Below are 288,358 nucleotides of genomic sequence, written 5' to 3'. Positions count from 1 at the left end.
GAGAAGGGGATAGATGCTTAGACTCCTGCTGGAAAGTGTTTGAGGGTATTGGGGAGTCCAGATGGGGACTTATTGGGAACTTGAAACAGGGAGGGGGGATGGAATCCTGGGGGATCAGCAGGGGGTAGATACAGAGACTGGTTATGACAGTTTGTAGAGTTCTTGTGTCTTTCTGGTGAGTGATGGAGACTGATGAAAAGGGGAGCTCCTAAGGACGGTCACAAGAACTCATTGAGGGGCAGATACCTGGTCTCCAGGGATGGGGTTTGGGGAGATCTTGGGAACTCGGGGAGGGTAGAGAGCACTGAAATGGGAGAGGATGCTGGAGGGCCACAGGTATCCCAAACTCCGTGGTTGTAGGTTTATTAGCAGAATTGTGGGTACAGGTGTGGGTATGGACACCTCCAAGGCAAGAGTAGTTGCCCATCACAGAGCTCATACTGCTATGCCTTGGGGGAGCATTTGGGTTGGTCGGGGTGTTGGGGTATCAGGATGGTGGTGGTCCAGAGACCTCTAAAAGGGTGAATGACATGGCTGCTTGTTATGTGGGCTGAACAGGGGGCACAGAGACCCTGAGAGGGGGGTTTGTAGGGTTCTTTGGGGGCCCATTGGGAGGAGAATATGTATAAGGAGAGGCTATGGGGGTCCTGGGTGTTTACTGGGGGGGCAGGGCTTGAAACTCCTGAGAGGATGTCGAGTTGTTCCTGGTGTCAGGAGGGAGGATTCATAAAGAAGGTGAGATTGTGGGGGGACATGGGTACTCAGCAGGAGCTCCGTGCAGAGCTTTGTTGAAGGGATGCTGTGGGATTCTTGGGCAGTGAGCAGGGGAGTGAGACCCACGAACAAGGAGAACTTCCTGGGAGTTTCTGCTGTCCGCAGCATGACTTTGTAGACTCCTGTAGGTAGGTTATTGGGTGCCTGTGTAAATGAGGAGGGGGCAGTTAGGGACCCCTGACTGGGGAGATTCTAGAGGTTCTCATTTAGAGACATGCTGGGGGGCTATTGGGGAGTCGAGGGATTTGGAGAGACCCCTGAACAGGAAGAGGAAATGGAAATCAGAGGTGCTTGGCAGGGAGCAAGATGCAGATCGCCCTGCAGGGGAAGTTTGGGGTTCTGGTGTCAAAAACAAAGAGTTGGAGACGTCTTGAGAAGGGAGGATTTGGAGGCTGGGAAGAGGCCCAAGTGGACAGAGAGCTAGCCTGGAGTCAGGGAGACCCGAATTTAAATCCAGTCTCAGACACTCCACCTGTTGACTTAGTCCCTGGAGAAGGAATGGCCAACCACGCCAATATCTTTGTCAAGAGAACCCCATGGCCATCATGGGCCTGCTGTGGTCTCTGGGGTCCTGAGGAGTCAAACAGGGCTGAACAACAAGGGGTTCTTCAGTGGGGTCAATAGCTAGGCCTTATTGGGTGGTTGGGGTTCTGGTTGAGTGAGGAGGGCCCTGCTCAGAGCCCTCTGAAGGAAGAGAGGCTATGGGGGTGGTGCTAGGTGCTCAGCTAGTGGGAGATACGGAGACTCTTTTGGGTACTTGTGGAGTCAGGGGTGAGGAATTACAGGGACCCCTGAACAGGAAGGGGTTCTCGGTGTTTGAGGCACTTAGCAGTTTTGAGTATGGCAACATGTGGAGGAGGATTTGTGGGGTTCTTAGGAGGTAAGAGGGAGAAGCCCCTAGTAGGCCTGACCACCAAGTAAGTGCTCAGCAGAGTTAGATGTGTGTGGTGGTTCTGGGGTTCTTGGGGAGACAGCAGGGGGCAGATATATGAGAACAGATCATATGAGATCAGTCAGGTAGTAGATATGGTTTCTGGGGGGAAGCAATCGTTATGGGTGCCGTGCAGGGGCGTAGATACACAGGCTCTTTGGGGAAATTGGTGAGGTTTTTGGGCAGTCAGGAGGGGATGTTGGAGCTATGGGAAGGGTTAGGCCCTTGAGAAGAATCTAGGGGTAACCTTGGGTTAGATTAGAGGGGCAGTTTGGAGTTCTTGAGGTGTCTGGAGGGGGAGATTCAGAGACCCCTGGACAGCAGGAGAACTGGGGTGTCACAGAGGCTCAGCCTGGGAAAGATGCAGAGGTTGTGGTTTGTTGGAGTACCAGAGGGAAGTGTTACAGAGGCCCCTGAGCAGGGCAGGGATGTGAGCTGTGTCCTGGCAGTGGGGAGGGGCCACATAAAGATATCCATGGATGGAGGTTTTCTGGGGCATCTTAGTGAATCCACTTGGAGGAGAGACGGAGACCCCGAGCAGGGGAAGGAAATGATGTCTGCTGGAGGAAGGTTGTGAGAAGTCTATTGAGGGGGAGTCAAATGGAGGACTTCGCCCTGAACAGGGAGGATATATATGGGGCCAAAGAAGCTCAGCAAAGGATGCTCTGAGTACCTCTTTGGGGGGGAGTTTTTTGGATTTCTGGTCATCAGGGGTCAAGTTACAGGGATAATTGGGGAAGGATATGGGGAGGCATTCAAGGCTCAGCAGAGATTAGGGACAGAGATTCCATGGGGGAGGTTGTGGGGTTGTTTGTGAGTCAGGAGGCAGTGACAGGGGACTCTGAAGCAGGAGATTGTGTAGGGCAGTACGTGCTCAGGGAGGCCAGTGATACACAAGCTGGGTCAGGTTAGGCTGTCTTGGGGAGTCAGGATGGAGGAGCTGCAGAGAGCCCTGGACCAGGAGAGGCCAGGTGGGAGGTGGGCTGGCAGCAGATGATGACTTTGTGCTCTGGGAGAGGGACTTGTGGAATCCTGAGGTGTGAAGAGGGGAAGCCAGTGTGCCTACTGAACTTGGGCAGGAGCTCAGCGGGGGGTGGGCAGGTACCAGAGGTACCCTGAGGGGAGGTGGCAGAATTGTGGTGGTGTCGGGTCAAATGGAGGTCTTAGTCCTGAACAGGGCGGATATATATGGGGCCAAAGAAACTCAGCCAAGGATGATCTAGGTACTTATTTGGGGTGAGTTTTTTTGATTTCTGGGGCATCAGTGGGCAAGTAACAAGGATAAATGGAGTTTATTTTAGTTCAGGAGCTCCACACGGCATAGACACAGACACTTATTGGAGGGGAGGTTGTAGAGTTCTTTGAAAGTAAAAGGGGAGTTTTAAAAGCCCCGAAGAGGGAGAAGATGTAGGTGTTATAAGTGCGCAGTTGGGGGTGGATGCAGAGAGTCCTCGAGGGGACATTGTGGGGATTTTGGGGAATCTGGAGGGGGCAGGTGTAGAGATCCTGAACAGAAAGAGGATTGGCAGGTCATGGGAGGAGTCACCTTGGTTGTAGGTCATGAGTTTACTGAAGGGGTTTTTGGGGTTCTTGTTGAATTGGGAAGGAGAGTTAGAGACCCCTGTATAGGGGGATCATATGGGTGACCATGAAGGCTCTCGATCCAGAGACTCCTTGGGGAGAAGCTGTGCTCTCTTGGTGGGAGGTGGAACCATGCAGAGACCTTTGACCAAGGGGTGATATCAGTGATGGCAAACCTTTTAGCGGGGCAGGTGATGTTCTCAGGTATGCGTGGAGAGGGGGAGGGGAACAGCCCGGCCCATGTCCCTCTGGCTTTGTAGTAATGAACTTTGTCAAACTCTGTGCTGGAGTAATGGTGGTCATGCCCAGAGAGTTCTCTGAGTACCCCTCTGGCATGTGTGCCATGGGTGTGCCACCAAGGATGTAGAGGGTCTATAGCAGGAGCAGGGGGTTATGGGGAGGGCTTCAGGAGTCAGGAGAGGATAGCTAGAGACACATGGGAATGGGGAGAGGTTGTCACCTTCCAGGGTGTTAAGTAACAAGTTAATGGGTGTGAGTTTGTTGGGGAGCAGGTGGTGGTATTCTAGAGGCCCCTGGTCAGGAAAAGAATATGGGGAGCAGGTATTGTGGTTGAGCAGGGGGTACATCCAGTAACTGATGGTGGGGGGTGGGGGGAGGAATTCTGGAATCCTGTGAAGTCAGGAAGGGGAAGACATTGTGACTACTGGCCAGTGGGAGGAGATGAGGTTAAGAGGTACTCAGCAGGGATGTACAGAGATGCTCTTCTGTGGGGGAAGGATTGGGGATGTTAGGGGGCCTATTGCGGGACAATAGAGGGCCCTGAACAATAAGGCCTTGCGGTGAAAAAGAGTCTGAGTTTAGGTTCTGACACAATCTCCTTGTGTGATGATTTTGGGGTTCTTATGGAGTCAGGAGCAGAGAGAGGTTGCTGGGGTGCTAGATTCCCAGCAGGGGGTAGTTTAAGAACTTACTAGGGAAGGAGCTGTTGGGTTATGGGGAAACCAGGACATAGTAGTTACAAAGATTCCTGAAATGAGGGAGGACACAGGGGATCATGGGTATTCACCATGGTGGGTGCTAAAACAGAGATATCTGGGAGGAGGTTTGGGGGATCGTTGGGGAGTCAGGAAGGGCAATTACAGATTCCTCTGACCAGGGAGAAGATGGTAGGTAATTGGTGCTCCTCTGTGACTGAATGAAGTGACCCCTTATGGAGAGGTCGTGGGGTGTTACAGAGACCCCTGAAGTAGAGAAAGATATGGGGAGGCCTTCGAGGCTCAGCAGGGATTAGGGACAGATTCCTTGGAAGAGATGTGGGGTTCTTTGGGAGTCAGGAGGGAGTTACAGGGGCCTCTGATCCAGGAGATTGTGTGGGGCAGTACGTACTCAGGGAGGGCAGAGATAGCCAAGCTGGGGCAGGTTAGGGTGTCTTGGGGAGTCAGGAGGAGCTCCAGAGAGCCCTGGACCAGGAGAGGCCAGGTGGGAGGTGGGCTGGCAGAAAGTGATGACTTTGTGCCATGGGAGAGGGACTTGTGGAATCCTGGGGTGTGAAGAGGGGAAGCCCGTGTGCCTACTGAACTTGGGCAGGAGCTCAGCAGAGGGGGGTACAAGAGATGTCTTGAGGGGAGGTGGCAGAATTGTGGGGGTGTCGAGGGAGGGGATTACAGAGATCCCTGAAAGGGAGAGGACATATAGGGAGGGATAAAGGTGCTCAGCCCGGGGCAGACACTTTGTCTCCTGTGGTGTCGTGTTGAGAATCCAGGAGGGAGCAGATAGAGAGCCTGAACAGAAAGAGGATTGAGGGGTCATGTGGGCTCAGCCAGGAGATCATTCCAAGACTCCCTGGTGACAGGTCATGGGTTATTGAGCAGTTGTGGGGAGTTTTGGGGGACTCGGCAAGGGGAGTAACAGTGACCTCTGTGGGGGGGACATATGGGTAGCCATGGGTGCTCAATAGGGGGTGGATCCAGAATCTCCTTGGAGAGAAGTTGTGCTAGTCTGTTGGGAGGTGGAGACATGCAGAGACCTCTGACCAGGGGCATGATGTAGAGCTCGGTTGGTGAGCCTATGGCAGGGGTGCCAGAGATAGCTGCTACTACCCTCCCCTTCTCCACACCCATCTCAGGGCAATACTCTGATCACCCACACCTCTGCCCTGTAGCCCAATGGGAGCCCTTTGTCCTGCCCCGGTCTGGGGCTAAGGTGGAGGGGCTCACATGTGGTGTAAGGGTTGTAGTTTAGGCACTCAGTCTCGAAAGGGTTCACCATCACTGATATAGAGGGTCATGAGGCCAGGAAGAGACTAGGCACAGATATCCCCAGGGTTCCCGAGGGTTTGTGGTCCTTTGGAAGAAAAAGGGGGAGTTACATAGAATTGTGGTCATGGATGTTCAGCTGCAGGTAGATACAGAGATTGCACAAAGTTTGTGGGATTCCTGGGGAGAAAAGAGGGGAAGTCACTGAGCCCCTGAACCTGGTGAGCTCATGGGACTGAGGTGCCCAGGAGGGGGCTGGCACAGAGATTCCTTGAGGGAGGTTGTGAGGCTCTTGGGAGTCAGGAGGGGCAGTCTCAGAGAGCCAAAAACGTGGAAAAGGAAAGTGGACAGTCCTGAGGGCTCATGAGAAGGGGAGGTGAAGAGAAGAGACTCCTGCAGGAGGTTATGGGGAGGACATCAGGAGAAAGGAGAAGATAGCTAGAGACCACTGAGAATGGAGAAATGTTGTCACAGTCCAGGGTGTTCAGTAACAGGATAATGATTGTGGGATTGTTAGGAAGCAGGAGGTGGGGTTCTAGATGCCCCTGATCAGGACAAGAATACAGGGAGCAGGTGGCTCAGCAGTGAGTAAATCCAGTAAATGATGGAGGGTGGACTGGGCAGAGTTCTGGAATCCTGTGATGTCAGTAATGGGAAGCCACTGTGACTACTGGTCACTAGGAGGAGATGGGGTTCAGAGGTGGTCAGCAGGTATGTATAGAGATGCTCTTATGGGGGAACTTTTGGGTACTTGCAGAGACTTGAGGGGTTACCGAATCCCCTAAACAAGAGGACATTTTGGGGAAAGAGTGTCTGAGTTGAGATCCTGACACAGAAACTCCATGGGGGATGATTTTGGGGTTCTAGAGTCAGTAGTAGAGAGAGCTTCCTGGGGTCCTAGATTTGCACCAAGTGGTAGGTTCTGAGCTTCCTTGGGAAGGGTCTGTTGGGTTATTGGGGAACCAGGAAGTAGGAGTTACAGAGATTCCTGAAATGGGAGAGGACACAGTGGATCAGGGGTACTCACAGTGGGTGGGGAAGAAACAGACTTCTGGGAGGAGGTTTTTCGGCATCTTCGTGAGTCTGGAGGGGGAATTAACTGTGTGTATGAAGAGGAAAGTTTGGAGATCCTGGATGCTTAGCCAAGAGACCATTCTAAAGCTCCCTGGTTGCAGGTTGTGAACCTATTCAGGTCTTTTGGGTTCTTGAGGAATCAGGAAGGAGAGATAGAAAAACCCCTGTAGAGGGGAAGCATATGGGTGACCATGGGTGCTTGACCCAGAGTCTGCATGGGGAGAAACTCTGTTGTCTTGGTAGGAGGTGGCCATGCAGAGACCACTGACAGAGGGAGATTTCAGTGATGCAAACCTTTTAGAGGGCCAGGTGATGTCCTTAGGTGTGCGTGGAGAGGGGGAGGGGAACAGCCTGGCCTGTGTCCCTCGGGCTTTCTAGTAATGAACTTTGTCAAACTCTATGCTGGAGCGATGCCAGGTGTGCCCACAGAGAGGACACTTGAGTGCCTCCTCTGGTATGTGTGCCATGGGTGTGCCACCAAGGATAGGTCTATAGCAGGAACAGGGTGTTATGTGGAAGACATAAGGTGTCAGGAGATGACACTTAGAGACACATGGGAATGGGGAGAGGTTGTAAAGCTTCAAGGTGTTCAGCAGCAGGTAAATCATTATAGGAAGGTTGGGGATCAGGAGATGTTCTGGAGAAACTTGATGAGGACAAGAATACAGGGAGCAGGTATGGTGGCTGAGCAGGGGGTAAATCCAGTAACTGATGGTGGTGAGAAGGGGAGGAATTCTGGAATCCTGTGATGTCATGAAGGAGAAGCCACTGTGACTACTGGTCACTAGGAGATGGGATTCAGAGATGCTCAGCAGGAATGTACAGAGATGCTCTTCTGGGGGAAGTTTTGGGGACTTGGCAAGACTGGAGGGGTTATAGAGGCCCCTGAACAAGAGCACCTAGTGGGGAAAGGGAGTCTGAGTTGAGATCCTGACACAGAAACTCCATGGGGGATGATTTTGGGGTTCTTATGGAGTCAGGAACAGGGAGAGGTTGCTAGGGTCCTTGGTTCCCAGCAGGATATGGATTCAGAGCTTCCTTAGGAAGGGGCTGTTTTGTAATTGGGATACCGGAATGTAGGAGTTACAGAGATTCCTTAAAAGGGGGAGGACACAGGAGATCATGGGTACTCCGAGTGGGGGTGTCCTGAAACAGAGACTCCTGTGAGGAGGTTTTTGGGTATCTTAGGGATTCTGGGGGAGTCAGTAGGAGCCCCAGAGAGCCCTGAATAGAAAGACGATTGGGGGATCATGGGAGTTTAGACAGGAGATCAATCCAGGAATCCCTAGTGGCAGGTCACGGGTTATTGGGGAGCAGGCGTGTTGGGTTATCTCATCACTTGAATAGGGCAAGAGTATGGAGGGACTTCAGCAGGGGGTAACTAACGACATTTCTTGCAGAGATTGGGGGGTCTTGGAGGAGCAAGAGGGGGACGTCCTGAGACCCCTAAAAGGAGGAATGATGTCTGTCTCTTGTGGACTCCTGGAGGGAGGTTTTTAGGGTTCTTGAAGCATCCGGTGGAGGGAGTTGCAGAGACCCCTGAACGAGGTAAGACTACGGACATCACAGGAGCTCAGCAGGGGCCAGATCCTGAGATGCCTAAACGGGATGTTGTGGGATTCGGGGTGAGTCACAAAGGGGGGGTTAAGGGAGCCCCATGAGCACATGGAGTTCTTTTATTCTCAACAGGAGGTAGGCCTGGACACTGTCTGTGTGTCGGGGGTGTTGTGGTTCCTGGGCATGGGTGGAGTCACAGGGATGCATAAGGGGCATCATTGGGTCTGAGAAGGGGATAGATGCTGTGACTCCTGCTGGAAAGAGTTTAGGGGTCTCTGGAGTCCAGGTGGGGAGTTATTGGGAACTTTGAACAGTGAGGGGGGATAGAATCCTGGTGGATCAGCAGGGCATAGATACAGACACTGTTTGGGTAGAGCTTTGGGGGTTCTTGTGTCCTTCCTGTGAGAGACGGAGATTGATGAAAAGGGTCCTGGGTGTTTACTGGGGGGCAGAGACTGAAGCTCCTGAGAGGATGTCGAGTTGTTCCTGGCGTCAGGAGGGGGCACTCATAAAGAGGGTGAGGTGGCGGGGGCTCATGGGTACTCAGCAGGGGCTCCGTGCAGAGCTTAGTTGAGGGGATCCTGTGGGATTCTTGGGCAGTGGGCAGGGGAGTGAGACCCACGAACAAGGAGAATTTCCTGGGGGCTTCTGCTGTCTGCAGCACATGGTAGGTACAGAGGCTTCTTGGGGGGAGGTGGTGGGGGTGTCGTGTCCTGGGGAGGGAGGACTTGCAGAGACCTTGAGCCGGAGAACATGGGGAGAACGTTCTTATGAGCTCTCAGCTGGGGCTCGCTGTGGATCGTGTGCCTGGGGGTCTTTGGGAGTCAGGAAGGGAGAGTCCCAGAGACCCCTTAACAGGGAGGGAGATGAAGTGACTGGCAATCCCTGTCACTGAGCAGAGAGGAGAGGCTGGTTAGAGAAGGCTGCTAGATTCTTGGGGAGCCAGGATGGGGAAGACCCAGTGACATAGCCAGAATGACTAGCAGGAGGTAGAGGGTCAGGTGAGTGGGGCTCCTCAGGGGGATGGAGAGCTACTGAGATCCAAGGAGGGATTCTGTGGGATTATTGGGGGGGGCTTGGGAGCAGAGGCAGGAGTGACATACAGTTTCTCTTTGGATGGGGTAGCTTGGGGTGCCAAAAGACAAAGTTTCAGAGACCCCTTAAAAGTGGAGGATTAGGAGGATCACAGGGACTCTGTAGGTAGGTCATTGGGTGTCTGGGTAAATGAGGAGGGGGCAGTTAGGGACCCCTGACCAGAAAGAACATTTTGGGGGAAGTCTGCGAGGCTCAGCAGGGAGTATACGGAGTCCCTCATTTGGGGAGAAGTTGTGGGGTTCTCTGGGAGTCTGAAGGTGATTCCAGGAGATCCCTGTGCAAGTGAGATATTAGGTGCTTTGGGGAAGAAGTCGATAGAGAAATTCCTTGGGGGAGAGGCAGCAAGGTGGCTCACTGAACTGAGAGCTGGACCCAGAGATGGGGGAGAGAGTGGGTCCTGGGTTCAAGGGTGGCCTCAGACACTTGCTCTCTAGTGGCTAGTCCCTATCACTCTTCTGCCTTGAAGGCACTACACAGTATTGATTCTAAGTCAGAAGGTCAGGACTTAAAAACGAAATTCCATGGGGGGAGACTGGAGTCAGGAGTGGCGAGTTTGAGACCCCTGAAAAAGAGGTTTGCAGGTCTTGGGTATTCAGCGGGTGACAACTAGAATGACTAAAGGGGAGGATTATGGGAACTGTTGGGGAGTGGAAGCCATGGCTGCAACTGCCCAGCCCAAGGAGGATGTCTCTCAGGAGGAGATAGATTCGCACTCTTTGGAGAGCTGGAGGGGAAGCTTGGGTGGTCCCTGAACAGGCTGTGACATGGGCATGGAAGGGTTTCATTTTAGCAGGAGGTACTGCTGGGAGAGGTTGTGGCTTCATGGGAAGAGAGGAGGGGAGGGCTACAGAGATCTCTGAACAAGGAGAGAATGGGAGATTAGGCCATCAGCAGAGGTCTTTGGGGTGGTTGTGAGGTCTGGGGAGGCAGGAGTAGAAGAGAACAGTGAGGAAACGGGGTGTAGCAGGGTCTCATCGTGCAGTTTCTTCTTGGTGGGGAAGTCCTTGTGGCGTCCAATGAGGATGATGCCAAAGGCCCTTCCAAAAGTCTAGGAGCTCTGTAGTGTAGTCAGCAGACACAGGCAGGTGGATTGTTGGGAGTCTTGGTGAGTGAGCGAGCGGGGGCAGTTAGGGATCCTTGACTAGATGATGGGTTTGTTGAGGTTTTTAGGGTTCTTAGGGAATCGGGAAGCAGAGTTCTAGAGACCCCTATAGGGTGGCCATCGGTATTCGATCCAGAGTCCTTGAGGAGAAGCTGTGCTGTCCTGGTGGGAGGTTGAGCCATGCAGAGACCTCTGATAAGGGGGTGATATAGAGAGTCATGGTTCCAGGAAGGGACCCATCACAGATATTCCTGGGGGTTCGGGTGGGTCGTGGTAGTTTGGGGAAAAGAGGCAGCTGTATAGAGACATCTGGTCATGGATGCTCAGCAGCAGGTAGGTACAGAGACTTGTGCAGAGAGTTTGTGAGATTCTTGGAAAGAGTAAAAGGAGGAAGCCACTGAGCCCCTGAACCTGGTGAGCACATGGGACTGAGGTGCTCATCAGGGGGTCAGCACATAGATACCTTGGGGGAGTTTGTGAGTCTCTTGGGAGTCAGGATTGGCAGTCCCAGAAAGCCCTTAAGAGAAAAAGGATTCGGGGGTCATTGGTGCTCAGCCAGGAAATCATTCCAAGACTCCTTGGTAGCAGGTGGAGGGTTTATTAATGAGGATTTTGGGGTTCTTGGAGATCAGGAAGGGAGAGTTAGAGACCCCTATAGAGGCAGAGCATATGGGTATCCATAGGTGCTCAATATGGTGTACCTCCAGAGACTCCTTCGGGATAAGCTGTGCTGTTGTAGTGGGAGGTGGAGCCATGGAGAGACCTCTGACCAGGGGGTGATATCAGTGATGCAAACCTTTTAGAGGGGCAAGTGATGTCCTCAGGTGTATGTGGAAAGGGGGAGTGGAACAGCCTGGCCCATGTCCCTCTGGCTTTCTAGTAATAAACTTTTTTGAACTCTGTGCTGGAGCGATGGCGATTGTATGCAGAGAGGACTCTGTGTGGCCTCTCTGGCATGAGTGCCATGGGTGTGCCTCCAAGGATAAAGAGGGTCTATTGCAGTATCAGGGATTATGGTAAAGATTTCAGGAGTCAGGAGAAGTCAGCTAGAGACATATGGTAATGGGGAGAGGTTATAATGGTTCAGGTTGTGCAGCAGCAGGCGAATGCTTGTGGGTTTGTAGGTGAACAGGAGATAGGGTTCTAGAGGCCCCTGATCAGGGCATGAATATGGAAAGCAGGTATGGTGGCTCAGCAAGGGGTAAGTCCAGTAACTGATGATGGGGGGAGGGGTGGAGGATTCTGGAATCCTGTGATGTCACAAAAGGGAAGCCATTGTGACTACTGGCCACTGGGAGTAGATGGGGTTCAGAGGTGCTCAAGAGAGATGTACAGAGATGCTCTTCTGGGAGAAGGTTTGGGTACATATCAATGGTACCACTTTGGAAAAACAGGGTGTGAGCTGAGGCCAGGCTTATACAGAAACTCCTTGGAGGATGATTTTGGGGTTCTTAGAGTCAGGAACAGAGAGAGGTTACTGGGGTCCTTGGTTCCCAGCAGAGGGTAGGTTCCGAGCTTCTTTAGGAAGGGGTTGTTGGTTATTGGGGAACCAGGAAGTAAGAGTTACAGAGTTTCCTGAAATGGGAGAGGACACAGGGGATCATGGATACTCAGACTGGAATGGACTGAAACAGACTCCTGGGAGGAGGTTTTTAGGGATCTTGGGGATTATGGAGTGAGAGTTACAGAGAGTATGAACAGGAAGATTTGGAGATCTTGGATGCTCAGCCAGGGCATCATTCCCAGACTCCCTGGTTGCAGGTTGTAGACCTATTGTGGAGGTCTTTGAGTTTCTTGGGGAATCAGGAATGAGAGATAGAGAGAGCCCTGTAGAGGGGGAGCATATGGGTGGCCATGGGTGCTCGATCCAGAGACTCCTTGGGGAGAAGCTCTGCTGCCTTGGTGGGAGATGGAGCCATGCAGAAACCACTGACAGGGGGAGATATCAGTGATGCAAACCTTTTGGAGGGGCAGGTGATGTTCTCAGGTATGTGTGAAGAGGGGGTGGTAAACAGTTCAACATGTGTCCCTCTGGCTTTCTAGTAATGAACTTTGTCGAACTCTCTGCTGGAGCGATGGCAGCTGTGCCCCCAGAGAGGACTCTGAGTGTCCCCTCTGGTACGTGTGCCATGGGTGTGCCACCAAGGATAGGTCTATAGCAGGAGCAGGGTGTTATGGGGAGGACTTAAGGCATCAGGAGACTACACTTAGAGACACATGGGAACAGGGAGAGGTTATCAGGCTTCAAGGTGTTCAACAGCAGGTAAATCGTTATAGGATGGTTGGGGATCAGGAGATGTTCTGGAGACCCCTGATCAGGACAAGAATATGGGCAGCAGATATGGTGGCTGAGCAGGGGGTAAGTCCAGTAACTCATGTTGGGGGTAGGGTGAGGAGTTCTAGAATTTTGTGATGTCAAGAAGGGGAAGCCACTGTGACTACTGGTCACTTGAAGAAGATGGGGTTCAGAGGTCCTCTGCAGGGTTGCATAGAGATGCTCTTCTGAGGGAAGTTTTGGGGAGTTGGGGTGACTAGAGGGGTTATAGAAGCCGCTGAACAGGAGGATCTTGTGGGGAAAGGAAGTCTGAGTTGAGATCCTGACAGAAACTCCATGGGGATGATTTTGGGGTTCTTATGGAGTCAGGAATAGAGAAAGGATGCTGGGGTCTTTGGTTCCCAACAGGGGGTGGATTCAGAACTTCCTCAGAAAGGGGCTTTTGGGTTATTGAGGAACCAAGAAGTAGGAGTTACACAGATTCCTTAAAAGGTGGGGACAGAGGGGAACATGGGTACTCTGAGTAGGGGTGATGCTGAAACAGAGACTCCTGGGAGTTGGTTTTTCTGTATCTTGGAGACTCTGGGGAGGCAACAGGGAGGAGTCCCAGAGAGCCCTGAAGAGAAAGATGCTTGGGGGGTTATGGGTGCTCATTCAGAAGATTGCTCCAAAAATCCCCAGTGGCAAGTAGTGGGTTACTGGGGAGCAGGTGTGTTGGGTTATCGCATCCCTTGAACAGGGCAAGAGTATGGAGGGGCTTCAGCAGGGTATATCTAATGAAATTCCTTACAGAAAATTGGGTGTCATGGAGAAGCAGGAGGGGGACATACAGAGACCCCTAAAAGGAGGAATGATGTCTGTCTCTTGTGGACTCCTGGAGGGAGGTTTTTAGGGTTCTTGAAGCATCCGGTGGAGGGAGTTGCAGAGACCCCTGAATGAGGTAAGGCTGCGGATGTCACAGGTGCTCAGCAGGGGCAGATCCTGAGATGCCTGGAAAAAGTTGTGGGGTTCGGGGTGAGTCACGAAGGGGGGTTAAGAGAGCCCTATGAGCACATGGAGTTGGTATATTCTCAACATGTGGTAGGCCTGGACACTGTCTGGGGGGTTGTGTTTCCTGGGCATGGGTGGAGTCACAGGGATGGATATGGGGCATCATTGGGTCTGAGAAGGGGGTAGAAGCAGAGACTCCAGCTGGAAAGTGTTTGGGGGTCTTGGGGAGTTATTGGGAACTTTGAACAGGGAGGGGGCATGGAATCCTGGGGGCTCAGCAGGGGGTAGATATAGAGACTGGTTGGGGAGAGCTTTGGGGGTTCTTGTGTCTTTCTGGTGAGTGATGGAGACTCATGAAAAGTGGAGCTCCTAAGGACAGTCACAGGAACTCATTGGGGTGCAGATACCTGGTGATCAAGGGTGGGGCTTGGGGAGCTCTTGGGAACTCAGGGAGGGGAGAGAGCACTGAAAGGGAGAGGATGACTGGGGGCCCAGGTATCTCAAACCCCGTGGTTGTAGGTTATGTAGCCTAATTGGGGGTACAGGTGTAGGTGTGAACACCTCCAAGGCAAGAGTAATGGCCTTTGGGTTAGTCGGGGCATTGGGGCCTCAGGATGATAGAGGTACAGAGACCTCTGAAAGGGGGAATGACATGGGTGCTTGTCATTTGGGCTGAACAGAGGGCACAGAGACCCTGAGAAGGAGGTTTGTAGGTTTTTTGGGGGGCCCATTGGGAGGAGTATCTGTCCAAGGAGAGGCTATGGGGGTCCTGGGTGCTTACTGGGGGGCAGGGACTGAAGCTCCTGAGAGGATGTCGAGTTGTTCCTGGCGTCAGGAGGGGGCACTCATAAAGAGGGTGAGGTGGCGGGGGCTCATGGGTACTCAGCAGGGGCTCCGTGCAGAGCTTTGTTGAGGGGATCCTGTGGGATTCTTGGGCAGTGGGCAAGGGAGTGAGACCCACGAACAAGGAACTTCCTGGGGGCTTCTGCTGTCTGCAGCACATGGTAGGTACAGAGGCTTCTTGGGGGGAGGTGGTGGGGGTGTCGTGTCCTGGGGAGGGAGGACTTGCAGAGACCTTGAGCCGGAGAACATGGGGAGAAAGTTCTTATGAGCTCTCAGCTGGGGCTCGCTGTGGATCGTGTGCCTGGGGGTCTTTGGGAGCCAGGAAGGGAGAGTCCCAGAGACCCCTTAACAGGGAGGGAGATGAAGTGACTGGCAATCCATGTCACTGAGCAGAGAGGAGAGGCTGGTTAGAGAACGCTGCTAGATTCTTGGGGAGCCAGGATAGGGAAGACCCAGTGACATAGCCAGAATGACTAGCAGGAGGTAGAGTCAGGTCAGTGGGGCTCCTCAGGGGGATGGGGAGCTACTGAGATCCAAAAGTTTGGGGTTCTGGTGTCAAAAGCAAAGAGTTGGAGACGTCTTGAGAAGGAAGGATTTGGAGGCTGGGAAGAGGCCCAAGTGGACAGAGAGCTAGCCTGGAGTCAGGGAGACCCGAATTTAAATCCAGTCTCAGACACTCCACCTGTTGGCTTAGTCCCTGGAGAAGGAATGGCCAACCACGCCAATATCTTTGTCAAGAGAACCCCGTGGCCATCATGGGCCTGCTGTGGTCTCTGGGTTCCTGAGGAGTCAAACAGGGCTGAACAACAAGGGGTTCTTCAGTGGGGTCAATAGCTAGGCCTTATTGGGTGAGTGGGTTTCTAAGTGAGTGAGGAGGGCTCTGATCAGAGCACCCTGAAGGAAGAGAGGCTATGGGGTGGGTGCTAGGCGCTCAGCTAGTGGGAGATACAGAGAATCTTTGGGGTGCTTTTGGAGTCAGGAGTGAGGAATTACAGGGACCCCTGAACAAGAAGGGGTTCTCGGTGTTTGAGGCGCTTAGCAGTTATGAGTATGGAAACTTGCGGAGGAGGATTTGTGGGGGTCTTAGGAGGTAAGAGGGAGAAGACCCTAGTAGGCCTGACCACCAAGTAGATGCTCAGCAGAGTTAGATGTGTGTGGGGAGGTTCTGGGGTACTTGGGGAGACAGCAGGGGGCAAATATGAGAACAGATCATAGGTGCTCAGTCAGGGGGTAGGTACGGTCTCTTGGAGGGTGGGGGAGGCTTCTTGTCAGAATCTTGGGGAGTCAACATGGAGAAGATATAGAGAACTCTGAACAGGGAGAAGATATGGGGGTTCAGCTGCTCATTAGACGACAGATCCAGAGACATTGTGGGGAGAGCTTGAGGAGTTTTTGGGGAGTCCCGAGTGGTGTGTCAGGAGCGAGACCCCTGAAAGGGGAAAGTGTGGAGGGGGGAGCAGTCAGCATGGGCCACACACTGATCCTCCTTTGGGGAGGTTGTTGGCTTCCTTGAGATTTGGGGCAGGAGTTAAAAAGGCCCTACAAGAGAGAGAAGATCTGGGGAGACAGGAGAGGTGGTCAGCAGAGGGTGAGTAAATACAGCAACTAGTAGAGGGGAGAAATTGGGGACTTCTTGAGGGTTTAAGAGGAAGGAGCCTCTGCGACCCCATGAACACAGGGAAAATAGAGTCGTTATGGGTGCCGTGCAGGGGCGTAGATACACAGGCTCTTTGGGGAAATTGGTGAGGTTCTTGGGCAGTCAGGAGGGGATGTTAGAGCTATGGGAAGGGTTAAGCCCTTGAGAGGAATCTGGGGGTATCCTTGGGTTAGATTAGAGGGGCAGTTTGGAGTTCTTGAGGTGTCTGGAGGGGGAGATTCAGAGACCCCTGAACAGCAGGAGAACTGGGGTGTCACAGAGGCTCAGCCTGGGAAAGATGCAGAGGTTGTGGTTTGTTGGAGTACCAGAGGGAAGTGTTACAGAGGCCCCTGAGCAGGGCAGGGATGTGAGCTGTGTCCTGGCAGTGGGGAGGGGCCACATAAAGATATCCCTGGATGGAGGTTATCTGGGGGGTCTTAGTGAATCCACTTGGGGGAGAGATGGAGACTCCGAGCAGGGGAAGGAAATGATGTCTGCTGGAGGAAGGTTGTGAGGAGCCTATCGAGGGGGAGTCAAATGGAGGACTTAGCCCTGAATAGGGAGGATATATATGGGGCCAAAGAAGCTCAGCAAAGGATGCTCTGAGTACCCCTTTGGGGGGAGTTATTTTTAATTTCTGGGGCATCAAGGGGCAAGTTACAGGGATAAATGGGGTGTTCTGTGTGGGTCCGGGCGCTCCATAGGGACTTGACACAGACACTCTTTGGAGGGGAGGTTGTAGAGTTCCTTGAAAGTAAAAGGGGAGTTTAAAAAAAATAAAGAAAAAAAGGAGTTTTAAGAAACCCCAAGACAGAGAAGATGTAGGAGTTATACATGCCCAATTCGGGGTGGATGCAAAAAGACATTGAGGGGACATCGTAGGGATCTTGGGGAGTCTGGAGGGGCAGTTACAGAGTGCCTGAACAGAAAGAGGATTGGGGAGTCATGGGTGCTCAGCCAGGAGATCATTCCAAGACTCCCTGGTGTTGGTTTCTTGAGGTTTTGGGAGTTCTTGGGGAATTGGGAAGGAGAGTTAGAGTCCCCTGTATAAGGGGAGCATATGGGCATCCATGGGTGCTCAATCCAGAGACTCCATGGGGAGAAGCTGTGCTGTCCTGATAGGGGCTGAAGCCATGCGGAGACCTCTGACCAGGGGGTGATATCCGTGACAGCAAACGTTTTAAAGGGGCCGGTGATGTCCTCAGGTTTATGTGGAGAGGGGGAGGGGAACAGCCTGGCCTGTGTTCCTCTGGTTTTCTAGTAATGAATTTAGTCGAACTCTGTGCTTGAGCAATGGCGGGTGTGCCCACAGAGAGGACTCTTGTGTGCCCCCTCGGGTACATGTGCCATGGGTGAGCCACCAAGGATAGGTCTATAGCAGGAGCTGGGGTTATGGGGAGGACTTGAGGGGTCAGGAGAGGACAGCTAGAGACACTTGTGAATGGGGAGAGGTTGTAATGGTCCAGGGTGTTCAGCAGCAGGCTAATGGTTGTAGGTTTGTAGGGGAGCAGGAGGTGGGGTTCTAGAGGCCCCTGATCAGGACAAGTATATGGGGAGCAGGAATGGTGGCTAAGCAGTGAGTAAATCCAGTAACTGATGGTGGGTGGAAGGGGGCAGAGTTCTGGAATCCTGTGATATAAGGAAGGGGAAGCCATTGTGACTACTGGCCACTGGGAAGAGATGGGGTTCAGAGGTGTTCAACAGGCATGTACAGAGATACTCTTCTGGGGAAAAGTTTGGGGATCTTGGGGAGTATGGAGGGGGTTATAGAGGTCCTTGAACAAGAGGGCCTTGTGGGGAAAGAGGGTCTGAGCTGAGGTCCTCACACAGAAACTCCCAGGGGGGATGATTTCGGGGATCTTATGAAGTCAGAAACAGTGTTTGCTGGGGTCCTAGGTTCCCAGGCTTGGGTAGATTCATGTCTTTTTTGGGAAGGGGCTGTTGAGTTATTGGGGAACCAGTTCATGGAAATTACAGAGATTCTTGAAAAGGGGGAGGACACCCCTGAACATGAGTGTGGGTGGTGCTGAAACAGAGACTCCTGGGAGGAGGCTTTTGGGGTTCTTCGGGAGTTACAGAGAGCCTGAACAGGAAGAAGATCTGAAGATCAAGAATGCTCAGCCAGGAGAGATCTCTCCAAGCCTCCCTGGTGGAAGGTGGTGGGTTTATTGAGGAGCTTTGGGGGAATCTTGGGGAAAGGGGAAGGAGAGTTAGTGAGACCCCTGTAGGGTTAGACCATATGGGCAGCCATTAGGGTTCGATCCAGAGAATCCTTGGGGAGAAGCTGTGCTGTCCTGGTGGGAGGGAAGTTGTGGGGTTCAGGGTGAATCATGAAGGGTGGTAAGAGAGCCCCATGAGCACATGAAGCTGGTATATTCTCAACAGGTGGTAGGCCTGTTCACTGTGTGGGAGGGTTGTGTTTCCTGGGCATGGGTGGTGTCACAGGGATGGATATGGGGCATCATTGGGTTAGAGAAGGCTGTAGATGCAGATACTCTTGCTGGAAAGTGCTGGGGAGTCTTGGGGAGTCAGGGTGGGGAGTCATTGGGAACTTTGAACAGGGAGGGGGCATGGAATCCTGAGGGCTCAGAAGGGGGTAGACACAGACTCATTGGGGAGAGCTTTGGGGGTTCTTGTGTCTTTCTGGTGAGTGATGGAGATTCATGAAAAGGGGAGCTTCTAAGGACAGTCACAGGAACTCATTGGGGGGCAGATACCTGATCTCCAGGGGTGGGGCTTGGGGAGGTCTTGGGAATTAGGGGAGAGACCACTGAAATGGGCAAGGATGCCAGGGGGCCACAGGTAACCCAAATTCCATGGTTGTAGATTTTGCAGCAGAATTGTGGGTACAGGTGTGGGTGTGGACACCTCCAAGGCAAGAGTAGTGGCCCAGCACGGAGCCCATACGGATATGCCTTGGGGAAGCCTTTTGGGGTGGTCGGGGAGTTGGGGCATCTCGATGGTGGAGGTCCAGAGACCTCTGAAAGGGGGAATGACATGGGTGCTAGTCATGTGGGCTGAACAGGGGGCACAGAGACCCTGAGAGAGAGGTTTGTAGGGTTCTTTGGGGGCCCATTGGGAGGAGTATCTGTCCAAGGAGAGGCTATGGGAGTCCTGGGTGCTTACTGGGGGGCAGAGACTGAAGCTCCTGAGAGGATGTCGAGTTGTTCCTGGCGTCAGGAGGGGGCACTCATAAAGAGGGTGAGGTGGCGGGGGCTCATGGGTACTCAGCAGGGGCTCCGTGCAGAGCTTTGTTGAGGGGATCCTGTGGGATTCTTGGGCAGTGGGCAAGGGAGTGAGACCCACGAACAAGGAGAACTTCCTGGAGGCTTCCGCTGTCCTCAGCACGTGGTAGGTACAGAGGCTTCTTGGGGGGAGGTGGTGGGGGTGTCGTGTCCTGGGGAGGGAGGACTTGCAGAGACCTTGAGCCGGAGAACATGGGGAGAAAGTTCTTATGAGCTCTCAGCTGGGGCTCGCTGTGGATCGTGTGCCTGGGGGTCTTTGGGAGTCAGGAAGGGAGAGTCCCAGAGACCCCTTAACAGGGAGGGAGATGAAGTGACTGGCAATCCCTGTCACTGAGCAGAGAGGAGAGGCTGGTTAGAGAAGGCTGCTAGATTCTTGGGGAGCCAGGATAGGGAAGACCCAGTGACATAGCCAGAATGACTAGCAGGAGGTAGTCAGGTCAGTGGGACTCCTCAGGGGAATGGGGAGCTACTGAGATCCAAGGAGGGATTCTGTGGGATTCTTGGGGGGGGGGACTTGGGAGCAGAGTCAGGAGTGACATACGGTTTCCCTTTGGATGGGGTAGCTTGGGGTGTCCAAAGAGCAAAGTTTCAGAGACCCCTTAAAAGTGGAGGATTAGGAAGATCACAGGGACTCTGTAGGTAGGTCATTGGGTGCCTGGGTAAATGAGGAGGGGGCAGTTAGGGACCCCTGACTAGGGAGATTCTAGAGTTCTCATTTGGAGACACTCTGGGGGGGGGCTATTGGGGAGTCGAGGGATTTGGAGAGACCCCTGAACAGGAAGAGGAAATGGAAATCAGAGGTGCTTGGCAGGGAGCAAGATCCAGATCGTCCTGCAGGGGAAGTTTGGGGTTCTGGTGTCAAAAGCAAAGAGTTGGAGACGTCTTGAGAAGGAAGGATTTGGAGGCTGGGAAGAGGCCCAAGTGGACAGAGAGCCTGGAGTCAGGGAGACCCGAATTTAAATCCAGTCTCAGACACTCCACCTGTTGGCTTAGTCCCTGGAGAAGGAATGGCCAACCACGCCAATATCTTTGTCAAGAGAACCCCGTGGCCATCATGAGCCTGCTGTGGTCTCTGGGGTCCTGAGGAGTCAAACAGGGCTGAACAACAAGGGGTTCTTCAGTGGGGTCAATAGCTAGGCCTTATTGGGTGGTTGGGTTTCTGGTTGAGTGAGGAGGGCCCTGATCAGAGCCTCCTGAAGGAAGAGAGGCTATAGGAGGAGGGTGCTAGGCACTCAGCTAGTGGGAGATACAGAGACTCTTTGGGGTACTTGTGGAGTCAGGACAGGGACCCCTGAACAGGAAGGGTTTCTCGGTGTTTGAGGCGCTTAGCAGTTATGAGTATGGCAACTTGTGGAGGAGGATTTGTGGGGTTCTTAGGAGGTAAGAGGGAGAAGCCCCTAGTAGGCCTGACCACCAAGTAAGTGCTCAGCAGAATTTAGACGTGTGTGTGTAGGTTCTGGGGTTCTTGGGAGACAGCAGGGGCTAGATAAGAGAACAGATCATAGGTGCTCAGTCAGGGGGTAGATATGGTTTCTGGGGGGAAGGAATCGTTATGGGTGCCGTGCAGGGGCGTAGATACACAGGCTCTTTGGGGAAATTGGTGAGGTTCTTGGGGAGTCAGGAGGGGATGTTAGAGCTATGGGAAGGGTTAAGCCCTTGAGAGGAATCTGGGGGTATCCTTGGGTTAGATTAGAGGGGCAGTTTGGAGTTCTTGAGGTGTCTGGAGGGGGAGATTCAGAGACCCCTGGACAGCAGGAGAACTGGGGTGTCACAGAGGCTCAGCCTGGGAAAGATGCAGAGGTTGTGGTTTGTTGGAGTACCAGAGGGAAGTGTTACAGAGGCCCCTGAGCAGGGCAGGGATGTGAGCTGTGTCCTGGAGTGGGGAGGGGCCACATAAAGATATCCCTGGATGGAGGTTATCTGGGGGGTCTTTACGAATCCACTTGGGGGAGAGAGAGAGAGACCCCGAGCAGGGGAAGGAAATGATGTCTGCTGGAGGAAGGTTGTGAGGAGTCTGTTGAGGGGGAGTCAAATGGAGGACTTAGCCCTGAATAGGGAAGATATATAAGGGGCCAAAGAAGCTCAGCAAAGGATGCACTGAGTACCTCTTTCGGGGGAGTTTTTTTGGATTTCTGGGGCCTCAGGGGGCAAGTTACAGGGATAAATGGGGTGTTCTGTGTGGGTCCAGGAGCTCTACTGGCCATAGAAACACTCTTTGGAGGAGAGGTTGTAGAGTTTCCTGAAATTAAAAGGGGAGTTTTTAAAAACCCCCAAGAGGGAGAAGATGTAGGAGTTATACATGCCCATTTGGAGGTGGATGCAGAGAGTTCTTGAGGGGGCATCGTAGGGATCTTGGGGAGTCTGGAGGGGCAGTTACAGAGAGCCTGAACAGAACGAGAATTGGGGGGTCTTGGGGGCTCAGCCAGGAGACTCCTTGGTTGCAGGTCGTGAGTATACTGAGGAAGATTTTTGAATTCTTGGGGAATTGGGAAGGAGAGTTAATGAGACCCCTGTATAGGGGGAGCCTATGGGCATCCATGGGTGCTGGATCCAGAGACTCCTTCAGGAGAAGCTGTGCTGTCTTGATGGTAGGTAGAGCCATGCAGAGACCTCTGACCAAGGGGTGATATCAGTGATGGCAAACCTTTGGGAGCGGCAGGTGATATTCTCAGGTGAATGTGGTATGGGAGAGAGCATAACCTGACCTGTCCTTCTGGCTTTCTAGTAATGATCTTTGTCAAACTCTGTGCTTGATGAATGGTGAGTGGACCCACAGAGAGGACTCTGAGTGTCTCCTCTGGCATGTCTGCCACAGGTGTGCCACCAGGGATATAGAGGGTCTATTGCAGGAGCAGGGGGTCATGGGGAGGACTTAAAAAATCAGGAGACAACAGCTAGACATGCACAGGAATGGGGTGAGGTTATGGTCCAGGATGTTCAGCAGCAGGTCAATGTTTGTAGGTTTGTTGTGGAGCAGGAGGTGGGATTCTAGAGGCCCCTGAGCAGGACAATTATATGGGGAGCAGGTATAGTGGCTGAGCAGGGGGTAGGTTTAGCAACTGATGTTGGGGCGAGGGGATAGATTTCTGGAATCCTGTGATGTCAGGAAGGGGAAGCCACTGTGACTCCTGATTACTGGGAGTGGATGGGGTTCAGAGGTGCTCTTGTGAAGGAAGGATTGGGCATATTGTGGGCCTGTTGCTGGACAATTGAGGGCCCTAAACAATAAGGCTTTATGGGGGGAAAGGGTCTGAGCTGAGCTCCTGACACAGTAATTCCTTTTGTGATGTTTTGGAGTTCTTATGGAGTCAGGAGCACAGAGAGGTTGCTGGGGTCCTTGGTTCCTAGCAGGAGGTAGATTCCCAGCTTCCTTGGGAAGGGGCTGTTGGGTTATTGGGGAACCAGGAAGTTGTACTTACAGCGATTCCAGAAAGGTGGGAGGACACAGGGGATCATGGGTACTCAGCATGGTGGATGCTGAAACAGAGACTGCTGGGAGGAGGTTTTGGGAGCCTTGGGGAGTCAGTAGTGGCAGTTACAGAGGCCTCTGCCCAGGTAGAAGATGGTAGGTAACAGGTGCTCCTCAGGGGGTGGATGAAGAGACCCTTTAAGGAGAGGTGATGGGATGAAGACACCCTTTAAGGAGAGGTGGTGGGATATTATAGAGACCCCTGAAGTGGGGAAAGATATGGGGAAGCCTTTGTGGCTCATTAGGGATTAGGGAGGCTTTATGGAATAGATTGTGGGGTTCTTTGTGAGTCAGGAGGCAGTGACAGGGGCCTCTGAAGCAGGAGATTGTGTGGGGCAGTAAGTGCTCAGGGAGGGCGGAGATAGCCAAGCTGGGGCAGGTTAGGGTGTCTTGGGGAGTCAGGAGGAGCTCCAGAGATCCCTGGACCAGGAGAGGCCAGGTGGGAGGTGGGCTGGCAGAAAGTGATGACTTTGTGCCATGGGAGAGGGACTTGTGGAATCCTGAGGTGTGAAGAGGGGAAGCCCGTGTGCCTACTGAACTTGGGCAGGAGCTCAGCAGGGGGAGGTAGCATAGATGCCCTGAGTGGAGGTGCAAGAAATGTGAGGGTGTCGAGAGAGGGGATTACAGAGACCACTGAAAGGGAGAGGACATAGAGGGAGGGATAAAGGTGCTCATCTAGGGCCAGACAATTTATCCCCTGTGCTGAGCAGTCTTTAGAATCCAGGATGGAGCAAATATAGAGCCTGAAGAGAAAGAGGATTTGAGGTGGTTTGTGGGCTCGGCCAGGAGATCATTCCAAGACTCCCTGGTGGCAGGTCATGGGTTATTGAGCACATTTGTGGAGTTTTGGGGGACTCAAGTAACAGTGACCCCTGTGGGAAGGACATATGGGTAGCCATGGGTGCTCAACAGGGGGTGGATCCAGAATCTCCTTGGAGAGAAGTTGTGTTCATCTGTTGGGAGGTGGAAACATGCAGAGACCTCTGACAAGGGGGATGATGTAGAGCCTGGTTGGTGAGCCTATGGCAGGGGTGCCAGAGGGAGCTGCTACCTTCCCCTTTTCCACACCCACTTCAGGACAATACTCTGATCACCCACACCTCTGCCCAGTAGCGCAATAGGAGCCCTTCGTCCTGCCCCAGTTTGGGGTAAGTTGGAGGGGCTCACATGTGGTGTAAGGGTTATAGTTTAGGCACTCAGTCTCTAAAGGGTTCACCATCACTGATATAGAGGGTCATGAGGCCAGGAAGAGACTAGGCACAGATATTCCTGGGCTTCCCAAGGGGTCGTGGTACTTTGGGAGAAAAGGGGGGGTTACAGAGACATCTGGTCATGGATGCTCAGCAGTAGGTAGATACAAAGACTTGCAGAAAGTTTGTGGGATTCCTGGGGAGAAAAGAGGGGAAGCCACTGAGCCCCTGAACCTGGTGAGCTCATGGGACTCAGGTGCTCAGGAAGGGGTTGGTACAGAGATTATTTTAGGGAGGTTGTGATGCTCTTGGGAGTCAGGAGGGGCAGTTCGATCGACCCCTGAACATGGAGAAGGAAAGGGGGCAGGCCTGGGGGCTCATGAGAATTGAAGGTGATGAGACTCCTGCAGGAGGTTATGTGGAGGACTTCAGAAGTAAGGAGAGGACAGCTAGAGACACTTGAAAATGGGGAGAGATTTTCATGGTCCAGGGTATTCAGTAGCAGGTAAATGATTGTGGAATTCTTGGGGATCAGGAGATGGGGTTCTAAATTCCCCTTATCAGACAGGGATGCAGGTATGGTGGCTGAACAGGGGGTAAGTGCAGTAACTGATGGTAGGGGGAAGGGGTGGAGTTCTGGAATCCTGTGATGTCAGGAGGGGGAAACTATTGTGACTACTGGCCACTGAGATTAGATGGGATTCAGAAGGGCTCAGCAGGCATGTACAGAGATGCTCTTCTGGTGGAAGTTCTGGGGTCTTGGGGAGACTCGAGGGGTTATAGAGGCCCCTGAACAAGAGAACCTTGTGGGGAAAGGGAGTCTGAGTTGAGATCCTGACATAGAAACTCCATGGGGGATTATTTTGGGGTTCTTATGGAGTCAGGAACAGAGGTTGCTGGGGTCATTAGTTCCCAACAGGGTGTGGAATCAGAGCTTCCATAGGAAGGGGCTGTTGGGTTATTGAGGAACTAGGAAGTAGGAGTTACAGAGATTCCTGTAAAGGGGAGGACACAGTGGATCATGTGTATTGTAAAGATGAATTTAGAGTTGTGACTTAAAATCTAGATTTAATTGGTTGCCAGGGTAAATCCCAAATAAAATACCCAAGTCAGTCTGGTATTTTATGGTAATTTAGTTAATATAGAGGGAAGGAATTAAGGAGAGGGAAGGAAGGGGATATAGGGTTTCCCCCACCTGTCCTGTGCCAGGGGGAATTTTAAAATTCCTGCCCCTAGGTCTCTGAAGATTAGAGGCTTCTATGAGGATAAAGTTGAAAAGTAAAGGAGGAAAACTCAGCCAGAATCTCCCCACCAAACCGGACAATAGCTTCTAGCCACACTAAGATGCTGAAAGGCTCTGCACACTCCTCTCAGCTAACTCTCCACCGCCAATAAGAGAAAGAGAGTGTTTTTTTTTGAGAGGCGAAAATTCCCAAATATATAGACCCTTATGTCTCCTCCTCTAAACTTTCACATCTACCAATCACATCAAAGGCTTTCTCCAGGACTCCCCATACTTTTAGTTCTCACCTTATTAGATTAGATTTATCTTTTGAGTTACTTAACACTTCTTTAAGTTCACCTTTTGTGAGTTACTTGACCTTTTTGTGCTTATTTTAACCTCTATAGTTACTTAACATCTTTTTGTAATAAGATCTAAAAATAGACTTGGCTTACCATTTTACTTTACTATAAGGTGAGAACTAAGTACTTTCATTGGTCAATCAAGAGATTACAACTTTACTTCCCCTAAAATAAGGTTTAAGTAGGGTGGAATAATTTAAAGTTTACAATACTCCAAGTGTGGAGGTGCTGAAACAGACTACTGTAAAGAGGTTTTTGGGAATCTTAGGGATTCTGGAGGAGTCAGATACAAAGAGTTCTAAACAGAAAGAGGCTTGAGGGATCATCGGTGCTGAGCCAGGAGATCAATCCAGGAATCCCTGGTAGCAGGTCGCCGGTTATTGGGGAGCAGGCGTGGAGGGTTATCGCATCCCTTGAATACGACAACATTATGGAGGGGCTTCAGCAGGGGGTAACTAATGACATTCCCTGCAAGATGTGGGGCTCTTGGAGAAGCAGGAGGTGGACATTATGAGACCCCTAAAGGAGGAATGATGTCTGTCTCTTGTGGACTCCTGGAGGGAGGTTTTTAGGGTTCTTGGAACATCCGGTGGAGGGAGTTGCAGAGATCCATGAACAAGGTAAGGCTGCGGATGTCACAGGTGCTCAGCAGGGGCCAGATCCTGAGATGCCTAAAGGGGATGATGTGGGGTTTGGGGTGAGTCACGAAGGTGGGGTTAAGGGAGCCCCATGAGCACATGGAGTTGGCATATTCTCAACACACTGTCTGGGGGGATTGTGGTTCCTGGGCATGGGTGGCATCACAGGGATGCATAAGGGGCATCATTGGGTCTGAGAAGGGGGTAGATGAAGAGACCCCTGCTGGAAAGTATTGGGGAGTCTTGGGGAGTCCAGGTGTGGAGTTATTGAGAACTTTGAACAGGGAGGGGGGATGGAATCCTGGGGGCTCAGCAGGGGGTAGATATAGATATGGTTGGGGAGAACTTCTGGGGTTCTTGTGTCTTTCTGGTGAGTGATGGAGTCTGATGAAAAGGGGAGCTCCTAAGGACGGTCACAGGAACACATTGGGGGGGCAGATACCTGGTCTCCAGGGATGGGGTTTGGGAAGATCTTCAGAACTCAAGGAGGAGAGAGAGCACTGAAAAGGTAGAGGATGTCGGGGGGCCACAGGTAACCCAAACTCTGTGTTTGTAGGTTTATTAGCAGAATTGGGGGTACAGGTGTGGGTGTGGATTCCTCCAAGGCAAGAGTAGTGGCCTATCACGGAGCCCATACTGATATGCCTTGGGGGAGCCTTTGGGTTGGTCAGGGTGTTGGGGCATCTGGATGGTGGAGGTCCAGAGACCTCTGGAAGAGGAAATGACATGGGTGCTTGTCATGTGGGCTGAACAGGGGGCACAGAGACCCTGAGAGAGAGGTTTGTAGGGTTCTTTGGAGGCCCATTGGGAGGAGTATCTGTCCAAGGGGAGGCTATGGGGGTCCTGGGTGCTTACTGGGGGGCAGGGACTGAAGCTCCTGAGAGGATGTCGAGTTATTCCTGGCATCAGGAGGGGGCACTCATAAAGAGGGTGAGGTGGCGGGGGCTCATGGGTACTCAGCAGGGGCTCCGTGCAGAGCTTTGTTGAGGGGATCCTGTGGGATTCTTGGGCAGTGGGCAGGGGAGTGAGACCCACGAACAAGGAGAACTTCCTGAGGGCTTCCGCTGTCTGCAGCACATGGTAGGTACAGAGGCTTCTTGGGGGGAGGTGGTGGGGGTGTCGTGTCCTGGGGAGGGAGGACTTGCAGAGACCTTGAGCCGGAGAACATGGGGAGAAAGTTCTTATGAGCTCTCAGCTGGGGCTCGCTGTGGATCGTGTGCCTGGGGGTCTTTGGGAGTCAGGAAGGGAGAGTCCCAGAGACCCCTTAACAGGGAGGGAGATGAAGTGACTGGCAATCCCTGTCACTGAGCGGAGAGGAGAGGCTGGTTAGAGAAGGCTGCTAGATTCTTGGGGAGCCAGGATAGGGAAGACCCAGTGACATAGCCAGAATGACTAGCAGGAGGTAGAGGGTCAGGTCAGTGGGGCTCCTCAGGGGGATGGAGAGCTACTGAGATCCAAGGAGGGATTCTGTGGGATTATTGGGGGGGGCTTGGGAGCAGAGGCAGGAGTGACATACGGTTTCTCTTTGGATGGGGAAGCTTGGGGTGTCCAAAGAGCAAAGTTTCAGAGACCCCTTAAAAGTGGAGGATTAGGAGGATCACAGGGACTCTGTAGGTAGGTCATTGGGTGTCTGGGTAAATGAGGAGGGGGCAGTTAGGGACCCCTGACAAGGCAGAACATTTGGGGGGAAGTCTGCGAGGCTCAGCAGGGAGTATATGGAGTCCCTCAATTGGGGAGAAGTTGTGGGGTTCTCTGGGAGTCTGAAGGTGATTCCAGGAGATCCCTGTGCAAGTGAGATCATAGGGGCTTTGGGAAAGAAGTCGATAGAGAAATTCCTTGGGGGAGAGGCAGCGAGGAGGCTCATTGAACTGAGAGCTGGACTGAGAGATGGAGGAGAGAGTGGGTCCTGGGTTCAAGGGTGGCCTCAGACACTTGCTCTCTAGTGGCTAGTCCCTCTCACTCTTCTGCCTTGAAGGCACTACACAGTATTGATTCTAAGTCAGAAGGTCAGGGCTTAAAAATGAAATTCCATCGGGGGAGACTGGAGTCAGGAGTGGCGAGTTCGAGACCCCTGAAAAAGAGGTTTGCAGGTCTGGGGAGTTCAGCGGGTGACAACTAGAATGACTAAAGGGGGGATTATGGGAACTGTTGGGGAGTAAACAGTGGAAGCCATGGCTGCAACTGCCCAGCCCAAGGAGGACGTCTCTCAGGAGGAGATTGATTCGCACGCTTTGGAGAGCTGGATGGGAAGCTTGGGTGGTCCCTGAACATGGGCATGGAAGGGTTTCATTTTAGCAGGAGGTACTGCTGGGAGAGGTTGTGGCTTCATGGGAAGAGAGGAGGGGAGGGCTACAGAGATCTCTGAACAAGGAGAGAATGGGAGATTAGGCCATCAGCAGAGGTCTTTGGGGTGGTTGTGAGGTCTGGGGAGGCAGGAGTAGAAGAGAACAGTGAGGAAACGGGGTGTAGCAGGGTCTCATCGTGCAGTTTCTTCTTGGTGGGGAAGTCCTTGTGGCATCCAATGAGGATGATGCCAAAGGCCCTTCCAAAAGTCTAGGAGCTCTGTAGTGTAGTCAGTAGACACAGGCAGGTTGGTTGTTGGGAGTCTTGGTGAGTGAACGAGCAGGGGCAGTTAGGGACCCCTGACTGGGGAGATTCTAGAGGTTCTCATTTGGAGACACGCTGGGGGACTACTGGGGAGTCGAGGGATTTGGAGAGACCCCAGAACAGGAAGAGGAAATGAAAATCAGAGGTGCTTGGCAGGGAGCAAGATGCAGATGGTCCTGCAGGGGAAGTTTGGGGTTCTGGTGTCAAAAGCAAAGAGTTGGAGACGTCTTGAGAAGGGAGGATTTGGAGGCTGGGAAGAGGCCCAAGTGAATAGAGAGCTAGCCTGGAGTCAGGGAGACCCGAATTTAAATCCAGTCTGACTCTCCACCTGTTGGCCTTAGTCCCTGGAGAAGGAATGGCAAACCATGCCAATATCTTTGTCAAGTGAACCCCTGTGGTCTTCAGAGAGGACCATGAGTGATCCCTCTGGCACATGTGCCATGGGTATGCCACCAAGGATATATAGGGTCTATTGCAGGAGCTGGGGATTATGGGAAGGACTTTAGGAGTCAAGAGAGGACAGCTACAAACACTTGTGAATGCAGAGAGGTTGTCATGGCCCTGGGTGTTCAGCAGCAGGCAAATGTTTGAGGGTTTGTTGGGGAGCAGGAGGTGGGGTTCTAGAAGCCCCTGATCAGGGCAAGAATATGGGGAGCATGTATGGCAACTGAGCAGAGGGTAAGTCCAGTAATTGATGGTAGGGGGAGGGGGAGGAATTCTGGAATCCTGTGAAGTCAGGTAGGGGAAGCCATTGTGACTACTTGTCTCTGGGAGGAGCTTGGGTTCAGAGGTGCTCATCAGGGATGTACAGAGATACTCTTCTTGGGGAAGGTTTGGGGACTTGAGGAGTCTGGAGGGGGTTATCGAGGCCCCTAAACTAGAAGACCTTGTGGGAAAAGATTTGAGCTCAGCTCCTGACACAGAAACTCCTTGGGGGATGATTTTGGGGTTCTAATGGAGTCAGGAACAGAGAGAGATTGCTGGGGTCCTATGTTCCAAGTAGGGGGTAGATTCAGAGCTTCCTTGGAAAGGGACTGTTGAGTTATTGGGGAACCAGGAAGTGGAAGATAAAAAGATTACTGAAAAAGGAGAGGATACCAGATCATGAGTACTCAAAACGTGGGAGGCTGAAAAAGAGACGCTTAGGAGGTTTTTTGTTATCTTGGAGAATCTGGAGGGGGCACTTACAGAGTGCCTGAACAGAAAGATGATTTGGTTCATGGGCGCTTAGCTAGGAGATCATTCCAAGACTCCCTGATTGGTGGTTGTAAGTTTATTGAGGAGGTTTTTTGGATTCTTGGGAAATCAGGAAGGAGAGTGAAACCCCTGTGTAGGGGGAGCATATGGGCGTCCATTGGTACTCAATTCTGAGACTCCTTGTGGAGAAGATGTGCTGTCTTGGTGGTAGGTGGAGCCATTCAGAGACCTCTGACCAGGGGGTGATATCAGTGATGGAAAACCTTTGGGAGTGGCAGGTGATGTCCTCAGGTATGTGTGGAGAGGGGGAGGGGAACTGCCTGGCCCATATCCCTCTGGCTTTCTAGTAATGAACTCTGTCATACTCTGTGCTGGAGGGATGATGGGTGTGCCCACAGAGAGGACTGTGAGTGACCTCTCTGGTATGTGTGCCATAGGTGTGCCACCAAGTATCTAGAGGGTCTATTGCAGGAGCAGAGGGTTATGGGGAGGACTTCAGGAGTCAGAAGACGACAGCTAGACATGCACAGGAATGGGGATAGGTTGTTATGGTCCAGAATGTTCAGCAGCAAGTAAATGGTTGTGGGTATGTTGGGGAGCAGGATGTGGGGTTCTAGAGGCCCCTGATGAGGACAAGAATATGAGGAGCAAGTATGGTGGATGAACAGGGGATGAGTCCAGTAACTGATGGTGGGGTGAGGGGGAGAAATACTGGAATCCTGTGAGGTCAGAAAGGGGTAGCCATTGTGACTACTGGCCACTGGGAGGAGATGGGGTTCAGAGGTGTTCAGTAGAGATATACAGATATATCCTCCTGGAGAAAGTTTTGGGGTCTTGAGTGTGGAGGAGGTTATAGAGGCCCCTAAACAAAAGGGTCTTGTGGGGAAAGACAGTCTGAGCTGAGGTCCTAACACAGAAATTCCTTGTGTGATAATTTTGGGGTTCTTATGGTGTCGGGAACAGAGAGATGTTTTTGGGATCCTTGGTTCCCATAAGGGGGTAGGTTCAGACCTTTCCTGGAAAAGGTTGTTGGGTTATTCAGGAATCAGGAAGTAGGAGTTACAGAGATTCCTGAAAAGGGGGAAGACAGAGGGGATCGTGGGTACAGAGGCCTCTGATCAGAGATGATGGTAGGTAACAGGTACTCCTCAGGGATTGGATACAGAGACCAGTAAGGGATAGGTCATGGGGTGTTACAGAAACCCTTGAAGTGGGGAAGGATAGGGGGAGGCCTTTGAGGCTCAGCAGAGATTAAGGACAGAGATTCCAAGGGGGAGATGGTGGGGTTCTTTGGGAGTCAGGAGGCAGTGACAGGGACCTCTGAACCAGGAGATTGTGTGGGGCAGTAAGTGCTCAGGGAGGGCAGAGATAGCCAAGCTGGGGCAGGTTAGGCTGTCTTGGGGAGTCAGGAGGAGCTCCAGAAAGTCCTGAACAGAAAGAGGATTTGGGTGGGGGTAATGGGGACTCATCCAATAGATCACTCCAGGAATCCCTTGAGGCAGGTCCTGGGTTATCGGGGAATAGTGGTGGTGGGTTATCGCATCCTTTGAATACGATTACATTATGCAGGGGCTTCAGCAGTTAATAACTAATGACATTCCCTGCAAGATTTGGGGCTCTTGGAGAAGCAGGAGGGGATCATTCTGAGACCCCTAAAGGAGGAATGAGGTCTGTCTCTTGTGGACTCCTGGAGGGAGGTTTTTAGGGTTCTTGGAGCATCCGGTGGAGGGAGTTGCAGAGACCCCTGAACGAGGTAAGGCTGCGGATGTCACAGGTGCTCAGCAGGGCCAGATCCTGAGATGCCTAAAGGGGATGTTGTGGGGTTTGGGGTGAGTCACGAAGGTGGGGTTAAGGGAGCCCCTTGAGCACATGGAGTTGGCATATTCTCAACACACTGTCTGGGGGGATTGTGGTTCCTGGGCATGGGTGGCGTCACAGGGATGGATATGGGGCATCATTGGGTCTGAGAAGGGGGTAGATGCAGAGACCCCTGCTGGAAAGTCTTGGGGAGTCCAGGTGTGGAGTTATTGAGAACTTTGAACAGGGAGGGGGCAGGGAATCCTGGGGCTCAGCAGGGGGTAGATACAGAGACTGGGTAGAGCTTTAGGGGTTCTTGTGTCTTTCTGGTGAGTGATGGAGTCTGATGAAAAGGGGAGCTCCTAAGGACAGTCACAGGAACAGATTGGGGGACAGATACCTGGTCTCCAGGGATGGGGTTTCAGGAGATCTTTGGAACTCGGGGAGGGGAGAGAGTACTGAAAAGGGAGAGGATGCCGGGGGGCCAAAGGTAACCCAAACTCTGTGGTTGTAGGTTTATTAGCAGAATTGGGGGTACAGGTGTGGGTGTGGAAACCTCCAAGGCAAGAGTAGTGGCCTATCATGGAGCCCATACTGATATGCCTAGAGGGAGGGGAGCCTTTGGGTTGGTCGGGGTGTTGGGGCATCTGGATGGTTGAGGTCCAGAGACCTCTGAAAGAGGGAATGACATGGGTGCTTGTCATGTGGGCTGAACAGGAGGCACAGAGACCCTGAGAGGGGGGTTTGTAGGGTTCTTTGGGGGCCCATTGGGAGGAGTATCTGTCCAAGGGGAGGCTATGGGGGTCCTGGGTGCTTACTGGGGGGCAGGGACTGAAGCTCCTTAGAGGATGTCAAGTTGTTCCTGGCGTCAGGAGGGGGCACTCATAAAGAGGGTGAGGTGGCGGGGGCTCATGGGTACTCAGCAGGGGCTCCGTGCAGCACTATGTTGAGGGGATCCTGTGGGATTCTTGGGCAGTGGGCAAGGGAGTGAGACCCACGAACAAGGAACTTCCTGGGGGCTTCCGCTGTCTGCAGCACACGGTAGGTACAGAGGCTTCGTGGGGGGAGGTGGTGGGGGTGTCGTGTCCTGGGGAGGGGGGACTTGCAGAGACCTTGAGCCAGAGAACATGGGGAGAAAGTTCTTATGAGCTCTCAGCTTGGGCTCGCTGTGGATCGTGTGCCTGGGGGTCTTTGGGAGCCAGGAAGGGAGAGTCCCAGAGACCCCTTAACAGGGAGGGAGATGAAGTGACTGGCAATCCCTGTCACTGAGCGGAGAGGAGAGGCTGGTTAGAGAAGGCTGCTAGATTCTTGGGGAGCCAGGATAGGGAAGACCCAGTGACATAGCCAGAATGACTAGCAGGAGGTAGAGGGTCAGGTCAGTGGGGCTCCTCAGGGGGATGGAGAGCTACTGAGTTCCAAGGAGGGATTCTGTGGGATTCTTGGGGGGGGCTTGGGAGCAGAGGGAGGAGTGACATACGGTTTCTCTTTGGATGGGGAAGCTTGGGGTGTCCAAAGAGCAAAGTTTCAGAGACCCCTTAAAAGTGGAGGATTAGGAGGATCACAGGGACTCTGTAGGTAGGTCATTGGGTGTCTGGGTAAATGAGGAGGGGGCAGTTAGGGACCCCTGACCAGAAAGAACATTTGGGGGGAAGTCTGCGAGGCTCAGCAGGGAGTATACGGAGTTCCTCATTTGGGGAGAAGTTGTGGGGTTCTCTGGGAGTCTGAAGGTGATTCCAGGAGATCCCTGTGCAAGTGAGATCTTAGGTGCTTTGGGGAAGAAGTCGATAGAGAAATTCCTTGGGGGAGAGGCAGCGAGGAGGCTCACTGAACTGAGAGCTGGACCCAGAGATGGGGGAGAGAGTGGGTCCTGGGTTCAAGGGTGGCCTCAGACACTTGCTCTCTAGTGGCTAGTCCCTATCACTCTTCTGCCTTGAAGGCACTACACAGTATTGATTCTAAGTCAGAAGGTCAGGACTTAAAAATGAAATTCCATCGGGGGAGACTGGAGTCAGGAGTGGCGAGTTCGAGACCCCTGAAAAAGAGGTTTGCAGGTCTGGGGAGTTCAGCGGGTGACAACTAGAATGACTAAAGGGGGGATTATGGGAACTGTTGGGGAGTAAACAGTGGAAGCCATGGTTGCAACTGGCCAGCCCAAGGAGGACGTCTCTCAGGAGGAGATAGATTCCCACTCTTTGGAGAGCTGGATGGGAAGCTTGGGTGGTCCCTGAACATGGGCATGGAAGGGTTTCATTTTAGCAGGAGGTACTGCTGGGAGAGGTTGTGGCTTCATGGGAAGAGAGGAGGGGAGGGCTACAGAGATCTCTGAACAAGGAGAGAATGGGAGATTAGGCCATCAGCAGAGGTCTTTGGGGTGGTTGTGAGGTCTGGGGAGGCAGGAGTAGAAGAGAACAGTGAGGAAACGGGGTGTAGCAGGGTCTCATCGTGCAGTTTCTTCTTGGTGGGGAAGTCCTTGTGGTGTCCAATGAGGATGATGCCAAAGGCCCTTCCAAAAGTCTAGGAGCTCTGTAGTGTAGTCAGCAGACACAGGCAGGTTGGTTGTTGGGAGTCTTGGTGAGTGAGTGAGCGGGGGCAGTTAGGGACCCCTGACTGGGGAGATTCTAGAGGTTCTCATTTGGAGACACGCTGGGGGGCTATTGGGGAGTCGAGGGATTTGGAGAGACCCCTGAACAGGAAGACGAAATGGAAATCAGAGGTGCTTGGCAGGGAGCAAGATGCAGATGGTCCTGCAGGGGAAGTTTGGGGTTCTGGTGTCAAAGGAAAGAGTTGGAGACGTCTTGAGAAGGGAGGATTTGGAGGCTGGGAAGAGGCCCAAGTGGACAGAGAGCTAGCCTGGAGTCAGGGAGACCCGAATTTAAATCCAGTCTCAGACACTCCACCTGTTGGCTTAGTCCCTGGAGAAGGAATGGCCAACCACGCCAATATCTTTGTCAAGAGAACCCCGTGGCCATCATGGGCCTGCTGTGGTCTCTGGGGTCCTGAGGAGTCAAACAGGGCTGAACAACAAGGGGTTCTTCAGTGGGGTCAATAGCTAGGCCTTATTGGGTGGTTGGGTTTCTGGTTGAGTGAGGAGGGCCCTGATCAGAGCCCCCTGAAGGAAGAGAGGCTATAGGGGGAGGGTGCTAGGCGCTCAGCTAGTGGGAGATACGGAGACTCTTTGGAGTGCTTGTGGAGTCAGGGGTGAGGAATTACAGGGACCCCTGAACAGGAAGGGGTTCTCAGTGTTTGAGGCGCTTATCAGTTATGAGTATGGCAACTTGTGGAGGAGGATTTGTGGGGTTCTTAGGAGGTAAGAGGGAGAAGCCTCTAGTAGGCCTGACCACCGAGTAAGTGCTCAGCAGAGTTAGATGTTCTGGGGTTCATTGAGAGACAGTAGGGGGCGGATATGAGAACATATCATAGGTGCCCAGCCAGCAGGTAGGTACGGTCTTCTGGGGGGTGTGGGAGGCTTCTTTTCAGAATCTTGGGGAATCAACATGGAGAAGATATAGAGAACTCTGAACAGGGAGAGGATATGGGGGTTCAGCTGCTCATCAGACGACAGATCCAGAGACATCGTGGGGAGAGCCTGAGGAGTTGTTGGGGAGTCCTGAGTGGTGTGTCAGGAGCGAGACCCCTGAATGGGGAAAGTGTGGAGGGGGGAGCAGTCAGCATGGGCCACACACTGATCCTCCTTTGGGGAGGTTGTTGGCTTCCTTGAGATTTGGGGCGGGAGTTAAAAAGGCCCTACAAGAGAGAGAAGATGTGGGGAGACAGGAGAGGTGGTCAGCAGAGGGTGAGTAAATACAGCAACTAGTAGAGGGGGGAAGTTGGGGACTTCTTGAGGGTTTTAGAGGAAGGAGCCTCTGCGACCCCATGAACACAGGGAAAATAGAGTCGTTATGGGTGCCGTGCAGGGGCGTAGATACACAGGCTCTTTGGGGAAATTGGTGAGGTTCTTGGGCAGTCAGGAGGGGATGTTGGAGCTATGGGAAGGGTTAAGCCCTTGAGAGGAATCTGGGGGTATCCTTGGGTTAGATTAGAGAGGCAGTTTGGAGTTCTTGAGGTGTCTGGAGGGGGAGATTCAGAGACCCCTGAACAGCAGGAGAACTGGGGTGTCACAGAGGCTCAGCCTGGGAAAGATGCAGAGGTTGTGGTTTGTTGGAGTACCAGAGGGAAGTGTTACAGAGGCCCCTGAGCAGGGCATGGATGTGAGCTGTGTCCTGGCAGTGGGGAGGGGCCACATAAAGATATCCCTGGATGGAGGTTTTCTGGGGGTCTTTACGAATCCACTTGGGGGAGAGATGGAGACTCCGAGCAGGGGAAGGAAATGATGTCTGCTGGAGGAAGGTTGTGAGGAGCCTATCGAGGGGGAGTCAAATGGAGGACTTAGCCCTGAATAGGGAGGATATATATGGGCTAAAGAAGCTCAGCAAAGGATGCTCTGAGTACCTCTTTTGGGGGAGGTTTTTTGGATTTCTGGGGCCTCAGGGGGCAAGTTACAGGGATAAATGGGGTTTATGTGTGGGTCCAGGACCTCTGCGGGCCGTAGACACACTCTTTGGAGGAGAAGTTGTAGAGTTCCTTGAAAGCAAAAGGGGAGTTTTAAGAAACCCCAAGACAGAAGATGTAGGAGTTGTACATGCTCAGTTGGGGATGGATGTAGAGTCCTTGAGGGGACATAGTGGGGATCTTGGGTAGTCTGGAGCAGGGTTATATAGGCCCCTGAATAAGAGGGCCTTGTGAGGAAATGGGTCTGGGCTGAGTTTCTGATACAGAAACTCCTTGTGTGATGATTTTGGGGTTCTTATGGAGTCAGGAACAGAGAGAGGTTGTTGGGGTCCTTGGTTCCCAGCAGGGGGTAGATTCAGAACTTCCTTTGGAAGTGGCTGTTGGGTTATTGGGGAAACAGGAAATAGGATTTACAGAGTTTCCTGAAAAAGGGAAGCGCACAGGGGATCATGGGTACTCTGAGTGGGAGGGGCTGAAACAGAGACTGCTAGGATGAAGTTTTGAGAGCCTTGAGAAGTCAGTAGGGGCAGTTACAGAAGCCTCTGAGTAGGGAGCAGATGGTAGATAACAGGTGCTCCTCAGGGGTAGATGAAGAGACCCCTTTAGGGAGGAGTGTTCGGGTGTTACAGAGACCCCTGAAGTGGAGAAGGATATGGGGAGGCTTTTGAGGCTCAGCAGGGATTAAGGAGACTATGGGACAGATTGTGGGGTTCTTTGTGAGTCAGGAGGCAGTGACAGGGGCCTCTGATCCAGGAGATTGTGTGGGGCAGTAAGTGCTCAGGGAGGGCAGAGATAGCCAAGCTGGGGCAGGTTAGGGTTCCTTGGGGAGTCAGGAGGAGCTCCAGAGAGCCCTGGACCAGGAGAGGCCAGGTGGGAGGTGGGCTGGCAGAAAGTGATGACTTTGTGCCATGGGAGAGGGACTTGTGGAATCCTGCGGTGTGAAGAGGGGAAGCCCGTGTGCCTACTGAACTTGGGCAGGAGCTCAGCAGGGGGAGGTAGCATAGGTGCCCTGAGTGCAGGTGCCAGAATTGTAGGGGTGTCGAGAAAGGGGGTTACGGAAACCCCTGAAAGGGAGAGAACATATAGGGAGGGATAAAGGTGCTCAGCCAGGGGCAGACACTTTGTCTCTTGTGTTGAGGTCTTGAGAATCTAGGAAGGGTCAGGCACAGAGAGCCTGAAGAAAAAGAGTCTTGGGTGGTGGTGTCCTGGGGGCTCAGCCAATAGATCATTCCAAGACTCCCTGGTGGCAGGTCGTGGGTAATTGGGGAGCAGGCGTGGTGGGTTATCGCATCCCTTGAATACAACAACATTATGGAGGGGCTTCAGCAGGGGGTAACTAATGACATTCCCTGCAGAGATTTGGGGCTCTTGGAGAAGCAGGAGGGGGACATCCTGAGGCCCCTAAAGAAGGAATGAGGTCCATCTCTTGTGGACTCCTGGAGGGTGGTTTTTAGGGTTCTTGGAGCATCCGGTGGAGGGAGTTGCAGAGACCCCTGAACGAGGTAAGGCTGCGGATGTCACAGGTGCTCAGCAGGGCCAGATCCTAAGATGCCTAAAGGGGATGTTGTGGGATTCGGGGTGAGTCACAAAGGGGGGGTTAAGGGAGCCCCTTGAGCACATGGAGTTGGTATATTCTCAACACACTGTCTGGGGGAATTGTGATTCCTGGGCATGGGTGGCGTCACAGGGATGGCTATGGGGCATCATTGGGTCTGAGTAGGGGGTAGAAGCAGAGACTCCAGCTGGAAAGTGTTGGGGAATCTTGGGGAGTCCGGGTGGGGAGTTATTGAGAACTTTGAACAGGGAGGGGGCTGGAATTCTGGGGACTCAGCAGGGGGTAGATATAGAGAATGGCTCGGGAGAGCTTGTGGGGTTCTTGTGTCTTTCTGGTGAGTGATGGAGACTCATGAAAAGGGGAGCTTCTAAGGACGGTCCTAAGGAGGATGCCTGCAAGGCACAGGTAACCCAAATTCCGTGGTTGTTGGTTTTGTAGCAGAATTTGTTTTAGACGTGTGGGTGGGAACACCTCCAAGGAAGAGTAGTGGCCCAGCACGGAGCCCATACTGCTACGCCTTGGGGGAGCCTTTGGGTTGGTCGGGGTGTTGGGGCGTCTGGATGGTGGAGGTCCAGAGACCTCTGAAAAGGGAAATGACATGGGTGCTAGTCATGTGGGCTGAACAGGGGGCACAGAGACCCTGAGAAGGAGGTTTGTAGGTTTTTTTTGGGGCCCATTGGGAGGAGTATCTGTCCAAGGAGAGGCTATGGGGGTCCTGGGTGCTTACTGGAGGGCAGAGACTGAAGCTCCTGAGAGGATGTCAAGTTGTTCCTGGCGTCAGGAGGGGGCACTCATAAAGAGGGTGAGGTGGCGGGGGCTCATGGGTACTCGGCAGGGGCTCCGTGCAGAGCTTTGTTGAGGGGATCCTGTGGGATTCTTGGGCAGTGGGCAAGGGAGTGAGACCCACGAACAAGGAACTTCCTGGGGGCTTCTGCTGTCTGCAGCACATGGTAGGTACAGAGGCTTCTTGGGGGGAGGTGGTGGGGGTGTCGTGTCCTGGGGAGGGAGGACTTGCAGAGACCTTGAGCCGGAGAACATGGGGAGACAGTTCTTATGAGCTCTCAGCTGGGGCTCGCTTTGGATCGTGTGCCTGGGGGTCTTTGGGAGTCAGGAAGGGAGAGTCCCAGAGAACCCTCATCAGGGAGATGAAGTGACTGGCAATCCCTGTCACTGAGCAGAGAGGAGATATAAAGACCAGCTAGAGAAGGCTTTTCTTGAGGACCTAGAATAGCAAATGGAATGAATAGGAGTATAGAGAGGCAAGTTGTTGGTGTTCATCAGTGGCATGGATAGATACCAAGATCGAAGGGGAAGTTTGTGGGATTCCTGAGGAATCAGAGGAGGGAAGACAGAGACCTTTGAGCAGATGCAGTACTTTGGCGAGGGGGGTTCTTAGGGGCTTAGCAAGGGGTAGGTACAGAGAGTCCTTTAGGTGAGATTTAGGGATGGATGAGGATGTACTACAAAGTATATATTACTTTGAGTTTTTGGATACACAAAGGATATGTAGTATTCTATAGCCCTTTGAGCATAGGTCAAAATTGCTTTCCTCAATAATTCAGTTCACAAGTCCTCCAACAATGTATTAGTGTCTCAGTTTCCACATCCCTTCCAAATTTTGTTTTTTTTTCCTGCTGTTAGAGCCAATATGATAGATGTCACATGATACCTTGATTTCTCTAATAGTGATTTAGAGTATTTTTTGCATGACTATAGAGAACTTTAATTACTTTGCTTGAAAACTGCCTGTTAATATCCTTTGACTATTAATCCATTGGGGAATGCCATATTCTTATATATCTGACTCATTTCTCTACGTATTTAGGAAATAATCCATTTATTAGAGAGACTTGCAAAAAACATTTTGCACCATTATGATTACCGTGTATTACTCTACATCCTATTTCCTCCTGTTTCGTTTCTGACCATCTCCAAATTTGCCCTCTTTTCTACCAGCCCCATCCTTCATTCTCCTTGCCTCTTTTCCTCCAACTATCCTGTAGTTGCAGGGGTCCCCAATCTATGGCCCACAGGCCACATGAGGCTCCCTCAGGCCATTTATCTGGCCCCCACCGTACTTCCAGAAGGGACACCTCTTTCATTGGTGATCAGTGAGAGGAGCCCTGTATGTGTTGGCTCCACAAAGCACAGTGTTGCTCATGTACAGTACTACTACTGATGACATAATCCTTGGTGTGGCACCCTGTTCCGAAAACAAGGCACCGTGCAAAGGATTATGTGGCTACACAATGGAAGATATCAGCATGGTGAGTGGCGATCTGGGGGAGGGGATTCCACACTGTGTATAATGCTGCCCAGTATAGTAGTGGCGGTGATGGGCCAGTGCAAGGTGTGACAGGCCTATCAGCCAGCGCTGCAGCCTCTGCTATCCCAGACATAGTTTTTTATAGTCTGGCCCTCCAGTGGTCTGAGGGACAGTGAACTGGCCCCCTGTGTAAAAAGTTTGGGGACCCCTGCAGTGTAGTGTAACACATTTTTATACCCAATCAATTGTTTGTGTCTTTCCCTCATTGAGCCAATTCCTATAACAATTGGGTTCGCACATTCCCCTCCCTATTTCTGCCATTTTCCTCTCCTCTGTTAAAGCTCTTTCATGCCTCTTTTATGTGAGATAATTTACTCCATTCTATTTTTCCCTTCTCCCAAAGCATCCCATCATATTCAACTCGCATCCTTGCCCACTATATATACTCCTTCTAACTGTCCTAATAATAATAAAGTTCTTTGGGGTTACAAGAATCATTTCCCCATGTTGGAACATACACAGTTTAACTTTATTAAATATCTTTTGATTTCTCTTTCCTGTTTACCTTTTTATGCTCCTCTTGAGTCTTGTAAAATTTTCTATTCAGTTCTGATCTTTTCATCAGGAATATTTGAAGATCCTCTGTTTCATTGAATGCCTATTTTCCCCCTAAATGATTATACTCAGTTTTCAGTTTTTCTTGGCAAATGATTCTTGGTTGAAGTCCTAGATCCTTTACCCTCTGAAATATCATATTCCAGGCCCTTTGTTCCTTTAATGTAGAAGCTACTAAATTTTGTGTTCTCCTGATTGTGGTTCCATTATATCTGAATTGTTTCTTTTTGGTTGTTTGCAATATTTTCTCCTTGGCCTAAGAGTTCTGGAATTTGGATATAATATTTCTGGGAGTTATCCTTTTGAGATCTCTTTCTGGAGGTGATTGGTGGATTATTTTAATTCCTATTTTGCTTACTGGTTCTGAAGTATCAAAGTTATTTTCCTAGAAAATTTCTTGAAAGATGATGTCTGAGCTCTTTTTTTGAACATGGCTTTCAGGTAGTCTAATAATTCTTATATCATCTTTCCTAAATTTATATTCTAGGTCAGTTAAAGGAGATATTTTACATTTTTCTTCTTTTTTCATTCTTTTGACTTTGTTTCATTGCTTCTTGATATACCATGGAGCCATTAGCTTCCTTTTGCCCAATTATGATTTTTAAGATAGGCTTTTTCTTGAATAAGCTTTTTATTGCATTTCCCATTTGGTCAATTCTTTTCCTCAGTGAATTTATGTATCTCTTTTTCCATTTGGCCAATTCTGCTTTTTAAGAATTTCTCTTCATTGGATTTTTGTGCCTCTTTTGTCAGTTGGCCTATTCAATTTTAAAAGGTATTACTTCAGTATTGTTTTATACTTCCTTTACCAAGCTGCTGACTTTTTTTCATGATTTTCCCATATCACTCTCATTTCTTTTCCCAATTTTTCTTATATTTCTTACTTAATTTTTAAAATCCTTTTGAGCTCCTTCATGAATTCTTTTTGGGCTTAATATTCATATTTTCTTATAGGTTTTGGATACAGCAGTATTGACTTTGTCTTTTTCTGATTTGTGTTTTGGTCTTCCCTGCCAGCAAAATAACTTTGTGTTGAATTTCTTTTTTTGTTGTTTGTTCATTTTCCAATCTTTTTCTTTTCTTTTAATAAAAAACTTCTTTTCTTTTAATTAAAAAACTAATAAAGTTTTACTCTGTAACTAGATGAAGGAGCGCTATTCCAAGTGTCAGCTTCTTTGTGCAGCTGCTTTTAGAGCAGACTATCCACTTTCATTTCTTCCAAGGTAGTATGATGGAAAGAGAGATGTATTTAATACTCTCCAGCCTGGGATCTTGCCTGTGATTAACCACAGGTACTCTTTTTTGTCTTGGAGCTGTGACCAGGATCCTCCTGGAATATTCCTCTGCTATCTTACTCTAGAATCCAGTAACACTGGCCTCCTTGCAATTCCTCCAATGAGACATTCCTTCTCTAGACCCTAGGTGTTTTCTCTGGCTCTCTCTGACAGACACCTGGGTGTGCTCTCCATCATTTCCACCTTCTACCCTCTCTGGCTTCCCAACTAAATTCCCAACTTCTAGTGGAAGCTTTTCTCCATTTCTCTTAGATCAGAAGAACTCTATCTTCATCAGAGAAAGAACCGTGGGAGCAGAAACATAGAAGAAAAACAGCTGCTTGATCACATGGGTCAATGGGGATATGGTTGGGGACGTAGACTCTAAATGATCATCCATCAACAACATGGAGATAGGTTCTGATCAAGGACACATGTAATACCAATCTCTCTTAGATCTAGTACCTTTCCTCTGCTGGTTATCTCCAGTTTACCTTTCTAGAGCTTGTTTGTCCAGAGTTGTCTGCATGTTGTCTCCCACCTTAGACTATGAACTCCTTACAAGTAGGGACTGTTTTTTGCCTTCCTTTGTATCTGAAGCACAGTGATTAATGTTAATTGCCTGCCTGAGCTGCCTGAGATCTCTTCTAACTCCAATTCTAGGAGGTTATGATATGATTTGTGACTCCTGGGCCCGGGCACTTTCTCTGTAGTAGAAATCAACATCTAACTTAATCAATACGTAGGCATTTCAGTGTCCTTTTCTGCATGCTATTGCTTGATAGGTTTTCTTATTCCCTCTGATTTTGTATCACAGTCATTTCTGGAAATATACTCCCTTCCCCTTCCCCCCTAACTTCCCCCAACACTGCTCAGATGTAATATTCCCCCACCCCTCTCCTGAGAGTTAGAGGTCACCTTCATTATCTGTCTGTATCTGTATTTTCAGTCTCTCGGAGCTGGCCTTCCTTTCAGTGACCTTTTCATTTTCCATCATTATGGTCCCTGTGTACCTTGTTCTTTTGGTTCCTTGGCATCAGCTCTCCTCCTCCACATTTTACGCATCCACCCCGTCACCCTGGTCTGCCTTTATAGGGCTTCTGATGAGTTCTATAGCTCTCAAACTTTCTAATCAAAATTACCCAGAGCTCATTAATCCCCACAGCTTCCTTCCTTGTGAGGGGTAGATGAACACCATATGCTGTCACTCCCTAGACAAGCTGCTTCCACCTATCAAGGAAGCATGCTCTTCTCCTCTGCCGTCACCCCTAGCCTCCCCCGCCCCTGTTGGAGGCAGAAAGGCAATGGACTTCCAGCTGATAGAGTTAGCTTGGAAAAGTCCGGGCCTTGTTGTTTGACAAACTTCTCAGCATCCTTCTTTAGGAGGCAGGAGGCAGGAGGTGGGAGGCAGAGGCCACCAACAGAGTTGAACAAAGGCCAACTGGGAAGTTAAGTGGCTGTACTACTTTTTTTGGAGGCTGGAATTTTCCAACTACCATCCATTTCCTCCTGTCTCCAACACCATTAGGAACTCTGGGTGCCCTGAGCCCTACATAGGTCCAAGTTCTTTTAGATAAACCACTACCTTCATTGGTGTACTGGTGCTAATCAGCAGCCCCTCCTAGGACTTTACATGACTTACCCAGTCAAAAGCAGGACTGGAACCTGGAACCTCTCAGAATTGGGGGTGCCATCTCTCTATCTGCTCCTCCACCCTATTTTTCTTTTTTTTTAACCCTCACTTTCTGTCTTGGAGTCAATACTGTGTATTGGCTCCAAGGCAGAAGAGAGCGGTAAGGGCTAGGCAATGGGGGTCAAGTGACTTGCCCAGGGTCACACAGCTGGGAAGTGTCTGAGGTCAGATTTGAACCCAGGACCTGCCATCTCTAGGCCTGGCTCAATCCACTGAGCTACCCAGCTGCCCCCTCCACCCTATTTTTCAATGGGTTTCCCATTCCAAGGCCATCTATCATCTATCAGGGTTACAATCTTCATCTCCAGTCTGGTACTTAGTTTTTAAAGACCTTTATATTGACATCTTTTATTTTGACATCACCCAGATTATATTATTTCTTTTCCCTTTCCCCCTCTCCCAATTCTTATAGCCAAGAATCAAAAAAGAGGGTAAAAAGTAGTTTATCAAAAGTAACCAACTCTCAGGTGAATAGGGGGTGGATGAGGAGACCCCTTAGGGAGAGGTTGTGGGACATTACAGAGACCCTTCATGTGGGGAAGGATATGGGGAGGCCTTCGAGGCTCAGCAGGGATTAGGGAGACTCTATGGAATAGATTGTGGGGTTCTTTGGGAGTCAGGTGGCAGTGACAGGGGCCTCTGAACCAGGAGATTGTGTAGGGCAGTACGTGCTCAGGGAGGGCAGAGATACCCAAGCTGGGGCAGGTTAGGCTGTCTTGGGGAGTCAGGAGGGAGGAGCTCCAGAGAGCCCTGGACCAGGAGAGGCGGGCTGGCAGCAGGTGATGAATCTATTGATATGATAACCAGATGGCACAGTGGATAGAGCTCCAGGCCTGGAGTTGGGAGGACCTGAGATTAAATGTGGTCACTTGCTTAGCCCTGACTGCCTAGCCCTTGCTGCTCTTCGGTCTTAGAACTGATTGGGAGCCAAAAGGTAAGGATTTCAAAAACAACGAATCAGCTGATGGACAGGTCGGCCTTTATATGCAGTGTTCCCTAGCCATAGTCCTCCACCTCCGTTGAGAAGCAGAGAGGAAGCGCCTCCTATATTATATGCCGCCAAGCTTGGTTGATATAATTTCATGGCCTTCAATTCAGCTTTCACATTTTCAAAGCATTTTCCTGGAGCTGCTCACTTCATTTTACAGCCTTCGTAGGTCTGCCTGTGCTTTCTGTCCTCATCGCATTTGATTTCTTACATTGTACTATTCCACTATGGCTAGCCATTCCTCAATCAATGGGCAACTGTTTTATTTCGTGGAAGGTAGGAATACACATTCTATGACACCTACTGTGCGCCAGGTACTGTGCTAAGTGCTTTACAAATAATCTCACATTTGATTTCACAACAACCGTACAAGGTATGTGATATTATCATCATCCCTATTTACAGCTGAAGAAACAAAATGATTTTCCCAGAGTCACACAGTAAATGTCTGAGGCTGGATTTGAACTCCTGGCTTTCAGACTCCACTAGTGCCACCTACTTGTCTAATATGCTTCTGGGCTCAGATACTTGAAAACCAACAGAAATAAGTTTCATGGATGCTCTCTTTTCATCTTAATATCACCGTCAGTCTCATTTCCCACACTCCAAGATGGCTTCGTCCCTTGCAACAAATCAGTACTGTCAAACAAAACAGATGAACACATTGAGCGTGTGTGACAGTGTCTGCCTCTGTGGCTTCACCGTTAGTCCTTTCGTGTCACATTCTGATACTTCTTCCTCTCCAAAGCACAGTGTAGTGCAACGATCTGGGGTTGGCATGCCTGGCTTTGAATTGCCAGACTCTCCTATTCACTCTCTGTGTGACTTTGGGCAGGCCCCTTCCTTCTCTAAGCCTCAGTTTTCCTCTTCTGACTAATGAGGGAGCTGTGCCTTCTGCTCCCTTCTAGCTAGCTCTAAGGCCTCTGGCATTCTCCGTAAGCTAGCATTTAAGACCCTTCCAGGGCCCCTGGCAGCAGCTTTTTCTTTGTGTCCTTGGCACCAAGGCCAGGGCCTCCTTACCAGAAGCTTTGACGTTTTGCACACACTATTTCATTTCATCCTCAAGATGGCCCCCTGAGGTAAGTGCTCTCATTATTTCCATTTTACAAATGAGCAAACTGAGGCTTAGAGAGAGTAAATGTCCAAAGCAGAAAGGGAAGCCAAGTCTTCCTGAGCTGGAGTCCAGCGCTCTCATCCTTCCACCACACTGCCTTGTACTTATCAGGCACTGAATTGAATAGGGCATCTTTACATCCTCAGATGTTTGGATCCAGGGACGTGAGGGGGAGAGGAGTTACTGGCGGCTCCCTCGAATGTTTAGACGGAAACGTGGGTGCCAGATTTGGAGTTATTTGTGGACAAAGCCCTTTGAAAGAGGCTCTGTTGGCCTTCCCTGAGACACTCTGGCTCAGAGATGCCGTGTGTCCCAGGGAGCCTCATGCAGTGCCTTTTATGGGCAAAATCGCCTAACTGGGCAAGTTGCAGTGCACGGTCCAGCCACATCCACTTTTAAGGTTATGTGTGAACATTCATTGTCTTCCTGTTTGCACAAGCTGTGGGGAATGTAGCTTTTACAGACTTAAAAATCACATGGATGGCTTGCTTTTATTTGGCCATCTTTTCTTTTCTCCTTCCCCTGCGTGGGAGGCAGGGATGGGCGGCTGGGGGGGGGGGGATGACATTCTTGCACGGGTTAGGAGGTTGGGAGGAGGGAATAGTTGCTTTCCTAGACTTTGAATACTTCTTATTTTGTTCTTTTGTGGAGTGCATGGTAAGAAGGAGTGAGGAACTTGAGAGCCAGGAGGGAACTGAGCTCTCATTTGGTCAGCTGTCTCTCATTTGATAAAAGAAAAGAGAAGGAAAGGGACTGGTCCAAGGTCACGTAGCTGTTTAATAGCAGAGCTGAAACTAGAATCCCTCACCCTAGTCATTTGACTTTCTGGCTTTTCCTACTGTAGCAAATGGTTCCAGGAAGCTCAGATAGCTGGAAAAATATTCCAGGTCTAGGGAAGCAACTTGCCCCTTTTCCCCTTATCCCCTTACGCTTTGGAGAGACCAAGTCATGGGCTTCTCTAACTGGAAAGGAGTTCAGACATCAACTAGATCAGAGCTTCTACACCTTTTTTGGGTCCTGGACCAACCCCAATGGCAGTCTGTCTGGTAGAGCTTTCTCAGAATAAGGTTTATTGCTTTCCCCCCCATAATCAGAGGAGACACCACATTTCAGTTAGAAGTTAGTGAAAATACAGATTCAGGGACAACTATGTGGCACAGTGGTTAGAGAGCCAGGCCTGGAGTGGGGAGGTCCTGGGTTCAAATGTGGCCTCAGTCACTTCCTAGCTGCGTGACCCTGGGCAAGTCACTTAACCTCAATTATTTAGCCCTTGCTGCTCTTCTGTACAAAGTCAGGAGGTAAGGGTTTAAAAAAAGAAAGAAAGAAAAGGAAGATGCCATTTTTTCCCATCCAAGTTCATGGAGCCCCTGAAATCTGTCCTCTAGGTTAATAACTCCTGATCTACTCCAATCCCTTCCTTGTGAGGAAATGGAAGCCTAGAGAGGAAAAGGGAGTTGCCCAAGGTCATATGACCACTTAATAGCAGAGTTGAGATTCAAACCCCAACCTCATGTCTCCAGACTCCCACCCTATCCCCAATGGACAGGTTAAAACCCAGTTAACATCTAAGGTGGAGAGGGTAGTGTTAGCTCTGTCACCTGATGCCAGCATCCAACTAGGCTTGTTGACTGGCTTAGCTTGTAGCCCGGGTATGGACGAGGAGAACAGAGCAGAAGAGGGGCTAATTGGATCCTCTAGTCACTGGCATGACTACAATATATTTTAGGAAGGCAGCATAGGTAGTGGCTTGGGGCTTGTAGGCAGGAGCGACCTGGCTTCCAGTCCTGCCTCTGACGTTTACTAGCTTTGCAACACTGGGAAAGTCACTTACCCAATCTGACCTCAGTTTAAAAAATGTCTTTTGATTGTTTTATCTCATTTGCTCTTCCACATGAGTCCTGTGAGGCAGGTGCCATTATCATTGTTCCCATTTTACAGATGAGGCTTGGAGAGGTCGGGTGACTTACCTGAAGTCACATAGCTAATAAGTGTTTGAGGTGGCATCAGAAACCTCTTCCTAATGTAATGGTAGCACCAAAGGAGCTGTGGTCTGTAAAAAAGGTTGCAAAGCTTAAAGCACCTAATGAGTGAGTGGTTCCGTCTAGGCCTTCTTGGGTTTCCTGGGCAGAGGACATGTTCACCTTGGATGTTGTTCTCATTGGCCTATTGGTAGGGAACTTCTCGAGCAGTACAGACTAGATCACCAAACACTTAAAGCCCATCTCCTTTTGGTGGAGGCCCCACCAAAGACTGCGGTTTATTGGTCCAGAGCCCTCAGGAACCCACCATGCCCTGCAAGTCTCAATAAGACATCTCGGAGACCTTCATGAAAGCGCCTACATCCCAAGAGACAAAAAAATGATAAAGCTGTCGGTGCTTTGGCAGTGGCAGGATGGAGAGGGTCTAAGGTCAGCAGCAGTTGGGTGATGGGTTCTAGTGGGAGAGGGGAGGGAAGGGGGAAGTTGTTTCATTTTTCAGTGCTTCTGAGAACACTATGATAAGTGTCCATCTTGCTTGAAGTGTGCTGTGGAAAGAACAAATTAGTACAAAAATATTTATAGCAGCTCTTTTGGGAGTGACAAAGAACCAGAAATTGAAGGGGTGTCCATCAGTTAGGGAATGGCTGAACAAATTGTGGTCTATGATGGTAACAGAATACTATTGTGCTATAAGGAAGGATGAAGAGGATGATTTCAGAAAGAGCTGAAGGACCTCCATGAACAGATGCAGAGTGAAATAAGCAGAACCCGGAGAACACTGTACACAGGAACAGCAGTACTGTGGAACCATCGAATGTGATAGACTTAGCTACTGTCAGCAATGCAAGGATCCAGGACAATCCTGAGGCACTTATGGCAGAGAATGCTCTCCACCTCCAGAGAAAGGACTATTAGAGTAGAAATGCAGATGAAAGCGGATGATTCATCATTTGTTTATTTAGGTACATGTTTTGGGAGTTGAGTTTTTTAAGATTATTCACTCACAAAAATGAATGATATGGAAATATGTTTTACATGGTTATAAGTATATAACCCAGATGGAATTGCTTGTAAGCTCCAGGAGATGGGTGGGAAGAAGGGAGAGAGACAATATAGATTATATAACTTCAGAAAACATGGAAATTTGTTACTAAAATTAAAAATCCAAATTAAAAAAGGAAAACAAATTAGATTTGGAAAAGGAAGATCTGAGTTCAAATCTTAGCTCTGACACTTAGCTGCATTTTAACTGAGCAAGTCACATTTTATGGAATATTCCGTGAAGGGTCCTGAGGGTATCTAGGCTGGAAGAAGAGGAATTTAGGAAGGGACAAGGCCGGCCTTTGGAAGGAGGCATAGCTGTGTTCTACTTGGCCCCAGAGGACAGGACCAGAAGCTGAGGGGGAGGAGGGCAGCATATAGAGAGGCAGATTTAGGCTCTCTATATAAGTAGAAACTTCTGAACAATGAGCGCTGCCCCTAAATGGAAAGGGATGCTTTGGAAGATATCTCCTGGGAAGTCTCCAAGCAAAGGACCACTTAGCAAGAAGGCTGGAGCGGGAATTCTTGGCCAGGAAATGGATTGGCCTCGATGTCTCTGAGCTTCCTTCCAACCCAGAGATCCTGTGCTTCTGTGAATTGCTTTGTATTTGAAAGGCTCTGGTCCACTGGAGCTGAGATGAGTGGGAATCTGCATAGTTTAGGAGTTGGGTGTCCCATTTTGCTCTGACTCATGAGACCTTGTCAGTGACCCACAATATTTCTGGATGACTTCATAAGATTAAGCTGCAGGCTGCATGGGAAGCTGGAGAAAAGTGTTTGTTCAAGGAGAGTGTTATGGGACTGTATCTCCCTCCCCCTGTTTAGTAAGTCGGCTTGATTTTGAATCCAATCTCGCTGCTTATAGATGAGCAGCTCCTTTATGCCGGAGCCTTCCTTTGTCTACCTCTAAAACACAGAATAGGCATTGTTGGGCAGCAGAATCAAGCCGAGAGTGCCAGCTCAGCCCCGAGGATACGAGTTCAGCTCTACCAACATGCTCCATGTGTGACCATGGGCAGATACTGTGCTCAAATGGATCTTTTTTCCCTTCTGATTCCCATTGCTACTCAAGGTACTAGTGATGTCTTGCATTTTTCTTTTGTAGTCGCTTCTAGATATTACCACGACTCCGCCTCACCTTACCCTCTCACCCCCTGACTGCCCCCATGAATTCTCTCTTGCAAAAAAAAAAGTTCAACAAAATTATTTGACAAACAACTACATCTGGCAATGTGTGCAATATTCTGCACCCATAGTTCCCAACTGATTATTTTAGTGTTTTTATATTATTGCAATCAGTGTATCTCTAGGCATTCATTAAGTGCCAACTGTGTACCAGGTGTCTTCTGCTTTGGCTGTTTACTCTACTCTAAGCTAGTTTATATGCATCTCCTTATGGTCTTTGAATTCCACCAGGCATGGTTTCTCATGCTGTAGTAACATCCCATGGCATCCCATATCCCAGTTTGTTTGGCCAGTCCCTAATCGATGCCCCTCCACATTCTTCTCTGTTCTTCACTGCCACCAAAAGAGCCTCATTTTACATAGGAGAAACTCTGTGTCTGTGGCTCTTAGGATTTGAAAATAGTCCCTAGGTGCGGAGGGATCTTTAAGAATTCTCTTGTCAGGCTTGATAACAGTGCCAAGAGTCAAAGGATCTTTGAGTTCTCTTCTCCGTGTTTCTTGAAGGCCTCAGGTAGCCTGTGAAGTCATTGGGTTCCAGGCCAGATGCTTCATTTCTAGGCCAGCACGTCGCTAGGTCTGGCCCGGAAAAACAACAGTATGTGGGGCGGGTGGAGAATGTGGAGCTTATCAGGATTCTATTCCCCAAGGAACAATTTCCCAAGTCTGGCCACCAGAACGTCCAGAACAAGAAATTAAGGGTCTCCCTCAGGCTCAATTGGGGAAGCAGAAGCTGGGAGAAGCCCAAGAATTCTGCCCTTGGGCCTGGCCTTCTGGGTGGGAGGATGGGGTAAAGCAGCTGTGGGCTATGAGAGCCAGGAAGAGCGCATCCTACAAAATCTCTCCCACTCTAGGAAAATTCCACTTAGACGTTGGGGTTTAACAAATGACCATTGGCATATCCCTTTGGGGAGAGCCTTCAAGGGCTCCCCATTACCTCTGTGCTCAAGTACAGATTCCTCAGCCTAGCACTGAAGGACCCTCCACTGCCTGGTTCCCACACCCACTCCCTTTCAGGTACTCTTTGTCTAGCTGTTGCTAGACAAATGTTGATGTTTAATCCCCCAATCCATCCAGTATGAGAAACTGGATAGGTTCTTTTCTGAAATCCACTCCCTCCTCACAGCTTCCTTCTTTCCCTTCAAGTCTCAACCTGTGTATCACCTCTGCCATGAAGCCTTCACCGATTTCCTTCCCCCAGGTATTTATGCACTCTTTCTCCTCTGGTCATCCAGTATTTATCCATTTCTATCTTTCATCCAATCAAATGTAAGCTTCCTAGAGGCCAGGGACTGGTTTGCCCTAGTACAGAATAGGCTTTCAATAACATTTCCTGCAGTGAATTATAAATATCACTGGGGAGGGGACCCCCACTCCCTTCAGAAGTTCTCATTACTGAATAGCAAATGATTGTTTTATTTTTAATTTTTTAAATTTAATTAATTTAGAATATTTTCCCATGGTTACAGGATTCATGTTATTTCCCCTCCCCTCCTCCCTCCCCACCTTCTGGAGCCAATGAGCAATTCCACTGTGTTTTACATGTATCACTGTTCAAAACCTATTTCCATATTATTGATATTTATTTGCACTGGGGTGATCACTTAGAGTCCACATCCCCAATCACATCCCCCTCGACCCATGTGATCAAGCAGTTGTTTTTCTTCTGTTTCTGCTCCCACAGTTCTTTCTCATAAGTCTCTCAGAATTGTCCTGAGTCATTGCATTGCTGCTAGCAGAGAAGTCCATTACATTCGATTGTACCACAGTGTATCCATCTCTGTGTATAATGTGCTCCTGGTTCTTCTCCTCTCACTCTGCATCAATTCCTGGAGGTTGTTCCAGTTCACATGGAATTCCTCCAGTTCATTATTCCTTTGAGCACAATATTCCATCACCAACATATACCACAATTTGTTCAGCCCAAATGATTATTTTAACCAAGTTGTATTCCTCTAACATATAGTTGAGGGTAGCCAAAGAAATAATAGTCGTAATTTTTATTACTGCAGAGTGACTTTGATATAGTGTAAGCCTAAGACTCAGGGAAGACCTAGATTCAATTCCTGTCCCTGATGTATACTGTTTGTGTGGCCCTGGGCAAGTCACTTAACCTCTTTTTTTTAAACCCTCACCTTCCATCTTAGAATCAATACTGTATATTAGCACCAAGGCAGAAGAGTGGTAAGGACTAGGCAATGGGAGTTAAGTGACTTGCCCAGGGTCACACAGCTGGGAAGTGTCCGAGGCCAGATTTGAACCTAGGACCTCCAATCTCTAGGCCTGGCTCAATACACCCCCCACTTAACCTCTTTATGTCCCAGGCAACTCTTTCAGACTGTAGTTGTTGTTGCTGGTCCTTTTTGGAAGAGGATCGGTGATATAATGGGCTAATGTCTTGACTCTGAAGTGAGTTGGATTGAAGTAAGACAGAGTTACACAAAATCATCAGCTTCATTCTCTCTCCCAGAGACATTGAAATCCAATGGCAGGAGAAAAGGCAGGATGACTGGTAATGGCCCAGCATGCCCTGGATGATGTTGGCATATTCCATGGCTGACGAAGCTCCAGATGCTCCACTTCAAGACTGTAAGTTACTATAAGAGAAGATATGAATACATATGGAGGCCTTTTGTTTAACTTGGAGTACATATTCTGAAGAAATCCAAGGCTTAGTCCCTATCCTGTCATTATTATTATAAATAATTTCAATCATAAATCTGGAGCTAGAAAGGACCTTAAAGGTCCAACTCCCTCATTTTATAGGTGAGAAAACCAAGGCCCAGAGTGACTTGTCTAAGATCATACAGGTAGTAAATGGCAGAGGGAGGGATTTTGACTCAGGTCCCATTGCTCTAAAGTCATTACTCATTATACTATACCATGCTGCTTGAAACAATATTGCCTTTTAAAGATGAGGAAAGGGAGACTTGGAGAGGTAACATGAGTTGTCCAAGGTCCTTTGGGTAGCATATAGAAAATTCAGAATTTGAACACAGGTCTTCAAACTAAAAATCCAGCGCATTTCCACTTAGGGATGGCCATTGCAGGCACAAGGGTAGCATGAACTGATTCTTGGATAGTGGCTAACGCAGGTTTAGACTCTGGAAACTGCTGTGTGTTGGTTCAGTAGGGAGAGGGGGAGAGAGAGGAGAGAGAAAGAAGAGCAACAGAGAGGAAGGGAAAGAGCAAAAGAGAGAGAGAGAGAAGTGAAGTTTCATTTAGGGTCAGCCCCTTGGCTCCAAGAGGACAGTGACCATTTCACATGGTGAATTCGATCATCTGCATAGCCTCTATAGTTCCCTAAATATTGTGGAAGTAAATGCAATGAGCTTGTTTTTAGTTTTATCCCTGACTTTTTGCTGCTCTAAGGAGAGAATGAATTCCACTAACTCTGTGTAGTTACAGAGAACCATAGACCCCGAGGATGGTATTTGTTTAGCCTCACCATAAAACAAATGTGTTCTTGGACAGGCTTACCTCCACCCATCAAAGTGAGTGCCGCAAGAGCCTTTTCAGCTGGTTCTACCTCATTTCCCCTGGTAGAGTTCAAGGCTTGGAATGTCTATTTGAGATAGAAAAGCTGATCAGGAACTAGGGTGGGTTTTCCTGCCAATTGGAGAGAGAAGGATGACTCTTAGGTCTTTTCAAATCTGCTGGCAGAAGTGACTTAAGTTATAATGCCTCCTGGCCATTTCCAAAATTATAAAGCCTGATCTGAGCTTCAATTCCCTCAATTGATTGCTCCAGATTCCTCAGATCCCTCTGAATTTCCTCCTCAACAGCCCAAACCATGTAATAATCTTTGAATGACATGTAATAGAGAGGCTTTATCTGGCATGGAGCACTGGAAGCATCAAGTACAGAGACCACAACACATTGACTTATGTCCCCTATTATACTGTATTGTATTCTGAACATACCTGCTACCTCCTGTGAGAAGTCTTCCTTGATCTTCTTTCTTGATCTTTCCCTCTCTTTATATCAACTTGGAACAAACATCAGTGACTAGCTAATTCAACTCATATTTGAAAGAGAATTCCCTCTACAATATCCCAGACAAGTTGTTATTCAGTCTCCCCAGGGAGCCCATTCCCCCCCCCCCATTTTTTGATGGCTCTAATTGTAGTGTGGTGGAAAAGGTATAGGATTTAGAGTCAGTTGGTAAATAATCATTAAACATTTATTTAGCACCTTCCACATATCAGGCATGTGCTAAGTCTTGGATACAAAAGATAATCCTTGCCCTCAGGGAGCTACATGGAGAAGAAAGCAAGCAAGCAAATACACATAAAACAACTATAGACAGGAGAAACTGGAAGGGATCAACAGGGGAAAGCCTCTAGAATTAAGAGGGGTAGAGAGGACTTCCTGTAGAAGGTGGGATTTTGGTTGGATCTTAGAGGAAGCCAGGTAGGTCAGTAGTCAGGGCAGAGAAGATTGAGTATTCCAGGAATATGGGATAGCCAGAGGAAATGCCTGGATCTGAGAAGCAGAGTCTGTTTGTAAGAAAGTCAGGAGACTGGTTTCACTGGATCAGAGTATACATTGGGGTAGGGAGGGAAGTAAGGTGTAAGAAGACTGGAACAAGGTAGAGGGGACTGGGGTTATGAAGGGTTTTGAAGACCAAACAGAGGTTGTATTTGATTCCTGGAAGCAATGGGAAGTCATTTATGTCTATTATGTAAGATAGTGACATGATTGGACCTGTGCTTTAGGAAAATCACTTTAGTGGCTAAATGGAGGATGGATCAGAGTGGGGAGAGACTTGGGACAGGCAGACCAATTGGCAAACTATTGCAGTAGTGAGGTGATGAGGGCTTGTACTAGAGTGGCAGCAGGGTCAGAGGAAAGAGAAGGGGGCATATTTGAGAAATGTTGCTAAAGTGAAGACAGGCCACCTTGGCAACAGATTGGATATTGGGGTGAGAAATAATCCACTCTGACTCCTAGATTTAGAGCCTGAGAGACTAGAAGAATGATATTGCCCTCTATAGCAAAAGGGAAGGTGGGGGCTTAGAGAATTTAGAGGAATCGTTATCAAGTTCTATTTTGGACATGTTGAATTTAAGATGTCTGCTGTACAACCAATATGAAATGTCTGAATGGTAGTTAGAGATGGGAGATTGGAGATCAGCAGAGAGGCTGAGGCAGCATAGGTAGATTGGAGAATTATCAGTGTAGAGATAGATGATCATTAAATCCTTGGAAGTTGAGATCACTAAATGAAGTAGGGTAGATGGAGAAGAGAAGAACATGATGGATAACTATGGTTAAAGGGCAGGATCTGGAGAAGAATCCAGTATTCGGATCACTTCAAAGAACAGGGCATGTTTAGCCTGGACAAGAGAAGACTCGAGATTGCTGGACTCGAGGATTTGAAATGCTATTCTGTTTGTACGCTTGCTCTGTTTGGCATTACTAGGGATCCTGGGTGGGGGTTACAAAGAGGCAGATGGAGGTTTGACTGAAGGAAAAAGTTCCCTAGAGCTAGTAAAAAGTGAAATCGGGCGCCTCTCTTTCTCTACATTGGGAGTATTCTAGAGGGGATTCTTGGTCAACTGTGATCCAGGGCGGATGGCCACCAAGGGCCTTCCCAACTCTTGAAATTCTTTAGTGTGTGTGGTTCTGCCATTGGATATGCCTGGGGGATTGGAGATCAGCCAAACCATTTCTTCTAGGTTCTAGGCTTGGGGTCAAGGTAAAGCCTGTGACCTCACAGAACAACCTCTGATGTGTGCGGGTGGGGACACTTTGTGAGGCCACTCCTACCCCAAGTTATAAGAATCTGAGGGGCTGGCACATCTTCATTGCAGTGGAACAGAAGCAGTGTCAAGGTGAGAAGGAAACCACTGGTCTGTAGGGTGGGTTGGGCCCTAGGAAAGGCAAACTTCCCACCCTTCTCCCCCTCCCTCTTCCTAATGGGGAGGGGGTAAAGCCCCTTAAAAGGAACGCGGAGAAGGGCTGAGATTTCAAGAGGGCTCCAGGGCCTAGGGGTCAGCAGTTGAGAAGAGACTGAGTGTTTGAGGGCAGACACTTACTTGCCCACTGAGCACTCACCGCCACGAGACCGGGAATTATACCCGCTGCCTTAAAAAGATACCTCTCAAGTGTCTTAAGGGCCACTAGACTACCAAGATTCCCTGACAAGCCCACCTTTGGCGTAACCATGGGCTTCAGAAAGTTAGCTCTACTATCTCTCATCATCCTGACTCCTCTGACTCTGGCCAAGTTCTGCTTCTATTACTATCCGAGGGACACCAAAGCCAAAATCTCCGTAGAAGTCCCAATGCACAACGACAGGGAGTTCGACTTCCCCGTGAGCTGGGGCAGTGTCGGAAGCTTCTTGAACATCTTCAGGCAAGGCTGTGTGAGTTCCAGCTGCCAGAGGGAACTACTTGCTAATACTTTGGGATTCGTTTGTAACTTCGTTTCCAACTGCTGCCTTGGAGAACCCTACCACGATGCTCAATCAAACTCCACCCAGGCCAAGATCAACCCAAGTATTATTGGTGGCGGCAAGTGTGGACCCTGCCGTGCTGCTGTGATGGTTGTCTCAAGCTTCCTTTTTCTGGCCACTGCCCCATTTTTCCTGTCTGTCTCCTATGCTTAACTGCAGCCCACGATCAATTCTTTTCCTCCTCAGAGTGGATTAAAGTGGCCAGAGGCAGACCCTAAGAAGTTTCCTGTGATGTATGGGGTATTCTGGGAAGCAAGGGACTCGGCTATCTCTAGTGAGCAGCTTCCCTCCCTACTCCTATCAGAGGCTTCTTCTTCCTTCTACTTTGGTAGCCTTGGTCCCCTCACAGAATTAGAGTTCTCAGCTTCTGGCTAAGGCCACAAAAGAATCCCTGGGACTCTGAGGTCCCGACAGCCTCTGCCAGAAGGCCTCCCTGCTTGGGGCTGCCCATTGCACTTGGGGGCAGTGCAAATTCTTCAGGAGCTTTTCCTGACAGCCAGCTGAAATCTGCCTTCTTGTAGCACCGGTCCCTCCTGGTTCTACCTTCTGGGGCCAAATCAAAAGGCTGCTGAAGCTCTGAGGAGGGGGGGAAGTAACTGGCACCCTGAAACCCTCCTCTCCCCATCTCATTCTCCCTGCCCAAGCTTTCCCAGAAAGAGGGACCCTTGGGGAAGTCACTTGTAGGGTCCCCACTAATCTGGCTCTTCCGCATCTGAGGTTGCTTGGCCACCTGCCTATTGTCCCCTGCCCTTCTCCCTCCCAAAGATGTTTACCCCCCCAAAAAATGTAGATTATTTTTTCTTTAACTGCTGTGAAACCACAGACTTATACAAGGAGGGGGGACACAATAGGGGGAGGGGGAGAGGAAATCACCTGGGTATGTTTGGGGTTTTTTTAATCCTTCTGTTCTGTCTTAGAATTGATGCAAGTAGATGTCCCAAGGCAGAAGAGCAGTAAGGGGTAGGCAGTGATGGTTAAGTGACTTGCCCAGGGTCTCACTGCTAGGAAGTATATGATGTCAGATTTGAACCCAGGACCTCCCATCTCTAGGCTCTCAATCCACTGAGCTACCCAGCTGACATACCTAGGCATTTTTTAAATGACAAATTGTCAAGAAGAAGCAAGATGGGGGGGGGGAGCAGCTGGGTGGCTCAGTGGATTGAGAGCCAGGCCTAGAGACAGGAGGTCCTGGGTTCAAATGTGGCCTCAGTCACTTCCCAGCTGTATGACCCTGGGCAAGTCACTTCATCCCCATTGCCTAGCCCTGACCACTCTTCTGCCTTGGAACCAGTACACAGTATTGACTCCAACACGGAAGGTAAGGGTTTAAAATTTTAAAAAAAAGAAGCAAGAGGACAACTTTGGAACAGAAGCTGAAAAACTAATTGCAGTACATAAAGAGGCTAGATACTACAGGGAAACTAAGTCAACTATATGTTACTGGACTCTGGAACTCCCAGGTTGGAATGTTGCTTGCTCTATGTCAGCTGGTTTTGCATAATCTTTCTTTTTTATAAGAGGGAGGTGTCCATTGCTCCAGGGGCGTGGGGGGGTGTTTCTATTGTGTATGTGTAGGGAATGTCTATGTGGGGGGTGTCTCTGTGTATAGACAGTTCAGAATGTCTAATCCCAGCACAGTTTGGGCATTCGAGATAACTGTAAGCCGCATGGCAGTGTGGCTCCTTCGTGGGTGACTTCCAAAGTCAGAGACTCTTTCCCTGCATTCCAGGCTGACAGGTGACACTGTCAGTGAGTGATCTAATCCTATGGATCCACCTCCTCCTACAGAGGGGGCAGGGAGGGGCAGTTAGCCAATGGCACCCAAGCTGCAGAGGTAGATTTGAAGGCAGGCTTATGTGACTCCTGGTTCAGTGGTCTTTTCACTGTATTGCACTGACCCTTCCTAAGTGATCAGAGAACTCTGGGACTGTAAGAGAACTGGGTGGGGGCAGGGAGGCAGCTAACTCAGTCTGTCCTTTTCCTAGAATCCCTGCTGTAGGATCACCAACAAGTAGGCACCTAGCCTGAATATGGCTTCCACCAGCTCCCACCTAGCTATGTCCTGCCTCCCCGGCGCCTCTCGGAGAAACCCTCTGGCTTACAGGTACTCGGAGGCTCTTTTGGAGATACAGGAAAGGAGAAGCAAATTCTTCCTGGTGGAAGGGAGAGGCTTCCCAGGATACCTGGTACCTTCTCTCCTCTTCCCTCCCTGCAGGAGTCTAGGGCAGGCATTAGCCTCCCTTGCATCAGCAGCTGCCTTCTATTTGGGATGACTCCCCACAACTAACATGGATGTGATCCCATTGGTAAATACCACCAACCATCAGGGAAAAAGTAGGGCTCAGATGATAGGATTTTCTGGAGACCATATAAATACCGAGTACTGGAAGCCCTGTGCCAATTAGTTTTGCCTAATGACTTTTCTCTTTGTGACGAGAGGGCTGGCTATTCCCTTCAAGGGGCTATGAGTCTCCCTGGAAATGACTGAGAGAAAAAATCAAGAGGCATGAATAAAACATTAAAGAAAAGATGATGTTTTACAAAGTTGGGTAAGGGGAAAGAGGGTACTAAAGAGCACTGGAACATGAAAGAAGCCCCAGAGCCCAAGTGTCATTAGGAATTATTGCCCCATGGTGATTCTTGGCCTTCAGGAAAACCCTTTTATCTGTTTGATAGCTTTAGAACTATGCTGGCAAATCTATGGCACATGTGCCAGAATATATCAGAGGAAGCTGCTCCCCTCCCCATCTCCACACATACCTGAGGACATTTCTCACATGATCCACCCCTCTGCCCAGCAGCCCAATGGGAGCACTTCCTCCCTCCCTTGTCTGGGGTTAGGGGTCGGCTCAAATGCTTGTGAAGGTCGTAGTTTGAGCACTCGATCTCTAAGGTCTCTAAAAGATTTGCCATCACTGCCTTAGAGAGTTGCCTGAAGGACCCAAAAGTCAAGTAACTTGCCAGTGAGTTTCAGAGGCAAGACTTGAGTTCCCCCAGGTCTTCCTGGTTCCAAGACCTCTTGGCAATTTATTATGGGCATATCTCTGAGCATTGTCCCAGATTGGGACATTGCTGAGAGCAGCCAATTCTCACAGATAATCATTGTACAATATTGCTGTTATTCTGTTCAATGTTTTCCCAGTTCTGTTTCTTTCATTCTGCATCAGTTCCAGCAGATTCTTCCAACTTTTTCTGAAGTCATCTTGCTTATCATTTCTTATAACACAGTCAGTATACCATTACCAAATTGTACCACAATTTGTTCAGCCATTCCCCAATTGATAGACATTCCGTCAATTTCCAATTCTTTGCCACTACAAAAAGAGCAGCTATAAAAATATTTTTGTACAAGTGGATCCTTTCCCCTTTTTTATTATCTCTTTGGGATACAGACCCAGTAGTGTTATTACCAGTTCCAAATTGCCCTACAGAATAGTTGGATCATTTCACAACTCCACCAACCATGCATTTGTGTCCCAATTTTGCCACATCCCCTCCAACATTTACCACTTTCCTTTATTGCTATATTGGCCAATATGATAGGTGTGAGGTGGTACCTCAGCATTGTTTTATTTGTATTTCTTTAATCAAAAGTGATTTAGAACATTTTTCATATGATTATTAATGGGTTTGATTTCTTCATCTGAAAATGGCTAGTTCATATCCTTTGACTATTTGTCAATTGGAGAATGGCTTGCATTCTTATAAATTTGACTTAGTTCTTTATAAATTTGAGAAATTAGACTTTTATCAGAGACATTTGTTATAAATTTTTCCTGGTTTATTGTTTCCATTCTAATCTTAGTTAAATTAGTTTTGTTAGCACAAAAGCTTTTAAATTTAATATAATAACAATTATTACTGATAATCCAATGTAATGGACTTTGTGACTAGTCACAATGCAACAAGCCAGGACACTCCAGAAGGACTGATGGGAAAGAATGTTATCCACATTGAGAGAAAGAACTACGGGAGTAGAAATGCAAAAGCAAAACATGTGACATCACTTATCACGTGTCTATATGGGGATGGGATTTGGGGTTTAGACCTTAAACAAAATCGCTCTATAGCAAAAATGAATAACATGGAAATAGGTATCAAGTGATAACATTTGTACAACCCAGTGGAATTGCTTGTTGGCTCTGGGAGGTGAGAGGGAAAGAAAATGAATCATGGAAACAAGGAAAAATATTTTAAAATAAAAAGAAAAGAAAAATAAATCATATATCCCTTTTAACCTTATCTTGGTATAGGGTGTGAAATTTTGGTCTGTACCTAGCTTCTGCCATACCGTTTTCCAATTTTCCCTGCAGTTTTTGTTAAATAGTTCTTATTCCAAAAGCTGGGATCTTTGGGTTTATCAAACACTAGGTTGCTAAGGTCATTTGCCCCTGTATTTTGTGTATCTAATCTACTCTATTCATCTGCCATTCTATTCCTTAGCCAATACCAGATTATTTTGATGATTGCTGCTTTATATAGTACAGTGTGAAATCTTGTATGATAGGCCTCCTTCCTTCACATTTTTTATTAGTTCCCTTGATATTCTTGACTTTTTGTTCTTCCAGATGAATTTTGTTATATTTTTTAATTCTATAAAATAATTTTTGGTAGTTTGATTGGTATGGCACAGAATAAATAAATTAATTTAGGTAGAATTGTCATTTTTATTATATGAATTCAGCCGACACATGAGCAATTAGTAGTTTTCCATTGTTTAGATCTGACTTTATTTGTGTGAAAAGTGTTTTGTAATTGTATTCATGTAATTCCTATGTTTGCCTTGACAAGTAGATTCCCAGGTATTTTATATTTTTTAGAGTGATTTTAAACAGAATTTCTCTTTCTAATTCTTGATGCTACACTTTTTTGGAAATATATAGAAATATTGATGATTTATGTGGATTTATTTTGTATCCTGCAACTTTACTAAAGTTATTATTTATTTCAACTAGTTTTTTAGTGGATTCTTTAAGTATACCATCATATCATCTGCTAGGAGTGATAGTTTAGTTTCCTCATTGCCCACTTTAATTCCTTCAGTTTCTTTTTCATTCCTTATTGCTAAAGCTAGCATTTCTAATACAACGTTAAATAATTGCAGTGATAATGGACATCCTTGTTTTACCCCTGATCTCATTGGGAAGGCTTCTAATTTGCAGATGATACTTGTTGAAGGTTTTAGGTATATACCACTTTCATTTTAAGGAATGACCCATTTATTCCTATTCTTTCTAATGTTTTTAATAGGAATGGATGGTGTATTTTGTCAAAGGCTTTTTCTGCATCTATTGAAATAATCATGTGATTTCTATTAGTTTGGTTATTGATATGGTCAGTTTTTCTGAGAGTTTTCCTAATATTAAATAAGCCCTACATTCCTGGTAGAAATCCTACCTGGTCATGGTGAGTGACCCTTGTGTCATATTGTATTCTCCTTGATAATAGTACCTAATTTAAAATTGTTGCATCTAGATTCATTAGTGAAAATCACGATTTTCTTTCTCAGTTTTTGGTCTTCCTGGCTTAGGTAACAGTACCACATTCATTTCATAAAAAGAATTTGGTAGGATTCCTTCTCTGCCTGTTTCCCCAAATAGTTTATGTAATATTGTGATTAATTGTTCTTTAAATGTTTGATGGGATTCACTTGTGAATCCATCTGGCCTTGGAATTTTTTTAAGAAGTTCATTGATGGCTTGTTTGATTTCTTTTCCTGATATGGGATTACTTAAGGATTCTATTCCCTCTTTTGCTAATCTGGGCAACTTGTATTTTTGTAAATATTTATCCATTTCAGTTAGATTGTCAGATTTATTGGTATATAATTGGGCAAACTTTAACCTAACCCTAACCCTAATGATTTCTTTAATTTCCTCTTCAGTGGCAGTAAGTTAACCCTTTTAATTTTTGATACTCATTATTTGTTTTTCTTCTTTCCTTTTTAAAATCAAATTAACTAACACTATTTTATTTGTTTTTTTTCATAAAATCAACTTCTAGACTTATTTATTAGTTCAATGGTTCTCTTTTGATTTTATTAATTTCTCCTTTAATTTTTAGGATTTGCAACTTAATCTTTAAATGAGGATTTTTAATTTGTTCTTTTTCTAGATCTTTTAGTTGCATGCCCAATGTATTGATCTGCATTTTCTCTATTTTATTGATATAAGCATTTAGAGAGATAAAATTTCTCTTAAGTACTGCTTTGACTATATCCCATACATTTTGATATACTGTCTCCTCATTGTCTTTCTCACTAATAAAATTGTTGTTTGTTTCTATAATTTTTTTCTTTGAACTCACCCTTTTTTAAAGCATTAGATTATTTAGTCTTCAATTAATTTTTTATTTATCTTTCCATGGAGCTATATTGATTATAATTTTTATTGTGTTATGATCTGAAAAGGATGCATTTATTATTTCTGCTTTTCTGTATTGGTTATGAATCTTTTAATGCCGTAATACGTGGCCATTTTTTGTGTAGGAGCCATGTACTGCTGAAAAGAAGGTATATTCCTTTCGATTGTCATTCAGTTCTCTACAGATATTTATTAGTTCTGACGTTTCTAAGATTTCATTCACTTCCTTAACTTCTTTCTTGTTTATTTTTTTTATCTGATTTATCTAGATCTGAAAGGGGAAAGTTGAAGTTCCCCATCAGTATAGTTTTACTGTCTATTTCTTCCTAAAGTTCATTTAATTTTTCCTTTAAAAATTTAGAGGCTATGCCATTTGGTGCATGTCTATTTAGAATTTATATTACTTCATTGTTTATTGTACCTTTTAGGAAGATGTATTTTCCTTCCTTATCTTTTTAATTAGATCTATTTTTTACTTTAGCTTTTTCTGAGATCATGATTGCTACTCCTGCTTTTTTTACTTTAGATGATGCACAATTAATTCTGCTCCTGCCCCTGACCTTTATTCTGTGTGTGTCATCGTGCCTCAAATGTGTTTTTTGTAAACAATATATAGTAAGCTCCATGATATTTGAATTGTTTTTCTTATTTCTGGCTGTTTGCCATATTTTCTCACTGGCTTGGGGGTTTTTGAATTTAGTTATTATATTCCACAGAGTTGTCATTTGAAAAATTCTTTCTGGCAGTGATCTGTGAATTCTTTTAATTTCTATTTATTCTCTTGTTTGAGAATATCTGGGCAGTTTCCTTTGATAATTTCTTGTATTATGATGTCCAGACCTTTTTTTTATCATGGCTTTCAGGTAGTCTGATAATTCTTAAATTATCTTTCCTGGATCTATTTTCCTGGTTAGTTGTTTTTTCAATGAGATATTTCATATTTTCTACTTTTTTCATTCTTTTGATTCTGTTTTATTATTTCTTGATGTCTCATGATGTCATTAGCTTCTAATTATCCAATTTTAATTTTTTTTCTAAAACCTTTATCTTCTGCCTTAGGATCAATTGGTTCTAAGGCAGAAGAGTAGTAAGGGTTAGGCAACAGAGGTTAAGTGACTTGCCCAGGGTCACACAGCTAGGAAGTGTCTGAGGCCAGATTTGAGCCTAGGACTTACCATCTCTAGGCCTGGCTCTCAATCCACTGAGCTACCCATCTTTCCCCCCTATCTTTCCCCCCTTTCTAATTTTTAAGAAATGATTTTCTTCCATGAGTTTTTGAGTCTCCTTATTCATTTGTCCCATTTCTTCTTGCACTGCTTTTATTTCTCATGCCCATTTTTCCTTTGCCTTTTCAGATTGATTTTTGAAAAAAATTTTTGAGCTCTTCTAGAATCTGAGTCCAATTCATATTTTTCTTTTGGAATTTATATTTGCTTTTTTCTTTCACTGTTCCCTTCTATGTCTATGCCTTGCTCTTTGCCACCATAAAAATTCTCTATGGTTAGATTTTTATGTTTACTCATTTTCCCAGCCTTTTTAAAGATAGCCTCTGTTCTCTGGGACCTCAGACTTGGATGTAGGCTTTTGGTCTTACTCTGGGCTTGATCTGGTTAGGCACACAATGCATAGCAGATTGCCCTTCCCTGGGGCTCTGCCTTGGTAGGGGTCAGTTAGGTTCCCTGGGGACTCTCCCCCTGCCAGGGATGGGGAGCTCAGCTCCAGATCCACTAACTGCCTGGGATCTATATAATCTATCTGTGACCCACACAGATCAAGGTGTGCAGTACTGATCACTTGGGCTGGAGTTCTGGACCTCACAGCAGGTTTGCTTGGAACTTTAAGGGGTATGCATTGGATTTAACTTCTATTGGACCAAGCAGGGTCTCAGAGTCTTGATGTTGGCTTGGGTTCAGGTTCAGAACCTGGAACAATAGATGTGGGATGGGAGGATTGCTGTTGCCTTGCTCCTTACTCTTCACTATAGCGTCCTGCTGGCTATGCTTCCCTCTCCAGGGCCCCAGATGTTCTCTGCCTACGTTTCAAGTTGTTCTCTTCATGAAAGTTGATTCACTCTGTCTCCTTGTTTGGTTCTTTCACTCCTTTATTCATTTTGTGGCATAATTTTAAAATTGGTTGGAAAGGATTCTCATGGTGGTTTCAAGCTTCCCTGCTTCTATTCTGCCATCTTGGCTCTGGAACCAGAAATCTCTCCCTTGATCATTTTTACAGAGGAGAAAATCAGAGTCTCATAGAGGGGGATGGCCTTCTCCCAGGTCCCATAACTAAGTGGTAAAACTAGGACTCAAGTCCTAGTTTAGAGCCAGTGGACAAATCTTCTGGTCATCCAGTTGGAGCCCTTCCTTTGTTTGAGAGGGAAACTGAGGCCCAGAGGTTAAGCAGTTCATTTCAATGTAACACAGGGAGGAAGCAGCATTGTCCAGATTCGAAAGCAGGCCCTCTGACTCTAAATCCAGCTCTCTTTCCTACCATACTCTTCTGCCTCTTATGACTTCTGGGAAGTCCTGAGATCTTGCCATTATGTTACATTGCTTATTTGATTTCTTAATCACTTTTCACTTCCCTTCTTTTTTCAACAATGGGAAGATAGTCACTGGAGACCACTTTCTTTCACGTTTTATCACCTGCTTGGTATTTGACTGCATTCAGTTCTTTGTTTGCCACCTAATTCCTGACTGTCAACTGAATGTGAACCTCGACCCTTGATCTCTCCTACCCTGTTTCTGCTAAATTCCCTGGTGTTCCTTCTCAAAAATGGAAACAAGAGCCACTTCAGAAATGCACGGACAGCCAGAACTCAGACATCACTACCACCTCATCTGTTCTTTCTGGGACCTGACTAGTTTCCGCTGGTCTGAACTTACCCTACTCCTATTTTGTCCGCAGTAGAACAGAGACAAATGACTTTTGTCAGAGGGACTCATTCTCAAGTACAGGCCAACGTAGGACAGTTTGCCAAGGGGCCAGACCCAGTAGCAGGGAATCTGGAGAGATGTCTAAAACTCACACAAATGGAGATTAGGAAGAGACTCCCCAGAAAGGCAGAAAGAACTTTCCATAAGGCGAAGGCACGTTTCCCCTGTAGCAGTCACTTCCCCTGGCACACTCAGATGCCCAAGAAAGAAATGGTTAATAAAGCAGCCATTTAAGGCGGGCATCTAGGTGACTCAGTGGATTGAGAGCCATTCTGTGATAAGTGGGGATTTGTTGCTTCTAAGTAACCATCTCTGCTTCTTTTTAACACTTGTTCGATGGCCCATAAAACATTTAGACTTTGAATAACTCATTTACTCAACTTATTTCCTGATGTCCTTTGATAATAGACTTCTGGGTACTTCAGTTTGCTCATCTGTAAAATCGAGACAATACTCTACTCACAGAGTTAGTGTGTGGCACAGACAAAATGTTTATAAAATGCTTTGCCAACTTCAAAATGCCATGTCAAGACTGACCACTACTGAAATGAAAACATTTACTAAACTACTAAAATTTTACTTTAAAAAATTACTAAAAGGAAACAAAACTTGAGTGATTAAAAAGCTAGCAAAGGTTTTAAAGATCAGATCCTACAAATACCTTCCTTCACTCAGGAGAGAGGTGGGGAACCCTGGACAAAGAATGGTATATGCACAGTCACACTTAAAACTGTATCCCCTTGGGGCAGCTGGGTAGTTCAATGAATTGAGAGTCAGGCCTAGAGATGGGAGGTCCTGGGTTTAAATCTGGCCTCAGACACTTAGCTGTGTGACCCTGGGTAAGTCACTTGACCCCCATTGCCTAGCCCTTACTGCTCTTCTGCCTTAGAACCAATACATGGTATTGATTCTAAGATGGAAGGTAAAGGTTTAAAAAAACTATTGCCTTTTAAAAAATTAATTAATTAAAATTTTAATTCAGCCCCTTCCTCTCCTCCCCATCCGCATCATCTGGCAAAATATATAGATTATATCTTTCATATTTCCACTTTTCAGTTCATTCTCTGGAGGTTAATCTGCTCATCTTTTCTTATGATGCAGTAATATCCCATCACCACCATATGCCACAATTTGTCTAGCTATGTCCCAACTGTTGGACATCCCCTCTCTTTCTGGCTCTTTGCCACCACAGAGGGAGCTGTTATAAATATTTTGGAACATATAGCTTTTCCTTTTTCCCTAATCTCCTTGGGAAATAGATCCAGCAGTACAGTTTTATAACTCCCTGGGTATAATTCCAAATTACCCTCCAAAAAGTTTGGATCAGTTCACAGCTCCACCAACAGTGTATTAGCATCCCCACTTTTCCACATTCCCGCCAACATTTGTAATTGTGCCTTTTTGTCATTCCAGCCAATCTGATGGACTTGAGATAATACCTCAGAATTGTTTTGGTTTGCATTCCTCTAAAGGGTAGTGATTTAGAACATTTTTTCATGTTCCTATATATATAGCTTTGATTTCTCCCTCCAAAAACTGTTCATATCTTTTGCCCATTTGTCATCTGGGGTATGATTCTTATTCCCATAAATTTGACAAAGATCTCTATTTTAGATATGAGACCTTCATCTGAGAGGCTGTCTATGAAAGTTTCCCCCCAATTTTCTTCTTTCCTTTTAATCTTGGCAACATTTGTTCTATTTGCACACAACTTTTCAATTTAATGTAATCAGAATTATCCATTTTACATCTCACATGCTCTCCATCTCTTGTTTACTCATAAATCCCTCTCCTGTCCATAAATCTAAAAGGTAATATGTTCCCTGTTCTTCTAGTTTGCTTATGATCTCTCCTTTTATGTCTGGATCAACTGTATTGCTTTTGCTTAACCTTTTTTGTGGTAGAGTGGTTTAATCAGACAGTGGAAGGCAGGTGAGGTACATTCAGAAATGGCTGTGATATATAAACAAAAGCTTATCTTTTTAAAAAAAACCCTTACCTTCTGTCTTAGTATCAGTTCTAAGCCAGAAGAGCAATAAGGACTAGACAGTCAGGGTTAAATGACTTGCCCAGGGTCACCTAGCTAGAAAGTGTCTGAGACCAGATTTGAACCCAGGTTTCCCCGACTCCAAGCCTGGTACTCTATCCACTGTGGTACCTAGCTGTTCCAAACCTTATCTTTTTTCCAAGCGCTATCTTTAACTGCCTGCCTCTTAATGATGCCTGGATCACAGATTTCTTTTCCTATTAGAGTCAAAAGTCAGCCCCTTGTCTTACATTTTTCTCAAACAGAAAAACAGGCCAGCAAAGGAGCTTAATTCTTGGAAGCTCTTTAGTCTCATGATGTCTGGAATTCTTATCCTCAGACACATGAGCAATAAAGCTCCAGACCAATGTTATTAGACAGATTCGTATAGCATTAGATGCAAAAACAATTCAAACCATAACCACATACGAATGTCTGTTGAGGCTGGAAGAACTGGGCTCAGGGTTTGGAATGAATCTGCTGTCTGTATTCAGTTTCCAATTTAAAAGGACTGATCCAAGATATCTGAGGGAGAGGATGGCAGGACGCCAACCCCCTCACATGAGAGCAAAGCTCAAGAAAAGAAATGGCTTTTAAAAAGACACGCATCTTCAAGAAACCGGAGACCCCGGAGAATTCCGGCCCGCTCTCCCCTTCTCCTGGGCCTAGCCATCGTCCGGCTCTGGTGGCTGATTGAGACGGAGGTACCTGGGGCCCAACTCTACAGGTTTCTCCAACTGCACAGCACTGTCTCAGCATTAGTCGAAAACATGCAAAGCAGAGAGCACAGGCGGCATTTTAAAAATGATCATCCGAAGTACCAGATGCAATGGAGAGGGGGGAGCAAACTATTGTAATATGGGGAGGGAGTGGAAAGAGGACTGAATTGGAAATCAAGACATCTTAGTTCAAATTCCAGTCCCGCCACCTGGATGACCTTGGATGAAGCCCTTCCTTCCCCTCCCTGGGGCTCAGATTGTTCCTCTGGGAAATGAAAGTGTTGGGTTAGATCACCCCTGTCAGGTATAAATCTAAGATTCTCTTATGTCGAGATAAGCTTAGCCATTGTCCCCTCAAATAGACAAATGATGCCCAGAGAAACTGAGTAACAAATGGGGATGCCAAGCAAATCATGGGGCTAAGTTAAAGAACTTGGAGAAAGAAAAATTCAGTAAGGAAATGAAGTGTGAATTAAAGATGAAAAAAGAGAAGAAATAATGAAAAAAGAGCAATAGGAAGAATACAATAGAAACTAAATCTAAATGTACTTGTCTGCTATGAGAAATACTCATTGCCTACACAGTATATTTAATTACTCCCCTTTAGGCTTGGTTATTAATTGCAAGCATTGAGCTATTGCCCACTCTGTTCTCTTGGAAGAAATGAAAGTGTGATTTAATTTAGATAGCACGCCTTTCATGGAAAGGCAGATCGCACCAACTAAATATCCCTTCTGGTAAGACCCTCCGATAACAGATAGAGGCTGCCCAGTGTAACAAAGGCCGTACAAGAAGTCACGCCGCAGTGAAGGAGAGCTGTTTTTAAATGGGTCCAACGAGTCTGACAAATCAGCCTTCTGGATTGAGAAATCTGGGTCTGCTTCTCCTTCTTGATGCTGACCTGTGTGATCCGGGCCAAATTTCCTCACCTGGCTGGGGGTGCTGCTTCTGTTAAACAAGTGGCCTCACTGTGTGCTTCCTTTCTGTTTCTAGTACACAGAGATCTCTTCGTCTATCTACTGAGGAAAAGGATCGAAAGAGGCCAGGTTCCTCACTATTATAAGTTCTGCCTACATTGTCCATCTATCTGTCTCTCTGTGTGTGTGTCTGTCTGTCTATCCATCCGTCTGTCTGTCTACCTCCCTCCCTGGCTCTTTCTATCTGCCTAGTTATTGAGCAGAACGTAAGCCCCTTGAGTACTCTTGAAAGCGTTCCATTTTTACCTTCGTGTCCCTGGACATCACACAAGAGTGTCTAGCACAGAGTGCGTACTTGTATATGCTTGTCAGTTGATTGAGATCCATCCATACTTGTATTTCTTCTCACTAAGACTTAGTCATCTAATTACTCATTAATCTGAACAAAAGGGCAGAGGGTTCCAACTACAGGGTGGGAGTTGGAGGATGAGGACCCCAAGGGCAGAACTTCAGCTTGGCCTGGCTCCCCCGAGAGCTTTCTCCCAAAGATCTGAAATACAGAGGGCATCCATAACAGCAAATGTGCTTAGCACCTAATCAACACAAACAATTCATTAATGGAGGAAGTTGGCAGATGGAATCGTCTGATAGTTCAATTCCAGGTAGACTTCTTTTTTGAAACCCTCACCATCTGTCTTAGAATCGATATTGTGTATTGGTTCCAAGGCAGAAGAGCCATAAGGGTCAGGCAGTGGGGGTTCAGTGACTTGCCCAGGGTCACACAGCTAGAGAGTATCTAAGGACAGATTTGAACCCAGGATCTCCCATCTCTGGGCCTTGCTCTCAATCCACTGAGCCACCCAGCTACCCCCCTGCCCCATAGACTTCTTATCATTCCTGGCGGGCTCCTCCTGGGCCTGAACCCTACCCAGTTTTTTTCTCTTGGGGCAAGACAACCTCTCTTCACCCTTAATGTCCCAATGTCTCTCCCCTGCCCCCCACCCCATGAGAAGACCTAATATCCTAAGGTCCAAAGTCTCTCCTTAGATCCCCCCCACTTCCAACCCCCCAGATGAACTGGTCTTTAAAAGTTGATTCAAGGGTACTTTTCATTCTATTCTTCCTTTGTGCCAGATTTGTTCATTATACCGCACTAAATAACAGGCTTTATAGCTAGAAGGAGGGGCCTTAGAGATTATGTAGCTTGATGAGTTATGATGAGCTATGATTTTTCCATTAGTAACATATGGCTGTGTGAGTTGGACTGGAAGGAAAGCTGAGTGCCAAGGAATTGACGCTTTTGAATTGTGGTCCTGCAAAATGCTTTCAAGAGTCCCTTGGACAGCCAAGAGATCAAATCAGTCAATACTTAAGGAAATGAATTCTGACTATTCATTGGAAGGACAGATACTGACGTTGAAGCTTAAATACTTTGGCCACATAGTGAGAAGACAGAATTCATTGGCAAAGATACTGATTTGGGGAAGGATTGAACGCAAAAGGAGAAGGGAATGGCAGAGAAGGAGACGGATAGATAGTGTCATGGAAGCAATGAACATGAGGTTGGACAGACTTCAGGAGGTAGTGGAGGATAGAAGGCCCCGGCATACTATGGTCCATGGGGTCTCAAAGAGTTGTACAAGGCTGACCGACAAGAAAAGCTTGATGAGTCTCTAAAAACTGCCCAATTTCCCCATCAGGATGGGATTTCTTGGGATGACATCTATTCTTGGTTGCAACTCAAACCCGACCTGCCAATGGACCCTTCGTTCTCCATGTGAAACCAAAGGAGGTTCTTTCTTCCCTTCTTGAGCAATCCATGAGCTACAGAAGGAAGGCTAACTAGAACCAAGCCTCTACAGATGTTGCCTCTGGTCCTTCCTTTCATTTGTGGTTCTCTTTGTAGATGAGGCAATCTTAGTTCGAAAGGACTAAGGCAGAGATTTCCCTCACCTCTTCTCAGGTTGTACAACTATGTGTGAAACCATGAATCTCTATTACAGTACATCTAGCTTGTGTTTTTTAGGTAGGTAAAGTCAACGTGACATTTTCAAAGCTGTCATGCTTATCAGTGTTCCCTTCTGAACTTTCTCCAGTTTCCTTTTGTGCATTTCTTTATTTTTTATTTTATTTTTTATTTGTTTTAACCCCTCACCTTCTGTCTTGGGGTCAATACTGTGTATTGGCTCCAAGGCAGAAGAGTGGTACGGGCTAGGCAATGGGGGTTAAGTGACTTGCTCAGGGTCACCCAGCTGGGAAGTGTCTGAGGCCACATTTGAACCCAGGACCTCCCATCTCTAGGTTGGGCTCTCAATCCACTGAGCCACCCAGCTGCCCCCCTGTGCATTTCTTAAAGGGCTTCAGTGATCTTTTCTTTGGCAATTCTACCATTATTAGTTCCCTCTCCCTACCACTCCTCTCTCCAAAGAAAAAAAGAAAAAATACAAACCTCAGAACAAATAAGCACAGGTAAACAAAATACTTTCTTGCAAAACATCTATTTTCCAAGTCCAAAAATGTCTAATTCGCCCAGGAGTCTATCACCCCTCTGTCCAGAGATGCCTCCACTGGAGTTGTCATGGCTACTGCCTTGATCAGAGCTCTTAAGTCTTTCAGAGTTGGTTATCTTGACAGTTTAGTCATTAAATCCGCTCTGATTTTCCTCACTTCATTTTCTATTGGGTCATACAAGGCTTTCTAGATTTTTCAGAAATCAAAGGGACTTCTTTTTTTCTTTTTAAACTCTTACCTTCTGTCGTGGAATCAATACTAGGCAATTGGGGTAAAGTGACTTGCCCAGGGTTACACAGCTAGAAAGGTCTGGGGCTCAATTTGAACCCAGGACCTACCATTTCCAGGCCTGGATCTCAATCCACTGAGCTATGTTGCTGCCCCAGGAGCTTACTTCTAATGCATTCTCAGAAGAGATGATAGCTATGGGGGAAATGGGTACTCTTTCAGGAAAGAACCAGAGAATGATCTTTCCCAATTGTCACTTTTAGCAGGAAATGAAATTCAGACTATAGTTGATCTGTTTATTACTTTTACACTGATAGCATCATTCTTCCAGCTGTTGACCTCTTATTTCTCTGACCTTTGAAAACGCCAAAGAATATGGCTAATTAAGGGAAAACGGCCCTTGTACTAAGGCTCATGTTGGAAACGCACAGGAATCTTGAATGGCTGCCCAGCATCTTGGGATCACGAGGAAAGAAACCAAAGGAGCTTCGAAATCCATTTTGACCACAACACACTTTGGCACAATAGACATACTGATAATAAGTATTGCAGGAGTTTGCGGAGCAAATGGGAGGAAATTTAACTTATCACTTGGCATTCCAAAAGCATAGTTCTGTGTCAGAAATGTTTTAATGCATGTATTTGCCTCTAAAGTCTTACTCTGGTGCCCCACGGTGGGGAGAGACCCAGGGGTTCATGGATCCCAGGTTTGGAAAGGCCCTGTCAGCAGAGCCCAGCTGGAAAGACTTTGGCAGGATGTGCCACTAGAGGACCAGCCCAGGCCAGCTGGGGGAAGCTCATCATTCATCATACCACGGGGAAGGGCACTGTGTAGCCAGGGCAGCTCATCAAGCCATTCTACTAAATATAATAGTATCTCATTCAGCATTGGGAAGGAGTAACATAGCAGAGTAAGTGCTGGATTTGGAGAGTGAAGACTCTGGGTTCAGATTCTAGTTCGGTCATCACTTAGCTATGTGGCCTTGAGCAAGTCACTATCCCCCACTGGGCCTCAGTTTTGTCTTTGGGGAAATGAAGTGGTTGGTCTAGAAGACCTTCAGAATCTCTAATCTAAATATGAAATTTTGCCACTGAAAGATCCAAAGAGGGATGTTCTAGAAAACTGACCTCTGGCCAGGGATGGAATGTTCTATTTAGTTTTTAAAAGCTAAAAACAAATCTTTTTCCTGTTTCTCTCCACTCTTCCCCCCGACTCCCCCAAAGCACTCGGCAAATATTTTGTTTCTCAATCTGTGTTCTTGGAGTAGAGTTGTTTATTGCTCTCACTTCATTTGAGTTTAGCAATCCAAATGGACTGTCTAAACAGGATTTGAATTCTTGGCAGCATTTGAATTCCCAGACGTGACATACAACTGAAGCAAGCTGCACAGGGTGGGGCTAAGGGGTAGATTCCAATTATGAGGAGCTAGAAGCTGAAAGTAGACTTCCATGACATTTTCCACAATTAGCATTGAGTACGCCTGACTAAGCCTGTCGCATTCTTTGCTGGTCAGTTAGTAGGCCAATGTTTGTTAAGCTCCTACTATGTGCCAGGCACTGTGCTAAATGCTGGGGATCCAAAGAAAGGAAAAAGATAGTCCTTGCTCTCAAGGAGCTCCCAGTCTAATGGGGAGATAACATGCCCATAATTATGCACAAACAAGAGATTGTATAGACCAGATCAGGTGAAGAGAATCAGTAGAGGGAAAGCCACTAGCACTGACAGATATTGAGAGTGGCTTTTCATAGGCTACTGCAATGGTCCAGGCATGAGGTGATGAGGGCCTGCACCAGGGTAATGGCGGTGCCAGAGGACAGAAGGTATATATGGGATAGGTAAGACTTGGCAATAGATTGGTGATGGGAGATGAGAGAAAGTGAGAGGTGACAAGCATGGGTGAATGGGAACATGGTTGTGACCTCAACAGTAACAGGAAGTTTGGAAGGGGGGGAAGATTTAGGGAGAACGATAACGTAGACAATTTCAGATACATTGAGTTTCCGATGTGTACTGGACATCCATTTTGAGATGTCTGAAAGGCACTTAGAAATGAGAGCCTGGAGGTAAGCAGAGAGGCTAGGGCAGGATCGGAAGATTTGAGAATCATCTGCATGGAGATTATAATTCAAGCTATGGGAGTGAATGGGTTGACTGAGTAACGTGGGAGGGAGAAGAGGGAGAAGTGAAGAAGGCTCGGACCAGAACACCATTTGTGGGTTTAACCTGAATGTAGATCCAGCAAAGAGAAGGGGTATCAGAGAAGTGGGAGGACTTGGATGAAGTAGCATCACAAAAACAGAAAAGATAGTAATCATCAGTGTTGGAGGGAGCACAGAGAGGTGAAAATGGATGTAACCCCTCCTCCCTCATTAGGTCTGACAGTTGAGATCATTGGTAGGGGGTGGGGGGGGCAGCTAGGTGGCTCAGTGGATTGAGAGCCAGGCCTAGAGATGGGAGGTCCTAGGTTCAAATCTGGCCTCAGCCACTTCCCAGCTGTGTGACCCTGGGTCAGTCACTTGACCCCCATTACCTAGCCCTTACCACTCTTCTGCCTTAGCACCAATATACAGTGCTGATTCTAAGATGGAAGGTAAGGGTTTAAAAAATATTTTTATAACAATAGATCATTGGTAATTTTGGAGAGAGTAGTCTTTTTTTTAAAAGATGAGGTCAAAAGCCATACTATAGAGAATTAAGAAGAGGATGATAGGAAAGAAAGCAGTCATTAGACATCTTTCTCAAGGAATTTAGCCTCATTAGGGAGAAGAGATAAAGGATGATAGCTAGTGGACCCACTTGAAACAAGTGAGGGTTTTTAAGGACGGAGACATAGACATGTTTGTAGGCAAGAGGAAAACAGTCAACACACAAGGAGAGACTGAAAGTAAGGGAGAAGGTGGGGAAGATGAAGGGCAAACCAAGCGCCAGAACGCAACAAAATCTGCCACATTAGTCTCGTTATCGTATGGCCTATCACCCACCTTATGTTGCTCACGAGTGGGATTATTCCACCAAGGTTTCCCTTGGTTATTCTGGTCTTGTGTGATGCTCAACTGGGAGCTCCATGAGGACATGTACTGTGTATGGCCCCTCAGCTTCCCGCACAGGACCTTGAATAGCACTTAATTAATGGATCCACCCTTTCTATGGTCCGTTTTCAGTAGCATATGCAGAGTTTATGTCCTTTGAGGACCCCAGAAATACTTATATGGAGCATGTGGCCTTCAAATGTAAGCTGAAGGGACCGTTTCATCATGTTGATCCTTTGGTTGTGACACGAATACCTCTCAGCTCTCAAAATTCTGCCACTACCAAGGAAGGAGCAATTACTTTAAGGCCAAGACCAAAATCTGGGTTAGAGCTCAGCACAGACAAGGTTTGACCAAACCAGACCCTGGAGAAACCTAACCATTTGGGATTTCCCTTTTCCTGTCTGTACTGTGCCCCTCTCCTTTGAAAGGTTCTGATCTCGAGAGCATGTCAAGTTTGCTTCCTCCACCATCTTTTGTGTCAATATACCCTATGTATAGGAACCATAAGCATGGGGTACACAGCTGTGCACAGAGTGCACCTGACCTGAGTCTAGGCAGCAAGTTATATTTTTGCACTATCTTTGATAGTTTTTTCTTTTCTTAATTGTTTTTTTAATTTATTTTATTTTAATAACAAATTTCCACATGAGTTTTCCAAATTCATATGATTCATGTTGGTCTCTCTCCCTCCTTCCCTCCCCTTTCCAGAGCTGACAAATAATTCAATCTGGGTTATACCCGTATTATCATGCAAAATCTATTTCCATATTATTCATGTTTGTAAGCAAATAATCTTATAGAACCAAAACCCCAAACCATGTGTAATTAGAATCTGTTACCCAAAAAACTACGATCCCCAGCAAAACTATGATTCCCAGAACCCCACTTACTTCCTGTTATGTGCTGATGTAGACAGGATATAAATTGGGTGGAGATCCATCTCTCTGATCTCTCCTCTCTCTGTCAAGGCTTTGGTGGAGCGGGCTTTTTGAGCAGATAGAAAAACTTAGTTACATGGTTCTATTCTGTTAGATAATAATCTTTATAAAAAATAATACTTGAAGTATTGCACATTAATTTAAATCTTATATACCCAAATAAACTAGTGATAAATTATATGTTTTCATCTGCATTTCTACTCCAACAGTTCTTTCTCTGGAGGTGGACAGCATTCTTTTTCTTAAGTCCCTCAGAAATGTCCTGGATCCTTGTATTATTGTTAGTTGCAAAGTCTATCACATTTGATCATTCCACAATATTACTCTTACTGTGTACAATGTTCTCCTGGTTCTGCTTATTTCACTCTGCACTTGGTAGTTCATTCTTGCACAGAAACATAAATCTATATGTACATATACATATATATTTGTATCCCAGAACAATAGGGATTCGTAGTATGCCAAAGATCATCGGATTGTGTTTTGTTTTATCGCTTATGGGCTCAAGTCATCATTCCAGTGTGTTCCCTCCAATATAAATAATCAGTTAACAACTCCCTTATATCATTGGCATCCTGTAAAATTTAGTGCCCCCCATGTCTTTTAACCAATTAGCATCAGTTAGATTTTACAGTGGGATGTTTACTCAGAGGATATGGCAAGAACAGAAGTTGAAACTTTTCCTGCAATACTCGGACACATTCCCCTTTGCCACTCTGGTCCCTGGGAATAGTGGGCTCAAACTTAAAGCATTTGCTATTAAGCTTTAGTCATATCAAGTTCACTTCCAAATATTGGCATGGGACTCTGGGTTTCCCTTTGTACACCCCCAAATTATAGAAGTATTTCAGGGCAAACTGTAAGCAGGAAAAATCTTTTGTTTCCTTGCATTCTTGTTAATACTGAGGAAAAGATGAACTCGGACATCAAAGACTCACGAGAGTAAGAAAACCCCCCCGAGAGAAATATTTCCCTTGGATTTCCCCCTAGATTTTGAGATGGACACAGAAATGCATCTTTTGGTTATGCTCTAATACCATCAGGTTGTCCTTGTTGTAAGATACAAAAAGCCCAGAATACATCTCCAGTGGGAGGCAGCATCCCATCTATGCTGTCCTCCCAGCCACTTCAACATGAATTCCAAATGAATAAATTTCTCTTTATTTCTTTTTGTTTTAAACCCTCACCTTCCATCTTGGAGTTAATACTGTGTATTGGCTCCAAGGCAGAAGAGTGGTAAGGGCTAGGCAATGGGGGTCAAGTGACTTGCCCAGGGTCACAGATCTCTTTTTATTTCTAAGTTAAGGTATGGAGTCTTGCATTCTTGCAAAGGGTACTCATCCCGAACCCAGGGGTTCACCTCAATCCCCCCCAACAATATGACATAGGTGATAAATGAGTTGCTGTTGCTGCCTCTTGGCTGCCTTGAAGCACCTACTATACTGGGTCAAGCATGTCACTTGGGCCTTCCATCCTTGCCTGGCTTGGTTGGCCACAAAATCTCACAGAGCTTCTACCTTCCAGACCTTTTGGGGCTTGCTCTCCTGACCTTGCGAGGCTGACAGGGTGGTAGTTTGGGCTGATATGCTTTCATCTAAGAGCAAGAAAGAGTCAAAAAAGGAAGGCATCCTGGGTGAAAAGATGAAAACCTCAAGTCTCTCCCTACCTAGAGGCTTTTCATATATCTTCCTAACTTGGACTAGCCAAGCAAGAGAGTGTCAGTCATCCAGTGAGTGCCTTTTGCAAGCAGTTTAGTTCACCGGTTATTTGAAGGGCTCCACTTCTTCACAGGACCTGGAAATAATACCTGTGCATTCTTCCTTGGATTGGACTGGTGATTTTATTTCCTTTAGGGAATGTCTGCTGAGGAAAGTCCCTCTAGCCATGAAAATTAATGCTTGTGCTGCAATATACAGTCTTAGAGAGCTCAGAGGTTAAGGGATTTACCTAAGGTCACATAATCACTACATGTATGGGGCAGGACTTGACTTAAAGTCTCCATGCCAGGAATTCCATGTAAACTGGACTGACCTCCAGGAAGTGATGCAGAGTGAGAGGAGCAGAGCCAGGAGAACATTGTACACAGAGACTGATACACTGTGGCACAATCGAATGTAATGGACTTCTATACTAGAGCAATGCAGCTGGACAATCCAGAGGAATTTAGGAGAAAGATGCTATCCACACCCAGAGAAAGAACTGTGGGAGCAGAAACGCAGAAGAAAAACAACTGCTTGATTGCATGGGTATATGGGGATATGATTGGGGACGTAGACTCTAAATGAACACTCTAATGCAAATATTAATAATATGGAAATAGGTCTGGGTCAATGACATATATAAAACCCAGTGGAATTGCTCTTTGGCTACAGGAGGGGGTGGGAGGAGGGGAAGGAAAGAACATGAATCATGGAACCATGGAAAAAATATAAAATTTTTTTAAAGTCTCCATGCCTCAGTGGTCATCTATCTACCACGCCATGATAATTCGCACCTGGATAATTCATAAATGTTTGTGAACTGAATGATTCGGGTCCCCCCACCTCCCCAAAGCAGGATTATTTGTTGGGTTTAGTTACAAGATAGCTCACTGGATCGGATCAGATTGGTGCTAATCCCCCTCCCCCCAAGCTTCAGCTCAAGGCACACAGTCCTGGGTTTGGCTTGATAGCCCTAGGCATTGTCTGAATACAAAAAGACTTAGTAAATACTTGTTGAATGAATGAATGAATGAATGATAATGGATCAGTTGCAGTTAGTCCCAATGGTAGGTAGAAGAGATTGGCTGCTCTAGGAAAAGCTCTGAATGTGGAATCCAAGTTCCTTCTGGGGTAGGTCACTCAGATTTCCTGGGCCTCAGTTTCTTCCTCTGTACAATGAAGAGGGGCTGAACTAGATGGTCTTGGAGGTTCCTTGTGATCGTAAGCCTCAGGATCTGAGGGTAGAGAAGAAGTCAAGTCTAGAGCTGAAGCAAGTACCAGCCAAGCCAGTAATAGGGCAGGCGGAAGGAAGACTGTGAGCTCATTTTAAGGGCTGGCCATGATTGGGCATGCCCTGGGAGTGCCTGCAGGCCTTGAAGCTGGGGTGCTGAGATGGAACTCCAGGGACCTGATGTTTCTAAGGACCCACTGCTTTGGAAGGTTCTGGTTCACCCCTAGCCCCTTCCCCCCACCCCTAACAGAAGGCAGCCACACTAAGGTCTGGGGCTGAAGCTCAACTTTCCCAGATATCAAAGGAATGCAAAAAGATGTAGCTAAATGCAGAGATCCTAGGGCTGCATTGGTGATGCCTGGCCATCAGCAATAATATTCAGAGAGCTGGCACTCATCGTGGGTATAGAGGTGGACAGAGGGGTGGGCCTGAAATGGGAAGGACCTCTCCTCTCTAATTCACTTGGGAAAAAACTAACTTCACCTTAACGTAAGGAAACATTCAGTGCAGGTTACTTTAAATCACATATTGGACTGAAGATTAGCTAGAAGTGGTCATAAAAATCATCTCAGTCCAATTTTTTTTAACTCTCACCTTCTGTCTTAGAATCACTACTGGGTATTGGTTCTAAGGCAGGAGAGTGGTCAGGGTTGGGCAATGGGGATCAAATGACTTGCCCAGGGTCACACAGCTGGGAAGCGTCTGAGGTTAGATTTGAACCCAGGACTTCCCATCTCTGGGCCTGGCTCTCAATCCACTGAGTCACCAAACTGCTCCCTTATTTTGTTTGTTTTTTAAAGATGGAGAAACTGAGGGTCCTGTGAAGTCAGATTATGAGTAGCCCAACTGACAGCTTAGATCTCCTGGTTCCCAAGTCAGTGCTGTGCAATCTCCTAGGGTATAAGTTCCGGCATTTTATCAAAGCAAGCTCTCAAGGGGGGCGGGGCAAATTCCTCAGATTCCTTTGCAAAATTTTGAATCTATTAAAGGTAAAATAATGAGGTTCTTCTCTTGTATTCCAGGGAGCGCTGGTCTGCTCAGTATGTCTCATAACAGTCTGGTTGATAAGTGATGAGGGGGTTGGAATGGGATGTGGAACTTAATTATCTCAGGGTTTCACTACTACAGAGGGGAGACAATGAGTCTTTTTGTCTCCAGTGGTCGCTGAGATCCATGGGTTTATGTAATCATAATTGACATCTCTAAAGCATTTAAGGTTTACCCAGCATTCCCACGGATTTCATTTTAACCTCACAACAATCCTGTGAGGTAGATAGTAGGTGTATTATTCTCTCCACTTTACAAATAAGAAAACTGAGGCCTGCCAAGAAGTTTTCCAAGTTGCCCATGGTCTCACATCTAGTGGCAGAAATGGGATTGAAACCTGGGCGTTCATTATGCCACACCGCCTTTCTTCTATGAGATAATATTCTGTACCACTTACCACTAGGCCAACAACTTGAATGTTGAATGCTCAAAAATGAATTAGATGGGGACAGCTAAGTAGCCCAATGGATAGAGGGCCAGGCCTAGAAACAAGAGGTCCTGGGTTCAAATTTGCCCTCAGACACTTCCCAGCTGTGTGACCCTGGGCAAGTCACTTAACCCCTCTGCCTAGCCCTTACTGCTCTTCTGCCTTGGAACCAATACACAGTATTCATTATAGGACAGACGGTAAGGGTTAAAAAAATTAAAGATGAGGAAGCAAAACTCAGAGATATTAAGTGACTTATTCCCAATCACACAAGCCAGGTTTGGAGCCTAATGTTTTCCTTAGCTTAGTAAAAACTTCATTTCCACCTTGAATCTCTATATCATCTGATTCATTCCAATATTCAGTGGGTAAGAATGTGAAATGAAGGGGGAAAATATTTTCTTGAGTTAAAGGCAGGAGGTCCTGGGTTCAAATGTGGCCTCATACACTTCCCAGTTGTGTGACCCTGGGCAAGTCACTTAACCCTCATTGCCTAGCCCTTACCACTCTTCCGTCTTAGATTGATACTAAGGCAGAAGGGAAAGGTTAAAAAGAAAAAAAGAAATGAACCCAGTTAGTTACAAAAGTTCTCTATTGTTATTTCTGAGATTTTAAAATGGAACATTGTAGAGAATCTGTGGTTGCTTCTCCTTTTTTTCTTGGCTGAGATGTTTATAAAATAGGGTAGGCAGTGATGAACCCCAGAAAGGCATCCACTCATAGATTCCAGTCATGGAGAAACAATCAAGTCCACTGATGGCTTTACCACTCTTTTGGGCGGGAGGGAGAGGGGAGAGCCAACCCCACCCTATGAGAAAAGCAAATGTGAAACTTCTTCCATTAGAGCTTCCAGCAACCTGGCTGCCAACAGTCCAGGAGGTAATTGGTGTGTGTTTGTTTGGGTGAGTGTCTCCATGGGAACAGCCATTTTTTTCAAGGTCAGGGAGCTCTTGGTTAGTGGTGCACATTCTCCAGTTCTCTTCGCCATGTCAGGATCAGATCCACTGATATGGAAATGGAGACTGGGCTGGATTCAGGGCCCTCCTCCATAAGGAAGTCTGTCTATACTTATCTGTTTCTTTTGGAGGGTTCTATGGCCTGTCCCCTTTGACTATAAGCATCTTGAAGGCAGAGGCTGTTCTCCTTTGAAGGTTTCCTCAATGTTTCCTGGCACATGCCACCTTGCCCAGAGAGAGGTTTTGATGGTTTGGGTCAGGCTGGATGAATTCCCTTGGGTGGCACTGGGCACAGGACCAGCTTAGAGGCCAACCTGGCACCCTTGACAACATATCTTTCATAGTTATGGCTTAGAGAATGTAGATCAGAGCTAGAGGCCATCTAGTCCAACTCTGATTTGACAGAGGGGGAAACTGAGGTCTGGAATGGGAAAGAGACTTGCTTGCCTAAGGTCCCTTTGCAAATAGAACCCCAGCTGCTTGATTCCAGGGCTGGCACTCCTCACTTTCCATGGCGTAGCCTTTTTTCCAGATCAGTTGAAGATACATGACATGGAGCTGCCAGTGAATAGCTTTTTCAGAGAAGTTGACATTTATTAGGCTAACCGCATGGAACACTCAATAAACAACTATTTTTATTGGAACTAATATTTGCCTTTTGTGTTTAAAAAATTCCTCTCTGGTAAATGGGCCATTTGGATGTTTAGATTATATTTGCATATTTGACAAAGTCGGCTTTTAAACCGAAGTTTCCAAACTGAACTTGTTTCAGTGGAAGGGCCAAAGATATTATTTATACTGCTGATCCCTGCCTTAAGAAAACTCAGTCCAATGTTTGCCAGTCAGGAGGCAAGGTGGGGTTTCACTTGTGAAAGAGTGGTCCATTTGGAATCAGAGGACTTGGGTTTGAATCCCACGTTGGCCCACTGTGTGACCTTGGGCAAGTTCCTTAACTTCTCTGGGCTGTGGTTTCTGCAACTGTGGAAGGAGCGGACTGAAGCAGATGGCTGCTAATGTCCCTTTTGACTCCAAATCTGTGATCCAAGTAAATAAGTGTTTTCTAGACACCTCCAAGGCACTGGGGATACAGAGACCAAACAAATAGAATTTGGGCTAAACTTTAAGGAGTTTACTTATAGAAAACAGGCAGACTCATAGAACATTGTGGCTGGAAGGTACCATGAAAGCATCTACGCCAAAGCTCTCACTTTACTGAGGAGGCCCGGGACAGGAAAGTGATTTGTCTAAGGCCATACATTTTTCTGACTGAGATCTAGGCTATTTTCCTGCATCTTCCCTATTTGGTGATGGTAGTTTGAATCATTTAATAGCCAACTTCGGATTCAAAGCGGTCAATCAGATATCTTTGGGCCGTTGGGCCCATGACTAGTTAGAGGCAAGGGAGGTTTGGGGACAAAACAAACCAAGACAGCCTCCTAATATCATAAGATCCCCTAGAAGGCAGAGTTCCCCATCAGCCAGAGGGCTTCTCTTCTCTCCTATGGTGAAGTAAACTCCTTCCCCAATCCCCAGGACTCTGCCAATAGAGAAGGTGGCCACCACTGCTTTTCTTTCATGCCATCCATGTCGGCTATACCTCTCTACAGCTTGTCTTCCTCTACTGCCTCCCCTTTCATTATGCTCCCCGAAACCTTGTTCCTCAAAGGCTCTCTTGTCCTATTCCTCATTGTCTTATGCTCTTTCCATCCTCTTGCTCTAGAGGAAACCATCTTGCTTGAAGAGATGGCACTCCTGGTCACCCTGTCCAATAACAAGCACTTTTGCCCTGATACTCCCAGCCATCCTGGCCTGAGAAGGCTCATGACTTGCTCATCACTATCACTCAGTGGACCTGATGCAGTCACTCAGCAGTTGCTCCCTCTTTAGGGGGTGACTCTCTTCCTCTGTATCCCTGTCTAGGTCAAAACCTGTGATCTTCTGCACTCCTGCCAATCTAGGCCCTTTCAGCTATGGGATGCTGGTCCCCAGGTCACTCTCCCTCATTTCGGTCAGTTCCCTTCAGTCTCTAGCTCACAGAAGAACTTGGGTATCTTATATACCTTTTGGGAAACTAAGGCCAGGAAAGAATGATTGATTGGCATTACCATGGCTATAAGGAAATAGAAGTCCAAGACAGGATTATCAGGGAGAGGCTGATGCTCTACAGTGGATACAAAAGGGAAAGGTCCAGTCAAGGGCTGGGCTACATAGTAGAGGACTTTGAGATAATGACTATGGGAGCAACTACAAGGACAAAAAGGTACTTGATTTGATTAGATCTACTAGTCCTACCTGAACCGGGACCATTAAGTACTTTAAAGCCTATAATTGAGTCTGAAATGGGTGAGTGTGGGACTTCCCTCAGGGGACAGGGGCAAAATTGGGGTTCCCCAAAAACCCAGCTGACATGTCAAATATTTTGCAGAATCCTGGTGTGTAGAACCTTCCTCCATTGGTACAGAAGTACAACCTTTCTGTAGCTTCTAGTCTTTGAGTTGTCTGGGGCACCTAGAAATTAAGTGACTTGCCCAGGATCATATAGCAAATGTCTGTCAGAGGCAAGCCTTGAATCCCCAATTAGAATCCAGAACTATGTAATTTCAGAGTTAGAAAGGGATCTCGGGGGCCACCTAGGACAACTAGTAGCTGAAAAAATTCTTCTAACATCACATTCAGTAAGTGGCCCTCCAGTCTCTTCCTGAAGGAGAAACTACAACTCAACATCAGGAAGCAGCATTGGGAAGTTGGTTCTGAATGGAGGCCAAGGAAGTTGAGCAAAAGTGGTTTTCTTTGCAATTCCCACTGGTGACAGCCTTTCAAATACTCAAGCACAGATATCATTCAGCTCTGCCTGACTCTTAAGGCTGGCCCTCTATGATGTCATGTTATGGCAGCTTTTATCGTCCCTGACTATTGTCATCGTCATCGTCATCATCTTCAAAAAGGGTGGAAATACTAGATCACTTAGGATAAGGGGTATGCAAGTGCTCTGGACCCGGGGATCACCACTATGTGAGCTCATATTATTATCTGTGTCCTAGACTACGTTGGCCCTAGGAAAGGAAACTGGATCCAAGCCTCTAGCAGGTTAAATGATATGTTCCCAAGAGGAGTACTATTGCATAGCTCATGACTTCTTTCCCTTAATGACTAAGTTTCCACAACAGTGTATAATGGAGAATTCATGGGCTGCTAGTGGATCTTGAAGGCATGCCCACAGTGCCACGTTTGCACATAGCTATATGGGCTTGCAAGTATCAATCCCAATCGACATTCAGTCTACCCAGCACCACCGTAGTCCCCCCAACCAAAACTTGTTTTTTTCTTTTCTCCTCTGGATGTGATTGTCATCTGAGAGCTATACCCCCCCCCCCAGCAGTGCAGAACATGTGAAAGCATTTATTTTATTATTACCATTTTTAACATTCATTTATTTTGTTTTATTTTCCAAAGTTATATGATTCATGTTGTCTCCCTCCTCTCTTCCCTCCCCACTCCCGGAGTTGATGAACAATTCCACTGGGTTAGAGGAAAACACTCCACCCCTACAATGCTCTCAGTTTTTCTCTAGAACTTCTGGTTGGGATGGGAAGCTTGGACTTACTAGGCTGAATTGTGTGTGAATTCTGAGCCTTTCTCTCTCCCTTGGCCAGCTGGTCCACCCGCCAGCCTGCCAAGCATGGGCAGGAAGGTCTAGGGCAAACAATGGTATCCCCATCCGCTGCGGTCCCCTGAGTCATCATTGGTCTCCCCTAGAGAAACCCCAAGTTCTGCTCGATTTAGATAAGACAATTATAAAGCAAGGGCAACTGAGCCCAGCCATTCAATGCTTGAGCCCAAGTTGGGAATCCTATGACATTCCAACCTGCGAGTATTGCTAATAAATGTTGTGTTTTCCTTACACCCTGCTTCCCTCAGTGTGTGTGTCTTTCTTTTTCTGTTATTCACCCTAATCACCCTACATGAAGCATAAACTGTTGCCTATGACTGGATAAAACCTTCTTGGCGGCCTCACCCACTTCCCACAACTCACCTATAGGGAAAGTAGGCCCCATGATTAACGACGGGAATGTGACAGTGGGGACGCATAAGCAGGGATCCCAGAGCTAGACTAAGGGCTTGCCTAGAGCCTTGTGCTCGTCAGACACAATAATGATATAGAGCATCAAAGGAAAGATCACTTCATGGTTACCAAGCTATGGATCCTCCATCTGGGGCTGGGAGGAACCTTAGAGGTTGACCATTCCAACCCCCTTACAGAAGAGGAAACTGAGGCCCAGGGAGGGTAAGAGACCTGCCCACGGTCACATAGGTAGTAAGTGGCAAAGTTGGAGTTAAACCTCAGGCCCAGTGACTCTACATTCAGCAATCTTGCAGGGTTCAGTGCTTTTTCTTTCCCTGGCCCCATACTGCCTGCCAATGTCATCAGAGCTGATTGTGTTTACTCTGAGTCTTTCTTGCCACCTTCAGAAATCCTAGAATAAGATTAATTTCCAAGCTTAGATTTGTTCAGTCCTGAGAGAAAAGGAGTTGTCCCCTCATTGACATTTCAATTTAATTCAACAAGCACCTGAGTACTGCTAAGGCAGTGTGTGTGTGTGTGTGTGTGTGTGTGTGTGTGTGTAAATCAAACAAACCCTTAGTTTTCTCAGGGAGCTTTGACTAGCTCTCTCTCTCTCTTTTACACTTGTTCAGGCCTTTGTAGTGTAGTTTCCTGTTACTTTAAAGTTGAAGTGACTAGACAAAAGTGAAATATCAATTGGTGAAGTCATTGTAGGGGTGGGAGGGTGGCTGGGTAGCTCAGTGGATTGAGAGTCAGGCCTAGAGATAGGAGGTCCTGGGTTCAAATATGGCCTCAGACACTTCCTAGCTGTGTGACCCTGGGCAAGTTATTTAACCCCCATCACCTAGCCCTTCTGGCTCTTCTGCCTTGGAACTAGTACTTAGTATTGATTCCAAGACAGAAGGTGAGGGTTTAAAAAAGTCATTGTAGGATCCTAGCTCTAGAGTGGGAAGGGACCTTTTATGGAAGGCCATTTAGTCCGCTTCCCTCACTTTACAATTGAGGAAACTGTGGCCCAAGGGAGTTTTACTTGACTTGCTCAAGGTCACACACCTAGTAAATGGCCAAGGCAGGATTTGAGCTCAGGGCTTCAGAGTTCAAATCCAATACTCTTTCCACTGTGCCCTTGGAAGCACATGTCCCAAAGCTACCCATACACATCCAATTTATTTCAGACAGTCAGTAACCATATTTCAGCACCTACTGGGGTAAATGATGTGTTTACGGAGGACTAGAACCTCTGTTGTAGGGGCTTGACAGGTGCTTATCTACCTTTAGTGCCTACTTTTTACCCAACTTTCACCTTCGGATCCACAAAGCTGTAGCATGTGCAGCAACCAACCCCTGGTAGATCTGGTGGAGGTAACCAACAGGCCTCAAATCTCAGCAGATGGGTGAAACAAGGTTGAGGGTTACCAATAGGCCTCAACCCCAGCAGGGACTTAGGGGGAAACCTACCCTAAGCATGTGAACACTTCTCCCAGTGGAACAGGCAGATGAGAACCATTTGTTCCCACAGCTCTGAAGGTAGCTAGAGCAGGTGGTGTTAGAGTTTGGTAAGCCACTGAAGGTCTAAGGTCTAAGGTCATCCACTACGGCCCGGGCCATGACCCGTCATCCTGACTCTTGTCCCGCCACTAGACTTGAATGACTCTGGACGAGACAATTCTGCCAAGCTTCAACCCAACTCATTGACAAGTCAAGACATCATGTTACAGTACAAAACCAAGGATGAACAATAAGCACCTACTAGGTAGCCTAAGTACTCAGGTCATAAAGGTGAAAGACAGTCTGTTCTTTCACTCCAATAGTCATCAAACGTGTTACAACCCCCCCCCCCCAGTGGAAACCCCCAATTCCAGGACAGTTTTGAAAAATCCAGGTGCCAGTGCTCCAAAAGGTGATCTCTCCTTTCAGCGATGCAGTGGCTAGAACAGAAGGTCATTGGGAAGGATTGATAGAAAATCCAGGGTGGGAGCTGGACTTCAGACTCGGAGGGTGGCTGTGCTCTCAGTAATGACTTTCTTAAGGCAGGGTGCTGCTCCCTTCAGCTCATGTTTAAGCGGAGCTCTTAGTCAGCTCAGTGTTGCCAGCAGTTGAATTTGAAGGAACAAGAACATTTATATTATTTATTGATGGATGCTTTTGGCAAAATGGAAGAAAAAAGGAGGCGAATGACTCTTTGATTTGGTATCCAGACTGGATGGAGCTTGGAGTGTAGCAGCAATGCTTTATTTGGCAATAGAGTGGTATCCAGAGCAGGGTGAGAAACCCAAGGAGCCTGCCTAATCCACTAGAGATTTGAACAGTCCCCCTTTCCCCCCCCTGCTCAGGAGATCAAATTACGGAGAATCAGGGATTTAGAGCTGAAAGGGGCCCCAGAGGCCATCCATGGCAGCTGCCTCATTTTACATTTTGCTCATTTCCCCTCTCTAGGGAAGGGATTTTACCTTGATTCATAGGTGGGACTTGAACTCGGGTCCTCTGTTCCAAATACAGTAGGTTTTCCACTATACCAAAGGCCTAGGTCAGAGATTCTAAATCTTTTTTTTAATGGCCTGAGCTGCTTTGGCAGTCTGGGGAAACCAATGGACCCCTTCTCAGAATCATGGTTTGAAATGCATAAAATGAATTTCATAGGATTATGAAAGAAACCAATTACATCAAAATGCAGTTATCAAAGTATATTTAAAAAACAAACAAACAAGTACATGGGCCCAGCAGACTTCCAAGAAAATTTGAGCACATGGAGGGGGCATTCAAAAACACAAACTCATCACAACTAGAGCAGGGCAGTTTTGATGCTGGCGTTGGGTTGGGAAGGATCACCCTTTTCCCCTATCGTGGACCAAAGACTTCTGTCTCCATGTCTTGAGCCTAGTATTCTCAGGTTTCTGAAAGGGATGAAGAGGAATGTCCTATGCCAGGAGAAAGATGGACGCTACATTCTCTCTTAGTGTGACAATACCCTTTTCAGATCATCCCATATGTAGGCTTCATGGCCCCCCTCCATCCTTCTCTTTGTGCATCATCACCCTGACCCCCTCTTCAAATAGTTTTGTTCTAAGTGGGGAAAAGGCTTCTGTGAACTAGTCCAACCCTTTTATTTTACAAAGGAACAAACTGAGGCTCTTGGTGGGGCATTTTCATTATATCATATTACAACTATGAAGGGACTATACTGGACACTTCTCCATTCAAACAATTTTAGAGAATGAAAAGAATTGATAAAAAATCAATCCTATTTCTTAAGTATTTTGCTGTCTACAAAGCATTTAACTCAAAACAACCCATCAAGGTAGGCCATACAAGTATCATCATCATCCCCATTTTATACAAATACACAAAAGATCTGTGATCTTCTGAGATACCTTCCTGGTATGGTGATCCCATCCACCTATGACCTGAGCCTATCTGTGACAATATTATTTTCTGCATGGGGAGACTAGAAAAATTTGTCATTATTTGTGATGCTTCTCTATTTTTTATGGGGAGACTTTTTTTCATGCTAAAGCTACACCCATTTTCTCATCCCCTTGTTAGTGCTGAAATGTCCTACCAAAAGGTAACAAACCATGCTTTAAAAAATAGTATTCTTTAAAAAATTTTTTTTATTTTGCTGAACCTTCTAAGTCTCCAAAGAGCTACATATAAAAAATCCTTTATCTAGAGCAGTGATGGCGAACCTTTTAGAGATGGAGTGCCTGGCCCTGCACCTACCCCACCCTCCAGACCTGTAGCTGTGCCCATCCCACCCAGAGACCATGTGCCATGCCCCTCCCCCCAGAGTGCTGGGCATGCTCCCACCTCTTACACCACAAAGGGGAGAGAGAAAGTGCTCCCATTGGGCTGCTGGGCAGAGGGTTGGGTGAAGTAAGGAATGTCCTCAGTGAGCTGCTGGGCAAAGGGTTGGGTGAAGTGAGGAATGTCCTCAGTGAGTGTAGGGAGGGGGAGGGGAACAGCTCCACCTGAGTCCCTCTGTCTTTCTAGTAACAAACTCTGGTGGGAGTGGTGGAGGGGTGGTGGTGGCCACATGCCCACAGAGAGCTCTCTGCATGCCATCTTTGGCACCCATAGGTTCATAGGGCCATAGGTTCATCATCCCTGATCTAGAGGGTCAGGGCAAATAATGCTGTTCACTCTGGGCAAACAGACACAAATGCCTTGATGCTGCTTACTGGTATACAGTTAAGTGCTATATAATTGTTAGTTGTTATTATTATTATTGGACCCTGTGTTTGTGGAGAGGAGTAGGTTGGGGGAGTGGGAAGTTAACAGATTTGACTTTCTACTCATCGTTTGGTCAAACAGGATGCTCCCATCCGCTTTGGACACTACAGAGAACTGTTTATTTTCAGGGCGTGTGTGTGGCATTTTCTTTGAAGGGAAGGTACTGGATTCCATACATACCCCTGTCTGTCCCCAGAAAAGCCCAGTGACATAGTCAGAGATGGTACCTCAATGGGCATCTTGTCCAGCCTCTATACTACACTCCATCTAACAGTTGATCCTCCTGCTCTGCTGGAAAAAGCTCCAGAGTGAAGCCCACTTCCATCCAGAGCAGGATTTCCCTTTGATTTGCCTTTAAGAATTAGGAATCTTGGCCTAATGCTGAATAGAAACCTGCCTCTCTAAAACATACACCCATTTTCCTGGTTCTTGCCTCTGTGGTCAAAATGGAACAAGTTCAATCCTTTTTCCAGCAGCTAGGTGACATTGGGCTTGGAGTCAGGAAGACCTGAGTTCAAATCTGTCATCAGACACTTCCTAGCTGTGACTTTGGGCAAGTCACTTCACTATGTTTGCCTTAGTTTCCTCCTCTGTGAAATGAGCTAGAGAAGGAAAGGACAAACCACTTTAGGATCTTCGCCAAGAAAATCCCAAAAGGGGTCATGAAGAGTCAGACACTGCTGAAAATGACTGCATAACAATCTCTTTTCCATCAACATATTTTTTCAGTGCCTAGCACTGTGCCACATGCCAGGGGTATGAAAGTAAGCCAAGCCTTTACCTACTGGAGAGGGAGGTGCAAGTACACAGCTCAGTGATGATGGGCCTATACAAGATATTTATAAACAGATACTTGAAGATAGCTCCCTTGCCCCCTCTGCGGCTTCTCTTCACTAGACAAAGCACTCCCAGGTCCTTTGGCCAGTTGTCCCCTGATGTGAACACTTTGAGCCCTGCCTTATTTGTCCCGCCAGGTCATTAAAAGTAACCTCTGAAAACTGAAATTAACCAGTAGATCAGCTAGGCCCCAGTTTCCTAGACCATGAAGGGCGGGGTTGGACTAGACTACTAGCTAGGGGGTCTCAAGGCTAGTCTGGAGCCCAGCCTTTGCCTTGAAACGAGCAAAGTATGGCAATCAGGCAGAAATGGGATGCCCCCTCCACACTAGTAGTGGGTAGAAGGCATGTGAGTCCGGATTGGAAGGGAGGGGGCTTAACTGCTCCAAGCTTGTGCAAAATGACCCTCCGCGCCCCCCACTGTGGGGTGAGACAACACCGTGACCTCACTTCCGCTCTGCGTTCGCCATTGAAACTCGAAGGAGTTGGTAGGGGGAAAGCTGGGCTCCGGCAAGTTCTGTTTTGGGGGGTCAATGGACCTGGGTGGGCAGGTTGGGGGACGAGGGACAAGTCCCGGGGTGGGTAGTGGGTAAGGTGGGACCCTTCCTGGTTGGTGTCGGGGTCGATAGGTGAGCGAAGAGGTGGGGGAGGGGCCCCGGGTGGGTAGGGGGCCCCGAGGGGGTGGGTAGAGTTGTGTTTGAAGGTGGTTGGGTGGGCAGGTGGGTAGGCCTGGGCTTAAAGGGGCCCCCTTGGTGTACAGAGTACCATTTGATGCCCGGGCTGTAGCCCGTGGGCCGCTGCCCCATTTGATTCTTCCAGCAGACCTCAGAATTCTGGTGCAGTTTTGGTGTGGGGGCACAGTGCCGGTGGGTAGCAGTGCCTCACTGAAGGCTAGCCGTTAGCACAGGCCTCCTCGAGACTGTGGGGGACTGGGAGCACGTGGAGCAGGGCAGCCAACTGCGGAGCAGCCCACTAGGTGAGTAGGGGGCACCTGAAGGGTCTTCACTCCCCTTCCCCTATTTCCTTCCCCTCCCCACCTCCCGTTTTCCTCTATTTCCCCCTTCCCTCGTGCTATGCCAGTCCCGTGCCTCTCCGTGTAATGGAAGGCTCGAGAAGGCCAAGGAAAAAAAATTGTTGGGTGGGGAGTGGCCCGAAGGGGGTGGGGTGGGGGAAGGGAGGGGGGCGGGAGAGTCCATGCGCTTCTGGAGCTTAGCCCCGGACTGCTGCACCGAGGGCAGCCCCTGGGGGCGCTCTTCCTCGCCCCGCCCCGCCCCGCCCCGCCCCGCCCTCCTTCGCCCCTCCCCGTGGATTTCGGCCCCGCCCCCTACCCCTGGCTCTACTCTGAGGCCACACCGATGCTCCTCACTCCCGGGGCGCCGTTCTCCTGGTTGTACGTCGTCCAGGCAGTGGCCACCCCCTGATCTTCCTCCTCCGAGGACCCCCCCGCGGCAGCCGCGGCGGCAGCGACAGTGTCTTTCTTCCTCTCCGCCTCGGACCCAGGGTAAGCCCACTTGATCTCCTTTCTCTGTGAGGGGCGGGAGAGGGCATCCTGGATTGCAGACCCGGAGTGAGGGCTGAGGGGGCCTCTGAGGAGCCTGGGTGTGTGACTTTGGGCTTGCAGCTTCTACTTGGGCTTTCTCCTAGGGAGGTTAAGAGCCAGAGATCCTTGGAACCGGGACGACCTCTCAGGCCCTTTCCATTCTCCCCACCCTCCTCACCAGGAAGGTCGAGGTCGAGAGTGCCAACAAACCTTAGTACTTGGAGCCTGGCAGGTCGGGGCCTCCTTCCAGGACTGCCTTCCTCCCTTGCAATCGTGTGACCCTGAGAGGGTCATTTTCCAGGGTCGTAGTGAAGGAATACCCTGCTATGGAATGGATTCCAACCTTCAGAAATGAGTGGGTGCTTAGAAATCAAATAGCCCATTCCTCCTTATGTTACAGAGAAGGAAACTGAGACCCAGGGAGCCCAAGTCACTTCCCAAGGTCACTTAGTTCAGAGTAAGTAAGCATCAGGTGTGACCAAGGACCAACTGGACTCCAGCAAATCTCAATTTGTTCTTCCTTTTTTCCTCCCTTTCTTTCTTTTTACTTTTTCTCCCTTCCTCTCTCCCTTCTTCCTTCCCTCTTTCTCATTTCCTTTAATATCTTTTTTCTTTCTCTTGCTCTCCTCTCTTCCTCCCATCCCTTTTCTTCTAATTTCTTTTTCTCTCTTTCTACCTTTTTCTTTCTATCTCATTCTTCATTCTCCTTTCTCCCTTCCTTTCTCTTTCTTTTCCTTTTTTCTTTTGCTCTTTCTCTCCCTTCCTCCCTTTCCCTCTTCCTCCCTTCTTTTTCTTTCCCTCTTCCCTCTCCCCCAGCTTCATTTTCTTATTTGGTAAGGAGGGGAAGCACAGCATCTGGACCACACTATCCTCCTGAAGTTGTTTTTGTGAGGGAAAGAAAGGTATTCGTGCTCACAGAATGCCAAAGAGCTATGGGCCAGGATCTCATGAGATCGGACTACCCCCACTTTCCTCTTCCATCTCTCAGAGTTTTATACAGAGCAGGGAGACTTTCAGAGAAAGAACTAGGGACCATGCATTTTGTGGTTCCCAAATGAGTAGGTTTTAGGGTGAAGAGCCAAAGTTTTCGAATTGCCTGCTTCAGGATGGTCTCCCCTCTGAAGACCTGGCATCCGAGGAAGTTTTGGTGCCCTAGGATTTTCAGAGGAGATTCTAATTGTTGAAGTTTCCCCATCAACAGCTCACTTGTGGGGCACCTTTCAGGCATACTAAAGCCCTTTTCTCACAACAGTCCAGTGAGGTAGGCTGGATATTCACTTTTCTTCCTACACACTTTCTTGTTTATCTGGGCAGAGAGTTGACACTCCGTAACATGAAGGGGAAAAATCAGTGACCTGGGTCCAGGGGCATGTTTTGGGGGCGTACGATGCCCATGAAATTCAGTAAGATCACGGTTGTCTTAGCCCCTGTCATTTGACCTTGGGTTATGTCCAGTGTTACTGATTTGAGCTGTCATTGCTAGGGTATGTAAAAAAGGTCCTATGAATCCTCTATGGCTTCGTAAGCCTGGTGAAGTTATTAGTCCACATGCTTTTTCTGCAGTCTTTCTCCAGGTAATCTTGCTGGTAGATGAAAATGATGTCCTGGCCTAAAAAGGCTAATGCCTGTCCAGTGGCCCAGGTTGAGTTTCCAGAGCCAAAGCTGCCACCTTCCGATTACTCTGGCTGTGAATCTTGGAATTGACCACTATAGATGGGCTAAGTTTGCCTTTTTGAACTTAATCAATTTGCGGAAGAATAGATTTTAGACCATCACCCCTTGCTGTGCTGAGTGTATGTATAGACATGTATGCCAGCAGGTAGACGTGCATTTACAGAGCTACATCTACACACACGTATGCATATGTATATACTTACTATGTATATGCATGTGAATATCACATTCAAATTGACTATTTTGATGGTTTATGATCTTGATATCTACTTTGTCTTGCAATTTCTGTTTGGTGCCTGGTGGAGTTTTTCCAGCAGATCTGGGATGGCACAGCCGGTAAGTGGAACCTGAGGGACTTGAATTGAGTCATTTGGCTTCAAGGCCTGCTCTTTGCTGCTCTCAGGGACAATGGACTCAAAAAAAGAGTTTCCTAGATCAATGAGATCCTGGATTAAAATGACTTGCTGGTCACACTTGGTAAAACTCAGGAATTTATTTTAACTGGGATCTTCTTAATTCACGACCCAGTGCTCTAGCTACTGTGAAACCTCATGGGGTAACTGTTACTGTTAGCTTATTTGCTCATATTCACAACTAGTAATGTGTTGGAGGTAGGATTTGAACCCATGTCTACCCGATTTGTACCACTGACCCTTTCCAATACCATGTTGCTTCTCTCTATCTACACAGGGATTTTAACATTATAGGCCTGATATTCTCAAACTTCATTTTGGAAGAAAACAAGTACCTTTTTGTTTTTTTCTAAATGAAGTCTAAATTATTGTTTTAATTAATTGAAACACACCCTGAAACTGCAAGGCATTTGCCTAAAGACATTTGAGGGGTGGACAGTAGGCAGGGAGAATCTTAAATATAATTTCAGGGTTTTTTTCTTCAAGTTTTTTCCAGAAAGAATCATTTTGATAAATAACTGTAAATCAAACCCCTGGGAGAAGATTTTGGCCTCAGATGAGTGTTTTAACTTTGACCCTCTAACAGCCTAGGTGTTCTATAACTGAACTTTCCGAACTCTGTTCTTTCTCTTGTTCCCCTTTTTACTGCCAGTTTACCTTGGGGATCAGGATGGGCACCTTCTTGTCACTTGAGTTAGTTTAACAATGTGAAGTGTATGTACAGGCATGGACTTGTAATTGATTGACCCTGTAACCTCTGCTGATCCTGAGGATGGTCCCGATGGAGTCACCAGTCTGACAGTGCCAGACATAATGGGCTAAGTGCTGGACAGATAAAGAGAGGCCGAAGGGTACCTGTCCTGTCTAATGGGAGGCTTTGGGCAAGCAGTGAGACATGTACAACATATGTGTGTATAGGCACATACATACATCCACACTGGATCTGAGGGAGGAAGGCACTAATGCTTTGTAGGGCTAGTGATTTCCTTGGTGACTAGCTTCATTTGGGGAAACCAGAATCTCTGGAAGCAATTTAGCTTCTAGTCGATTTACATAGGTTTAAGGGACTACCTCTTGAGGTCACGGCTAATGAGTCTGGTGGTACTTGGCCCTAGGGCATTTTGACTCTAGGCTGCTGGCTGCTGGCTGCTGGATGTTTGTTTGTTTCTGTGGCCTTGGGCTGGCAACCTTACCTGCTTTCTAGAGCTGGAACTGAAGTCTCTAGAGGTTGCTTAAGGTTCCTTCTAACCCCTCCCCTAAGTTCCTAAATCAGGTGATGATCTCTGTCCTCCCTTCTCTAGGGTTAGGGAAGAAATACCACTAGGGAAGGTACCAGGGAGCCCTGGGTGTGAGGCCATAGCAGGAAGAGGGATTATTTGAAATGGAAACTATTGAGCATGAATGAACTTACTTCAAGTGAGGAAAAAGACCCCCTGCATCAAATGTAGCTTGGTAAGTTTGATGTCCAAGGTGTGTTGGGAATTGATCCAGTTGTGTAAGACTTTACTTACCATTCCTTAGTTGATAAATGGGAAAAGAATATAATTAGGTTTTAGAAGGAGAAATGCAAACCTGAGTGATCATAAGGAAGATTTTTCCACCCACCAGTAAGAGAAATGCTAATGAAACCCAACAGAAACCAGCGGGGTTTACCTCATGCATCAAATTGGCAAAGGGGATTAAAAAAAAAGAAAGCTGATCACCCTAGAAGGGCTCTGCAAAGTCAGAGGCCCTAACTTCCTAACTGCAGAACAAGCATATCGTACCATGGTTGAAACTGTGATTTGTGCTCACCATCAGAAAACAGTTTGGAATTCTACAAGAAAAAATGTAAATGGTTTCATACCATTTGACCCTGTGATCCCATTATTAAATATGAACCCTTAGGAAATTAAAGACAGAAAGATCCCACATATGCCCCAATACTCCTAGCAGTACTTTTTGTGGTAATAAACTGGAAACAGTTGGCATCTGTTTACTGCAAAAGGGTTGAACTAAACATGGTATATATAAAGGAACATAAATACTTTATGGTTATTTCATATTGTTATTATGTTGTTCAGTTTCAATGTTAAGTTTTTCATCAAAATAAAAACAAAAAGGCCTTTAGGAAAGGGAGGGAGAATAAGCCTCAAAGTTTACCAGAAAGCCAAGAGTGCAAGTTTGGGAGTCAAAAAAGCTGCATATTTTGAATCCCGGCACTGTCACTTGCTCCTCTTCCTTGTTTATAATGATTAAGTTAGGAGAGGAAGTGACCTTTGAAAGTCACTGCCTCACTCCCACCAGTGATAGAGATTGCAGCCCATTCTTGACTCTTCATCCAGTGTGACTCTTGTTCAGGCTCTGTACGGGCTCCAAGCTGCTGGGAAGCTCTCTCTAAATCACCTGACATCATACAGATGCTTGGGGGACACATGAGCTATCACCTGGTGATCCCTCTATTTCTGGTGTTTTTCATATTCCTTTACCTGCATGGTTCAGTTTTAGTAATATATAACAGCTTATACTTTGCATTGCCCTTGGGAGCCACAGGTGGCAAATTCTTTTCTGACATACTGTCTGACTTTTAGCCATGACTTCCCATTTCTCCTCTTCTGAGGGAATGGGCATAGGGGTCAATTGAAGTAAATATCATATGACAAATGAGGCAAGAGCAGAAAAGCTCTGTGTGTGTGTGTGTGTGTGTGTAGGAGCTGGTACCCAAGTTGAATCTTGAAGGAAGCTGAGCTCTGAGAGAGAGATGGGGAAGGGTGGGGAGCATTTAAACCAGATGTGGAATCTCATGCAAGATTAGTCATTTAACTGGCTCCGTGAACACAGGTTTTTTATTCTGGGGCCTTGGTTTCTTTAATTATGAAACGAGGGGCCATGGTTAAAGATAAGTCTGTATGCTTCCAACTTTTTTTAGAAGCTTTTAAGCTTTCTTTTGAATGCTGAGGTTATGGGTGGCAGGACATAGAGGTTTTCTTCTCAGAGCAGTTTTTGGCCAGGCAATACAGCAGTCTTACCTTTGGCTAATTATTAGTTTCTTTGTTCACCCTGAGTTTGTGTATGTACAGGACTGTGCTGTCTGATTTTTGGATCCATAGAAGGTCATAATTGGAAGGCATCTTAGACTGTTAGCTCTCTCCTTCTCCCCCTCCCTCTCTGTAATGGTGGACTTGTGGGACCCAGAGCCTCTTGGAATCTTGGTGAAGTGATCCTTTGGGGTGGCTCTATGTGTCCTTCCATTTTGTACAACTTCCTGAAGGGGGGAGGGTCAGCATATCCTCACTTGAGATTCAACTTTGTTCATCCTTCGAGTGACTTCTAATATAATGGAGACTATGCCCACAGACCAGAAAGGATAGATTCCTCTAAATAGTTGGAATGATATTTAAGGTTAAGCTTCCCTACAGATCTGTGAAATGATAAAGAAACATCATGGTCTTGGGGCTAGTGGGCCAGTCTTCCCTGGTGATGTACTGAGGCTGCTTCAGAGAAGGAATGAATGGCTTGGTTGGCATATGACAAGTGCTTGCTTGCTTGCTTCTAGCTCTGTGACCCTGGGGGAAACCACTTCACCTTGGGGAAAGCCCCAGGGAGCTCTCTAAGATTCTTAAGTTACAGAGGAGAGGGAACCTAGCATCCATACTGAGGAAATCTGGAACCTCACCTCTATAACCCCACCTATTCCAGCCCCTAAGAAAAAAGGAAAGATAAAAACAAAACAGGAAAATTGATGGTATATAGAATGGGTAATGGTGCTATCAGATTATTTAATTCATATGGCCATGTTTTACACTCAATTAAGTGAGAGGAGGGGTAGGGGTAGTTGTTGGCAATGACTTTCTGAGGTCCTTTTAGGGGAAGGTCTATGATTTTGGGATGGTAGTGGTGGGTGGGTGTGTATCATACATATACACACACATAGATTTTTTAGGATACTTTGTTTTTCCCAATTTTAAAATGTATGTGTAAAAGCAATTCTTAACATTTGTTTTCTAAAAATTTGAGTTCCAATGCTTTCCCTCCTTTCCCTCTCCCCTCCCCGAGACAGTAAGCAATTTGATAAAGACTAGACATGTATACCCATTTAAAAAGAAGCCAAAATTCTGTGCAAAAACACAGAAAAAGCAAATATTGTTTCTTTATATTACAATTTGATATTATTTTTATTATTTCTTGGTTTTATATCATCTATATTTCCATCATATCGCCCTTCAGTTCTGTCTTCCTTGAGAACCATCCTTTATTTTAAAAAAACTGAAGAAGAGAATTCAACAAAAGCAAGGAACAGGGTAGCTGGGTGGCTCAGTGGATAGAGAGCCAGGCTTGGAGATGGGAGATTGTGTTCAAACCTGGCCTCAGACATTTCCTAGCTGTATGGCCCTGGGCAGGTCACAATCCCCATTGCCTAGCCCTTACCACTCTTCTGCCTTTGGACCAATACCTTGAACCAATTCTCAGACAGAAAGTCAAGTCTTGAAAAAAACAAAGATCACCTCAACCAAGGCTTCCATTTTATGCAGTTACACACCTCGTGCAGAAGAGTTCTATTTCTTTGCTTTTAATGTTCCCATTGAAAAAATGCCTTTGTGCCAGATGAGGGCCTGAGGTCCCCTTAACTATTTGCTTTCTTTGCCTTTTCTCCTCCTACCTTTGGGACTTTTGCTCTTTTAGCAATAGTCAAAACCTATGTGTCTAAGCAGTCTTGGTATCACCCTAACCCTCCTTCTTACGTTTTAGTCTTTGTCTTAAAAGCTCAAACAGCTTTACATAGGCTACTGGGTACGTTTTCAGGATTGCTCTCCTTCAACAGGAACCATTCTTGGTCCAGACTTCCCAGCAGCCCACATAACCCCTTGGTCACTGTGATATTGGGTTGCTCCAAGCCCCGCAGGCTTGTTGCCACATGTGGATTCCAAAAGAGGGCAGAAATTTGGGCCAAAGGATTGAAAGAGAAGAGAAGAAGATACTTTTGTTATCCACCTAGATTTAAAAAATATTCCTTTCTTTTGCTTGGACGACCAGTGGATCTCGGTGGGGGGGTGGGGAGGAAGTGTAAAAGTCACTTCCTGAGAGCTGGATCTGGGGGTGGTTGAAAAGCAGACCTTGGGCTGTTTGGGGGTGCTCGGGACAATGATCGGGGATTCCCCGAGGTTAGGGGGATTTCATGTATCTAATAAGGTAGCGGCTCTAGCCAGAGGCCTTGTTGCTAGTAAGAAGCAGATGAAATGCCTGCTGGATCTTCGGCTGGCTCCTGGCCTTGCTCACAAAGACATGCTGGGCCTGCAGGCAAAGCCTCTTTGGGGGGCGGGGTGGGGTGGGGGATGGGGCTTTCCGATGCCAATCCAGAACTGAGGTGAAAAGTGGAAAGGGAGCTCCCAACGCTGTCACAGGTGCTTGGGACGGACAGACACGACGCCTGCGCTTGGCCTGGGCTCTTAGAGAGGTTGACCCCTGCAGGCAAAGACGGGAAGTGACAGCTTTCTTTCCTGATGGAGGGAAAGCCCTGAAGGCGGTCTTCTTAGTCTGGTGTCTGGGTGTGGAAGACCTTGCAGGAAGCCCCTTCTGGGGGTGAGGGAAATCCTCAGCTTCGGGGCCGGCTGAGGCCTGTAAACTGGGAGCAGAGAGAAACTCTGTGCCCTCCTTCATACCCAGCAGAACCCCGTGCTAGCAGCGCCGCACTGAGCTCAGCCAAGTAATCTTGCCTTTGGAGACCTGCGAGGAGCAGACAGCGAACACTGAGCCTTGCGGGGTGCTGCCCACCTGTGTGCTGCAGCGATGGCTTTCCAAGTGCCCGACGGCTCTCTCCCTCCCCCTTATATCCCTGTGGTGCAGGTCCCCGTGGCTGCCGCACCTCCTGTGCTGCCTGTCTTGGCACCTCCCCCTGTATGCTGTGTGACCCCCATTCACCCTCCCCGTTGGCTTCTGACTGAGCGCTTCCAAATTCGCGCTCTGCGGCCTAGAAGCTTTTCCTGTATGTGCCACAATCCTCGTGTTGCTGGGCAAGGTGCACCTCGTGCCACTGCCCTTTCCACCCTGGAGATCCTGAGCCAAGGGGCCGCTCCTCTGCGGCGCAGGGGCCCTGCTCCTGCTGCTGCCCGCCCCCGGGGGCTTCCCTCCGTGATTGCTGCGGCACAGGAGCCCCTTCCTATAGGCAACGTGGCTACCTATGTGCCCTTGTATGATTACTTCTACGTAGGAGTCCAATCCTACGTGTTGCCTGCCCAACTATTTGCTCCTCTACACATCTTGCCTGCTTCGCCTCCTGTGTTGTTTGCCCATGCAGGGCCCCCTCAGCAGTTGTTGCCTGCTCATTTGGGTGCTGTCCCATGCATGCAGCCTGCCTCTGTGGGTATTCCCCCAAGTATATCTGCACAAGGGGGCCTTTCTCCAGCCACTTATGTCCAGGAGCCTCTCCAAGAGAGCCTCAATGAGGGATCCCAGGCCTCTGAGCTACCCCATTCTCTGGGTTCCTCTTCTACGCATGCTTCCTTGCCCGGCATCTTTTTACCCTAGTGGCCTTAAGTGAATGCTCCACTCTGTGCTGTGCACCTGCTTACCTGCCAGGAATGATGCCCTCACAGAAGTTCCTCCTATTGGCTGCCCACCCATGAGCATTGGAGCTTCTACCACGCATATGCTTTGGTCATATTTTTTTCTTTTTTATGGGCCTTTCTATATGTCCACATTGGCCATGTGTATTCCATTTTTACTTTTCATTGAGAATGCATTTGTTTCGAGAGAGTGCCATATGTTTATGGGAATGGGGTGATATTAAAATGTTACTTACTGTTGTTTTATTGCATTAAATGGAATAAATAAATTATGTGTCTTTTGTCTAACTAAAAAAAGATAAAAATACCAGTGGAGTCTTGGTAGAGCTTCTTTTGGGAGGGGAGAGACCAGAATAGAAGCTGGAGTCCTCCCAGATGCTCTGCTATAGGTCTATGTCCAGTATTGTCATTTGAGGGGCCTTAATGTTTGAGGCTTAATATTTTGTTATGGATACGGTCGTTTCTCGACTTTTTAAAATACTGGGCCAATTGCTTTCCAATAGTTATAATACAGTGGGATGATTTAAGTATGCTTATCTGCTGTACCACCAGATACAAGTGACAGATTTAAGCTACAATGAACACGTTAGGAGTTAATTCTCTAGAACGTGCAGGCAGAAGTGTGGGGAGGACTGATAGCCCAAGGTACACCTCATGATCTAGGAGATGAGGACACTGAATGAATGTGCCTCATGAAAGGAATGAACCCCAAAGCATTAAGCACCTACTGCATACCAGACCCGGGGCTGTGTTCAGGAGATGAACAAAATGGAGGTACTCAAGTCTTTGCCTTCAGGAAGCTTACAATTGTGCCGAGGGGATCTTATCCCCTCCCCCTTCTGAGTAGCCTAACTGATCCATCAACATTTCAAATACTAGAGTTATGCTGTATGTCAATATGAGAGGGGGCAGTTCTTGTCTGGCCTTCTTGGATGGACATAGGGCTGGAAAGACAGGTGAGGGAAAGATTAATGGAGAATAGGGGAAATGTGGTTGGAGGACTTTGAGTAAGAAAGATTTTAAACTATGCTGATCTACCTTTCCTATTAATAAACTTTATAAAATTAATAACTGGGTAGATATATTAATTTTCACTTGTAACACATTCGAATATGTAGAGACAACATACAGGGAAGTAGTCGATAAACATTTGTTAAGTATGCACTGTATATGTACTAGGCACTGTATCAGATTGCTGGGGATACCATACAGAAGTTACCCTAATTTACAATGAATCTAATGAGAAAAGACAACACACAAAAAGGAAAGGAGGAGGGGAAGGGCACCCAGTAGGAGCATGATGGAGGAATCCAGAGAAATGTAGCTGGGTGGGAAAAGAAATGTGTCTGGCTCCTGTACCCACCTTAAATGAAGGGTTTGGAAGGAGCTCTGTGTGCCAACCAAATCCTCTAATCAGAGGGACCCCAGGGACAGATGACAGGTGAGTACCAGCACTGATCTTATCCAAGAGGAAGAGATTTCTGGGGCATGATGGGAAAGTCCAGAGGAATGCCACCAGTTGGGGGGGAACTGACCCAGCAAGGGAGTATTAGTCTAGGTGTCACTGTAGTTTTGAGGTGACACCATGGCCCAGGCAACTTTTGTTCCCTTTTAAGGAGGGTTCTATGAATTTGCGAGTATAATTCAGACAACTTATTTTATTTTAAGGTATACAGTTGGGGTGAGTGGGGTTATGTAGCTGCTAGGTGGCTCAGTAAATAGAGAGCCAGGCCTAGAAGCAGAAGGTCCTGGTTCAAATTTGGCCTCAGACACTTCCTAGGTGAATGACCCTGGAGAAGTAACAACCCCCCTTAGCCTTTATTGCTCTTCTACCTTGGAACCAAATCACAGCATTGATTCTAAGACAGTAGGAATGAGGTTTAAAGCCCCCCACAACTTTCCTGCTGCTTGCCTGTACTTCTTTGTGTTCTTGTTCTCTGTGCATGAAAAAAAATTAGAATAGTGATCTCCTTCCCTCCCACCTCCTCTGTCTCCTTTGCCCGCTTTGTTCCCTCTTTTCTCTCTTGTCTCTCCTGTCTTTGTTTCTCTCCGTATCACTGTTATCACCCTTCCCTTCTTGATGCAAAACAAATCCATACGGTGGCTGTGTCCAGAAATGTCTATTTCCTAATGCCCCTTGTATCCACCCCCTTTCTCTGTCCTAAGGTAGATAAGATAGCTTGCTTCCTCCCAGGTCCTCTGGAGTTGTGGTCCTGACCATTGCATTGATCCGCATTATTTTTTGGAAAACTTTATTTACTTAGTCAATTTAGAACATTTTTTCTTTGGTTATAAGAATCATATTCTTTCCCTCCCCTTCCCCCACCTCTTTCTGTAGCCACAATTCCTCTGGGTTTTACATGTGTCCTTGATCAAAACCTATTTCCATGTTGTTGATATTTGCACTAGGGTGATCCTTTAGAGTCTCCATCCCTAGTCATATCCCCTCAACCCATGTGATAAAGAGTTGCTTTTCTTCTATGTTTCTACTCCCACAGTTCTTCCTCTGAATGTGGATAATGTTCTTTCTCATGAGTCCCTCAGAATTGTCCTGGATCATTGCATTGCTGCTAGTAGAGAAGTCCATTACATTCGATTGTGCCACAGTGTATCCATCTCTGCGTACAATGTTCTGGTTCTGCTCCTCTTGCTCTGCATCCATTCCTGGAGGTCGTTCCAGTTTACATGGAATTTTTCCAGTTTATTATTCCTTTGAATGCAATAGTTTCAATTGGTCAGCATTTTTAAGTCTTCCAAAGCTGCTTTTCTTGAGAGCATTGCTGTCTTTGTATAGACTTGGTTCTCTTGGTTTTGTTCACTTCATTCTGCATTGATTCAGACTTCTCAGGATTCTCAGAACTTGTCTCTTGTTACTTTTTCCAGTATAATAACAATATCCCACTTTCCTTAAATTCTTTGTTTTGCTTTCTTCTGCCTCTCTTTTTAATCCTCCCTTCAGGATAAAGAAATTGATTTTGTGACTCTTTTCTTTATCATCTTCCCTCATAATTCTCCTTTTCCCCTGGCTGTCTCTGATCAGTTTGATGTCTGTTTACTCTCAGTTCCCTGTGTATGCATGCGACTTTTTAGGGCACTTCCATCCAAGCTTCCAAGGATAATGCCACAGGAGGTTTACTCTATGCCTCCTGAAGTTTGAGTCACAGCCACACTTTGCTTCTTGGGTTGTGCTTCGGAGTCTTAGAAGAAAAGGGAGTGGATATGAAGTCTTGTAAGAAGCAGATCTCTTGATGGAGGAATCAACTGAAGGAGATCTAACACCACTTAGCTCTGGTCTCAACTCAGGACATCTCTGGTCTAGACCAGGAACAGCATCATGCCCAAGTTCATTGTCAATTTCCAGCTCTTGATGGGTGTGAAGGGAACGCACAAGACAGGAAGATGAAAAGTCACCCCATACCAATCAATTGAAAGCTTAGGCCACCTGACAATCTAGAAAAATGACCCTAGTGAATGATTGGGACTTTACAAAGACGATGCACTGTAACCACCTATTATCTCTTGGGGTCTTAGATTCTCCACTGATAGATACATCTATATATGTGGCTGCTAGGTGGCACAATTGGATAGGTCACTAGGACCTGAAGGCAAGAAGACTAGGATTTCAGAATTCAAATCTGTCCTTAGACACCTCTCAGCTCTGTGATTCTGGACAAATCCTTTAACTCTGTTTGCCTCAGTTCCTCATTTGTAAAGTGAGCTGGAGAAGGAATGGCAAACTATTCTAGTATCTGCCAAGTAAAGCCCAAAAGGGGTCATGGAGAATTAGACGCGATTGAAAAGCGACTAAACATTTATTTATACACATACCCATAATTTTTTTTAAAGGCCAACAGGTCTAGGGAGGCTGATAATAGCCTTGGTCTTTTAATGGCTCAGGGAGTGCCAGGAAAAGTGTTCTGTCTTTTTGGCCTGTGACCAAGCTTACTTGTGAGGCTTAAAGATGAGAGAAGTGATTACTCATTTAGCTGGGCTATGCCTGATGTCAGAGGGGATGACATAGAATGTGTAGGTTATATGTAATTGCAGCCTGTGTTGACATTTAAGCCTAAGATCATTGTATCCTAGCTGAGGCCTCCAGATATCCTGAGTGAGAGACAGAAGGAATAGTATGTGCCAGGCAAGTCACATCTAGCACCACTCTCTTGACCATCATTTCCCCTTGGACCCTGATAGACAGCTTACAATTCTGACCCCAAGAGTTTGGGAAATAACAGTGCCTCCCCTACCACCAGACCTCATTCCAATGCAGGCCCTGCAGCTATTATTTTTTTCAACCCTTACCTTCCATCTTGGAATCAATACTGTGTATTGGTACCAAGGCAGAAGAGCGGTAAGGGCTAGGCCATGGGGGTTAAGTGACTTGCCCAGGGTCACCCAGCTAGAGTATATGAGGCCAGATTTGAACCTAGGACCTCCCATCTCTTGGCCTGGCTCTCAATCCACTGAGCCACCCAGCTGCCCCCCATGGCTATTATTGAAGGGAGAAATCATTGGAGAGAGCTCTCCCTCCATCACCACCAGCAACAACTGCTGACCCACTGTCATAGGCATGTTTACTTCCATGCCTATTGATTGTCTTGGCTAGTTCTTCCTTTACTTATTCATCAGGGTTCCCAGGGACTAAATAGTGTGCATCAACAAAACACATTTGTAATATAAGTTATTTTTGTTGATGGATATATATGAGTTTGTAGGCCTCTGGACAAAAAATGGATATTTTAGCAATTTCTTAACCATTTTGTATAACTAACTGTAATTCAGAATATTCCACAGAATGTTATACTTCATTGACATTCCTAAGCTCTGCCCTGTCTTTCAAGGACTTCCATTAGTCACTCAGGCTAAAGGAACTTAAAAAAGTCAGATTACTTGTATCTCTAGATGCTGCCATGACCTTGACATTTAGCTCCAGTCCCATCTCTGGGCCTTGATTTCTTCCTTTGTAAAGTGAAGGGGTTAGACCAGATCAACTTGGAATCTGTTACCATGTTTTTGAAAATATTTTGATAACCATATTTTAATATAATTGGCTTCCTTGTAATCCTCTGTGTTTTATTCATTTTAATGTGATTCTAAGGCGTGTTCCATAGTCTTCAAAGATTGCAAAAGGAGTCCATGAAGCAAAAATGGTTAAGAACTCAGACTAGATGATCTCTAACAGGTCCCTAAAGTTCTAATCTAGTAAATGCTTTTGAATGAAACTCTATCTGATCTTTTTTTGAGATCTTAACTAGAGGTCGAACTTTGGCCTGAAAGTACAGTGAATCTCTTTTCCACTTTAGGGAATAAACCTCAGATAACCACATCCTTTTGACAAAGCTGGCAAAGGCAGGGGTACACTTTTCAACTTTGCCTTAGTTTATTAAATTCTCCCCACCCTCTTTTGTAAAATGTCCAGACTGGTATCCTAGATACAATTTCCTCCTGTTCTTTTTAAGATAAAATAATATTGTAAGAAAACTTCTGGGAACAGTGTTGATTTCACAGGATCATTTCCTGATTGCCTGGAGATGAATACTTGAGAATTTTGCCTTCAGATAAGCTTTATTGTGAGCTCATTAAAATCCTCACAGAATTGTTCCATAGAAAGGAAATTACAGTTGAGTGAAAAAAATTCCACTTTTGTTAAAGCTGGAATGGGGTATATGTTCTTCTGAAGCAGTTCTTATGATATGATACAAAACCTCTCAGGTCCGGGAAGTAAGAGATCCTGAATTTTGCTTCTACCCTGAATAGTCCACTTCTTTTTATTTCGTTACTCATAAAGTAAATTTGAAAGAAATGAAAGAGAGAGTTCATTATTTGTGGACAACTTTAGCTAGCATTGACATCTAGGCCTAGGGTTATATAGGCTTGAATATAGGCTTAGTGTTGGATTAAAATGAAATATCTGTAGAAGTGCTTAGTATAGTACCTAGTACATAGAAGGTATTTAACAAATATGTATTTAACAAATATGTTCCCTTCTCTTTCTCCTCTTTTAGTCCTTCTGTAAGATGCAAAACATATCAGAGAGAATTGGTATATTTTGGCTACAGTTCCACATGAATGTCAACTCCATGTATTCCCATGGTTTTTTAAGAATGAAAGTTGAGGTTCGCCCAAAGCAAAGGATGATGGAGAGGAACATTGTTGGTGGGAGTGGGCTGGAGCTCTTTATAAACAAGGAATTTGAATAGGAAAATGGTATAAAGGATATGACCAGAAAAAAATGGGCAGATTATGTACTGAGAGCAAGGAATGACTAATGAGTAGTTCAGATAGTCCACTGGTGCCTTTTTAGTAGTCAAGAGGAAAGCCCCTGGTCCATTGGAAGGAGACCACCTGTGGAGAACTTAGAGGATGATATGGAGAGATATTTCTATCAGTGGGTAGCCATTCAAGGATAAAGGCAAACTTCTGTCTTTCATAGTGTTATCATTTTAGCCTAATATTTAGGAATCTCATGAGAGGATGGAGGACTGGCCTCAGATATTCACTAACTGTATAGCCATAGCCTTAAGTAACTTTTAGTGTTCAGACAACTCTTTAAAGACATCGTTCCAGAAAAGTTGCTGCTCTGCATTAGCGGAAGGAGTTGCCATACTAATATAATTACAGGTCTGGAAAGAAAAATCTAGGGATAATAGGTAATTTTATCCATTATTTTAAAAAATATTTTATTTAAAGTAATGGTGATATATCTATTGCCTTCAAAAGAAATAGGGAAGTTAGGAGAGGTAGGTATAGTGGAACCTATTGAATTTGAGATTTTTACAGGGCATCCAAGTGGAAGGCACCCAGCATTCATCGGATTGTGGTTTGAGAGCTAGAAAGTACCTTTGAGGCCATCTAGTCCAATTTTCTCATTTTACAAATGGGGAAACAGAGGAGTAGAAAGGTTAAATGATTTACTTGCTCAAGGCCATATGGCCAGCAAGTATTAAATGCAGGATTTGACCCTAAGCTTGGCTTCTAATAATTGGAAGTCATTGAGGGTTTTTGGCCAGGGATATTACATAGAATATAGGAAATATTTTAGGAAGATTCATTTGGCAATAGTTTGCCGGGGAGGGAAGAGAGAGATTCAATTCATGCAGATCAGGTAGAATATTCACAGTAGTCTAGGCACAAAATGACAGGGACTTGAACTTGGGTGCTAGGGCAGGAATAGAAAAATGAATGCCAGAGAAATTTCAAAGGACTGATTAGATGGAGGTCAGGAATTAGAGAGCCGGAATGTCATCAGTATTATTGTTTCTTTAACCATATGTTGACTGCATACTATGTTATATGGAATTCTATGTGCTTGCTCTGAGTTTCTAAAGCCTAATTCCTTTCCCTTCTGCATTCTGTTCCCTTTATTTAGGAATTTCCAATATTTACATTGGTCTCAGAGCTGTATAGTATGAACAGCAGTTGGAGATACCAAAAAAGTCCTCCATAGGTGTTGAGGCACAGGGGAAAAGGTTAATTTTTTTGACACGAAAATTCTGGGAAATGTGTAGATTTGGCAATGCTAAATGCAGGCTTATTTGGCAATTTGAATGCAGCTTTATTTTAACATGTGTTTTACTTGGGATCTGAGTTCCCTAGTCATTGAAAAAAGATCACATTTTCTTCCAAAGAAAAACTACTATGTACTTTAGGGCCAAGGACAGAATTTTAAGGCTTTATCTTTTGACTTTATTATTTTATCTTCATTTTTTTCTTTTTTGGTCTTAGCCATTTAATTATTTGCTTTGTCATTAACCCTAGCCATAACCTAAACTTGGTTTTCTCTACTTTTTTCTTTAATATGACTTTTTTTTCCAACATATTTTCAGCATTTAAATTTTCTAGTGATAGGTGTGACTAGGGTTTTTTCTCTTTGTGACCAGTTTTTTTTTAACTTAAAGTTTCACATATACTGATAATATCTCTTAGAACAGTCAGGTGAGAATTCACTTTATCTACTGGGTATCAGTCAGCTGGCTTGCTTGACCATACTTAGCTGACTAGTTGTTTTTGTATTAAGTAGACACAGGACCAATCCTAGGTATAAGTGGAATAGTTATGATGGGCTCCAAAGCACTTTCTACTCCAGATTGTTCCTTCATTAGGATATGAAAGTCAACATGAAAATTATTCTTGTGGTTTCAGACATTACCTGTCAAAGGTTCCTTTTTAAAAAAACCCTTACTTTCTGTCTTAGAAACCAACAATTCTTAAGGCAGAAAGGCAATGTCTAGACAAATGGGGTTGAGACTAGCATCCTGCAGCTAGGAAGTATCTGAGGTTAGATTTGAACCCAGTCTTCATGACTCCAAACCTGGTATTCCATTCACTGAGCCACCCAGCTGCCTTATAATAAGGTTCCATTTTATTTTATTTTATTTTTTAAAAACCCTCACCTTCTGTCTTGGAATCACTACTGGGTATTGGCTCCAAGGCAGAAGAGTGGTAAGGGCTAGGCAATGGGGGTTAAGTGACTTGCCCAGGGTCACACAGCTGGGAAGTGTCTGAGGCCAGATTTGAACAGGACCTCCCATCTCTAAGCCTGGCTCTCAATCCACTGAGCAACCCAGCTGCCTCCAGTGATGAGGTTTTTAAGAAAATAAAACCAATAAACTGGTGAATTTCTGCTAAAACTCTTTAGTAAGCAGAAGTTTTCAAAGAAATAGGTTTAGGATGTATAGAAAAATACCTTTCTCTCCCCTCCCACTCCTATTTTAGACTTATTCTAAGTTGAGAAGTAATAATAATTGATAAATTAGAAAAGCTGGCTATTTTATAAAGTTCATAAATATACAGGAGGCAGTTGTCTGTCCATCACTGTCAGTCTGTCAGCAAGAATTTATTAGGTGGTCACTCTGCTAGGTGCTAGAGATGCAGAGAAAAAGCAAAAGCCATCCCTGGCCTGAAGGAAGTTAGATTTGTAAAAAAAAATAAGTGTTTCCACATGCCCTTTTCCCACATCTCTCCCTTTTTCTGATCTTCCACAGAGTCATCCAAAATAGTTTTTTTTTAAAGACAAAAAAGGAAGGGGGAAATCAGCATAACTGATCAACAGCTTATCACAAGAAATCTGCAAAGAATGTGCAATGTGCAACCTAGAGACCTGCCTCTTCTGCTAGGGATGTTGTCTCACTCTGCTTTTTAGCCATGCTTGTTCTTTATAATTTTATGTGTGTGTGGTCACTCCATTTACATTGTTGTAGTTGTGTATATTGTTTTCTTGGCTCTGCTAACTTCACTCTGCATTAGTTCTTCGAGATTTCCCTATGCGTCTCTGCATACATCACACTTATCATTTCTTACAGCACAGTTATATTCCATTACATCCACATGCCTCAGTTTGTTTAGCCTTTCCCCAGTCGATAGTCATCTACTTTGTTGCCAGTTCTTTGCTATCCCCAAAAAAATGCTGTCATCAATATTTTGGTGTATTTGGGAACTTGCTGCTTATCAGTGACCTCCTTGGTATGGATGCCTAGCTAGTAGAATAAGAATTTACATTTTAATAGGGGAGACAACACATTAATCAGAACCGAGAAAACAAATTCAGATTAGGTAAAAGGTAACCTTAGAAGGTATGACACCTAGAAGCTGGAGGGACCAGAAGAAGGAGACAAGATAGTACTTGATCTTAAAGGCCCAGATAGGGGAGGTGCAATGTTTTGTGCTGGAACAGCAATCATACAATGTAAAGGTGGGAAGGGGCCTGGTGTTGAAGGACAATGAATGCCAAACAAAGGACTTCATACTTGATACTGACTCAAGGCCACTGGAGTTTATTGGTTAGGGGGAAAGGGGTGACTTAAATTACTTGGGCCTCCACAAGGCTGCTGTAATGTTCGGGGGGAGATAAAGGCCCAGTGAATGGAGAGAAGAAATGTTCATGAGATATTGTAGAGAAAGCAATTCCAACTCCAGCACGTACTTGACAGTTTTTTAGGATCATAGGATTTAAGATTGGAAGGGACCTTGAGGATCTTATAGTTAAACCTCTTCATTTTGCAAATGGAAAAATCAAGACCTAGCACTTCACAATTTTTTTGAAGATCCAAAGTACACTTAATTACCTGATTGTTAGCATAGACTTTAAAATTAATTTCAAGTTATCCAAAAAGATCACTAGGGCAGCTGGATGGCTCAGTGATTATAGCATCAGACCTGGAGTTGGATAGTCCTGGGTTCAAATTTGGCCTTAGACATTTCTTAGCTGTGTGTCCCTAGGGAGGTCACTAAGACAGTTGCTATAATAATCTAACCATATCCTTAATACATGTATGTCTATTTCCTTGATACTGTTTTTACTTAAATTCAGATCCCTTTGGAGTTACTAAGAAAAGTAATTTTCATGTAAATTCTTATATTCAATAATTTTTTTGAGGAATGAAAGACTCTTTCCAACAGAGTGATGTTGAATGATGACCAGGTCATATCTCAACTTAAGCCCTCCTCTAATATCTCATTGTGGCATAGAGGTGATCCTGGGTTCTTGAAGGCTATGCCTGCAAAATACCAAATTCTGGCAGGGCCTCTCAAAATGGAAAAGCCTCTAGTGTGCTCCTAGAAACAGACTGCATGCCTGTCTTTTAGAGGACCAAAGTTAAGTTGGATAAATTAACCTAAATTAAGTTCTAAACTAAGCGAACCAGGAGAACAATGTATACAGTAATAGAAATATTATACAATGATCATCTGTGAAGGACTAAACTATATTAGCAAAACAAAGTTCTAAAATAACTCCAAGGGTCTCATGATAAAAAAAAAATTGCTATCCACAGCCAAAGAGGGATGTGTTGGAGTCTGCAGATGAAGGCACCATCCTTCAGTTTATTTCCTTCATGAGTTTCTTATTGCATGTGTGCTATGTGTTTTCTGTCACAACATGGGAAATATGGAAATGCATATTGTATGAAAACACTGGTAAAACCTATTTCAGAGTATTTACCGCCTCAGAGAAGAAGGAAGGGAGAGAATCTGAATCATGAAATATCAGAAAACAATTGTCAAAAATTACTGCTATGGGTAATTGAAAAAGAAAATTTGAGGATAAAAAAGAGCTAAGCTAAGTTCAAACTTATATGTGTATATACTATATGTGTATATATATATATATACACATACATATATAAGAAAATGGTCAATGGGTGATAAGTTTCATAAGAACCATCCTCTAAAAGACGTGGAAATATTGCAGTCTATATCAATTCTGAGAGTATCTGTTCCATGAAATTATGAGGTTTTCAAAGAAATAATTTGCTTTAGATGGGTGACTGATTTATCCCTCAGCGTTTCTGGTTCCCACACTAGATAGGCCGGACCTGGGCTAAAATTTGGCCTCAGATATTTCCTAGCTGTGAGCCTCTGGGCAAGTCACTTAATCCCCATTGCTTAGCCCTTGCTACTCTTCTGCCTTAGAATTGATACTCAGATAGAAGTAAAAGATTTTTTAAAAAAAGAAGGAAAAGCAGTGCACACAGATTGACAAGACAGTTTTGGAGGGGTTCTAGAAATCTGAGCCTATTAATGCACCATTGGAACTGTGAAATAATTGGTCTAACCATTGTGGAAAGTAGTTTGAATTATGGGAAGGAAAATGACTAAAATGTCCACATTCTCTTCACCCATAGATTCCACTGCTCATATACCTCAAGAAAGTGAATGGTAAAAGTAGCTCCTTTTCATATATATCAAAATATGTATTGCAACACTTTTGTAGTAGCAAAGAAATGAGGAAAAAGAAATGCTCATAGTTTGCAGATTAGCTAAACATGTGGTACATGAATGTAATGGGCTATTACTGCAATCTAAAAATGGTGAATATGGTGAATATAAAGAAGCATAGGAAGACTTTATGAGCTGTTAGGAAGTGAAGCAAACAGAACCAGGAAAGAAATGGACATAATGGCTAAAGCACTGTAAAACAGAAAGAATGACATTGAAATTGAGTGCCCAGAAATCATAGTGAGCAAACATGGCTCTATAGAAGAGACAGGAGAAGGGACTATGGGTGTGGAACATTGCTTCTGTCAGATTTTCTTGATGTGTCAGTTAGTTTTGCTGAGCTAGTTTTTGTTTGTTATACGAGATGGTTCTCTAGAATGGGGAAGGAATCTATACCTATTGGGGAAATGTAGTTTTGTACAAATAAGATATCAATAAAAATTATTTTTGAAAAATGAAAATCAGTGCATACAAGTACCTGGAACAAGTTCACTCATATTCCCAGTCTAAGCTAATGCTAGGTAGATCCTGCATTATAATAAAGTGAAACAGGGTTGGTCAGTTCTCATTGGTTACTGCAGGTGGGATGCTGGAGGTCAGAGTAAACAGATCAAATGATAGAATTCTGCATTAGCCCATGCTTGAGAGATATTAGGCATGGGAACAGCAATCTCCTTTAAACATCTGCTTTGTGCTTTCCCCCCCTCAACTGCCTGCTCTCTTATCTCTTAGAGGGTCCTTGGAGACGAGGAGTACAAAAACTCCTGATGAAAGGTAGTCATTGTGGAGCTGGGAATGAGTCTTGGTCTTCTGGAGGACTGGCCAGTTCCAGTTTCTTGGTCAGGAAGATGAATTGCAAGTAGTTGAACATGAGATCTAAAGATATTTTATGTGATGGTGTTAAGTTATAGGGTGAATTTTTCAGTAGACAAAAAAATCCTTACCTTTTTTCTTAGAAATCAATGAGGTATATTGGTTCCAAGGCAGAAGAGTGGTACGGGGGGGGGGGGGAATGGGGGTGAAAAGACGTGTCTGGGATCACACAGCTAGGAAGTATCTGAGGTTATAGTTGAGCCCAGGACCTCCTGTCTCCAGGCCTGGTGCTCTATCCATTGAGCTGCCTAGTTGCCCCCTCAGTAGGCTTTTTAAAGAATAAATTGTGTTGGATGTGTTGGAATGTGTGATACAGTGGAAAGATTGTAGAGTTGGAGTCAAGAGGTCTGGATTTGAATCGTAGCTCTGTTCCTGTTCTACCTGTGTGACCTTGAGCAAGTCACTTAAATCCTGTGGGGTCTTTGTTTCCTCACCTGTAAAATGAAGGGGTTGGAGTAGGGGGCCTTCTAAGGTCATCTCTAGAATCTTACAGCACCAGCATTCTCTGATCCATTTATCTTCTAGATCTACTTGGGACTTGGATGGTTGGACAGGCTAGACTAGGGACCCCAGGGACCCAGAGATTAGGCACACCTGCTCATATGGGGTGAGTGATCTTGGAAAATTCTGGCTAGGTGGGTGTAGGGTAGCAGAGTACTCTGGTGACATATGGTGGATTTATCTTTCTCCTTGCATCCTTTTCCTTCCTAGCCTGTTCCCCTTCCATCTCTACCTCCAAACTGCCAGATAGGAATGGAGAGGGAGTAGAATGGTCAGAGCTGGGGCCATGAGAGGTAAACTATTCTAATTCTTGTTCCTTCCATCTGGAGCCCTTCTATTGAGTACATCCTTTTCCAGGAAAATTCAATTTCAAAAAGGTCAGTCTTAATTAAAAAGATTTAAAGAGTGATTCAGGTCTTACGGTTGGTTGGGTTTGAATCAGTGATATTTTTAAATAGTTGCCAAGAGTTAGTTGGAATCTATGCAATGGTTTCTGAATACCTACCTGCTGTATTAATTATGACAATATTATTATTGTCAGTGACACAGGAAAGTCTTACATAGCCAGTGTAATTGTAAAGCTCAAAAACTGATGTGAGGAGACATTATATATATATATATGTAAACAAATATTAAATGCTTGCCACATGTAAGGCCCTATTCTTGGCACTGGGAGAAAATGAGCCAGTCCCTATCTTCCACCTTTTTGAGTGATTAGCCATCTCCATTGAAGTTCTCCTTCATTTCTCCACTGCGGTATCGAAATGCTTGGGATTTTGAAGGCTAGAGCTGCAGAGTACAAACTCCATCAGGTCCTGCAGAGCTGGAAAAGTTTCAAGTACTGGGACTAATAGGCTATAGCCTATCTGAGCCTCTAGCCTCTGTAAGTCTGAAGAAGAGGTTTGGCTACAAGTGACAATTTAAAAAATTTCTTAGGGTAATTTTTGAACAATTTTGTGTTAAAGTATGGAGGGACGATGGTCTGTGTCAATGGAGGAAGGACATAGCTCAATGAATTCACACATCACTGTGGTACTATTGGTCTGGCACTTTGCTAGGTTAAGTGGGAGAGCCAAGAAAAGTATGTTGAGCTCCTCAGGGAACTTGTTGCGGGTGACTATTCAGCTATGGTATAGTTATTTATTTTCTTTCTTTTTTCTTTTTTTAAACTCTTACTTTCTGTCTTAGTATCAATTCCATAGGGCAAAAAAACTCTGAAGGGCAAGGGCTAAGCAAGTGGGGTTAAGTGACATGGTCAGATTTGAACCCAGGTCCTCCTGACTCCAGGGTTGCCAACTCTATCCACTGAGACACCTAGCTGCCCCATGTTTGTTTTCAAAGGCTACAGTTACTTTCCTTTATTTGGAAATGGTCCAGGTGTCTACACTGAATTTATAGGATAGTGGATGGAGGAAAGAGTTAATGCATACTCAATTACAATTTCTTCCAGCCTGCTATATATGTTACCAACTTTAGGACTTAGTCCAATTTTTACTGCCTCTCCAAAAATCTGTCAGCTTTAAGCAGCACCACTTTGGTGATATGTGACAGATATGCCCTCTTCCTCCCCAGCCTTCCACATTGAAGTCACATTGGCTGTCTTCAAGATTCATAATAATCATTGTCAGAGTGGATCCATCCTCCAAACTGTCATCAATATGATTAGGTTATTAAGCCAACCATATGATTGGACGTAGCCAGTTTCGCTGCCTTCATGACTTAATGGGATCTACCAGTAGGAAGAAGGATGGTGACCAGCCAGAAGATGGTTGATCTGATTTCGTATAGTTGCCATCTTCATCTGGAAAAGGAAACCATCATTCTTTGACCCATTTTATAGTACATACAAAATGCATTTGGTATGAGGTTTGGGGTTTCTTGTTGCTGGGTTAGAAAAATGTGTACATATCTCTTTTACCCTAAACACTAACTTCTTTTTTTCAGTTTAATAGACAAATTATTAACTCCCTACTATGTGCAGTTCACTTCAGTTCTGATTTCTTTTTCCTCACTTCCCCAGGCAAGAAAAGCAAAACCCATTACAAATATAACAAATATGATTTTCAAACCATGCAAGGGTGGTGCTTGGAGAATGATGATGAAGAGGTTGAAAAGGAATTCATGGGAATTGTTGCAGCACTTTTGTGGCGTACTATGTGTGACTCAATGAAGAGAAAAGCACAGATTACACCTGTTTCCTAGTGCCTCTGAGCCATGAATTCCATAATTCGTCTTCCCACCAGTCTGCATTCCCAATCCTCTTGTTAGAGACTGGAGATGACTTAGATATTCACATGTCACCTCATCACCATAGCAACACCTCCAAATATTACGCTTATGTATTCATGTTAGTCTGTATCTCTACTCTCCTGTGGCAAAATATTCCAGAGATGTTAAAAAGTAGGAAGGAAAAAAGGACACAACTAATAAATCTATTCTCAACGACTGAGTCATTTGTTTTGATTACCAGGGTGACTGCCAAATGTTTAATTTAAAACTGAAATAGCCCATGAGCTCATTCCCCTAACAATGCTGAGTGCTTGAGTTGATAGAGCTTCATAATGGGAGAGCCAACTCTACTGGCAGTGGTAAAGTTATATCATAAACAGACTTGCAGAAAACCATATAAAACCATCTTGGGCATTTTCTTTCTATTTTAGGGATGGCTAATAAAAAGCAGGCTGAGTTGGCCATTTCAAAAGAAGGCCTGGTTGTATCCATGACTTCTCAGAATTTTCTTCTAAAAAGAGTAACTTGGTTTCTTAGTTTTTATTCAGAAAATGAGACCCACTCGGAGATATCTGGTCTGTTCAAGGACTCACAGCCAGTCCTACCAGTGTGCATTGAATCTTTCATAATAGAATCATTTCAATATAATAGATTTGCTTTGTAATCCTCTGTATTTTTTCTATATTTATTCTGTGAATTCCAGTGGCTCCCTATTACCTCTAGCATCAGATATGAAATCATCTGTTTGGCTTTTAAAACCCTTCATAATCCGATCCCCTCCTGCCTTTCTAGGCTTCTTAAACTTTATACCCCCCCCCATTCCCAAATATTCTGTGCTTCAGTGGCACCGACCTTCTTGCTCCATGTCTCCTGTGCTTGAAATGATCTCCCTACTCATCTCCATCTCATAGATTAACAGCTTTCTTTCAATTCTCAGCTAAAATTCTGCCTTCCACAAGCAGCCTTTCCCTGTCTACCATGATGATTGTGTTTTCTCTCTGTTAACTATCCCCATTTTATTCCCTCTAGCTTTTTGTACATACTTGTTTGTGTGTCATCTTCCCCCTTTCCAATGTGAGCTCCTTGGAAGCAGGACCTGGACTTTTTGCTTTTTCCTGTATTCCCAGAGCCTAGCACAGTGCACATAGTAGGACTTACTAAATGCTAGGTGATTTACTGACTCCTGAAAAGGGATCCATAGGCTTTCTCAGACTGCCAAAAGGATTCATGACACAACAAAGGTTAAGAGCTTCTATATTAGATTAAAAACAGATTAAGAGCTTCTATATTAGATTAAAAACAATTCAAGCATTGTTGTGCCCTCTGCATTTAGCCACTGTTTGCTAGAGCTCAGTGCAAACCCACTGGTGAAGCAGTTTTCTCTTTAGGAGGGAAAAAATCCCACTAGGGCAGTGAAAGGAAGGAAGGAAAGGGAAGGTATTGGATGGCGCATAGCATTCTTTCATTTCAGGAAATAGTGAATTACAGGAGAATATTTGGGCCATCTCTGTCAAAGTTGTATTCTGGTACCTCATTCCTGATGGGAAGGCCACTTTGGGGTCTGTAAGACTATGCTTGATAGATAGCAGAGACTGGAAGGGCATTAAGTGCAGTCCCAGTGAGAGACTTTATTTTGTCTGGCATCTGAAGACTAGGATCATCTCATCATCAGATTGGTTATTGAAGGTGCTGGTTTTTATTATGTTAATATAATATTATATTAAGTAATGAAAAACTTGTGATCTCTCCCATTGGAGGACTCACAGTGATAACATCATACATCTTTGAATCATTATGAGAGTGGATCTAATGTTTGCCATTGCTTTATAAATTTAGGTACTTTAATTTCAATTAGGGTACACTGCCACCAGGTGGTGATAGGTTCCTTGTCACATTTGTGTTCTGAGTAAAAACACACATGCTTTTAGATGGCCTAAACTGCATTTTCCATTGAATTAAGGTATTTTTACAAAAATCTATTAAAATAGCAAATCATAGCAAGCCGTAAAGCAGTAAACTACAAAATTGTTCTAGAGGAAAAATTTTAACTTGGGGTTCATGAAATTTAAAAAATTATATTTTAGGTACCTCAGTAGATTGAGAGTCAGGCCTAGAGATGGGTTCAAATATGACCTCAGATGCTTCCTAACTGTGTGACCCTGGGCAAGTCACTTAACTCCTGTTGTCTAGCCCTTGCTCTTCTTGAACCAATACATAGTATTGATTTTAAGACGGAAGTTAAAGGTTTAAAAGTTATATTTTGATATCTATAATTCCATATAATTGGTTTCTTTTGTAACTTTAACGTGTTTTATTTTGTACATTTAAAAATATTATTCTGAGAAAGAGTTTATGGGTTTTACCAAACCTGCAAATGGGGTATATAACACAAAAATAGTTAAGAAACCATGTTATAGAATTATGTTTGGGTGAAAAAAACTGATTACAATTTCTTTCTAGCATTATTCTTTAATTGATAGCATACTTTAAACACAGTTCATACAGTTTTTTATTGTAATGATCTTTTTTCCATAATTGCCTTTATTTTTTTTAATTTTCTCTTTTTTTCTTTAATTTAGAATATTTTTCCATGGTTACATGATTCATGATTTCCCAGTTCTCTCCCTCCTCTCAGAGCTGACAAGCAATTCCATGGGGTCATACATGTATCATTGTTCAAAATCTATTTCCATGTTATTCATATTTGCAATAGAGGGATCTTTTAACATCCAAACCCTAATCATATCCCTATCAAACTACATGATTGATCATAAGTTTTTCTTCTGTGTTTTTGCTCCCACGGTTCTTCCTCTGGATGTGGATAGTGTTCTTTCTCTTTTTTTTCCCAGAAATTACATTTTATTTTAACATTCATTTCTGTGCACAGGATCTGTTCCCTCCAAAACATGCTGGCTTCTTGTAGGCAAGTGCGATTCTTTCTTTCTTTTTTTTAGTTTTTAAAACATTATTTTATTTGGTCATTTTCATACATTGTTCATTGGAAACAGATCATTTTCTTTTCTTCCCCCCCAACCCCCCGCCACCCCTTCCCTAGCCGAGGTGTGATTCGTCTGGGTATCACATGTGTCCTTGCTCTGAACCCATTTCCTTGTTGTTGGTATCTGCATTAGGGTGCTCATTTAGCGTCTCTCCTCAATCATATCCCCTCCACCCATGTAGTCAAGCAGTTGCTTTTCCTCAGTGTTTTTACTCCCACAGTTTGTCCTCTGCTTGAGTATAGTGTTTTTCCTCATAGATCCCTGCAGATTGTTCAAGGTCATTGCATTGCCACTAATGGAGAAGTCCATCACCTTTGATTATACCACAGTGTATTTGTCTCTGTGTACAATGTTCTCCTGGTTCTGCTCCTCTCACTCTGCATCACTTCCTGGAGGTTGTTCCAGTCTCCATGGAATTCCTCCACTTTATTATTCCTTTGAGCACAATAGTATTCCATCACCAACATATACCACAATTTGTTCAGCCATTCCCCAATTGAAGGGCATCCCCTCATTTTCCAATTTTTGGCCACCACAAAGAGCGCAGCTATGAATATTCTTGTACAAGTCTTTTTCCTTATTATCTCTTTGGGGTACAAACCCAGCAGTGCTATGGCTGGATCAAAGGGAAGACAGTCTTTTAGTGCCCTTTGGGCATAGTTCCAAATTGCCCTCCAGAGTGGTTGGATCAATTTACAACTCCACCAGCAGTGTATTAGTGTCCCAATTTTGCCACATCCCCTCCAGCATTCATTACTTTCCTTTGCTGTCATATTGGGCAGTCTGCTTGGTGTCAGGTGGTACCTCAGATTTGCTTTAATTTGCATTTCTCTGATTATAAGAGTAGAACACTTTTTCATGTGCTTATTAATAGTTTTGATTTCATCATGTGAAAACTGCCTATTCATGTCCCTTGAACATTTGTTGATTGGGGAAACAATTATCTTTTCTATTTCACCTTGAATTCCATTTTGTAGTCTTATTCCTCCAGGTATATGGCTCTGAGACTTCAAGCTAGCTTGTCAGCAAAAGCTCTTTTAGTGTTTGCTTATTTACTGACTATGGTATATAAGTAATCAATTTTTTGTCTTCCCTTTTTCATTAACATGTTGCTAAATAATTTCTGACAATTGTCAGTTTCTTTTTCGTTTAAATTATTCTTTGAAGTTCTACCTCTTCCATATAACAGAAGCAAAAAGAGAAAATGGCCAGGTGGGCACTTCTACATTGAGAAAGTAAGCTGCCTTCTTCTCTGCAGAACTAAATTCTTTCCAATAAGGAGGAAGTATAAAGAAAAGAGAAACTTCTTCCCTCATATTAGCTGTCTAGCTGGAAGCTTCTTGGCACTATCATGTAAAATTATTTAGAATGATTTCCCCCTAACATGTTCAAATTTTAGAAATTTTGGTAAGAATTCATTAGATATGCTCACAGAGGCCATATTCCTTTTTTTTTAAATTTTATAGTATTTTATTTGATCATTTCCATGCGTTTTTCATTAAAGACAAAGATCATTTTCTTTTCCTCCCTCCCACCCCCTGTGGCCGACACGTGATTCCACTGGTATCATATGTATTCTTGACTCAAACCCATTGCCATGTTGTTAGGATTTGCATTAGAGTGTTCGTTTAGAGTCTCTCCTCTGTCATGTCCCCTCAGCCATTGTAGTCAGGCAGTTGCTTTTCCTCAGTGTTTCTACTCCCTCAGTTTGTACTCTGCTTATGGATGGTGTTTTTTTCTCCTTGATCCCTGCAGATTGTGCAGGGGCATTACACTGCCACCCATATTCCTTTTAAGAAGAAATTTTAAACAAGGCTTTCTTGAGCATAGTTTTAGACTTATAGCAATACCAAGAATATCACAGATTTGTAAATCAACTAGTTTTTAGTATCATCATATTAATTTTTAGCATAATTTGTTTCTCAGGTTGGATAATTAAAGAGATTCTGATATATGTCAATGAATATAAGAGAGACACATGGACAGACTGAGACAACAATATAACATTGCTTGAAAGTCCTGATGGCGATTATATTTGCTATTTGCTATTTTGATTTGACCAGAAAATTGACTACGGTGGAGATCTAAGTTCCTCCGATTTTCCCCTTTTTACAGCTGTAAAACCTCTGTGAATGTATTCCAGCTAGCCATTGATTAGTCTGTGGCCACCGAATGAGCCAGCTTGAACCAGGAGAGGAGCTCTCTGTTCCCTTTGGAACAGGTATACCACAGGAGCATGTGCAAACAATAACCTAGAGGCTCTTTGCCAGGGCTGCAGCTGGGCAAAGGACCCCTGAATACCTCCGCTGAAAGCAAATGTCATCTTAGTAGTTCACACACCATTGATTAAAAGTTCGTTTGTGTTAATTGAACAGCTCAATCATAGCCTGGGCTGTCATGGGAGCCTTTTTGTTTCTCTATACAAGTACATGGTTTCCTACTCTTCTCTTTGAAGGAATCATACAAAATTGATTATATATAAAATATCCTAATTAAAGGTTCTTTAAAATTCGACTAGTTGGTGACTTTTTCATCACAGTCATGTAGTTAAATGCAGTTCAAGCTATAATACAAACATGAGTTTGTCCAAGTGTGGATTCCTTGACATATTGCTACCCAGTTAAAGCAATATTGATGATTACATTGGACATATTCGATTCAACATTTTCTTTATCAGTGTGGTAGAGTTTTTTCCTTTTGGTCCACATTTATGATTTCATCACTGTGGAAAGCTCAGATCCTATGTCCTACAGTTCTTTCCTAGTCCCCTCCACTGCTAGTGCCTTTTCTCACATCACAATTCACAGCTCTACCTCATTTAAATCCAGTCATGGATTTCACTGGTCATCATATGACATATCGTATGACATCATATGATGTCACTGGTCCTCTTTCGAAGGAGGAACCACATCTTGTATATAAGTAGTTGTTTGCATGTTGTCCTTCTTATTACTCTTTGAGGCTAGGGACCATATATTTGCATTTCTTTGTTTCCTCAGCTCATAATACAATACTAGACACATAGTAAGTAATGAATGCTTACTGACTGACTAGAAACTCCCTCCCTCCTTGTAGTTTGGCAAGTCATCTTAAGATATAGACTCTATTACTCAAATGAAGTCACTTGCCCAGGTTCACCTAGCTAATGTGTGCCAGAGGCAGGTCTTCTTGACCTTCTGGTCACCTGTCACCATGCTTCTTAGTGGGTTTTTGGTTGTTATCAAAATAGAAATTTATCTTTCATAGACTTGTGATTCCTTGAACTTCTCTTACTTTGTAGTAAGAGATCAAATGACTGATTTTTAGAGTCATGATTGTCAGGTTTTTTTCATTTAACAAGTATTTATTTTTTCTTCCTTCTACTTTCCCTCTACCTCCCTCAACCTATTGAAGAAAAAAGAAAATCTCTGTAACAAATATGTAGAGTTGGACAAAGCAGGTTTCTGCATTAAGCATGTGCTAAAGTTAGGTGTCATTCTGTATCTTGAGGCTATCTATCACCTCTCTTTTGGGAGGTGGGCAGCACACTTCATCTTCAGTTCTCTGGAATCATGGGTGGTCATTGCATTTATAAGAATTTCCAAGTCTTTCAAGGTTAATTTTCTTTGTAGTGTTGTTATATAAATCATTCCCCTGGACGTATTTACTTCAGTCTTTATTGGTTCATATAGGTCTAACCAAGATTCTCTGAGACTGTCCCTTGTATCATTTCTTATGGCATAATGACCAAAGGCTATAAACAATCTGATTACAAAAGGAGAATCAATCTGTCGCTAGCCATATTTAAAAAAACTACTTTAAATGATTAATAATTAGAGAAATGCAAATTAAAGCAACTTTGAGGTTCTACCTATCAGACTGGCAAAGCTGACAAAAACAAGAAAATGACAAATGTTAGAGGAGCTACAGGGGGAAAAGACACATTGATGCACTGTTGGGGGAGCTGTGAATTGGTCTAGCCATTCTGGAAAAACAATCTGTAACTATGCCCCCAAAGTTACAAAACTGTATACCATTTGACTCAGCTATCCAACTAGCAGACTTCCAAAGGGAAGTAAGGAAAAAGACTTATATGTATAAAAACATAGTGTCTCTTTTTGTAAAAGCCAAAAATTGGATGAACCTCCTATTAAGAAATGGTCACATAAATTACGGCATATGAATGGAATAGAGCACTATACCATAAGAAATGCTGAAATGGACAGTTTCAGAGCAAACCGAGAAGACCTCTGAACTGATGCAAACCGAAGTGAGTAGAACTTTAAGTCAATTTGTATGACCACAGCATTATAGAGAAAAACAACTTTGGAAGAGTTTAGAATGCTAATTGATGCAATGATAAAATGTGAGTCCTTGAATAAAGATGAAATATTCCACTCACTTTCTGCCAAGGGCTAAGTAATTTAAAATGCACAGAGAGGTGCTCATTTTAGGGGCATGACTATTGTGGGAATTTATTTTGCTGGACTATCATATTTAGGATGGCAGATTTTTTTTGGGGGGTGGTATTTTTGTTGCTTAATTGGAGGGGGTAGTTGGAGAAACATTATAAATCCTTATTAAATAAACTTACTTTAAAAACAAAAAAGTTTTGGGAGGAAGGATTAGTAGGAAATGAGACAAAAGAAATAGTGTATATTCAAAACATTTTAGTTTTGGGGATTTGTGTAATGGGAGGAGCTAGTAGAGGAATATAGAAGTAAAGAAGATTAATTGTAATAGCTTAAGAAAAAATAAAGTCAAGTTATAACAGTTCATGAACTGTATAATCTTTCATCTTCAACACTTTCACCAAGTCCACAGGACAAATCCCAAGAACCGACAACCACTTTTATGCCTAGAGTTGTGAAAACACTAAGTAGGATTTTGGATCTTCATATACAATATTCTGAGAAGCCACAAGATGGGGATATTACTTTATGAAAGTCTGTCTGTCTGTTTGTCTGTCTCAGTGACTGTGTATATTGTTCTCTCATTTTTTAGTCTATATTTCTATGTATATGTCTCTCTGTTTCCATGGTATCATTGTCTCTGCCGTTTTTTCCTTGATTCCATTTTCCCCTTCTTTCTCTTCTTGATTTATGTCTTTTCTTTTTTGGCATTTCATTGAAGTATAGACTTCTGATCATTGTGGCACATATTCAGTCCAGTTTCAGCTTTCTCATTCTTTTGGAAGTTGACACAATATCTGATACCACTGAAAAGTGAAGAAGGAAGGCAAAGAAAATGCTATGAATTCTGGTGTGTAGGTGGCTGTTGGTCACCTTTGAAAGAGTTTTAGTAAAGAAGACTGAGAGAAAAGAAGCAAACTTGAGGGCAGGACATTAGTTAGAAGCCAGACAGCAGAGCTGAGAGTCTTGTTTGACAGGAGGAAACCTGAGTGTGTCTAAAGTAGTAGCAAGGATATTTAAGATTGTCCTGCAGGACAAGGCTGTACTTTTCCCCAAAGCCTTACTCCCAGGGCCATGCTCATTAAATGTTGATAATTATCTCTCAGACAATGTGGTGCTCTCCTTTTCCTTTTTTCTCTGTCTAGTTGGGAGTTAGGTATCTCATAATTCAATATAAAAAACCTCATCACTTCTTGAAAACTCATTTATTAATATTCACCAGTGCCAGCAACTGCAGGGCACTATCTTGTGCATGCTAAGTAGCATCTGAATGGCCTTTTAATAATGCTTCCAAGGCAGTGTTCTGAGTACTTTGGCAGTTTGGGAAAGGAACATATTTAATCTAAATTCAGTTTGGAGTGCTTTTGTGAGATTTTTTTTCCTTTTTTAACTTAATTTTCAGTTTTAGTCTTTTAAAATCTGCTTGTACCTTGCTGTAAGTATACTTTTTTCTTTTAATTAGATCAGTTCCTTCTTGTCTGTTTTCTTTTTTAGTTTTGGTTTCCTCTGGCTTTACTGCTACATTTTCCCCCTGCATGTCATTGTCTCTGCAACAGCATTTTGTATCCTTTATTTTTTTTAAAGGAGAACAGGGAGCACATTAAGAGGACATTTCTTGAATATTTTGTCTTCTGTTTGCATGAACTACCTTTCTTATTTGGGGGAGTGGGACTTATTTCTGTTTGGGTTCCTTACATTTCTAATGAATGATATTTGAGTCAATGCTAAACAAATGCTGAAATAAGAATGTAATGAATAAATGAGGGTTTTGTCTGGCAAAGATGCCACACATTTGGAAAGTTTATCACCTCTGTTCCACCTTAATATACGGTTTTTGATGACTTAATTTTGACCTATGGTAGGCACATCAGTTTTCCCCCACTCTTCTGTATGAGAGAAATTCCACTTCAGTTTTATTTGCATAGGATTCCACACTGAGAGAAAGGCTCCTGTCAGCTCATTAGAAAGCTGAATTCCTGGTTTATAGATGACATATTGAATCTAGTGCTTGTGGTACTTAGGCAGTCTCCTGTGGAACATATGTAGCAAAAACAGACAGGAAGTGCTGAATGAATGATCTTTGAACATTTTCGTTCAGTTTCTGCAACTAACAAAGCCATTCTGTTAGGTGCAAATCAGGAACCTTGGCATCTCCCACTGATTGCTAATTGGTTAGATCTGCTTGAGTGACAAAGCAGAGCAAAAGATGGAGACTGAAAAAGGGAGTCGATGAATGAGTAGGCCAAGCCTCTCTCTGTCCAGCAGAATCAGCAAATGGACAGTTTGTGCCAGGAGGGAAAAGAAGTTCTACTAGTGAACCTGCTCCAGTGATCTTTGAGAGTCATTACAATAATGACTAATATAATTCCTTCCTCCTCATCTCATGTCACCCAGTTTACTTGTACTTTTTCCTCCATTCCTGTTTCACATAAAAAATGATTCTTCTCTTAGCCAAGCCTGAGCCCTCTCAATCCAGTTAGTCACTGAAAAAGCACTTATTTGTTATCCGTTATGTGCCAGGTACCATGCTAAGAGTTGCATGTACAAAAAGAGGTCAAAGACAGTCCCTGCCATCAAGGAACTGACAATCTAATATGAAGTGCTCCACATACACAAATTGTTCCATTCCATCTTCTCCACCAGATTGCTCACTCTCTTACTAATCTTAATTCTTGCCCTGCATACCCTTCCCAAACATACCCATATCTCCCCATCCTCAAAAAACCCTAATTTGATTGGTACTTTCCTGCTAGCAATTGCCCTGTATGTCATCTCCCTTTTGTGGATAATCTCTTTGAAGAGATTATCTATGATTGATGCCTCAGTCTTCTTTGCTGAATCTTCATTCAAATTATGCCTATGAATTGTAGGCTGTCCCCTAAGGCTTTGTCCTGGGTCCTTGTCTCTTTTCCTTTTATAAAATTCCACTTGGCAATCTCATCAGTTCTCTCTCTGCTGATGATTCTCATGTCACCTTCTCCAGTACTAACATTTCTTCCAACCTTTAGCTTTGAATCTCCAACTGGTTATGGCAGTGATGGTGAACCTATGGCACATGTGCCAAAAAGGGCATACAGAGCCCTCTCTGTGGTCACACTTGCTGTTGCTTCACTACTAGAGAGCCAGAGGGACTCAGGATGGAGCTGTTCCCCTCCCCCTCTCCATGGGCCTGAGGACATTCCTCACTTCCCCCACCCCTCTGCCCAACCAGTAGTCTAATGGGAACACTTCCTCCTTCCCTCATCTGGGGTAAGGGGGGAACAAGGTGGAGGGGGCAGGGAGCAGCACTCAGTTTCTGGGGGGAGGGGCATGGCACTTGATGTGGGGGTGGGGCCTGGCACTCCATCTCTAAAAGATTCACCATCACTGGATTATGCCATCCATGGACATAGAACTTAAGTTCAACATGTCTCAAACTGAACTTGATGTCTTTCTCTTTGATACCTCCCTTCTTCCTGACTTTCCTATTACTGTCAAAGGTACCGCCATTCTCCTTCTCTCTTACCTCACTCTCCTACTACTCCCCTGCCTCATCCAATCAGTTGCCAAGCTCTGTTTAATTCTACCTTCATAAGATTTTTCATATACATCATTTTCTGTGGCATTTGGTGGTACAACTTTGGGCCTGTCATCAGGAAGATTTGAGTTCAAAGCCATCCTCAGAATATGGACAAGTCTCTTAAATTCTATTTTCTTCATTTTTCTCAGCTTTAAAGTGGGGACAATAATAGCACCTAACTCCCAGATTGTTGTGAAGATCAACAGCACTTAGCACAGTGCCTGGCACATAGTAGGTTCAATATAAATACCCTTTCCCTCCTCTCCTGATACCATACCACCTTGGTGCATACCTGTATCATCTCATACCTTCTAGCTGGTCTCCATGCCTCCTGTTGCTACCCACTCCATTCTTCTATTCATCCATCAAATCAGTCTGCTAGAACTCATTAATTTCCAGTGGCTTCCTTTTACTTTCAAGATCAAATATAAAATCCCTTATGATTTTGAATGAGAATGGCTATGGATTCTATTATTTTATTAACCAGAAAGGAAAGGCTGAGCCTCCATTTTGCAGACTAGGGCCTAAACTTCATTACGCCAGTAAGCATCTTCTCTCTTTCTGTCCCAGAAGCCAACAACCTTCCGCATGTAGACTTTTAAATTCAAATAGCTCCTCCCTCCATAGCAATGTTGCACTCTGACATTCAGATTGACATCTGGTTAATCTCCAGAGTGCTGGAGACCTTTAGGATGATGCCAGATGCCTAGTCTATGTTGATGACACTTAGCCAATGACTACAGCCATTTAGGCTGTAGTCAGGGAATGCCAGGCCATGGTGGATGCCAGGAAGGTGGGTCGAACTATTTTTCCTCACCTTTCCATTTTCTCATACTCTGCAATCTAATGACACTGACTTCTTTGATGATTAAGTAATACAATCCATTCCATTTTCCTACTCTAGTCTTTTTCTCTGGCTGTCCCTCATGCCTGGAATACTCTGCCTCCTCATCTCCTGGCTTTACTTCCTTCCTTCAAGTCCCATCTAAAGTCCCACCTTCTACAAGAAGCTTTTTCAATTCCTCCTAATTCTGGTGCTTCCTTTCTGTTGATTTTCTATGATTTATCCTATATACAATTGGTTGTACCTAGACTATGAACATTTTGAGGGCAGGGTCTTTTTTTGTTTTTCTTTGTAATCTTAGGGCTTAGCAGAGTGCCTAGCCCAGCGTTGGTGAACCTTTTAGAGATCACATGACCAAACTACACCTTCAAGCTGCCTGTGAGACCTCTGCATTACCTCAGAGAGTGGAGAGAGGAAGTGCTCACATTGGGCCCTTGGGCAGAGGGACAGGGTGTATGAAAAATGTCCTCAGGCTCGGTGGAGCCCAGGGCATGCTTGCCACACCTTTGCCAACATGGGAGTAGGTGCTTGGTAAATGCTTGGTAATTGTTTGATTTCTAAGATTTATGCTATATTTGTTTTTCTGCCAGAGATGCTTAGCAACTATGTGTATTAAATATGAGCCAATCTCATTACCTGAGAATCGGTTCTCTATGCCCTAACCCCGTGATGGCAAACTTATGGCATGTATGCCAAAAATGGAAGGCAGAGACCTCTCTGTGGACACTCATGCCATTCCCTGATAGAGTTAGTTACTAGAAAGGCAGAGGAACTCTGTCAGAGCTGCTCCCTCTCTACCAGACCTCCCCACCACACTATGCTTACTCCCTTCCCTGAGCAGAGTGCTCAGCTACTCCCCTTCCTTTCTCCCTCCCCTCTCTGGCCTGGGGCTCCCATGACCCTCTTCCCTCAGGGTCCCTTGGTTGAGGAGGCCAAGGCTGAGTGGGAGACTTGGCATCTGGGCCTTTGAGTAAGAGCAGGCTGGGCCCAGATCCCCCACAAAGGCCGTGCAGCACACTGGATGGTGGGAAGGAAGGAAACAACATTGGAGGCTCTGGACAAACACCACCCCCATCTGACTTTCTAGCCTGTGGAGCCTCCCCTGTCCTCTCCCTGGAGCTCCTCCTTTGTTTTCAAGATCCAAACCTCCCCCCTTGTGGAGCCTGCTCTGAGTCCCAGGGAGGGTCCCCCTGTTGCACCAAGACCCCCACCCCCATTCTGGGAGGTCATCAAGGCCTGCCTGCAGTCACCCCCACCCCCATCAGAGAATTTTAGCTAAAGGGAAGGAAACTCCAAGATTCCACCCCCTTCAAGACTGGGAGGAACACAAGGCCCTCTGGAAGTGCCTCCGTCTCCTAGAAGACTTCAGGTCAGGCGGACTACAGCCAGACCAGAATCATTGGTAAAGCAATTCTCGCACGCCGAGACTTGACTTGAACCCAGATCAGGATTAGCTGCCCCAAAGGATGATTTTGTTTTAAAAAAAGGGAAGCTTGTCTTATTCTAGAACCCTGTTTAAGCTTCCTCTCCTCCCCTCAATTGAATGGTGGCAGGACTTGCTGGTACAAGAATCTCTTCCTCCTGGCTTTTCCTGAAGAGAGCTGCCTAGGTGATCAACGACATACTGAAAAGTAGACCCTCCTCCATACAGGATCCATTATCTCAGGGCAGGGAGAACTATACACAGTCTGGGGTACAGGGCCTAGCACATGGTCTCTAAAAGGTTTGCCATTGCTGCCCTAGCCTATTAGAGATAAAGAAGAATTCCTAGATGGATTATGAAGGGTTAATCCATAAATTAAGTTACAGAATCTCAGAATTGGGAGAGAACTTAAGAGTCTAGGTAGCCCAACTTATTCAAACAAGGATCTTCTTTACAACATACACAGCAAGTATCTATCAAGACCAGGGGTCCCCCAACTTTTTACACAGGGGGCCAGTTCACTGTCCCTCAGACTGTTGGAGGGCCGGACTATAAAAAAAAAACCTTTGAACAAATCTGTATATGCTGTCTGGGATAGCAGAGGCTGCAGCACTGGCTGGGATGGGCCTGTCACACCTTGCACAGGCCCATCACTGCCACCACTATACCGGGCAGCAGTATACACAGTGTGGAATCCCCTCCCCCAGATTGCCGCTCACCATGCTGATGTCTTCCATTGTACAGCCATGTAATCCTTTGCATGGCGCCTCCTTCTTGTTCAGTTACTCTCAGAACAAGGCACCATGCAAAGCATTGTTACTGGAAGTAGTACTATAAGTGAGCGACATGCTTTGTGATGCCGCCACATACAGTGCTCCTCTCACTGACCCCCAGTGAAAGAGGTGCCCCTTTTGGAAGTGTGGTGGGGGCTGGATAAATGGCACCAGGGGGCTGCATGTGGCCCACAGGCCATAGTTTGGGGACCCCTGATTTAGACACTTTGTTGGGAAACCCACTTCTACCTTACAGGGTCGCCCATTCCTCTAATTGTTCTTGTCCCTTTACTACTGGTTACCTTGAAAACAACTTTTAACTTCTCTGCCATTTTTTAAAATTTTATAATATTTTATTTGATCATTTCCAAGTATTATTCATTAAAGACAAAGATCATTTTCTTTTCCTTCCCCCCACCCCCCATAGCCGACGTGTGATTCCACTGGGTATTACATGTGTTCTTGATTCGAACCCATTGCTATGTTGTTAATATTTGCATTAGGGTTTCCTTTAGAGTCTCTTCTCTGTCATGTCCCCTCAACCGCTGTAGTCAGGCAGTTGCTTTTCCTCGGTGTTTCTACTCCCACAGTTTATCCTCTGCTTATGAATGGTGTTTTTTTCTGCTGGATCCCTGCAGATTGTTCAGGGACATTACACCGCCCCTAATGGAGAAGTCCATTACGTTCGATTATACCACAGTGTATTAGTCTCTCCGTATAATGTTCTCCTGGTTCTGTTCCTCTCGCTCTGCATCACTTCCTGGAGGTCGTTCCAGTCTCCATGGAACTCCTCCACTTTATTATTCCTTTGAGCACAATAGTATTCCATCACCAACATATACCACAATTTGCTCAGCCATTCCCCAATTGATGGGCATCCCCTTGTTTTCCAGTTTTGGGCCACCACAAAGAGCGCAGCTATGAATATTTTTGTACAAGTCTTTTTGTCCATTATCTCTTTGGGGTACAGACCCAGCAGTGCTATGGCTGGATCAAAGGGTAGATATTCTTTTATTGCCCTTTGGGCATAGTTCCAAATTGCCCTCCAGAATGGTTGGATCAGTTCACAACTCCACCAGCAATGAATTAATTGCCCAACTTTGCCACATCCCCTCCAGCATTCATTACTTTCCTTTGCTATCATGTTAGCCAATCTGCTAGGTGTGAGGTGATACCTCAGAGTTGTTTTGATTTGCATCTCTCTGATTATAAAAGATTTAGAACACTTCTTCATGTGTTTATTAATAGTTTTGATTTCTTTATCTGAGAACTGCCTATCCATGTCCCTTGCCCATTTATCAATTGGAGAATGGCTTGATTTTTTGTACAATTGATTTAGCTCATTATAAATTTGAGTAATTAAACCTTTGTCAGAGGTTTCTATGAAGATTTTTTCCCAATTTGTTGTTTTCCTTCTGATTTTAGTTACATTGGTTTTGTTTGTACAAAAACGTTTTAATTTGATGTAGTCAAAATTATTTATTTTACATTTTGTGATTCTTTCTATGTCTTGCTTGGTTTTAAAGTCTTTGCCTTCCCAAAGGTCTGACAGGTATACTATTCTGTGTTTACCTAATTTACTTATGGTTTCCTTCTTTATGTTTAAGTCAGTCACCCATTTTGAATTTATCTTGGTGTAGGGTGTCAGGTGTTGATCAATTCCTAATCTCTCCCACACTGTCTTCCAGTTTTCCCAGCAGTTTTTATCGAATAGTGGATTTTTGTCCCAAAAGCTGGGATCTTTGGGTTTATCGTATACTGTCTTGCTGAGGTCGCTTTCCCCCAGTCTATTCCACTGATCCTCCTTTCTGTCTCTTAGCCAGTACCAAATTGTTTTGATGACTGCTGCTTTGTAATATAGTTTAAGGTCTGGGACTGCAAGGCCCCCATCATAGGTGTTTTTTTTCCATTATTTACCTGGATATCCTTGATCTTTTGTTATTCCAAATGAATTTTGTTATGGTTTTTTCTAAATCAGTAAAGAAATATTTTGGGAGTCCAATGGGTATGGCACTAAATAGATAAATAAGTTTGAGTAGGATGGTCATTTTTATTATATTGGCTCGTCCTGTCCATGAGCAGTTAATGTTTTTCCAATTGTTCAAGTCTAGTTTTAGTTGTGTGGAGAGTGTTTTGTAGTTGTGTTCATATAGTTCCTGTCTTTGTCTCGGGGGATAGATTCCTAGGTATTTTATTTTGTCTAAGGTGATTTTGAATGGGATTTCTCTTTCTAGTTTTTGCTGCTGAGCTGTGTTGGAGATATATAGAAAAGCTGATGACTTATGTGGGTTTATTTTGTATCCTGCAACTTTGCTAAAGTTGTTGATTATTTCAATTAGCTTTTTGGTTGAATCTCTAGGATTCTTTAAGTAGACCATCATGTCATCCGCAAAGAGTGATAACTTGGTCTCCTCCTTGCCTATTTTGATGCCTTCAATTTCTTTTTCTTCTCTAATTGCTACTGCTAGTGTTTCTAGTACAATGCCAAATAGTAGAGGTGATAATGGGCATCCTTGTTTCACTCCTGATCTTATTGGGAATGTGTCTAGTTTATCCCCATTGCAGATGATATTAGCTGATGGTTTTAGATATATACTGTTTATTATTTTTAGGAATGACCCTTCTATTCCTATGCTTTCTAGTGTTTTTAATAGGAATGGGTGTTGTATTTTATCAAATGCTTTTTCTGTGTCTATTGAGATAATCATGTGGTTCTTGCTGGTTTGCTTGTTGATGTGGTCAATTATGTGGATGGTTTTCCTAATATTGAACCAGCCCTGCATCCCTGGTATAAATCCTACTTGATCATGGTGGGTGACCCTTCTGATCACTTGCTGGAGTCTTTTTGCTAGTATCCTATTTAAGATTTTTGCATCTATATTCATTTGGGAGATTGGTCTATAGTTTTCATTCTCTGTTTTTGACCTGCCTGGCTTTGGAATCAGTACCATGTTTGTGTCATAAAAAGAGTTTGGTAGAACTCCCTCTTTGCTTATTATATCAAATAGTTTGTATAGTATTGGGATTAACTGTTCTCTGAATGTTTGATAGAATTCACTTGTGAATCCATCTGGCCCTGGGGATTTTTTCTTAGGAAGTTCTTTGATGGCTTGTTGGATTTCGTTTTCTGATATGGGATTATTTAAGAATTCTATTTCTTCTTCTGTTAGTCTAGGTGGTTTGTATTTTTGTATATATTTATCCATATCACCTAAATTGGTGTATTTATTGCCATATAATTGGGCAAAGTAATTTTTAATGATTGCCTTAATTTCCTCTTCATCGAAGGTGATGTCCCCCTTTTCATCTTTGATGCTGTTAATTTGCTTTTCTTCCTTCCTTTTTTTAATTAGATTGACCAGTACTTTGTCTATTTTGTTTGTTTTTTCAAAGTACCAGCTTCTTGTCTTATTTATTAAATCAATAGTTCTATCACTTTCAATTTTATTAATTTCTCCCTTAATTTTTAGGATTTCTAGTTTGCTTTTCTGCTGGGGGTTTTTAATTTGATCGTTTTTGAGTTTTTTTATTTGCATTTCCAATTGATTGATCTCTGCTCTCCCTAGTTTGTTGATATATGCACTCAGGGATATGAATTTACCTCTGATTACCGCTTTGGCTGCATCCCAAAAGGTTTGAAAGGATGTCTCGCCATTGTCATTTTCCTCGATGAAATTGTTAATTGTTTCTATGATTTCTTCTCTAACTAAACGATTTTGGAGTATCATATTGTTTAATTTCCAATTAGCTTTTGATTTGGTTTTCCATGTACCATTACTGAACATTATTTTTATTGCCTTGTGATCTGAAAAGGCTGCATTTATTATTTCTGCTTTTCTGCATTTGTATGCCTTGTTTCTGTGACCTAGTGTATGATCTATCTTTGTGAATGTGCCATGTGGTGCTGAGAAGAAGGTGTATTCCTTTTTGTCCCTATTTATTTTTCTCCATATGTCTATTAAGTCTAATTTTTCTAAGATTTCATTCACTTCTTTTACCTCTTTCTTATTTATTTTTTGATTTGGTTTATCTAAATTTGATAATGGTTGGTTTAAGTCTCCCACTAATATGGTTTTACTGTCTATTTCTTCCTTCAATTCTCCTAGTTTCTCCATTAGAAATGTGGGTGCTATATTATTTGGTGTATACATGTTGATTAGTGATATTTCCTCATTATCTAAAGTCCCTTTTAACAAAATATAATTACCTTCCCTATCCCTTTTGATCAGGTCTATTTTTGCTTTGGCTTTATCAGATATCATGATTACCACTCCTGCCTTCTTTCTGTCAGTTGAGGCCCAGAAGGTCTTACTCCATCCTTTAATTCTGACCTTGTGGGTATCAACCCGCCTCATGTGTGTTTCTTGAAGATAACATATGGTAGGGTTTTGGATTCTAATCCATTCTGCTATTCGTCTACGTTTTATGGGTGAGTTCATCCCATTCACGTTCAAAGTTATGACTGTCATTTGTGGATTCCCTGGCATTATGATATCCTTCCCTAATTCTAACCTTTTCTTCTTCAGCTCTACCTTTTAGTCCAGTGATTTACTTTAAATCAGTCCCCCTTGTCCCCTCCCTTGATATGTTTCCTTTTTTAGTCCCTCCCTTTTTGTTCCCTCTGCCTCCCCCCTCTCTTTCCCTCCCCTTTTGTTTTCCCTCCCCCCTTCCCCCCCCCCTTGGTTTTCCCTTCTCCCTACCCTTGTTGGGTAAGATAGAATTCAAGATCCCAGTGGATCTGGGTGTTTTTCCCTCTCAGAGTTGATTTCCCTGAGATTAAGGTTTAAGTAAAAATTCTCTTCCTCTCCTTCTTATAGGAGTTTCCTTCCCCTCCCCTTCCCATGTGAATCTTTGTGTGAGAAAGATTATTCTATTTGGTCTTTCTTTTCCCCCTATTTACACATTACATTTTCCCCACATGTTAGTATACATAGATTGATATAAATGTAGTCCTTATAGAAGAGAGTTTGAGTAAAAGAAGAAGATAACATTTTTCTCCTTTTCCCTTTCCTTCATATTTACCTTTTCAGGTATTCCATGCTCTTTGTTTTTCGGTGTCGAACTTTCCACAGAGCTCTGGTCTTTTCTTTGCAAAAACTTGGAAATCTTCTATTTTGTTGAATGCCCATACTTTCCCTTGGAAGTATATAGTCAGTTTTGCAGGATAGCTGATTCTTGGTTGAAGACCCAGCTCTCTTGCCTTTCTGAAGATCATGTTCCATGCTTTACGATCATTCAGAGTAGAAATTTCAAGGTCTTGTGTGACCCTGATTGGCATTCCTTTATATCTATATTGTCTTTTTCTGGCTTCTTGTAGGATTTTTTCTTTTGTTTGAGAGCTTTGGAATTTGGCAATTACATTCCTGGGAGTTGTCTTTTGGGGGTTTAGTGTAGAGGGTATTCTGTGAGCTCTGTCAGTGGCTGTATTGCCCCCTTGTTCTAGAATCTCTGGGTAATTTTCTTTGATTATATCTTGTATTACGATGTCGAGTTTGCTGTTTATTTCTGGCTTTTCTGGAAGTCCAATTATTCTTAAATTATCTCTTCTCCCTCTATTTTCCAAATCTGTCACCTTGTCAGTGAGATATTTTATGTTCTCTTCTAATTTCTTGGTCTTTTGGCTTTGCTTTATTAGTTCTTGCTTTAAAGCCTGGTTTTCCTTTTCAGTTTGTTCAAACTGGTTTTGTAGATGCATGAATTTCTTTTGCATTATTTCCCATTTTTCCTCCCAGAAGGAAAGGCTTCCATCTTTTTGATCATTTCTGATTAATATTCTTCATGGGTTTGTGGAGAGTTTCCATTTCCTTTGGAAGGTTTCGGAGCATTTGCTTGTGTTTCCTCTTCTATCTCCTCTGTGTTTTGTATTTTTGCTCCATAAAATGTGTCCAAAGTCACCCCCTTCTTCTTCTTTTTTTTTTGGAATTTTGGTTTTTTTGTGCTTCTGTGGAGTTTGCCATCTCTATCTGAGTGGGGAGGAATAGCTTTTATTATCTCTGTCTGGCGTTCAGAGGTTTTAGCCCTAGGCAGATTGTCCATTCTATGGCTTGGCCCTTGTTTCTGTGCCTCAGCAGGCTGGAAGAGCCAGCACTCTGAGGGGGAGGGGCCGCGGCTTCATGGAGCTCTGAAGGCTGGTGATAGGATTAACCTCAGACTGAGTATGCCCTCAGGCAGCGACCTTCAGTGAGACCCAGATGGAAGGTTCTGGTCAGGGGGCTACAGGCTCCCCCCTGTCTCTCTTTGCCTCCCTGCTGTCTGGGTGCCCCCGTGACTGGCTCAGGTCGTTTTCAGGGGGCGGCCCTCAGAACAGCCGGCTCCCGAGGCCCCCCTGCCTGCCCTGAAGTTCCTGCTGCTGCCTTGGACTCAGCACTCTGGGTTGGGGGGGATGAGTCCTGGGATCTTCCCTTTGCCTTCCCCTTAGATCAGAGTGATCTCGGACTCCGACTCTTGGGGGGCCGTATCTTTTGATCCAGGTCCAGGAGGAGTGTTTCCGGGGTCTATTCTGCTGTTTGTTTTGAATTTCGATGCCCTAGGAGCGTTCCGTTTGAGATCGGTAAGGAAGGGTTTCTGGAGCTCCAAACTTTAGCTTTCTCTAAGCTGCCATCTTGACCGGAAGTCAACTTCTCTGCCATTTTGTTTATATGTAAAATAAGGAGCCAAGACTAGGTGACCTATAAGGTTCTTTCCAATTCTAGATCTATGATGCTCTGAATGTTTTCTTTACATTAAGCCTAAATCTGTTCCTCTTCCATTTCTGCCCACTGCTCTTTGTTCTGCTCCTTGGGGCAAAAGCAGATTAAGTCTTTTGCTTTGCTTAGGTGACCGCCTCTGAAGTCAACTATGAGATTTCCAACTGAATCTTGTATTTGCTAGAATAGATACACTCCTTGTTCTGTGCTTTTGGGATTGTCATTAAAATATACAAGCAGAGGCTAACTGGCTACTTTATAGTCATGTTGTTAAAGGAGATTCCTGCATGGGACAGAGATTTGACTAAATGACCTCTAAGCCAAACTACTTTCTAATTCTGGGATCCCAATTTGAAGGAATCATCCCTAAGAATACCCAAGTCCATTGTTCCTTGAATTGAATGTGATATTTTTAGGCTTAATAAAGCATTCTCCATTAGGCATCATAGACTTGTTCATTTCTCTGCACATGAATTTGCAGACCTTTATATTTTAGGGTTTAGATATGATCTGAACTTGTGCAAGGAACAGCCCTGGAATAAGACTTAGTTTGTCCAGGTTTCCCATGGGGTACAGCCAGGGCAAAGATATGGAGTCCAGAAAGTGTCATGAGTGAGGAACAAGGAGAAGACAACCAATATTTATTTATTTTTATATTTAGATTCCCAGAATGTGGCACATAGTAGGCGCTAAATAAATGATGGTCAACTTGAATGCAGAAGAAAAAGTCATGTCCAGTGAGTCTAGTTAGATGAGTGGAGGCCAGTTTTATAGACAGGAAAGATTATGCTTTATCCCAGAGGCAATAGAAGCTACTGGAGTCAACTGAGTAGGAGAGGGACACAGTCCAATTTATGCTTAAGGATGACAATTCCTTTGTTAGAGTGGGTGGGCTAGAATGGAGTGGGGAGATTTGGGACAGAGAGGGCAATTAGGAGCCTGTTGCAGTGGTCTAGCCCAGTGATGTCCAACTGAAATAGGAAAGGGACCACTGATGTGACGGTAGCCACATACTGATAATTTTCTAATGTAATGGTATCTATATTTTATTAGGTTTTTATTTCTTTTGTTAAATATTTAGGAAGTAAATAGGTAGGAGGTGAAGTAGGAGGGAGAAGTATCATGAAAACCTAGAGAAGAGAGTATCCAGGAGAGGGTGGTCAACAGTGTCAAATACAACAAAGATGGGAAATAAAAGGGTTTCCTTGGAAAGACTATCCAAGGCAGCTGGGTGAAGCAGTGTATAGTGTTGAACCTGGAGTCAGAAAGACCTGGGTTAAAATTCTGCCTCGGATACTAACTGTGTGATCCCAGACAAAACCCTTAGCACTTCTTTGCCTTAGTTTCCTCATCTATGAAATGTGTTTAATATAGTACCCACCTCTCAGGGTTGCTGTTAGGATCAAATGAGTTAGTCATTGTAGAATGCTTAGCATAGTACCTGGCACATAGTAGGTAACTGGATCTCTTGAAAAAAACTGTGAGAACTGGTCAGATATGTGAAAGTAGGATTTCTTTTTCAGGTATGGTTAGATGATGTGGTTGCCACTTCCGAACTACTCTCTACTTGAAAATTCAGGGATTCTCTGAACATTTTGGACTAGAGGCCCTTTAAAAACTTTTCTTTCCCCTGCCTGTCATACAGAGTATAACTAGAATCTATATTTAGTAGATTGAGAAGCATCCTAAGCCTGGGTGCTTTTCTGTTTGTTGACTTTGTTTAAGACCAGTAGGCAGTGTTCATTTATTCATGGGTCATTTATCTACTTGCAAATTCTTTTATCTTCTACAGGAACAAGCTCCCATGTGAATTTTATTTGAAAACAAAACAAAAGAGCCAATTAATGATTAATAAAGAATTGCATAAGAGCTTAGGCAAGAGACCTTGCCTACCCTCCATCGCCTCCATTTCCTCTAATGTAAAATGTTATCCTTTAGCTCTGTCCTCAGTGCAATTTAGGTCCCATGTGGAACTGTGGGCTCTTATTGTTTTTTTAATCAAGGATGTTTTTCCAACATCATAAAACCTTTATGGGAGTAGAAATTTGTTTGGCTCTATTGTCAACTCTCCGATTCATAGCACAAAGACTTGAGAAGCCAACAGCAGATGCTCAGCTGTGGGATGAATGTTCAATGCTCATTCATTTCTAGCTTAGAAACCTTGGCTCACACCTCATACAAGAATCTTGGATAATTTAGTAGATTAAAGCCAGAGCCAGTAAACATTGCTAAAGTTAAGATTTTTACAGCAATCACAAAGTTAAGACATTAAAGCATAACAAATAACTGAAGAGACTTATTATCCTGTGGTAGGATCAAGTATGTGTCACTACCCACTGATGTAACTCTAATAGTGGTTGTGAATTATACTCAATTTATTTGATTTTGTTATCTCAGCTCATCATACTCATAGGACCAAAGTTTCGGAGCTTGAAGGGTCCTTAGAAGGCAGGCAACTTGTCTAACCCCTTCATTTTAAAACTGTGGAAACCAAGGTCCAGAAAAATGATGTGCATTGCCCAAGATCGCACAGGTGACAGCTGGGCCTCAAATCCAACTCTTGACCCCAGATCTATCACTTTTTCTGTCTAACCTTGTTCTGTCATTGCTCCTCCTCTGTGTAGGTCAGATTCCAGGCTCCCCAATTCCATCTTTGTTGAAATTCATTCCCAAGTTTTGGGCCTCTTGGAGTAGTTAGCTATTAGCAGTCCTAAGGGATCCAGTATGTTACTCATTTATTCCATGACCATTGCCTCTCAGTCTTTCTTTGAGGGGGGAGAGTGCATTGTAAACCTTAAAGAGTCTTAAAAGTTGATGAGTGACTAATCATTCTACCTTCCATTTGGATAGCTCTTAAAGAGTTTCAAAGAGCTGCATTAGATGTATATTTTTTCTCAGCTGATCCTCAGGAACAACCCATTCTATAGATGAGGAAGCAAGTTTGGCCTTGCACAGAGTAGGCACTTCATAAATGTTTATTGCCTGCCTGACTGATAAGAAATCATGTCTGAGACCAGAGGCCTGGCTGTGCCTTCTGTCTTAGAGGAAGTATGCTATAATAGAAAGAGCCCTGGTGTTAGAGGCAGGGGAGTTTAATTCACAGCTTCACTCTACTCACATAGGAGCCCTGTGACTGTGGAATAGTTACTGAACCTCTCTGAACTTCCTCTGTAAAGTGGAGCTAGTATTTGTACTGCCTGCCTACCTCCTGGGGCCATTGTGTAGAAAGTGTTTGGCAAACAGGAAAAGGGAACTGCTAAGCTACTGTGGAAATATGTAGACTTAAAAAAGGGAATGCCCCCAACTGAGTGAATCAAAGCAGTTTTAAAGCATTAGCTTCCTAAGAGCAATCCTCATTAGCTCTTATATAAACTTCACATTTTGTACGGTAGCTTTTCAGGGGAAGGGTTCAGATGACTTCTTCTAGTCAACCAACTATGTTTGGGGGTAGTGCTTCAGGTTTCCTTATAGCCCAGAAATTCTGAGGGAAGTTTTTCTTCGGGGCTGCAAGTGGGAGAAGGTGAGGTTCATAGGTCACGTTGAGTACAAGAGTTACTGTCTACATTTTACAAATGAGGAAAAAGGCTGAGAGAAATAATTTGCCTTGAGGTAGTACAAATCTATGGATGAAGGCTTTTGCTCCCTAAAGGTGTTCTGACTTTGAGCAAGTTCAGAACCCCTGTCTTGAGGAGGACCTATAGACAGTCTTAGTGTGATGTTGAGATGAGGAGACTGGGACCATCAGTGAAAGTTAGCCCTGGATTTTTGTCCCCATCTCCAGTGCTGGTGCTTTGGGCTTCCCTTCATATATATGCATTTTATTTAAATCCTGAACTGATTTTTGGCCTTCACTTCCTGTGTTTGTCAGTAGGGAGCCTGAAGTCTGAAAGGGGTCACATAACAGGTTGGTGGTCAATGGTGACTTCCACTGAAACTCCCTCTTTTAGTTTCTAGGCAGCATATCCCTCTTGAATTGTTTGTTGAGATATTTAGGATTACCTTAGTCTTCTTTGTCTCATTTGGTGTTTGCCCAGTGAAATGATAGACTTCTCAGGGGTGGGAGTCCTACTCTACTTTGCACCTATTTCTCCTAAGTTCCAGGAACAGTGCTAGCCATACTGTATGTCAACTGGATCAAATGGAAGGGCTAACTGTGCTGCCTAGCATCAGGGTAAGTCTTCACATGGGGCCAAAGTCTCAATCTTTTTTCAGCTCTCTATTTCCTCAATACTTGTATTAGTTTGGAAGAAAGTGTAGTCTGATCTGGGCTCCAAAAGGGCATATTTTAGTCAAAAGAAGCAAAGACAGGTAGTTACAGAATAGCATTGCATATTAAGAAAGTGTATGAGAAAATGTAGGCACCAAAGGAGGGGGAAACCCAGTGGAGTGTATTTGGATCAAGGTGAGCGGAGGTGGAGATGGAAGTGAGATTGTCATTGCGGCTTGCAAACTAGAGGCTAGAGAGTTTGACTGGGATTTCCAGTGGAATTCTAGAACTAAAGTAATGCTTAGTGAATATCTAGAAAAAGAAGCAGGAATCACCTTGTGCCAGCATGGCTTCATCTGGAATAGGTTATGCTGGACTGTTTTGACAGGGTTACTCAAACCGTTAGACCAGGGCAGTTCTGTAGGTCTTAGTAGTAAAGTATTTGATAAAGTCTCTTCTCATGAAGGAGATGCAAGAGAGGTATGTATGGTCCGGAGTATAGACAATAGAGTGCAGTGGAGTTGATTCAGAATTTGTTAAATGGTAAGACCCAATGAGTCTTCATTAATGAATGGTTCAATGTCATCATGGAAGGAGTTCTGCAGTGTGGCACGCCAGTGCTTGGTCTGAAATGGTTAAATATCTTTTCAATGGAAAATGATATGATTCTGAAATCTGAGGATGGCACAGAACTGGGAGTGATAGCTAACTCACACTGAACAACAGAATTCAGAAATATTTTGACAAGCAAGAGCACCAGGCTAAAATCTAGTAAGATGAAATTTAATAGAGAGATAAATGTGAAGTCTGGTTTGAAAATTGCTCTTCCTGAGTACACAATAGAGGAGGTGTGGTTTTAATTGAGTTGATAGCATGCTATGGTGGCCAAGAAAACGGATGTAATTAGGCTGCACTAAGAAGGGCTAATGACATTGAGGAATAGAAAAGTAGGAATCCTAATTAGACCACATAGTGAATATTCATCTCAGCTCTTTTTAGGAATGACATTTATATAATATAATCCAAGGACCCAAAAGAGGGCAAACAGTATGGTAAATGCCCTCACATTTGTGCCAGATGAGAATCAGAGGGACTCAGGATGGTTACTCTGGAGAAGAGAAGAATAAGGAGAGACTGTTATGAAAGTATATTTGTAGGTTGAACTGGTAGACCAGGGATTAGATTTCGCTCAGTCTTGGCTGGCAGAACTAGGACTAAATGGATAACAGTGGCAGTGGCAAATTTAGGCTTGGGTTCAAGAAAAACTTCCTAACCCAGCTCTCCAAAAGTAGAATGGGCTGTCTTTGGAGTTAGTGAATTTCTCTTCATTTGATATCTTCAAGCAAAGGCTGGATGACCAATTGTCAGTTGTGTAGTTGGTTGCTGCTTCCAACTCTGAAATTCTCTGATTCTGTAATCCAGATGGAACAATGACTCCCACCTTATTGCATTGTGGTTTAATATTTTATTGACATTGAACTGCTATGCCACCAGAAGGCCTGAAACTTTTACATTTTTTATGATAATAGCCAGGAAGTGACAATGACACTAATGTGAAATTTGCCAAATTCTCAGATTCAAAAGAGGCTCCCAATGGTTTCTTTTGATCTTATTGAACTATATTCACACCTGCTAACCCAGCGTGCATATTTATGTATATGTAGAGAATTCTTTAAGCTTCTACAGATTTGGATCAAGTATTCTGAAACTTATAGTCTGAATTTCTTGGGAAACAAAGAAGTTAAGTGACCTGCCAAGGGTTATATAGCCAGAATGTGCCAGAGATGGAACTTGAACCCATGTCTTCCTAATGCTGAGCTCTTTATCCACTGTGTCTTTGTACCTCTCAGCATCTTTGTATATGTGGGGGCGGGGGGGGGGAGGGAGAGAGAGAGAGAAAGAAAAAGACGAAGATGGAAGAGGGAGACATGTAAACCCTTCCTCACTCAGCTCCACTGGGGGGCAGAGAAAGAGGAGAACAGGTCATGGGCCTTATGTTTCAGTTTAGTCCCAACTTCAAGAGGTGGATATACCTTGAAAGCTTAGATGAGAAGAAACAATGTCAGGTAAGGGAGAAGTCCATTTCTCTTTGCCTGGACTTGTTCTCAGTTCTCTAACAATTAACAAGTTGCATATTTCAGTAGAGTCAAGATGCAGTTGAATAGTAGGTTTGGGACTTCTAGCCAGTGATAAAGCAGTGAGTGGGGAAAAGAGACTAGAAGAGGACTCATTGCCTCTGGTTCCAAGTTGCCTCAAATAACTGGATAGAGATTTATCTTCTAAAAGGTCAAGAGCAGAATGGTATCGAAAATGTTTCCTTGTTCCCAATGGGAGTAACTTACAGGAAGTCTGAATGCAAACATCTAAACTGAGTCCAGGAATTCTGGGTTTGAGGTATGCCTGTGTTTTTGAGAGGCTATGGGTGTGTACCCTGCATAGTAGTCATTTTAATAGAGCTGATTTAATTCCTTAACTTTTTGGTATGAGTATGCCTTAAATTACACTTGTGTGATCTACCATCATGTGATTGTATAGAAATGCATCAGGAGAAGGGGACAGAATTTTCCTAGTGGATAGAGACTGATTGAATATATTCCTAGACTACTCTGCTAGACCAACCAGAGGACGACTGATACCCACAAAAGAGGTGGATGGGGAAGCCCATTCTCTGAAAACCATAGAAAACTCATTTCCTTATACTGCTCTTCTGTCTTAGAGGGTATACACAGCCACTGGGATAAGCGTGGGTTTGCTAGTGCCAGTTCCATATTGTTGGACAAGGTCAGGTAAGTGGCCAGCAGTGCCACCTGGTGCTTAAAATGTATTTTATTTTTTCCCCAGGATAAATATCTACGATTCTTGACTTTTTCTTCAACATAAAATAAGTTCTATCATATGGGAACATGGTCACTATGGTTAGAAAATTCTGGTTTTCTGGGAGAGACCAGATCCATTGCTTACAAAAAGGAATCTAAAGTATTAGAATGCAGTATGGAACAAGAGAAAGAGTGGTGCATTTAGAGTTAGGGGATGCAAGTTTGAAACCCGTCTCTGGCACCTATCACTTTAAGGTATTCGGGGGAAAGTTTTTCACCTCTTTGGGTCCTAGATGCCCCGTCAGGAAAGTATTGGCAGGGGAAGGGGGGAATGGGTACAAATGACCTCGAAGGTCCCTTCTAGCTTGAAATCTGTGTTCTACTGAATGATAGTTGAAGATAATAAAGTTGAAAGGTTAGAGTTGCACTATGTGGGAAGTTGAGAATGGGAAAAAAGAAAGGCCAAGTTAATTATGGTGAGTAAGAATTAGGCTATCAAGTGGAGATATGGAGATTGAATTTAATAATGGGGAAATAATAATAGAAATAATCATTTCACTCACTATAGCTCTTTATGATTTTCAAAATGTAATCTCATTTGATACAATGATCCTGGGAGGTATTTCCCATATCAATGAGGGAAATTTAGGCTCAATTGCTTGCCAACAGTTACATGGCTAACAAATATTGGAGATGGGCCTTGATTGTGGGCCTTCTAGCCAACTGTTGTTTTTCCATTACAACACAACTGAAAGACCTTTGCCTTGGAATGAAAAAAAAATCATGGTATAGACCTGGCTCTTCCCCTGCATAGCTCTCTGGTTTAGGGCAAGTCACCTGATCTAGCTGAGCCTCAGATTACTCTAGAAAATGAGAGGCTTGATGTTCAGAGTAGGGACTTAGTGAATATTTATTGAACTAGGCCCTTCCTAAGGAATCTTTCCAACGCTTAAGATTCTGTAACTTTTCCTCCAGCAGCTAATAGGGTAGGAGGAATTTCCTCTTGCCCTTCTCTATCTCTAAAGCTAGGGAAACACTTCTATTAAAGGAAGAAAGACCCAGGGTCTGCCATGATAATATAGCCCTGAAGTAGTAGGCGTTAAGCCGTTCAGCTGTGAAGGGTGGGGTAGCATTTGGGTTTCCAGTTTCCATGTGCATTTACCCATCTGTTATATTTAGATTTTTTTCCTAGTACCTTTCGGCATCTAAAAGCTGATGAGCATGAACTGTAAACATGAAACGGCCATAAAAGGGGAGAAGTGGTTAAGAGGTTGGGACCTGGCACAAATGTCAGGAAGGCCGCCCAGTCATTAGTAAGAAGAGTGTGTCTGGTTGGATTAGGAGACCTTTGGAAAGGTCTCTTGCTGGCCAGGTGCCCAACTTGCTTAGCTCAGGCGTCTCACAATATGTGCGGAGTGTCTCAGCTCACTGTAAGGCCCTCAGTTCTCCTGCCTTTGGACATCATTACTCATTTTGATCTTTCCATTCCTGCTTATACCAGATTCTCAATACTTCTGGGGTCAGAGGATGACTTGGTTGAAATCCTGGTCGTACTACTTATGCTATTTGACTTTAGAAAGTCACTTAATAATAATAATAATAACTAAGACTTACATTGCATTTACTATGCAATCCTGGGAAATAAGCACTATTATTATCCCCATTTCATAGATGGGGAAAACAGAGACAGACAGAGGTTTAGTGACTTGCCCAGAGTCATATAAGTAAAAAGTGTCTGAGGCTGGATTTTATAAAAAATACAATTTTATTTTATTTTCGGTTTCAAATCATTTCTCACAGCAACCTCACCCATTGAGAAAGCAAGAAAAATTATACCAATTTCAAATATACATAGTAAAGGAAACAGATTTACACATCCATGTCATCTCTCTCTCTCTCTCTCTCTCTCTCTCTCTCTCTCTCTCTCTCTCTCTCTCTCTCTCTCTCTCTCTCTCTGTCTCTCCTTTTCCACCTCCCTCCCTCTCTTCCCCTATCTCTCTTCCTCATCTCCTCATAATACTTTTTTTAAAGGAAGGCACCAGAGAGAGACTTTAGGGCCCCTAGTGGCATAGTTGATAGGGTGCCAGACCTAGAGTCAGAAAGACTCATCTTCCTGAGTTCTGATCTGGCCTCAGACACCCACTATCAGTGTGATAGCTTGCTGAGTCTGGATTTGAACGCAGGTCTTCCTGACTCCAAGCCCAGTTCTATTCATGGCACCCAACTGCTTAACCCATAATAGGTCTATATTCTTATCTGAAAAGTGAGTGAAGTGGATGAAATGACCTCAAAAGTTCCTTTCAGCTCTAACTCCTATGAACTACTCCTGAAGAAATGGCTTCAGGTAGCTGGAGCTGTCCTCTACTAGGAGCTTCTTGAACACAGCCCACCATTGTGTAAGTTGTTTCCATCCATCATAAAATAAAATGCCTATATATCCTTTCAAATTTACTGGAAGCATCAATCTGTTAGCCTTGTTTTAAAAGTGATAGGGTTTCCAGTGGGTAGTTGGAGCAAATGTTGACTTCTTTTTTTTCCCTTTGGTGTTACTTCAGATTTATTTATTTTTTATAGTCTAGGGTGATTTTATTTTTTCCATTTGAATAAGTTTATTCAGTCAATTTACAGGGGTTCTCAAACTTTCTAATGCCGTGACCCCACAATACAGTTCCTCATGTTGCAGTGACCCCAAACCAAAAAATTATTTTGGTGGCTACTTCAAAACTGTAATTTTTCTACAGTTATGATTTGGAATGTAAATACCTGATATGCATTATGTATTCTTATTGCTACAAATTGAGAGGTTGAGAATTGCTGATTTAGAACATTATTTCTTGGTTACAATAATCACATTATTTCCCTCCTTCCCCTCTACCCACTCTTCCCAAAGCCAACATGCAATTTCATCGGGTATTACTTGTGTCCTTGATCAGAACCCATTTCCATGTTGTTGTTTACAGTAGAGTCTCCATCCCCAACCATATACCTTCAACCCATGTATTCAAGCAGTTGTTTTTCTTTGGTGTTTTTACTCCCACAGTGTTTCCTCTGGATGTGGATAGTGGTTTTTTTCGTAGGTTCCTCTGAGTTGTTCAGGGTCATTGCATTGCCACTAATGGAGAAGTCCATTACATTTGATTGTACCACAGTGTATCAGTCTCTGTGTGCAATGTTCTCCTGGTTCTGCTCCTTTCACTCTGCATCAATTCCTGGAGGTTGTTCCAGTCTCCATGGAATTCCTCCACTTTATTATTCCTTTGAGCACAATAGTATTCCATCACCAACAGATACCACAATTTGTTCAGCCATTCCCCAATTGAAGGGCATCCCCTCATTTTCCAATTTTTGGCCACCACAAAGAGTGCAGCTATGAATATTCTTATACAAGTCTTTTTCCTTATTATATCTTTGGGGTACAAACCCAGCAGTGCTATGGATGGATCAAAGGGCAGACAGTCTTTTAGCGCCCTTTGGGCATAGTTCCAAATTGCCTTCCAGAATGGTTGGATCAATTCACAACTCCACCAGCAATGAATTAATGTCCTAACTTTGCCACATCCCCCCCCCCCAGCATTCATTACTTTCCTCTGCTGTCATGTTAGCCAATCTGCTGGGTGTGAGGTGATACCTCAGAGTTGTTTTGATTTGCATTTCTCTGATTATAAGAGATTTAGAACATTTTTTCATGTGCTTATTAATAGTTTTGATTTCTTTAACTGAAAATTGCTTATTCATGTCCCTTGCCCATTTTTCAATTGGAGAATGGCTTGATTTTTTGTACAGCTGGTTTAGCTCTTTATAAATTTGAGTAATTAGACCTTTGTCAGATGTTTTTGTAATGAAGATAGTTTCCCAATTTGTTGCTTCCCTTCTAATTTTGGATCCATTAGTTTTGTTTGTACAAAAACGTTTTAATTTGATGTAATCAAAATTATTTATTTTACATTTTGTGATTTTTTTCTAGCTCTTGCTTGGTTTTAAAGTCTTTCCTTTCCCAAAGATCTGACAAGTATACTATTCTGTGTTTGCCTAATTTGCTTACAGTTTCCTTCTTTATATTCAGGTCATTCACCCATTCTGAGTTTATCTTGGTGTAGGGTGTGAGATGTTGATCCAAACCTAATCTCTCCCATACTGTCTTCCAATTTTCCCAGCTGTTTTTATCAAATAGTGGGTTTTTGTCCCCAAAACTGGGATCTTTGGGCTTATCATAGACTGTCTTGCTGAGGTCATTTGCCCCAAGTCTATTCCACTGATCCTCCTTTCTGTCTCTTAGCCAGTACCAAATTGTTTTGATAACCACTGCTTTATGGTAGAGTTTGAGATCTGGGACTGCAAGTCCTCCTTCCTTTGCATTTTTTTCATGATTTCCCTGGATATCCTTGATCTTTTGTTCTTCCAAATGAACTTTGTTATGTTTTTTTCTAATTCCGTAAAGAAGTTTTTTGGTAGTTCAATGGGTATGGAACTAAATAAGTAAATTAATTTGGGTAGGATTGTCATTTTTATTATGTTAGCTTGTCTCACCCATGAGCAATCAATGTTTTTCCAATTGTTTAGATCTAGTTTTAATTGTGTGGAGAGTGTTTTGTAGTTGTGTTCATACAGTTCTTGTGTTTGTCTCAACAGAAGTATTTTATATTGTCTCCGGTGATTTTAAATGGAATTTCTCTTTCTAATTCTTGCTGCTGAGATGGATTGGAGATATATAGAAATGCTGATGACTTATGCGGGTTTATTTTGTATCCTGCAACTTTGCTAAAGTTGTTGATTATTTTGATTAACTTTTTGGTTGATTCCCTAGGATTCTTTAAGTATACCATCATATCATCTGCAAAGAGTGATAGCTTGGTCTCTTCATTGCCAATTTTAATACCTTCAATTTCTTTTCCTTCTCTAATTGCTACTGCTAGTGTTTCTAGTACAATGTTAAATAATAGGGATGATAATAGGCATCCTTGTTTCACTCCTGATCTTATTGGGAAGGCTTCTAGTTTATCCCCATTGCAGATGATGTTTGCTGATGGTTTCAGATATATACTGTTTATTATTTTTAGGAAAGGTCCTTCTATTCCTATACTTTCTAGTGTTTTCAATAGGAATGGGTTTTGTATTTTATCAAAGGTTTTTTCTGCATCTATTGAGATAATCATGTAATTTTTGTCAGTTTGCTTGTTAATATGGTCAATTATGTGGATAGTTTTCGTACTGTTGAACCATCCTTGTATTCCTGGTATGAATCCTACCTGGTCCTAGTGAATAACCCTTGTGATGACTTGCTGGAGTCTTTTTGCTAGTATCCTATTTAAGATTTTTGCATCTGTATTCATTAGGGAGATTGGTCTATAGTTTTCTTTCTCTGTTTTTGACCTGCCTGGCTTTGGGATCAGTACCATGTTTGTGTCATAAAATGAATTTGGGAGTTCTCCTTGTTTGCTTATTCTGTAAAATAGTTTGTATAATATTGGGATTAGTTGTTCTTTGAATGTTTGATAGAATTCATTTGTGAATCTGTCTGGATCTTGGGATTTTTTCTTAGGGAGTTCTTTGATGGCTTGTTCAATTTCTTTTTCTGATATGGGGTTGTTTAGGTAATTTATTTCTTCCTCTGTTAGTCTAGGCAATTTATATTTTTGTAAGTATTCATCCATTTCACCTAGATTGCCATATCTGTTGCCATATAATTGGGCATAGTAATTTTTAATGATTGCCTTAATTTCCTCTTCATTAGAGGTGAGGTCTCCCTTTTCATCTTGGATACTGTCGATTTGTTTTTTTTCTTTCCTTTTTTTAATTAGACTGACTTGTACTTTGTCTATTTGTTTTTTCCAAGTACCAGCTTCTAGTCTTATTTATTAAATCAATAGTTCTTTGACTTTCAATTTTATTAATTTCTCCTTTGATTTTTAGGATCTCTAATTTAGTCTTCATCTGAGGATTTTTAATTTGTTTGCTTTCTGGATTTTTAATTTGCATGCCCAATTCATTGACCTCTGCCCTTTTTAATTTGTTTATATATGAACTCAAGGATATAAATTTGCCCCTGAATACTGTTTTGGCTGCATCCCATAGGTTTTGAAAGGATGTCTCATCATTGTCATTTTCTTCAATGAAGTTATTAATTGTTTCTACAATTTGTTCTTTAACCGGTTTTGGAGAATCGTATTGTTTAATTTCCAATTAATTTTTGATTGTCATCTCCATGTACCCTTACTAATTATTATTTTCATTGCATTATGATCTGAGAAGGTTGCATTTATTATTTCTGCCCTTTTGCACTTGTTTGCAATGTTTTTATGCCCTAATACATGGTCAATTTTTGTGAATGTACCATGTGCTGCTGAAAAGAAGGTATATTCCTTTTTGTCCCTATTTATTTTTCTTCACATGTCTACTAACTCTAATTTTTGTAAGCTTTCATTCACTTCTCTTAACTTTTTCTTATTTATTTTTTGGTTTGATTTATCTAGTTCAGATAGAGGAAGGTTCAGGTCTCCCACTAGTATAGATTTTCTGTCTATTTCATCCTTGAGCTCCTCTAGTTTCTCCTTTAGAACTTTGGATGCTATGCCATTTGGTGCATACATGTTGAGTACAGATATTTCCTCATTGTCTATACTGCCTTTTATCAGGATGTAATTACCTTCCCTATCTCTTTTAACTAGATTTATTTTTCTTTGGCTTTGTCAGATATCATGATTGCGACTCCTTCCTTCTTTTTATCAGTTGATGCCCAGTAGATTTGGCTCCATCCTCTTACTTTCACCCTATGCGTATATATCTTCCTCATGTGTGTTTCTTGTAAACAGCATATGGTAGGGTTTTGGATTCTAATCCACTCTGCTATTCGCTTGCGTTTTATGGGTGAGTTCATTCCATTCACATTCAGTGTTATGATTACTAGCTGTGTATTTCCCAGCATTTTGATTTCTACTCCTGGTCCTGCCTTTTCTTCTTTTACTATTTCCTTCTACACCAATGTTTGTTTATAATCAGTCCCCTTAGTTCCTACCCTTATTTTAGTTCCCTTTCTACCCCTTCCCTTCTTATTCCCTCCCTTATTTTCCCCTGTAGTCTTTTTAAAATTCCCCCCCCCTCCCTCCCTTGTACTGCTTCCCTCCCCACCAGTCCATTTTTTACCCTTCTACTCCCTTATAGGGTGTAAATCTATTCTCTGCCCCAATGGATTTGATTGTTCTTCCCTCTTTGGGTCAGTTTCAAAGCCCGTAAGAGTTGAGTATTTCCTATCTCCAACCTCTTTACACTTCCAGTGTATCGATGTTCTCCCCCCTCCTGCCATGAGCTTCTTTGTGACATATAAATTTACTCCCATTTGTTTCTTTTCCCATTTCTTTTAATATTAACCTATTTTTAGGTCTAGTTGTGTGTGTATACATATATATATATACAGATGTATCTGTATTTATGCATGCATATATCTATATACCTATTTATGTCTTGTCCTTTCATCCTATACAGTTTGTCACTGTTCCCTCTAAGTGTAATTCTTCTAGCTGCCCAGGTGATAGCAACAGTTTTTAAGAGTTACCAATGACCTCTTTCCTTATAGGGATACATATGATTTTAACTTATTGAGTCTCTTAAAAAATTTTTGTTGTTTTGTTTTGTTTTGTTTTTCTTTTCCCCCTCTTTTTTAATTACCTTTTGATGATTCTCTTGAGTTCTCTGCTTGGACATCAAATTTTCTGTTCAGGTTTGGTCTTTTATTTATGAATGCTTGGACTCTTCTGTTGTGTTGAATGACCATACTTTCCCCTGTAAGAATATAGTCAGTTTCGATGGGTATTTGATTCTTGGTTGTAGACCTAGTTCCCTTGCTTTCTGGAATATCATATTCCATGCCTTTTGGTCCTTCAGTGTGGATGCAGCCAGATCCTGCGTTATCCTCACTGTGGTTCCATGGTATCTGAATGGCTTCTTCTTGGCAGCTTGTAATATCTTTTCTTTGGTCTGATAGTTCTTGAATTTGGCTATAACATTCCTGGGTGTTGTCAGTTGGGTGTTGACTTCTTTTTAAGCCTGATCTTTTTCCTGAATCAAACCATTCCATCTTGTTCTTTTTTTTTTATTGTGATATCAAACTTAAGGCTAGAAGTTAGAGGTCATCTAAGCCAAGCCCCTGATTTTGTCAGGAGGGGAGCTGGAGCTCAGAAAAGACAAGTGATTTGTCCAAGGCCACACGGTCATTGTGTGGCAGAGCTGGAATTTCTCACAAAGCCCAGTATTCATACTTTTTGTTCTTTTTAGATTGGAGAGCCTTCTCTAACTATCTCCCTTTATCTCTGGAGAGGTAGGGCCACTTTTAAGTATTAAGAATGTCACCTCTCAATCCTAGCAGCCAAATGTATTTGAGTGTGTTGGGAAGTCAAGAGAGGTACACACATGAGTGCTGCTTTCTGTAGCTGACTGACCTCAGTCTGTTAGCAAGATGCTAGCAAGGTACAAAAGGATGATCCAGTGAGAGGGTGGTGACCGAAACAATGAAATGCAGGCAAAGATGGAAGATGTGAAGCCATTCTTTTGGCTTCTTTTCATGGGACAAAGAGTCCCTCAGTTTCTTATAAGCTGCTGTTTCTTTTGCTCTTTACTCTCAGTCCCTAGAACCACATGCAGCCTCTATTTTGGCCTGGGGCTGGCTGGGCATATTTCCTTTTGGAAGTCTTCATTAGCACTCTGGGTCTTGTTAGCAAGGAATCCTTAGAAACACTTCCAGACAGTTTGTCCCAGCCTCTGGAGGGGCTAATCTTGTGGCTTCCAGTGTAGTGCCCAGCTGTCCACTGGCTGAGCAGGCATAGATATCATGTATATTCTGTACTTCCCAATTTGAATGGCTCTAGATTATTGAAATGGGATTTAGACTGTATAGAATCAAATTATTATGTGAAAGCTTTATGGAGGGAAACTTGGTGGTTGCCTTTCTTTTTAGCAGAGCAAGAATGTCTGCCAATAATTATATATAGGAGGAACCATGAAAAAAATGGGCCCATCAAGAGTACCTCCTTTTCTCACCCTCCCTAAGAGCAAAGACTCATCAAGTTGAGGGTATAATGAGTGGGCTACTCAGGGAAGATTAGACGAGGTGGCAAAGACTAGCTTGTCAACTCAGTGGCTTCTGTTGTGATCTAAGAAATTGACCTCCTTGCTCTCTGCAAAATATTCTCTATTCTAGTCTTGGACAATAATACAGATTTGCAGGGTCGCTAGGCAGCGTAGTGCCTAGCCAGGCCAGGAGTTGAGAGAATCTGGGTTCAAATCTGACTACAGACACTTCCTAGCAGTTTGACCCTGGCAAGTCACTTAACTCTATTTGCCTAGTTCTTGCCCTTCTATCTTAGAGTTGTTCTAAGACCAAAAGTAAAGGTTTAAAAAATACAGATTTGCACCACATAATATGATCAGGTTGTTTGTTGTCTAGTACAAATTTGTGAAAAACTCAGTTTACATCAGAATGTTAAGCTGAAAACTGTATGGCCAGTCATAGTTTTAGGTGAGGAAATACTCTTTGGATGCATTGGGCATTTTTTTGTCTTGCTCTGACCTCATAGTTTCATAGTTGTAAGAGCCTCTTGGCATGGAAGCTCCCTCCATCACCAATGGAGATCAGTAACTCATCTCTCATTTACTTTGAGTCTTTTGAGAGTTGCTCTGAGAGAGGCTGAGTGACTTTGCCATAATAACATAATGAATATTTGTTAGAAGCAAGACTTGAACTCAATACTTTCTGACTCTAAGCCGCCATGCTCTATGATCTCTAAATACCCTAACTATAGTAGAATAAATGGTTACTATCACTTGCTCTAATATGCTCTAAAGTTTTAAATTCCTAGCTAGAGCAATCTAATGTAATTTGTCACTTGTAAGGTACTTTCCTCATAAGAATCCAGTGTGGTCTGGTATACAGATATTATTATCACCATTTTACAGTTGAGGAAATTAAAGCTGAGAGACAAGAAGAACTTGTTTGGGGCAACCCAACTAGAATTGTGAGAGCCAGAGTTGTAGCTCAGCTGGCCATTGGGTTCACATATGCAACCATTTTCTCCTCCATTTTACCTCTATCCATCATGTAGTTAGTGACTACAAGCATTGAACCATTCTACTTTTTACATTCATATGAGCTTTTAAAAAGCCACTATCATACCTAGGGATAAATGACCTCAGTAAGCTAGTGTTTGATGAACCCAAAGATCCCAGCTTTGGGGACAAGAACTTAGCATTTGACAAAAACTGCTGGAAAAATTGGAAAACCGTATGGGAGAGATTAGGTTTAGATCAACATCTCACACCCTTTGCCAAGATAAATTCAGAATGGGTAAATGACTTAAATATAAAGAGTGAAATAATAAATAAATTAGGTGAACATAGAATAGTATATCTGTCAGATCTATGGGAAAGGAAAGAATTTAAAACCAAACAAGAGATAGAGAACAGTTTACAAAATGTAAAATGGATGATTTTGATTATATTAAAATGGTTTTGTACAAACAAAACCAATGCAACCAAAATTAGGAAAGCAACAAATTGGGAAAAATTTTTATAATAAAACTCTAACAAAGGTTTATTTTCCCAAATACATAAAGAACTAAGTCAGATTTACAAAAAATCAAGTCATTCCCCAATTGACAAATGATATGACAAGGGATATGAGTAGGCAGTTTTCAGATGAAGAAATCAAAACTATCAATATTCACATGAAAAAAGTGTTCTAAATTCTTCCTGATTAGAGAAATGCAAATCAAAACAACTCTGAGGTCCCACCTCGCACCTAGCAGATGGCCAATATGACAGCAAAGGAAAATAATATATGTTGGAGAGGATATGACAAAATTGGGACACTAATACACTCCTGGTGGAGTTGTGAATTGATCCAACTATTCTGGAAGGCAATTCAGAATTATTCTCAAAGGGCTTTAAAAGACTGTTTGCCTTTTGATCCAGCTGGGTTTGTACCTCAAAGAGATCATAAGGAAAAAGGCTTGTACAAAAATATTTATAGCCGTACTTTTTGTAATGGCAAAAAATTGGAAAATGAGGGAGTGTTCATTGATTGGAGAATGGCTGAACAAATTGTGGTATTTGATGGTGATGGAATACTATTGTGTTATAAGGAATGATGATCTGGAGAATTTCTATGTGAACTGGAAAGACTTACATGAACTGATTTAGAGCGAAAGGAGCAGAACCAGAACATTGTATACAGAAAGTAAAACACTGTGGAACTGTCCAATGTAATGGACTTCTCTACTAGAGCAATGCAATGACTCAGGACAATTCTGAGGGACTTATGAGAAAGAACGCTGTCCACATCCAGAGAAAGAACTGTGGGAGTAGAAACGCAGAAGAAAAACATATGATTGATCATGTGGTTCAATAGGGATATGATTGGGGTTATGGCTTTAAAAGATCACTCTATTGCAAATACGAATAATTTGGAAAAAGGTTTTGAAAAATGACACACATATAACCCGGTGGAATTGCTTGTCAACTCCAGGAGGGGGGAAGGAAGAGGAGAGAGAAAGATCATGAATCATATAACCATGGAAAAATATTCTAAATAAATAAATAAAATTTAAAAAGCCACTATTATTCTCACACAATAGTTTATAAATTAAATTTTATTACTAGAGAGTTGAAATTGGTTGATAGTAGACACTCTTGCAAATGGGAAGGTGGAAAGTTTTCTGGATTTATGATTAGAACAGGTGACAGAATAAGTCATGGAAGTCCTTTTCTTAGTTCTCCCCCTCTCTCTCAGAGACAAGACATTTTATCTTTATAATGCCTCAGTTTACCTATTTCTACCTGGACCCTATTTCCTGATAGTGATGTCTTTAAGGCTGATTTATGTTTGTAAAGTATGTAAGTCCCTCATATAAAAGGTGGTGTGGAGGTGCAAATGCTTGTGTAAAAATTATGTGTGTCAACCTATAATCTTGATGAATTACTAATCACTGAATTTAGAAAGTTACAACTCCAAAGGGAATTGGTATTTGATCTTGTTGTTTTATGGCTTCTAAGTTACCATCATAACAGCATGAAAATAGACCCAGTCCTGGCAAGCTCTCAAAAGGATTAAGTCTCTTCTTCAAGTTGTTACTCAGCCATCCCATGCCAAGTCCACCACAGAAGCAAATCACCAATGTTCAGAGGGTTTCGTGTGTGTGTGTGTGTGTGTGTGTGCGCGCGCGCGTGTTCCCTTTAGCATGGAACATAAGTATCAATAGGAAAGAATCTTCTGTCAACCCTAATTTAATTTACTTCATCCAATTGTTCAAGGTCTTTAAAGCTTTTCTTTTCTTTGTAAAGAGTGAAGGGTAAAATCCCTAAACTTCAAGCAGCTAAAAATATCCTCTGCAAACATCCTTTTGATTCTTAGATCAAAGTGAAATGCCAAGAGTGTATGAAGCTTTGCTTATTATATGGTTTTGTCCTAAGCATAGCACAAGCCTAAATACTTCTATGACTTTATACCAAACTAAAATAAAAGTTGTTATGGGGGTTGAACATTTTAAATGCCCATGATTGTTTTTTTTAATTCTATAGCCTAGGAAGAGATGGAAGTTGATGAGATGCTTTATATGGAGGACACAGTCTTTCTGGAGATGGGATACCTGTCAGTGTTTGTCACTCTCCTTAGACTGTATTGCCTTGGAAAAATGTCCTTTATAAGAGATTTGGAGATAGATAGATATCTACAAATACAGATATTAGTAAAGATAGAAATATACAACTGTCTCTGTGTACCTATATTTATGGAGCTTTAGATCCATGTAGGCTATACTGGGGTTAGGAAAAGACTGCTTGACTTGGAGTCACTAGAAATTTCTCTTTAAGTCATAGAACTATTGGCTCCTAGCTCTAGAAATAGGGTCCTCAGAGGTCATCGAGTCCAACCTCTCTCATTTTACACAATGGGAAAAAGGCCCAGCCAAGTTAAATGACTTTCTCAAGGTCAAACAGGTAGTCTAAAATTCAACAGTAGAATCTGAATCTAGGTGCAAGGTGTCCAGAGTTTTTTCAGTGGCACCTCTAAATCCAATTTCTGATACTACTTTTATGACCCTGGGAACATCATTTCCTCTCCCTAAGCTTCAGTTTCTTCATTTCAAAAATGAATGGAATGTTATGCTCACTCTTAAATGTATTATAATGGGTTGTTGTAATAAACTTGTTTAGTTCACCTTAAAGTACTTTAGAAATATGAGTAGTTGTTCATTGAGCAGGTATTTATTAGGCACCTGTGTGCCGGGCCCTGTACTAGTTGGTGGGAATATAAAAAACAAAGTAAAAACCAATCTTTGAATTCAAAGAATTTCCATTTTTCTGAAGGCAACATAGCAAAATTTTTTCATAATACATATAAGGTAGTTTCAGAAGAGAGACAAAGCACTGGGGGAATTGGTAATAGACTTGTATGCTAGGTACTACCTGAGCTAAACTTTCAAAGAAGTCAAAGCTTTTTGTTAAACCATCACCTTCTGTCTTAGAATCTTAGAATATTCTAAGGCAGAAGAGTGGTAAGGGCTAGGCAATGGGGGTCAAGTGATTTGTCCAGGGTCACACAGCTGGGAAGTGTCTGAGGCCAGATTTGAACCCAGGACTTCCCATCTCTAGGCTGGGCTTTCAATCCGGGCTTTCAAACTGAGCCACCCAGCTGCCCCTCAAAATTTCTTTCTAAGAGCTGGAGATGAAGGAGGATAACATTGCAGGCAATAGGGTCAAACTTTGTAGAGCTGGGAGATGTAATGTTGTGGATGTATGAGTGTCGTGTAGAGCGGTACGGCTAGAGCACAAAGTGTGTCAAGGGATGTAATACTAATTTTCCTTGGATGTCAGATCTAGAAGAGATTTAAACACCAAACAGAGAAGTTCAGTGATAGGAAGCCACTGAAGCTTCTTAAGCAGGGTCTTAGCCTTGTGCTTTAAGAATGTCAGTTTGGCACCTGTGAAGAGTACTTTTTAGAAACAAACCATCAGGAGGTTAGTGCTCCAGTTCAGATTATAGCTGATGAGAGCCTGAATTAGGGTCTGTGAATGCAGAAAATATCCATAAGATCAAGAAATACAGTCTGTAAGATTTGGTGACGGAATAGATGGTGGAGGTATAAGGGAGAGGGAAGAGTGGAAGATGAATTTGAGATCATGATTATGGTTGAATGGAACCATGGTCGAGCCCACAACAATCACAGAAGAGTAAGTTAGTACTGGCTAAAGAGACAGAAGGGTGGATCAATGGAATAGACTTGGGGTAAATGACCTCTGCAAGCTAGTGTTCGATAAACCAAAGATCCCCGCTTTTGGGACAAGAACTCACTATTTGACAAAAACTGCTGGGAAAATTGGAAAACAGTATGGGAGAAATTAGGTTTAGATCAATATCTCACACCCTTTTCCAAGATAAATTCAGAATGGGTAAATGACTTAAATATAAAGAAGTAAATTATAAAGGAAATTTGGTAAACATAGAATAGCATAACTGTCAGATCTATGGGAAAGGAAAGAATTTAAGACCAAGCAAGAGACAGAGAATATTACAACATGTAAAATGAATAATTTTGATTATATTAAATTAAAAAGGTTTTTTACAAACAAAACCAATGTAACCAAAATTAGAAGGGAAGAAACAAATTGGGAAAAATTTTTATAACAAAAACTTCTGACAAAGATCTAATTTCTCAAATCTATAAGGAGCTAAGGCAATTGTACAAAAAATCAAGCCATTCCCCAATTGACAAATGGGCAAGGGACATGAATAGGCAGTTTTCAGAGAAAGAAATCAAAACTATCAATAAGCACATGAAAAAAGTGTTCTAAATCTTTTATAATTAGAGAAATGCAAATTAAAACAACTCTGAGATATCACCTCACACCTAGCAGACTAGCAAATATGCCAGCAAAGGAAAGTGAGAGGATGTGGCAAAATTGGGAAACCAATACATTGCTGGTGGAGTTGTGAATTGATCCAACTGCTCTGGAAGGCAATTTGGAACTATGCCTAAAGGGCACTAAAAGACTGTCTACCCTTTGATCCAGCCATAGCACTGCTGGGTTTGTGCCCCAAAGAGATAATAGGGAAAAAGACTTGTACAAAAATAATTATAGCCTCGTTCTTTGTGGTGGCAAGAAACTGGGAAATGAGGGGATGCTCTCTGATTGGGGAATGGCTGAACAAATTGTGGTGTCTGTTGGTGATGGAATACTATTGTGCTCAAAGGAATAATAACAAAATAATAATAAATTCCATGCAAACTGGAAAGACCTCCAGGAAGTGATAGTGAAAGGAGCAGAACCAGGAGAACATTGTACACAGAGATGGATACACTGTGGTACAATTGAATGTCATGGACTTCTTTACTGGCAGCAATGCAGTGCGAGTGATCCAGGACAATTCTGAAGTACTTATGAGACAGAATGCTATCCACATCCGGAGGAAGAATTGTGGGAGTAGAAACACAGAAGAAAAACTTATGATTCGATCATATGGTTCAATGGGGATGTGATTGGGGTTTTGGTGTTAAAAGATTACTCTACAGCACATATGAATAACATGCAAATAGGTTTTGAACAATGTATTACCCCATGGAATTGCTTGTCAGCTCTGGGAGGGAGAGGGAAGAGGGATGGGAAAAATTATGAGTCATGTAACCATGGAAATATTCCTTTTTTAAAATTAATTTACTTAGTCAATGTAGAACATTACTCCTTGGTTACAAGAATCACATTATTTCCCTCCTTCCCCTCCACTCACCCTTCCTGCAACCGATGTGCAATTTCATTGGGTATTACTTGTGTCCTTGATCAGGACCTATTTCCAAGTTGTTCAGTATCACTGCATTGCTGCTAGTAGAGAAGTCCATTACCTTCGATTGTACCACAGTGTATCAGTCTCTGTGTACAATGTTCTCCTGGTTCTGCTCCTCTCACTCTGCATCACTTCCTGGAGGTTGTTCCAATTCACATGGAATCCCTCCAGTTCATTATTCCTTTGAGCACAATAGTATTCCATCACCAACATATACCACAATTTGTTCAGCCATTCCCCAATTGAAGGGCATCCCCTCATTTTCCAATTTTTGGCCACCACAAAGAGCGCAGCTATGAATATTTTTGTACAAGTCTTTTTGTCCATTATCTCTTTGGGGTACAGACCCAGCAGTGCTATGGCTGGATCAAAGGGCAGACAGTCTTTTATTGCCCTTTGGGCATAGCTCCAAATTGCCCCCATGGAAAATATTCTAAAAAAAATTTTAAGTCAGGTTTTGGCCATGTTGAGTTTGAAATGTCTACAAGACAATCCAAGTGGAGCTTTCCAAGAGGCAGTTGTTGATATAGGACTGGAGCTCAGGAGCAAGACTAGGGATGGCTAGATGAACAGATCTGGGAATAATCTGCCTAGAAATACCAATTGGATTCTTGGAAGCCAATGCATTAGTCAAGATAGTATAGAGAAAGAAGATGAAAGGACAAAAGACAGAGCCTTGGAAAATATCCAGTGTTTGGGGCAGGATATGGATGATGAAATTGAGAAGTAGTCACATAGGTGTAAGGTAGGAGAACCAGGAGAGATCAGTGAAGAAACTTCAGGAAGACTATATCTAATGGAGGGACGAGGGATTAAAAATCAGGTCAGGGAGAGTAAGGATTGAGAGTAGGCATTGGATTTGGCACTTGAGAGATCATTGCTAACTTTGGAGAATGCCATTTCAGTTGAGTTGTGAAGTTGGAAAGCAAAATGTAAGAGGCTGTGAAGTGAGTACACAAAGAGTAAGTTGAGGTAACCCGTGTAGATGGCTTTTTCTAGAAGCTTGGTTGTGAAAGGGAGGAAAGATATAGGATAGTCACTTGAGGGGCACTAGCTTTGAATCAAGGAAGGATGAAGGAGATCTGGCATCTGGTAGGAGCCAGTGGAAAAGGAGAGGCTGCAAATTAGAAGAGAGGAGAGTCGATGACTTGAAGAGACCAGATACAGTAAGTAATCAGCATGCCTGCCAGTTTGGCAAACAAGTATCACAAATAAAGAACAAAAGACCTGAACCTACTTTTTCGTGAGTTTTTTAGAATGGCAAAACACTCAGTTTTCTCATTGGAAAGTTTAAAAATGGATTTATTTGACACTGAAGCTATTATTAATTAGTCAAAGACAATTTTTGCAAAATTAACTTAATTGATCTTGACCTTACTGTTTTTGACTACACGGCCTTTTCTTTTAATTTTGTTGTTTTCCATTCCCTGGATCTGTAATTAGTGTAATCCAATCTGCCAATAAATGCTTTTAAGTTGAAAGTGAGTTAGAATTCTTTATATTTAAATGTTCCCCATGTTCTTGGTGAGTCATATTGGTGGCAAATCTTTTTTGTCTCCAGTCCTAAGCAACTAGCTTAGTGTCTGGCATAGGTCAGGCACTTATTTTTGTTTTAAAATATTTTATTTTTTCCCAATTACATGTAAAACATTTTTAAACATTAATTTTCTTTAAATTAATTAATTTAGAATGTTTTCCCATGGTTACATGTTCATATTCTTTCCCTCCCCTCTTCCTGACCCCCTTCTGGAGCTGACGAGCAATTTCACTAGGTTATACATAAACATGAATTTTTTAAAGTTTTGAGTCCTAAATTCTCTCCCTTCTTCTGACCTTTCCTCCTTCCTTGTGATGTTAAGCAATCTGATAGAGATTTTACATGTGCAATCATAAGACATTTTTCCATGTTAGTCATTTTTTGGAAGAGATTTCAAGTGGAAAAAAAGGAAGTAAAATATAGTGTGTTTCAGTCCTCATCCAGACTCCAGCAGTTGTTTATTGGAGGGCAGATGGCATTTTTCATCATGAGTCTCTGGGGTTGCATTATTGAGAATAATGAGGTCACTCACAGTTGTTCATCAAGAAATATTGTTGCCACCTTACATATGTAATGTTCTACTAGTTCTGCTCACTTCACTTTGCCTCAGCTCATGTAAGTTTTTCCAGATTTTTTCCAAAATCATCCTGATCATCATTTCTTAGAGAACAGTAGTATTCTATCACAATCATATACTACAACTTATTCAGCCATTTTCCAATTGATCGACAACCCCTCAATTTCCAATTCTTTGCTGCCACAAAAAAGAACTGCAATAAATGTTTTTGTTCATATGGGTCCTTTCCCCTTTTTTTGGATCTCTGGGATACAAACCTAATAATGTTATCTATGGATTAAAGGGTATGCACAATTTTAGAGTCCTTTGATCATGGTTCTAAATTGCTCTCCAGAATGGTTGGATTAAATCACAACTCCACCAACAGTGTATTAGTGTCCCAAATTTTCTTGTATCCCCTCCAATGTTTATCGTTTTCCTTGTCTATCATATTGGATCAAGCATTTCTTAAAACTGGTTGGATGGATTGACAAAAATTGGGCTGGAGAATCCTTGGTCCAACATTTAATCAAGAGTAGATGTGATCATGGAGCACCTTTTGTTCAGAGTATCTTAATGATTTCTTTATTTACTTCAAACCTCTATCCTCAAGTCCCCCCCCCAATGAATATTGAGAATGTTCTCCATGAGAAGAATTACTTTTTCTTTTCCCATTTCCTAGATATAGAAGCATAGACACAATGACAGGTTAAGTCTAGCTGAGGGTGTCAGTGACAGAACTAGGCAAGAACACACGCTTCCCAACTTTAATAAACCATCTTTAATTTTGATTGTCTTTTTTAAAAATAGAGGAACCAAGAGACAAGAAAAGACTTTGATTTAGGAGTATAGGTGTTTTTATCTTGTCCTTTGAAAGGTTGGGGGTGGGTGGGAGAAAGGTCACAGGATGACTTTATTATTCTAATGTTGATATAGGAGCTGAGGCTGCCAGAATTATATGAACTAAGAATATGGTGTTTTTCCAGCTTGTAATTTTAAGGTCAGACCTATGACTCAGAGCTGTGTGCTCAAATGGCAGCATGCATTAGGTGGGGTTGTGCCAGGAGATTGTCCTGTACTAGCTGGGCCTGCTCACTTTGCTCCATTATGATTCCCAATTTGAGTAGAAAACATGGATCCCCCTAGAAGTTAGATATTGTATTGTTCCAACTTAGACTTGGTTGGTGAAGGAGATCATGAGGCCCTTTTTTAAATGTGAGGAGCAAACCTTTCAGTGGGATTGATGCTGTGGCTGCTTTGGTTTGATGGGTAATAGAAGGGTGTAGGTGAAGTGACCTCTTTTCATAATTGGACAGATGTGATAGTGCTCTTAAGGGCCAGCAATTTGGGGTTTCTACAGAACAGCTAGTTTCAAACCATTCTGGAAGGCAATTTGGAATTATGCCCAAAAGGCTTTAAATTACTGCCTGCTCTTTAATCCAGCCATACCATTGCTGCGTTTGTACCCCAAAGAGACAATAATGAAAAAATGTGTACAAAAATATTCATAGTCACACTTTGTGGTGGCAAAAAATTGGAAAGTGAGGGGATGCCCTTTGATTGGGGAATGGCTGAACAAATTGGTGGTATCTGTTGGTGATGGAATACTATTGTGCTGAAAGGAATAATGAACTGGAGGAATTCCATGGAGATTGGAACAACCTCCAGGAATTGATGCAGAGTGAGAGGAGCAGAACCAGGAGAACATTGTACACAGAGACTGATACACTGTGGCACAATCAAATGTAATGGACTTCTCTACTAGCAGCAATGCAATGATCCAGGACATTTCTGAGGGACTTAGGAGAAAGAACACTATCTACATTCAGAGGAAGAACTGTGGGAGAAGAAATGCAAAAGAAAAACATTTGCTTGATCACATGGTTCAATGGGGATATAGATTCTAAATGATCACTCAAAATAGGTTTTAATCAATGTTACATGTAAAAACTAGTGGAATTGCTCATTGGCTACAGGAGGGGGGAGGGAGGAAAAGAGGGAAAGAACATGAATTATGTAACCATGGGAAAATATTCTAAATTAATCAAATAAATAAATAAATTTAAAACATTTTTTAAAAAGAACAGCTGGTTTCAGCAGCAGTACATCCTAGATCAGTGATGGTGAACCTTTTAGAGACTTAATGCCCAAATTGCCACCTTCATGCCACATGTGAGCCCCCTGCTTTATCCCAGATAGGGGAGGGAGGAAGTGCTCCCATTGGGCTGCTGAGCAGAGGGGAGGGTGATAGGAGAAATGTCTCCAGGTGCATGTGGAGAGGGGGAGGGGAGAATCTCCCTCTAGCACATGTGCCATAGGTTTTCCAGTAAGGTCCTAGACTCTCCATTTCTTGTTCCCTCTCTCCTTCCATGGCCACTGCCACGTCAAGCCTTCATTTGTCATACTGGTTCTAGGATGAACAAGTAAGATCTCACCACTGGCATCCCCTGTGAGCTATGGCCTTGCATGGCCCTGGCCCAACCAGATCATCACTGCCCCTCTTCCTTCTTTTTTGTGGTGGGGCCAGTCCCTGAAAAGCCTCCTGAAGCTTTTTGCTTATTTTACCAGTAGACCCTGACATAGATGAAAAATAGGGGAAGAGGAAGAAGAGGAGGAGCAATTCAAAAGTGGAAGCATGTTTAGGTGGGTAGAGAAGAAGCTACATATCCATTTTTTACACTAGCCAAGGTGGTTGGCACTGCTCTCTATTTTACCCCTTTGTCCTCCTGCCCACACTCTTTGGCATTGCCCTATGCCAATCATTATTAAGCACCTACTATGTGCCAGGCACTGTGCTAAATACTGGCAAGACAAAGAGAGGAAAAAGCAATCCCAGCCCTCAAGGTGTTCCCAGTCTAATGGGGAGACAATATGCAAACAAGCTATAGATAGGATAAATTGAGTCATTTTAGAGGGAAGGCACTAAGATGAAGGAGGACTAGGAGAGGCTTTTTGTAGACAATGGTACTTTAGATGAGGCTTGAAGGAAGCTCTCTTTCCATTTTGATGTGGATAAAAATCAGACAGCCAATTAGCAGCCCATAAGTAAAAGTTTGACCTTTTCCCGTGGGTTTTGGGCCTGTCCCAGTGACAAGAGCTCTCTCCACACCTGTCATTGGTCTTGATGACATCTCTCAGCTTAGGGAGGCACCAAATCTTGTGATGGTCTTTAAAATGAATTAAGTGGTCTAGTCTGACTGTACTTTTGAGGAGACAATAAAGAGTACCCCACCCTGTGGGTACAAGTCAGAGAGGAAAATAGAACTCAATCTGTCCCCCTCCTAGCATGTGCAATCACTGGCAGCTGAGCTTTCTTGTTTCCTCCTGCTCTCAGGACAGCTGGTCTCTTAATGGGACACCCTTTGGCCTGTAGCTTTCTGTCCTGCCTCAACCAAGTAGTCTTCATTCCTTTTCTTGCTTTGGTTCCTATGTACTTATGGGCTGCTTTAATCTAATGGGTGAACTGGTTAATTGCTGGTGGCACTTTCAGATGCTTATAAAGAATAGACCTCAGGCACTTCAGTTGGATAAACTGAGGTTTCTTTGGAGATGCCCAAATTGTTTTGAGCCCATAGTTTGTGGGCCACTTTTCAAACAAAGGACTGACCTATTACTTGGCCTCCTGCTTCTTTACAAAGCAGGGGCAGAGACTACTTTCTTTTTCTTGGCCTTCTTCCCTATTGACATTTTGGTTGGCAGGATGAAGAAGGAAGAGAAGAGACTTGTGGGTAATGATAAAGCTTAGATCTCTAAACCAATCTCTTTTGAGTGGCTTGAGGTCTCACTGAGGAAGCTATTCAGGGAAGTCAGCAACTTGCCATCTTCAAATAGAGTCACCCAGAGGTTCTAGCCATCTCCTGTTTGCATTTGGCACAACACCTAACTTACTTAGACTAAATAATTTGGGGTGCTTGGGGTGAGACCACTTTGTGTCTTCAATTAAAAACCTTGTTAATTTCTCTTTTTAAATGTTCTGATGAACTTGATTTTATAACTGGGCTCTTTTAGGAAGGAGCACTATTTCTAAGCATGTGTGAGCTGGTTGCTAAAGGGATACTTGATGTAATTAGTAATAACACAAGCTTTAAGCTTCAAAGGGTAGAGAACTGAGATCGAGGAAAGAAAGAATTACATTTTTTAAAAAGACAATCATAGGAATTAAGGGTAGCAAAGGGAGAGACATAGTATATATATATATATATATAGGTATATATATATATGAAATCTTTTTTTTCTGTCTTCTGACAAGTCAAGTAGAAAAGTTCGGAAAAAAGGGACTAAAACTCATAGAATCTTACACCTGGAAATAACCTTAGAGACCAATTCAAACTCCCTTCCCCTCATTTTGTAGCTAAGGAAACTGAGGTATTCAGATGGCAAGTAATTGGCCTAAATTTGCCATTAATTAGCACAGCAAGGGTTAAAGCCCAGATTTCCTAATTCTTTAGTTTCCTGTTTTTCCTTGCTCTGCCATATGCTGTTGCGAATTACTTTATCCATGGTTTCTGGGAGAGAGCAGCCAATGAGGCCCTTTTCTGAGGTTGCAGTACCTCTGGTTTGCAGCCGTGAGGGGGGAGGTGGGGTGGGAGAGTGGCTGTGTGTCCGAGGGATTAGGGCCATTGGAAAGCTTGTTTCTATGAACAAAACCACATTAAAGAAGTGATTCAGAATTGCTAGAGAGAGTAAGGAGGTTTGTGGGCTCTGTCACTTCCACACTGTCAATTTTCTCATGATTCAGCCTCTGAATCAAGGGGGTCATTACTGAAGCTGAGAGAGGGGCCACCTAACTGAAGGCAGGTGTTTCAGAAACACTTCTTAGATCGCTGGAGCTGAAAATGGAGCAGCTGGAGATGGGAGGGGAGGGAGAGAGGGAAATAGAGACAGAAAGAGAGGAGAGAAAGTGAGGGAGACAAAAGAGAAAGTAAAAGGGAGGGAAAGAGGAAGAGAGGGAGGGAGACAAAGAGAGAGAAAAAGGGAGAGGGAGAAAGAGAAACAGAGCCTGCCTAGAGGCTACTGGAAAAGCAGACTGTCAGTAGGAGAGCTGAAATTCAAGGAGGGCAAACTTCATTGCCAACATGAAATCCAGTGATGTGACCCCCAAGCCAAGTATCGGGGACATGAAACAGAGTAACTAGAACATGAAGTCCAGCATAAGAGAACATGAGAAGGGGATTTTGCAGCTGGAGGAGCAGAAGTTGCTCCAGGCCTCTTTAAAAGACTTGACCATATTTGTCCCAGGAGATGACCCCAACTCTTCCTGCCCATGTTTGAGCAGGTAGTCTTTGTAGAGCTGCAAAGCAGGGGGTGCAGGTGGGTGGCTATCAAAGAAGCTGATATCATAAAAGTTATATACTCAGGTAAACAGAGGCTCAACCTGCCAACTTATAGACAATTGGTCCAAATGAGGCTGATGTCTTATGACATCTTCAATGATGTAAAGTTTAAAATGTTAAGGAGGTGAACGTTTGCCATTTTAAAAAAGAAAACGAAAACCTTATAACCCAATCCAAGGCAGAATTTAAGACCAGATTAAAATGAATTGGAATTCTAAATCCATGGGTAAAGATAATGGCTGGATCACTTTAAAAATATTATTTACATCTTTATGTTCATTAGAGCTATCACAATCATTTGCTGGTAACCCTTCGTCTTTCTCTGCTCCTGAATTCTCCTCTGTAACAATGAAAAACAACTTTTTGCCCTTTCCTCAACTGATGGGCACCCCCTTAGGTACTCATTTGTGCTGTTATGAATCTGTTGGCATCTCTGAGAATGTTCTTTCTATCCTTGACGTTCCTTATCTGGTAGTGATTCAAAGGCTATAAACAGTTTAGACAATTTTATCATCAAATTATTTTCTTGGTCACTTTTGGAGTCATACGCTTTGCTGAGAATATAGCTGAATGCTTTGTTGGAGGGCAGATGCTCAGAGAGCATCTGGTTGAGTCACCGTTTCACCTCATTTTTATAGATAAGGGAACAGCCCCAAAGAGACGTAGTAACTTGCTTGCCTGGAGAGTTAGCCCTGGAACTGGATCTCAGTGACAAAGTTAGTGGGCGTCGGAATAGACCAGTGACTGGCTAGAGCATAATGGAGTTCACTCATGATAGATTGATACATTGCACTTGGCTATAAAGTTCCCAGATCCCTAGAAGTGGTTAAGGGAGGTAACTAGAAGGGTGAGGAATGGAAGGGAAACTATAATCCAGAAGGAAGGAAGCTGGAATAGAGGGGGTTGTGGCAAAGGTGGAGGCGGCTGTGGTCAAAGGTGAAAAAAGAAGATTCAAGATAAGACTCTCTCCCTTGGATAGGGAGAAAACTTTGTGAGCAGACAAAGATCCTGATGGGTCAGGCTTCTGGGTCTTAAGGCATTTCTTGACTTCCACGTCTTCAGGAAGTGACTGCTGTCACTTCAAATATTTCTGTGGTTTCCTGACTTGTAAGAGGGTGACTGGTTGTTAAGCTCAAGAAGTAGAAATTTGTGGGTTGGTTCATAATAACTCATGTTTCTCTTTTGCTTACCTCATAACCTGGAGCAAGGATGTGTGCTACAGTAAAAGGAGCCCAGATTTGTAGTGAGCGGACCAGGGTTCAAGTTTAGCTTGGTGTAACCTTGCATATGCCACTTCTCTCCAGCCTCATTTTCCTCATCTATAAAAGGAGAAGGTTGGTCTTGGTGACTTATGAGGCTCTTTCCAATTCTACACTTAGTACCCTATGATTTCCAATATGTCTTCTAGTTTGAGATCTGTGATTTTGCGGCCACATTTAGAGGTAGGTTTCTCATTGTTCAGTTGTGTCCAACTCTTTGTGACTCCATGAACCATAGCTATCTGTGGGGGGTTTTGGGGCAAGGATACTGGAGTGGTTTGCCATTTCCTTCTCCAGTGGAGAAGTGGACTTTCCCAGTTTCCTCTTAGGCTTAGGGAGGGGAAATGTCTTTTGCCTATGGGTTACAGGGTTGGTAATACTGGGTGTCAAACCCAGATCATTGTGATTCCCCAGTCAGGCACTCCATACATTTTCTATAGCATGCTGTCCCTGTAGGAAAATATTCATGGAGCAATAGTGTGAGATGCTAAGTTACTTAGAAATACTTTTGAGGGCAGCTGGGTAGCTCAGTAGATAGAGAGCCAGGTCCAGAGCCAGGTCCTGGGTTCAAATATGGCCGCAGACACTTCCCAGCTGTGTGACCCTGGACAAGTCCCTTAACCCCCATTGCCCAGTCCTTACCACTCTTCTGCCTTAGAACCAATACACAGTATTGATTCTAAGAAGGAAGGTGAGGGCTTAAAAAGAAAAGAAAAATAAAATAAAAGGAAAGGAAAGGAAAATACTTTTCACGAACAGTAGTCCTGGAAAGAAGAATACTCTGGTAGTTATCATTCTCAAACCAAAGGGAACAGTGAAAGTCCATGTGAAATATAAAAAATAAAATTCCATAACCTAACTGGATACATATCCTGTGACTAGAATTAAAGCTCAGTTAAAGTAATTTATTGGCAGCTGTTCAAAATGCTCTCAACTCTTGATTGATGGGGATTATTTTTGGCAAGTTGCCTTGGATGAAGAGTCAAAGCCAGAAAGGGTATTTGTAACACCAGGTGGGATGTACAAGTTTAGTGTCTTACCCTTTAGACAGAGGAATTCATGGCCTTCTTTCCAGAGCCTGGTTAATACCTTAGTAAGTGGACAAGGGACATCTGCCATAACCTGTATGGATGACCTGAGTATTTTTAGCTAGGGTGTAGTTGAATCTTCCAGAATACTTCAGGCTGATATTAATATTAAGTATGGTCTGAAAAGAGAGTTTTACAAATGGAACTTGGGATTGTCAATGTGTACTTTCAGTAGTCCGAGATTTGGGACACAAGAGGAGGAGAAAAGTGATGAGAATAGCTCCCAGTTCTGTGGTGCTTTGTAATTTGCCAGATTCTTTTCAGACGATACTCTTGGGAGTTGGATTGTGTGGTTTTCCTCATTATGTTAGGAAATCCGAGGTCTGAAATAGGAACCCATTTGTCTGTGGCCACAAGGAGGGTAGCAGAGAACCGTGGTTAAGAGAACCAGATATGGAGTCAAAGGACTTGGATTAAAGTTGCTTGTGTGCTCTTGGGCCTCAGTTTTCTCCTCTATCAAATTATAATGGACTGCACAACCTCTGAGGTCCCTTTGAGCCTTACACTGGGGAATCCCATGGACATAGAACTGTATGTACTTCAACTATGTTGCACTACAGACCTGCATGAGCAATTTGTTTTTTAGGGGAAAATCTATTTTAAATTGTAAAAAAACTAGCTTTTGGGACCAGAACCTGGGAACTACATGCCTCTGATAGATCACTGATCTTGTGGTTGTCACTCAAGTCAACAACATCTTTTTAGTGGTTGAATCCTACTGCAAAATTAAGGGATGGAGTCATGTCCTGTGATATGGTGTGATTCAGCATTGTGTTCTCCAGAGTATTTTTTTCACCCTAAGTGTTCCTACCAAAAAAGGGCTAGCACAGTTTCAGCCCTCTCCTATTTCCCTCAATTTGTAGGTCAGGAAGAGTCCTTTCTTATCCATCAGGCATGATGTGCTAAGAAAACTCACATGATAGCTCCATCAGAATAATAACACATCAGAACAGCAATGGGGACCCCGGGGTGAAAGAAGGAAATTTTATTTAGCTATTCAGTGCACCCTGTGCCCCTTCATCTCTCTGCTTTGTGATATCATGACTAGTAACAGATTTGAATGCCTTTGTTTCTCAAGGTGCTTATCCCTTCCACACTAATAGCTAGAATCTGCAGGGACCTCTAAATATTCTTCTAGACAGCTAACTAGAAAGCCACATACTTTGAATCACTGATCAGATGCTTTCAGAACCATCTCAAAATGGCTAATATGATGTAGAAGTGAGAGTGAACAGAATTTAAAGAGAGTTCAAGAAATAGAATAGAAATGAGAAAGAAAAGAAAAAACAAAATAATAAATATAGAATCCGAGGCAGAGGAAAATGAAGCTTTGATGAAATTGAGATGAGGGGAAGGATAAATCTTTGTCATATTTTAAGTGTTAAAATTCTATTCACCTGTTCCTCCCATCCACTGGTGATATTTCTGGTTTGCTTCTATGTTACCCCATGCATGATTCTAAACCCCCTTTCAATCTTGGTTGCTTCTGGCATTCATTGGGTCCACCTGTTGTGGATATTTCAGACCTCTGATTGATGTTTGAAGGCTGAAGATTCTAGTACACTCTTCTCTAATTTGTATACATTGCAACTAAAGACCAACAACTACCTAATGTCCTTAAGAGGAAAGAACAGTTAGTAAGTGGTTTAGTAGTGCTTTTCTGGAAACATTTTTATTTTAAAGGTGAATTATTTTAGGTAGACTTCCTCAATTAGAGATGTTACACCATATAAATATTCGATGGTCATATCTTCTTTGTGAGACTTGTGAATCACACAGTTTTCATTTGCTGAGGACCCATCATCAGGGCACAGCTTTGTAGTTGATACTCAGAGGGATTCAATCCCCAAACAGGTTGTTTCTGGGGACAAGGTAGAGAAAGATATGTTTCTGCTAAGACTAGAATATTTCCCAGGTTTCACCAAGGTGTTTTCTAAAAGCTCAGGAAGGAGGGGGCAACTGGGTAGCTCAGTGGATTGAGAGCCAGGCCTAAAGACAGGCGGTCCTAGGTTCAAATCTGGCCCCAGACACTTCCCAGCTATGTGACCCTGGGCAAGTCACTTAACCCCCATTGCCTAGCCCTTACCACTCTTCTGCCTTGGAGCCAATACACAGTATTGACTCTAAGACGGAAGGTAAGGGTTTCAATTTAAAAAAAAAATCTCAGGAAGGAGATGTAAATGTAACTTCTGTAAGGATGGATGGGCTTAACTAATCTTGATTTGTTCCAGATAACATTGATATAAAAGAAAGGGGAGTCTAGAAAAGGGTGATTCAAAAAGTGTCTATCCAGCGTTGTCCAAGTCAGATATGGAGACCGTACGTAGTATATAGAAGTGTTCCAGTCACCAAAAAAGTGTTTGAGGGTTTTTCTCCATTGGTAGCAATAGGAAATTGTAGGGTTATAAGACTCTTTCCTGTTTTTTCTCCATCCTTTATCTTCTCCTTTTTCACTTAGTTGCCCCTACTAGTTGATGGAGTCCTTGGATTCACAGTGGATTGAAGTAAGATTCCCCTATAGTTGAGAAGAAAAGTCGGGTTTTGGCTAGCTCGAACATTTCATCATGAAGGGAAGGTGTCGATGCAGATTCTGAGACTGAAGAGTAAAGCTACAGCTCAGGGTACTTAGCAATGCCCTGGACAAGATGGGGGAGCAGCAGTGGGAGTTGGGAAAGGAGGATTTTGGCCCTTTTATCATTCTTTCTATTCCTTGGTCTGGTTTGGTTTTTACCTTCAAGGGGATCAAGCTTGAATGGAATGAATTGGTCCTGACTAGTACAGCCAATTCTCGTTACCTAGAAAGGGAAGAAGTAGGAAATCCCAACTGGACCAGTAAGGGAGCAAACATTGAACTGGCTGTTATGATATGATATAACGAGGGATATGTCAGGGGTAGAAAATGCAGTGAATGAATTTATTAATTGCAGGCATGAGATAAAGTACCGTAAGGAGAGAAAGATACAGGTAAAAGAGAAATCCACAAAGGTAGACCTTGGATTGTTCTTTTGTTCTGGGCTATTAGGAATGTCCAAGAAGTGTCCAAGCACTTTTTCAACCTTTGGACCTTCTATCCCTAAAGGAGAAGGGGAACCAGAAGCTGGGATGTCAACCATGAAGATGCAGGCCAAATAGGCCACTGAACTCTCTGGGTTTGACTCTTAAGACTGCATAGCCCTTGATATTTGGAGTTTGATCCTCCCAGTGGTGCTTGTGAGGTAGCAGACTTTGGAAAGAAGCCCTACAATTGTAGCTGTAATGCGACCTCACTATGTGACACTCTGTCAGAGAGAAGTGAGAGTTGTATCTTGGGATCCCCTTCTCCTGGCTGCCTCTAAGGAGGGACATAGTTTACTAAGGCACCAGATAGATGGTCCTCTTTATGGTCCTTAGTGGTCAAAGTAGGGAAACAGTTGGGCGTTGACAATGAGGTAATATGGTTTTCAAGGGAGTAAATGCAAGAGGGAACTAAGGTTTTGGGGATGGCTAGGGTTAGTATCATTGAAACATAATGAATTGGGAGAAATGATTCCGAAATACATCCGGGAGTGGAAAATTGGAGGGATTCCTGGAATGCTGCCATGAAACCCCACAGACTAGGGTTGCCAATGACTCAGTGACTCAGTTACTCTGTAAACAGTATGCTGGGTCTGTGTCATGGGATTGATTTAGGATCTGAATGAGGCCAGTGATACTTTAGGTTCTGTCTCAGTGAAAACCACATTGAGATCTGAATAAAACCAGTCTATTGAGGAGTAATTGTGACTTAAAACCAGCTTGTTTTCCTGCGGAGTTCCCTCCCGAGGATGCAATGGCCCTACCTTTTTCATTTTGGGAAAGGAGTAGTCTCATAATTGTGGAAATGGGCAGCAGTTAGGCTAGGTCAGATGTCAGCATCAAGCAGAGATCATGAATCATGTCTTTTCCAAAGAGCCATAGTTACCGGATAGGTGTGAATTGCGAGGCCAAGCAGATTCAATTAATATGAGGGCACATTCCCAACCCTGATTCTCCCTGGGTATGACCAACTTGCTTGTGATCAGAGTCTGTCTCTGAAGAACAGGAGAGTTCAGAAAAACCTGGAAAGACGTCTATGAATCGACACAGAATTCGGAGAGCAGAACCAGGAGAGCAATGTATACAGTAAGAAAAATATTATACAAAGGCCAGCTGTGAAGGTCTTAACCATTGGCAGCAAAACAAGGGATTCATGGTGAAAATGCCATCCACAGCCAAAGAAGGGACTGTTGAGGTCTTCTGCTTTATTTCCTTCATGAGATTTTTAGTATATGTGGGATATGTGCCTTCTGTCATGACATGAGCAATATGGAAATATGTATTACATGAAAGTACCGATAGAACTTGTATCGAACTATGTACTGCCTCAGGGCAGCAGGGGGAGAAGGCCGGAGGGAGAAAATCTGAACCCTAAAATGTCAGAAAACAATCACCAAAAATGTAACTGAAAAAAACATTTTTTAAAAGAAAGAATATTTCTGGTATCAAGGGTACTCCTGGTATGTGGCGCAATACATATGTACTACTGATGTGCGATACACATGTAGAGGACAGCACCCAAAAGTGGCTGTCAGAGGACCTACGTTCTAGTTCTTTCTGCTGCTCATTTCCTGAAAGTGTAGACTTAAAGTCGTTAAGGACTATGGAGATCATGTAGTTCCACTCTACCCAAATGAAGCCCTTCACTCCTACTCATTTGTTTTCTAGAAATCCTTCTTCTGGTGAGACAAACCTTTTCATTCTATTGACTAGAAATTGGTTACTGTACAGCTTCTGAGATCAAGCAGTTGTCCATTTCTGGGCCTTAGGTTCTTGAGTTGAACTAGATGCTGTTGATGGGCTTTTTTGCCTCCGACATTCCATGATTTATGAATTTCATTCAGGTAATAAGCCCGATTTTTCTCCATTTTTCTTACTACTTCATTTTCCTTACACTGTTTTATGCATTTTTGTTTGAATGCCTTTAATGCTTAAAGACACTAGAGCAATTAGGTGGCACAGTAGATAGAGCACAGGGCCTAGTGTAAGGAAAACTCCTCTTGCTGCGTTCAAATATGACTTTAGACACTTGCTTTGTGTATGGGCAAGTCACTTAACTCTGTTTTCCTCAGTTTCATCATCTGTAAAAGTTGCTGGAGAAGGAAATTGAACACCCTCCCAATATCTTTGCCAAGAAAACCTCAAATGGGATCACAAAGAGTTGGACACAACTGAAAATGACTAAACAACAACAGTGCTTAAAGAAGGTATTTTACTTTCCAAAAGAAAATACTTCTAACTCACAACTTAAAATGGAAAGTTGGCTTCTACATAAAAACTTTTTCTTAGAGTTCAGAACATCAGAGGGGCAGACATTTTAAGAACTGTTGGTTATGTGCAAAGATCTGTGTCTCAGTGAGTGCTCAAATGAAGCCCATGAAAGACTAGTTTTCTTATTTGTAGAGAACTCAAAGCAGGTAACTGACATACCAAATGAAAGAACCAAACTCAATGGACCCAATCAAAAAAGATGCAATTCAGGAGGGGCTGATGTAAAGCTTTACCTTTGTGTTCAAACATCTAACTCTCTAAGTGTAAGATGGGAGAAGGGTGGCTAGAACTGTTGTTCATAAGCAAAAGCAAGCTCCAAATGAGGGGCTCCCCAGAGAGGTGGTGCTATTAGAGACTGCAGCAAGAGAAGCATCTCTCTGGTAAGCAAGACAGTCTTCTGTACTCTTTCTCACTCAGACTACTTGTGGAGTAGCCGGCTTAGTTCTGGATGCTCTGCTTTAAGCTGAAGACTATCTGAGATGGCAGGTTGTATAGAGGAATAGTGAAGAGCCTCAAGGTCATGTCATATGAGAATTGTTTGAAGAAAGTGGAGGGATTTAGCACAGGCAAGAAAAGAGTCGAAGAAGACACACAGATCCTTGAAAAGCATTTGTCAGGTGGAAGAGGGATCACCCATGACCAAAGGGTGGAAATTGCAATTTAGGCTAGATATCATTAGAGCTGACGCAGAGTGGACTGGACTGCTGTGGGAGCTGGCGGAGTCTCCCTGTCTAGTAGTTTCCAAGTGATAGGTATGTTGGGGTGCTTATTGTTCTATCAGGTGAGGGTTGGACATGATGGCCTCTGAGGTCCCTTTTGACTTGGAGACAATGGGATTTTCTGTGGAGGATTGTTTAGAAGGTGGACCCAGGGAAGAGCAGTTAGGAAGCCTGAACTAGGGTAGTGGCCATGTACCTAGAGAAAAGATGACAGTCAGGAGAGATGTTATGTAGCTATATGTGACTTAGCTCTAGATGGGGGCTCTAAAGAGTCCTTTACTTTGACTCCTCCAGTCTGACATAGTTCCCATTGCTGTTTGTCCTCAATTTACCTGTCAAGTTTCACAGAATTCATTCATTCCTTTATCTAAGATTTGTTAAGTTAACTTCTGTTACCAGTGACCAAACCTGGCACTGAGAAGAGATGAAGATGTGAACATCTCTCTCCTTTGCAGAGGTGGGGTCCTATGGATGTTGTATATTAGATAGTCTTTTAGGCTGGATTGGTTTATTATTTTGCTAAACCAATTTTCCCCATTCTTTTTTATTCTTTGGTACAGAGAAATGGTCCTCTGAATTGGAAAGGGGAGAGGGACAAACTCAGAAATAAAAGTATAAAAACCAAAGAAAGCCATTGAAAAACCTGCTCCTTGTGATGCTGTGATGCACTTGGTGGAGACATAAAACCAAATGGCCTTGAACTGCTAACAATCTACTAGACAGTTCCAGGATTGGATGAGCAAGGCCGTGTTCATCCTAACTATTGTGTTGTGAATTGATGATGATTCTCTAGCATGCAGCCATCGTTTGGTTTGCTCTGCTCATCGTTTTGGTCTGTCTCTACCCCCATGACCACTGTATTTCTCATCTTCTGGATTTTCTCCAGGTCTGACCATAAGCTACAGAAAGCCTTCCACCTAACATGAACGTAGGAGGCAGTTTTCCCCTTTGTTTCTACTCCACGACTGAAGATCTGAATTGTGTAGTGGCTTGAAAAAAGCTCTCCCAGTGCATTGAGCCAAGGTTTTCACCAGTAGATCTTTATTTCAAAACGTCTAGCATACCCCCCTTTAGTAATGTGCTTTCTAGGCCCCTTGAAAAGTCTGTCATTTTCTGAGGATTGGATTTTTCCTCTTGTTGGCTTTTCTTCCCATGCTTTGGTGTGTATAGTAAGTAGGCCAGCTGTAAGTTTCAGCATCTCTAATCTCTGCTTTTACTATCTAAACCCCAGTTTTATTGTTCTGCCTATAATTGAGTTGCCATATTAGAATTCTTTTCAGCACAAATAGTCTTATTTCTGTGGAGTACATCTACCAAACAAATGAATCAAATTGGCTTAGCAATGAACTATGTTCAGGCTGTCTCAGTTTTGCTCCAGGAGAGGGATGGCTCTCTCTGTGGCCACTCCCGGCGTTGGGCCTAATTTGGAGGCTGAGTAGTTCTCCAGGTATTTATATGTAGTGTTTGGTATTTTTACTGGATCCTATTCTTCTCCCTGGGATCACCTAAAATGGTAAGAATTTTCGAGTGGGATTAAGGTTGTGATCTCTTGGGAGGGGTGGGGACATCTGCTCTTAGTTATTTTTGTATTAATAGCCTCCCCTTAAATGTATGTTATCAAATGAGCCATATTCTTATCAGCTGAGGTAGTGGCAACAGTGGTGTGGAACTGCAGGAGAAGTGGCTCTCCAAGGCATGGCTTCCCAGAGACACTCGGGTAAGGAGAGCCTGAAGTGCTCTTTTACAGGCTTTTCTTCAACAATGATTGACACTGTGAAATGGATTCGATTAGGAAAAATTGGGGGATTCACCAGTTTGAAGCTTATAGATCTTGGCACTGATCTTGCCTGCTTTTAGAGTCAGCACTCATTTCCAGCACAAGGAACTGTTATTCCTTGGGAAAGGGCGCTGTGCGGAGTGGTCATGATTTCATTTTATCTCTTTATCCCCAGTGCGGGGCTTGCAGAAGGCAATTTAGAAATACTTATTGAATGAATGAATTTCAAATCTACAAACCTGATAACAGATTGTTGCATTAATTCTAATCAAAAGATGTAAATGGCTTAGAAAGCCCCAGGGCAAGGGTTTGGGCATGCAAGTTTGCTCTGTTTTTTGTTTTTTGATGAGTTTGCAATCTGGTTACATGCATGTGGATTTTTACTTGTGTTAAAACTTACTCTTCATTTTGACTTTGCTGTTCTTGGATAGAGGCAATGTTCCGGAGCCATCCCCACTTTCCCCCAGCCACTTCCCCTGAAAACAAGGGGGACACATTGGTGGTGAGTGCACAAGAAACCCGTAGTCAGTGAACTGGGTGAGAGAGGGACCATTCTGTCTTGTTGGCTGGGATTTTTTCTGATAGCAGCCTGCTGCTTCTCCCTTTTCAGGGTGAGCCTTTTGGGATGCCCCTTTCCCTCCTCCCAAAAAGCAACTTTCTCTCCGAGAGCCAAAAGAAAGGCAGTTGGATGGGAAGGACTGGAGGAAAAGAAAAGGGAAATCTGGGCCACTTTCCTAGGGTAATTATTCTGTCAAGTTTAGAATTGCCATTCAAGGCTTCTGAAAATTATTTTGCTTTAAAAAAAAACACCCAACAATGCCCTACACCCCATTTCCAGGCATTAATAGTTCCTTTACTATTAAGAATTCCCTTATCCCTAGGTACATAAGAGCAACACCTTTTCTTACAAAGGAGATATTCTTTGGAACCCAGTACAATGTGCTCGAGATTGTGTTAATCAGCTAATATACACCGTCTGAGTGTGGAGAAATTATTCCGCTCTGACTTGCCTGGGTATATCTTGGCTGTTTGGTAGTTGGTAGAGGCACATTTGATTTCAGTCATTAATTAAATAGCACAGTTATTAGCTGCTGAAGTTGATTTAAAAGGTGACAGACACATTGACAGCCCGCCTCATTTTAAGTTATGAATTATGCGAGGTCCCTACGTATGACTGTGGTCTCTATAAAACCAGAAGGTGTACGTACAGCATTGAAAGGGCCGTTCATTCTTGGAGTAAACTGGATCAACTTGTATTTAACTTTCCTGTCGCCTATTTCAAGAACTATAATTCCAGCTTGGTACTAGGAGACGAGCTACATCACAGGAGAGGGGATGCAGGGTGTGCCGGTAAAGTAGGCGTGGCCAATGTGGGGCCATTGCCCAATTCAGGCTGATGTCTTTGTTTGTCTATGCTTAAAATAGACCCTCGAGGAGGAGAAGAACGTGTTTCCTTCCTTGTTTTAAGAACCACAGAGCCAGTAGCCGGCCTCCCTTCTCCGCTTGAGCTCTGACAGGCAAGTTGTCAGAGCAAAGGAAGCAATCTAGCTGCCGGCCTGCTGGTATACAGTTACTCCTGACATTCACACAGCCATCAGATCCCCTTAGAAAGAGCTGTCCGGAGCTGACACATGGTGGACTTAATGGACTCGATCAAGGCCAAAGTAAAATCTTTTAGGCATTTGGGGCCCCACTAAGTCTTTGTCCATCTTTGCCGTCCCTTAGAAATACATTAGGGCTATTATATCGTCCGAGCATTGCAATTGCCTGCAAACTCTGTGCCCCTGTAAAGTTTTTCTGCAAAGCCCAGGTCTCCTGTCCTCTGAAATACAGTAAGCTCCAAACTGCAATCATCAAAATGCACTTAGTGGGAGGGGCTTCTTAAGGAGCAATAGGCCTGGGGCAGCTAAGTGGCTCAGTGGATGGAACATCACACCTGGAGACGAGGGGTCCTGGGTCAAATTTGGCCTCAGATACTTCCTAGCTGGGTGACCCTCAGCAAGTCATTTAACCTCTGTTGCCTAGCCCTTACTGCTCTTGCTTTGGAACCATTGGGGTTTTTATCTTTTTTTTTTTGCTTTGAATTTATTAAAGTAATTAATTTAGAATATTTTTCCATGGTTACATGATTCATGCTCCTCCCCCCCCCCCCCATAGCTAACGCACAATCCACTGGGGTTTACACGTGTCACTGATCAAGACCTATTTCCATATTATTGATAAGTGCACCAGGGTGATCCTTTAGCGTCCACAGCCGCAATCATACCCCACTGTCCCATGTGATCAAGCCGTTGTTTTTCTTCTGGGTAGCAGTGGTATGGCTGGATCAAAGGGCAGAGCCTTTTAAAGCCCTTTGCGCATAGGAACCATTGTTTCTAAGATAGAAAGTAAGGGTTAAAAAAGAAGAAGAGGCTATTGGCCTGCTTAGCTTAGTTCACAGGCTCTTTGACCTTGGAGCTGGATACGGCCTTATGGAGTGTCTCATTCTAGTCTCACCCACTTGGCTAACAGGGGAGGAAACTGAGGCCTCCAGTGAGGAAGTGAGTTGGTTAGAATAGAGGCTTGACTGTTGAACAATAAAGACACACATGCCTTAGGGACAGTTGGGCTCAAAACACTGTGTGCTCTCTCAGTGTTGGGGAAGAGACATAGTCTTCAGGGCTGTGAATACCAGAGGCGGCTAAGAGGAAGACCTGGCCAAATTGTGAGGTAGGTGACCTCAGTCTGTGTCGCTGTCTGTCCTCACTTAGTCAACAAACAACACTCATTGATTATGTCCCTAAAAATCCCAGATGGGGTCAAGAAGAATCAAACATGACTGATCGGCAACTATATGTATCTTGGTACGTAGGTATTAGGAGCAGCTGATAGGAGTAAGTTAACCTCCCCATTTTCTGGTGACTTATGAGCTACTGGAGGTGATTATACATGTTCTGTGAGGCCCATTCTTTTTGTTTTTTTAACCCCTCACCTTCCATCTTGGAATCAATACTGTGTATTGGCTCCAAGGCAGAAGAGTAGTAAGGGCTAGGAAGTGACTTGCCCAGGGTCACATAGCTGGGAAGTATCCGAGGCCACATTTGAACCCAGGACCTCCTGTCTCTGGGCCTGGCTTTCAATCCACTGAGCTACCCAGCTGTCCCCGAGGCAGCCCATTCTTACTCTGGATACTTTTTAATTTCTTCTAAACTCTGAAACAATGAAAAGGCATTAATGATTAATGATTAATAAAGGCTTAAGGCAGGTCCCTTCCCCAAGGCATCTGCATCTTCAAAGGGGCCTGACTCCTTCAAAATGGAGACCAGGGTGTGGTTATTGTAGAAGCAGCTTCACATGAGGCCTTTCTATTGAAAAATGCCATTTTCAGGATGGTGCAATGGTAAGGGCTAGATTTTAAAATCTGTAGACATGGGTTCAAATTCTGAAACAACTACTTATAAAGGTACATTACCCTTCTGGGTCTTAGTTTTTCATCTGTAAAATGGCAAGATTAGGTTAGATGATCCCTAAGTATGACATCTACTTCTATCACTTAACCTATGACTCTAGGATCTTACTTGGGGATGGCCCTCTTCAAGCTGTAACGCTAAATCACTACCTAACCCCCCCCCACCTTCTCCTCAACTCTGTTTTTCTTGTGTCCCATTCCCTCAGGCCTTTCATTCTTCTTTTTAAACCCTTACCTTCTGTCTTCTTGGAACCAATACTTTGTATTGGTTTCAAGACAGAAGAGTGGTAAGGGCTAGGCAAGAGACTTGTCCCAGAGTCACACAACCAGGAAGTCAAACCCGTCCTGTCTCTAAGCCTGGCTCTCAATCCACTGAGCCACCTAATTGTCCCCAGGACCGGAATTCTTGATGAGTTAATGAATGCTAATGGCCTAATGTGCATGGTACTCTTTTCAGCAGTTAACATACCTATCTTCCAAGCTTCTATTTTATAGAGTCACATATTTGAGAGCAAGAAGCCAAAGGAATGATAGGAATGGCAGGATAGTGGAGGGAGATATTTTTGGAGAAGGGGTAGAAGGGCTATCAAAGCCTAGCATATCCCAGTACCCAGCAGCCTCTGATTAGTAACACTGTGAAGAAAAGAAGAGAAACTTGAGCATGAGTCTTGTTAATAGATCCCCATTGGTACCTTCCCATATATAGGTCTGGTGGGATTTCTCTTGTCATACCTCATCATGGGTGACAGTCTATTCCATTTTTATTTAGTCTCCAGATAAACTGTCCTTTTTGAACAACTGCGCTTTTCCTTACCAGTGGTTTAATGTGATCTATTGGATATTTTCAGTCAATCAATGTAAAACTTAGATACCTATGCTTGTTTCGGTTGTGAGTGACAAACCAATGTAGGACATCTGGCCAAGGACCAAAGATAAAGAAGACCAAAAATAACCTTTAGAAAATGATTTTTTCCATTTCTATTCCTACTCATTAAGTTCCTTGGGGGAAGTACATTGTTAGAAAAACTGTAAACAAGTTGATTATAACAATAATATTTACATATTCTTATCTGTGGTCACTTAAAATGGTAACATATGACAATATAATCACCATTTGCCTAAATTGGATAGATAAGAGACAGACAAACATTCCTCTACCATTGTAGAGCAGCAACTTTTCTGTAACTGCAAGTGTTTTTAAATTGCCTGAAGCCTTGAGGAGTAAGTAATTGGTAGAGGAACAGCTAGATTCTGAATCTTCTTTTCTCTAAGACTGACCTGAGGCCTTGTGTCCTCATTTTCTCTTCTCTGATTTGATCAGTGTTGGGAATTCCCAGTGTAGAATGGCCATCTACCAAAGCAGTTTAGAAACTTATTTGTCATATGGCAGTGTTGGTGAACCTTTTAGGAATCACTTGCCAAAACTGCACCCTCAAGTCACCTATGAGTCCCCCACATTACCCAAGACAGAGGAGGAAGGAAGTGCTCCCATTGGGTTGCTGGGCAGAGGGGTAGGCATGTGAAAAATGTCCTGAGGCACAGTGGAGAGGGGGGAACGGAGCAGCCTTTGCCTACACAGTATATGGTCTTGGTAAGTTTCTTGCAGTCATGAACATCCCCCATTCCTTGGCCTGCATGTGTCAGTCAGTAATACTGATTTCTCTGACTTCTAGGTCGGGTCTCTGCACCTATTACCCTTTGTGTGTGTCCATCTAAGAGAACCCTTTCTTTGGCTGCCAGATCAAGCCTGGGGCTCCCTTCTCAGAATTGGGTTTGGAAATCTTTGAAGGAAATGCTGACTTTCAGTTAGAGGCCAGAGAAAAGAAAAATATCCTTTTTCTTCCCTCCAAGTCACAGACCTTCTGAAATCAATTCCTCTATGGCCCTCAGGTTAAGTACTCCTGAAGTGGAATATTGCCTGTGCTGTTTAACATGAGGAGTGTTCAAATTGTTATCTGCCAGACAATGGACATTTATTTGAGAGTCTTCTGTGCATAAGACACTAGTAGGTGCTGGGCCAAAATTAAGCTGAGAGTCTGGGAGGGAGAGGAGCCGATACAGGGAAATCTGCCACACATGCCAGACAGGTAGTCACTACCCCGTCTAGGGATTCACCGACTCTGCCTTAGATTCCTGTAACAACCTTTGAACTGATCTTGGTGATTCTAATCGTCTCCAGCAGCTACCCCCATCCTTGCTCGTGCTTTTGGGAGGAAGAGAACTCAGCTCCCCATGTGACCTTCACTGCATTACATGACCTCTCCATACCTGATGGGGTTTGTGCCAGATGACCTTTGAGCCCCCTTGCAGCCCATGATCCACTAGCCTGTGAGTCTCCTGAAAACATTAGCATCATGCCGAACTCCTGCTCAAGGCCTACCTGATGGAGGCCAAACTCTTCTGCTTGGTGGTCAAGGCCCTCCATAGACCATAACTTATATATGTGATCTTTGAGCCTATTGTGCCCCCAGACAAGTCATTTAGTCTCTTCACTGTCCCATAAGCATACTTTGGATGTTCCTGGCCAGGAGCTTTCCTCACGCTTTCCAGCCTCCTCCCTTAGGACCCAGTTCAAGTCTGTCCTCCTCTACAGGGTCAGCCCTGATTGTTCTCCCCGTAATTATCTTAAGAATGAGAATGGGAGATTTGTAGGGACTGGTGCACCCTGAGGAGTTCATGTTGGAGCTGAACAAGAGTGCTCCCGATGGCACAGTAACTGGCTAGCCATATGGCTTCCGCTGCTTCAAGGCCACTCACTGCTATAGAGGAGAGTAGCGATTACTAGCAAGTTTTTCTTGACATCCAGCCAAGATAATGTTTTACTGTTATGTTGGTAAAGCACTTAGCGTGGTGCTTGGCACATAGCAGCTGGGTAATGAATGCCCGTTTCCTCCTTCCCTCCATCCTTATAATTTGCTCATCCATTCCCTTATTTAGTAAGCATTTGTTAAGTGGCTATTATTCTGTCCTAGGCCTTAGAGCCCTTGTTTCCTGGTTTCTGATCTGCATTTTTGGTATCTCTGCAGTTTAAACACCCCTGGCTTTAGTTACTGTCTTAATAGCCATTTTGGTTCTGATGACTTATGTGAATGTGGTGACAGGGTTTCACAACAACCCTTCCATTAACAGACTTTTCAGTTGACCAGAATTTCCTCTAGCACTCCAGGATGGTGAGAAGGAAGCCTAAGAAAACAAGTTCCCAAGATGCCAGGTTTAGAATGGAACAGACTTTACTTATAGTTTACCTAATTCAGCCCTTCGACTTCATGTGGAAACAGCTCAAGTGACATGGGTAGATTTGAACCCAAGTCCTCTGATTCCTGATGAAGTGACTCTACTGTGCTCATTAAGCCTAACCTCCTTGGCTTATAACACATCTTCATACAGGGTTCTACAGAGTGTGAGTAATAAAAGCCCTGGGGCCCTTTGTAGGACTGTCAAAGAAAGACACTGTCAAGTTCAGCAGTTCTATGTAGTCAGGCATAGCATAAGACTTGGATGTCAAAGAAGTGGGGCAGCACCATTTCCCACCATGTTCATCCCTGAACTTGGGTGCTTGTTGTTTTTTTTCAATCCGGAGCATATTCTCTTAGTACCAGTTCTGTGACAGAAGAGTGGTAAGGGCTAGGCAATGGGGGTCAAGTGACTTGCCCAGGGTCACACAGCTGGGAAGTGACCAAAGCTACATTTGCACCTGGGACCTCCCGACTCCAGGCCTCTTTACTCGACTCTTGAGCACTGGGTTTTCCCCTAGACTTCCTTGCTCTCCTTATACTGAAAAGCCGAGGTGGAAGGAGGGACGTGGAGATTCACTTGAAGTGAAACTTGGGCACTGCCATGTCTTTTCCACTGTATTGTTCATCCGATAGCTATGTTTTGCAGGTGGGATGTTGTACAGAATGCTGCTGGTACTACTGCTAACAGATGACTTTGCCCTTTGTAAGGATAGGCTGGAACACTTGTGGATAGTTGTTGGACTTGAAGTCGGGAAAGACCTAGGTTCCAACCCTGCCTCAGATGTTGTTCAGTTGTAAGCTTATTTCCTCATCCCTGAAATAGAAATGATAATAGGCCCTACCTCAATGTACTGTTCATAGGATCATAGGGGTAGAGTTAGAAGGAACCGTAGAAGCCATGCAGTCTAGCTCCTTCATTTCTCCAACTGAGGAGACAGAGGCAAAGAGCAATTAAGTTATTTGCTCAGCACCACACAGTCAAGACCAAACTGAGGATGTTTGTTGTGAAGCTCAAATAGGATAACGTCTAGAGGGCTTTGCCAATCTGGAAGCATTATGCCAATGTCGTCAGCATCATCACTGGCTAGATAGGAAGTAGCTAATATTCTGGAGGCATCGACTCTAACCCACCTCTGCCCAACATCGTCCTTCGGGCCAGGGATAAAGCCCCTTTAGTGAGGGGCCATTGGGTTTTGGGGCAGCCGTGGAACTGACATGCAGTTTCCATTTGTATGTTTGCAGCTTCCCCTCACTGCTTCGGGTTCTACCCTGGGATAGAAGTCCCTCCCATCTCCCAGTCCACATATGTGGCGTGTGGCAAGTGGCCTTTGTGGCTGGTTTCACTTGGTGATCAATAACATCTTGTTTTCCAAGGTTAACATGTCTGAAACTTTGGGCAGGGTGGAAGGCTTCCCATTTCAGTTTGGATCGTTAGAGATTCTCAGGGGAATTACTTGCCCAAAAGATAAATGTCCAATTAAGCACTTGAGGACAAGAAGAGTGAGCCAAAGAGAAGAGAGAAAATCTATTACTTCCCTTCTGTTATTTTACTTTCTGGCAGAAGAGAGAGGAACGGCCAGCCATTTCTGTGCTCAAATAACTCCACCTTCTTTGTCCCTCCTTTTCTTGGCCAAGGAAATTTGGAAAGACAAACTTTGATGTCCTTCTCATTGCAGCTATGTCCTTTCTCATCAAAACTTCTTCACCTCTGCCTGTCTTGCCTTAGGATCCTAGAGCTCCAGCTGAAAGGGACCTACAAGGCCCAAGAAACTGAGGCCTAGGGAGGTGAAGTAACTGGCCCAGGGTCCCAAAGGGCCCAAGGACCACAGCCAGAGTTTTACCTCAGGTCCTCTGATGCCAAGTCTACTCGTTTTGTCTACTGCAACATACTACCTCTCCTCTTAAGTCATATTACCTAATAACAATTGCTCTCAAGGCTTCTGACTCAGCTACTAGGTGACCTTGGACCCCAGTTTCCTTCCTCTGTTAAATGGGTTGACTACATGATCTCTGAGGTCCCACTTTCAGCTCTCACCATCCATGTATCTCTTGTCCTGAAATGGGAAGTAGTTCCAAGGGCTCCTCCTTATACTTAGATTCTTTACTGGGAGGAAAGCTAAAACTGTCCAGATTGCAGTGTACGTGGAACCCCCCTTGCTCTCTCTTAGCTCCTCTTTGCGGTGCATGGCACGCAGTGAGATCTCTGGGTCAGAACGTCTGTACATTTTAGTCAGTTTCCAAATTCCTTGCCAGAATGATTGGACAAGTATGTGTATCCATGGCTGAGGTGAAATGGAGGAGGAGGCCATGTGCGTGTGTCCAGAGGGCATATCAGTGCGTACTTCAGGCTCTGAGTGTGAGGGCGGCAGTGCAGACAGATGATTGTCTAATATTCTCAACACCTTGAGAAAATGAAATAGGTGACTTGGAGGCTAGGAGAGAGCTGCAGCAAGATTTCAGACAGATGAAGGGAACGTCCAGAAAGATGTTGCTGAGTGCGTCAGCTGCATTTGGTAGGGAGGAACAAAAAAGACGCCTGCTTTTCCTCTAGCTCCTCTGTCAGCAGGTCTAAGAGGAGCACCAGCCCTGGATTCATTGTCTTCCAGAGGAAGTAAGCTTTCCACGAGTGCAAGACAGAAAGAAAGTGAGGAAGACATTGTGAAAAAAGAGGTCCTTTTCACCAAATGGGGACCAGAGGACCCAGTGGGCAAAGGGAGTGGAGGATAGGTGCCAGGGAGGGCACTGCAGAGCTGTGTGACAAGGAGAGAGGCTGGGAAATGGTAGCACAGAAAGGAGATTTTTGTCTCTACCATTAGGACCTGGAATCAGGGGTATAATGAACAGGAGAAGGAGGTCACTAGCTGTTGGACTGGGGAAGTAGCAGATGACTTGAGTGCTGTTGGTCCATTTTCCCTTCTGACAACAGGAAGCAGTGGTTGGAGGCAGCAGGGAGACAAGCTTGGTAACTGGCTGGTGATTGGTTTGTCGAGCTTCACATTTAGCCTAACATTCCTTTAGTCTTCCTGATTCATTTCCACAAGAATTTATTCAAATCAAAAAGGGTTCCTGCTCTCAGAAAACACGTACATTGCTCACTCTATATCAAGTAGGGAGTAATGTTTGTTGAGCAGGCAGCATCAGGAATTACCACTGGATTTCAGCCCTGATGTAAGTAGGATTTCCAGAAACAAAGGGAAATCACTTTCCAAAATGGGGGACGGCTTACGCAGAGGCCCAGAAATGAGAAAGAAATTGGTCAACGTGATTGGATGGACCATAAAATGTATGAAGGGGAGAAATAGGTCTAGAAAGATAGATCAAAGCGGGATTAGAGTCAGTGGGAAGAAGCTGCTAGAGTATCTAGAGCAAGGGAGGGCCTGTCATTGGAGTTTTATCTAGAACTCTTGAGAACTACCTTATTCTTTATAAAGGCATCAAAAGAGAAAGAAATGAAAATGAGTCGCCTGTGAAGGGCTTCAGTGGAGACGATGCTCTTTGAAAGAGTGACAAGCTGTGGTCACTGACTGACAGCAGGCAGTCTCTCATCTGACAGATTTAATTTTCCTGCCAAATGGCACTTAAAAATATTAATAATTGTTCTTGGATGTTTGTTTCCCCCTGTAGCTTTGAACCAGGAGCTTGCAAAGCCTTGGTCATTATAATGTTTTCATAGGTCACAAGCCCTGCCCTAGCAAAAGCTCTTCTAGAAACCATTCCTGATCTCACTCTGGGATTCGTCTGTCCCCTCCCTTCATCCACATGACATAGAAGGCACCATTTTTATTGTCGCTAACATCACAGTCATACTTCTCAGAGGGACAAGTTGCAGTGTTTTGGGGGCTTTGATAAATAAGTCTCTTTGTGCAGTAACTTGCCTCTCAGACAAGTGTCACAGCGGCATGCTGCATTTCGCAGTTAGCTAGAATTGGGGGAGCATCACTCCTACCTCATTTGAAAGCAAATCAACTGGGGTTTTCTTTGCTTCCATTCCCCTCAACTCTCTCTTTGGACACAAAGTCTTGAAGTGTAGAAGCCGAGACTCCATCTTCTAAGTATTTGAGGGGTTGCCACACACACACAGGCCATACATATGTATATCAAATTTTTGACTTGTTCTGCTTGACCTCAGAGGGCAGAAGTGGGAGAAATGGATGGAAAGTAATCCAGGGAGGACAATTTAGGTTCCATGTCAAGGAAACCTTCCAGACATCAGAGTTCGGTAAAAGTGGAACGAGTCTTCAAACTGAGGTAGGATGGGTCAGACAGCCAGAGATCCCGTTCAATTCTCAAATTCCATGCACCAGGCAATCAGTTTGCATTGAATAAATGTTTATTGAGTGTTGAATGACGTTGTTTGAGGTTCTGGGCTAAAAATTCCATTAGGACTTGAGTCAGCTCTAGATCTGTTCATTCCCCTAAATTCACTGAGAGTCTTTAGAGAGTTGCCTGCAATGCGGAAGGGTGACAATGACAAACAAATGACTAACTGGCTTGCCTGGGCATCCCAGGTGGTCGTCATAGTTGGGTAGGACTGGAAGCCAGGTCTTTCTGACTCCCTAGTTTTTATGTGCCAATTTACACTGTGCTGCATTTATTTTACAGGTAGGGAAAATGAGGCCCAGGGAAGAGGCTTGTCCAACGTCAAAGCTGGGCCTAGAACCCTAGTTCTTCCCATGTTCCGTTAATTGGCTTTCAGTAGTTTTATAATAGCGACTTTATTGCTTTACTGCCATATCAATGATGGCACATTGCTCTTTGCACTTGACTTAAGCCTCTATTGTTCTAACTACACCAGTAGCAGAGGCTGCTAGGGCCCATTTCTTTTATGAATTGCAGGATCATCTACCTGCTTTTTACATTCACAGGACATGTGAAATGATGCTGTTGTTGTTGCTCTGTATTGGCCCTTTTTTTTAATCCTCACCTTCTGTCTTGGAATCAATACTATGTATTGGCTCCAAGGCAGAAGAGTGGTAAGGGCTGGGCAGTTGGGGTCAAGTGACTTGCCCAGGGTCACACAGCTCAGCGTCTAAGCCCAGATTTGCACCCAGGACCTCCTGACTCTAGGCCTGGCTCTCCATCCACTGAGCCACCCAGCTGCCCCCCTGTATTGGCCTTCTAATCAAACTCATCTGACCAACTGTATAGTACATACCTTTGAAGAAGTGTTCATCTGTAAGTCAGTACTTTTCATCTCAGGACTGGCCACTTTTGCACCTTTCTCAAAGAGACCATTGGTAACTGGTCCATTGGATACTGTGTGGAAAGATCTGGCTCAGAAAACAGAGGTTCAATTTCCAGCTTTTGGCTGCATGACGTTGAATCACTTCCCTCCTCTGAGCCTCAGTGTCCTCATCTGTAACACGAGTCAGGTCTCTAACTCTGAGGTCCTTTGCAACTCTAAATCTATGACTCTAATTTGTGTACGGATAAAATGGATGCACAACACTTGGCTGACCTTTATTTGGTGTTTTATAAAGCATTCGCCATTCTTCCAGAGCAGCTACTTACTGCTCCCAAACCCCGGCACTTTCTGGCCTTGGTTCCAAGGCAGAGTTAGAGCAGCTTTTGCCAAGTTAGCTTAGAGACAGGGTGTGGTTTCCCGGACTCCCTCTGTACACTTTAGTTGTCCATGGCAACATCACCTACCAACTGTGGCATGTGCTGGTATAAAAACCTGCAGTCACCAGGGCAGGCCGTGTAGCTGGAAAGTCTGCGGTGAGTACTGGGCCTTTTCTCCTTTTCGTTCTTCTCATCTGAACTGCACGTCGGCTTTTTGCTTTGCATCATAAGGAGAGTAGAGGAGGATACGGTGCTCCATTCCTGAACTAGCTGGAGAAGTTAAGTTGCTGGGCTGAACTGAATGGACGGAGTCAGGGCAAAGGGGGCAGGTGTGTGTGGAAAGCAGTCTCTGCTTTGGGACTTCTTGGATGGTTGGGGCAAGAGAGAAATGAAGAAGTCCTTTAGGGCACACACTGTTTGTTTCCTTTCTGTGTCCCCGGCAGCCAGCTCAGGGCCAGGTACAGGTGAGGCAGCTGAGGAAAAAGGTAGTTGAACTGAATTGGTTGGGGTGGGGGGAAGAAGGGGAGCTCTGTTTTCCTAAATCTCATTCTGATAAGACATTTCCAGATTGGTATTAGTGTATGGCATGAAAATAGAACAACTAAAGTATATCATAGAAACGCTCTTTGTGTGTGCATTGGGCACGTTCTGTCTAAAATGCTTTTCCATTCATCACTCTGGAACTACATCCTGGTAGGAGTGGCAAGGCTAACAGTACCGTCTCCATTTCCTAGGCGAGAAAACCAAGAGGGCTGCCAACTGGCCGTGTCCTTTTATAGATTGATTTAAAAGTCTGTGTATACACATAAAACCCAGTGGAATTGCTTATTGGCTATGGGAGGGGGAGGGGAGGGAAAGAACCTGAATCAGGTAACCATGGAAAAATACTCTAAATTAATAAAATGAATAAAATTTCCAAAAATAAAAACAACAAAAAAGTCTGCGTTTAAAAACATACAGCTATGTTCAGCTATTGGCCTTCTTTATTCACTTTTGTTAGAGTACTTGATCTTAGAGAGGAGACTTATTGTAAGTGTGACTGAGAAAGGAGAAGGAAGCTGTGGAGGTCCCTGCTTCTCAACATTAGGAATATGGGGAATCTGGGAGAAAGATAATGAGCATTTGGGGGGAGGTGTTGAACAGGTGTAGCTTTGCAGCTTTAAAAACCACTCCGGCTGTGTTCCTAAAGATGAAATTGAGCAGAAGTGGAATCTGAAAAGGAAAAGAGTATGGAGATGGCCAAGGATAGACCCTTAAGGACTAATCCACCTGTGCAATGGTTTTGATTTTGGAAAAAGGAGGGCTCTAAGGGAGGATCTTGCTGATATGGCTTTAAGTAGCATCCTGCTCATGAAGAGGACTTCTCACGATCCCTATCATGTTCTGAGAGTCTTATGAAATTTTGCACAAAAACTATTTAGGTAAATTGAGGCAGCCAGGTGGTACAGTGGATAGAGCACCAGGCCTCGAGTCAGGAAGACTTATAGGCATTCACTGGCTGGGTGACCCTGGGCAAGTCACGTAACCCTGTATACCTCAGCTCCCTTCTCTGTAATGAGCTGGAGAAGGAAATGGCAAACCACTGCAGTATCTTTGTCAAGAAAACCCCAAGGGGAATCATATAGAGGCAGACTCAACTGGAAAACAACTGGACAACACTTTTAGGTAAATTAGTATCCTTTTGTAGATGTGGGGAAAGTAAGGCACCAAGGACACTCATGGAGGGCTTAAAAGATAGCAGCTTGCCTCCTTTTGCATTCCATTCCATCTCTAGAAAAGATTCCATCTTTTCTTCTTTCATTATTGGTTTACACAGTTTCAACTTCCTTCTGGCGCCTCACATTTCTGGCCTTGGGGCCCCACCCTTGTCCAACCTTAGCTCAGATAATCCATGTGTAGGGAAAACATCAGGCAAGTTCTCTTTCACCTTTTTTCAGCCATAGTATAAAGTGTACCTTCCGATGAACCCAGCCCATTATTAAACTTTGAAGGGTGGGAAACTGCCCATTATTACATCTTTGTTGTTTGTGGGATGCTGGCCACTATCTCGGAGGACTATTGGAAATTGGGCTGTGGGGTATTACCAAGAGGTGAGGAATGGAGTCAGGGAATCCCCCCCCCCCCCCCCGGCATGCTTTCTGCCTGGGGCCCTGGCCTAATAGCAGTCTTCTGTATGGAAGTGTGCTGGACGCCTAGGTATCAGCCAGGCACCCAGCAAGAAGGCAGTGTCTGTCCTGGCTTAGTCACTCATGGTTTCCCTGCACTTTCTCCTCAGGGCCTGGAGGCTACACTGTGGGCACCATGTCTGAGAAGTTTGACTGCCATTACTGCAGGGACCCCTTGCAAGGGAAGAAGTACGTGCAGAAAGAGGGCCGTCACTGCTGTGTGAAATGCTTTGACAAGTTCTGTGCCAATACTTGCGTGGAATGCCGGAAACCCATTGGGGCTGACTCCAAGGTAATGGCCACACTGGCCCTAGATCGATTGCTTGTGTTGGAGGGCAAGCTCAAGGCTCTTTACCAGCCTTGCCACAGAACGCTTAGAGGCAGAAGGACTAAAAGCTAACAGTGGAGGCGCCGACACTGTCAAAGAGCCTTGAAATCATACTGAGTTCCAGAGTACACCGTACAGTGCCCCACCGAAATGTGCATTGATGTCCTGCATTTATAGAACTTCTATTCTGTTACTTTTCATTACCAGGACTGCCATGTAGGCCCAGGAACAACACTGAATTTCACAGAGATAAAGAGGGACGGTGGTAGGGAAAGCAGGACTTTAGACACCAGCTCATTCCATAGACATGGAAACTGAGACCCATAGGGCTGAATTATTAGTCCAAGTTCACATAGGTGGCAAGTGGCAGAGCTAGGGTTCAAACCTTGGTCTCCCGATGTCTGACTCCACTTTGGACAAACTGTGGTGCCTCCTGAGACTTTGAGAGAGTTGGTTCATCTCTTTGGATCAAATAAGCCCTCAGATCCCTTTTCCAGGGCTCTGAGATTATACTGTCCATGGCACTGTTCTACACTTGATGTACAAGGGCCTCATTGCAAATCTCTCTGAACCCAGGCGAATTCTAGTACCTTCTACTGGGTTCTCATTGTTTGTTTGGATTTTTCTAAGGTTGAAAGGAAAGTGTGAGATTTCATGTGGAATGCCTGAGATCCACTGGGGCTGGTTCCAGGGTAATAATGGATACCATAATGGGCAAAACAGTTAGCAGTTGAAATAGCATTTTGTTTTTGAACAGTCCTTGTTCCTAGTCACACTGCTGGCCTTCTATTCTCTCCATTGTTCCTCTGGGGCCAGCGCAAGGGAAAAGGTGACACCAACATGCCGTCTCATAAGTTCCTCATAATTAAAAGTTGGTTGTCTCTCTGATGGTAAAATAAAGATTCACTTCTCCTGGTTTGTTATACTTTTAGGAAGTGCATTACAAAAACCGCTATTGGCATGATTCCTGCTTCCGCTGTGCCAAGTGCTACCATCCTTTGGCCAATGAGACCTTTGTGTCCAAAGAAAATAAGATCCTGTGTAACAAGTGCACCACTCGTGAGGACTCGCCGAGGTGCAAAGGATGCTTCAAGCAAATTGTTGCAGGTACTTACCTTCTTCCATCAGAGATTCTGGGTAGCTGGGTAGGCAGGCAGATGGGCAGAGGATAGATGTGCATTCAGCAGTACCGTGAGTTCTTCTGTGGTTCCCAGCATAGACAAGTCATGGCCTTCACTAGAAGGCAGGGTGTGGACACATGCTTTGCATCTCATAGGTGAGTGAGCGAAATTGCCCCAATGCCAGTGTTAAGTTAAGGCAACCACTTCATCTGAGATCAGAGGCTGGCAGCCATCAGGGAGTGTGTCTGGGCCACATACACACCTGAATGAACAAATGAATGTTGTAGGCATGTGGATTTGGAGCTTGGAAAACAGTCCAAGTTTATTCTTTCTTCCATTGTGTCTAAACAAATGGTATTCTGAGCCTGTCTCCTCCCTCGCTGCCCCATCCAATCCCACAGAAGCATAGTCTCTTGCTCAGAAGTGCTTCAGAGGGGAGTGTTCCCCCTTCTTTCTCTGTTAGTGGAGGCAGGGGGTGGAGGGGCAGGACCATAACTGCCACTGTAGTTGACCATTCTACTGCTCCCTCCCGTAGGAGACCAAAATGTCGAATACAAGAAGAACGTTTGGCATAAGGACTGCTTCACCTGCAGTAACTGTAAGCAGGTCATCGGAACTGGCAGCTTCTTCCCAAAGGGTGAAGACTTCTATTGTGTTACCTGTCATGAGACCAAGTTTGCCAAGCACTGTGTCAAGTGCAACAAGGTACATTTGCAGGGAGGTTTTGTGGCACGGGGAAGCACCAAGGACGACGGGAAATGGGGCCGGTGAACAGGCCAGTCCTGTTGGGGTGGAGAACCCACCAAGGGAGTGAAGAGAAAGCTGGACAAGCCAATTGGCTTAGCCACTGCTAGTCAGGTCCACAGCTGTTTTCCTTGATGCATATTGCATTGTTATATTTAGCCAGCTCTTACATGGCAGCGAGAATGGGGTTAAAATGTAGCTTTTCAAAGCCCTCCCCCAGCCTGATCTTCTTTAGCTTTCCTTCTTCAAGTGCACTCTGTCTCTGTGGGGTTCTCACCCGTCAGTGTCTAGGTGCACAGGCCCCGTTTGATGGTTTCCACACGTGTGTTTGCTTCCTGATGTAGGCCATCACTTCTGGAGGCATCACTTACCAGGATCAGCCCTGGCACGGCGAGTGCTTCGTGTGTGCCACCTGCAGCAAGAAGCTGGCTGGACAGCGCTTCACCGCTGTGGAGGATCAGTATTACTGTGTGGATTGCTACAAATCCTTTGTGGCTAAGAAGTGTGCTGGGTGCAAGAACCCCATCACAGGTAGCTTGATGATTGCCCCCAGGAAATCTTTTCATGATTGTCATTCTCCTTCCCAAGGCCTCCCCCTTTCACTTCTCATCCTTGTGAGTACCACCTTGGTGAATGGGGTCATGGATGGCAAGTAAAAGGGAGGGGACAGAGTCCCTGATGTTTTGACCTCTGCTTCTCATTCATTGGGAACCCTGGATAAGTCTCTCTTCTTTTCTAGGCCTTGGATCACCTAAATGAACCCTTCACATTATAGCAAGAAAAAACCACGGCCTTCCTTCTAGGAACCCAACATAGTAGTGAGGCTCAGGGGGAGCAGGGACATTTTGCATGGTCTCAAAATTGGGTGCCTGGTTTGGGAGTGCCTGATAGAATTGGATATGTTTATAGTGATGGGTCAAGTAATGCTTTTCTTACTGCCCTTCATTCAGGAAATCTTTCTGGGAATAATGCAGTCCTTGTCCTGAAGGAGCTGACAGTTGTTTAGTCATGAGTTGAATGGAGTTGAAAGGGACTTTGTCATTGGTCAGCTATTTCCTTCTCATTGTGACCTCATTTGGGAGTTTTCTTGGCAAAGATACTGGACTAGTTGGCCATTTCCTTCTCCAGCTCTTTCTACAGATGAGGAAACTGAGACAAAGGAGGTTCAGTGAGTTGTCCAGGGTCCCAGAAGTAACAGGGTAATAACAAGTGTGTGAGATCACATTTGAACTCGGGTCTTCCTGACTCTAAGGTGGGCATACTAGCTATGCAAACAAGCAAGCATAATAATGCCAGTCAATGAGAAATGTCACTTCTTAAATACATTGGAAAGTTTTAGGTTTGAACGTTTTCCTTTTTAGCAGTTAGAGTTCACTTGTGTTCCTCTCCATTTTTGTGTATGATCATTTTTCTTTTTAATCAGCTCTTAGATGGGAAGTGAGAAAAAGCTTTACGGTGTTGTCACTTGAGCTGAATCTTTTAGGATAGCATGGCCTGGATAGGCAGAGAGTGTCCCCATCAGAGGGAAACCAAGTGCCCCACAAGTCTGCTCAGAGAATTTAGGGCAAGAGAACTTGGGACTTCCAATTCCCTAATCATTGCTGACCATTTCTATTCAACAGCCATTTAAGCGCTTAAGGAGATAGGGAAAGCTACAGCAAGAGCAACTTTGTGTGAAGCGTTTCCCAGTGTCACCTTGCTATCGCATAGTATGGCCTGGTTCAAAGCATCTTGGCTCTCTCTAGGAAAAAGTGCTGTTGATCCCTTTGGATGGCAGCACTTTGGTCAGAGTTCTCAGCCATGGGAAACTCTGGCTCTTTCAGAGAGAGACAAAGGTCAGGTCTGCGACGAGGTGGTGGTGCTTTTATCACCTACTAAAAGAACAATCTCCATTTGCCTCCTGGTGGCCACTTTGATGAAGCAGGGTGGTACCTAAAGTAGGGAAGTCCTCAGCAGGATTCTTCCTTGCACAGGGGACTTCTCAGCAGCCTGAGAGACGACTGAGATAAGTCCTCAGGAAGAAGTTTGTGCCCTAGAAGGTCAGTCATTATTCTAGGGCGTTGTGGTTTCTAAAAGGAAATCCATTACCAGAATTCAGTGCAGTTGCAGAATTGATTAGGCTACATTTGAAGTCCCACCAGTGTTAGTTTGAAACAGCGACGACAACAAAATCTTGTTAGCTTACAATTTCCTTGCTGTATTTTTTTCCAAGGAAGCCGTAAAAGTTTACTGATAAAAAGGTAACTATTTCAAAGTAAAGTGACTTTTGAGGTGTCTCAATTCTGCTTCAGAGAGGAATTGCTTAGAAATAGCCGTTGAAGTTCTCGTTAACATTTGTGGAAGATGGGAAACCAAAACAAACTCCCCAAAGTCCCAGATTTTCACATTGCTCCCCACGCTTGTTGTATGCCCCTAAGTGGAAGCACACACACAGCTCAGCCTGGCACTCCTTAGTGAAGAGAGGTTGAAGTTTTTTTATGTAAAAGCAAGCTTGAATTTCTTGTTCTTCCTAAAGATGTTGGAGGGGAAATGAGGAATATCCTGTAGAGGGGGCTAGAAACACCCTTGGTTGTAGCACAGCCAGCCACATTGCTCCCTGAGCTTCAGTTTTGGAGGGGAGGTCTCAACCTGCCAGATTAAATTGGAAGGAGCTGGGTGGTATGGGAAGGAGCTCTGGATGGTAATTCTCACCTTTCTTGGTGGTTTTTTCCCCAACAGGCTTTGGTAAAGGCTCCAGCGTGGTCAACTATGAAGGCCAATCCTGGCATGATTACTGCTTCCACTGTAAGAAGTGTTCCATGAATCTGGCGAATAAGCGCTTTGTCTGCCACAACGAGCAGATCTATTGCCCCGACTGTGCCAAAAAGCTGTAACCAGGCAGGGGCCTCTGTCCTGGAAAATGGAGCTTGATTCCTACTGTGACGTGCGTGCTCTGTCACTTGGGTAGGAGCAAGACTTCCAAAACCCAAATCACTATTTTCTGCTTTTCTCTCATTTTACACTTACTGGCTTGTGAAAAGGTCCTTTGCTTGTAGGCATTTGAACTCTGCAGTGAGCCCATTTAGTAAAGCTTTGCTACCATAATTTGGCTAGTTAAGTCTGAAGACGTATTATTCAGTAGACTTTAGGCTATCCTTAATATGTAGGCTTTTATGCATGTCGCTAATAAAATCCCAACATTTAAAAAATGTGGTTTGCCACAGCTACTGCAATGAACAAGTAATGTACCTCCTGAGCCCATTGTGGAGATCCTCAGGAAGGCCACCATCAGCTTTAATCATCTTCATAGACCTGCTAGTGGCATATCCCCAAATCTGGCTGTAATGCAAACCGCTGGTTGCACCATAATCACTAATGGATGCTAAAGAGGGGCTCAGATTCATGACATGAGAGGCTTTGCCTCGTGCAAGTATCATCTTTCTTTTTCTTTCTTTTTTGCCTTTGTGTTTTAAAAGCAATGAATGCAGCATCTTCTAGATTGGCTTGTGTTTGCAGTGAATTCTGATTTGAAGTAAGCTTTCTGTTGCTAATAGCTTTGGGCCGTTGTGTGTAGCATGTGTTCTGCGCTTTCTTCTTCTGACGCATGGCATTTTGAAAACGTACGCTTGCTCACGAAGTAGTTTAGGTTATTTCTCATTAATTACAGCATGGCAAATATTGAATGCTTAGCTTCTAGTAGAATGGCTTTTTGGGCTGCTTTTATTAACCAAATTTGGCTTTGAAGTGTTATCAGTAGAGTTAGTCAAGTTCATGAAACTCGCATGAAAGCATCTTAACCTTTTGGACTGTTTATGCAATTTGGAAACGTGTCCCATAGAAATAGTAAGAAAAGCACTAGATGACACTGCCACAGACATTGAATTTTTACATTGATTTCTTCCGCTCCTTATCTATTGAGAAGGAGAAATGGACTTCGTAACATTTAAAAGGATTTCCTCCAAGAACGTGTAGGAGTGGGAAAGGCCACTTTTGTCCCAGTAGAACAAATTAGGAACTGTTGCCTTCTTGGATACTAACACTTTGCAAATACCAAAATTGCCTTCTTACTTCTTTCAACAGTAATTGCAATACTAAGGCAATAAAATCCATGCCACCATTTTGTCTGTGTTACCTATGATGACAGGGCGTGTATCGAAGTGGATCCATCTTAGCCCCTGTACCACAATTTTGTCATTTATTTTCCCAAACACCATCTGGAAAATAAAGTGATCTAGAAATAACTCGCCTGTTGTTTTTTTTTCAGCGTTTAAAAGTCTAACTACATGAACAAGCCCCAGTCATGTTAATGTTATTTCGATAGCTGTCTCTGAACAGTGTTCACTTTTAATTCCTTTGGTCACTGGGCAGGGGTGGAATATGTATTTCTCTAGGAAACCCATTAGCTAACTAACTAAATACTACTAGAAAATATCCCATCAAATTTGAAAATGGATGGCAAATGGCTGCCAGAGAAACTGGAAGACAAGAGCCAGAAAAGTCCTTTGGCTATGAAGGAAATAATGTCAATTTAGTTAGCACAAGCCTGTGCCATCTCTAAAACACTGAATTGGAGTCAACCTTTTTAAAGCACACAGAGCATCGGAATGGGTAAAGTGGGCTCCGGATCCACAAGTAAAGTCCTGGGGAGCTAGTTCTCTGAGCCTCAACCTTGAGTAACAGTTGCCAAGTGTTTACTGGTACAGGGAATTTTATCATTTGAGTTCTCTGCAGTAATGAATTCAGAGGTACAAAGAGTCACTTTTTGGAAAGGAAACAGTAAGAATCAGGGGATAGGGAAATGAGAAAAGGCCAAGTACTAGAAAAACACAAGCTGAGCACAGAGTCCTAGCTGAAAAGAGGTGATGACAGAGAGCACTGTAGGCCCAAAGTCTTTGGCCTGTCCCTTCTTGGGAATGGTAAGCAAGAATATAGGAGTAATTTGTAGACCAGTGTGTGATGGATCCTTTGGCAGAAACCATGATGGGAGAGGATAAGTGACAAAAGAGAGAAGGAAGACTCAAGAGTGTATTCAAGGTGAATATCAAGTTCCAATGGAAGTTCAGAGAATTCAAGAATGTAGCTGTAAAGTCAGGAAATGTTGCAGAGTAATGAGAGAGAGATCAGTGGATTGAGAACCAGGCCTAGAGATGGGAGGTCCTGGGTTCCAGTCTGGCCTCAGAGAGTTCCTCGCTGTGTGACTGTGGGCAAGTCCCTTCACCCCCATCGCCTAGCCCTTGCCACTCTTCTGCCTTAGAACTAAGTACTAAGATGGAAGATGAAGGTTTTTTAAAAACTAAATTTAAAAAATGAAGAAAACAGGGTAGTGTTTAAGCAGAGGAAGAGTCAAAAGAATCTCTTGCAAATTCTATCTTGTCTCAGGGTCATTAACAGAAGAATCAAGATGCTGAATGAAGTGGAGAGGGCAGAATAATCAAGGATCATGGGCATGGAGAGAGAAGAGACCTTTGAGAGTATTTGCTACAATTGCATCATTAATAAACTAGTGTACATACTGTTGTCACCACAGCAAGTGAAATCAAAGCCAAATGTGATCCAGATGGTTTTATGTGATTTCTATATATTTAAAGCAGTAATTAATCCCAGTGCTACATAAAGTCTTTCTGATAATGGGATCTGCCAAATTACCATGACAATAAGAATATGATCCTAAAGGCCCAAAGAAGATGGAATATAGTGCACACACATATATAAAAGCATAGGCTTATATCAGTGTTGGTGAAGATTTTCAAGTTCACATGCCCAAACTGCAAATACCCCTGCATTACCTCACAGAGCAGAGGGTGGAGGAAGAGTGCTCACCCAAGGTGGCTGGACCAAAGGGCAGGGCATGCAAAAAATGAACTTAGGTGCTGGGAAGAAGGGGAATGGAGCAGTTCCCCCCGCCCATTGTGCCAGCTGGGCAGGCATGCCAATACTTTGCCAACACTAACTTATATAATTCATGATAGAAAAATTCATTGAAATTTTAGGAAAAAGTATTGTCTAAAAAGTTATTCATTGTGATGAGATATGATGCTCATCAGGTATGCAAATATTTCTTTGGAAAAATACCTTCTATTAATTGTCACTTGGGGTAAGTCACATCATGTCTTTGGATCCAAATTTTTTATTCTATAAAATGTGGAGGTTGGATTACATAATAAAGTCCCCTATTACAAATCAAGGCTTAGAAGTTCTTTTTAGATCTTGCACTCTTTTGGGCATTCTGGAGAATGCAATGGATTAATTTCCAGAATCTTATAAAATATATAGGATTGCAAACCAAATCAATTATATTTTAAATGCTGTTATCAAAATATTAAAAGTCGCTGACATGTAGTTGAAAATCATGCATAATAGGAAACTTTTATTCAAAAAGTATTTCTTATATGAACAAAACTTGACACTTTATGAGTTTTATCAGGCTTATCAGCCATGTCTTTATCGGTACTCTTGTGTTTTGGGGCCATACCAAAATAGCATTAATGAAACAAAAAGAAACGCCATTCAGAGGACAGTACTTGTTAAAAGTGGGAACTTTGGATACAGACTGGTGTGGGAGGTCTTGTTTGGCACAAAACCATGCAATGGGTCACACTAATGTTTCTTAGAACAAGAATGAGTGTAATTGGGTGGCTTTACACTGCTTGGGAAAATGAAGTAGAGTCAGCACATGAGTAAATTTCTTATTTTGAATACTTTTCTGTAAATGATTATAGTAACCTTGGGTTTGATTTCAGTTTTGGAGATAAGAATTCACTGTTTGGTAAAACCGGTTGGGAAAAGTGGAACAGAATCTGGCAGAAAGTAGCTATAGATTAATATCTTATACTATCCATGAGAAGGTCAAAGCAGATATGTGACCTAAACACAAAGGGAGATATTAGAAGAACATGGAATATTACTATCAGATTTATGGCTATGAGATTTTATGAATAAATTAGAGAACATTGTGAGGTGTAAAGTGCATAATTCTGATTGATAACATTAAAATAAAAAGGATTTGTACAGGTGAAACATCATAGCCGAGATCAGAAAGAAAGCAGAAAATTGCGGGGGACGGGGGGTTGGTAATTTCTTTCAGATGAAGGTCTCATCTTTCAAATACAGAGAGAGAACTTTGTCATATTTAGAAGAATGCAAGTCATTCTCTAGTTAATACATGCTTAAAGGGTATAAACAAGCAGTATTTGGAGAAAGAAATCAAAGATAGATAGTCATGGAAAAAAATGCTCTAAATCATGACTGATCAGACAACTGCAAATTAAAATAACAGAGTTTTTGATCCATGAAGTTCTACCTTGGGTTGAGATCGAAACATATTTGTAGTCTGAAGAAAACCATAGTTCAGAGGTAAGAAGCTGAGGCCTGAACTCAAAAAGACCTTTTGATATTGACAGTTACAATAATTTAACATAATATTTCTACATCCACTAGTGCTAAAGATCTAATTAAGATTGTATACATTGCTGTTCATGGTCACATCAATCCCATGCCAAATTTTGCATGTTTCTTTTCTCTTTCCATACCTGTGAAAGATATAAACCTTTTTTGTAAATCTTCAGAATTTTGTGAGCATTTGGAATTTATTTCTCCGTAATGTGGAAGTTGATGATCAACTTGTATCTTAAGCTAGGATGCTTTTCCTTTTTTGTGGGTTGGAGAGCCCCTTTTTGGCAGTTTGTGGATTTGGAATTTTTGAGGCTAAGTAAAAAAATCCACTTTATACTAAAGATCCCAAATAAAAAAGCAATTAAATATAAGTAAATACATCCCTATACAAGTGTTTTAGTAGACATTTTCATAGTTCTTAGGTACAGACAAATCTATTTTTGAAAAATCTGACGGTCATTAAAAATAATTTATTAGAGAATTTTTCAAAATAGGTCAAAAGTAGGTGCGAGGATTAAACTCATGTTTTTGGTCATGAGGAGTCCTAGATGAAGGAGGAAAGTGGAGGGTGGTAATAGTACGGAGAAGAAGAGCCTCTGCAGATTCTACCTCGTCTAAGGGTCACTGATACTTGAAGAATCCCATTCAGTCAATAAAATGGGGAGGATACAGGAATCGATGGAGAGAGAAGAGACTGTGGGGTTAATGAATATTGCATCATAAATTAAGTAGTCTCCCCTGAACCACCCCAGAAAGCCAAAGAAAACCAAAACATGATCTAGACAGGTTTATGAGACTTCTCTGCAATATTTGAAGAGAAATTAATTATAATGCTATAAAAATTATTCCTAAACCCACCCAAATACTTAGATTATATTTTTCTAAAAGAAGAAATCTTTGCATCCATTATGAGCATCATATCTCATTAATGAATAATATTGGGGAAATTAATTATTGATCTTTTAGCAAATAATGTATATGCAAAAAGTTATTTATTATAATGAGATATGATGCTCATAATGGATGCAAAGATTTCCTTTTTTAGGAAAATGCTACCTATTATTTCTTTCACTGTGTAACCAGTCAGGCGTCTACACCAGAGTTTTTAAATCTATGAAATGTGGAGGTTTGACTACATGATCGTTATTAACTTTTACTCAAAATCAAAGCTTTTAAGTTCTTTTTTCATGCTGGATTCCTTTGGGCGATCTGGAAAATCTACAGGACACTTTCATAGAATCATATTAAAAATATGTAGGATAATGAAGAAAATCAATTCAAATAATGTTAAGATAATATTTTTTAAAAATCACTGACCAATTTAAGTATTCCTCTTCTAAATGTAAGATTTGCTTTGATCAAGTAAAGCAGAGCCTTGTTTTATGGGACAAATGCATTCTGAGAACTTTTGTACATGTTTATAATTGCATATAATATGGAATCCTGTTATTTAATAAGTGTTTTATATGAACATCTGTAGACGCTACTACTTTTCTTAGAATTAAGAGAAATGCGGCTATGATGTGGATCAGTAAGAACTTTGCATACAGATGATAGAGGAGGTAATGTTTGGTGCAAAATAATGTCATGACTTTCAGTAATGTTTTTCAGAGCAGGAATGAGTGGGATTATTTGAATTTATGTCTGCCACTTGGGAAAATGGTGCAGATTCAGCATGTAATTACATTTTCTATTTTACTTACTTTTCTACCTGTACTGTTTTTCAATTTCCCATCAAATATACTGGATTTTGTATGTGTTGAGTTTGAGTAAAATGAGATCTTAATGGATTTTGATCTTAATTGTCTTGAGTTTCTACAAACTATAATGAAAGTTTTTATTTCCAAAATGTACCCCATCTTTTCTTCTAATTCTCCATCCCTAAATTGTGTCATTTCCAATTTTATATAGTTAAGATTATTAGCACCACTGTTTATGGTCACATCTATCTATTCCATGCTTAATTATCTATTTGCCTTAAGTGTGATAGCCGATATCTTTTGTAATTGCTTTGTAACTTCACATTTGGAATTTATTGTTTTATTAATGACAAAGATGCTGATAGTAATTTGAGATGGGGTTATAACAAGTTCTCGTATTTTATTTTCCCTGGAAGCCTGTCTCTTTTTCCTTCACTACCTTTAGAATACTTGCAGTGGGAACAGTTAAGGCATTCCTTTCTCCCTCTGTTTTAGGCCTTTTTTTTTACCTGATAGCATCCTTAGGATCTTAGTCGATCAAGGTCCACCTTAGGTAGAGATTTAAACATATTCTTAATCTGAGGGGAATCATAGTTCAGTGGTAATTAGATGGGGCCTGACATCAGAAAGACCTGGGGTCAAAATCATATAATTACAGTTACAATTTAATGTAATATTTCCGCATTCACTAGTAGTTAAATTGAAAGTAATCATCCAATTGATATTCTTTGCATTGTCGTTTAAGGTCGCCTCAGTCCCATGTGTGTTTTCCTTAAGTTTCTATACGTGTGAATGATATGACTTTCCTCTTAAGGTTTGCAATTTTGTGAGTATTTGGAATTCTTTTTTCTTGGTGTGCTGATGATTGATATGGGTTTAGTTTAGTTTATGTCCTGCCACTGAATTAAAGGTAAAAGCTGAACCCATATGAGCCTGTGATTTCCTCATCTTTAAAACAAAAGGGATAGTGTGAATAGATGATCTCTCGGGCCCCGAGCCCAATGACAAAATGTTCTGAGAACCCTCAATAGACATATTATCCAGTTATTCACCTGTGGCTCATCCGCAATGAAAAAGGTCCACGTGTATGTATGTGTGTGTGTGTGTGTGTGTGTGCGCGCGCGTGCGCATGCGTGCAAGCAGAGGCCTTGCCTAAAGCCTATGAAACCAGCAACCCCAGAAATGTGATTCCCAAAGCTCCACTTGATGGCTACATCTTTATTCAAATGCTAAATAAAACTATCTCAAGAGCAAAAGAGGCCAAGGGGGAGGGCAGCTCTTCTCTACCATCCCTTCCTTCATCCCTGGTCCACGTATATATACTTAGTACAATAGACTTCCAAATGTGTCACTAACTCGAGTTCTCCTCTTGTACCTTTGGGGCCTGTCTGGCTCAATCATAGGTGAACTGAGTTGCAGAAATATACCACAAAAAGTTACTCATTCAGGAAACACACAAAGAATGGAAATACGAGGCTAAAAATGTTGCCCTTCCAAGTGATTCTATAAAAACAGGAGCTGAAAATTTGTTATCAAAGCATAAGTAAAAACTCACTATCGAGAGATTCATGGAAATTGCATCCTTCATACAAGTACCGCAGATGCTTCTATGAGTGTGCTTCTATGCCTTAAATGGCACAGCATCTAAATTCACAAAGGAAAAGCTAACTAGACTTCAAAAGGTGCAGAGTAACTAACTGTAGAACATGGAAATGTTACTCTCAGAGCTGAACAAGCATAAACTTTTTAAGAGGAAAATATAGAACTGAATATCGTTGAAAAAGTTAAGATCTGAAAGATTCATGGCGTCTTCTAAACGAAAGCATTAATGAGTATACCTATTTCTCAGCATCACACAATGCCTACCCTTCCCTTACAAAGACAAACCATATACTACGGCACAAAGAAACTGGTTTTTTTTAAAGGACCAAGACAAAGAGGCAGAAATAGTGAACATGTTTTGCAGTCTATAACATGATACAATAATTAATATAGGGAATGCAAGCAAAAAGTACACAGAACTAAAAGGAAGCTATTCAAAACTTCTTGAAAAACAAACGGGAAAAAATAAATTGAAGAAACAATTGGTAATTATATAAGAGGAAAATGAGAAAATATTGCAAAATGTGGAGAATGCAGGTAAGGCACTCCTCAGAATCCGTCATATCATTAGAGTTATAAAGTTGTTTCATAGTTAAACTAGAAGGAAGGTGATTAAACTGAGCACGCAATTAAAAAAAACTATCAACAAGACTAAAATAAGCTGAAATCTGACAATTGGAGATAGAAAAGGATAGGACAGACTTTGTTTAAAGGCTGTAGAAATGAACAATACTAAGCTGTTTGGGGAGAAAATGTACAAAACCTATAAAATTTTACCTAACAAAATTTTAAAAAGGAAAATAAAATTATCAAAGTGAAAAGGGAACAAGATTAATTCATAATAAACAAGAAATAAAAATAAGTATGAGAGAGTTCTCCCCAATAGACAGTGAGGTGGCACAGTGCATAAGAATATTGGGCTTGGGAGTCAACAAGATCTGAGTTCAATCCCTGTCTCAGACACTCCCTAGCAAAGCAACTTAACCTTTCTGTTTCCTCACATGTAAAATGGTGATAGCACCTATTTTCACAGGATTGTTGTAAGGATAAAAACCATTTAATAATATTTGTAAAGGGGGCAAGCTAGGTGGCTTAGTAGAGAGCCAGGCTTTGAGTCAGGAAGGCCTGGATCAAATTTGACCTCAGATGCTTTCTAGCAGTGTGACCCTATGCAAATCACTTGGCCCCAATTATCTAGCCTTAGTCCTACTCTTACTGTTGATTCTAAGATAGAAGATAAGGGTTTAAAAATAATAATGGGGGGCAGCTGGGTAGCTCAGTGGATTGAGAGCCAGGCCCAGAGATGGGAGGTCCTGGGTTCAAATGTGACCTCAGATACTTCCTAGCTATGTGACCCTGGGCAAGTCACTTCATCCCCATTGCCCAGCCCTGACCACTTTCCTGCCTTAGAACCAATACATGGTATTGATTTTAATTAAAGGGTTTAATAAAGAAATGAAAATTTGAAAAAATTAAAAATAATAATGGCATTTGTAAAGAACTTAGTAAACCTTAAATGTTACTTATTATTCACTGGTATGGAGAAATTGGCAATATATTAATTGCCAAAGGGACCCTGGGACACTGGCATAATGGCAGTAAAATATTTGTATTTTGCAGGCTGGCCAATGAATGCCATTACTTGTCGGTAAATGAAAAGATCTGGAGAGCAGCACTTCATTTTTCTCTAGCACTTTGACAGGAACTTAGGAAAGTGATTATTGATTAGAGTTAAGAGGTATGTTAATTATAATAGTAATCACTGGAGCCAAACTTTAAGCCTTAAAGTAGTACTCAATAAGGGTAGCAAAACAAGCATGTCAGATGAGAGACATAAGAAAAGTGACTGAAGGATAACTTAATCTGAGTACTGGGCTCGAAAGGTACAGGGAGGTGACGAAGTCTGTGCCCCCTCCATAGCACTGTCTGCTCTGGAAGGGCCCTTGTCTGAGAGGGTACTGGAAGTCAGCTGTCACAAGGCCTTCCAAGAGGATATTGGCCAAATTGAGGTTTTCTGATTGCCATGATGAAGACTCTTAGTCAAACAGGCAGTGTAATTAAGAACCAATCACAATCTTAGTTAATAGGGTGTCTCTGGGCCTTATGTAACTAGTAACGCATAAAAAGCTGCTCTGACTGTATTAGGGACCGCTGCACTCTTTTACTGGCAACAATGAACAGGTTAAGTGTGGACCTTTTGTACTTCAGGCTCTCAATACCAAAAATTTATCTCAACACGCTGCAGGGAGTACCCTATTGCCATGCTACACTAAATGGCATACATTTTGGTTGTTTTGGATCTCAAGCATAATGAAAGGGTAAAAAAAAGCTTTTAAACCAAACTATGCAGTAGGGGGCAGCTGGGTAGCTAAGTGGATAGTCAGGCCTAGAGACGGGAGGTCCCAGGTGCAAATCTGGCCTCAGAAACTTCCTAGCTGTGTGACCCTGGGCAAGTCACTTAACCCCCATTGCCTAGCCCTTACTGTTCTTCTGCCTTGGAACCATTGATTCCAAGACGGAAGGGAAGGGTTTAAAAAAGCTATGCAGTAAAAATAAGTAAATAATTTCACTTGAGAGTTATGAGAAAAGGTTTACACTTGGATCAAGAAGAGCAGTAAAATCATTAAGGATAGTGGAAACAAAATGCTGGAATCCAGGGGTTAGAAAGGACTTCAGAGACCAGCTGGTCCAACAATCTACTCGATCCTTGTTTTCAAACAAAACCAAGTCTTTGAAGGGATCTAAGTATCTAGAATAGGTAGACTTTTGCCCAATTTATTTTGCATGACCTAAAATGATGGATGCCACAGAAGGAGCATAGAATTAGAAATCAGAAGACTGAGGTTTTACATGCTGGCTCTACCACTTCCTACTTCTGTGACCTATTGGCCTTATTTTTCTCCTCTAGAAAATAAGTCCCTTTTCCAAATTCTAAGATCCTAGGAATACAAGACACAATAAAGATAACGCCAATATTGCTGTTTTACACTGTATTTTATGCAGGAAAAGGTAGGGAAGAGGCATGGAAAGAGGAAGGGGAAACATGTCATGGTTATAAAACACAAAAATTAAAGATACAGGAAATGTGAGTAATTTATTGAATCTTGCAGATGCCCTTGTTCATAACTTTGTTAGAAAGTGGTTCTATTCTTAGAGAATAACTGTTAACTATTAAAATGATAAATGCCCATCTGCAAAGTATATTTGACTTCTATACGTACAAAACTGTAACATTTTTGAACAAATAATGCGTGTGCAGAAAGAAACCTGCATCTTTTTTCTTAAACTGATTGTCTCTGGCAAAATGAAAAAGCTCAGTGAATGAAATGAAATACCCAAAAGTCCACTGTCCAACCTAAGGCACTGTCCTCACCTCCAACAATTCCAGAGACATCAGGAAGGCTTAGGGCCTCCCTCCTCATTCAAGAGTGAGTTCCAGAAAGGAACATAGTTCAGCTTCAGAACACTGGTGATTCAATAATGAAAATTCAGTAGCAGTTGGGCTGATTAACTCGTATGAGTATCAGGCACAGGTTTAAGTACAGTTTGATGAAACTATTTTCATATTATGTATGATGTGCATGAATATATGCAGGTGTATGTATTATTACATGGGCTTAAGACTTGGTGATCTTTTCAGTGATTTCAAAGGAGGCAATTCATCCCTTCAAGCTGTAGAAAGGCAGGGAAACTGTTAAAAAGCACCTATTGACTGCATGCAGTCTTTAATAGGTAAGGAAATGTAGTGAACACATAAGAAAAAGAAAGAGAGACAGAGAGAGAGGGAGGGAGGGAGACAGAGAGAGAGCGACAGAGAGAGAGAGAGAGAGAGAGAGAGAGAGAGAGAGAGAGAGAGAGAGAGAGAGAGAGAGAGAGAGAGAGAGAGAGAGGGAGGGAGGGAGAGAGACAGAGACAGAGAGGGGGAGGGAGGGAGGGAGGGAGAAAGAGGGAGAGAGAGAAAGAGGGAGAGAGGGAGAGAGAGAGAGAGAGAGAGAGAGAGAGAGAGAGAGAGAGAGAGAGAGAGAGAGAGAGAGAGAGAGAGAGAGAGAGAGAGAGAAAGAGGGAGGGATGGAGGGAGGGAGAGAGAGGCCAAATACAATATGAAGGACTGTGAAAGCACCCAAATGTCCGTATTCCCCACAATATGAAAATGCTCCTGAGAGCAGGGTGGGATCATTACCTGAGAGATCTCATCAACACTTGCCCAATATCGATTCATTGACAGTCTAACAGTAAAGGGGTGATGGTTACTGAGGGGTTTAAAAATAAGAGCTGGAAGCATCCTTTCCTTCTCAAGCATACCATTTTAGAAAAATATTGACCAGTCAGTTTGGATGCTTCCTCACCACTTTGCATACGCCAAAGGGAAAATAAAACAAGCAAGAGATGGTTTAAAGGAAATTTTTAAAGGAACCAGAAATAATACTTTGCCAGGAAATCTTGCCACACTGAATGTTCACTAAACCCAAGAGGGAGGAAACAAACACAGGAGAGCTGAGTAACTCCCTGAAAGTACTCAAGGTGCACATGGAGAACTTGATCTTAACAGGGTTGAACTTGAGTGAAAGCAAGAAGGAACTTCTTGAAGAAAGACCTTGAGATGGGATCCAGAGACTTCCAGGAATGGAGTGTTTCTAGATCTGGCCAAAGACAAAACAGTGAGAAGAAAGATTGAGTCCAGAGGGTGATCCTGATCCCAGAGCACACAACCCTCTTCGATATTCTTCACTTCAGTACCTCATGACCCTTTCTCTTACTCACCTTTCCCCCAAGAAAAAAGATCACAATGACTTTGGGGACAGCAAACAAGATGCTGAGAGCACCGGAGACCATGTCTCCCAAACTGGGACAGCTGGAGGAAATGAGGCTGTTTAGCCTGAATTTTCACCTGACGAAAGTTTCTAACTCATTCTGCTTGGCCCCAAAGAGTGAAACTGCAAACAACAGATGGCAAGTTCACTTCAACAAGAGAAATCCCCAACGATTAAAAATGTCCAAAAATACAAGGGGCTGCTTTCATGAGTACTGAGTTTCGTCTCACTGCAGGCATTTGGGAACATCTAGGTGGATAGAGAGCTGGACTTGTGGAGTCAGGAAGACATGAGTTCAAATCTAGCCTCAGACACTTACTACCTGTATGACCCTGAGAGTCACTTAACCTTGGTTTGCCTCAGTTTCCCCATCTGTGAAATGAAGACAGTAATAGCAACCAAAGTTGTTAGAATCAAATGAGATAATATTTGCAAATTACTTAATACAGTGCCTGGCACATGGCAGACACTTAATAAATGCTTGTTTCCTTCCTTCAAGCAGAAGTGGGATGACTTTTTGTTGGGGATACTACATTAGGGAAATTGTGATTTCATTTGCACTAGGAACTCCCAGATGAGGAATTCCTTCTACCAGGGCAGGCCAGCATATTCTCTGCAACTTCTTAGTCCTAGAGAATTGCCTGGGAAGTTGAGAGAGGGAAGAGTCAAAGATAGGATTTGAAACCAGGTCCTTCTGGCTCTGAGGCCAGCTCTCATTCCACCATACCATACTGCCTCTCCAACAAGGGCAGGGGTGTGGACTGTATGAGCCCTCAGGTCACTTCTAACAATAAGATGCGCTACGACTATAATTCTTCAGAGATTTCCTACTTATTGGCCTAAATGAATATATTAAGATTCACAAGGACAGCCCCATTAATAACTCCCATAAAGAAGCCTTCTTGAAAGGCCAAATGGTCAACCTGGTATAAAAATCCTCCCTTTTTATTAAGAATATTGGCAGCCCATAAAAAGCCACATTTTAACACTGCTGTTGTACAAAGGGCCTTGTTATGGGGCCCCCTCTCTACCTTAAAAGGAGGGGGTAAGGGGTTCTTTTGGCAGGCAGTCTTGGTAAAGCTCCTTCTCAGAATCAGGTTTTAAAATAATTGAAGAAAATGCCAAATTTCAGTTAGAATTTAGTGAAAATATGGATGTCATTTTTTCCTTCTTACCTGAGTTCATGAATCTCCCAAAATCGCTTCACAGGCCCCTTGTAAGTCCACGGGCACCCCTGCTTTATGGCCTATCATCAACTAATGACTATAATAAAGACTTGGATGAGTCTGTGGGAGCCTTCCTGAATATAGGTACGCCATGTTCAATGCTGCCACATCTCACAGCTTTTTAAACATTGCCCATCATTTGGCCAACAGTCTACTTCATTCAGTCTTGTATTGCCTAATGTTGGCTCTTCAAAACACGCAACTGTGGGGGTACATTTGTAATAAGATCTTGCTTTACCATGAATGGCAATACAGCCAAAATCTAGCATATTTGTTTTAAAAATGCAAATGGGGGCAGCTAGGTGACCCAGTGAATAGAAAGCCAGGCCTAGAGATAGGAGGTCCTGGGTTCAAATCTGACCTCAGATACTTCCTCACTGTCACTATGGTAAATCAGTTAACCCCAATTGCTTAGCTCTTACCACTCTTTGGCCTCGGAACCAATATTGGGTATTGATTCTAAGACAGAAGGTAAGGGTTATAAAAATGTAAGTGGTATTATTCTCATGACTGGGATTGTTCAAGAAGAAGATAGAGGATCCAGAGGCCTACTGGGGTTGCTTATGGAAGAATCCTCTGACACTTCTGTATAATGAACACTCTGGAGATCAAAGGACCACAAGGTATAGAGCTGAAAGTTGGGACAAGGAGTTGCTAAAAGTACACCTTGATAGTGAAGGAGGGAAGAAGCCCCAAAGTATGCAGAGTGAGTAATCCCCTTTCAAAAAACCAGTATTGTTGCTATTTCGATGAGCATCAGGGACTTGTGTTTTAATAAGAACAGACACTGGAAGGGAATCTTCTCTCATTGCTGGAGGCTCCCGCAAGAGACTATGGGCCTCGATCGTCTACTCCTCTATGTATACACTTACATGGAAGAACCCAAATATTTTTCCCAAACCAAACAAATTCATTTCCTATAATCTGTGTTTTGCCCCTTGGTTTTGTTTGTTGAAAAGTTTTTCTTTTTCCAAACTCTAATTTCTTGACTAGATGTATCCATTGAAGTGCTGCTTGAAGAGGTTAACCCAAAGGCATGTTTTCACCCTAATATTTTTGCATTTTGTATTTTAATGTTAAACAAATATTTTCAGTCTATTTATAGAAAAGGGATGGAAATATTGCCACAAAAGTCCAAGAAAAATGTCCTGAATGAATGAATGAAGCAAGTGCTTCAAAATAATTTTTGTGTGGAGAAAAAAATCAAGAACCAAAATAAAATCACTGATTTATAGAATAGGGAAAGCCAACTGTGATAGAAAAAGAACCGCTAGAAGCCAAGACTCTTGGGTTCTATTCCCAGATCTGCCACTTATTTCCTGAGTGACTAAAGCCAAAAACATCAACTCTCTGGATCTCAGTTTCCTTATTATTGAAATGGGAATAATAATCAATATCTCATGGAGTTGCTATGGGAACCAAAGCAGGTAATGGTTGTAAAAGTGCTATATTTTGAGGACCACTCATGTCATCAGTGGGTATGCCCTCTACTGATGGAGATCATAATCTTGCCACAACTTGGCATATTTTCTCTGTAAGCTGCTGTGGCTGAAAAGATGATCACTGTGACAAACCTTATCATCAGCCTCTCTCTGACCCTAACTGGTCCTGGGAAAACCAGACACACAGTCCTTTGCAAAGCCCACACTTGAAACCCCTTAGCTCAATAGACCCCATCAAAACTTGGGCTTCCTCCATAAACACAATCTCTGAGAACCCAAGGTACCAAGGGCCAACTTTTGTGAGGTCGACTTAATATAAATGTACGCTGTCATCAGAAAAACACAAGGAGAGCAATAATGTTTGAAAGAAGCAACTGACTTTTTATTGGTATAAAATTACCTTAATTGCTTCCTGCAGATGTGGTCAAAGGATTCGTTGCTGAATCCTCCTCAAAAGCTAACTTGGGACTTGGAGTAAATGTAGCAGCATCATTTGAGTTTTGAGTACAGCTATCGGGAGTGTTGCTGGAATTCGGTTGGCTAGATTTGGCATGTTCTTCAAGATCAATAACCTCCTCAAAAGTCCACGTATCGGATTTTCCATTCAGGTCTGATGTGTGCTCGGTTTCAACAGCATCCACAATTTCTGAGTTTGGAGTAACCGTGTCTTTGGCAGAAAGGCTGGGAAAAGATGTTTGAAATAAATGTCTTGCCTACTCAAAGACCAATATTTTATTTGGAGAAGCATTCTGCCCTTTGATTAACTTTCACTAAGCAAGCCCAATGGGACAATATAAAAATATGCACGAATGGTCTGATTACAGATGGTCCTCGACTCATGAAAAGCAGTTGCACCCTAAGTAACTTTCTAAGCCAATCTAGGTGTAGAAGTTGCAAAGGATTACTCCCATAAGTATTACAAAGGGTGAGGTTCATTTCCAGGCCAACACACAAATGCCCCTTTAGCCCATAATAAAATTAGACCCTTTATATCATGATTTTTATAGGAAAAAGTATCCCAGAACTTAATTGAGAGCTCTCCATTGCCAAAATCCTAGCAATGACTTGTATGAGGATTCTGGGGGTTGTTGTGGGGAGATGGTGTGGGACTGGGAACACTCACTAGCTTGACAAAGAAATAGGGGTGAAGGCAGAGGATACAAAGGTTACAGCTAGGCCTAGGGAGCTCCAGCAACCTCTAGAGTGGGTGTTGCTCTGTAGAGTAAGAGGTAGGCAGAGATTTCTGTTGCAATCCCTCAGTAACTGTTCTAATCAAGGTTGTGATAGGGTGGGGGGTGAAGTTTCTGGAGCTGGGAAGGAAGGGGCTATGAAGACGATCAATTCTAATTCCAGCAGCATTCGTGTTCATTCACCAAGTCTGGAGAGGGGAGAAGTAAAGTAGTGCCTGTTATATCTGCCGAGAGTAATGGGCATATAATTGTATTCTATTTAGCTACTGTTAATTAGATATTCTGAAGACAGAGTGAAGAGAGTGAAGTAACTATTCTAACTACAAATCGGAAAAAATGCTTTACAATAAATTGTTGGTTACTACATTGTAGAGGTGACTTTAACAGACTTTAAAAGCTAGGCCCTGGGGATCTAAGGTAGAAATACAGTATTTCCCTCTGACTGAGGAGAACAGAAACCAAAGGGATTCCATGCTTTTGATGTTTCTAAAAGGCAGGAAAAGAAGTTTAAGTTGATTCCAAATAGAAGCTTCCACAGGAGGACTGTCTGAGCAAAGAACAGCTAAAAATTCAGAGCTTTCAGAATGGTATCTTTGGAGAACTGAAAATTTATGTCATGAAGCCTCGACCATTCCCACTTGCTTTACCTTATCTTTTTTTCAAATAAGTTTAAAGAAATTAATTAATAATTCCATGGAAAATATTCCATCCTACCTTCTCAAAAAAGCTGTATTTTATTTATAAAGGTGACTAACCTAGTGTCTGTTGCCAGAGTCATATCCAAATCAGGTTTGCTATTTTCTGGCTCTGGGGCCATCTCATTGCCATTGGTGATGAGTGCGTCAGTCTCGTTGCTGGTTGTAGTTTCGGTTTGTATCTCACAAGGTACCTGAGGAGGCGTCGTAGCACTAAGTTCTCCTGAGGGTTTGACTTCTTCAGGTGAGTCACTTTCAGTGATTTTGACTGTGAAGATAAAAGATAGAATAAAAAACCAGTTGAGTTTCAAGATCAACTATAATAAAGCACAACAGATCTCTCCAATATCTTATTAGATGAGAGGTAAAATTAGGAAGCTAGAGCTATGTTTAGAGGCAGCAGTACTGCCCCAGGGCATGCTGCTCATCAAATACCAACATATCTTCTCTAGGTGGATGGCAGTACACTGAGCAGAAGTTATGAAGAAGGGTTTCAATAGAATCTCCACCCTCAAGAACTGAAATGTGATGGGGTGCCAATTATGATCATTGCCTTTCTGGTCCCACCTCTCCAAAAGATGCCTCTATTGTCTCCCTTCTGCATGGAATGTGAAAAAAGACTGAATTTAACTACATTCCTTTATACCAAGAACTTGTAACATGGGGCCTAGATCCCCAAGGCATCCACAGACTTCAGAGGATCCATCAACTGGAATGGAAAAAAGTTGCATCTTTTCACCAACCTCTAAAGGAAACCTAGCATTTCTTTCAGTTATAAATTTTTTTAAAAACCAACACATGATTCTGAAAAGGGCTTCACTAGATTGCTAAAGGGGTCCAAGACAAAGAACCCCTGCATTGTAGCACGAGATCTCAGACCTAAATAAATACTTCCATAGTGAACTGATTTGGGAAAACAGAGAAAGAACATAAAAAGGGGCCATTCATTATAACTCCCCTTGTCTTCTGGGTAGGATGTATTCAGTTTTCCAAACCTTACAAAGATTAATTTCATATCCTGTCAGTCATGAAAAGCTTCATACATTAAAACTCTATGAAGTTTCACCTTACATTTAAATAAATACAGATACCCTCTAATTTATTAGATCACTTCAAACTGAGAGCTCCAGTTTCATCTGTAAAATGGGAGTTAATATCACTTTAACCACCTACCTCACAAGATTTTAGCAGGAAAAAGTGCTTTGCAATCCTTAAAGCACTTTACAAATGGGAGTTATGATTATCATGATTATAATCATTCTCCAGCATCCTAAATAATTATTACAAAAGCTAAACTTATGAATGGAGGCATACCCAGGGGGTCCACTGTTTCCAAATTTTCTTTGTCTGCTTCAACAGCATCATCCTCGTCAATAGCCTCATTCTTAGACTTCTCTTCACTCTGTAACCAAGCAACACATGACTGGGCTCAGGAACTATTTGCTATCAAACCATCTCTATTATTTCAGTGTTCACTTTTCTATGATAATTATTTTACGCCTTCAGATTAAAAGTTAATTGGGGTTGTAGGTGGCAAAATGGATAGAGCACCAGGCCTGGAGTTGGGAGGTCCTGGGTTCAAATCTGACCTCATACACTTCCTGGGCTGTGACTCTGGGCGAGTCACTTAACTGCAGCTGCCTAGCCCTTGCCCTTCTGTCTTAGAGTTGTTACTAAGAAAGAAAGAGTTTTTAAAAAAGATTAAAGGTTAATTGTCTATGACTTGAGGGCAGTGGCCCATGGAATGAGACCCAAGAGAGCAGGAAAGACAACAGTGGTTGAACTGCAGGTGTAATTTCAGTGTGGGGAAGTAGGCCTGAAAGTTAGGCTCAGTCACAAACAGAGGACACAGTAACCTGGTAAAGGTGTGTATACTGAAACTATGGCAAAAGGACAGATTCTTCTGTCCTAAAGAAGAACTCCTGATACTCAAAGTTTCTTTGGAAGGTAGAGTTTTCTAACTGTAATTATAGTTTGGCGTTGCTTTTCACAAATACGCCAGTGGAATTTGTCTCTATTTTTATGTCAGTGACCATATTTATAAGTTAAAAACAGGAAAAACCTGACATAAACTTCAGTACATCACTTCTTAATGAGGCATCGTTAGCATAACAACTTCATTCATTCTAAATGCCATAGGATCAAAGGGGGCTAGTCTGGACTCTCAGCTCTGAGAGGCTGGACAAGTCACTTCTCTGAGTCTTAGTCTCCTCATTCTTAAGATGGGGAGGATAAGGGGGCAGTTGGGTGGCTCAGTGGATTGAAGGTCAGGCCTAGAGATGGGAGGTCCTGGGTTCAAATCTGGTCTCAGATACTTCCCAGCTGTGTGACCCTGGGCAAGTCACTTCACCCCCATTGCCCAACCCTGACCACTCTCCTGCCTTAGAACCAATACACAGTATTGTTTCTAAGATAGAAGGTAAGGGTTTAAAAAAAGATGGAGAGGATGAGATCAGAGGATTTAGATCTCAATTCTAAGCCACTACCCTTTCTACACCACCATGCCTCAGTGGCAAATTCTCATTGTTATTTCACAGTGTACAATTTAATAAACCTTTTCAAAGTGAGTGTCTGGGTGGTATAATGGATAGAGCACTTAGGCCCAGAGGCAGAAAGACCTGGGGTCATATCCTGGCCATGCTGTAGGTCAGAAGCTCACCAGGCAGACAGAACCAGATTAAGATGTAATTGAGAAATATTTACCAAAATAAATAAAAATACAAATGTGTGGTTTTCTAAGTCAAAATGTGGACACCAGGGATAGTGCTATATACTTGAGCAATCCCTTTCTTATTGAATCTGATTCCACTGCTCTAGGCAGCCCTCTAAGATGCCAACATGCACTGGCACAAGAAGTTTCATTAGCCAAGAATTCCCTATTCCAGAAAAATTGCAGGTCCATTCCCCTAAACTCACCTTGCTACAAAATTTAGTCTCTGATAAAAAAGCATGAAATGATTGCAGAAACAATGAGAATTCTGGCATTTAGCCCTGTGAGACTAAAGAAAGATAATTTTGATTTCATTTGTTTTCCTGAAGGGCCAGAAAGTCCCCTCCTCCTTCTGTTCTCTGCCCCATGGAATTAAAATCTATATTGATCCCAACTGGTTAGGCACAAGGCTCAACAACAGAAGGCAAGTAAAGCAGGAATGGACTCAGCAGCTATTGAAGTGTTTCTGGTAGCTTTGGGGAAGAAAAGCTGCTGAGTAAAGATATTTTGAATAGGTCCCGAATAGGACCAACATAGTAGGCCTCACTGACTCTTCAGAGACCCTGAACCTCCAATGCAAAATGCCCACTTCACAGTCACAAAGTAATTTTCCATCAACTACCCTGTATGATATTTGGTACAACCACTGTACCCATCTTACAAGTAGGGAAACCAAGGCTCCAAAGAGAAAGAACTTGCCCTCAGTCATGTGGCAAGAATTGAGGGAGCAAGGATTTGAGGACTCAAAAGACTAGTGTCCTTTGTAAATTTCCCACCAATAGGGATTTATTCAGTGTTTACTTAATATGGGCTGAGTATATTCTAAGCACCGAGGTTCCAAAGAACAGCAAAAACAGGGTCCCTGCTCACATTTTGATGGGGAGACATACAAACAACTATGATCATACAGAAGAAAGAGTCGGAATGAAAGGGAATCTGAGGGGGATGTCAATTTGGAATAGGGGAGGCTGAAAAAATTCTTCAGAAGATGAGAACTGAGCTGAGTTTTGAAGGAAGACAGAAAAGTCAGGAGGCAGAGGGAAGAACATGGAAACAGCCAGGCAAAAGGTACAGTGTCAAGAGATAGATAAACATCAAGGAGGCCAGTGTCATGGACCATAAATTACATAAAGTGCAAAAAGACTGAAGAGGAAGGACGTGGCCAGGTTGTGAAGAGCATGAAAAGCCCAGTGGAAGATTTTTCCATTTTCAACTGGATTTGATTGAGCAGAGGAGGTAACACAGTCAGATCTGTGCTTTAGGGATGTCACTCTGGCACCTGAGAGGAGGATAGACTGGAATGGAGAAAGATTTAAGATAGGCCTCCACCAGCAGGTAGACTGCCAACTGCAGTAGTCCAGGGGAGAGGTGCTGAAGCCTGCACTGGGAGTTGGGGTGAGGTAGTAGCAGAGAAGAGGAGCGAGAGTATTTCAGAGATGCTGTGAAGGCAGAAAACAGGATGAGAAATAGAGTGGATACATAAGGCGAATACAAGTCAAAGAGTTAAGGATGACACTGAGGTAGCAAGCCTGGGTAACTGGGAAGTTAGCTGCATCCTCAACAGTAAAAGAAAAGTTAGGAAGAAAGGTTTTTTGGGGGAGGAAGATAATGAATAATAATAAAAATGTTTAAGTTCTTATATAAGTGTGATCTAATATTAATTTCTTTCTTGGACCTTTATTCCATTTGTCCAGGTTACAGTTCATGAACATTTCCACCAAAGGGTAAGTAGAAGAAAGAATAAAAAGGTGAATCTCAACAATTTTCAATCTGCTACCCATGAGTTTTGAAAGAGTTTCAAATGTGTCTTTCCATATGAAAATTGTATGTCAAGGGTTCCTACTGGAAATCGACATCTTAAAACCAATATTGTGATAACTGGGTTTCAATATCATTAGTTTTCTTTTTTCCTTTATGAATTTGTAAACTTGATTCTGAGAAGGTACCCATCAGTAGCCATCACCAGCCAGTCTGCCAAAGGAGCCCAGGACCCAAGGAAAGTTCCAAAGCCCTAACTGGAGGGTCCTTTTGGGTTTCTTATTCTCCCAATTTCAATTCAGTTTAATTTAACAAGGATTTAGTGTGGCAGGAGAAAGACGAAAGTAGGAAGCTTCTGTCCTACTGGGGATTCTCTCTCTCACTCTGGGGGGACACTTGGGGAATCTTAAGAATGATCTCATAGGAGGTGGCACTTGAGTTGAGCCTTGGCTAGAATGAGGTGTTCCAAGAAGATAGGGTGAGGAGGGAGACCATTCTAGGTATGTAGGACAACCAGCACAAAGATGGGAGACAGAAGGTCATCTATGGGGCACAGCAAGTAGGTCAAGTTAGCCTGAATATGGAGTAATCTGGCCCAGCTGATTGAGAGATAAGAAGATAAAGAGGAACAGGTGGCACACTTGCCCCGTAGATAAGCTTACCTGCTCTGAATTCTGTTCAACCTTTCTGGTCCTCTTCATAATTTCTTCAATTCTCTATTAGAAGAAAAAAAAATATAGCTCTCTATCTATCAACCATAACTCTTAAAGAGCTATAAAAAAGAAATGGATAGAATTGAAACAGGAGGCTGTCAAAGTAATCATCTCTGACAACTGGTTTATCATTCTTTTCTGTCAATTAGGTACAAATAATCTAAGGATCCGGGTCCCAAATTTCCTTTCTTACTGCACTCTTCAAAGCGCTGTGAATGCTAATCACTTTGTTTCTCATTTGAATTTGGCCCAGCAGAAAGGTTATTCTTTATCATAAATAAAGATTATTGCCAACAAATGAGAATTTGTTTTTTGAAGCAATAAAACAACATACATATTAACAATAATGGCTAATATTCAAACATAATATAGCAAAAATCTGAGTGTAGTTTTATGCTTTAGTAGTTTAAAAGTATATTACGATTTTGGGGGTATCCTGTATAGACCTTTAAGGTCTACAAAGCATTTCAGTCAGTGTTCTCTCATTTAACTGATTTGGTACTCTTATTATCCCCATTTTAGAGATGAGGAGGCTGAGGTTAGAAGTGACTTGTCCAGGGTCATATAGATAGTAAGTACCTGGAGTAGAATTCAAACTAAGATCTTTCTGATTCTAAGTCTGGCACATAACTGCCTTTCTAAATTTAGAGGACACTTGTATGTAGTGCTCTAAGAAACTTTGTTAGCGGAGGTAGAAATAATGAAGGAAATAGAGGAATGCATTCCAGGCCTTGGATTCCCTTGGCAGGACACATCCTTTGGCCTCTTCAGGTGAGGCTGACTGTGGACCTCCCAGCTTTTTCAGCTTGCAAAAGGTGACTCATTCATGTACCGCAGTCCTCAGAGGCCATGGGAGAGGCTGTGGTCTAGGGATCAGCTCTCCTCATCCTCAAGTGACCAGACTTTTCAAAGTCCTTGGATTGTATGTCCTATGATGGTCCTAGGACCCTGCCTGCCCTAAGTCAGTACAATTGCTTTCTCTTCAGTTATTACCAAAACTGACCCTGTGTCAAGCTGAGAAGCTGCCTCAATTCTTCCCATGGCTCGGCCCCCTTTTGTGAAAAGCAGCTTTATTTCTAGAGGATTCTACAGCTGGAGGCATATAATATGACGTCCCTCCCCAAGAGCACACTCAGCCTGCAATATTCCACCAAGTTCAAGAGGAGGAGGAGGAGGAGGAGGAGGAAGAAGAAGAAGGGAGAAGAGAAGCATCTTCTCCCTTGCAGGGCAATCTGAGGCACTCGTCAGGGTGGGCAGAGGACAGACACAGCATCTAGCTGACCTTCTTTCTCTCCAGGCGTTCTTGCACACTCTGCTCCATTATCCGTTCACGCTCCCGCCTCTGCCTTGCAGCTTCCTCCTGGGCCTTCACTTCAGCTTCCTCCTTCTATAATAAGTAGGGAAATGGCACAGTGCTCAGTTTCATATGTAACCGGAGCTCTGGGATCAGTCACTCAGCGTTTTTGGGGACTAGAGTATTATCACACACAAACATGAAATGGGTCCCCAAGATAAAACAATGCCCAGAGTGTAGCTGGTTGCACAGGACCCATGTAGATCTGACATCTGCAAGCGAAATGGCACTTGTGGAAGTGAATGCTGCTGGAGCAAAAGCTTCTGTCTTCTGGGCAGCCATCAAACTTGTACTTTGGGCAAGATGTCAAATGACACTACAGTAGATTTCAAGAAGTTAAGAGTAGAGATGGTCAAAAAGTACTAAAGCTATTGTAGCAAAGGGACATTGATTGGGGCACTGTTGGTGTACCATATGCAGAGTACCAATTATGTAAAACATTTTGTTGTTGTTGAATCATTTCAATCATTTCCTGATTCTCTGTGACCCCATTTGGGGTTTTCTTGGCAGATACTGGAGTTGTTGGCCATTTCTTTCTCCAGCTCATTTTATAGATAAGGTAACTAGAGCAAATGGGGTTAAGTGATTTGCCCAGGGTCACATAGCTAGCTAATGTGAGGCCACAATTGAACAAGGAAGATGAGACTTCTGGACTCTAAGCTCAGCACTCTGTCCACTGCGCCACCTAGCTGCCCCTGGTAAAACATCAGAGTACAATAAAATAAGACTAACACTAAAATTATACTACTAAGTAGAATCTCATCTTTCTCTGAAACTCTATATGGTACCTCAGGCACCTGTAGGATCATCATTAAGAACAACAGCAATGAAGGTGTGAAGGAATTGTGATAGGAGAGTCTAGGTTACTAGAATGCTGGATGAACAAAAACTGGAAAATCTTTCTTGTTACACCAATACAGAAGTTGTTATAGAAAATCTGAGCTCTCTATTAATATGCCAGATCAGAGTCACAATTCCTAATTGTCCGAGAAATGCTTAAAAGGTTCTCAAAGAGGACCTCACCATACAATGTGAATGTTCACACTCACTTCTACCATATAACTAATTCCATTTTGTAAGGCTTAAGACTAAGAAGAGAGGTGTGAAGTGGACTGCTGAGAATAAAAATCCCGAAGAGCTCACTACCAGACAGGAGAGTTAGGCCAGTCTATTACAAGTTCCTAACATTCATGTTTCAACCAAACTAGAATGCTCCCCTCCAGTGCCTCATGTTTGTGTCTCTGCTCATGCTGAGGCAGCAGATGAGGAAAGCCTTCATTCTTCTGACCACATCCCTCCTCCACCTCTCTTTCTACTACCATCACATCTACTCTAAGTTGCAGGTCAAAGGCCACCTCATTCCCCTGAAATCTTCCCTGCTTGCCCTGCCTAGAGTTGACTTCTCATCTGATCGCCCAACACCTGACACTCCTTTTAGACACATCTCATATTTACCAGTGGGTGCACCATATAGCCCGCTTCCTGTATTCTTTCTAAGCTCCAAAGCAGGGAGAGTGGCTTATATGTCTCTGCATTTCCCCTGAGGCTCTGGACAATGCAACTGATTTCACAGAAATGTTTGTTGAACAACCTTTGCCAGTGGCTTTGCACTCTAAACTACAAGTGTACTTACTTTAAACTATGGAAATAATCTTCACCTTTTCCTCTTTCTTTAAACCCTCACTCCTTTTCTTCTTTGTCTTATGTCTGCTTTACCTTCCCAATTCCCATTTTATCCAACCCTTAGAGCCGCCTCCACGTCCTCTGGTCCTCTCCAATCAGTTCAGACCACATTGTTCACCTCTCTCACCTTCAGCATTTATTGTTTATCCCCCACATTTGGGTTCTTGTATTCTTCTCCAGTTGTCTCAGTGTCTTGTCTCTATAACAAGACTATGAATTCAAGATGTGGTATGCCTCCTCCCTCCTTCCACATTAACTTCTTTTCAACACATATCTTCATAAGCACCCAGCACAGTTCTGAGGCATATAATAATGTTTAGTAAGTACTCAGTGGTTTAATTTTATGGGCCTGAGATAGTAACTATTTTAACTAAAGAATACTTGGGGAAACAGATGATTTGAGTTTTCTCTTTCAGTCTGGTGCTCAGGTCAGGTCAGACATAACCTATGGGAGATGACTTCGAAAAAATGATTAACCTTTCGGGCTCGTAGCTGGCCAAAGTAGAAAATGTTCTAAGCACATACCTGACTGATCCATCCAAGAGACCAAAGTACTAGGTAGGACACATACTACACTGAGTGGACAAGAGGCTTACTAGGAAGCACAGGTGACTCCTGCTGTTTCCTAGTAAGACAGCTTAGCACTAGCACACCTGCTGCTGGAGTTCTGCAGCCAGCCTCTCCTGGTCCTCTTCTGTCTTCTGTTGCTGTTCTTCTGGTGGGCTTGTTTCCCCAAGTTGAGTGTGCCCAGCATCCCTTTCTTCTTCTGCCTCAATTGCTTTCTTTTCAGTTTCCTCTTTTACTTTCCTAGTAACATAAGCAGAAAATGGTTAGATTTGTTACTCTGGAAACAGCTCTTTTCCTAAAACATGGCTTCAGAAGGTTGTTTTTCAAAACACAGCCAAAAACATCTTTTACAGGATCACTCTCTATACTTTTACCCTTTCTTGTGATTTACATGGGTCTCCATAATTCCCTCCTGCTACCCCATCCCCCCAACATCACTGGACTTGATGCGAGAAGGCCTAGTTTGAATCCAGGTTTTGCCATAAACTAACTTTGGGATGCTGAACAAGGCCTCATCAGAAAAATGTCTTCATCCACAGATTAGGGATGACAGCATTTATACTACTTAACAGGGAAATTGAGAGAAGTACATGAGAATATAGGTGAAAAGACAGTGCTAAACAAACTGAAGTGACTATTTCCCCAGTGCTGCTAAAAATGAAATTAAGGAGAGTTTTAGAAAGGCAAGTCAATCTAGAGTCTTCTATAAAGACAAGTCAATAATGCATTGGTTTTGAAAAAAATATCTACACACTAGCCCCATTTTTTCAGTGAAACTGGTTTTGAAGAGATTTATTATACAAATATCTAATAATAATTGACATTGATATAGCATATTAAAGTTTATAAAGCATTTATATAAGGTATCTCATTTGAGGCCCACAAAACCCTGTGAGGCAGGTGCTATAGTTATCATCCCTATATTATAGGCAAGGAGGCAGCTGGGTGGCTCAGTGGATTGAGAAGCAGGCCTAGAGACAGGAGGTCCTGGGTTCCAATCTAGCCTTAGACACTTCCTAGCTGTGTGACCCTGGGCAAGTCCCTTAACCCCCATTGCCTAGCCCTTAACACTCTCCTGCCTTAGAAGATGGAAGGGAAGGATTTTAAATAAAAATAAAATAAAGAGGCAACTAAGTATGTGCCTTTGGCCACAGAGCTAACAAGTATCAGGGACAGGATTTGAATCCTGCTCTTCAAATGTCTGTTCATCTATACTGTTCTGTGCTTCCACTCAAATTTTATTGTCCACTAATTTAAATGATAAATAATTCTAAGCATGTTATGCATATTCTCATCTCTGTGCCTTAGCTCATGAAGGTGCCCTCCCCTTCTTTCCTTCTTACCTAACAAGATCCCACCCATCATTCCAAATTGACCTCAAATCCCTACACCACTCAGAAGCTATTCATTTATTTCTATAGCTCCTACAATCATACTACACAATTTAAAACTCATATTCTCCTGCACGGATCAGTAACTGTTTCATGTGAATCTTATCCATCCAACAAGATTATAACCTCCTTGAGGGCAGAGATTCTCTCATGTGAGGTATGGAAAGCAAGCAAGCGAATGCAGTTTTAGGCTATATCAAGCATGTTCTAGTGTCCAGGCCTGGGGAGCTTACAGACAATCTGTACTCCGTCTAGGGCAGAACACCATATGGAATATCACATTCAGTTTGGGATGCCACATTTTATCTTTTTAAACATTATTTTATTTGGTCGTTTTCATACATTATTCATTGGAAACAGAGATCATTTTCTTTTCCTCCCCCACCTCCTCCCGCCACCCTTCCCCTAGCTAACGTGCAATTCCACTGGGTATCACATGTGTCCTTGCTCTGAACCCATTTCCTTGTTGTTGGTATTTGCATTAGGATATTCATTTAGCATCTCTCCTCAATCATATCCTCTCAACCCCTGTAGTCAAGCAGTTGCTTTTCCTCAGTGTTTTTACTCCCACAGTTTGTCCTCTGCTTGAGGATAGTGTTTTTCCTCATAGATCCCTGCAGATTGTTCAGGGTCATTGCATTGCCACTAATGGAGGAGTCCATTATGTTCTATTGAACCACAGTGTCTCAGTCTCTGTGTATAATGTTCTCCTGGTTCTGCTCTTTTCACTCTGCATCACTTCCTGGAGGTTGTTCCAGTCTCCATGGAATTCCTCCACTTTATTATTCCTTTGAGCACAATAGTATTCCATCACCAACATATACCACAATTTGTTCAGCCATTTCCCAATTGAAGGGCTTCCCCTTATTTTCCAATTTTTTGCCACCACAAAGAGTGCAGCTACGAATATTTTTGTACAAGTCTTTTTCCTTATTATCTCTTTGGGGTACAAACCCAGCAGTGCTATGGCTGGATCAAAGGGCAGACAGTCTTTTATCACCCTTTGGGAATAGTTCCAAATTGCCCTCCAGAATGGTTGGATCAATTCACAACTCCACCAGCAATGAATTAGTGTCCCCACTTTGCCACATCCCCTCTAGCGTTCATTACTTTTCTTTGCTGTCATGTTAGCCAATCTGTTAGGTGTGAGGTGATACTTCAGAGTTGTTTTGATTTGCATCTCTGATTATAAGAGATTTAGAACATTTTTTCATGTGCTTATTAATAGTTTTGATTTCTTTAACTGAAAACTGCCTATTACTGTCCCTTGCCCATTTTTCAATTGGAGAGTGACTTGATTTTTTGTATAGCTGGTTTAACTCTTTATAAATTTGAGTAATTAGAACTTTGTCAGGTTTTTGTTATGAAGATTGTTTCCCAATTTGTTGCCTCCCTTCTAATTTTAGTTACATTGGTTTTGTTTCTACAGAAACTTGTTAATTTGATATAGTCAAAATTATTTATTTTACATTTTGTGACTCTTTCTAAGTCTTGCTTGGTTTTAAAATCTTTCCCTTCCCAAAGATCTGACATGTATACTATTCTGGTTCACCTAATTTACTTATAGTTTCCTTCTTTATGTTCAGGTCATTCACCCATTCTGAGTTTATCTTGGTGAAGGGTGTGAGATGTTGATCCAAACCTAATCTCTCCCACACTGTCTTCCAGTTTTCCCAGCAGTTTTTTATAAAATAGTGGATTTTTGTCCCCAAAGCTGGGGTCTTTGGGTTTGTCATAGACTGTCTTGCTGAGGTCATTTACCCCAAGTCTATTCCACTGATCCTTCTTTCTGTCTCTTAGCCAGTACTAAATTGTTTTGATGACCACTGCTATGTAATATAGTTTGAGATCTGGGACTGCAAGGCCACCTTCCTTTGTATTTTTTTCATCATTTCCCTGGATATCCTTGATCCTTTGTTCTTCCAAATGGACTTTGTTATGGTTTTCTCTAATTCAGTAAAAACGTTTTTTGGAAGTTCAATGGATATGGCACTAAATAGATAAGTTTGGGTAGGATGGTCATTTTTATTATGTTAGCTCACCCTGCCCATGAGCAATCAATGTTTTTCCAATTGTTTAGATCTAGTTTTTATTGTGTGGAGAGTGTTTTGTAGTTGTGTTCATATAGTTCCTGTGTGTCTCAGCAGATAGATTCCTAAGTATTTTAAATGGACTTTAAATGGAATTTCTCTTTCTAGTTCTTGCTGCTGAACTGGGTTGGAGATAGAAATGCTGATGACTTATATGGATTTATTTTGTATCCTGCAATTTTGCTAAAGTTGTTGATTATTTCAACTAGCTTTTTGGTTGATTCTCCAGGATTCTTTAAGTAAATCATCATATCATCCGCAAAGTGACAGCTTGGTCTCCTCATTGCCAATTTTAATACCTTCAATTTCTTTTTCTTCTCTAATTGCTACTGCTAGTGTTTCTAGTACAATATTAAATAGTAAAGGTGATAATGGGCATCCTTATTTGACTCCTGATCTTATTGGGAAGGCTTCTAGTTTATCCCCATTGCAGATGATGTTTGCTGATGGTTTTAGATATATACTGTTTATTATTTTTAGGAAAGACCCTTTTATTCCTATACTTTCTAGTGTTTTCAATAGGAATGGGTGTTGTATTTTATCAAAGGCTTTTTCTGCATCTATTGAGATAATCATGTGATTTTTGTCAGTTTGCTTGTTAATATGGTCAATTATGTGGATGCTTTTCCTAATATTGAACCATCCTTGCATTCCTGGTATGAATCCGACCTGATCATAGTGGATAACCCTTGTGATGACTTGCTGGAGTCTTTTTGCTAGTATCTTATTTAAGATTTTTGCATCTATATTTATTAGGGAGATTGGCCTATAGTTTTCTTTCTCTGTTTTTGACCTGCCTGGCTTTGGGATCAGTACCATGTTTGTGTCATAAAAAGAATTTGGTAGAACCCCTTCTAGGCTTATTCTGTCAAATAGTTTATATAATATTGGGAGTAGTTGTTCTTTGAAAGTTTGATAGAATTCATTTATGAATCCATCTGGACCTGGGGATTTTTTCTTAGGGAGTTCTTTGATGACTTGTTCAATTTCTTTTTCTGATATGGGGTTGTTTAGGTAATTTATTTCTTCCTCTTTTAGTCTAGGCAATTTATATTTTTGTAAGTATTCATCCATATCACCTGGAGGGATGCCACATTTTAGAAAGGGCTGTGACTCAAAGGAGTCTTCCTAGTGGCCAAAAGGAAAGGGAAGGATACCCAAAAGGCTGTAACTATCAAATGCCTCCAAAGTACAATTCATACTTAGAACACTCCAAGGCATGGTGCATGGTCCAGGGTCAAGAATGACCAAGTTCAATAGTACTAAAAAGTGCTTGTGCAAAATACATCTGGCCAGATGTCAGGCCAGCTCACAAAGCACAGTGGAATAAGTTTTGGACTGGGGAGTCCAAAGGCCTGAGTTTCAGAAATGGCTCTAAGATGTGTGACCATCTGCATTGGGGCAAGGAATTCCTGGTACTAATTAAACAACCCTCACTCCCAGTGATAAGTTCCCTAAAGTAAATTACAAAGACAAGAGAGCCTATAGAAAATGTTTTGAAGTATTCAACACCTTCAGAAAAGCTTCCTGGGCTGATGTGAGCATTCACACACACTAAGGAAGGAGGTGGTGATCATGAGGCTGGCTCTGTTGGTTCCTTGGGCAAAGAAGGCCCATCATGATTACTTTACTTAAACTTGCAAATATGCTGTATTAGTGTTATTTATTTTGTTGAGCTGTAATTGTATACCAACATAATATGCTGGATCCCCTCCCTTCACCAATGCAGAATGTGACCTCGATGAATGACTACAGGCAAAATAAAATTCACTGTCTCACAGTTAACCTTGGGTGACAAGTCCCTAGTATTTTAGCTAACCCACAAAGAATCTCTCACTGGGCTTACACTCAAAGCTTTCCCAGCTTGGTACAGTCTTTGAGAATCCAGGGGGCACTTTCATACAACAATGAGGAATCAGAAGGAGACATCAGTGGAAGTTCAATACTGTGTCATTTTAGAGTTAGTATTATACTCCTATTCAATCAATGCTTTCTTTCTATTGAAGAAATTTCCTCTTTGTGCCTTATACAGTATAAAAGAGGGATTTTATTGTATTTTAAAGGGTGCTAAAATTGAAGCCTGAAAAGCTGAAGGCAAGCTCTCAAGACAGTTCCATCATGGTGACAGAGGGCTAGCCACCAAATATAAAATAAGATTGATCCCCCAACTTCAGACAGCTCTCTTAGAGGCCAGGATAGCAAGCTCAAGAAATAGTGTATGACATAGAGTGAAGGTGACGGGTTGGAACAGAATATACTATGCCTCAGCTACTTCCGTGAAGGCAGGAATAGTAGTCATGATCTCTGACAGGGAAAAATGGATATAACTGGAAGGGATGAACAGGATAACTATATTCTTTTGGGGGGAGGGTACTATGGATAATATTAGAAACATTATCAATATTGGCCCTATATGCACCAAATGTTATAGCACCCAGATTTTTAAAGGAAAAACTGAGATACAGATGGAAATAGATAACAAAATATTAATAGTGGTGGACTTTAATTTTCCCTTCTCAAAATTAATCTAACCAAAAATAAATAAGAAGTTAAAGAGATGAATAAAACCTTAGATAAGATAAATAAGATAGCTATCTGGAAAATCTCTACAGACCTGTATGAAGTTAATAGTAGATCTAAGCCTGAGCATACTCATAATCCAAACATAGTTTCTGGTGGGACAACAATGACTTAGAGAGTATAAATATTCTGCAGTTTTGCCTTAATACCCATCATACTATGGAGGTAACCCTGAGGCATTGTGGCACTGGATCAAAAGTTCCACTGGGTTTGACAAGGATAAAAAGACTTGTTTTGGAAAGAGTATGGTTCTGGCAACAGATTGTATCTACTGCCTAAGGACCAATCTAGCAAAATATGGTCCTGATAATATATGCTAACTGAGACCCAAATGGGCTAAGGTAATCAAATTAAATGATGATAAGAAACAGGCCTAATATCACATTGCTAGAGTAGCTGTGAATTTTTTTAAAAGAAAACAAGATTAACAAGAGGTAACACATGTATAACCCAGTGCACTTGCTTGTCAGCTCCTGGAGGGGGTAGGGAAGAGGCGAGGGAGAGAAAATGAATGATGTAACCATGGGAAAATATTTAAAAATAAAAAACAAGATTAAATTTTAAAGCACTGCAAAGCTGTTCATGCTCATTTACCTAGAGATCCCATTAGGCCCAAAGTGAATTGCTGAGAGGGTAAAAAAGCTGTGTTTATAGGCAAATAGCCATGGAAGCTTTGTTTATTATGACAAAATAACACAAATTCAATGAATGAGAGATGGCTGAATAGATGGTGATATACAAATGTAATGGATTATATTATGTGATTGAAATGACAAATATTGAAAATATAAAGAAAATAAGGGAAATATCTAAAGAGATGAAAAGAGAATAAGAATAATACATACTATGACTTCATTTTTTAAAAATAGCCACAAAATCAAGAGAAAAAGTATCCAAGTAGAACAAATGCAAAGGGAACTCCAAGGCCAAGGATGTTTACATTAGCACACATAGATAATTCATATATTTTTAACAAATTGTAAACAATGTGGAGTTTGTGGTCTTGCACATAATTTTTTTTATGTACTTGTTTAGTTAAAAGTTTTTTTTATGGTGTTGGTGGTTACCAAGTATATAATTAAAGAATGAAATTTAAAAAATGATATATGAAGAAATGGCTACTGACAGGAAATGTTTTAACAAGTATCATTTCCTGAGGAAGGAGTGGAAACCAATTTGCTAACGAGATTCTGATATCCCCTAGACATCAATAGGAAATAGGCAACTTCAATATAAAATAAGCTATAATCTTGAAAACCATAATGTGATGTGAGGTTCCTACTGAAACAAAGAAAGGTGCTAATGTAATGGCAAGTTGCATTACAAGGACAAATAGAAGAGAGATGAAGGGAGAAGTGGAGTCTCAAAAGGAAGAATTGGAAAATACTAATGTGAGTAGAAGAGTCAGGCTAATCAGACACCAATGTTTTTGGTTTGTGTGGCAGAGCAAACCTCTTATGATAGAGGGGTAATTTGGCTACCATAGCTTTCTTTGCTCTGATTCAAGCAACCTTCTGATTATTATATTAGGTTAGACAGGTGTTTTGACACTGGAAAGAAGTTATCTAGACAAGTACTGAACAAGTGAGTGACACTTATATTCTAGGACAAAGCAGTCTTGAGTACCAGAAGTACCAGAAGGCCCTTTTCCCAGGTCATAATTCTCCTAGATAAAAAGACCACTCAGATTCCACTGAGAGACCAGAGAGGCTAGACATGTGGCAAACATCCAAGAGGCCCAGTATGACCAGGCAAGGCTTCCCTATCAATTTTTACTCATTTAAATAACACCCAATTCATACCTTTTCCCAAACATGTTCAGGAGATTGAGACAATAACCATTGCTACTAGGGAGGCTTCTCTCTAGTCCAGCCCATTTGTTGTTTTAAATGTCAGTGTACACTCTGTGAATATGTGTGTGGGCTAGAAAAGGATTCTCTACTTATTTAGGTGGCTATAAGGGAAATCTTTTTTCATGCATACTCAAAAGTAACTTTAATATGACTTGTTGAAAGTTTCCATTATCACTGCCTACAATTTTTTAAAAGAGGGAATGAGTTTTTTTAAGGTTTTTAATATCTGCTCCTATTATCAAAATAAAAGTCAGCCATATTTCCAACATGAAAGAGACTGTTTAATTCTTACCTTTCCTCTTCTTCTTTGAGATCTTTTCCCCCTTCTTCTTGATCCTTCTGGTCCGGAACAGATTGTTGTTTTTCAATCAAAGTTTTATCAGTTTCTTCAGCACTTATGGTCTCTAGTCCAGTTTTACTACTGGGCTCTACTGTGAATAAAAATTGAAATTATTCATCTGGATTAGTAGGAAGTACAGCCTCAAATTAAGAGACTATATACAAATGGAAACATTAAAGATTCAAAAATACACATAAGAATCACGATCCCTGGTACCAATTTTGAATCAAAACAAAACAAACAAAAAAACCCTCCAAAAATATCAATGTCAATTTTTAACAATGTGTTCCAAAGTATAATTCACCTCTAAGGGGTAGCGAGGTAGCACAGTGGATAGAGCGCCAGGCCTAGAGTCAGGAGGATCTAAGTTAAAATCCAGCCTCAGAAACTTCCTCACTATGTGACTACTTACCCCCTCCCCCATTTGCCTAGCCCTTGTCACCCTTCTGTCTTAGAACTGACAAAAAGATAAAAGTAAGGACCTAAAAAACCCAAAAAGTAATTTACCTCCAGTAAAAATGGCTATGTGAGATAACCATATACAAGCAAGCTCGAAGTGAAAAGGCAGAACTTTAACAAGGCAGAACCATAGAACAGAGCAGAGAAAGTACTGGATTTTGAATCAGAGAACCTGGATTGGACTCTTCACTCTGCCACTTACTACCCGTGTGACTATTTCTAGCTATTTCTCATCTCTGGCCTTTAGTTTCCTCATCTGTAAAATGAGGGAGTTGGATTAGGTAGCCCCTAAATCCATGCTTGCTCTGAATATGAGACAGGCAGTGGCTAGAGTACAGTACAGTCAGGATGATTAGGAAATGGTCAAAACCCCAACAAGCCAATGGGATTGTATGCTGCATTAAGAAAGGCCTAATATCTGCAAGAGAAGGGGGTATGATCCTCATCAGATCACATGTGGAGAGGGAGTATTATGTTCAGACATCTGAAGAAGGACACTGATGGGCTGGGACAGTGACCTAGATAGTGAGAGGGCTAAACACCATACCCTAAGAGGATTGGTTGAAGAAACTAAAGAAGGTTTAGCTAAGACTTAAGAGGGAACACGATCACTATCTTCCCACATTTCAAGGGCTGTCAGATAAAAGAGGGATGGTGTTTGCTTTGCCCAGCTCTAGAGGAATTGCTAAACTTGGCTCAGTGGGTAGCACCTGCAAAGAGGTAGATCCTAATTCAGACTTCCTAATGATGAAAAACCACCCCCCAAAGAGGAACGGACTGCCCCAGCCATGAAGCTGTTCAAGCAGAAGCTACATGATCACTTATGGGCAAGTGCAAAGGATTTTTATTCAAGTTGGGGCCAAATGGTCTCAGGTCCCTTCCAGCTAGGAAATTTTGAGATTCTGAGGAGAAAGCAATAAGGAACAATAGGATTACAGTAGGGTATCTATTGACCCAGGTGATAAACCATAAAGCTTTGGACTCAGATCTACCTCTAATACCATAGAAAAAGTCCAACATATTCAAATCAGTACTTCTTTTGATTGCTCCCAATTCTTCCCTCTGGTTACAGGCAGAGCAAGCCTAATTTGCCTTCTACCTGACAGACCTTCAAACATGCAAAGACATTGGTAATAAGAGAATTTGATGCCTCTGGTGCCCCACACAGAGTAGGCAATAAATGTCTTCTGATGATGGTGATGATGACAATACTGGAATGGGAGTCAGGAAACCTGTGTTCAAATCCCAGGGCAGACATTTACAAGCTGTGTGACCCTGAACAATTCGCTTAACTTCTCAGGGTCTTAGTTTCCTTATCTGTAAAAATGAGGATAATTAATTTACCTGATTTATAGGCTATTGTTAAGAATGTTTTGTACACTTTCAAGTGCAATCAAAATGTAAGCTATTTTTCCTGAGTAAACAGCACCCACAGAGAAGCAGGTTGATGGTATTATACAGAGTTTGGCTTAATATTCAAAGCCTCCCAAAGCACATGGAGTGATGACATTTAGCTAACTTGGATATTTGAAATGACCAACTTAAGTTCTGGAGTACAGACTATGAGCCACACTCTTCATTCTCTCAAGAGAAAGGTAGAGGACTAGAGAAGCAGAAGAGTGCTGACTTGCAGACACACAGGGTCATTTTCTTGACTGTTTTTAATTTGTTTTCTTTGTTATAATGGGAAGATTTACTGAAGAGGCTAAGAAGTATATAAAGAAATCACTGGTATAAGCTAGTATATTTAGAAGATTAACTTTTCTTTCTTCCCTTCTCTTTAAAAGATAGGTTTCCTTTGATCAAATTCAACCAATATCATTTCTTTCTTATGACATGTCAGGAATTGAGAGTCTACTGACATGAGTCATTAGAAAAATGTAAAAATGTAAAATAGAAAAATTCAGATTTAATTGAAAAGAATAAAATGGAAATCTGCTTGGCAGGGTCAATTAAATAGAAAATGTGACAAAATGACAATTTTAGATAAAAAACCAGAAAGTGCAGGAATCAAAATAATTAGTTTTAAAGCTGCCCAAAAGGTCGATTTCAACAAAAATTCACATCTCCATCCAAACCAAAAAAGCATTCTACCTGAAAATTGCTCTGCAAATTTTATATTTCATTCATTTTAAAATGAAATAACACACTGCTTCTTTAATCACATATTTTTCTCTTTCTGCAGAGCTTTTTTACCACAGAGAAAGAGGCAGTGGTTCATGTGTGGCTGCTACTGCCCACAGAGAATCCTGAGTGTTGGCAGTTAGCAGCAGCCAGGAGCATAATCACCCCTTTAGTTGAGACTCTGGAGGTTTAATGCTAAAATTTACAGTTGGTAAGGGCCTTAGAAATCACCTAAGCAAGTACCATGATTTTTTTTAACCCTTACCTTCTGTCTTGGAGCCAATACTGTGTATTGGCTCCAAGGCAGAAGAGTGGTAAGGGCTAGGCAATGGGGGTGAAGTGACTTGCCCAGGGTCACACAGCCGGGGAGTTTCTGAGGCCAGATTTGAACCCAGGACCTCCCGACTCTTAGGCCTGCTTCTCAATCCACTGAGCTACCCAGCTGCCCCCCCGCCCCATGATTTTATAAAGAAGGAAACCGAGGCCTAGAAAAGTAGCATAACATGCTTAAAGACAGATCAACTAATTATTTAGGCAGTGCCAGGAGTAGAATCCAGGTGTCCTGTCTCCTAGGTATAGCACTTTCTGTAATAGTACCTACAACTCTAAAGACCTATGGATCTAAAACCTTGTCACATACACCATCTAAAATGTTGCCAAATGGTTAACTGATGGCAAAAAGGATATAGTTGGGGGGGGGGGAGGGAAGCAAGGTAACACATTGGACAGAGCATCATAAAGCCTGGAGTTGAGAAGACCTGGGTTCAAATGTAGCCTCAGACACTTCCTAGCTAAGTGACCCTTGCTAAGTCACTTAAATTGCCTAGCCCTTGCTGCTCTTCTATCTTGGAATTAATTCTAAGACATGAGGAAAGGTTTTTTTAAAAAAAGAAATGGTTCTACTTTGTTATGGTCCTTTGGGACTATGCCTATAGAAAACAGATTATTATTGGGAAGTGAGAAAAAAGTACAGTAGGAAGTAATCTCTTAGACGCTAAGCACAAGGGCAAGAAAGGTGGTCTACCCTTTAATGTAATGAAGGAATCTGTTTTAGGGAAGGAAAGGTTCTCTTATGGTCTTAGATTTAACAGGGGAGTTCTAGGCATCATATCCTGGAGAGGCAGTCAAAGGTATACTCTCCCATTTGCTACCTCAATGATGTCCTCTTCCATGAAAAAAGTCAAATAGAATTGAAACCACCAGAACTTAGTACTTTAATCCCTATCTTGATTAGCAGCATTGTACAATAAGGGGATGACTGGATTTCAAGTCAGAACCTGCCTGGGGAATTTACTAGCTACATGACTGATCATAGGTCGGTCTCTTAAATTCTCAAAGCCTCTTTCCTCATCTGTAAAACAGGGATAACACCTGCAATATTTAATTCACAGGATTATTGTGAGGAAAACACTTCAATTTAACCCCTGATGCCAGGGAGGCTGTGGCTAGCAGATCTCTGGAGACAATCATATATGTACACTAGATCCAGAATCACTGTGGGGCCCCTCTGGGACCAAGGGAGGGGCAAACTGGCCCAGAATTGAAATGGAGAAGGTCAAAACTCTCAAGCTGATCAGTGAGATAAAACAATCCCTGAACATCTGGCCTGGGCAAGATAGGCTCAAAACAAACAAATAAACAATCCCAAAGCACATAAACCCTGTTATTGTCATTATTATTAATAAATCATAGGCAAGCCCATTAATCATACTAATAATAAACCATAATCTATGGAGAAACAAAAGAGCAAATCCTCTTTAGAACTTGAGATGGCATAAAAGAAATATATTGTTATCAGATGCTAGGTACTATTCTTCTTCTGAGTCCCTGGAATTTGGTTAATTATTTCCAAAATAGGTCTATTAATTGAAGACTCACCACAAGAAACTTTTAATGTGATCATCATACCTTCTTTGGTCTTTACAGCTTTCTCTGAAGCTGGTGATGTTTGGGGTTCTTGTTTTCTGGCTTCACTTCTGTCCTTTGATTTGCTATCTATTTCGGGTGTTCTGCTCTTTTTGGGTATACTGCTGACATTGGGTGTAATCAAAGGACGCTGAATAGGCTTAAAAACTGGTTTTGCACCAGTAGTGGGAGATGATGGCAACTGTTTTAATGTACTAGGGGAAGGTGGGCGACTTCTCTGACTGACTTTGCTGAGGAAAAAGAAACAGTATGTCAGTTTTTTAAAAAGAAATATATGCTAATACATATGAAAGCACTTCAAAAAGCACACAGCACTATACAAATATGAGGTGGCATTATTATTACTACATTGTTCTGAATATAGGTCACAGCTTCCCCCAAAATATGGCTTGAGCATAATCCAAACGTTATATATAATTGGTATTAGTTTCTAGTGCATATTATATATATTTTCCTTTCAAAGAAATATCATTTTAGGAAGAGCAACCTATATTCAGATTAACAGAACAAAATCAGCAGGCTTTTATAGTTTAATTAAAAAAACAAACAAAAAGGCTTAACTCAATGACTTTTAAGGTCCCTTCTAACTCTGAGATCCTGCAATACGACCTTTTAAAATGGATAGTGTTTATACTACTGTATATTCCATTTTACAAAAATTCTAAAACAAGGAAGTTAATTTTTTCTGGCAATTTATGTGGAATGAAACAACTTCATATTCACTACTTACTTTGGTGCAGAGGGAGATAGAGGATGCTTAACATTAGCAGGGGAAGGTGGTCTCTTACAAGTTGATAGAGATGGTGATGGCGATCTCTTTGCAGCATGAGTTGGTCCATGTTTGTCCACTTCTGACTTCTGAGTGTATGAGCAAAATAAAGAATCTCTAAATTTAATGTCTATGCTTTGTTTTTATATGAAAAATAATTCTACCTAAGAACAACGTAAATTGTTAGAATACTTAGTGCCTATGACTGGGCCAAGCCAATATCATAAAAATGACAATACTGCCAAAGTCAATTTAAACTTTTGATGCTATACCAATCAAATTACCAAAAGGATATTTCATAAAACCTGAAAAAATAATGACTAAATTCATTTGGAAAAACAAAAGGTGTAGAATATAAAAGGAAAATGAGGAAAAGAGGCAGGGACAAAGGGGGAATAGCATTTCTAGACCTCAAAATGTATTATAAAGCAGCAGTTATCAAAATCATCTAGCATTAATTTAAAAAATAGAGGTAGACTGATGGAATAGACTACGAAGAGGAAGAATAAGAAACAATGGGCAATGGAACCAATTAATCAGAAAACGCATATTACTTAGAATTTGACAAAAACTGCAGAGAAAATGAGAAACTGGTCTGGAGAAATCATCTTAGACCAACACTTTACATTACATTCCAAAATATGTTCCAAATGGATATACCACTTTAATATTAAAGATCATACTATTAAAAATAGGAAGAGAAACTGAACAGATATTTCTCACAGCTATGAGATTTTTCTTTAACCAAGTAAGGGACAGAGGCAATTGCAAAAGCTAAATTAAGTAACTGATTACATGAAACTGAAGCTTCTGCAGAGACAACACTAATTAATGCACCTAGCATAAGAAGGGAAGATGGCAAATGAGAAAAGTCTTTGTCTCAGATATCTCTGATGAGGGTTTGGTCTCTAAAATATATAAAAAATTAACAAATATATACATACAACTAATAGCCATTTTCCAATAGATAATTGGTTTAAGGACTTGAATAAACAGTTCTCAAAAGAAGAATCTCAAAATAATAATAAGAGAAATACAAATCAAAACCCTAAAGTTTCACAAAACACCTAGCAAATCTGATGACAAAAAATGGTATATCCAATGTTGGAGAAATTGCCAAATGACAGCAAATTATTACACTGTTGGTGGAGCAATGAATTGGTATGGCCATTTTAGAGAGTAATGTGGAATAAAGTGACTAAAATGTCCATATCCTTTGATCCAGACTTCATTACTGGGCTAATAACCCTAGGAAGCCATTTATAAGAAGAAAGTTCTCATATACACCAAAATATTTATAGCAGGACTTTATGGATAGCAAAGAATCAGAAACAAAGTAGATAAATCCTCTTCCCACAGATGAGGGAATGACCAAACTGTGGGATATTAATGAAATGGATACTACTGTGCTATAAGAAATGATAAATGTGATGTATACAGAAATGCATAGAAAGACCTATATGAATGGATGCATAACAAAGTAAGAAGGGCTAGGAAACACTATATAGTGAAAATGAAAAAAATGAGAAACTGCATATTCTCATGCATGTGTGTGTGCACACACACACATAGCAAAGTTATAAAGAGGCAATAGAGGACATCCCCAACCTACACCTTTGGGGAAGTGGGAGGTCCACAGATATTGCATAACACACCATTTTGGGGGACTTTTCAATGTACTTGATGGGGTATGCTGATTTTTCCCACCTCTTTTTCTTTTTTTTTTCAAATATATTCTATGTTATGTATAACCCAGATCAATTTGCTTACTGGCTCTAAGAAGGGGGAAAGAAGGGAGAAAGGAAGACAGTGTGGATCATATAACTGTGGAAAATTATTTTGTGTTCTTGGGAAAATAAAATATCTTTACAAAATAAAAAATACTAAATGTTATATGTGGTAGCTCTCTAGGAAGGGGATGAACACTAGGGATAATCGTTATGATGGAAAAAAGACATCAATAAAAATTTATTTTTAAAAAATGACATCTGTATGAAAAAGTTATACTTAGTTTTTTAAATGCCAAACTGCCATTATTCTTCACCAGTACTGAGTATCTGGTACCAAGACATGAATCATGAGAAAAGATTTTACTAGTCTTACTTCCAACATAAATTTATCTTTCTTGTACTGTTTAGTACCTTTAGGCAGTCTATGTGATAGTATGTTCTCCTTAATATTTGTCTGCAATATACTGACAAAAATGTAATTTCAACTTTTAAAAGTTACATTCATAATAATTGCAACTAGCTTGAAAAGTAATTCAGTGCAGTAATGGTCCAAACCAATAATTCAATAACTTATGAAGTTGGATACAGAATTTTCATTGAAAATTAAGCCCATGATACTATTTTCTTCAAGTTTTCAAGTTCCTCTAAAACAATAAAGCTAAAAAATAAGCAGAGGTAATATCATCTTCAAAATACCAAATGAATTTTTAAATGATTTTTAAACATCTGTATTTATTTATCTGGTATCTGGAACCAATAGTTCTCCTTCAAAATCTTTTTCCTTCCAGGCACAATACAAATAGACTGTTGTGTTAAAAAGCCTGTATAATGTAATGTATTGAATTGTGGTAAAGCCAAAAAGTGCTTCAAATGGACTTAGGTAGGTCTTCACAAATTTCAGCTCTTTGTATAACTAAAGCCAAAGGCTTTAAAACGTGGCCACAGGTAAACATTGCTTAGCCCCCAATAGGCCCAGTTTGGCCATTAACCAGTGAAACAGACTCCGAGAAAAAATTCATACATCAGGACTTCTGGTACTGAAGTAGAAAGCCAGAAGAGATGAGCTAGAAGATGAGCTGATAAGAGTATAAAGAGATCATAGTGCATCAGAAAGGTCACAGAGAAAAATTGTTCGTGTGTGTGTGTGTCTGTGTCTATGTCTTACAGGCAGAAAGGTATGGAAGAAGGGGCCATATATGTAAGCCCTAAAAGGCAATAATAGTAGGCATCCAGCTTTTAGGTAAAAAAAACAACTGCTACCACTGTTAACATAATTGAATATGTAAAATACACTTTCATGTTTCCATGAAGGTAGCCTCTTCCAAAAATGAGTATTCTGTCAACTCTTGACTCTTCATGGATTTTCCCAACTCTTTAAAAGTTTCTTCTCTGTTATCATCATCATCATGATTTCTTTTGATTATTTCACTACTCACTACCTACATTCTTCTCCATCCCCCTGCCTCCACAATTAGTAGGGGAAATTTGGATGAAGTTCAAAATGGCCAAAGTTTGAATTTTTTAGCAATCCTTTGAAAAAAGGGTTGAGGAAGAGGGAGAAATTTTAAAAAATGGTTAACCACCCTATTCACCCCAGAGAATAAATTTATACTTCCCTTGTATGTAACCAAATAATTATATGTATATTAATTGTTTCATATGATCACATATATAGTTCTTTAGAGTAGGGAGTGTTTTGTTTCGGCACTGTTTTTGGCACATAGTAGCTGCTTAATAAATATCTGTTGATTGATTATTAAAAAAACTAATGGTTAAAACTACTTGAATTATCCATATTCTGTTGCAAAATACCACTGATAAGTAAGAATTTGCTTTCTTTGAAAATCATATAACACTATAATAGGTGTGACAAGCCCATTCCAAACAAGATTTGAGCAAATACAAATTTTTGGAGACAAAAAACCCCATCTTCAAAGAAAGGAAATTTACAACAAATCTGAAGAGAACCTGCAGCACTTACCTGAACAGTGGAACTCTTCAGTCTGTCAATGCTGCGGCTTCTCACGGATATTCTGGAGGCCTGCAGCGGTTGACTGAAAGTCCCGGTGACAGCTGAACGAGGACAGGAGTGAAATTCTACAAAGTTAGAAATTTGACAGACAAAACATACAGCCAAGTACACAGCATCAGAATAGGAAAAGAGAAAAAGAAAAATATTGTAACTATTAGAAACCACAGAGTGCACACACCACCATAGGGAGTATATGCTGAAAATGTGTCATAAACATGAGACACCATCACCACACAATTAGTATCTCAAAAGTAACACCAAGAGTAATAGCACAGTGAAAGCAAGTTTATTTACTGTAGATAAAAATAAGATGCTTTTCCAAAGTCTGTATGCAATAGTTATTTTTCACTCAATCACTGTACTTCAGAATCAGTTTGTCAACAGAAAAATTACAAATTGTAAGTAAGTAAAACATCTGTTTTAGGAAAATTAATTGTACCTTGGAAATAATTCCATGCTTGGTTGTCTCTTAAGTAATGGAAAACATTCCAATCATTTACTGTTCTTCATTACTGTGAATTTCTGTGATCACAGTTATGGGTACAGCTCATAAGCCCTCCCTACTTTAGTAATTGGTTTAATGAGATATTATGGCCAAAAGTATTCATCATCTGATGTCTTCTCTACACTTAGTGAATCTGATCTTCAAATGAAAGATACACACTCCACCCTCAGACTGGTACTTGAAGCCTTTCAAGCTGGGTAGCATCTGTGAAAACCCAGAACACCGCTTCACTGGCAGAGGCTCTGAGAACACCAGGTCATTTCCTCATTATGATAAAAAAACTGATAGATAAGTCTGATTCATTAAATAGTCCAAATGCTGTTAAATTACTTATCCCAGGATACAAACAGTGCTATTATTAAAAAAATTTCTCCTTATAAAGACATATTAACTGCTTTGAGTTAGTTGATGAGACAGTTGGGAGGTATTTTTCTAAGAACAATTAAACTATAATGTCCTCCTATATCTGAATACTGATTAGAATCCTTCTTTTTTTAAAACCCTTACCTTCTGTCTTGGAATCAATACTGTATATTGGCTCCAAGGTAGAAGAGCAGTAAGGGCTAGGCAATGGGGGTTAAGTGACTTGCCCAGGGTCACACAGCTGGGGAAGTGTCTGAGGCCAGATTTACACCTGGGACCTCCCCTCTCTAGGCCTGGCTCTCAATCCACTGAGCTACCCAGCTGCCCCCTAGAACCCTTCTTAATGAATAATAAACTATGGAATTGTGGCTTTTATTAAAAGCATTACTATGGCTTCTGATCCATTACCAAAAATAATTCAATATTAACTCAAAGACATGGAAGATTAATGTAAGTCAAATTGAAAATGCCACAGATGGCAACTGAAGTGTTGTCCATCTTAATGAAAATTTAATAAAACCACCAAGACCCCCTCTGCCCCTCCATTCTCATATCTCGGATTATTACTTCTAAGTGCTGTACCAGCTTGATCATGTCACCCTGCCACTCAAAAACCTTCAGGGAATACTGGTATCTACTGAATCAGGATACATCTCCTTGGCTGGTATTGAAAACCCTTCACAATCTGGTGCCACCGTATCTACTCTCCTTGCCACACATTTTAGTCCCTAGACAAACTGAACAATTATCTATACCCCAGAACATGCTTATGGATTTTTTCCCTCTGTGTTTTTGTTGCCTACTGAAACCCAACCTCCAGTAGAAGGAAGGGGCTGTTTTGTTTTTGTCTCTGTTCTCCAGGGATGCAAACCCAAGGCACAGTTCCTTGCACAGAGTAGCTAATTAATAAAAGTTTGGCATGTTTATTTTTTCTGTGAAAAAAGTCTTGACAAAAATGCAACCTTATTTTTGAACATCAAAATTTTGTGGAGAAAGCATTTTATTTAAATATCTACAAAATTCTACAGAGCCAAATTATAGTCTTTCAGACTAACCCTTTATGGGACAGATAAGCCAAAGGATACCTGCTGGTATTCCTAAATATGGTGACTAGCTTCTGACTAGCTACAGAAACTCAGGGTCAATTGTTCAATTGTCTTGGGAGTGATACTAAGTTAAAGCAGAGAGTTAGAAACATTTAACATTCCAGAGCAAAAAAATGGTGATTAGATTAACTAAAAAAGTGGCCTAAAAACAGGGACACATAATTGGCTCAAAAGGAGCTGAAGCACCAGAAGTGGGCCAAAGCAAGGCTGAATGAACCTTAAGCGCAAGAGCATTAGCACTAGAATTCTGAATCCTAGCTGGCACCAAAGCAGCAAAGAGAAAAAGGCTGGGGGAGAGTATATAAAAGGCAAGTGTGTTTGGAAAGAAGGAAAGAGAAGAGAAGCTGGGAGAGGTAAGTGTCAATCAGAACAAAAGTTAAGAGATTTTTCACCTTAAGTGAGTTTTATGCTAGATACAGCTGTTTCTGGAACTCTATAGGACACACAGTCTAGAACTGATAAGGTCCCAGCAGAATTTCAAGTAGATCACTTTTCTTAGTCTTTCTCCCCTAATTAAAATGGTAATGGGCAGTTTACTGTATTTTTCTGGGGTTTTTAGGAAAAATGAAAATTCCCTCCATTAGACAGTGAACTCTTCAAGGACAAGCAAGGACTGTCTTTTGCCTTTCTTAGTAATCCCAGGACACATTATATTTCCTCCCCAGCTGGTGCTATAGTACCTTCTACATTTTTCTGGATTTATTTACATATAGGCCAACAGATCAATTTACTTTTAAAAAGGGGATTGGGGGCCTCATCTATCTACTGTTATAAATTACCACAGCAGGAGCCATGAAATAAACCTGTAACTGAATATTGTGTATAAAACACACAATACTATGACAGTGACTGATTGACAATAGTGATGTGGTTGAGTAGGATATTAAGTCTCACTTTGCATGTGCAAATGCTAAAGCTTGCAGGCTTATTCCAAATGCCTGTTACCTGAGGGATCTCTTCCAGCAGCAGATAATACAGCAGCATTTTTGCATCTAGCTAAAGAGGCGAGTGTAGGGGTGAGAAGGCGAGTGATTATACTATTCTCCAGAGCACTGATCTGAAAGCGCCGAGCTGAATAATGAGAACAAATCAAAAAGGATTCAACCAGAATTCTCACAAATGAAGGCAAAGCAAGAAAAAGCAATATGAATGGCTGCACACAATCAATTTCTCAGCATAAAAACAGCTGGTAAAGAGAGCAACACATTCCATCACAATAGAATCAAACACTGCAATCGGAGAGGGTGGCATTGGTTATCCTGGTCTTCAAACACATGCAATGTTAATGAAGAGGTTAACCAAAGAAAAAAGGAAGGAAGAAGTCACAGTACATGGCCAGCACACTGATGAAAGCATCTGGGGAGTGAAGATGCAGAAGCAGGCCCTAAGCAGTATAGAGCTTTTCTTACAGGAACTCATGTGGACATCAGGACTACAAACAACATGACAGAAGAATCTTTGAATATAATTTTGAATGAGTTGCTATTTTATGTCATTTTGTATCCAAGTTTTCATTGTAAAAAATCACTGAATCCTGAATACTATTTAAATTGCATCGTAGAAAAATCGAGAGACTAGAGATAATCTTGTAAATATTTAAGTTTGCTGGAATAATCCTCTTCCAATCTGACTGGATGACTTCTACTGACCATGTGGCCTTGGGGAAGTCACTTATCTTCCTTGGGCCTTAATCTCCCAAACTGCAAAATAAGGACACTAATACCTACAGCATCTACACCACAGGGTTGTCCTGAGGTTCAAAGCTGTTCGTGTACATAAACAGTTTTGTAAACTTTAAAGTACTATGTGAATTTTGTCAGATATCAGCAGCTGGGGCCTATAAATTGGGTGACTTCAGATAAGTCATTAGAACTTCTGGCATGAGTCTTTGTTTCCACATTTATAAAATGAAGGGACTGGACTAGACAAGACTGGAAGGTCTTTTCCAGTTGCATGTTCTAAACATGTTTTTCCACAATGATATATATATATATGTATATATACACACACATATATATATATATACCATAATAGGATTTTACATATAGAGAAGGAAGTAACTATTATATAAGGGTTTGGTTTGGCAAAAAGAAGGTATCCAAAAGAGGCAGCTAGGTGGCACAATGGATAGAGAGCCAGGTTTGGAGTCAGGAGGACCTGGGTCCAAATCTGGCCTCAGATACTTCCTACCTATGTGATTCTGGGCAAGTCACTTTAACCCCATTTTCCTAGCCCTTGCCTTTCTGTCTTAAGAGTTGTTACTAGGGGCAGGCAGTAAGGGTTTACCAAAAAAAAGAAAGAATCCAAAGCTGTTTAAAAGGGAAATGTTATTTAGGAAAAGAGCCTTGAAAAAATAGAAACTTTTCATTTTGATAAAGCCATTCTTAAAAGGTAATAGTATATTACACAATACCACGTCTTACCTTTATAAATATAAAATGTGCACAAAATACAATAATCTTATTTTCCTGATTATGCAAACAGGTCATAAAGATGATAAAAAGTCAGTCTCAAAATGCAAAAACTGGTGCATAACATTTAATTCCTATAATTCACTAAAAATAAAAGTGAAAATGTTTGAAGTGGACCGAGTCCTCCAACACAACTCCATCCATAGAATTATCCTATGGACCATCTCCTCAGCTTTATTCTACATAGGTGTATCCTATTATTACCTCTAACAATGTCAATTCATGATAGTGCTATTAATGTAGTATAATGAATAACATGTCCTTTCCCCTACCAATAACATCGCAAAACTCTACTTTGATGTTATTTGGCTGATTATTCAAGACTCAGAGCAGATGGTGCTTAAGCTTCAACAGTGTTTACTCCTTATAACATTATTTCATCTCATATTATTTTTTTCTGAAACCAGTTAACAACAATGGGTAGAATATACTTGTAGTCACCCTGCTGAACTGCCTCTAGCAATATTTGGCAAATTTTATTTAAAGTTTTCCGTTTATGTTCACCTTTTTATTTAGAAGGAAAACCTTTTGGTTTCTAACTTTGAGGACAACTTTTGAAGCAATTAAGATGCCCTTTTAGGATGTGCACTTAAATAACTAACATCTTTTTTTTTTCTTATTTTCCCCACTTTTTCTAGATCTGGAAACCAGAGACATCAAACAGCATCCTGAGAACACTCCCAAGTGCCACTGATCCAGATTAAAATGTCACTGGGAAATAATTGACAAAATAAATAATAATACAATAAAACATAGATAACATGACATTTTAAATTTAAGTCAATCTGCAGCCTGCAGGGATCCTTATGTCTCTATTGGAGTCTGACCCCACTGGCGCAGATGAAGTTGGCTCACTACCAGATCTAGTCAAATATAAGCTTCTTCTCTTCTTTCCTCCTCCTGAAGACCAAGTGCAAAGAAGCATTATTTGAAACAAACTATTTAAATAATAGAATCTGGAGTTGATCTTTTTTTTCCCCACACTGACAATAAGAATTTACTGCTTACAGATTAGCACTGAGAAAATTTTAGCTAATTTACTTCTCATAGCACTTTGTAAATCATAAGCATGTATATAGTAACAAATTATTTATAGATTGATTATGTTATTTATTAATTATAATAAAAGGAAATAATTAATTGAATGGGAGAATCAGAACAATTGGAGGGGGTAGTAATAGAGTGCTTAATGACATCGAAGTCCTCCAAATAAAAAAATAAGCACACTAATTTTTTACATAGTACATACATATTACTATAATATACATGTATGTATATAGTATATGCATATTACTATCATATCTCAACTCTTCAATCCCTAGTCCAAGAGGTTTTACCTATCCACCAAAAATAGTGTTAAATATGCTACAAATACCACAATTTGAATAATCTCAACTTTTCTCTTTGTACTTTCCTAGTTTTATAAGGAAAATAAAACAAGGGAAAATGAGTCACGCCCTGGTCCCTGATGGGTAGAGGCTGCTCAGAATGCTCAGGGCCTTTCTTTTGATAAGCCAAGTGCTTAAAGAACAACTCCTCTTTTGGCAGCTGCAAAGTGAAAGTGCACATTCATGAAAATAGTACAGGGTCTTTTGCAAGTTCCTTTGTCCACCAAAAAATGATCATTAATTAAGCCATCCACTTAATTTATGAATTGTACAAAACACATTGAGAAAATATGATGAAATACTTTTAGAATAAATTTTTATATATTCTAAAATATTCATTTCCACTACAAATAAAGGAAAAACAGAAGGCTCTAATCATTCATGGTTTAAAAGAGAAATATTTGCAATATGATATATCTGATCTTGTAATTTACTTCTGTGTGTAATGTTGATCTTTGTAGACTGAACAGTCCTAGAGTGTCAGAAGGGATTACTTAAAAGAAGACTTGGCAGCTATGTTTCTATTTGTCTTTTAAACACCAGCCAGCCCTATCAGTTACTACCTTATGACCTTGAGGTATAAGGGGTAATGCTAGCTTTGAATCTTTTACTAGCTGTGTGAACACTGGCACATCACTCCGCCTTGTAAATGAGGATAACATCCTTGCACTACTTTCCTCACATAGCTTCATTGGAGGGAAAACAACTGTCAATACTACCAATAACAATAATGGAAAGGACTAAAGCAAACCTTCTTGCACCAAGAAAAACCCAAGAAATCTTTAAGTTAATTGAAACCTTTAAAGCCTCATTTTTTAAGTGAGCCTCATCTTTCTTTCAAGTGTGTGAACTGAAAATACTTATAGTTCATCCAATGCAAACCATAAGCTTGATTACAAGCTTATGTATCCTGAGTTCAGGGGAAAAAATTCTAAGGAACTAAAAACATCAATACCCTAAGGAGACACTAAATTTTAAAACATGAAATCCTGATATCTTGAAAAAAGAGCCTTAAGAAATAGAAACATATTGAAATAAGATTTTCCACAAAGATCAAATGATTTAAAATGATCTAAGGAGCTAAACTACAAGGGAGTGGCCACACTCTTCTTCTGAAATAGAATCTAGTTGCAATACACATAAAGCGCCAAAAAAGCAAGTGAAAAAAGAATGCCTCGTTCCTCAGCTTCTCCCCCACTGGCCTCCATTTCCTCAAATGCAATGTAGAGTTTACTAAATGGTCACTATGAAGAAAACGGACACTGCTCAGGGAGTGAGTGACTGAGTGAGGCTATGGTAGGGTAGTCTGCCACTGTTTTTCATCTGTGTAAATTAAATAAATGCTTCTGCTTTTTAAAAAAATTCACTTTCATTTTCTTTTGCTAATTTAATTGAAAAAAAACCTGAATTTTCTTAGTTCTGACATAACCATCACCCAATAGGTGATTACTGAGAACCCAAAATTGTGATGGAAGCTACAACTAACCAATGCCCTCATAGTCTTACTGAAAGAGTAATTGTGCCAAACAATTGGATGTTATGGATATATGTGTATCTCACACACACACACACACACACACAGTATCAGATATTTAGGGCTTGAAAGAACCTTAGGGGGTATCAGGTCCAACTCCTTCATTTTAAAGATGAGGAAAATTGAGGCACAGAGAGGTTAAGTGACTTGCCCAGGATGACAAAGCTAACTTTGTTTGAGACAGAATTTGAACTCAACTCTTAATTCCAGTTCTAGCACTTGAATCTCGATACCATCTAGTTACTCACTAATCACAAAGAGTATTTAATATTTCAAAATCTCTAGAGAATAATTTTTATCAATAACTTAAATATAATTATTAATAAAATTATTTAACATGTGAATAGAGATAGAAAGTTTTAGCCTCAAAAGACTATCATTAAGTCTGAGTGTCTCTTGGTCACAATAAATAATACTTTGAATAGCAAATTATATAGTTCAAGTCCAGTAAATTCATTTGGTAGAATTAATAAAAAAATTATAAACCAAGATTTCATATCAATGAAAATGACATTGAAGGGATGATGAACAATATAATCTATTCCAAAAAACAATGTAGTGATCATCCCAAATGAATTCAAACCTTGAAGAATCTGAAGATTAATTTATAACAATCAAAATAAATATGTATATGTATATGTTCATCTTCCTGCACAGAAACCCATGAAATAACTACACTTACTCTTGTCAGAATTTGGAAGAGTTGCTGAAGATGTAGACAAACGTTTATTGATAACGGAATCTGTCTGCCTGAGATTCAATGTAGATGAAGTATGTTTGTTGCCTAAAGGAAAAAATAGTATTTATTATAATCATAGCTAAAATAATTAAACATCATTCTCCAAATCACAAGTGTTCATTGAAGCATAAGTATTCTATCCTGAAAATGCACTTTTGTAATTTGGCTCTTGGATGAATATACACAATTAGGTAAATGATGTTCAAGACAAGTCATTAACTCTAAGTCATACAAATTTCACTTGTTCTTGCAAATTTGTGTGGATTTCTATCCACATGGAATAGAAATGGAAATAATTTAGGCACAGTTAGTAGAAAACATACTTGATTTTGTTTAGTTTATACTCTGTGTAGAATAACCTATGAAACTTGGAGAGAGGATAATAAGAGAAAATTGGTGAGCTTGCTAAATTTTTATATCTAAAAGACAGTCTTCCATAATTACAGACTTCAAAATTAAAACTAAGATGAAAAGAAATGCATTGACTTAACCTTTCCCAAGGATCTCATCAAAATGGTTTCAAAAATATCACAATGCTACTTTTAAAAATCCACCTACAGTCCTGGTATCCACTACTGGTTGATATTACCTATTTTATAAAGAAAACAGGAAGACTAAAAAGTTTTGTATATAACATGAATGAGCATCCACAAAAATATGTCATTTTAGTCATCCTCAAAAGTCCTTTTCCATCAACTGGGTTTTGTTCAAGCCAATTTCTTCTTTCATTACATCTTCATTATCCTAAGACAAATAGGCCAAAAGCTAACAGCAAATATCATTTCCAATTTACTAAAATATTTAAGAAAGTACTTTCTTTTGAGTAATAATCAATTCAATAATTGTTCTAATTCCAAAACGTGGCCTCACTTGTAATGTATTTCAGACAGAATTAAATCAGAGCTTTTTCAGAATAGGACACAATAAGCTGGCAGAGAAAGAGATGTTTCATCAACAAACCCCTTTGTTAAGCAGTAACTGGTTAATATGCAAAATGCAATTTGAAACAATAAAACTAGATATCATAAGAAAGCTTGTGCAAAAGAAATTGCCCAGCATACCACACAGCATGGCATTACAGCACAGGAAAAACTGATTCCTAGGTGGCAATGGCAGAAGGACCAAGCCTTGGCAGAGAAGCAATTACTCACCTTAATACTGAGGTCCTCTTTCTTACCAATTAAGCTCTCCTAGTAAGGCACCAAAAAATTGAAGAAAGCAGACATAAAATAAGGATTCGATGAGGATAAGGCAGCGTGGTGGAGTCAGAGGTTCAAATGTTGGGCCTGCTGCTTATTACCTGTTTCATTTCCTACAAGTCACTTCCTTTCTCAGGCCCTTAACCTATTTATTTCTCTGTAAATTGAGGGGCTAAGGCTAGATGACTGAGAAAGTCCCCCTTTTCCCTCAAAATGTACAAACTGAAGATTTGGATTCAAGTCTCTTAGCTGTCCATATTGTGTTCTTCCCAGAGCAAAGATAGTGACATGAAAGGACTTGTGGCTCTCATTTGTCCCATACCCAAATAATTCTTTGTCTTGCCTATTCAGAACCTAAGAACCTGAACCTAAGAAGAAGCTTGTGCTCCAATCAACTATGTTTTCTCTATCATTTTTTTTTCTGTGTACTTCCTAAAAGAGGCTTTTGTTACAATCAGATCTGACACTACTAGGATTTAGGTGTCATTACCAAAATGCTGTCTCTTTTCAGTATCGCAGCTCTTATAATAATAACAAAACCTCATTTCTAGATGCTATAAGGTTTGGAAAGTGCTTTACACACATTATTTTATTTGATCTTCACTTCAATATTGTGATGTAGGGGCTATCATTATCCCTGATTTACATCTGAGTAAAATAAGGTGCAGAAAAGGCCAAGTGACTAACACAGCCAGCTGCTACTTCCATTCCTTTCACTGTGGCTAGCGTCAGTACAATGTAATTTTTAAGGTAGGCAATGACAATTTCTTTTTACTAAAATTGATGGTTTTTGAGTCTTTTCTACTGGTCAACTTCTACACCATACAGTATAGAATAGAGTCATATACAATCTGCCTATATGGGCCAAAGTCACCTGACATATGCTTTGTGGGCACCATCTGCTATGCATCTGAAACCCCTCCTGGCTCAAGAACCAAGACAGGTAAGTTTTGCCCATTTTCAGGGGACATCTACATTTCCTCTTCTGGAAGCTATAGGAAATTTAAAGGTCTCTTGGATCATGACTAAAATTATATAAGCCTGAAAATATCAATAAATGAGATAGTAAAAAGATTTTGTCTTGATATTTTTAAAGCCTTAAAGGAAATAGAACCCTGTTGAAATCCTGGCATATTACAAAAATACAATTTTCCCGATATAAGGAAATGAACTTTAAGGAAGTGGTCTCATGGCAGATTCTTCTGCTATAACTCAAACATAGACAACTAGGAAACTGCATAGTTTTTTTTAAACCCTTACCTTCTGCCTTAGTATCAATTCTAAGACAGAAGAGTGATAAGGGCTATGCAATGGGGGCTAAGTGACTTGCCCAGGATCACAGCTAGGAAGTATCTGAAGTCAGATGTGAATCCACTGTGCTACCTAGCTACCCTTCAGCATAGCCTTTGTTAGGCTCATTCCAGACCAGAGACATAACAGAGGCTCAATGTTCAGGGTCCTTTGAAGCACTCTCTGGCAAGGTAGGATTACTGGTGGGAGTAGGGAATGGTATAATTCACTATTTTCAAGAAGAATATATTCAGCTCTGCAATCCACTGGAAGAATATGTATATAAGCATACATATAACATACTAACCACAATATTCTGGCCTGCAGTGTCAATGCCAAAAGTCTTGCCCAATTAGTCTAGTCTACAGTTATCATCCGCTCCTAAAGACTGTTACTGTCTATTCATTCATTTGGCCTATTTTGACTTTTTATGAGGGCAGGTCCTATATCATGTATTGTATCCTTTATGTACCTAGCATGATTCTCTATACCCTTAAGCAAACACTCAGTTGCCCCAGTACAAGAGGAAGAGAATAGGAACAGGGTTCCACTAAACTAGCTTTGGAGACTTCATCTCTAAAATAGGGCTAATAATTCTTGCACTATTTACCTCTCACATTATTTTGTAAACCATAAAGCATTCTATCAATGAAAGTTGTTATAACATGACATTTTAATAACTGATACTTTATAATAAGGCCATTTCCAGGCCTCAGCAGATTGGCCTAGTCACAATACTGCTCATCTGATGATTTACTCTGGCTGTCATCTCCAAAAATGGATTCAGTTCCCCGGGCTTTGACAGGTGAACTTTGGCCTTATCTTACTCAGTTCCAGGCCTCCAGAGCACTTTCAGGATATTTCCGACCATTTATCTCTACTCAGTCTCCTGACGCAGTACCCTTTGATGTACTGTCTCTCTCTCTATTAACGTTAGTTCCTTGAGGACAGGGACTGTCTAGTAGGCATTCATTTGTAGCCCTAGCACCTATCAAAGTTCCTAGTATAGATGAAAAATCTAATAAAATGCACTCTGTGAATATATGGGGTTCTGCTTACCATCAATTCTGTCAAATGACAAATCGTGAGCAAAAGATGCTTTGCCAGGTTTGTATGTGTTAAGAGTCAATTTCAATAGAGACCTATATGGTTTAATAAAACATTATTTTTAAATATCAGGTTTTAGAGAAGACCACGCTAGTGAAAGGGGTAGGAGTGGAAGATTAACATGAGTATCAGCACTAAAAATAATCCCAGAAGCCATTTGGTCCAACCTGTGTACCACATCAAGAATTCCTTCTGTAACATGTGAACAAGTGTCTGTTCAGACTTTACTTTAAGGCCTTCAGTAACAGGGAACTATCTCCTGGGACATTCCATTTCACTTTTGGCTACCTCTAATTGTTAGAAAGTTTTTCCTTATAAAGAGCCTATATCTGCCTCTCTGTAACTCCTACCCTCTGAAGCCAATTAAGCTATTCCTGCTTAATATAATTGAACCCCTCTTCTACAAGACTGCCTTTTAAAGGCTTAAAGACAGCAATTATGTGTCCCCTAAGTCATCTGTTTTCCAGGATAAAATCCCCATCCCTTAAGTGATCCTTGTGTGGCATATTCTTCAGTCCTCACATCATCCTAGTTACTGGTTAACCTCTTCTAGTTCACCCAGCTTTCCTACTGGGCTCCAGTTGTGGTGCCCCGATCTGAATGTAGCATCTTACCCAAAGCCAAATTCATGACTCCCTCCTTCTGGACGTTAGGCTTCCTTTCATGCAGTCCAGAATGGCAGGTCTTCTTTTGGCTGTCTTGTCGCACCATTAGTTTAGATTGAGATTGCAATCTGAGACGAACATAAATGCAAATCTCTGGCTACTTAGTAATCAATATACCTAACAGAAATGTTATCTTCTGGACAGGTATTTCTGTTACTTTCTAAATATTATTTCCAATGTTTCTTAATGAGATGACCCATTCTTCAAAATACTATTGGTCACTTTGTTTTGCTTTTGAAAAGAATGCTTCTTGGCTCTTGGTACACAGGGTTGGTAGTCTCTGATAGAAGTATCTTCCCCATACCATCATTTTAATTACTTTATTCCCAATATTAAGGTATAAATATTCCAGGCATACTTATGGAAAGCCATAAGTACATGAATGGTCATATACTTACCTTTAACCATTTTGTCAATTCTCTTCCCACTGCAGAGCTATGTTCACACCCTCTCTTATAGCTTATCCCCACTTTGTTATTGCCTGAATATTTTGTTCTATCAAACAAACTGGATAATTCAGTTTACACCTACTGTAGTGTTAAGCTTCTACTTTAATGGATATTTGCTACATGGCAGCAATTCTGATGTTACAAGTTCGTAAAAATGAGCTGTTGCCTGCCATATAGCTATGATGATCATTGTTTTCAGAAATTTAAATGAACAAAGTACATTTAAAAAGGTTTCTCTGAAAGTCAGGCTTGTTGAGTAATTCCAAAACAAGAAAAAATAAATATTTTATACACTTGAATTCTCTGCTATTCTTCCCATAGCATCACAGAGATTATGCCAACTTTTTAAAAGTTGTTTTACTAATTTAACAGGAAACACCATCCTTTTCTAAAGTGTCAAAGTATAAGAGGCAGAAGTAAACAATTCATAGAAGAAATATTGCCTATGTAAAATTTATATTTAAGATGATTATTTTATAGAAAATAGGCCACTTTATGCTTGATATAAGAAAACATTAGGAAGTGGAGTAGAAGGGAAAGATCTGTAATAACAAGTATTTTCAATGGTAACAGATGAATACAGAAAAATCTCAGCACAGAAAGAATTGAAGTAGATTAAGTATCTATATGCAAGGAAAAAAATGTTTCTTTCACTTAAACCTTTACTGTATAAAAATATTGGTCTCCTATACTAACTGGCATACCAGTAGCAGTATTACCAAACAGCTGTTGACTACTATAGGCAGGAACATGCTTGGCTTCTCAAAAACCTCAGAGCTGGTAGGCACTGGTGAAATAAGGCTACGTCCAACATCCCAAATATCCAGTATAGGAATGGGGCTGAAATCAAAGACCAAGCCAGGAATGGTAAAATGCTCCTATGATGTCATTATAACTCTACTTGCAGTATCTAATTCTACCATGGAGTCAACAGCCAGACTTGGCATCAAGCCATGTTACAATTGTTCTTCTGGTTTCGGAATATCTCATCTCAAACATACTTTTGAAACATAGTACTGCTGTTGAGTGTATGCTCATCTCTTATTAGACTGAGTACAGGGACTGTGCCAAGGATTAACCAGTCCTTGGCAAAGCTGTGAGTTAGGCAAAATTAATCTGTAATGTCTCCTTACCTCCTCTTTCAGTCTTTCCTCCAACCCTGCCACCCAGGCCTTTCCAGGGGCCTCCCTCTCCTATGTATCATTCCTAGCAATGGTTTGTTCTTTGGATAGCTACCAACTAACCTCAGCTAAGGTGCCTGATAGTATTTTAAAGTATTCCTGCTATCAAGGGCATCTACATTTTAAAAGAAATTATAATTTATACAGTACCTATAAAATTTAATAGTAATTCTGGCAGCTCGACACCAGAAAAGTCCATCTTAAGGAACTGATCTCTACTGGCAGATTGTCAGGCACCATAAAAATTGTGAGGGATTATATTTTTGGACAGTTGGGGCCTCTTTGAAATCTCTCAAATCCCAACATACCATCATCAGTCTATTCTGACCCAGGGTAAATTTTTAGTACAAAAAATTGCATTAATTTAGAGTACACCAATTTGGAATAAGAAATCCTTTTGATGGAATGTTCATCATTCCTGTTTTCCTGAAACAAGAGTTTGCTAAATAAATACATACGTCGGGCAAGCACAACACTCATAGAAAGGAGTAGTTGTCAACATTGAGAACAAGCTATCTTCAAACATTTTCAAAGGGTCTAGTTTATCATTTCTGTGTTAATAATTATATCAATATCTGAAAGCGACTGCACAAAGAATCTCTAACAAGACAAAATCAGCAACCAATGTAAGTTTTTATAGGTACTTTTAAGTATATAGCTATATTTCCTAGGAAGCATTTTGTATCACAGATCAGTTCAGACTGGCCAAATCCACAACAATATTAAAGTAAACTTCCTAGTCCCTTATGCCACCTGACTTTACATGCCAATGCCCAAATGCTACTGAGTCAACCACAACACCAAGCACTCATCTCATCACTGCCTTTGATGACTCCCCATCACCTGAAGAATGAAGTCTAAGGTTCTTAGCCAAATGATTGAGACCCTCCTCATCCTGGGGCTTTCCTCCTATTCTAGTCCTTCAACTCACCCTGCTTTTCCCATTTCTCTGCCTTTAGTTATAGCATCCCCATGCCTAGAATGCATTCCTCTTGCCCCATTTTCTTACCCAATTCCAATGTTGCTGTCTCTTCCACGAGGCTTCCTCTGACCCTTTCTTGCCTCTCACATGACATTTTCTTCATATTTCTTTCCTACGTACACTAGACATACTATTCACACTTCCTACTAAAAAAATTTGCACATCATGTTCTTCTGACTATACTAAATATAGCTTTCATGAGGGTAGGGATCATGTCCTAAACACATGCATAGCCTAGTACACAGTATGTGGAGCATGGAAGGGACTTAATACATGTTTGTAAAGTGGAATTAAATTAGTCTGAATTAGTGAGATTTTCCTGAACAAAATCTTACTACATGGCTATATACTTCCAGGACCCAGCATTGTAACTAACACCTCTGATTCTGTGACTTACTTCCTTACCACGATGGCTTACTTCATCACAACTAATGAAAAGGAAGCTTACAGCAGCATATGTTAGCCAAAAGTACACAGTAAGCAAGCAAGAATTTTGGAAAAAAATACCACTGGATCCACCTTCTTCAGTCTGTGGCTCTGTGGAAGAAGGTAGTTTGTCAACTAAATCTACAGGATTGGGTAGGGTAGCACTTGACAGACCTAAACAGAAAAACAGTTATGATACAGATGGAAAAATGTAGACAGTGGTTTTAATAAAACACCAATAACACTAATAAAAATATGTTTTTAAAACAATCATGAATAATCACAAATGTTTAAAGTCGAATGGACATTTCTGTTAAGTGACACACCTGATGAAATAAACCATCCAAAATAAATTTTCAAGAAATTCTTGGATCCCTGTTTGTCCAATTTGCCAACCATCAGTACTTCGGATGCTTTTTTCTATTTATTACTGTTCACTTTGCTAACAAGTCTGTTAAATTAAAAGTTTAAAACTTACATTTTTTAGAAGGGCCACTTTTTCTATGAAAAAAGCTAATCAAATTATTGTGCTTAAATAAGCAGTCTCATACAACACAGAATTAAATATGAATCTACTGTTTTTTTTAGTCTTAGTGAAATTAAACTATTAAAATGGTAAGCTCTTCATTTTAGTATATGAAAATAATGCTAATTCTCTATGGTAAATCTCATTTAACTAAACATTATAAACACTAAAAATCGTATGAAAATAAACATTCTATTAAAATTGGGTTAATAACATTTAAAAATTCTATGATTGCTTTCTTTTTTCATATTAGGGAATCAGTCCTACTAATAATTACCAGATTTGCTGTCTGAATCTGGTGTTACAGAGCCTCCCCATGACCATCTCTTCTGTCGCTGTTCCAGGCGGTTGCTACGTTCCAAAGTACGGTTAACCATTGCCTCAAAATGTTCCTATTTAACATTTAAAAATAAATAAGTACCCATTACATTAGTATCGACTCTACGTAGAGTTTATACAACTTCCCTCCACCCATGTACCCCATACTTTAAGCCAAAATGAAAAAAGAATTGTAGGAACATAGATGAACTGCACAATCTCAGAACTTTTTGGCATCTTGGAAGCCTTCTAGTCCAACCTGTGCCTGTATAGGAAGCCCCTCTATGACATACTTGGCAAGCCCTTATGCTGAAAATAATGTCTAGTAAGATCTCCGATGTCTAAAACTGTTTACATAGGATTTGACTGTTTTAAATCTAACTATATTGCTGGCTTTTAACGCTCCTGTTAATTACTTATACTAAAGAAACATTTAACACTGGACTGACAAAATGCTAACAGTAACCCAAGAAGACAGGCTGAATAAAATTAGAATAAGATATTGAAGCAAATAAAACTGGAGTGATAGTACTTATAATTTAGAAGTAATAATATTATCTGAAGAGATGGCAAGAAGAATTTCAATTAACTAATACAATATGTATAAAATAAAAGCAAATGAATATGGATATATAAAAAGACAACAATCACTTCCAGTTCATCTTTTTATTCAATAATGCCCAGTGTGTATACCTCCTATATCCCTACACTATAGGAAATATATATCAAATAGTTTTTATAGTGTCTACCAAAACAGTAAGTTGAAAAGGTGTTTTGAAGGAAAAAACCCTCAGAAAATTATAATGAGACCTTACCCCATGAATAGAAGTAGAGATTTTAAATACTAGCTTCTTGTTTTGTTTCTTCTTATTTGTTAAGAACTCTAGGCTACCATACAATTGGATTAATCAGTGAGATTTTTATGTAATTACAGGTATTCTTTGCTTAAGCATTTCTGATGTCTGAAATTTCCACAAAAGGTATAGGATATCCAAATCACTGCCTCCCTATATTCTAATATTCATCCCTTCAACCCCACAGCCCCTCACCCTAATCCAATTTTTTAAGGCCCAATGAACTCCTGGAAACCAATTTGGGGCCCAACTGAACCCTTCTCCTCTTTCTGTTAACACACAGGACCTACTATCAATATCATCCATGTAGCTTAAATATTTAATTTAGCACCTAATAAGATGCTGTCTTATGTCATTTCCAAGCACAAAACAATAAGGTGGTAGAAAATACTCACCTTGGAGTCAACAAGAAACTGGGTTCAAAATCTTTCTCTAATACTGTGCGACTCTGGTAAGTCACTTAAACCGAGACTCAGTTTTTAAAATGGGGTCTCCCAGGACTCTTATGAAGGCCAGGAGACAGCATATTTGTAAAGCACTTTGTGAATCTTTATGTTCTATTGAAATGTCTAGTATTATTGTTGTCATCATTATTCCCCAAATTGTAAGCATTTTGATGACAGATCACTGCTTCTCTATTCCCACAAGTATATGGGAGGATTTTTGGTTTTATAAAATAACAAACAGCAGGATTCTTAGATAGAAAATCCTCTTTGAGCATTAAAAGAACAGCTCACTTTACATACTATTCTAGGAACATACAAATTTCAGGCAGGCTGCCAAATTTCATTATTTAACAGATTTTTAAAAATCAAGCTTCAATAATTAAAAATAATTTCTCTAAACGGACATTAGTATTAATAATAAAAATTACAATAGTAACAGCTAGCAATTATATGATGCTTTAAGGTTTGCAAAGTGCTTTAAAAATCTTATCTCATTTGATCACTACAACAACCCCAGAAGATAAGTGCTATTATCCCCATTTTACAGAGGAGGAACTTGAGGCAGAGATTAACGTGACTTGCCCACAGTCACACAGCTAGTGAGTATGCAAGGTTGGATTTGAACTCTAGTCTTCCTGACTCCAAATCCAGCTCTCTGTCCACTGGGCTACTTAGCCAGTCATTAGGCTAAAATTACAGTTACATAGACTGACGTGACTACTGACGTGACATACAGAAATTTTGTTAATGCTGTTTCCAGATTAAGAATGATTTCCTATATCACAGATTTTTGAAACTTCACTACACCACAATGTGAAATACTAAATTAAACAAAGCCAACCTCAGGGACAGAAGGTCTGTAACTCTGCCTTTCACAATAACAATATCACAGCAACATCATCCTTACAAAGTCCCTAGACAAACATGGTTATTTCTCTGGGGGCTAAGATAAAGCTACTGAAAAAAAAGAGTGGTCTCTGCATTTTGAAGAGATAGAAAATGCAGAAGAGCAAACACCTCAGAAGCAAAGAACAAGTGAATCTGCCAAAGAATATTGGCAATCAATCATTTAAAATAAATGCATATATACACATATTCACATATATTTTCATATATCCATGCATATTTAATGAGAGGGAGAAGTCACCTTTGCATTCTATGTTCTACACTAAAAAACATTGATTATGTAAAAGATGAACAGATTTTTATGTCATGTTATAAAAATCGTCTAATAAATGGCTCACAATTCCACAGTACTGGATCATTTCAATAGCCCTTTCTTCAGTGTGATGCTGTAAGAAAACAGGCAACCCAAGGATGTAGGGCTCAACAAGGTTCCCCAGGGGAGGGAGCTGAGCCAGGACTCAAAGACAGCCTCCCAACTCCAAGTATAGGACTTTCCACTAGCCCATGCTGTCCTCAAACAGAGCAGCCTCAGCCAGTTGCTTCTGAAGCCACTGCTGTTCTCATTCATGTTTTTTTTTGCTCACAAACATTTTTTCCAAGAAAAACTATAATAAAATAATATTGATTCTCAACGCATTTTTTAAATTACTAATTACTCATCTGATGTCGATTGCAAGAAATATTCCAAGCCAAAGTCTGGTATGTATGTCTTCCTCTATCCTACTGGGAGGGTATGCCAGACAACACGGACACCTAACAATTTGGAGAAATGCACTCAAGCATTCAAAATATGTGTCATAACCTAAAATAAATGCAACTTCTGAAACTTCAAAAATGAAAGCAAATGGCACTCTAGTTTTGGGCATCAATATCAAGTCTTTAAGCTACATGCTCCAGTCAATACTCTTGGTGATACCAATATACAAACAGTAACAAAAACACAGGATCTACAGTCCCACTTACAAGACCACAAAATGACCTAATGAAAAGTGCCTATGACAAAATATCTTATTTAAGCATTAGTATGAAAGTGGTATTATTTTATTAAAAGAAACATTTATTCCCATGATTTTAGTAAAGTGAAAAATGGCACAAATCCCACCGAAAGTCAAGACGAATCGAGACAAATGCAAAGCACCTGATTCTACCTGTAGGACTGTCACAGACGGCTGCACAAATTCTGGAATGGGATTGACTTTTTGTGGGGCACAAGCTGAACTAACATAAGGAACACAGTACAAACTAGCGCTCAAATATCAGGAATAAGTCCATGAAGAGCCTACAATATCATTTTCCCATAACATCTGTCCTGGATAAGCCCTTAATTAATTAACCCTAACCTCCCAAAAATAACATAGCAAAGGGCTCTGCTGATAGGAGAGCCACTGTAATGACAATCTGAATCTATGTCCTCTTATTTCACATACACAAATCTAATGAGATTGTTTATCTGGCTTCAAAGACCACAGTAGATTAGAAACAGCACTCTAGAAGTAGGACAGGCATGATGACAACACTGAGAAGCAAGAGAAAAACTATAAAAAGCCAATATAGTAACTCAAAGAGCATGGCTGTCAGAGGCAACTTAGTTAGGAAGTAAAGAATCTTACAATGCTAAAATGGCTCCTATAAGTTGTCACTATATATAACTAACAATCATAATGATGCCATTGAGACAAGATTACACTAAGTGATGTCTAATATGTTCTGTTTGAGGGAAGAAGAATGGAAGAAGTACATTTTAAAAATATTTCCATTCAAATATTTTTTCAAGTTTGGTTTTTTTAAAAGTATCCTAAAAACAGGGCTAGGTGAAATGATTCATTTCCCAAGGATTCCAGATCATTTAAGTTTTACTTTTGCAATAAGAGAGACTTTAGGGATACCACCATTTTTTCTAGTCACCCCAATTCACAACCTAGGAGTCATCCCCACCTCTTCACTCTTCCCCCACATACAATTATTTGAGAAGTCTCATCAATTTTGGCTCTCCAACATCTCTTCTTTCCACTCACCACAACCACTCTAGCTCAGGCCTTCAATCTCTAGCCTAGGTAACTCCAACAGACCCAATGGGCCTCCCTGTATCAAGGCTCTCTCCCCTTCAATTCCTCTTCCACACTAGTGTCAAATTGACATTCTTAACATGGAGATTTGACCATAGCACTTCCCTGTCCAAGAAGCTCCAAAACATACTCAGTACCTCTAGAAAAATGTGACTTTCTCCATTTGACATTTAAAGTCTTTCCTGCTCTGGCTCCAGCTTCCCTCTCTAGGCTTATCACACTTTACCTCCAACTCTCCACTCCCCAAATTGCAGCTAAACTTAACTATTTGTTGTACCCAATATAAGACAGTTAACCTCCCACATCCATGCCTTTTATATGCTGCCCACATGCCTCGCTTCCATCTTTTGGAACCCCTGCCTCCTCTCAAGAAGTGGAAAAGATCAGGGAAGGTGGGCAGGAAGGGGCCAGGAGATCAGAGCTTGTCTAGGGGACAGTGTGGAAAAAGTCTCAGATGAACCTTGTCCCCATTCAAGTGAAACACTAGAAAAATCCTTGGTAGGTTACCTATGGCTGAAGGAGAAAAATCAAGGTCAGAGAGAAGGGCAAGGGCAAGGAGCTTTGGACAAAATGAAGCAGCAATCAGTTTTCTGTGGGCCCTGATCCAGCCTAGTCCAGCTCTACAGTCTGTTGTCCTCATAGGGAAATTGCAGTCCAGTTCCTTTAGCAGTGCAGGAGTTTATTCTCTGAGCTGTGAAGCAGCTACTCATGAAGATTCTAGGACTTAATAACCAGTAACAGATGAGGCAAGTAGACAGATATAATATAGAAGGAGGAAGGGGGAAAAAGAGAAGGTGCAGTAAACTTGGTTTTCCATAAAAAGGGCTAGTAAGAGAAAAGATAAAATAAAGAACGACATGAGGCTGTTAGAAAACTATCCCATTTGGGATTATTTGTACTATATTAGAAGAAAGGAAGGGAAGAAGCATTGATGCAGTGCCTACACTTTGCTAAGATATTAGCTCATTTGATCCTCACAACAACCACAGGAGAGTGAAGTAAGTGCTATTCTGGTTCCATTTTTCCAGATAAGGAAATTGAGGCCAAGAGCTGTGAAGTGACCTGCCCAGAGAGAGGTTCAGAAGCATTAAGCAAACATATAGCCCACCTTTTCTTCGTCTAATTTTTGTCTCCTTTTCTCTTCGACAGCTGCTCGCCGTTGCTGTTCTTTCTCTTTCTGTTCTTTTATCTTTCTCTGTCTTTCTTCAATCTGTTTTTCATATTGGCGTTTTGCCTTCTTTTCTTTCTCAAGTAATTGTATTTCTCTAAAAGCTACAATATTCAAAGAGTATTGTTAATTTAAAAAAAACACAGAAGAAAAAGCACACGGAGAAGGAAGAAGCAAATGCTATTCACCCCTTTTCCTAAATGATACAACTTGCCTATTATTAAGTCAAACTAGGTGCCATTTGTGTTGGCTGAAGACCTGTTAAGTATACACAGACAACCACTACAGAATTGATTGTATTAAGGTCTTCTACCAACTGTATCTAGAGATCTCAAACATGAAAATTTAAGGCTTATTTTGGAAGTCTGGCAACTGAGTCTGAGCTCAAATTTCAACATCAGTATTTAGGTTATATACTTACCACAAAGTCCTACTCCAGCGCTTCATGCGGCTTTTAGGTACCTCTGGGTCCTTGAAAATCATGACAGTTAAGCACAAATTTTGGCAGGTTCTGCTAGGAAAGTTCTGAGTATAGTCTCAGAATGCCCTGCAACCTGAAGACCAGTCCAATATATTATCAGCAGGCTGGCCACTAGGTGCTCAAATTTTTGACCATAGCAACCCATGAAACAGAATAATCAAATTGGTCATTGCTAGAGTGAGTTCTACTTCAGTTTCTGAAAAGAAGGGGCACAGCTGTATAAGAGGGAGCAGAAGGTGCTAAGAATTACACAGAACAGAATAAAGCATTAATTAGAAATAATGGGAAACAGACAAGGCACCTACTGCTGGAGAATGGAGAAAGGCAAATGTCCAAATTTTCAATAGAAAAATCTGTAAACTATAGGTCAGTAAGCTTGGGCCCAAAGCTGAAGAGCAGAACAAAAGCTAGCTGGATTGCTTTTAGCGAATTGAGCAACTCTTCCCAATCTGTTTCCTGAAACAAATACTCACCTTTTTAACACCAGTATTTTTCTTAGTGAAGCTGTACAACTATAAACCATGGAACACCATGGATCTTTTGAGAATCAAAACTGGAAGTGACCCAAATGGAAAGACTAGGGCTGGGGGTAATCTAGAGGATATTACTAACAATGATTTGCACACAAGAAGTGGCATATCGAGGAGATGTATGATCAGTGAAGCTGGGGGACTAATGTTGAAAAGAAAGAAATAATAAACGGGAAGCCTAAAGTGCTGTTTAAGAAGAAGGCCTTGACTAGTGGGCTCCCTATGGTGGATTTATGAAAGAAAATAGAGAATAGGCACACAGAATAAGATGGTATGAATAGGTAGTGATCTATAGTATTGAAGGACATGATTACATAGATCACAAATATAACAAAGCATTGAAGTATAACACTCGGGCTAATTTCAATAGAAGCAAAACCCCAGACCAATATACAGGATTTTAAAAGGAAATTAATTTTCCCTTTCCAACCATCCAAAATGGAAGGAATTAATGTTTGCTTTATAGGAGATCTTCTATAGACTTGTACACAAGTTTCTACATTCCTGGAATCAATCTAATAGCACATAAGGCAAAAGTATAACATTATACCATGTCCACATAGTTCCTCACTTAGGAAGACTAGGTGGAAGATCTGTGCAGGACTAAAAATAAGAGTCTCCCACTCTGCTATCATTGTTCCATCAAACACTAGGGTAATTTAGAATTCATTTGGATAAAGCCAAGAACTAGTTTTGCCAGCTGATTTGGAGGGCATTAGAACAATATATTCTTTCTGGTTATGGAAGGATTCCTCATTTAGATCCTTATTTTCAATACTTTAAGGGTTGTGACTTCCTTTATCTGGTAGGGTACTACTGCCATCAATGGAACAGCTCCCAAGTTCTCTAAGGCTCAGGGACTGCTACCATGGCAGCTTTCCTGACTTTGGCTACACATGTGCTAAAGTTGCCACAGGCTTTGGAACCCAAGGTTACTCACCTCTATGCCACACTGAGACATCAGTTTAGGACTTTAAATTTTTATTCCTCGCCAAGGCTTTAAAAGAACAATTTTTATTTTTATGGTCATTTGCACTGGGTGGTATTATTATTGCCATTTTACAGATGAAGAAGCTGAGACCCAGAGAGATTAAGGTCAGAGAGTAATTTTAAGTGTCTATACTGGCACATTAGGCCAGGCTTTCTGCATGATGCCAAGACCCTTGCCATTATGCCACACTAATTATTCAGAGATGATGCCTTCTAACCAAAAAAACACTGTCTAAATGCAAGATATTATTTATAAGCAAAGCAATCAAAAAGAGACCTGTATTGTGGCTGATGCTCTTCATTCTTCGGAATTAGTTCTGCTAGTATTCATTCTCACTAGTGTGAAGATTCAGGTACTTTTAAAATCTTGGTCTTAAGAAAATAAAGACTTTGCTGTTCCTCTTTTCCCTTTCTTTCCCAGAACAGAACTTACTCTTTAAGAAAGTTAAGAAATCTAACCTAATCAAACATTTTCCCTTGGGTTCTCTGTAGCTAATCTCATAGCCATGAATGATATATTATATAACATAAACAGCTTGACAAAAAGCAAATATGCCATCTGGCAATATCTAACCTTGACAAGATCATAGTCACTCATTTTGAAAAAGGAAAATTCGAATATACCTTGTTGTTTTCCCAGCTCTTCTCTGCGCTCTCTTGCCAGTCTTTGTCTTTCATCGGATTTCAGAATAGAGCCATCTATCACTATATAAAAATAAATGGACAGAAAGTTAACAGGATACTGGCAAATGCCAGAGATGACAATGTGAGAGTTATTACAAGCCTTGCATGACTTATATACCTGGTTTAGTTGTCTTTAAATTTGAGGAGGGAGTTAAAATGATAGTAGTGCCACTTTGGTTTCTTCTTTCTTCTGCAATTGCTTGGGCTGCAGCAGCTGAAATAGACATCAATAGAAAAATTGGGTTTGCCATGTGGACTTTCAGTTCAGGGAAATCTCTTTGGTGATCTACTTGTTCCACACATCCAAGAACATTTGTCTTCAGTTACAAGTTAGCCTTGCAGGTTGATCATCCAGTATTATTACATAGGTTAGGAAGTGACTCTCTGGGACAGAAGTCTGGCTTGAAAAGTATAAGGCTGCTTCATTTACTCTGTGGTCCAGAGCAAGAAAAAATACACATCTTGAGAAAGAAATAAAACCCCTAGTGTCCAACACAACACTTTAGTTCCATCCTTTATTTACTCTAACTAATACCTAACAAGTCCATCAGTTGTTCTACCTTTTAATTAATGAATATCATAGAGTGGAAAGAACCTTCAAAATCACTTAATACAACTGTTTTAATTTTACAGATGAAGAAACTGAGGCCCTCAAAAGGAAATTGTTATGTCCTAGGTATCACGGAAAGTTGGTAACACAGGCAGAGTTAGAAACCGGATCTCTTTACAGGCAGTACAGGATGGAAGAAAGGAGTAACAAAGAGGACATGCTATCTGGCTACAAAAAATGGTTGTGGTTTCCATCCTCATAGGTAAGGCTTGCTGATGCCTTCCTACTAGACCAAAATACTTTCCCAAGTGGAATTTTTATCTGCTGCCCTTCCTTATATTAAAGTCCTACTTGCTCAAAAGAGTTTAGACTCACCAAAGAAATAAGTATCCTGAATTCTCTTTCATATCAAAATTTTGAAAAAGGTCATAAAAATAGTACACCAAAGCTACAAGCAAAGTTATCATTATCATGTCAGAAGCAGACTGCCTGAGATTGGCAAAGTCTACTACAAAAGTTAGTCTTCCAGCATCTTGCAATATTGTAATGTTTTAATATAGTTTCTGGCATGCAAAGTATATTATGATATTCCAGTAAACTGTTTTTAGGCCTCAATACTAGTAGGAATCCCTCACAGCTGAATGCCTCAATTCCAGACCTGTCTCCTCTTACTCAAACCCCCTTTCCTTTACTGCCTTTTGATGTAAATTTCCAAACTCCCCATGAGTGCTCTATTTGATTTTCTGTCCAATGCTGAGGGTCTCCCCATCTCTACTGAGATGGAAAATCAGTTGGAGAGGTTAAACTAAAGCAGGTATACCCAGAGAAGATCAATGCAAGAAATATCACAATTCTGAAGGTGTTAAGGGCTCAATCCTTAAGGAATCTGAAAGAGAGGAAAACACCAAAGGTATTGGGGGGGCTTGGACTACATTATTTATGACAACAGTGAATAAAATATTAGAACTTGCCAACCCACATGCTACATTCTTAATTATATAGAACTTTCATGAACACAATCTAAATGCAAATTGAAAGCATCACGGAAGAGAGAATGGGAATTCTGGGTCATAAACAACAAGATTGAGGACTTTCTCCAATCCTTACATCTCAAATTTATCTGAAATAGTTTTCAATTTCAGCTAGCTCCATAGTCTAAGATACTAAGAACCCTTAAGTAATAACCCAATGATCAAGTAATAGAGAAGGCTAAGCCCGAAGACCCAATGTACTCACTCTATATCCCCTCTTCCATTCATCACCCCACTCTGGCAGAGATGCACCAGAATTCAACTGCCACCCCTCACTCCAACCTTGTGCCACGGAAAAGCAAAAGGCAGAAGCTTGCTCTGGCTAAGACCACAGCATGGCAGCCCTCTGCACTGGAAGAGTACTCAGACAGAGAACTAAAGAAGAAAAGGAACTAACTGGGGCAGGACTCCACTAGGTCTGAGGGGAAAGGGGGCTTGGCCAGCACCCAGGTGGGATGAGTTCTGTCCCCTCAGAAGTCAACTGGGGCAGAAACCAAAGCCAGTAAAACAGGAATTCTCTGGCAAGGGAGGAAGATGAGATAACTTTGGGGTCCAACCCTGGGTGAATGCTATCAAAGAAAGGAGTCAGAAAATGATAGGGTCATATAAAGGAAAGATTTAAATTACCAAGAATTTCAGGAGGACAAAAACTCAGCTAAAGATCTTAAACACAAGCAGATAAGCCAAGATATTAACAAAAGTGATGAGAGCCTCTAGATCATCTAAATGCATTCAGACATTTCTGAATAAATCTTGTAAGACAAAAGAAAACTAGTTATTTCCTGTTGAAACAGAGGACCCTGTGAATTCCCAATAGAGCATGGAACCCCAGAAGGAGGTTCTTGAATAATTTAAAAGAACAATAAGAATTTTAAAAGTAGAATTTATGGCCTGTGTGGAAAAAAATTGGCAGGACAAAGAAACTTGAATCCACAGTGACAAACATGCAAAGGAAACAAAGAGAGGACAAGGGCAAATAAACAGAAGTGAAGGACAATATAGCAGAGAACCAGAAAGTAACAACATTAAAAGGAAGAGGCAAGCTTCTATAAAGAATATCCTATGGCTAACCATATTTTTATTTCTACAACTGACTTAAAGGTGCAGAGAATATAAGTATTTATTGATTCTAAAACATGATTTGATTCTATAGAGCAAAACAATGCCTTAAAGGCTCTCCCCTCCAACAAAGTATCACTCATCCATATGTCAAATCATACAAAATACCTTGAAAGAAGGCCTTAAATGCCAGGCTGGGGACTTTGTATTTTATCCTAAAATGATGATCCTTGGAAGATTTCTAAGCGGAGAGTAGACATAGTCAGATCTGTGCTTTAGACATATCAATTTGGCAGCTCTGTGAAAGGGAACCTGGAGAGAGATTGGAGAGGGGACAGCCTGGAAGAAGGGATTCTAATTAGGAGGCTATGGCAACAGTCTAGGAGAGTGATGAAGGCCTGAGCTAGGATAGACGAATCATCTGCCAACACTGAGAGGGGGGAAGAGAAGGAAGGGAGGGAGATTAAGTTAGATCATATAACTTAGGAAAACTTATACAGAAATTTGTTACTACATGTAATTGGCAAAAAATAATAAAATTGAACTAGGATTGAAACTTCATGACTGATGAGAAAGGGACAGTTGCAGGAACACTTGTGTAGGTAAAAATGACAAAACTTGCCAAGGAGTATGCCATAAAAACCACAAGAACTGAATTAGAGTTAGGCATACTAGACTTTCCTTAATTCATTTTTAAATGCATGAATCACTCACTCCCACCACCCTTGAGATCACTGATCCACTGAAGTTAATCACTCATTTATCAAGGTCTTCAAGCATATGTACAAAGATGAAAACAGATAAGTGTGTTCTCTCAGAAACCCCTACTTGTCTTTGTACCCTTGGGATTCAAACCTCAGAACTGTTAGCAGGAGGCAACACAAATTTCATTTGAGAGTTTCTCCAGAGAAGGTTAGATCTCTTAAGTGAAGAAAGCTCAAACTATATTAAGCCTCAAAGATTAAAATCAAACCCTGAAAATATGTCTGGAAGCAAGTTGGTTGCAAGGGTTGGCTACAGAGCCTATGTTCTGTATAATCAGTGAAGACATACTACTATATTCTGTTTAAGCTGACAGTCCCAGAAGGTCAAGGGTAAGCCCAAGTAGAGCACAAATTTAAAAGCTTGGTCAATCCCCAAAAGATTCATTTTTGAAAGAGACATTAATATGTGTGAAAAATGAATGTTTAAAGGCACTCCCTATGCCTGAGAACCAAGACCCATTGTGAACTAAGAAGCAACTTTATTTTCAAATACTAGTCTAAAAATAATGTTACTTCTTAATGCACAGGATTGTAGGAGTCTTGATAACGTGGACTGAATAAAGTATTTTAAAATATAGGTTTTGGCAAAATACTTGCATGTAATGAAAATGTGACAGTGGGAAGGCATTTTAAAAAATAAGATAGACTGTGATTATGGAGATACTAAGTTTAGAAAAAAAAAACCTTGTAAAACCAAAACCCTCTCACATGGCGTGGAGGGAAAGGTAAGAAAAAAATTTGAGGTGTTGTTTCCCCAGTACTCAATTGTAGGCTCAAGCAAAGTATCACAAGTGGATCAAATCACCAATGTAAAGGGCTAGGTGGATTGGATATGATAATACACAAACTTTTTTTGAAATAGTTAATACATAAAAAAGACAACATGAAAATTTTGAGGTCTTTTCTCAACACTGAATATTAGCTATTAAAGATTTTCATCTTTAAAGCAATCAAATACTGTCTCTCTTTCCTCCAAAAAAAAACCCTCCAACTGTCCTACTAAGGCTTTGCTCTAACAGAGTCCAATGGAAGGCAAGCAAGCTTGGAAGGAAGAACACTTCTCCATGACAACTAGTTCTATCACGCTAATAACCCTCCTAAAGCTGTGCCCAGGAACAATCATCTCCAAGGGCTTAATCTCGAGTGATGCCAATGATAAATACTAATCACAATACTTATTCAGCAATTCTACACTGTCAACCACAGCTGCTCCTCTTCAAGGCAATGCCTAGAATATTTGCAGTTATGGCTCTATAGTAGTTCTCTTTAGAATCTTGTCTACAAAAGGAAAAACTAGAAACCAAAAAAAGGAGTATTTTTATTCTGTAGCAATGGGAATAGTTACTAGCAAAGATTTTGGTTGCAAGTTTTATGAATAAAAGTGGAGGAGTCACAATTTCAGAAAGGTTTTGGTTTAATTTATGATCCCAGGAAATTAGTTTGCTTGTTTTTATGAATTAGTTGATTTTGTACTTACTACTGTTTGGATAGCAAAATGAAAATAAAGAGCCACCATGAATTAATTTATTCAGCTCCCATGCTTGGCTCCAGGAGTGAGTTTATTCTTACTTTGGGGGCAAAGGATTTGTTAAACTCCTGGCTAAATAAAACACATTCCTCACTTTTCCACCAGCTGACAAATTTTGAAGTCAATTACACCATGACTGTATTAAATGTGCTCCAATGAGGAAGAATAAATCAAACAGTAATAAAAGGAGGGCCATTTGAAATTTAAGACTTTAGATTTTCTGTGGCTTTTCAAGTATGCTTAATATGTAAGATTTCTGGGGTTGTCTGCAAATCCATCTACAAAATGGTTAAACTGCTCCAAACAGCTTATTAATTTTCTAAAGTTCTCATTCATACTGTGAGGCCTGGAATGAATTCACAGCAGCTAGTCAGCACAGTGGATAGAATACTGGGCCTGGAGTTGGGAAGACCTGAATTCGAATTTGACCTCTGACACTTAATAGCAGCATGACCCTGGGTAAGTCACTTTTTTGGTATCAGATTCCTCAACTATAAAATAGGGATAATGAAAGCATCTCTCTCCTAGGGTTGTTGTGAGGATCAAAATGAGATAATTATTGTGAAATGCTTAGCATACATAATGCATGGCACATGGTAGGTGTCATATAAAAGTTAGCTACAATAATAAATTATTATTATATAATATCAGAACTGGAAGAAATCTTAGAAGTCAGCTAACTACATCTCCCTTTTTATAGATGAAATAGCTACAGCTCCAAAAAGTAAAAAAAAAATTATTTAAGTCTGCCATAGACTAATCCAAATGAATTACTTAACTGAAGGTTTTAATCTTGGAATGATTAGTTCACATATATCTGTTCTGGACACGAAGAGTCGGACATAACTAAAACTGAACATATATCTAGCTTAAAACAACCCTTACCTAGAATTCCTTTGGCTCATCTTCCCACATGCCCTGCCTCCTTTAGCCTTCACTTGTTTGTATTCAGACATATAGACATGGTGAAACAGAAGGTTTTAAAAGAGTAAATCAAACGTTGGTATGTGCAAATATGACTTTTCTCCTGGAAGGAAAATTCTGACTCTCTTTTTCCAAGACCAAGACCTTATTCTAAGTGGCTGCTTTTAAGGACTGCTGAGAAAGATGTTCAGATAGGAAGCAGTCAGCAGGTTAAGGGCAAATAGAGTTTGGAAAAAGAATTATCTATAATTACCAGGAAAAGGAAGAGGGCCTGAAGGGGATTTTTCAATTCCTCGGCTTATTTCTTCTTCTTTCTCTATGTGATTAATACTTATTCCAAACAAGGCCAGGGTCCAGCTTTGTAAGCCAGGCCCATTAGAGAAGTGGATTCCAGGAAATTAAGTTGTAAGTAAACACCAAACTATGACTATTCTCTTCTGTTCAATTATTCCTACAGAGACCCAAGCAAATTCTTAGTAGAGTGATTTATAACCCTGTTTTCAAAATACTCCCTGGGCATTTCCAATTATTTCAAAGGATCCTCAGAAATTTCAACTTTCTTTCAAAGGAAGAAATACAATGCATCAACCACATTCTAAAAAATATTACAACTCATTAATAGGCAGGAAAATGCAAATTAAATCATTTCTGAGGTTCCACCTACCATATGGTCAAAGAGGACAAAATAGAGATTTTTCTAGGTAATCTTCCTTAAAGCATTGCTCTGACCATGGGATTTCCCTACTCAACCAACTACAGGGTTTCTTATTGATTCTAAGCTAAAATATCAACTCCTCTGTTTAGCTGGTAAAAAAGCTCTAAACAATCTGGCTACACCCTAGCTTTCCATCTATCTACCCTGGACTTCATTCTCCCTCTCACAGTGGGAAATCTAGCTAAACCAGGCTCCTCTCTATTCCTTACAACTCCAGCCTTCATGCATTGGCACTATCTTGGTCTTGGTCTCACAGAGTCCCTCTCTTCCTCCAAGATGCAGCTCAGGTGCCATCTTCTGCTGGATGCCCTGGGATTCCAAATGTCAATGTCCTTCCTCCCAAACTACTTTGTATTTAATTTGTTGTTATTGTTCAGTGGTTTTCAGTAGTGTCCAAGAATCTCTAACCCAGTTTGGTATTCATGGCAAAAATATTGAAGTGGTCTGCCACTTCCTTCTCCAGCTTATTTTTCAGATGAGGAAACTGAGGCAGACAGGGTCACACAGCTACTAAGTGTCTGAGACCAGACTTGAACTTGTGTATTTAACTGCTTTAACTTATAAGTTGTGTGTATGTACAAAAAGCACATACACACATCACAAACATAAAATTACTACGAATAGACCTCAAAGGGGGAGAGACTGCTTAATGAACGTGGTAGGAAGAGACTGGAAGTTTTGTGGAAAACAATGGATGGAAGATGGATTCAAATGAGAGGTCAGGGGGAGACAGGAAGATGGGAGGAGGGGAGCGGCAGGGAGACGAGTAAATTAGAGGATGGGATAGAAAATGTAGCTGATGCTTGGTAATATATGGAGAGAAGCAGTGTCATCAGCTATGTCTTAAGGGTCAAAAGAAGTTTGTTGATTGAGAAGCAAATATTCTAGAAGGCACAGTAGGCAGAAGAGGCATGCAGATGTGGAATGGGGCATTAGGGAGGTATGAGTGAGGCAGACAGATATGAAGGAGGTGTGAGTTAAATTTGGAGAAGTCAGTTGGGGATTCAGAATTCCTGGGATAGGACAAGTATAAGGGGATAAAAGTATGCTGACAATTTAACAGTGAATCCAGAGAGAATATCATTGGTTAGAGAAAAGTTCATTGAAGAAAGCATAAGATTAGACTACTGGAGGGTCTCCCTTGAGTTTCGATCTCCAAGTTGAGGTAGTGATGTGTCCTGTGATATTTTAAAGAGGTATACTTCACAGTAGGTACAAGTATCTAAGCCTGGTCAGAGACCTAGGTACCCTGTTTGTCCTGGAGGAGGACCTAGGGATGGGGCAATAGATGGAAGCATCTGGTCTCCAGAGGGCATCAAAAGTGATGAAAAAGACATTCAAAAAATTCAGAAAGGATTCACCACACACTGATAAAAAATAAAATGGACAGGGCCAAGTGATCAATTTACACAATGACTTAAACTATAATCATTAAGACAACCATTAGGATTCTAGAATACTACTGGGGAAGTATGCTTCCCATCTCTTGGTAGGTGGTGGATCAAAAGTGCAGGAGACAGTTGTTTTCAAAGCCAGTCAATATCTGTATCTGTTTTGCCTGACTCCACTTATTTATTATGGTTCCTAGATAGTTCAGTGGACAGAGCCCTGGGTCTAGAGTTAAGAAGACCTGAGTTTAAATCCAGCCTCAGAAACTAAGAGCTATGTGACCCTAGATAAGTCACTTCACCTCTATTTGCCTTAATCCACTGAAGAAGGAAATGGTGAACCACTCCTATACCCTGGCCAAGAAAAGGCCAGAGACAATACAGGCCATGGGGTCATGAAGAGGTGGACACAACTGAACAACAACTTATTCATTACAAAGGAGACACTTTTTCCTTTGGGAGGTGGGATGGGGAAGCTGAGTTGGAAGTTACAGGGGATAGTGATATTTAAAAAATAGAAGAAAATAATGTCCATGAATAATTAAAAATGCATAGGAAAGGGCATTCAGAAAAGGACATGGACAAGCAGAGGAGTGTAGTTACTCCCTACATGTTGCTATGTTAAATCTGAATTATTTTTTAAAACCAATTTGTATGTATGAGAAAGAAAAATTGTATATAACAGATTGTCTCATTATTCTTTTTTGTTTTTGCCTATTGAAATATTCATGTTAATTTCATTGTAAAAAGTCATTTTTTGAAAATAAGCAAACATACCTACTATACAATGAATGCCACAACATATGCAGTACTAGTTTTCAAAAGTACATAGATGTTGTGATTAATACAAATTCATTTAAAAAACGTACTGAAGTCATAGTAATTTTTTCTCGTGTCTTTTCAGTCAGTGAATATTAATAAGAAAATGAATATGTGGGAATTCATGAAATATTTGAGTCCCCAAAAAGATCCTGATACTTGAAAAAGTTGCAGAAACCACTGTTGTACCCTATTTTTGAATAGTAAACAAGTTTTTTTTTGGGTAAAGTCTTACTTCCTGTCTTAGTATCAATTTAAAGACAGAAGAATAGCAAGTGCTAAGCAAATGGGGTTTTTAAGTGACTTGCCCAGGGTCACATAGCTAGGGAATGTCTGAGGTCATATCTGAATCAAGGTCCTCCCAACTCCAGGGATGGCTCTCTACCCACTGGGCTACCTAGGTGCCCCTGATAATACATAAGTTTCAAAGATCCAAAGCAGTGTACAGAAGGAAAAACCTCTAATGAAGAAAATCCATTCCAATATAACATTTTTGTTTTGGAAATTTTCTTAGAGATAAACAGAATGGGAAGCATGGAGATGTGATACAGAACATCAGACTAGGAGCATTACAGTCAAGAAAATGAAATTTTACAACATCAGATTCCCATTTAATTGGAACCAAAATTTTAAGTTACATTTCTAGGCCAACTTGTTGCATACATAAGTAAACCCAGACCCATTTACAAACTCTCCTTAGGAGGCAGCTCGGTGGCACGGTGGATAAAAGCATCAGGTCCGGAGTCAGGAAAACCTAGGTTCAAATTTGCCCTCAAATACTTCCTAGCTAGGAAGGCCCTGTGTGGCCCTGGGCAAGTCACTTAACCCTGTTAGTTTAGCTGCTGACCTTCTGTCTTACAGAGTTGTTATTAAGAAAGAAGGGGTTAAAAAAGAATTCTCCTTTTATGGCGATACTGATACTACAAAGGATTTTTGGTATTTTAAAACTGAGGTAAGGTATAAATAGAGGGGAGGAGGTTCCAAGAGGATGACTGACAGACACACTGGCACACACACGCCGCACGCACACACATATAAATGGTCCTTTTGACTCAATTCTTTCAGTCAAATAGATACACAGATACACACTAAGGGAGAAGTGGAACAGTTTGGTTAGAAGAGTGGTTTGCTTCTGGGTAGATAAAGAAGGCAACTAATTAGAAGACTAGAGATCCCAGGAAGAATCTGGCCATGTTTTGTGAAGGAGGTAGATGGAGATGGGCAGAAAAATGAATAAAATCATACAATATTAGAGCTGAAAGTAAATTTAGAGGTCATCTAATCAACTCCTCTAAGTTTCTGGAGAGGGAAAATGAGATCCATAGAGATTAAAGATTTTTAAATGTCTGAAGAAATTTTTTAAAAAATGAACATGTCTGTCATTCAGAGAAGTCCTAATACTTCTCATAAAGTAACGTAGACACACTTCAAAGAACTGAGTTGAGGAGCATAAAACAATTCCAGTTTCCTTATTCTGCCCTTATATCAACTTTCCATCCCTTTTCTCTAAGATCCTACCACCAAGCTCTAAAATGAGCTACTCTCCCCTTGCTGTTGATTCATACCTAGTGTGGCAGAGGGAGAGAGAGGGAATGATATATTTTGAATTTGAAAGATCTTTTCAGGTGGCTGAATTAAGTGTGGAGATTGAATCCAACCTGTTTCACTTCAAGTGTCCTACTCTGGTCTGCATTTAACTGATAAAGGGTCAACAAAAGCGATTAAGATAATTGAAGAGGACATATCACAACAGAATGTCTTCCACTTGATTCCTTGGGTGAGACTCAGCAGAGTTGGTTTGAAAAAAGTTGCAGGAGTCACAAAATTTAAATAATAAACTTTTCCTTCAAGATCAAGGGCAGTCAGAATCTGGACAAGGAAGTATGGTTGTAGTGGAAAGAATACTGGATTTCGAGTCAGGCCTTGAGTTCTAGCCTGGCTTCTGCTATTGTAAGCTGTGTGACCTTGGCATTTCTGCATCTGTAAAATATGCTGTTGAACTATATAATTTCCCTTCCAGCTCTCAATCTAGAATCCTAGCATGCCAAAATTTTTCAAAAAACTAAAACCAAACCAATAACCGGTTCCATTCATCTAGCCAAATATTTGTCAAGATAATGGAAATGTGTCCTAAGTGTTTGTCCAGATAGAAGTGCTACAACTTCATCAGGTTCACAACTGGAGAGGCCTGTTTTCTGGCTTCCTCTCAAAAGTAGGAATGTCACTATTTCCTTTATATATCCTTCCCTTTTCTCATCTTTAATTGAGACACTCCTACCAACACTCTCCCCCTACCCTCAACACAAACTCATAGAAAATGCTTTCAGGAACCTAATATTGCTGACTGGAAGTAGGTTGTTTTTTATTTAACCAGTCAATACATTTTTTTCTTGTTTTTTTCTTGTTTCTCTTGAGTTCTCTGAGAACTCACAAAAGCTTCCCAAAATGTCCATTTTTGCTTCTCTTGGTAATTACCATTTTTATAACCAGGTTAAGGAGTTCTTACCTTAAGCAATCAAAGAAAAGAATTTGGAGGTGCCATCAACCTTAAGACAGACATTTATATAACCTAATGGCTCTAACACTTCAACTACATTTATTCATTCATTCCAACATTTAAGTAACAACAATTACTACTATTACTATTACTACTACCACCACATACCATGCTAGGCTTTAGGAGATAGAAAGATAAATAAGCCTACAATAACAACTGTAACTCAACTCAATAAACTTCTTAAACATTGTGGTTAAGACCCTGTGATAAGTACTAGGACTTACACTTAACTTGCATTCTAAATCCAGAGGAGAATATGGTTAAAGTGCTAAGCGCAATGTTCTATTCAAGTTACGAAGGAAGGCAGAGCATTTCCAAAGGGGGAACTCAGGAAAGGCTTTGGGTGGGGTGGGGGGTTGCATTGTCCCTGGGTTTGAAAGGATCCCTAGAATTCTAAGAAGTGGAGAATGGAGTGTGAGGGAATGAAGGTATTTCAGGAAGAGAAGAAACTGAATAAAAACAACAGGTAAAGGATATGTTTTTCCAAATGGTGACTGGTCCAGATCAGATAGAACACAAAACAGTGATGGAGTATGTAACCAAAGAGAGAAACTGCAAAGCTGAATCACAGAAGGGCCTTTAATGCCAAGGTAAGGAGTCTGGACTTTAATCAGTAGGCAATAAAGAACTACCAAAGGTCTGGGACAGATACCAACTGAAGGGTTAGTCACATAGAACCTTGGAACTATAAATTTTTCTTTTGGGGACTATTAGCTGGATAAAAAAGTTGGTAATGTGATCAGAGCTGGGCAATAGGATTAATCTGGTAGTGGTATGAAAGATGAAATAGAGATTGGTAGAAATAGGAAATATGGAAACTAGTTAAGGGACCTGCAACAGTTTAAACAAGAGGTAAAGAGGTCTGGATGAGGGCCATTCAGTAGTAATGAGGAGGATGGGAAGAATTCCAAAAATATTCCAGAGATAGAATTAATAAGATTTGGGAGAAGTAGGAATCAAGGTTTAAAACAGATAATTTTGGAGAACGGTTGTTCCATCAGATGGAAGAACTGTTTTGGACGCAGCGTTTAATAAAGAAGTATAGGCTATTCTGACAGATCACATATTTTACAGTCAAAAGGCATCTTAGAGATTATCTAGTCCAACCCCCCCCCATCACTTTAGAGATGAGGAACTAATACACTGAAAGAGCAACTTACCCAAGGATACAAAGACAGTGGCCATTGGCATTGGAATCCAAGTCCCATGACCCCAAATCCAGTAGTCTTTCTGTTGTACTAAACTGCTTCCACAAGTAGGTACAGGAGTTTGAAATTTGCTCAGGAGTAAAAGGGACGCACAGATGTTGGAGCAGAGAAGTGACACAACCAATTCCTTTGTATAAAGAGTCATTCACATAGTGATAACTTAAGCCAAGGAAATGGATGAGTTCAAGTGAGAGTACAGAGAAAGAAACAAGAACGGACCGCTTGAGAATGTCTACAACATTAATATTATTTTAATGGATATTCACAGTTTTCAATTGTTCTCAAAGCTTAGATATTATAATAAGAGCCAAATTCATCATTATTGAGCAGTGAAATATAGAAGGAAAAGTTTCAGATTTAAAAGCCTGACATCAAATCGTGGTTCTGTTAGCTCCAAACCTAAAACATGAGAGAGCTAGACTAAATGGCCACTAAAGTTCCATCCTGGCCTATCTATGATCTCATGATCTTTATATTATTGTCCCCTCTCGTTCTCTTAAAGATGATGCTCAGAATGAGTCAGCTATAGTAGTACTGCACCGTAGAACCATGCTATAATTCCATTCAATGGAAAAGAACTGTACTAACCAGTTCAAAAAGAGAATAATGACCAAGATCAAAGCATTGACAGAGGTTAAGAAACTAATTACAACTTCATCACCTTTTTTCTTAAATGTGATAATAGTAGTAAGTCTGAAATTGTAAGCCATTCCCTAAATGTTTTTTTTATTTGCTTAAATTAAAAGCCATTCATTGAGGTACCACCTCACACCTTTCAGATTAGCCAATATAACAATAAAGGAAAGTAATAAATGTTGGAGGGGATGTGGCAAAATTGGGGCACTAATGCATCTGACCATTTTGGAGGGCAATTTTAAACTATGCCCAACAGGCAATAAAATTGTGCATAACTTTTGATCCTGCAATACCACTACTGAGTCTATATATCAAAGAGATCTTGACAAAAGGGGAAATTACCTACTTTACAAAAATATTTACAGTTGCCTTTTTTTGTAGTGTAATCAGAAATTGAGGGAATGTCCACCATTTGGGAATGGCTGGAAAAATTGTGGTCCATGCTGGTGATGGAATACTATTGTGCTGTAAGTAATGATAAGCAAGCTGATTTCAGAAAAAAGCAGGAAAGATCTACATGAACTGATGCAGAGCAAAATAAGCAGAACTGGGGGAACATTGTACACAGCAACAGCAATATTGTACAGTGATCAACTGTGAAAACTTACTCTCAGCAATGCAATGATCTGGGACAATCCTGAAAGACTTATGTTGAGGAATGCAATCCACCTTGAAAGAAAGAGCTGTTGGAGTCGGATGGATATGGATCAAAACTTACTATCTTTCATATCAGTGTATTTACAGTTTTATCTTGGGATTTTGATTTTGTGAGAGGGTACTCTTACAAAAATGACCAATATAGATCTGTGTTTCACATGATGATAAAAATACAATTAAAAAATAAATTAGAAGTTGTTCTTCTCCCTGCCTAAAAATCTTGATAGATGTTATCAGGGTCAGGGTCTTTTACACTCTTTTATTCTGTTTTTCTTGGAAGCCAAGTCCATATTATAGTATCTAGGCACATTCTAATGATAATAATGAACTTGATCAGTTATTTTTTAAGTATTTTACCTTCACTGAAGGGGTACTGGTCAATTCCCCAGCATTCCTTCCTTCGTATTAGTGGTTTCAATCAGGATCTTGGTAGCATTTGTTTGTCTCCCAACTTTAATATTCATACCAGTACTTGAAAACAGTATTTCTTCCTCTATCAGAACTTAGGACCAAAAGTGTCCTCCTAAAATGCCCATCACTGCCCCCAATTTACCACTACCCCAAGACCAAAATAAGTCTTTTTTCTCAGTTTCCATTCAAGATAAGGTTGAGCTAGCAGCATCATAGTATAACATCTCCAAATTTGTATCCATGGTTGATAGCTAAATCACACCTTCTCATCCTAGTTACTCTGATACCCTTGAGATGCTACTTAAAGATGTTTTAGTTTCCTGAGAATTTTAGGTTGACCATCTATTTCAGTAATGGTGAGCCTTTTAGCGATGGTGTGCCAGGTCCTGCCCCCACCCATCCCACCCCCAAGACTGAGTGCTGTGCCTACCCCCACCACTACCACATGCTGGGTACAATTCACCCCTCCCCTTACCCCACTAGGGCTGCTGGACAGAGGGGTGGGTGAAGTGAGGAAATGTCCCCAGTAAGTGTAGAGAGGGGGAAAGGAGGGGCCAGAGCATTCTGCTCCCCTCTAGCTCTACCACCTGTGAGCTGCTGACCTTAATCTCTGTGCACTCCCATTGGGGTGCTGGACAGAGGGGTGGGGGATGTGAAAAATGTCATCAGGGATGGTGGAGAGGGGGAAGGGAGCAGCTCCACCCAAGTCCTTCTGCCTTTCTAGTAATGAACTCTGGGGGTTGGGGGTGAGGAGAGAGGGTGGCCAAGTGCCCACAGAGAAAACTTTGTGTGTTTTCTTTGACACCCATGCCATAGGTTCTCCATCATTGATTTAGTTCATCTTACTGTCACAAAGTAGTAGGTGACCGTTGTGTCTTGCTATTATAGTTATTAAACATTCATGAATTATAGATAAAGTTCAATATAATATACTTCCCAAGGATAAACCAAATATAATATACAAATATTATATAATAAACTTCCCAAGGGATAAACCAAAAGAAAAATTCCTAATAAATTACAAGCAATGGTTACTAGATAGGAAGGCTTTCCCTTTTGGGTCACCATTTCATTATGACCAACATGTGTACTACTGTTATGCTGCTTTCTAAAAACCAGTTGTAAAACAGTTTTACCAAACACCAAAGATTGACAAGTTTAGATGAAAGGGCAAGGAAAAGAAAACATATCATTAAGGAAATCAAGACCCCTTTCTTCTCCCAATATTCTGACAATTTACTTACTTGATGTAGCCTTAAAAGACCTGTATATTTGCAATTCAATGAGGAAAACCTGTTTATTCATCCATTTTGATCACTTATCTCCAGAACAAAAGGTAATTGTCATCTTACCAATGATTGCACAGCAAGGGTTCTTAATATTTTTGTGTCATAGATCTCTCTTCTATGGTGATACCGTGAAGCCTAAGGATCCTTTCTCAGAATATAGTAATGTTTTTAAATAACTAAAAGAAATGCTAAATTTCCATTAGAAGTTAGTGAAAATAAAGATGTACTTTTACTCCCAATCAAGTTCATAGATTTGCTTCCCCCAAAGGGTCTCTGGACCTCAGGTTAAGAATCCCAGCTCTCAAGTGCTAACGGCCAAAAAAAAAAAGACTACAGTAGCTTCAGATTTTCTAAATGATTCAACAAATCATTATTTAGCTCCTAATCACTGCCATTTGGTTCAATATAAAAGGATATATGTTTAACAATTGGGAATTACTCAAAAAAGGCTACTTCATGAAATTCTGAGTTTCAGGCACTAGAAGTATTTAAACAGAAGATGGTTAACTCCTTTCCAGAGTGGTTGGAGAAAGGACTTTTATGTGGATGAAGTCATAACTATAGAATTTGATCTTTATATGTCAACTACATAAAGGTTTTTTAGGAGATAAAAGGTTAATGAGAGCACAGTTCCTGCCATCAATGAATTTATAACAACAGAAGACATATATAGAAATATATATAATATAAATATCATACAAAGACTTCAATATAAGTTGAGAAGAGAAATAGAAAGACTACAATGAAGGTGACAGTGTTTTAGATTTTAAAAGATGGACAGAATTTCAACAATTAGAGATGGGAGAGAGTAGATATTTCATGTGTAGAGCATAACAAGAGAAAAGGCACCAAACCAGAGTGTGAAATGAATTTGGCTAAAAGAGTTATCATATATAATGAAGAGGGCTAGATTTGAGTGAAAACATTGGTTCAGAACCTGCCTCTGGTCTTTTTTAGTTATGTGACCATGAGCAAGTTATTTAACCACATCATACTTTAGTTTCCTCATCTATAAAATGGAAGAACAAATACTTGTATAGTAGTCACACACACACACACACACACACACACACACACACACACACACACTCACTCACTCACTCACTCACACATGTACACACCCCAGACTGTGAGGAACTTAAAATTAAAGCCCTAAAACTAAATACATTTCTAATGGATTATTAGAAGGCTGAAAGAGGTATGTTGGGATCAAGACTATGAAAGATCCTTAATGTCCAGTTTTAATTTGGACATTATTTGGCAGCAATTGGGAATATGATCAGAGATGTGCTTTGGAGTCTATGGTAGGACTGATCCTTGTTTTTCCATTTTACTTTCTGACTTGGTTTTCAATACACATTTCAATGAAAAGGAGGGGACTGCATTCCTAACTTACTATGATAAGTAATATTTTCAAGTCTGCCCTGATTTTATCTAGCGAATACTTTTTCTGCACTGAACTAGAGACAGGCAGAGTATGACAAAGGCAATCCCCAAATCATTAGGGGACACTAGAATGTTTTTACATCATATTTGCCTATTATCTTTGGCCCATTAATTAGCTGTTTGTCAGAACCTCCTCTAAATGAACTTAGGGTAATGAGCCCCAGTTCTGTGTGGGTTAGGTAGATTTGCTCTTATCCATAGCCAGAGACTCTATGCTTCCCCCTGTTTGTTTATGCTGCCTCTGGTGACAAAGGGAGAAGCAAAATTGTGTGGATAGAAATTATTCCTAATCCATGTAAAACTAATTCTAAGTATAAGCCCTGATAATAATGTAAGCAAATAACATTATATTTGCATTATAAGAAAAATACTGTGCTAGAATTCACTGGAGCTAAGGTTCTAAGAACCCACAGGTCTCTAAGCCAGGGATGCTAAGTTATTTTGGACCTTCAATTTTTTTAATGAGTCTTTGTTAACTGAAAAAGAAAACAGTTCTTCTGCCACATAAAGGTTACTGGAGTGGTAGATAAAGTTTACTTCAAGACTTGTTTTTAAAAAACTTTACCTTTTGTTTTTGTATTAATTCTAAGACAGCAGAGTGGCAAGGGGTGGGCAAGGGAGGTTAAAGTGTTTTCTCCAGGGTCACAGCTATAAACTGTATGAGTCCACATTTGAACCTAGGTCCTCCTGAGTCCAGGCCTGGCACTCTATCCACAGTGCTAGCTAGCTGCCCCTTACTTCAAGCCTTTGACTCAATGGAGAGAGAAAAAGGAGAGAGATCTGCTTGCTGTCCAAGTTTAGTTCTCCAAACTTTGGAGTTTTCATATTCCCTATGTAGACAGAAGAGAATTTATTCACAATTTCAATACACTCAAAAAGACCTTCAACAAATCTTTAATTTCTACAAATTATGTGGGCATTATTCATAAAGGAAATATGTTAAAGAACATCAGAGGTCTTGGAAATATGTCTAATATTCTTTATCAAATTAGTGGAACCAAGGAAAGCATAAGCTACAACTTGCTAGTGTGACAATTTAATTGGTTCTCATGTGTATGGTAGAACACTATGGATTTGGAGTCAAAGAGCTTGGATTTGAATACCAACTCTGTTTACTTGCTATCTATGTGACCTTGGACAAAAAAGTCATTTTAAAACTCCCTGGACCCCAGTTTATTCATGTGTAAAATGAGATGGTTGGTCATCCTTAATGGTCCCTTCTAGATCTTGGTTTATCAGTCAATAAAACAGCTAATTCCTATTGGTATAAGTCTCTCTTCTATTTAAGCCTATTCATAAGACAAAAATTTCTGTTTACTGACAGAAGAAAAACAATTGCTTGATCACATGGGTCAAGGGGGACACGATTGGGGGTATGGACTCTAAATGATCACTCTAGTTCAAATATCAATACTATAGAAATAGGTCTGGGTCAATGACACATATAAAACCCAGTAGAATTGCTCATTGGCTAGGGAAGGGCGGTGAGAGAAAGGGAGGGAAAGAGCATGAACCATGTAACCATGGAAAAATATTTTAAATTAAATAATTCAACTTAATTTAAAATTTTCTGTTTACTGTTACCATCAATAGGCAAGAAATTGCTGGAAAAGATCTTTTAAAACAGAAATTTTTTCCCAGGTGGAAGCTAGGAATTAAAAAGCCAGAAAAGTTAGGGAGAAAAAGAAGCTTCACCTTAGGCAACAACTTAGTATAATTCTAAAAGGCACAGTTATGTATCTATACCCAAAAGAGAGGTAGGCTGTAGCAGGAGGAAAAGTTTGCTCATGAGGAACCTACCCATAAAGTACCTCTATTTTTCAGTTTGTTTCAAAAATTATAAATGTCCACAATATCCTCATGGTTTAAAAAAGAGGGGGGACAGCTGGGTGGCTGGGTGGATTGAGAGCCAGGCCTAGAGACAAGAGGTCCTGAGATCCAATCTATCCTTGGAGACTTCCTAGCTCTGTGACCCTGGACAAGTCACTTAACCCCCAAAGCCTAGCCCTTACCACTCCTCTGCCTTGGAACCAATATACAATATTGGTTCTAAAACAGAAGATGAGAATATTTTTAAAAAGGAAAGAGGGGCCAGCTGGGTGGCTCAGTAGATTGAGAGCCAAGCCTAGAAAAGGGAGATCCTGGGTTCCATTCTGGCCTCAGACACTTCCCAGCTGTGTGACCCTGGGCAATTCCCTTAACTCACATGTCTTAGCCCTTACCACTCTTCTGCCTTGGAACCAATGTACAATATTGATTCTATGATGGAAGATGAGAATATTTTTAAAAAGGAAAGAGGGGGCAGCTAGATGGCTCAGTGCATTGAGAGTCAGGCCTGGAGACAGAAAGTCCTGGGTTCCAATCCATCCTTGGAAACTTGCTAGCTGTGTGACCCTGGGCAAGTCCCTTAACCCCCATGGCCTAGCCCTTACCACTCTTCTGCCTTGGAATCAATATACAATATTGATTCTAAGATAGAAGATGAGAATATTTTAAAAAGGAAAGAGGGGGCAGCTGGATGTCTCAGTGGATTGAGAGCCAGGCCTAGAGACAAGAGGTCCTGGGTTCCAATATATCCTTGGAGACTTCCTAGCTGTGTGACCCTGGACAAGTCCCTTAACCCCCCATGGCCTAGCCCTTACCACTCTTCTGCCTTGGATTCAATATAGTGTATTGATTCTAAGACAGAAGATGAGAATATTTTCAAATAGGAAAGCAGGGGCAGCTGGGTGGCTCAGTGGACTCAAAGCCAGACCTGGGGACAGAGATCCTGGATTCTTATCTGGCCTCAGATACTACCTAGCTGAGTGACCCTGGGCAAGCTCTGTAACCCCCATGGACTAGCTCTTACCACTCTTCTGCCTTGCATCCAATATACAATACTGAGTTCAGGACGGAAGAGAAGGATTTTAAATACTAACAAGGATAATAATAAAAATACTTACTTTTAAAATTGTCAAATGTAAATGATTTGGGGTTTAACAAGATCACATATCATTTAAGTCATTGAGGTACAATAACCAAATTTCAAAGATCTAAGGGTTTCAATAAAGCAAGCTTTATTACAAACCCTCAGTTAACAGACAAAAACGAAAAGCAAAATATTGAGGGGAAATGCCTTTTCTTGGTTTTGTCAGAGCACATGCTCTTCCTTTTACTTCAAAGTGCTCTATAGTACCACAAAGTATCACAAAACAAAATCTACATTTTGCTCTTAAACGAATACTTGGTTCAAAGGCAGAAGAGTTGTAGGACTTCTTGATGGGAGTTAAGGGACATGTCCAAGATCACACAGCTAGGAAGTGATTGAGGCCACATTTGCAGCAAGGACCCCCATCTCTGGGCCTAGATCCCTATGCCCTGATCTCTACAGCTGCTCCCAAGAACTACCATTGAACAGTTCAATTTCCCTAAACTTTAGACAAGCCAAATTAAACATTTTAAATACAAAAAAGCAATGGCTTTTTATATATTCCTCTGGTTTACCCCAACTCCTACTCAGTAACCCACAATATAAAAGCATAAAAGAAAAGTCAGTTATCATCATATCCACACTAGCATGTTGTCTAGTCAACCAGGTCAAGTGGCCTATTTTGGAAAGTGAGCAGAAATTCAATGAACAAGGTAATCTGTCTGAGAGCTAAAGTCAGCTGTACTCTCTGGATGCTGCAGCAGCAAGTCTGAACCCAAGGCTTCTAGTACAAGGCATCTGCTGCCCTGGAAGCAAAAAGCCCTGAGGGGAGCAGAGAAAAGTTTCAATTCCAACTTGGGGTTGGAACAGCACCTCCCCCCCTTCAAAATTAATATTCTGAAAGCATTTGGGATGGAGGGGGGTTAGAGTAGGGTGTTAGAAGCTTAAGGCAGTACTAGGATGGGGCTGGGACTCTTACCTGCTTCCCTCGGTAGTTTTACTGTTGCTTTAGTCGGCTGTGGTTTTTTAATATTTTTTATTTCAACTGGAAGAAGGAAAGGTGGGGGAGGGAGAGTGGGAAGGAGAGAGGGGAAGAATGGGGAGATGGGAGAGAAGGGGAAAAGTTGGGGGTAAGGAGAACGTCGGGGAGAGGAAGAGGAGGGCCGCTCCCTAAAGCTACCCATTCCTCCCTCCCTGCCCCAGCATCTCACCCGGCCGCCGCTGCCCCCACCCCCCTCCACTTTCTTCAGAACTCCAGGGAGAGCTGGCGTCCGCTCCGCTTCCTCCCTGCGCCTCCAGGCCAACGTTATAACGGTTTCGAGTGGAATCCGCCAGCGGCCTCGCAAGGGCCCACACAGTCCCCCAACCCCCAGGCAACCCCCTGCCCCTGGCCCACCCGGGCTGGCTGGGGCCAGAGGAGAGCCCCACTACGGGACAAGGGGCCCTTCTTTTCCCTCCAACTTTGGGGGCATTTCCGCGGACCCCGCCCGTGCCAGCCTGTCCCGTCCCCGGGCCATCACATTGTCTGTCCCGGGAGGCTTCCGCCCTACCACCCCACCCACCCCCGCCGGTCGAGGCCCTCTGGGGAAGGGGTCGAGGAGCCGGGCCCCGGGGAAGAAGGGCAGCGCGGGCTGGGGCAGGGCACGGCAGGGGACAGGACGAAAAGTTACTTCTCCCTTCCCCTCAGTTGGTGAGAGCGCTCCCGAAGTCGCTCGCCGCTCACCGCCCACCGCCCGCCACGGCCCCTAGCCCGGGGAGAGGGGACCATCCCGGGATGAGGTAGGGGAAATAAGTTTCCTTACCTAACTGTTCTCTCATCCCCTTGAGGGATGTCCCAGTGTTGGCGATACCGCCGGCGTCCGCCATCTTCAGTCCCGGGAGCCGCAACTGGCGCTCGCTGAGCTCGCACTGCGCAGGCTCGGGGCTCCAGTCCCAAGCGTGTGAAAGGTGGGGGGAGGAGGCCTGGGCGTGGGGAGGCGCGAGAAGCTACCCGCTTCTCGACTGCCTCAATCCCTGCCCGGGCCGCCCCCAACACCTAGATTTTCTGAGCTCGCGGATGGGGCTGAGCTCGAGGGCCAGCTGCCCCCCGCCCTCCTCTCAGATCCCCCCCCTCCAATTAGGTGATAGCCGAGAAGGGCAAAAAGTCCCCCAAGGGGGCTATGGGGGGGGGCAGCCAGCAGCTCCGTGGTAGAGATCTGAGCGCTGAGGCTGACTGGTAACCTACTCAAGCCCCTCTGGAATGTGTCCTTTCCTGTTACCAAGGGACGGGGCGTACGTCACTAAGGATAGAACGTGCTCACGTCGGACTATGGAGCTCTTGGAAACTTCTGGAAAGTTACTAGAAACGTCAGAGGCTACGTCTCTGATGGAGAATTTAATAAATATATTTGTGGCAAAATCAACAATGTTCGTTATCCAAACCAACTCACATCCCCAATCCCTGGTCAGCCAGCCTCTGCTGGAGGGCTGATGTTGATGAGGAGCTCAGTACCTCCGGGGGGTGGGGGTGGGGGCATCCCAAATTTTAGGAAATTTTTCCGGACCCCAAACATAATTTGGCTCTTGGCCACTTTCATTTTTTACCCTAACACCCTTTGAGGCCAAAAAGACCAAATTCAATCCCTCTTCAGAAAGAGAACCCTTTCAGAAAAGCCAAGACAACCCCTACCTACCCAGCCAGCCACCTGAGACCTTCCCTCTCCAAGTTAAACATCTTCTGGTCCTTCAGGTGACATTACCTGAGGCCTTCCACAATCAGAAGGGTTTTTTTAACTGGTCCTCATGTGACATGATCTCAAGGCCCTTCACTATATAACTAGTAAGGGTCTGAGCCCAAGTCTTCTGAATTCTCCAAGTCTCTTCCTACCTGAAGAGTGTGGGCTCAGGGTACCTGGGGCAGGGGCTGGCTCTGGGTCCCTGGCAGCACGGGGCAGCGGCCTGGCGGAGTGTAGAGGAAGGCCTCCTGCAGAGGGACCATTGAGGGCAGGATGATGGGGCTCTCCCTGAAACAGAAAAGAGCGAAGTACTGGGTCAGCAGATAGCCGAGCCAGCCCCTCCAACCATGGCGTAGGGGGAGGGGTTCCTCTGGGCCCCGACTCCCTGGTTTGTGGTAAACAAACAGATGAGATGGAGGAGGGAAAGGAAAGGGAGTCTCTGGAAGACACAAATCCAGGGTGGAGGCCCTCCGTAAACAGGCCTCCTGGTCTCCTGGGGTCCTCAAGGGCAGGAGGGAGTGGAGGTGGTGGGAGGAGGAGGTGGGACAGGGGCTAGCCTTGGTTACCTGGGGCCCCATGCCCCTTGTGGGGTGATCTGAGTCAGGACTCCCGAGTCAGCACTCGGGTATGTGTTAAAGGGCCTTCTGGCCTATGACTTCACCCCACCTCCTGGACCTGGGGGTCGTTGGGTCCCGACGTCAGGCCCTGACAGGGGTCGTTTGTCCCGGGGTGGCTGGGGGCTCCCTGGTTGGCCCGAAGCTCCCTCCCCTGATGACTTGGGCCTCGTCTCCATCCCATCTCGCCTCGCTTCGCTGCCAGCACCGTGATCCCTGGCCAGGCTGCTCGACTCCGCCCCTCCGCCGGACCTCTGCCCCCAGAGTCTGGGTGTCCCTTGTCCAGAGCCCAAGTCTTCTGAATTCTCCAAGTCTCTTCCCACCCCACAGTAGCAGCCATCTCAACCAGCTCCGAGCTCTCCCTCAGCACTCAACATTTTTACTCTTATATTCATAATATCTTATATTCACAAACCTAGATTTTGTGTCCCTCTGCCCTCTTCCATTCATTCCCATGCTTGGCCTTCAGTCTCCCCCTCTGTAAAATGAAAATGAGTTGAACCAACTGGTGTCTGAAGTCCCTTCCAGCTCTAGAGATATCTTAGGATCCCATACTCTACCGACAGGGCTGGCATCACTGACAACTAAGCCTCTTCACCCCCTTTTTAAAACTGGGAGTATCGGTAATTACGAAGGCCTGTTATACCTGAAGGTTACGGTAGAAAGGGCTGGCGCGTACCATTTTGTTGGGGGGGGGGGTTCAATTACGCATACAAACACTTTCTGACAATTGTTTTGTGACATTTGGGGATTCAGATTCTCCCACCCATTTCTCTTCCCTGAGGAGGTAAATAGTCTAATACAGAT

General features: G+C 42.5%; 2 protein-coding genes across 34 annotated transcripts; one reads left to right on the top strand and one right to left on the bottom strand.

Moving 5' to 3' along the window:
• The first annotated feature begins 91,979 nt into the window (after positions 1-91,979).
• Positions 91,980-198,060, top strand: FHL1 (four and a half LIM domains 1). Of its 5 annotated transcripts, none has more exons than XM_007506078.3 (6): positions 91,980-92,135; positions 191,758-191,939; positions 192,908-193,082; positions 193,632-193,801; positions 194,185-194,371; positions 196,559-198,060. In XM_007506078.3, the coding sequence occupies exons 2-6, from the start codon at positions 191,784-191,786 to the stop codon at positions 196,711-196,713; spliced, it is 843 nt and encodes a 280-aa protein (XP_007506140.1). In that variant the 5' UTR covers positions 91,980-92,135; positions 191,758-191,783; the 3' UTR covers positions 196,714-198,060. The 5 variants fall into 5 exon arrangements, with proteins under 5 accessions (XP_007506140.1, XP_001379179.2, XP_056664755.1 ...); XM_001379142.5 differs by lacking the exon at positions 91,980-92,135 and adding an exon at positions 177,025-177,176; XM_056808777.1 differs by lacking the exon at positions 91,980-92,135 and adding an exon at positions 189,573-189,638.
• A 9,426-nt stretch (positions 198,061-207,486) lies between these two features.
• Positions 207,487-286,499, bottom strand: MAP7D3 (MAP7 domain containing 3). 29 transcript variants are annotated; one of them, XM_016427167.2, is made up of 20 exons: positions 286,026-286,457; positions 285,203-285,268; positions 264,449-264,544; positions 264,271-264,351; positions 261,586-261,749; positions 256,165-256,279; positions 255,443-255,535; positions 248,006-248,107; positions 242,876-243,001; positions 239,906-240,021; positions 236,156-236,283; positions 235,408-235,655; positions 230,869-231,007; positions 222,749-222,902; positions 220,341-220,445; positions 219,008-219,061; positions 215,192-215,279; positions 213,938-214,145; positions 212,393-212,673; positions 207,487-209,153 (listed from the first exon to the last, which is right to left on the bottom strand). In XM_016427167.2, the coding sequence occupies exons 1-19, from the start codon at positions 286,087-286,089 to the stop codon at positions 212,394-212,396; spliced, it is 2,427 nt and encodes an 808-aa protein (XP_016282653.1). In that variant the 5' UTR covers positions 286,090-286,457; the 3' UTR covers positions 207,487-209,153; position 212,393. The 29 variants fall into 29 exon arrangements, with proteins under 29 accessions (XP_016282653.1, XP_016282655.1, XP_016282657.1 ...); XM_016427169.2 differs by having other exon boundaries at positions 230,869-231,004; XM_016427171.2 differs by having other exon boundaries at positions 239,906-239,997; positions 286,026-286,456.
• Positions 286,500-288,358: the final 1,859 nt, after the last annotated feature.

This window comes from Monodelphis domestica, chromosome X, assembly GCF_027887165.1.
Source record: "Monodelphis domestica isolate mMonDom1 chromosome X, mMonDom1.pri, whole genome shotgun sequence".
In the NCBI taxonomy this organism is placed as follows: domain Eukaryota; kingdom Metazoa; phylum Chordata; class Mammalia; order Didelphimorphia; family Didelphidae; genus Monodelphis; species Monodelphis domestica.
The sequence above is the reverse complement of the archived record's forward strand: the minus strand, read 5'-3'. Positions and strand labels throughout refer to the sequence as shown.

Excerpts from the sequence above, each read along its gene's own strand:
- FHL1 (XM_056808776.1), top strand. The coding sequence starts at position 189,784 with ATGGACGGAGTCAGGGCAAAGGGGGCAG. Across the intron at positions 189,812-191,757 it reads AGTCAGGGCAAAGGGGGCAG|GGCCTGGAGGCTACACTGTG; the intron begins GTGTGTGTGGAA and ends CTTTCTCCTCAG. Across the intron at positions 193,083-193,631 it reads CTTCAAGCAAATTGTTGCAG|GAGACCAAAATGTCGAATAC; the intron begins GTACTTACCTTC and ends TCCCTCCCGTAG.
- MAP7D3 (XM_016427167.2), bottom strand. The coding sequence starts at position 286,089 with ATGGCGGACGCCGGCGGTATCGCCAACACTGGGACATCCCTCAAGGGG. Across the intron at positions 261,750-264,270 it reads AGAGCTGGGAAAACAACAAG|CTTTTAGAGAAATACAATTA; the intron begins GTATATTCGAAT and ends TGAATATTGTAG. Across the intron at positions 236,284-239,905 it reads TGAAGAGTTCCACTGTTCAG|AAGTCAGAAGTGGACAAACA; the intron begins GTAAGTGCTGCA and ends TCATACACTCAG.